The sequence below is a fragment of the Dasypus novemcinctus genome, chromosome 11 (genome assembly GCF_030445035.2).
Source record: "Dasypus novemcinctus isolate mDasNov1 chromosome 11, mDasNov1.1.hap2, whole genome shotgun sequence".
NCBI lineage: Eukaryota > Metazoa > Chordata > Mammalia > Cingulata > Dasypodidae > Dasypus > Dasypus novemcinctus.
Window position 1 is genome coordinate 84,137,500 of NC_080683.1, and position 234,668 is coordinate 84,372,167.

At 38.5% G+C, this 234,668-nt stretch overlaps 1 protein-coding gene, 1 long non-coding RNA gene and 2 other non-coding genes across 5 annotated transcripts; 1 reads left to right on the plus strand and 3 right to left on the minus strand.

Annotated features, from left to right (window-relative positions):
* The first annotated feature begins 24,728 nt into the window (after positions 1-24,728).
* On the plus strand, positions 24,729-227,813 carry AFG1L (AFG1 like ATPase). 2 transcript variants are annotated; one of them, XM_004468413.5, is made up of 13 exons: positions 24,729-25,071; positions 39,582-39,805; positions 80,644-80,695; positions 95,441-95,542; positions 96,449-96,579; positions 106,819-106,918; positions 119,479-119,537; positions 158,746-158,828; positions 190,455-190,525; positions 190,782-190,882; positions 221,135-221,275; positions 224,249-224,362; positions 225,670-227,813. In XM_004468413.5, the coding sequence occupies exons 1-13, from the start codon at positions 24,933-24,935 to the stop codon at positions 225,817-225,819; spliced, it is 1,467 nt and encodes a 488-aa protein (XP_004468470.1). In that variant the 5' UTR covers positions 24,729-24,932; the 3' UTR covers positions 225,820-227,813. The 2 variants fall into 2 exon arrangements, with proteins under 2 accessions (XP_004468470.1, XP_004468471.1); XM_004468414.5 differs by lacking the exons at positions 80,644-80,695; positions 95,441-95,542; positions 96,449-96,579 and having other exon boundaries at positions 24,825-25,071.
* On the minus strand, positions 93,422-111,291 carry LOC131280420 (uncharacterized). Its single transcript, XR_009188006.2, has 2 exons — positions 111,221-111,291; positions 93,422-93,587 (listed from the first exon to the last, which is right to left on the minus strand). It is a non-coding gene; the product is annotated as an uncharacterized lncRNA (long non-coding RNA).
* Positions 172,875-172,981, minus strand: LOC111766548 (U6 spliceosomal RNA). Its single transcript, XR_002798570.1, has one exon. It is a non-coding gene; the product is annotated as a U6 spliceosomal RNA (small nuclear RNA).
* LOC111766550 (small nucleolar RNA SNORA31) lies at positions 175,225-175,353 on the minus strand. Its single transcript, XR_002798572.2, has one exon. It is a non-coding gene; the product is annotated as a small nucleolar RNA SNORA31 (small nucleolar RNA).
* Positions 227,814-234,668: the final 6,855 nt, after the last annotated feature.

Genomic DNA, 234,668 nt, shown 5'->3' on the forward strand with positions numbered 1-234,668 from the left:
AAACACATGCAATACTGTACTCATCAGATAGGCAAAAGTTCAAAAGAACAGAAGTACTCAGTGCTAGGGAGAATGTAGGACAATAGGCACTTATACTTTGATGATGGGATTATGAATTGTCACAACCTTTAAGAATAATAATTTGATAATATTTATCAAAATTAAAAGTATTCAAGATGCTTAGACCCCCAAATTCCTGTTTTTGCTTTGAGAGACCACAGTAGGAAGATATAAGAGCAGCATTGTTTTAGTGGCAAAAACAGGATGTTTCCATCAATAAGAAAATGTTTGAATTACAGTATATTCAAGTTGTGGAGAATTATATAATCATTAAAACAAATGGAACATTCTATTTTTATTTGTTGAACTAGAAAAGGAATACTCTTGAGGTATTTGTGAGAATTACAAAATAATCTATCCAGTGTGATCCCATTTGGGTAAACAATCAAAATCCTATAAGTGTATATTTATATTTGTATTTTTTGGTATGCACATGGGAAAAAGTGTGGAAGGAGATACACTAGGCTGTATACTGGTAACTCAAGGGAGGGTGGCAATTGAAGTATGGGTCAGAATGGGAAGACAAAAATGTAGTCTTAAGGACTGACTAAGGTGCTAGAGAGAAACTAACCAATTTTATGTTTCCTAAGTGGCCTAATTCTAGAAAAATAACTTGTCGGTATGCCTATATTACTGTGGCCTCCTTGAGAGATGTTTCTCTAGTAGTGCATAAGATTATCACACCTTCATGGCTCTGGTCATTATGATTACTCATTCCTCTTTATTCTGGGTTCACTGAACAGTCTGTAAATAGAAATTTAATTTCCCATGAAGGCTTTCTTAGAGGTAAAAGGAGGTGTTGCCTGGTGGTAGCAGTTAGTTTATATTTTTCATTTTAAATTAGCAAATCCAGATTCTGTTTTATCAACCAGTCTCTTGTAAGTTTGATGAATCTGTCACTCCCTCCCCACTAAGCCTCATTACCCTAAGAAAAATTATAAAAATCAAGTAGCTGGACCTCCAAAGCCTCAGATTCTGAAATTGTGGCAAACCTAATGAAGACCTACCATTTTTTCAATGCACAGCATTTCTGTATTGCCACCCTAACCCCTGCTTCCAAGCTGCTGAGCAATCCTGAAGAAAATCGCAGACCTATGGGCAGCTTTGCAAATTTATGATGTCCAACTTCAGGTGACCCTTTAACTGGCCTCAGCAATCCTTTATCCTTTTTTCACATTTCTAATCCCTCGCCCCTTACTCTCAGTGGGTAACTGCACTTCATGATGTACAGAAAAAAGGAAGAAACATGAAGCTCAGTATCTCCCTCCTCTCTACTGGAAGACTACTTCCAAAGTAAGTTGTCCTTGAAAATTTTTAAAAAATATTTATTTATTTATTACCCCCACCCCCACCTCATTGTTTACACTTGCTTTCTGCTCTCTGTGTCTGCTTATCTTTTTAGGAGGCATCAGGAATTGAACCTGGGACCTCACATGTGGGAGAGAGGTACTCAGTTGCTTGAGCCAACCACTGCTTCCTGCTTTGTTGTCTCTCTCATTGTGTTTCCTCTTTGTGTCTTCTTTGTCACATCATCTTGTTACATCAGCTTGCTGTGCCAGCTTGTTATGCCAGCTCACTGTCAGGACCTCCCATGTGGTAGGCAGGAGGTCAGTTACTTGAGCCACATCCACTTCCCCTTGAAACTAATCATAGCATAAGAAGGTTCAGGTCACTTCCAACTTTTGAGGATTTGGACACTTGAGATATTGGTATTGAGGAAATTTATAAACACTAAAAATTTTTAAAAAGATAATATATTTACATGATTCAAAAGCCAAAATGTACTTAGGGGTACTCAGTGAAAAATCTGACACCAATCCCTATCTTCCAGTAATCTTGTTCCCCTCCCTAGAGACAATCATTGTTACTGTGTTTCTGGTGTATCTTTGCATCCTTTAGAAATATCCTTGCATGTATAGCATATGTGTGTGTACACACATATATGTTAAACAAAAATGGCATATACCTTACTTTTTTCCATTTAATAATATATCCTTTTTTTAAGATTTATTTTTTATTTCTTTCCCCTTCCTGCCTCCCACCACCACCCCCCGCCCCCAGTTGTCTACTCTCTGTGTCCATTCGCTATGTGTTCTTCTGTGTCCACTTGTGTTCTTGTCAGCAGCACCGGGAATCTGTGTCTCTTTTTGTTGTGTCATCTTGCTGCATCAGCTCTCCGGGTGTGCAGCACCATTCCTGCACAGGCGGCACTTTTTTTCGTGCGGGGCGGCTCTCCTTACGGGGCACACTCCTTGTGTGTGGGGCTCCCCTATGCGGGAGACACCCCTGTGTGGCAGGGCACTCCTAGTGCACATCAGCACTGCACGTGGGCCAGCTCATCACACGGGTCAGGAGGCCCTGGGTTTGAACCTTGGACCTCCCGTGTGGTAGGCGGACGCCCTATCCGTTAGGCCAAATCTGCTTCCCTAATAATATATCTTGAAGATCCACATCTAAACAGCTGCAGAATATTCCATATGATGTACCATAATTTATTTCACTTGTCCCTTATTGAATACATAAGGTGAGTCAATCTTTCACTATTACAATGCTGCAATGAATCACCTTGACTATGTCAGTCATTTCACACAAGTGGGGGTATTTATATTTATATTTATAGGATAAATTCCTGTAAATGGTATTACAGGGCTAGAGGAATGTGTATTTATGATTTTGAGAGGCCAAAGGATATAAGTATTTACAATTTTGAGGGACATTGCAAAATTCCATTCTGTATAGGTTTTACCAGTATACATTTCTTTCATCAGATAGGAATTTCCTGTTTGTCCATGGTCTCACCCAACACCATGTTTATCAAACTTTTTGATCTTTACTAGGCTGAATTAATGGTACCCTTAATTAAATTTTCCTTATGATGAGGTTGGTGGAGCAAGCTTTTAGACGTTTAAGAGCCATTCATGGGAAGTGGATGTGTCTCAAGTGATAGAGCTTCAGCCTACCATATGGGAGGACCCAGGTTTGATCCCTGGGGCCTCCTAGTGAAAAAGAAGAGAAAGCATGCCTGCACAGCAAGCCAGTGCCCATGTGAGTGCCTGCATGGTGAGCCAGTGCCCCGCGCAAGTGAGTCACTCAGCAAGATGATGACATATCAAAAGAGAGACAAGAGGAGAGTCAAGATGAAGTGCAGTGGAAACCAGAAACTGAGGTGGTACAATTGACAAGGAACCTCTCTCCGCGTCAGAGGTCTCCAGGATTAAATCCCGGTGAATCCTAGTGGAGAGAAAATGAGAAGACAACACAGACAGCAAAAACAGCAGCACAGGAGGAGGGGAAGGGGAGAAAATAAATAAATAAATTTTAAAAAAAATAAAAGAGCCATTCATAATTCCTTCTTTTGTGACCTATTTGTTTAAATCCCTTGCCCATTTTTCCGTTGATTATTCTTTTTCTTACCAATATGTTTGTGCTTATTTAATATTATAGGAATAAATCTTTTGTTGTGATATAAATTGAAAATATCTCCCCCAGTTTAACTTTTGCCTTGGGCAGTTAAAATTTTCATGTAGTTAATATTTATCAATCTTTTCTTTTGTGACTTTGGGTTTTGAATCATACTTATAAAGCCCCTCCCCCTTTATTATTTAAAAAAAATCTCCATTTTTCCTATACTTAGAATTCCATATTTTTTTTTACATTTAAATTTGATCCTTCTGGAATTTATTTTGACCTAAGGTAAGAAGTATGGATCTAAAAATTTTCCCCATTTGATAATCTAGTTGTCCCAACACCATTTATTAAACAATCTTATACTCACTGATTTGAGACTGTTGTAGTATAATTAAAATTGCATGAGGAATGTATTTCTTATTAAATTCTGGGTATTTCTGTGACTGTATATATAATTGGAGATGATGCTAATGCCCTTTGAAGTCCTTTGGGACTTTACCCAATGGCTGGGAACCTCTGCCAACCCCACACAAAAGGCACTGCTCATCCTGATCTGCTCCAGTGGCACATCAGATAATCTTGCTCCTCTCCAAGGCTAACTTCTCTACTTCCACAGTCACAGGCAGATAAGCACATGGGTTGTTCCCTGGACAGTCTAAGAGTTTGGTGTCACTGAGAGGCTAATACTTGAGTTGAACACATCTTCAAATTGATTTTCTTAGTATATATGTTCACAGTGTTAGAGAAGAGGCTAAGTGCTGCTGGAGGCAAGGGCTAGAAAGAGCCTGGCCCCTTGCTTGTATGGCCCACTCAGCAAAACAAGCCTGCTGGTAACTCATCTCTCACACTTCAGAAGGCAGATTAATGGCTGTCTTATGATTTAGACCTACACTTTGAGGGCTCTTACTCCACACTCCAAGAGGATTTACAAAGTGTCTCTTCCAAAACACATGTGATTCTCCATTTTATTTTTGTGTGTGTGATTTAGTATCTCCTATATATTGGTAAACTGGGCATGCCCAGCTGGTTGTATCAACCTTAGAATCATCACCTCTTATTTTTTTCAAGTTCTTCTCAATCAATTATCCCTTTTTTCCTGTATCTTCTCCCTACTCTTTGTTGTTTTCTTTTTTTCATTAGAGAAGTTGTGAATTTACAAAACAACTATCATAAAACACAGGATTCCCATACACCACCCTACCATCAACACGTTGCATTTGTATGAAACATTTGTTACAACTGATGACAGCACTTGTAATTGCACTAATTTTTTAACAGTAGTTATCTTTGTTACAATTGATGAAAGTTTATTAAAATAGTTTTATCTATAGTCCATTATTTATATTAGGTATATTTTTTTCGTAAATCACCCTATTATTAACACCTTGTATTAGTATCACACATTTGTAATAATTCATAAAGAACATTCTTATACTTGTACTATTTTTTTAAAGATTTATTTATTTATTTATTTCTCTCCCTTCCCCCCCACCCCAGTTGTCTGTTCTCTGTGTCTATTTGCTGTGTTTTCTTTGTCCGCTTCTGTTGTTGTCAGCGGCACAGGAATCTGTGTCTCTTTTTGTTGCATCATCTTGTGGTGTCAGCTCTCCGTGTGTGTGGCACCATTCCTGGGCAGGCTGCACTTTCTCTCGCGCTGGACAGCTCTACTTATAGTGCGCACTCCTTGTGCGTGGGGTTCCCCTATGCGGGGGACACCTCTGCGTGGCAGGGCACTCCTGGCGTGCATCAGCACTGCGCATGTGCCAGCTCCACACGGGTCAAGGAGGCCCAGGGTTTGAACTGCAGACTTCCCATGTGGTAGACGGATGCCCTAACCACTGGGCCAAGTCCGCCGCCCTATACTTGTACTATTAATGAATGTCTATCATTCTCCATACTCTTCGTGGAAGTCCTGAAAATTTGCCTTGCTGATCTCTATGTATATGAAGCATAATTAACTATGGTCTCAACTGCTGTGCTCTGCAATTGGTACTTGGCTCTGAGATCACATTTCCCATGGGCTGCTTCTTGTCAATGGCTGAATATGGGTCAATGGCTGAATATGGCAGGGATATTAGGCCCATTCCTGGGAGAGTAGAAACTCCTCTGCTAGGTAAATTTGGCTGGAGGATACTCATCGGCCTGCTGAACTTTCCTTCGGACAGCATTGCATTCTAAGATGTTTCTTCCCAAATTTCCTTTCTTCCCCCTCTCCTTCTGTCTAGATCAGACCTATGTTCCATTTGTATGGCTCTCCCAGCCTGTTCTGGTTTCCTCCCCATTTTTTCCCACAAGGGTTCCCCTAAAAATTTCTTGCACATTTAATCCTGCTTTGGCATCTGCACCTTGGAGGACATGGCCTAATGCACTCTACAAATATGTTTAACATTTCCTCCAAGCTAAAAAGAAAAAAAAAGTCTATATCCCCCTTCTATGTCTCTCCCAAGCCACTATGTTATCCCTTTGTTGTCAAACTTCTTGAATGGATAATCTACATTCAGTGTTTTCTCTTCTCTCACATTCTTCAATTCACTGTGTACTGATCTGGCTTCTCCTGCTCCTTGGAACTGTCCTTGCCAAGCTTTGCTGCTAAATCCGACAATCCCTTTTCCATCTTTTTCTTACTTGAACTTTCTTGAACCTAACCTCTCCAAGTATTACCATCTGCCTGTTTTTAACACCCTTTACTTTTCTTTTAAATGTTTATGTTCCCAGAGCTTTTTACCCCTTATTTTACTTTTCCAACTTCAACGGAGGCCAAGCAGGATAGAAAGATGGATATAAGTGGGTAGATAGAGGGCAGTGACAGGAAGTTTTCCTGGGACTTTGGAAAGCAGAGAGAGAGTTTTGTTTTGTTTCATTTCCTTTCCAGGAGATAGTTGTTAAAGAGACTGGCTGTTTGTATACCACCGTTCTTCCCAGTGTTCATCTCTCGGACCACCTCCCATAAATAGAGAGGCCAGTGTTTCCCAAGACTCACTTGGTTTCTGCAGCCCAAAGCTTTCTAACAGATGTTAAGGTCACCAGAGTCCCAGATCAATTACATTAATGTGGGAAGCAAATGTGGCTCAAGTGATAAGCCTCTGCCTACCATATGGGAGGACCCGGATTTGATCCCTGGGGCCTCCTGGTGAAAAAGAATAGAAAGTGTGCCTGCATGGCGAGCCAGTGTCCACGTGGTGAGCTGAGTGCCCGTGCAGTGAGCCGAGTGCCCATGCGGGTGCCCATGAGACGAGCCAAGTGCCCATGTGGTGATCTGAGTGCCCACATGAGTGCCTGCATGGCGAGCCGAGTGCCCCATGTGGCGAGTTAAGTGCCCATGTGAGGGCCCACATGGTAAGCCAGTGCCCATGCAGCAGGCCGAGTCCCTGTGCGGTGAGCCAGTGCCCACGCAACTGAGTCACACAGCAAGATGATGATGTAACAAAAGAACGACAAAGGGCAGAGTCAAGGTGAAGTGCAGCAGAGACCAGGAACTCAGGTGGCACAATTGACAGGGTATCTCTCCACATCAGAGGTCCCCAGGATCGAATCCAGGTGAATCCTAGAGGAGAAAGATGAGAAGACAAAAAGAGAAATAGATACAGGGGATCACACAGCAAATGGACATAGGCAGCAAAAACAGCAGGGTGGGGTGAGGGAGGGCAAGGATAAATAAATAAGTAAAAAAACAAACAAACTAGGTTAATGTCTAAATGTCTAGAATGGGTCCAGTCGTTGGCAGGGTAACATCACAGCATAGAAATAAACCTAGGCACGTGCCTCCTTAGCGGAGGCATGCTCTCCCTGTTCTTCTGGAGTCCCACCCCTCACTAGGGTCTTCTCTGAGTCGCCCTGGAGCCCTTGGTGGTACTTCTGTACAAAGGTGCCTGCTGTTCACATGGGGCTATCTCAGTTTCCCAAACAGATAATCTTCAAGGTGAAGCTAACATCTGCCATGAAAATAAGCTAAGACAATAAGCAGATCCTGTTCCTAATCATATGGTCAAACTCCCCTGGCGTTAGCTTCTGAAAGAATAGGCACAGGATTCCTTTTGAGATAGGAGAGCAACCACATAAGACATGGTAAGGTTAGTGTAAGCTGGAATTAGGGTAAAAATAAAAAGAACTTTAGTGGCAGGGACATTAGGAGCCAGGCAACTGCGTTCCTACTCTTAAAAAGATGGGTTACCAGCTTTCTGAGTAAAGAACTTTCAAAGTTATAGAGGGTAGTGTTTCTCAAACATCAGTATGTAAACGAATCACCTAAGGATCTTATAAAAACAGATTTTGATTGAGTTTTCCTAGGATAAGATCTGAGATTTTGCATTTCTAACAAGGTCCAGGTGATGGCAATGCTGCTGGTTCCCAGGCCACACCTTGAGAAGCAAGAATCTAGAGAATCTCAAGAATGTCAGACATATTTGGTTGATTGGCAGGGCCATGGGGACAGCTCCTTCCAAAACCAAGGGCATCACGTGGTCTTTTTGGCTAAACAGATATGACCCCCTTAGGACTTTTGGACACTTCTGACCATTCATTTGACAAATACGTCCTGAGCACCTACAATGAGCTAGGGTACTGTGCTAGGTCCTGGAGGTGGAGTGGAGCGTACGTGGAAAACAATATACAGTTTTTGCTTTCAGAATCTTTCACTTGGTCACAGAGACATAAAATAAACAAGCCATGTCGGTAGAGTGTAAGAGCCACATAGTCCAGTCTTAAGGAGTGTAGGGGGTCAATAAAGAATGGATCCCAGAAGGAAGTGACATTAGTACTGAGACCTGAAGTCAGTGTTCACAAAGTGTCTGTGATTCTAGTGAGATCTACGTGGGAGGTGCATTCCAAAGATAGGGATAAGCATATGAAGGGATCCGGAGGAAAGAAAGAAAATGGCACTACATGTAGTTCAGTACCACGTGAATGAAAGACAGAATGACAAGTGCTAAGGCCAGAGGAACTAGATAACGAAGGGCATTACAGTTCATTTTTATGGTTCTGGACATTATCTAAAGGCAAGCTAGAGACATCCTCAAGAAAACCCACAGAAGGGGTGTCACTTCTTTGATTTTGGGTTTACTAAGAAACTCCAGCAGAACTAAGATAGTAGCAATGATAATGTAGAGAAGTGAAAGGGCTTGAGAAATAACTTGTCCCTGTTTCTCTGGTTTGACCCAGAGAAGGTGCTACATTAAGAAATTGAACCCTGGGAAGTGGATTTGGCCCAACGGACAGGGTGTCTGCCTACCACATGGGACATTCAAGGTTCAAACCCAGGGCCTCCTGACCCGTGTGATGAGCTGGCCCACGCACAGTGCTGATGTGAGCAAGGAATGCCCTGCCACGCAGGGGCACGTAAGGGAACCCCACGAGCAAGGAGTGAGCCCTGTAAGGAGAGCCGCCCAGTGCGAAAAAAGTGCAGCCTGCCCAGGAATGGCACTGCACACATGGAGAGCTGACACAGCAAGATGACACAACAAAAAGAAACACAGATTCCGGGTGCTGCTGACACAAGCAGACACAGAAGAACACACAGCAAATGGACACAGAGAGCAGACAACTGGGGGGGTGGGTGGCAGCAAAGGGGAGAAAAATAAATTTTTTTAAAAATCAATCTTAAAAAAAAAAGAAAGAAAATGAACACTGTTCGGACTAGAAGTCTGTGAGAGATGCCAGATCAGAAGAGGATGTCAAGATGCAAAAGACCCACTTTGGGGCTATTCTGAATAATGCCTTTATGAATACTTGTGCACGAGTTCTTGTGTGGACACATTTTCCAGGGTTCTTGGGTATATACCTAGGAGTGGAATTCCTGGATTATGTAGTAACTGTTTACTCTTTTGAGCAACTGCCAGACTGTTTTTGTGCTATTTAAAAATTTTCTTTCAGAAGCATTTAACTGATTATCTTTTGAGATTTCTTTTCAGGTATGTATATCTTCCAGTGGTTTTATAATCTCCTAAAAGGCAAAGAACATGTCCTTTAATTCCAATAACACTTATTTGAGCACAATGGGATTTTAATAAAATATTTTCTAACTTGCCACCTTATATTATTTCTGTAATTTGTTAAGATGAATATAAATGAAAAAAACTAAAAATAAATTTAACTCTTTATATCCTCTAAAACTTTCTCGTTAAAATACCCAGTACCAGGGGAGTGGGTGTGGCTCAGTGGCTGAGGACCTACTTCCCATGTACAAGGCCCTGGGTTCAATCCCTGGTATCTTCTAAAATATATATATATATAGAGAGAGAGAGAGTGAGAGAGAGAGATAGTGTGCAGGTGTAGCTCAGTATTGAGTACCTGCTTTGCATATACGAGGTCCCTGGTTCAACTCCCAATACCTCCTAAAATAAATAAATGAACAAATCAATCCAGCACCATCCATTATATATTAAGTGGGGTACACAGCTCACTGCCATGAATAAGCTCCAGGCTCCAGCTCCTCCATTTGTCTCAGTGCCATGCAAATATATAATTTTCTATGTGTGTCTTGAAGTAAAGATTTGAATAGGGAGCTGTATTAAGCATTCATAACAAGAGCTACCATTTATTGAACACTTAACAATATGCTAGGCAATTTTCACACATTATTTCTAATGCTCACAACAAAAATGATGAAACTGAGGCTCAGAGAGATTTAGTGACTCACCCAAGGCTGCCCAGCTCTAAGTGGTGGAGCCAGAACTGTAAGTCTACATATGTCTGGCTCAAAATCCACTTCCCACCACAAAAGGACAAAGTAAGGAAATAATTGACATGAGCGATATTTACTTATTACTGTCCTGATACATTTTTATATTATAAACATCTGGTTAGAATTTTATATTTTATACAAATGTTTCTGACTTGACGACAATACCGTGAACAAATAAATTCTATTTAATCAGAACTTATTGAAGGAGATGAGCAAATTCCGTATCAGCTGAGAAACCTTAGGCACGTTACTTCACCTCTGTTTCTTCACATACAAAATGGGGATGATTATAGTATCTACCTCATGGAGATGCTATGAGGTTTGGTAGTTAATATTTGTAAAGCATTTAGAACAGCAACAGATTTTTGGTAAGCTGTAAAATATCTGGAGTCAATAAGGACATGGGCTTGTCTCGAAAGAAAGAGCATGGTTGGAAAGTCACAAGATGAGGTCTTGAATGGCATCATAAGTAGTGCTTGGCTTGGGTTTGTGAGCTGAGGATACTGAGTCTTTCTTAAGTCTCTCTCTTTTTTTTAAGGAAGTACCTGGGATCAAACCTGGGATATTGTACATGGAAAGCAGGCGCTCAAACCACTGAACTATATCCACTTCCCAAAAGCTCTTTCTAGATCAATTTAGTAATGGAATGCATGATGATACTCACCAGAAACTTGAGCTTAAAGCTATAGTACTCTAGTTTTTCAAAGCCTCAATTTTTTTCCCTGAATTATGACATTTGTTTATTGTGTTAGTTTTCTACTGCTGCATAGCAAATTACCACAAAATCGGAGGCTTAAAACACCAACCATTTATTAGCTCACAGTTCTGTAGGTAAGAAATCTGGGCACACCTGTGCTCAAGATCTCACAAGACTGAACTCAAGGTGTCAGCTGTGTTGAGAGTCTCATCTGGAATTCAGGGTCCTCTTCCAAGCTCACTGATTGTTGACAGAATTCAGTTCTTTATGGTTATCGGCCTGGGGTCCCTGTTTTCTTTTTATCATTATTAACATTATTTTTATATCAATATTACAAGTTATTCAATTAACACGAGATAACTGCAATAACAATAAATCCTCCTCAGTCAGTGGTTACCCGTTCCGCTCCCCACCACCCCCCTTATTTTTGTTCATTACTCATTCTTGAGGGATTTGGGATGATGTCCACTCTGACTGCTTCAGGCTGAGAGGGGACATAGATATTAAGGGGCAGAGGGATAGGATTGTTTTACTCGCAGTTGAAGATACCCTTCCTTTTGGGCTGGGGCTGGTCCATCATCATTGTTTTGTTTTGTCTAGGGCAAGCCCGAGGAACTGGAGAGTAGGAGTTGGCCACATATCTGCTGGGTTTCAGGGCTCCACCAACATAAGAACAAATGAAGGCTTAAGTCTCCCAACAGCTGACCCTGCAGACACCTGGCAGGTGGCAGTAGGAAACTGTGGCTGTCTTTTCAGTGCCCTCCGCATTTTTCATGAGCATTCCACTCAAGGTCCTGGGGAACAGGTCACAACAGCTATGCTTGTAGAGACCACGGGATTTCACTGAGCTAGAATCTGTCCAGGCTTGGCCTGGGGGCTGGGCTCTGTGGGGAAAATGCAGCCTTTCCTCCAACGGAGTCCTTGCCCTCACCTCCCAAGCAAGGTTCCTTTCCTTGGGGCCATTAGTTGTGTAACAAGCACAGGGAACGAGCACACAGTCTATAGATAACTTGAGAAACAGCAACATTGTCAAGTTGTTCATTTCCTATGGGCAAAGTCTTCCATATTGTGGAGACAAGCAAGGCCTCAATTTATTCACTGTTGTTTTAGATTCAACTATTGGTTTTCAGAGGTATTTCGGTCTAATGCAGTGTTAATTAATTAGGTCTCAGTAAAACAACTGCCACGAGAGGTTTACCTTATCAGGACTTGTGTTTGAAAAAGTAAAAATTTTCAAAATAATAGTAAATTCCAAAGTATATTTTTGACAAACTAGCTTGAATACTGTACTGTAGATAACAAGGTTAAATAAAGGTTCTAATAAGACAAACAACGACAATTTAAATAAATCAGATGTTTTTGTCGAAGATTACTCTGTGATTTTCTCCAATTATTCATGACATTTCACCCATTCATATTGTGATCTGCTTTAATAGTGGAAGAAAAAAAAAACCCTTGTCTCCTTGTTTATTCTTTGTTCTCAAGGAGATAAGCTGTTTATAAAGATACGTTATTTGTTATTTAAATCACTTTTACTGAAGTTGTTTATTTCCTTGTTTCAGTTTCTAAAAATATTGCAACAATTGTAATGCTTCTTAGAGATGTCTATTCAATTCAGAGTGATTTGTACTGAAATTCTGTGCTAAATGGGCACAGGTGCTGATGTGTATAAAATGCTAGAGAGAGTCAAAACTAATAAATGCTTTAAAAAAAAAACCAAACCGGGAATATACATGTGTCAACTTTTAAAATCTGTGATTAAAAACATTTTAGACCTCAAAGTCTTGGATATTTGTAAAGGTCTACCACTATGCATGTCATTTCAAGTATTTAATAATAGTAATAATTATTATTATTATAATAAATTAGGTATAATACCAAAACTATAAGCAGAAAAATTGCATAATTCAAATCCAGAAATCTATTTCTTAGAAGATGCCCTTTAATCATTTTTGTAGACTTTCAAGATCATAATTATTATATTAAAGGAATTACATTAAAAGATAATTTACCTGATAGTAAAGTATCAAATTAAAGCTGAAAAACAGTACTTGTAAACAGAGTTATAAAAAAAAATTCTTGAACAGGAAACATGGCAAATTATATCTCCTGCTTCTCTTTTTGCTGTGCATAACATTACCTATGGAATAAACTTTGGTAATTTGATATTATAAAGCTATATGGCAGTAGAGCATATAATTCTATATTATACATCTTGCATATCAATCTATAAACCCAAACTGATTTATCCTAGGTAATCAACAGGATTGATAAGTGAAATAAAGCCAAATGGATCTGATATTTTAAGGAGCAGTTGATTATTTCTAAGAACTAATGGTTCAAAATCCAGCTGTGTTGATTTGTACTAAAGAAATGAAGCCTGGTACCATAATTTATAGCATGTATTCCTGCTGTGTAAACCCTGGATTCTGCAAACTTGGATCTGTGGCTGCACATCTCCCCCTTCGAAGTTGATGAGAATTGCTTAGGCTAAGTGAGATACATGCTGGGAAAATTGGGCCCTTACAATTGGTGTATATAGACATTGGAGTTCTCATGACACTTTCCTCATCCAGGCCCTTTAGTTTTCCCTAGTTCTGGTTTTGGTAGAAGATGCTCAGCTTTGGAATGAATGCTCCTTGAACGAGCTATGTCCCATGGCTAAAAAAGGATTGAGGTTTTGTCATCTGAACAGTCTTAACTAGGGAATTACCATGCTACCAGTAAAGTTGGAAAAATATAACCCACCTTGATTTAAAACTTACCCATGTAATCTCTTTAAAATGATTTGAAAAAGAAACCAGCTGAATTCTTTTGAAAACTAATCTAAATCATAGCTAATTCTGAGTGTGGTAGCCTGGAGAAGGTACTAATAATACTTATAAACAAAGTCCTTATAAACTTATAAACTGAGTCCCTATAGTTTTATAGTTGCATCTTTGTGTTTTAACGATTGGCTGCATTTTTAGTTCCTTCAAATAAGCCATCTATAGAATAAAAAGCACTCCATCCATTTGACTGCCTGGATACTTTGCATCAAATCCAATTAACCCAAACGAGATTCCTGACGGTCATCAATGAGTAGCAAAGTCTTATGCAGTGGCGTAAGACTTTGTGTATGTCTATTTTTGTGTATGTCTATTTATAAGATCTGGTGTAAAGACTATTTCAAGAAATATCTCATTAAAAAGACAAGCCACTATTGAAGTTTTCAGTCTCTATTACTATCAGTTAACTCAAGAAGGAGTAGTAGCTGTGCTATCTTGGGCAAGTCATTTGATTTTATTTCTCAGGATCATTGAGTCTTTTTTTTTTCTTTTTTTTTTTTAGCAACTGACAATCAGTTTATTAAAATCTGCAATAAAAAAAAATCTGCAATAGTGACTTAAATACTAATGGAAGTAATCTGCCTAACAATCTTAGAAGGACTGTGCAGATCAATGAGTCGCTTGTGGATTCTCATCTGGAAACGATCCCAAGTGTTTAAACCTTCACCACAAGGACTTTTCCTTGTAGTGATTCTTAGAGTCTTGGTAGGCATCTGAACCATTCCCCTCACTTTGAGGTTCTTTTCCATTGCACCTCTAATCAAGTTGGCACACATCTTCAGATACTTCATGTTGTGGCTGTAACAGCAACCACATTTTCCTTGAAAAGAGAAGGATCATTGAGTCTTAATATGTAAAATGGCTGAGTTAAAATCAGATCTTAAAATTCTAAATCCTTAGAGCATTTAAAAATAAAGCATTTTCATTAAGTCTGGATATCTATAATACATGAAGGGTCTCTTGCAATGATGGATACTGAATCCATATGCAGTTTTAATTTGGAGTTGCTTAGGAAATATTAAAATTTATGAGTTTTGTAATTACTTTTATTAAAATATTTTTCCTAATTTAAAAAAGTGCTAGAACACACTTAAGAAATAAAAGGGGGAGAGATAGGTGGATGGGATCACTTAACGTTTTTCCAGAATAATAAATACTGGGGTTCATGACAACAAAGGAGATACTTGGTAAATCACCCATGACATGCTGTTTTCTGGATTGTATTAATCAGGTAAATGGGGGCTGATGCAAAATACCAGAAATCAGTTGGTTTTTATAAAGTATATTTATTTGCAGTAGAAGCTTACAGTCACAAGGCCATAAAGAGTAAATTATTTCCCTCACCGAAGTCTGTTGCCCTGTGTTGGAGCAAGATGGCTGCCAGACTTAGCAAGGGTTAAGCCTTCCTGTTTAAGCTCCATGGTCCCAGCTTCTTCCGGTCGCAGCTGTAGGCTGGTATAAGGCTCATCTTTCTCTCCAGAGCTCCTTTCTTTCTGAATTCAGCTGCCCTGGTCCCTTCACAAGTTCAGCTGTAGACTATCAGGCTTATTGTCTTCCCAGGGCCTCTGCCGTGTCTAATGGAGTCTTTTCTCTTTCCCCATGTATCTGTTTCTCTGTGTATTTGCTTCCCAGGATTCCAGCATCAAAATTCAAATGATCTCTTCCGCCATGTTATTTTCTCTGTGTCTCCACCCACCAAGGGGGCAGGGACTCAGCGTCCTATTGACGTGGCCAAATCAAAAGTCCCAATCTTAATTTAATCAAGTGAAAGTGAAACATTTGAATCAAATACAATCTAATAGCCCAGCAGAACAGACCAGTTTGAAAACATAATCCAGTATCTATTGTTGGAATTCATAAGTAATACCAAACTACTACATGGGTCTAAATCATTTTGGTGATATGAGAAGATGGTAAGATAGACAGGAGCCAGATATTGAATTTCTAAAGGTCGATAATAAAGAAATTGTACTTCATTTTGCAACAGTAGGGAGGAAGAGAAAGTTTAGAATTTGTGAAGGAACGTGGTCAGACTGGTCACATTTTTAGAAAGATAAATCTGACAGCAGGTTGGAGAGGAGGTCAAAGAGACAGATTTAGGAGATTACTGCATCAGTCTCAGCAAGACAGGAGGAAATCACTTTAACAGTTGGATTTAAGAAATACTAGGATGATAGTTTCAATTATTGATAGATGATAGTTTCAATAATTGGTGGATGATTGGGTGTGAGGGATGTGGAAGAGGAATTAATTGAATTGGGTGCCCAGACTACACACTTGCGTGTGGAATGAGGCAAGGTTAGAATTGGTTGGAGGTGGCTGCTATATTTTAAATGAAAGATGATAGGAAGGGTATGTGGAGAAATTATACAAAGAAAGGCTTTTTAATTCCTCCTAAAACTTTGGGTAAGGAACATTTAAGGAGGAAATGCCTAGATAAATATAGGCATACTATGATGTGATTCAAATAAAAAAGAAACTGGTAAAGGATATTCAAAACTGAAAAAAAAAAAAAAGGAACCAGTTATTTTCAATGTGTTGTTGAAAATAAATAGAAACAAACAAACAATTGTGCCTTGGACTTGCCTTTAAATATTTTGCCTCTGGCCAGATTCTAGTTAAACTTTTCAATCAAGGGGTGAAAAGGTAAATTTTGTTGGAAGGTTAACAAATGTATAATTTTTACCTATTAGATGGAATGGACTGCTTGTAGCAAAATTTGTCCTTTATATAAATTTATAAATTTCTAATCCTGAGGTATGTATATCTTGCTTAAAAGCTATATTTTCCATAGTTAACAAGTCACTTAGGCATATTTATTTGCTTCGTTTGTTGAAAGTAAGAGAAGTAACCTAAATTATATCTTTGTTTCTGGATCTTTAAATACAAATGAATTTAAAAGCTAGATCCTTGACCTTGACTCTGGAAATGCAATATGTAATGATTTTTATCTGAAACCATTCCTTTATGTGTCTTCAAATGAACCATAGTGTTTTTTGTAGCTCTAAAGTGTTTCTTGCTAAATCAGAAGAACTCTGTAATTATGAGGAACTATGCATATCGACTAAACAAAGAGAAAACAAGGTCTTTGTGTTTGAATTACTGCTGTGATACTGAGTTTAATGGTGTTTTTTTCTTAATCTTTAGAATGGACTAAAAATCTTAGGAGCATCACTGATTTTATGAAACAGGTAGTCTGCTTTTTGGCAGAAAGGCTGTAATGATGATACGTTTTTACAAATACTACCCACTCAGTCATTCGGCAAATATTTATTGAGTGTCTGTTAATCTAGGTACTACTATGGGTTCTAGGGATACAGCAGTAAACAAAACAGACATAAATCTCAGCCCACTTGGAGCTTAAATTCTAGGAAGAAGAGTAAAAACAGATAAACTGATAAGTTAGTAAAGTAGGTAGTATGGCAGATGACGATAAGTGTTGTGGAGAAAATTAAATGGAGAAGGAGAAAAGGAACACGGAGAGGGATTACAATATTCAGGGGTTCGGGAAGGCTTTACTGAGAAGATTTCATAAGGAAGTGGGTTCCTGACCAAGTAGATATCTTGGGGCAGAACATTCTAGGCAGAGGGAACAGGAACTACAAAGGGTTTCAGGTGGAAGCAGTTCTGCTGGGTTTCAGGAACAGCAAGAAAGCCAGTGTGACTGGACCAGATGGAAGGGAAGGGGTAATGGTTTGAGGTGAGATCAGAGAGCTAGTGACAGCCCAGATCATAACGTCTGTAGGTTATTTTAAAAATTGAGTAACAGGGTGTTCAAGATAGAAATGGCACGATTTGACTGAAGATGCTTAAAAAATATCTGGTTGCTATGTGAATAGACTGTAGGGAGCAAGGTAGAAGAAAGAAGACCACTTAGAATGCAGTTGCAGTAATCCAAGAGGGACATGATGGTGTTTTGGACCAGCATGGTAGCAATGTTGGTAGTGAAAGGTGATGGAATTCTGTATATATTCTGAAGAGGACCCAACAAAATGTACTGAAGGACTGGATGTGGGGTGAGAGAGAGAACAAAGGATGACTTCTATGTTGAATGGCCTGAGCAACCAGAGGGAGTAGCGATCTGCTACAATGTAGAAGGCTACAGGAGGGGTAGTCGGAATAGTAGAGGTGAGAAGCAGGTATTAGGGCACTCCCTTGCCCCAAATGAAGGGGTCTTAAGAACAATAGCAGCAGTATTGGGAAATGGTATCTTGGCTGGTTCCTGCCAATTACCTAACCCATTCATAATCTGTCTGACAGTGGAACAAAGACAACCTCTAAGATGGCAGCTTCAGGAATTTAGGGTCAGAGACTCATAGGGTATTAGAGCTGGAGGAAATTAAACATTTCAAATCACCCAGTAGAGGGCAATTATGGATTGCCCTCTACACATTTGTGTAAATCCTACTTGAAGGTTTTTTGTTTCATTTTGTCTTATTTGTTTCATAAGTTTGCTCCCTATAATGCTAAGTTTCAGAAGCACCTCTATTTATTTTAAAAATTCTCTCTACTTTTTTCAAGCTTTAGGGTGTACTCCTTACTTCTACAATTTTCAGATACCATGAATCCATGTTGTTCTAGGCATACCCTTCCTTATTTTAGACTTCAATCTTATCCCATTAGTTTCTATTTAAAAGTGTATTTGAATAATCCTCTGTGTATTTACATTGTCTCATTTAAGTCTCTCAAAACCTCTGTGAGGTAGATAGAACAGACACCATCCTAATTTTATAGATAAGGAAAACAGAAAGGGAGAGTTTAAGTTAGTGACAAAATTGGAGCCCAAATATATCTTCTGACTCCTACAATAGTATGTTTTCCATTAACCACTCTCTTACCCTTTCCTTTCCTTATTTTATTTACCCTTTTCTGGATACTTAGTCTGGATTGGATTTCTTAAGATCAGAAGCCAGAACTACTTGCCACTTTCTGTTTGGAGCTGAAACAAGATTTTTGATTTTTAAGTAAGTTCAAGATAATGTTTTATGATTTTCTGATTAACTTTGAATAGTTTTCCTGATAATGTCCAAAATTTCATTTAGAATTATTTATTTATTTAATAGAAGTTGGTGGAAGAGCAGGAGTACAGAATTGATGTTTGTTTGTTTTTTTTTAAAGATTTATTTATTTATTTAATTTCCCCCCCTCCCCTGGTTGTCTGTTCTTGGTGTCTATTTGCTGCGTCTTGTTTCTGTTGTCATCGGTGGTATGGGAAGTGTGGGCGGCGCCATTCCTGGGCAGGCTGCACTTTCTTTTCACGCTGGGCGGCTTTCCTCACGGGCGCACTCCTTGCGCGTGGGGCTCCCCCACGCGGGGGACACCCTTGCGTGGCACGGCACTCCTTGCGCACATCAGCACTGCGCATGGCCAGCTCCACACGGGTCAAGGAGGCCCGGGGTTTGAACCGCGGACCTCCCATATGGTAGACGGATGCCCTAACCACTGGGCCAAAGTCCGTTTCCCAGATGTTTGTTTTTTTTAAATTCATTTATTTATTTCTTCTCCTTTCCTCCATTGTCTGCTCTTTGTGTCCATTTGCTGTGTGTTCCTCTGTGTCTGCTTGTATTCTCATTAGATAGCTCCAGAACGATTCTGGGACCTTCCGGAGTGGGAGAGAGGTGATCATTCTCTTGAGCCATCTCAGCTCCCTGATCTTCTGTGTCTCTTTTTTTTTTCCTAAAGATTTATTTTCTATTTATTTCGCTCCCCTTCCCCCCTCACCCCCCCGCAGTTGTCTGCTCTCTGTGTCCATTTGCTGTGTGTTCTTCTGTGTCCGTTCGTATTCTTGTCAGCGGCACTGGGAATCTGTGTCCTTTTTTGTTGCGTCATCTTGTTGTGTCAGCTCTCCATGTATGCAGCGCCACTCCTGGGCAGGTTGCCCTTTTTTTCACACTGGGCGGCTCTCCTTATGGGGCACACTCCTTGTGCATGGGGCTCCCCTACATGGGGGACAACCCTGTGTGGCATGGCACTCCTTGCGCACATCAGCACTGTGCGTGGGCCAGCTCACTACATGCGTCAGGAGGCCCTGGGTTTGAACCCTGGATCTCCCATGTGGTAGGTGGACACTCTATCAGTTGAGCCAAATCTGTTTCCCTTTACATTTATTTTTGCGAAACTGAAAATTGGCTTTCTCCTTCATATACTTTAAGCTTTCTTGCCTGACTGCCTTAGTTCACCCTATTTCCTTTTCTTGGAGGGTCTTTATATTAGTCAGTGTTCTCTAGAGAAACAGAATCAACAGGCAATATCTGTGAATAATACAATATTTTATGGGAAGGGGATGTGGCTCAAGCAATTGGGCTCCCATCTACCATGTAGGAGGTCTAGGGTTCAATACCCAGGGCCACCTGGTGAAGGTGAGCTGGCCCACACGGAGTGCTGGCCCACATGGAGTGCTGGCCTGCACAGGAGTGCTGTCCTGTGCAGGAGTGGTGGCCCACGTGGAGACCTGGAGCAGCAAGATGATGCAACAAAAAGAGACAGAGGAGAAACAATAAGAGATGCAGCAGACCAGGGAGCTGAGGTGGCACAAGAGAATGATAGCCTCTCTCCCACTCCAGAAGGTCCCAGGATCAGTTCCTGAAGTTGCCTAATGAGAATACAAGCAGACACAGAAAAACACACAGAGAGCAGACAATGGAGGGAGGGGGGAGAAATAAATAAATCTTTAAATTAAAAAAAAGGTTTTATGATTTTCTCATGTGACCATGGGGATATACAAGTCCAAATTCTGCAGACAGGCTGTAAACCAGGGGCTCAGATGAAGGTCCTTGATGAGTTCCCAGGAGACGCTGGCAGTCCAAAGTCATGCTGGAAAATTCTCTCTGAATGCTGAAATCACTTCCCCTTTTAAGGCATTCAACTGATTGGATAAAAAGTCACTCATTGCTGATGCCAATCGCCTTGGTTAATTGTAGATGTAATCACCCATCTATGCAATAAACTCACTGGTGACTAAAGTCCATAAATGTTCTTGTATTACAATTAGTTCAGTGCTTACATTACCAAACAACTAGGCACAATTACCTGGCTGAGTTGACGCATTAGCCTAACCATCATAGTCTTCATCTCCTCTTAAAAGTTTCCCTTCTAGATACATTGATCAATGGAATTGAATTGAGAGTTCAGAAATAGACTATCACCTCCATGGTCAACTGATTTGCAATAAGCCTACCAAGTCCACTTTTCTGGGACAGAACAGTCTCTTCAATAAATGGTGCTGGGAGAACTGGATAGCCATAACCAAAGGAATGAAAGAGAATCCCTATCTCTCTCCCTATAAAAGAATAAACTCAAATGGATCAAAGACCTAAACATAAAAGCCAGGACCATAAAACTAGAAAATAATGTAGAGAAACATCTACAAGATTTTGTAGTAGGTGGGGGTCTCTTAAACCTTATATGCAAAGTATGAACAACAAAACTAAAAATAGATAAATGTGATCTCCTCGATATTAACCACTTCTGCACCTCAATGGACTTTTGGGAAGAGGGTAAAAGGCAGCCTACTCAATGGAAGAAAATATTTGGAGATCACACATCTGACAAGGTTCTAAAATCCATGATATACAAAGAGATCCTACAACTCAACAATAAAAAGACAAATCACCCAATTAAAAAATGAGCAAAAGACTTGAATAAACAATTTTCTAAAGATGAAATACAAATGACAGAATAAAACAAAACAAAACAAAACATGAAAAAAGCCTCAGCATCACTGGCTATTAGGTAACTTCAATCAAAGCTACAATGAGATATCTTTTACACCTATTAGAATGGCCACTAGTAACAAAACAGAAAACTGAAAGTGTTGGAGAGGATGTGGAGAGATAGGAATGCTTATCACTCTTTGTGGGAAGGCAGAATGGTACAGCCACTGTGGAAGTCTGTTTGGCTATTACTAAGGACATTAGGTAGAGACCTACCACATGATTGGAAATGCTGATACTAGGTATATAACTAGAAGCAGGGACAGGAACAGACATTTGTGCACTGATGTTCATAGCACTATTATTCACAATTGCCAAAAGATGGAAACAACCCAGATGTTCATCAACTGATGAATGGTAAACAAACTGTGGTATATACACATGATGGAATATCATTCAGCTGTAAGAAGAAATGAAATTGTGAAGCATATGACATTGTGGATGAACCTGGAGGACATTTTGTTGAGCGAAGCAAGTCAAACAAAAAGGACAAATATTGTATGACTTCACAATTATGAACTAAATACAATGAGCAAAACTCATGTTGTTAATAGCTAGAATATGTCACCAAAAAATATGTTTAGAGAATAGAAAGCTAAGGTTTAATCTATGCAGAATTGGTAAAAAGTGTTTTTTTAAAATTATTTTTATTTATTTCTCTCTCCTTCTCCCTTCCCCTGCCCCAGTTGTCTGTTCTCTGTGTCCATTTGCTGTGTGTTCTTCTGTGTCCGCTTCTATTCTTGTCAGCAGCACTGGGAATCTGTGTCTCTTTTTGTTGTGTCATCTTGCTTTATCAGTTTGCTGTGTGTGCACGCCACTCCTGGGCAGGCTGAACTTTCTATCGCACTGGGTGGCTCTCCTTATGGGGTGCACTCCTTGCGTGTGGGGCTCCCCTATGCGGGATCACCCCTGTGTGGCATGGCAGTACTTGCGTGCATCAGCACTGCGCGTGGTCCAGCTCCACATGGGTCAAGGAGGCCCTGGATTTGAACTGTGGACCTCCCATGTGGTAGGCAGATGCTTCATTCGTTGAGCCAAGTCCACTTTCGGGTAAAAAGTGTTTTGTAAATGTTTGGAAATGAATAGAAATGGTGAAAGCACATCACAGGATTTGTAATTAGTAGTGCTAACATATAGGTATGATAATTGTTTGTTTTTTGAGTAATGAAAATGCTCTAATATTAATTGAAGTGATGAATGCATAGCTCAGGGAATATAGCAAATGCCATTGAATGTACATCTTAGATAAAATGTATGGTTTATGAACAAAAAATTAATAGGATGGGTTTGGGGAAAATATATCTAATGTAAGATAGGAACTATAGATAGTAGTAATAATTTGACGATGAGCTTTTATCACTTGTTACAAAAGTTTCACCTCAATGCAAGGTATTTGTGGTGGGGTGATATATGGGAGCCCTGCATGATGTTATGCATGTTTGTTTTTAAGTTCACAACTTTTACCATACATGTATTGTTTATTCATATTCATCTATGAATGATATACTTCAAATAAATTATTTTTTAAAGTGAACGAAAAAGTTGCTTTCTAAGAGGCCCTCCTGATTTTCCAGCCAAAGAGCTCTTTTTTTTCATTGAACTCCATAGCGCTTTAAATTTTGTTCACATTCTGTGTCTCTCCTACTGGATGGAGTGCAATTAGTATTATCCAGTACATTCAGCATTGTACCTCAAAACGTTTGCAAAAATCCAATTAGGGTAGATCACTTGAAAGTCCCCCTTCAGATGCACCATCCTACTGAAGCAGGCTAGTAAGATAGGAAATTAATAGATTAATCTGGATCCTGGCAGAGAGTGCACATGAACATCAGTAACCCCCAAAATGGCTGCTGGAAGAGCCCTTCACCCGCAGGATTCTGGATGCAAAGAAAAGCCCTGGATGTTCCCTAGGGACTTTATCATTGGGTCCTCACTGGGGGATTGATGGGTGAGGTAATCAATCAAAACAGCAAACAGCTGGAACCCCTTCCCTGCTATTAGCAAAGGGGTGGAATAATTAATAGTTTATAAAACAAACCACAAGGCCTGAATGCACTCTCGCCCTGCTCTCTTGCCTCTGAACCTGTTCCTGTCCTCTGTGCACCGCCCTGGCCATTTTTCCTCTGCCATGTGGCCACGCAAATAGACCTGGGGATTTATAATCTATAATGGCGAATTGTAGCTTGTAAATCAACCCTCTTTATCCCTTTTCACTCCCTCCCTCTCTACCTGGAACCCCTGCTGTTATTTTCTCCCATTTATCTGCCCTCCTTACTTGAATAAATTACTGACCTAACTCACTCAGTATGCTCTTGCAATTCATTTCTGCAGCACAGACAAGAACCTAAATAAAATCTGGTAACACTACTAAGTCCACTCTGTCCACTAATTGCTCATCTTGGGTCATTGCCTTTCCAATGTCACTCAGATTCTTCCAAGATAGTTGAGGTATAGTATTGAAAGTGATTAATGGGGAAGCAGATTTGGCTCAACTGATAGGGCATCCGCCTATCACATGAGAGGTCCAGGGTTCAAACCCAGGGCCTCCTGACCTGTGTGGTGAGTTGGCTGACCCGCAGTGCTGATGCACACAAGGAGTGCCCTGCCACACAGGGGTGTCCCCTGCATAGGGGAGCCCCAAGCGCAAGGAGTGCACCCTATAAGGAGAGCTGCCCAGTGAGAAAAAAGTGCAGCCTGCCCAGGAGTGGTGCTGCACACCTGGAGAGCTGAGGGAGCGCTGACACAGCAAGATGACATAACAAAAAGAGACACAGTTTCCAAGTGCCACTGACAAGAATACAAGTGGACACAGAAGAACACACAGCAAATGGACAGAGAGAGCAGACAATTGGGGGGGGGGGCACGAGAAGGGGAGAGGAAAAAAAAGTGATTAATGTTATTCAAGCACAGAAAGGAAAAGCGGTAGGGGCTCCTTTCGCCTACTCCACCAAAGATGGGTTGGGTGCAGGAGGGTGAAAATAAAAGGGACTACCAAGTAGAGTTGGTTGAACAAGGTAACATTAATATTTCGTTAAAATATAAGGGCCATCCACATTTTATTTAAGTTTCTAACTCTCCGTTAGGCAGGCTTTCTTAAACCGCTCAAGGGGGTTTACATGACTACACTTAACAATCACTTTCCAAGTTCTTATCGTCTTGGACTCCTTGGGAATCTCGGGATCCCTCCACGGGCCCAGGAATCACTCCGCAGGCCTGGCACGACCAAGAGTAACCACTCTTCCCAACTCCGCCCATTGAGAGTAGTCATGTGCCCGGACTGCGGCTCTTGCCCCTCTCTCGGCACCCGGCAGCGGCGCACTGCATGCTGGGAGTCGTAGTGCGAGTGGCAGCGTCCGGAAGAACGGAAGGGAACAAGAGTACAGCCCGCCCCTCTCCGGGAGGTCTCCTTTCCTCGCTGCTCCCTTTCCTTCTCTAGGGCGGAGCCCTTACCAAGCACGGTTGGGTTTGTCTGTGCCACCGTATCTCTTCTGGGTTACAAAAAAGTTTTCCTCGTTCTCTTCTCCCCACCCCCTTGTACGGAGCTCAAGATGGCGGTCTCCTGGTCGCCCTTGGTTGCTCTACGTTCCTTAGTGCCGAGCCGGCTGAGAGGGAGATGTATTGGGTGCGGGGCCTGGGCCGCCGCTCTCGGCCCTCAGGTCGCCGATCCTAGGAAGCCCCTTTCGAAAGGTCAGTGACTGTGTCATGAGGCGGCCATATCGACCTCTCGGAAGGTGCATATGACCCGACCAGCCTCTGGGGACACCCGTCTGTCTTCTCTGGCTGCTTCCCGATTTTCACTGTTTTTTTTCGGAGCCGAGGTTTCCTCAAGATGACTTCCAGCCCCTCTTACCTTTCCATAATGCTTGTGCGAATATTGAGGGAGCTGGCCCATAGTGACTTTCATTTTCAAAGTCAGAGCTCAACCCATAGTGTGTTTTCTCCTGGGTATTAGAAGGCTGAGACCTCAAGTACTCAGGTGTGGGAGTGCCTGGCGTGAGGGGGATGCGAGTGTGTTTGGGTTCGGGGACCCTTTCACCCTGCGTCTTTTCGGGCTTTCCAGGCTGGTGACCGGGTCCTAGGACACACCTTCGACCCCTGCAGGCCCGGCTGGCCCTCGGGGTTCTGGGAACCCCAAATCCACAAGCATTCACATTAATGGTTGATTTTTTTGGTGTTTTTAAACCTCCAGAGACTTCTGTGGGATGTTACCGGCCTGCTTCTTTTCTCTCATTCAGTTGTCGACGTGTGTTCATGAATGAATAGGGACACATATTCATCATAATTCTAATATGAAATTCTATATATTGAGTAACCTACAGAAGTGCCGCTCCATTTATATACTCCCACAAAACATTTGTCATTGTTTCCCCAGCTCTTAGCAAAACGGCTGGTATCTAGTGGGCAGATATGTTTTTTAAAGGAATGAATGAATGAAGTTAAGATTCTTATAGTCTTTCCCATCCACATTTTTATCATATACCTTAATAAAGTTTATATATTTTAATAAACTGATTATTATTGGCAAATTTAGCTAAAGTTGTAGTTTTCTTTGACCATTATCATCAGTTGAAATTAGTACTAGAACTATGATTAGGTCAGGTTAGGTTTTTCTGCAAAGTGTGGTACAATTCACTTATTGTAAAATGGAATATTGTGGTAGTATAAGCTGTGGATTATAATATAAATTTTATGTGTAAAAGCACATGATACAAAATTCAAAAGGTACAAGAAAAAATAAGGTAAAATGTAAGACTCTTCCTACCCTATCCTTTTCACTTAGTTTTTCTCTCCAGAGGCAACCTCTGATGCAATTTATCTAGACTTTTAGAAATTCTGTGTGTATATAAGCATATATTATATATAAATATCTATTAAAGAAAATAAAGGGGCAGTAGACTATACACACTGTTATGTTCATTTCATTTTTTATTTAGTGATATATTAGAGATGATTCCATATCAAAACGTATAGAACGGCCTAATGTTTTAAACTTAAAATAGGATTTTATTCTTTGCAAGTACCATCATTTATGGAAACTGATTTTAAGATTTAAGGAACAAAATAATAAGATTTATTGAATGTTTATTCTGTGTCATGGAATCTGCTAAGTGCTTTCTACATACATTATATCACTTAATCCTCATAATAACCTTTACTATTGGTATTATCATCCTCATTTGGGGAATGATGAATCCAAGGTTGCCAAGTTTATAGCTAATAAGTGGCAGACTTTTGGGTTCAAGACTTGGATTTACGTCTTCTAACCCTAAAGGCTATGCTATTAACCTGCACTCTTACTGCCTCTTGTATTAGATTTTAGCCAGTTCTTTGGTGTGGGGATTTGAGGAAAATGTAGTTAGGGTAGAGGTTGATTTAATTGTAACTGAAGATCCCTATTCCTCACCCCAAATTAAAAGGAGAATTTAAGTTGAAATTTTGTAAAATATTTTGACTGATTTATAAATTTCTTTTCCTTCTCATCTTTAAAAAATTTTTTGTTTACATGTATATTTTATCTCCATTTTTTATCTTGTGAAGTCTACTGTGTAGTGCAGTGTGATGTGAGTGAAGCACTGGATTAATGTTAAACAAAAGGAAATAGATAAAGGAAAGGAACGAAGGAAAAAGAACAGCATATTCTTAAATTTGTTTTTATACTTCTTATAAGCTTTGATGACAGCCCTAACTCACAGTCATTTTGGAAAATGGAACTGAAAACTTGAGGAATCCTAAAATGCTGATCATCCAAATCACCTACCTGATTGTCTAACTTTAGATCTCTTAGGAAATACAACATTATGGACTCCATTTTGGCATAAATGAATTTCCATTAGTAAATTAATTAAGCAACTGAGAAAGAAATTTGGTATCCTAAGCAATTTAAATATATATGTTCTGTTTTGATTTCACTGCCTGTTTTCTTTTAGGTCTAAGTGAATTTTAGTTTAATAGTTACTCATCCTACAGGTAATTAAGGAGAGACATTTTATTGGAAATCAGAAGGGCCATGTGTGGGTGGAAAATGCCTCAAAATTGCAAATTCAGTTGAGATCTTGTGTTAAATATGAAGGAGAAAAATGAGTAACTCCGGGTCCCAGTCCCTGAAATAGTTCACAGTCTTGGAAGGGTGATGGAATTATAATATTTCGTTTATTGAGCTTTTTCTATATGTCAAGCAGTTTGCTATTGTTTATTCTGGTCTCATAATCTTCTCAACAACCTTATAAAAATTATCTATTTTATAGATGAAAAATCAGGGATGGCCACCCAATTGGAATTTGAACATAGGCATTTTTGCTCCAGAACCACAAATTTAGCCTCTATACTGTACTTGCTCCTTAACAATGAACATTAATAATTCATACCATGATCAAGTCCCATCTAAAATGATGTAAGACTACAGAGCAGATAGTAGCTTTGTTTGGAGACCAAGGAGGTTACTTGTACATGCTGCTACTGGTTTATGGTCGGTAGGGGAGAGCAGCTGGAGATGAATCTGGGAAGAGGGCCTGGGACCTGACTGAGAAGAGTCTTGAATACTATGTGAAAATGTGAATGCTCAGTGGGAAGCTGATACAGGTTTTACAAGAAGCAGTCAGATCTGTTTTAGCAAGATAATTCTGAAAGCCAGCTGAAAAATAGATTGGGAATGTCTGGGTGGGGAATATTGGAAGCTGAGTGATTTGTTAGGAGGAAGTGGAGGTAGTTCAGTGAGAGCAGTTCAGGGCCTAAACTACTATTGTGAAGATGGAGAGCAGGGCAGCTGAGTGAAGAAATTTAGACACTTCGATAGAATTGACGGGCTTGAGAAGACAAGAAAGGGAAGGACTTAAGATGGATTTAGGTCCCCAAATATGGGTAATTTAATGACAGCACCATCCATCAAGGGAAGCCCAAAAAACCCCCAAACAACAAATCTTGGGCCAGAGACATTTTAGGGGAGGATTCTGTTTTGGACTTGTTAAATTTGAAGTGCTTATAATGTTCCAGGTAATTTAAAGTCTAGTTAGTTATTGGAAATAGGAAATCTGAGACTTAGCAAGGAAATATCGAGTGTTGAGAGCCACAAAAATGGAAGAACTAGACTAGGAGTATTTTTGGAGTGAAAAGGAGAAAAAGCTGAAGATGAGTCCTTGAGGTAGAAGGCCATCTCATTGGCAAACAGTTAGAGAGGTCTTAGGAGAAGTAGGGAGAAGCCAGGGAGAAGAATGTCTGTAGATTTTCTAGATTTCAAAAATTAGCATATCTAAGATTCTATTTAAGCTATCCTTAGAAATTGTTTATTTCATAGATGTAGGGTAATATGAGGGTCATATCTTGTGATTTATTTTTATATAATAGTGTTCTCTTACCTCAATGTTATATTTTTTGGTGTCTCTTTAAATGATGACTCATATTTAGCTTTAACTCCGTAATCTTTTTTTTTTGTACATATACATAGGAGATTATACCCAATTTGAAAATCTGTATCTTTTTCCTTATTACAAGGTTAAGTGTTAATGTGAGTAGAACTAATCCCCCTCAGCCATTTGAACTGGTATAATTAGTAATATAGATAAGTGGTTAAGAAAATACACTTAGGCCTTTTTATTACTGAGATGAATACTTTTTTTAAAAAAAGATTCTCATTTTATTTATTTATGCACCCCCCTCCCCCCTTGTTGTTTGCAGTCACTATCTGTTCTCCATGTCCATTTGCTGTGTGCTCTCTGTGTCTGCTCGTTTTTTCTTTAGGAGGCACCGGAACCAAACCCAGGACCTCCATGTGGAAGGGAGGTGTCCACCTCAGCTCCCTGCTTATTTCTCTCATTGTCTTTCCTCTCTGTGTCTCTTTTGTTGCACCCTCTTGTTGTGTCAGCTTTCAGTGTCTGCCTGCCATACCAGCTTGCCTTTTCCAGGAGGCACTGAGAACTGAACCCGGGACCTCCCATGTGTAGGCAGAAGCCCAATTGCTTGAGACATATCTCCTTCCCTAGATAAATACTTTAATGTGAAACTTCATGTTTCTTGGATTTCCATGTATGTTTATTATTTTATTGGAAAAGAATGTTCATACCTAATCTGATAATAATGGAGAGGGTTTTTTTTATAAGATTAAGAAAAATCATTTAATATCATAGCACAATTTATTCAGTTTATTACATGGGCATACCTAGGCTCTAAATGTAGTCCTGGGGTGGAGAGAAGGGGCAAATATAGATGGGTGTTTCCAGGGGTGAAACTGATATAAAGGAACTTGAGAGGCTTAAAAATGGATTATTGACCTTCCGTAGATCAGCAACGCTTTATGCCCCAAAAGCTTCGTTCTCTAAGTAAATAATGAATATTTAAGGGGTATAACTGTTTTTGGCTTCATTTTTCACAAAAAATACCACAGAAACAATAGATTTCAAAGGTCCTTGAAATTGGTAGTTCAGCTTTGGGCCTGGAACAGTAATACGCTTTATAATTTCTCTGATGAAAAGTCATTTAGCCTCTGCTTGAATATTTCCCATACTTGTTTTCTTAGGTCACTCGTATCTTTCTCTAACCTGTGACATTTGTCCTAGTCTTTCCCTTAAAAGGTTTTTCAATATGTCTGTTCTTCCTCTTGTGTTTTGTTTCCCTTGCTTAAGGTCCTCTATTGAAGTCCAATTTCTACTACCACCCTTTAGGAGGTAGCTAATACTTTAATCTCTAGAATTTCTTTCATAAACTCCTTTCCCTGTTCTGCCTACCCTTATTTCTCCTCTCCTTATTTCCCATCCCAGAAGTTACTCTATCAACATATTATTTAGCTATATACTTGACCAGGTGGTAGTTTTCAATAAGTTTTTTGTTTTTTCCAACATGTAATTATTATAGCTGTTCTTTTATAGCTTTGTAATGCAATTTATATCTTAAATGTAATCCCTTAGACTTACATATTTTAAAATTTTCACTTATATATGTGGGTGAATGTGTAAAATTTAAAATAAACTAATGCAACTAGATCAGTTAATGTTTTTTCTTTATCTTTTCAAAAAAACAGATCCCTTAGATCTCGTTATCAGATAGTGTTATGAACAGGGTGAATATTAAGGAGTTACTCAGTATGCTGGGCCATGCCTATAATTACTTCAGAATAGCTTTATTCAGATTTTTAGGCAGTATTTTACTGATTTGTTATCATGAAATTTAAAGTACTAATTTTTTTTTCTTTTGTGAGGTTATACACATTGGCACATTTAAGATTAACTAGCTTCTAAAGGAAAGGAATGATAACCAGCAAGCATTTAGTTTTAATTTTCATAATTTTTCTATTTAAATCAAAAGCACCCTTTTAAAGCCCCTAAATCAGCCTTTTATAAATAAAGTAAATCATCTTGTGCTGCATTCCTTGATGATGGCTTATGTTGTTTTTCTAAAGAAAGAGTTTAATTAAGATTTGATTTTCTTCTATTCTGTGCTTGGTTGATTCATCACTGAATCAAACATAGGTCTTTAATGTCATGGGTAAATCTGACTTTTGGGGTCATTGATGACCATTGCAGTTTTCAAAAAAGCAACCTACTATTTCTCTTTTGGGTATGATTAAAACATAATAGAGTGCAAACGGGCTGCCTATGACCTTAGCATGGGCTCCTGCCATTATAGAAGAACATTTCTGGTCAGTGGCCACTGTTTACACTTTGTTAAAATCAAAGGAAATGTACAAATAATTCATGGATAATTGTAAACACAGTATTTGAATGGATGTTTAATAAATATGCATTAAAAATCTAATTACAGTAATGAAGTTTACAGCTGAAATTTTAATTCAGCCCTTTAGAAATATTAAAAGTGTTTTTCCTGATTGTGCATTTTTCTCACAGCAGTTGGGTAAACATTTTAAACTGGAAATCTAAATTCCTTATATAGTTTTGATTTCATTTAACTGAGCCGTGTGTTCTTTTTGGCAACAATTTTCTTTCTTTTTGTGAAAAAGTGAAGCTTCTTTTATTCTATAACTGTTATTTTGAAGAATTTTGATCAGTTCTGTCTTAGGACTGGTGAACAAATGGGATAGCAGATGAATAATAAAATGTGACCTGGAAAGGCCAGATTGGATTTTGGTCTAATTCTGCAGTGCTGGGTTAATTATTTAATTTGTTCTTTCCATTTCCTCATCTGTAGAATGGGATTAGTTATCCTACCTCTAGCTATCTCACAAGTCATTTGTGAGGCTCAAATAAGTTTACTGTATGAGAAAATCCTTTGAATATTATAAAAAATGTTATATAAGTGTTGGGCTGTGCTGGGAATACTGAAATAAAAATACTGAAATGCTAGAGGCTGTGGATTCCAGTCAGTGAGTAGAAATGGAATGAACTTTATATAGAATGATTAAAATCATTTTAGGGAAGCGGACTTGGCCCAGTGGATAGGGCGCCTGTCCACATGGGCGGTCTGCGGTTCAAACCCTGGGCCTCCTTGACCCATGTGGAGCTGGCGCATGTGCAGTGCCAATGCGTGCAAGGAGTAGAGTGCCCAAGGAGTGCCGTGCCATGCAGGGGTGTCCCCCGCAAAGGGGAGACCCACGCGCAAGGAGTGCGCCCTGTAAGGAGAGCCGCCCAGCATGAAAGAAAGTGCAGCCTGCCCAGGTATGGCGCTGTACACATGGAGAGCTGACGCAGCAAGATGACACAACAAAAAGAAACAGATTCCTGTGCCGCTGACAACAACAGAAGTGGACAAAATGAAGAACATGCAGCAAAATGGACACAGAGAACAGACAACGGGGGCGGGGGGGGGGGAGGGTTGAGGGAAGGCGGGGAAGGGGAGATAAATAAATAAATAAATAAAACCATTTTAATTCTCGGGAGGGCTCACTCATACTAAAATTGGACTAAGGGCCCAGTTTGATTTTGTGCTTTGAATTCTGGAAACTGCGGTTTTGATTGTTCACTGGGCCTCTGTTGATACCCAGGGATGTTTTTTTATTCTCTTGGACTTAACCACCTCTTCGCTAGAAACTCTGAACACCTGAAGGGTTTTAGAAGTCATGAATTACTGCTTTGGCCATGATGTTTCCAAAAAAGCTGTTGAAATTTGATTTATAAAATATAGGTCAGTCACTAAGGTAAAATATCTTCAGTAAGAAATGGATACTGTTTTCAAACAGATTTTAAGTAATTATGAATTATTTACTATACAGGAAGATATGAAGATAAGATTTCAGAGAATCAAAATATTAGAGTTGAAGAGGACCTCTGGGTCAGGTAGTCAAACCAGGTTAGATAGACATGTAGTTTCTGCTGTAATGATTTCTTTCTGAGGATCTTATTAATTTTTGGATAGCCATAATGATCAGAAAACTTTTCTTATAAGTTGACTGAAATTTGGGCTTTCTGTAACTTCTCCCAATTCATCTTGAGTCTCTCCTCAGGTATAATGTATATAACTCTCATCCCAGTCCCACATGAGAGCCCTTTAAACATATCAAGGTTAATTTCTCATTTACTTTTCAATCATTTATTCATTTATCAAATTTCATGCCACCTTGTCCCTCTTTCATTTTAGTCTTTAAAACATTAAAGACTTAATTTATCTCTTCCATTCATTCAATCATTCTTCAAATATTTCTTGGTGCCATCTACATGCTAAACACAGGGTCCTGGGATGCTGTTGCTAAGTCTCTTCTCGAGATTAGCTGTCCCTTCTCCCATCAAATCAAATCTCATCACATGTTTTCTAGGTCCTTGAATTTGCTTTCTTTCATGAGATTACAGTCTACTTTCTGAATGTCACTCTGAAAATGTGGCTCTCATATCTCAATACATTCCTTCAGGTATGGTCTGGTTAGAGCACTGTGATAGGTGACTTTTCCTGTGTCCTGTTGCATTAACTTCAGATGGCCAGGTCATGTTCATGTCTAATCTTGACCTTATATGGGTCTAGGGCTATTAAGACAGTCTTTCCAGTTATTATTATTTTTAAGATTTATTTATTTCTCTCCCCTTCCCCCCTGTTGTCTGCTCTTTGTGTCCATTCGATGTGTGTTCTGTGTCTGCTTGCATTATCTGGTGGCACTGGTAAACTGCATCTCTTTTTTTTGTTGTTGGGTTATCTTGCTGTGTCAGCTCTCCGTGTGTGCAGCGCCACTCCTGGGTGGGCTGCGCTTCTTTCATGCCGGGTGGCTCACATTGCAGGGCATATTCCTTGCACGTGGGGCACCCTACAGGGGGGTGCCTCTGTGTGGCACGGCACTCCTTGTGTGTAGCAGCACTGCATATGGGTCAGCTTACCACACTGGTCAGGAGGCCCTGGGGATTGAACCCTGGACACCCTCCATATGGTAGGCGGATGCTCTTATCAGTTGAGCCACGTCTGCTTCCCTCCAGTTATTGTTTGATTAATTTTTTTCTATTTAAAAATCTGTTTAATTATAAAAGCACTATATGTGCATAGTAGAAAATCTGGAAAATACAGCAAAGACAATCACTTTTAACTTTATTTTTAAGTATACTTGTTATCGAAATATATTTGGAAAAATGTCCAAATAGGAATAGTGACTTTTGAATTTTCATAAAGAGATCTGTGTAAATATAACCTAGATCAAGAAGTAGAGCATATATAGTGCCCAGAAGCTCCCATTGTGCCCCCTCAAAGGCACTAGCCCTTTACCCACAATGGTAATCAACATCCTGATTTATATCACTATTAATTTATTTTCCCTGTTTTTGAATTTTATATTAGTAGAATCACAGTTCAGGCTTATTTCATCCAACATGAATTATAAGATTCATCTATGTTTTTTACATGTAATAATAGTTCATTCTCTAAAATTTTCCGTTGTGTATTTATACCACAAGTTAAAAATCGATAGTTTTAGATTTTTACATTGTTTCCAATTTTGCTGTATGAATAGTACTGCTGTCAGTTTGCTTGCACATATATTTTGGTGAGTATGTATGTACATTTCTGTTGGGTATGTACCTAAGAGCAGAATTGCTGGGTCATACAGCATATATATGTTCAGTTTTAGTAGGGAAGCCCAAATAATTTTCCAAAGTGGTTTTATCAGTTTATATTCCTACTAGCGATATATGAGATTTCAGTTGCCATACTTCCTCACTAAAACATGGTAATGTCCCTCTAGTAAATGTGTATGATATCTCAGTTTTATTTTCCTTTTCCCTGATGATTAGTGAAGTTTGGTGTCTTTTTATATATTTATTTGACATTTGGATAGTCTATTTTGTGACAAGATATTTTAAGTCTTTTGCCCATTTTCCTATTATGTTTGTTTCTTAATGAATTGTAGTTCTCTCTATATTCCGAATATGAGGCCTTTGTCAAATGTATAGATTGTAGAAATTTTCTCTCAGCCTGTGGCTTGCTTTTTCATTCTTCCAGGGGAGTCTTGATGAATAGAAGTTCTTAATTTTAATTAGTCCAATTTATCAACCTTATTCTTCATGTCATATTAAATCTTTGGTTACTTCAAGATCATGAAGGTATTATCAGGAAATATCTTTTAGAAACTTCATTGTTTTACCTTTCACATTTAGATCTGTGATCCATTTGGAATTTATTTTTTTTTTAAAGGTTTGTTTATTTATTTCTGCCTTTTCCTCCATTGTCTGCTCTCTCTGTCTATTTGCTGTGCATTCTTCTGTGTCTGCTTGTGTTCTCATTAGGCAGCTCTGGGAACGGATCCTGGGACCTTCCAGAGTGGGAGAGAGACAGTCACTCTCTTGTGCCACCTCAGCTCCATGACTTGCGGCATCTCATTATTTCTCTTCTCTATCTCTTTTTGTTGTGTCATCTTGCTGCACAGGCCAGCACTCCACATGGACCAGCTCCCCACATGGGCCAGCTTGCCTTCATCAGGAGGCCCTGGGCGTCAAACCCTGGACCTCCTATATGGTAAATGGGATCCCAGTTGCTTGAGCCACATCCACTTCTCTGGAATTGATTTTTGCATGATGTTTAGGTTGGTAATCAAGATTGATATAAAGCAAGTGACTGTATATGTGCAAGCTTATATTTTGTTCCATTAGTGTCTTTTTATGCCAATACTACACAGTCTTAATTCTTTTGCTCTATATTAAATCATCTTTTATTTTTTTGAGGTACTGTGAATTGAACCCGGGATCTCATACATTCAAAGCATTCGCTCAACCACCGAACTACACCTGCTCTACTATATTAAGTTTTTCTTTTTTTAAGATTTATTTTTAATTTATTTCTCTCCCCACCCCACCCCCTCCAGTTGTCTGCTCCCTGTGTCCATTCGCTGTGTGTTCTTCTGTTTCTGCTTATATTCTTTTTTTTTTTTTTTTTTTTTAAAGATTTATTTATTTATTTAATTTCCCCCCCTCCCCTGGTTGTCTGTTCTTGGTGTCTATTTGCTGCGTCTTGTTTCTTTGTCCGCTTCTGTTGTCGTCAGCGGCACGGGAAGTGTGGGCGGCGCCATTCCTGGGCAGGCTGCTCTTTCTTTTCACGCTGGGCGGCTTTCCTCACGGGCGCACTCCTTGCGCGTGGGGCTCCCCCACGCGGGGGACACCCTTGCGTGGCACGGCACTCCTTGCGCGCATCAGCACTGCGCATGGCCAGCTCCACACGGGTCAAGGAGGCCCGGGGTTTGAACCGCGGACCTCCCATATGGTAGACGGACGCCCTAACCACTGGGCCAAAGTCCGTTTCCCTCTGCTTATATTCTTGTCAGTGGCACTGGAATCTGTGTCTTGTTTTGTTGTGTAATCTTGCTGCATCAGCTCTCTATGTGTGCAGTGCCACTCCTGGGCAGGCTGCACTTTATTCATGCTGAGTGGCTCTCCTTACGGGGTGCACTCCTTGCACTTGGGGCTCCCCTACGCGGGGGACACCCCTGCGTGGCATGGCACTCCTTGCACACATCAGCATTGCACGTGGGCCAGCTCATCACACGGGCCAGGAGACGCAGGGTTTGAACCTTGAATCTCCCATATGGTAGGCAGACACCCTATCTGTTGGGCCAAATCTGCTTCCCTAAGTCTTAATATCTGACTATTTCAGTCTTCCAGCTTTGTTTTTTTTCAATATTGACTAGACCTTAGCTGTCACATGCCTTAGCCACCAGCACCATGTGACTACTGAGCATTTGAAATACCTTATTTAGTTATAGGAAAAATTTTAAGTGTGTTTGGAATAATGTATGAATGTGTACATACTTTTTAAAAAAATATTTTATCGTCTTTTTTTTTTTAAAAGATACATAGATTCATGCAAAATGTTACATTAAAAAATATAAGAGGTTCCCATGTACCCCTCTCCCCAACCCCCACTCCTCCCACATCAACAACATTTTTCATCAGTGAATATATTTTTTCATGATGTTGAGCCTTATCAAAGGCAGTTACCATGTACTTTGCCCACAGTCCTGATATTTTCTATGAGTAACTTTTTTTTTTAATGCAGATTTCCAGGGCATACAGTCTGAATCACAATTTCTGGGGCTGGACCAGAGGCATCTACATTTTTTTTTAAAGATTAATTTTTCTCTCCCCTTTCCTGCCCCCCATTGTCTGCTTTCTGTGTCCATTTGCTGTGTATTCTTCTGTGTCCGCTTGTATTCTTGTCAGCAGCACTGGGAATCATCATCTTGCTGCGTCAGCTCTCCGTGTGTGCGGCGCCACTCCTGGGCAGGCCACACTTTTTTCGCGCTGGGCGGCTCTCCTTATGGGGTGCACTCCTTGTGCATGGGGCTCCCCTACTCAGGGGATACCCCTGTGTGGCACGGCACTCCTTGTGTGCATTAGCACTGCATGTGGACCAGCTCATCACACGGGTCAAGGAGGCCCTGAGTTTGAACCCTGGACCTCCCTTGTGGTAGGTGGATGCTCTAACCATTGAGCCAAATCCACTTCCCACTATGAGTAACTTTTAAAAATTAGATTTTTTATGGTTCTAAACTGGATTAGGAAGACTGAGGAATAGCTGCTGGATTTGGCAATGGGCTGTGGGTAACCTTGGCAGAAGATGGCTAAGGGAACCCTATCACAGTGGTTGGGAAGTGAGCAGGATGTGATGGAGTGGCTGCAAAGGCAGAGGCAACTCTTTCAAGTGGTTTGTCTGTGAGGGTAGTAGGGAGAACAGATGTCTCAGAACTGTAGGGTCAAGGAGGTTTTTGTTGTTGTTATTTTAAGATGGGAAAGGGTTGAGTTGATGGGAAGGGACCAGTAGAGATGGGAAGATTGATGATATAGGGCAGAGGTGGTTAACTAAGAGAATGAGGTCTCTGAAAAGATAGGGAGAGAATTCAAGAAATATTCATAAGCACCTGCCAACTAACAGGCATGTGTTTTGCCCACATTCTACTTGCATCACATTCCCCAGCTGCCTCTTCCAGCTGCTGACATCACACTTTCATTCCAGTCGGAGGGGAGGAAAAAAGAGGAATAAGGATATGCCCTTTACTTTTAAAGGCATATACTAAAATGTACACATTTCTGCTCACATCCCATTGGTTAAAACCTGCCCATACTTAGCTTCAAGAGAGACCAGAACATGTAATATTTAAGTGGGCAGGCATGAGTCCAGCTAAAACTGCTCAGAAAGGGAGAAAAGGTATTTGAAGATAGCCCTAACCTATTCCCAAAATTCATGGTATATTGAAGGGTTTACCACCCTTGGGAAAAAGTAGAAAATAAATACTGTGATTGTTACTTAAAAAAAATCAACTTTTTTTTTTTGTATTATTGCAATTAAGGAAACATGGTATTCAGTGAAACACTGGCAAAGAACCTTTGAAAAATCTTCGTGTAAAAAATGTGCCAGATTGCTGCTATTTATTGTTGCTTCTAAAATATAGAGGACCGTTTTAGATTGAATCATATGCTCCATAAAGACATGTTTAGGTCCTAACTCTTGGTCCTGTGGATGTGAACCCATTAAAGAATAGGATCTTTTGAAGACGTTACTAGTTAGGGCTAAACTGAATCAGGGTGGGCCTTAATCCAATAGACTAGAATCCTTATATGCAGAGGAAACTCGAACATGTGGTAGGAGACAGACAGCAGAGTGATGACCATGTGTCAGAGGCAGAAATAGGGTTATGGATTGTGGCCAAGCCACTACCAGAACCCTACAGACTTCACAGAAAGCACGGAACAGCTAACACTTTGAGTTTGGATTTCCAGTCTCCAAAACTGTGAAACAATAAATTCCTATTCTTTACACCAACAAGTATATAGTACTTTGTTACAGCAACTGTCGTAAACTAAGACAGGGACTTACCTGCTCATTGAACTGATCCAAGTCAGGAATGGTGTTATGATTGGTTCCCATCACACAACCAATCATCTCTGTCCCAGAAGGGGCTTAAAAAAAGGATCAGGATACCACCCTGCTTTGAAGCAGATGCTCTATTGTGTCCCAACCCTCAAAAAGTTATGGGACATCTCAAGCAGAGGGCCGAGATCAATTGGTAATATATGTGTTGTTTTGTTATGGATAGAGAATATAGGCACAGTTGAAAATCCGTCATGACTAGTCTCTAAGTCTCTTTTAAAATGTCTTCCTCTTCTCTCTTGGTGCTTAAGGACTAGTCTTGGTTTGCCAGGGCTGCTACAATAAGTACCACAGACTGACTGGTTTAAACAACAGGAAATCTGTTTTCTCACAGTTTTGGAAGCTAGAAACCTAAAATCATGGTGTTGGCAGGATCTTGCTTTCTCTGAAATCTGATGGTGCAGTCTATAACCAATCTCTGCCTCTGTCACTGGCCAGCTTTCTCCTGGCTACCTCTTCCTAATATGTCCAAATTTCCTCTGCTTATAAGGACTCCCCAGTCGTTTGGATTAAGGCCCACCCTGATTCAATTTGGTCTCATCTTAACTAATAACTTCAAAGATCCTATTCACAAATGGGTTCACATCCATAAGACTGGGATTAGGACTTGAATATGTCTTTGTGGGGGACATGATTCAACCCATAACCGAGAATTAGGCCTAATTTAAAGAAGGAAACCACCCAACTGAGTAGAGACAAAGCAGAGACTTGACAGCTGGTTAGCCTTTGTATGAGATGAGTTATAATGATAGTTTATGATTTATATATACTATTTATATGTTTTATATTATTATTTTTATCAACATGATATTTCTAAAAACTGGTTGAAAGTTTTAATGTGACCATTAACAAACATATATAGAATACTAGAAAATATGTTCATTTAACAGAGTCTAAAATTTTATATATATTTTTGTTTGCAGCCTATACAGTCCAGACACCTGAAACTTTGCCCCCAACTGCTACTACCAAGGCTTATTCGAAAACTTTGGCTGTTTGCCATGGACCTCTGGCCCACTATGATGTCCTGATCAAAGCTCATGAGCTAAAGGATGACAGCCATCAAAGAAGAGTCATACAGTGTTTGCAGAAATTACATGAGGACCTTAAAGGATACAGTATAGAGGCACAAGGCCTTTTTTCAAAGGTGAGATTTGTTTGATATCAAAGATTAAGTAGTTAAAATGTAAGCATTTTATAAAATGCATCAAATGCAGTAGGATATAATCATGGAACAGCTTGAAAATTTCCCACTGGTTCGTTTAAACAACCCCTGTTGACTCTCCGTTCCTGATCTCTTGATGGTCCATTGCTTTCTTTCACCTTGAGGGATTCAAAGAGCTTTATATTTCAGTATTCGAAATTAATAGCTTTTCCCTTTCCTGTAGCTCAGTCCTGACCTGGGACTTAGAAATGGAGAAGAGGGAGTGATTTGCTCTTTCCCCTTTCCTCCTTTCTTTGCTTGCTAGGCTTCTCTGGGGGGTAATGATTAGAATGAAACAGCAGTCTTAAGTGACTGGTTAGCTGTTGGGGCCTTTTTGTGGTAGAAGCTGGCATGCTAGCTTTTGGTTGAGGGGCATGTAGGTGGGTTCTTCAAGCCCACCCCAGGGGGCCTCCACACTGTACTGTTCCCTGACTGACCTTTTTTTAAAAGGAGTTACCAGAGTTTGAATCTGAGACTTCAATCTCTTGTACATTGAAAGCAGGCACAATCACTGAGCTACACCTGTTCTGCCTGAGTGACCTTTTGTGTCTCTAGTGGTACACCTCATACCTTGTCATTCTTCTGGCACCTCGTTGCCCTTGTACTTAGCTCTCTTGGGTGGAGTCCTTCAGGACTGCCTGTCACCGTTTAGGGTATCTACTTAGGCCCCAGGAAGCATAACATCTCCTCCCTCCAACTCCTATGGCTTGGGCAGTGTGAGTCAGCTTCCTGCCCTCAGACTTCTGTAGACAAGGATCAGGCACCCCTCTGTCATCCTGTATGCCCCCATATTCCTGGGTACATGTCAGGTTCTTCCATGCACCCTACTCTGAGAGCTGCCTATGGATTTCCTCACCTAGGCAAGCATCCAGCCTAATCTCTGGGTACTTCTCTCAAGAACCCCCCTCACTTGGTGTGAGGTATATCTGGGAGAAATGCTGCAGCACTTCTTCCTTAGCTAATAAGTTTCTACCTCGATCACGCTTTTCAGTCTCACTTTGGATTTAGGGCTGTTTTTGCCTAAAATGGAAGTGACTAGTGCCTCTCTTTAGAGTGTGGGGATCTTGCCTTCCAGTGTCCTCAGCGTTGAGCTTTTGCTAAAATTCTGAGATGACAGGAAAATTCCCCTTCCTTATCCCATGATAGGAGCCAATGTCATCAGTGGTATTGTCTTCAAATTATGAGGGTTGTTAATAGTGATTAGAGTTAGAATATGATTCGTTGTGCTGAGAAGAAAGTAAATAGACATAAAAAGGATGTATGGAGTAAGTTTACTGAGCTAAAGGAGCATTAATGTGGAGCAGAGCTAGAAGAGGTTTCTGCTCAAAAGGTTGCACTGGGGAACCGGCTTTTATGGCTGCTTGAGATAAAGGGAAGGTGTGGTGGAATGGGGAGGGGTGAGAGAGACATGAGCTATATGAGTTGCGGGGGAAACATGTGCTGCATGAACTGCGAGGGGATGTGAGCTGCCCAGGCAGGGTGTCCTTGGGTTCCAGTTCGTTAATCAGCAAGCAGGATGTTGGTGCAAGATTGTGGCCATCTGGTGAAAATTAGCAGACTTTGCTGGTGTCTGCCTGATTTGTTTGTAATAGTTCCTCTTTCCGAGCTGGGGCAGGGGTCTTTATCAGCACTGCAAAGGATCATTGGTATATCAGCTTGCTTCAGTTAGCCTCTGTTTCTTCTTTGTAATGCGCTGAATAAATTAGAAGGTCAAGCAAATCAAGATGGCTAGTAAAATTATTTATCATTCTGATTTCTCAGACTCATCCTAAGAAATCAGTTTTCCTTTAATTGAATGCTTCCCCTACTTCCCAAAATATTCTTTTATTGTAAGGTCTTTGGAAGAAAGGCATTGTACAACTTACATTAATAGTATTTTATTAAAGAACTCTAATAAAGGGGTTTTACTTTTTAAAAAAGCACTTGAGAATATAATTAAATAATTTTATTTTATATAAAGAAAAAGGCTATGATTGTGTTGGCATTTTTTGGTTCAAAGAATAGAGATTCACTAGGGATATAGAAAGAAATGAATTTAGAATTAGAATACTTATGAAAATAGCAATGAAGGGCATCCCCATTACACAGCCACGCCTGGCAGGAAGTCTGAGTCTGCTTTTGGCAGCCACAGTGGCTCTGAGGGCTTTGACCACTTGACTGTGGTGGAAGCAGATGCCCCTTGATTCTTACTCCAGTGCTCTGCCTTTCGTGTAACTCACTTACTCTTTTGTTCCTTCCCGCCCCCCCCAATGTCCATTTTTACTTCTTTTCTTTCTACCAACTTCTTAATGGACTCCTTGTATCTGCAGTTTAAATTCCTAAGTAAGAATCTGAAAGGTCAACCAATCACCTCCTTCCTCTCACACCAGGTTTTTTGGAGGCCACTAGCTGGCATGCAGGTCGGATCTCTGCATAAGCTGCTCTAGGTCTGCTCCTAGGAGCAAGGCAATTCTCTCAAAAGTGGACTGTGAGCATGGCAGGCACAGGCCTTGGCCAGTCCAGCATAGCAGTGATAGCAAGTAAGGAGGGATTATCCCTTTTGACGACCTGCCTTTCTTCTTTTCCCTAACTCTCCTTTTTTCCAAAAGTTTATAGGTGAATAAACAACTAAAATGTTTGGAAAATACAGACTGCTTATTTACTGTGTACCTAATTACAGTTTGCCATCTAGGCACTCTTCCAAATAAAATAACATGGTTATGTGTCATAGCCAGGAAATAAGGTGTTTAATGTAAATGGATTTTTTGTTATCTGAGAGTTAAATTGCTTTCATGAATTTTGTATCTTGTTCCCCTTCCAGTCCTTTCTCCGCTTTTCCCCACCCTGTGGCCTCCCTAAGGCTCATCTTTTATGGTGCTTGGTGAACTTCCATCTAATCACAAGTGTCTTTTAATCATTAACTTATTTGGTTGCTGAGTCAACTGTGGTTTTTTGTTGTTGTTGTTGTTGTTGTTTTTACCTTTGTTTGTTTGGCTTTTCTTAGGTTGTTCTCCCATATTTCCACCTTTGATTTCTGGTTGGCTTTGATGGTGTGCCTAGTATATAACCGTTGTTTTATTGTGTAGGCATACTCTCATGTCAGTGGGAGATTTGACGTCAGAATTTCAAATGTGTTGAATGAAAGTTCATATTTATTAAATCCTAACACATATGTAAACAAAGTGTTTAATAGTGAGAACAACATCTTTTCATGGTAGTATTTGTCCTGTAGTTTATATATATATATATATATTTTTTTAAATTTATTTTTAAAAGATACAAAATTACATAAAATGTTACTTTAAAAAATATAGGAGGTTCCCATATGCTACACTCCCCACACCCTCCACTTTTCCCACATCAACAATTTCTTTCACTAGTGTGGTGCATTCATTATATTTGATGAATACATAGCATGGATTATAGTTTACATTGTAGTTTACACTCTCTCTGTCCTGTAGTTTCTTTAAGTGCACCAAATCTTTAAAATATTGAAAACTACTCAAACATCTAACTTAATTTGAGTAAACTTACATATAAAAGCATTAGTTTTTGAAGATCGTGAAGATACCACAGACCCATTTCTTCTAAAAATAAATGCTATGCCAGTTATCAGAGAAGAAAAATTGGGGCTATTTCCAGTGATAGGAAAACTTTATCTGTGGAGTTCTTAATTTTGGTAGATAGGATTTATTATTTTATGGACATTTGCCTTTGTTTTTAGCATAGATATATGGATTTTTAAACATTTATTATGGTGAACTTTCTTTTCCTCATTGTATTCCTAAGAAACTTTCTATATAAGCTTAAGCTACAATAATAAAATCACCTTCTTCACAAAATGTCAGACTTATTAATCAGTGAAAAGCAAGGGATAGCAGACTATTAGGCTGTTTTCACTATTTACATAACAGTGTTTTCCCTAAAAAAAGTTATGAGCAGATGACCATGCTTTTGAGCAATAAACTATGTAGAATGAACATTTATGAACACTTTACTTTTGTTATCAAATAAAACTTACAACCAGGTTAATCTGACACATTTAATATATGCATAATTGTTATTGTGCTGTGAGATAATTAGGCATAAATGGTAAGTAGTTCATGTAAATCACCATAATTAGAATTACTTTTACACAGCCAAATCAAGCATTTTGAGAGTCAGAGAAGGGGAAAATGGAGTATGGGACTACTATGAAAATCTGTGTTTCCATTAATCAGGGGAATACAGGCAGCCAGGTTTTTTCATGTCTTGGGAGGAGATATAGTCCAAGAGACCTGGGAACTGGGAGCCACAAAACTCCTTTCCTTTTTCTCCTTCTCTTCATCTAATAATTTCCAGTTTCTCCCCAATGAAAATTATTATTTCAAACTTCCTTCTACATCTTCCCATCTTTTATTTGTATCTCCTTCTCTTGTTTGCTGCTCTCTCAAGAACCATGCAAGTAGCAGATGGAAAAGAACTGCCCTGCCTTAAATCAGGCCAATTCTCAGATCCTGATCCTTTCTTTCCTTGGCTTCCAGCATGTACAGCCTGAGAGCAGGGCGCCTGGAATGTCTGGACCGTGAACTTTTCTCTTAAGAGATGTGTGGAGGCTTAGTTGTATGGCACTTCAGTTATTTAAGATTCTTTATAGAGCCTGGAGGCAGTTTGCTATTTTTTCCTTAGTTCTTCCCTACTTTCCTCTAGCTAAGGGAGTGAGCATTTCTTCTCCCCATTCCTCCTCTTGGAACTAATGTATTCTGTAAGTAAGTAGCTTGAGTGGTGTAGTTTAGGGTAAAATTTCCCTGGTCTCTGGAACTTCATCCATTAGAAAATCATAAACAACATTGAGTACAAAATGATCAATATCAATAATTATAGTTTTATCAAAGACATAAAATATTTTTAAATGAATGTTTCTTACCTTAAACTTTTATGAAAGCCAAAGCAAAAACATTATGTCCTAACCCAGTGAAGATATCTGTGGGAAAGTGAGATTGTGGGCCAAATGACATTGGCCAAAGACATTTAAAATCTGAAATTTGAGAGACAGACTGTAGTGGGCCTGATTTAGACTCCAAAATAACCAATGCATGCGATTACATCTTAAGTTTTGTTATGGTTCTAAATGGTGAAATTATGCTAACAACATAGATGAGAATTTTTTAAAAATCAAATCTCTTAAAATGAACTTAAAGAAGTGGGATACAGCCTTACTTTATAATGTTTAGGATCAGATTTTTATCTGTTATCATCAATAAAAGCTGGCTACTTTGGTTATGGCAGCAGAATTATGCAGGCCATAAAGTAGCAGTAGTACCATGGCATCTGTGCTGAGATTATAGTCAGGTCTTTAGGCCAGGGGTCAGGAAACATTTTCTGTAAAGGACCAGGCATTAAGTATCTTAGGCTCTGTGGGCCATGTGCAACTACTCAATTCTGCTGATGTAGCCAAAGCAGCCAGTATAGAATATAGAAATGAATGAGTGTGGCTGCATTCTAATAAAGCTTTATTTACAAAAACAGTGACGAACTAGATTTAATCTAACCCTGCTCTAGGAGAGTGTTACTGACTAGATTTGAGGCTGATGGGAGACCACTAATTATATTCAAGGTTCTACTTTTTTTTTTAAAGATTTATTTTTTATTTATTTCTCTCCCTTTCCCCCTTCCCCCCTCCCCCCACCAGTTGTTTGCTCTCTGTGTCCATTCACTATGTGTTCTTCTGTGTCTACTTGTATTCTTGTCAGCGGCACTGAGAAACTGTGTCCCTTTTTTGTTGCGTCATCTTGCTGTGTCAGCTCTCTGTGTGTGTGGCACCACCCCTGGGCAGGCTGCACTTTTTTTGCATGGGGCTGCTCTCCTTACGGGGCGCACTCCTTGTGTGTGGGGCTCCCCTAGGTGGGGGACACCCCTGCATGGCAGGGCACTCCTTGCGTGCATCAGCACTGCGTATGGGCCAGCTCCACATGGGTCAAGGAGGCCCTTGGTTTGAACCCTGGACCTCCCATGTAGTAGGTGGATGCTCTATCAGGTGAGCCAAATCTACTTCCCTCAAGTTCTGCTTGAACTATCCATAGTCTAACTTCATACTCTAATTTCCCATTACTTCCCTTTACCTATACCTGCCTCTAGACAACAGAACTATTTAGTATCCCATTATAGAGACAAAAAGACAAGTGGAACAAAATATGAAGTCCAGAAACATACATGAAAACTTGATATACAATTGAGTTAGCCCTGCAAATCAGTGGGAAGAAGATGGTTTATTTAATAAATAGAGATGGGACAGTTGATTATCTATAAGAAAAGTAAAATCAAATTAGGCACTGACTTCTTCAAATACAAAAATAAATTCCATGAAATGAGTTTCCTAAATTTAAAGTGAAATTTAAAACTTCTTGGAGAAGCAGATGTGGCTCAACTGACAGGGCTTCTGCCTACCATATGGGAGGACCTGGGTTTGATCCCTGGGGCCTTCTGGTGAACAAGAAAAAAGAGAAAGTATGCCCACACGGCAAGCCAGTGCCCGCATGTTGAGCCGGTGCCCCACGCAGCAAGATGATGACACATCAAAAGAGAGACGGGGAGAATCAAGGTGAAGTGCCGTAGAAACCAGGAACTAACTGCAGTGGCGCAGCTGACAGGGAACCTCTCTCCCTACTAGGGGTCTCTTGGATCGAATCCCAGTGAATGCTAGAGGAGAGAAAATGAGAAGAGAAGACAACATAGACAGCAAAAACAGTAGAGTGGAAGGAGGGGAAGGGGGAAAAAAAAAAAGTAAGTAAGTAAATAAAAAACTTCTTGAAGAAAATATTGGAAAATATCTTTATAAATTTAAGAAAAGGAAGAAAATTTTTATATAGAACATAAAGACTATGTTATAAAGGTAAAGACTGATACATTTGACTATTTTAAAATTCCAGACTTCTGTTCAACAAAAGATACCATAAAGAAAGTAGAAAGGCAAACATATACTGGGAGAAGATATTTGCATAAGAAATAATTAACTATGGATTGCTATCTAAAATATATAAAGAACTACAAAGTAACAGAAAAAGCCAAATAACCCAGTATGAAAATGGACAAAGAAGAGTCCGTTTGGGGAAGATAACTAGCAGATTCCACAAGAATGGATAAATATGACAGTATATTTTAAAATTAGCATGGGGATGATAAACTTCAAATTCAGGATTTTTGACTCCAGTGAGGAAGGGGGGGCGGTTACAAAGGGGACTTCAACTATATCTAATGTTTTGTTACTTAAAATTTGAAATAAATATGGCAGAATATAAAGATTTGATAAAGTTGGGTGGCGGGTAACCAGCTATGCAGTATCTTCTCCAGTTTATTTTTATTATGTTCCCTAATAAAAATATTTTTAAGTGTAATTGTGAGATATTTCAATGACTAGTTGATTTTTCTGTCATTTTAAGGGAATTACAATTTTGAGGGGTAAGGTAATTCTAGAATCTACAAACTCAGCATTTGCTTCTTGTAAATAGACTGAGGAAGGGGAAGTAGCAAAGTATTTGTGGCTGAATAACTCAATCTCTCACAGGCCTGTCTTCCTCTCTCTCTTACTGTGTTCAAATTTCTTCTTCTTATAAGGACATTAGTCATATTTTATTAAAGGCTCATCTGATTACAGTTTGGACTCATCTTAAGAAATAACAGTCTTCAACGATCGTTTATCCAAATGGGGTCACATTCATGGGGGTTAGGACTTGAACATGTCTTTTTGGGGAACACAATTCAATCCATAACAGTTGCCTTTGTCCTGCTGAATCTCTCTGTCTCTCCCCTCTCCCCAAACATATATAGACACAGATACACACACTACACAGAAACCCACAGTTTTTTTCCCAGAACCACATCTCAACCTCTCTACCTGGCAACTGGGATAGCCCATCAGCAGAGGAGATTGGGGATCAGGGATTAAAGGAGAGAGATTCATTAAGGAACCACCTTGCTAGTGTAATTGCCCGGTGTTCCTTCTTCTCTTCATTTAAAGCTTTTTGTTTAGTGTTCCTTGAATTCATATCACATTCTAAAAGAGCCACATCAACCTCTGTCTCCTCATGGCCCCTTCCCAGTTTGATTTCAGCTAGTATACCAGATTATCTTTCAGTATATCTCAAATGCATTCCCACTGCACTATCTGCTGCCATTACTTTTTTCAGGTACCATTTTCTTTCTGAGTGATGTCCTTTCTTTCAATTTCCCCATTTTCTTTTCCTTGGCTGCTCAAGCATATACCATGCAAGGGGTTGGCTTAAACAGTGGGATTTAATGATTCATGGTTTTGAGGCTAGGCAATGTCCAATTCAAGCTGTCTTCAAGGTGATGCTTTCTTCCTAAAGACTAGTGTTCTGGGGCTGGCTGCTAGTGTTCCTTGGTTTTGGGCTTCCTTATTACATGGCATTTACATGGAAGCTCTTCCTGGCCTTTCCCTTCTTCTCTGGGTTCTGCTGACCTCTTCTTTCCTGTGTCTTCCTTTCTTTTTTCTTAATTTCATTCTATTTATAGAATACTCCAGTAATAGGATTAAGATCCATCCTGATTGAGTTGGGCTACATTTTAACTAAAGTAACCCCATTGAATTGTACTTCTTATAATGGATTCACACCCACAGGAATGGATTTAGTTTAAGAACATGTTTTTCTGGGGCATATATATCCAAATTGCCACTCCCCGCCCCCCCGCCCCCCATTCAACCCATTCTCCACAATGTCTCAAGAATGTTATTTCTGGGAAATAGATCTGGTTCAGTCAATTGGGCTCCTGTCTACCATATAGAAGGTCCAGGGTTTGATGCCCAGTGCCTCCTGGTGAAGGCATACTGGCCCGTGTGGTGAGCTGGCCCACGTGGAGAGCTGGCACAGCAAGATGATGCAACAAAAAGAGACACAGAGGAGAGACGATAAGAGATACAGCAGACTAGGGAACTGAGGTGGCTCAAGAGATTGATCACCTCTCTTCCACTCTGTAAGGTCCCAGGATCGGTTCCCAGAGCTGCCTAGTCAGAATACAAGCAGACACAGAAGAATACACAGTGAATGTACACAGAGAGCGGACAATGGGGGGAATAGAAGGGAGGGAGGTGGATAAATAAAACAAATCTTAAAAAAAAAAAAAATTTCTAATGCATAAATCTGATCATGCATTTTCCTCCCTTAAGGCTTCACAGTTACCCCCAGACAGAGTACAACAAATACATTAGTATATGATCCCTGCCTCTTGCCAGCCTTGTCTGTTATTGATCCCTGCTGACAATAAAAGCTCCAGCTGCTTGTAGATCTTTGGATGCAGCTGGAACCTTCTTTTGCCTCTGGGTGTTGTGGCCCATCTCACATTGCTCACCTGGTGACCACATGCTTCTCTGGCAAATACTGTCTTTGTTTTCTGGGTGTTCTGTCTCTGCAAAACCTGGCTCACTGCCTGGCACAAAGGAAGTGCTCAGTGCTTAAACCATGTTGGTAGGATGAATGAAAAAAATGAATGAATGACAAAATAATCATTGAAGATGCATAAATAACTCTCTGTTGGCTCTGAAGGCAGTTCTTGTGGTGCCTGTGAACTGCTCCACGTGTCTGTGTGAGAGGATGGGTGCCTGTGAGAATTCCTATGCCTACATGCCTCTCTGCGAAGGTGTCGGTAGGTGTTCTCACTGCCTCCTTACCATTGGTTCTGAGCTAAGCCAGAAGATGCCTCAAAAGGCAGTTTAATTTGTCAAATTAAGAACCTCATCAGGGTTCAAACTAAGAGTTAATTTCCACATCTTTCTTTGGTGACTTCCAGATTGGTTTGAAAATTATACTTATCTCCTTGATACCCCTCTGAACTAATGGTAGATTGGGGTAGATGAGATTTGACATGACTTCACCTAAGTTAGGCCAGAATCAGAATGTCAGTTAGGAGTGAGTGGAAATGAAAGGATCTGCTGGAAAAATTGCCTCCTGTCATTTGTCTTGCACTGGCACTTACAGACTTTATAAAGTTTGTTTTTTGAATTCTCAAGGCATTCAGAAGTCATTTGCATCTTTACATTCTATTATAATCAGAAATTGAGTTATGTGCTACCCTAGTTGTTTATGAGGTGTCAGTACCTTTCCTTGCTAGTTACTTAGATACTTGAATAGGCTTAAGTATTTTAGTAAACTGAACAAATTGGTGTATTTTAGGTTACAGAAGTTTCTTTCACAAATCAGATAAAGGTATTTAAAAAAAGATCTTCATTTAAAGAGAACTTATGGGTGCTAACATATAGCTCAGTTTTTTTTTTAAGTTTTTAAATATCTTAGAAATGTGAAGAAACCACTTTATCAAAAAGTAGTCTATGTTGAGGATGATAAAATGCCAGTTTTTAAAAGATGTAATTATACCCAATATTCCAACTGGAATAATTGTTCTCTGATTCTATCGTTTTGGGAGATAATGGAATGGTGTATGTGGGGATAGTGGGAAGAAACAGGAAAAGTAGTATTCCTGCATTTTAATCTAATTGAAAATAGTATTTTTATTTTAATAGCACCACCCTTGTTATCAGTTTTCCTAATAGAAATAACCCCAGGGTATCAGGTGGATAGTATTCCAGGAAGGCAGATGACAGGCTATTTTGTAATTTATAGTTTTTAAGAGAATCACCTTTGATTATTTTTAATTCTATATTTTAATATCTTAGGAAACAAAAGATACATTTAAAATAATTAAATAAAAATATTTGGATTGATTGGTGACAAGAGTGCTTTTAGTTTGCAGCAGTTTAAATAAAGAAATGGATTTGGCAACAGTTTTAAAAGCACTTGTCTAAAATGCAAATAACTAGAAATGGATGTGGCTCAACCAATTGGGCTCCTGTCTACCATATAGGAGGTCCAGGGTTGATGCCCAAGGCCTCCTGGTGAGGGCAAGCTGACCCACGTGATGAACTGGCCCATGCAGAGTTCTAGCCCGTGCTGGAATGCCATCCCACGCAAGAGTGCCCCCCTGTGTGGGAATGCCGCCTAGCACGGGAAAGCCACCCTGCACAGGAGTGCCAGCCAACACAGAGCTGGCGCGGCAAGATGACGCAAAAAGAGAAACAGAGGAGAGAAAATAAGAAGATACAGCAGAACAGGGAGTGGAGGTGGCGCAAGAGAGTAATCGCCTCTCTCCCACTCCGGAAGGTCCCAGGGTTGGTTCCCGGAGCCACCTAATGAGAATATAAGCAGACACAGAAGAACACACAGCGCATGGACACAGAGAGCAGACAACGGAGGGAATGGGGCGGGGAGGGGAATAAATAAAAAAAATCTTAAATAAAATAAAATGCAAATGACACTGATATTTTTGGTATAGTTCTTTATATGTGTTAGAAATCTTAGATTTAATTCAAAAGTAAAGGTAATATAGAAATTTTGTTTCAATTTTTTCCCCCACCCTTTTATTTTGGAAGATTTCAACAATATACTTTAGAAGATCCACTAATGGTTAACATTTTGCCACATCTCTCTCTAAATACATTTTTTTTTCTTAAATCATCTGAACTAAGTTGGCTTCTAAATACATGCATCATTATGTATGTTTTAATAGCAAGGACATTATCCTGCATTAACCATAATACCATTATCACACCCATGAAATTTAACATTGATTTAAAAATATTATTTAATATAAATAGAGTTGCCAGATTTGCTAAATAAAAATGCAGGATGTCCAGTTAAATTTGCATTTGAGTGTACATATGTCCCATGTCGTATTGGGACGTGTGTATAAAAAATATTTGGTGTCAATCTGAAATTCACATGTAACTGGGCATCCTAAATTTTACATGGCAATCCTAAGTATAAAGCCCACATTAAAATTTCTCCAGTAGTCCCCAAAATTATGTGTGTGTATAGGTGTATTTTTAAAGGATCTAGCATCCAATCAAGATACATTCTTTGCATTTGACTTAGTCTCATAAAATTTTGATAAAATAATAATTGAATAATTACTTTAAAAAATATAAACCCCATATTTTAAAGATTCTTTGTTGGATCATGGTCTTTTAAAGGCACATATTTTAAAAAATAAATTTTTCCTATATTTAGTGCTTCAGGGAGCTTTAGGAGTGGCTCATTCCCAGAATCACTAACATAACATGAACTCCAAACACCAGTGATACAGTGGATTCCCTTCATGGATATTTGGCAGTATAATCTTATTTTTTTAAATGTTAATGACAATCTTTTGATACCTGCTTATCATCCTCTCTTTTGAGTTAGGTTATTGTAATAAGTTTTCTGAGCTTGAGGACAGTCTGTCTGACTAGACAGTTAGGTAAATGAAATGGGAATTTCAAAACTAGTCAACAGGTTTACCGTCTTATTAAATTCAGTGCAAGACTGTCAAGATATTATCCATACTATTTTCATGGATTGTTCCCATAGCATGCTCTAATTTATAATTTAAAATTATACATATATATACAATACGTATGTATTTGTTTGCTTTTTATTCTATTTCCCACCATGAGCCTGTATGCTTCATGAAAGTGGGACTATATTTATTTGTTGATAAATGTATATCCATCACTGTGCACAATATCAGGCACATAGCAGATACTCAATAATCTTTGCTGAAACAGAAATATATATTACCATCTATTAATAAGTGGGCATAATATATCATTTCCTATGAGTGGGACTATTAGCGCCATGAGATATTTTTTTGAGAAAAGGATTCTGTGGTCAAATAAGTTTGGGAAATTTTATATGCACAACCTTCCCTCAGGGAATCACAATGCCATTATTACATTAAATACTGAGAAATCCTGCAATAAAGACAAAATCATCTTGCAATCCAGTATTTCCCCATTTTGACCATGTAAGTCTCTAAAAGCATGTGGAAGTAACATTTTATGTAGCATGCTTTGGGAAACTACTTGCTTCATTGGAATGGTTTGATGTGTCTGGTATATAGTAAGTGCTCAATGAAAGAAGTTAGACCCTATCTGCAACACACTCATTTCTGCCTCATAAGACAGTCTGCCTTCTTTAAATCTTATACTGCAAAAGTTCTGGTAAGTAAATGTCTCCAGAATTTTATATTATTATATTATTTTAGAATAACTTTGGCATGGGTTACTTTTTTACCTGGTATATAAATAATTATTTGTAGTTTCTAAAGAGTGGTTTGAACAGTAGCAGTATTAACAATCTTATTTCCCTAAGAGACAGTCAAAGCATATTAGCCATCTGGAAGTAAAAATAGAGAAAAGATAGATTTATGCTTTACTTCTTTTATGTTAGCAAAGATAACTTTTCTCTTGGAAATAGATATTTTCAAATATTTTCATAAGCACTTCTATCAGGCCACTAATATGGCCAAATGAAATATAGCATCTGTTAGGATGCTTTAAATTGCAAATAATAACAAATCCAACTCAAATTGGATTCAACAATACAAATAATAAGTTGGTTCATGTAACTGTGAAATTCGGAGGTAAAATATACTTCAGGTGCAATGTACTAGGGCCTTGACTCCGTTTCTTTGAGATCTTGATTTTGCCCTCTGCCTATCTTTGTCTTTGTCTTCAGGTTGGCTTACCTAAAGTAGCAAACTGTTGTCACATTTGCACACCATCCAGCCCAGAAGACAAGAGCTTCTCTTTCTCCAACTATTGAACAACACAACTCTGGTTAACCCAACTTGGGTCATAGTCTACCCCAGAAACCATCATCTAAATGTTCAGGCTGCTGCACATTTGGGGAAAAGTGGTGTGAATGTATGTTGGGGAGGGCAACTATAGTCATATTTAAAAATAACTTCCATTGTATCATTGATGTGGAGACTGGCCACTGTAGTTGCTGAGGGCAGGAGAGGGAAGAAGAGATGTGATGTGGGGGCATTTTCAGGACTTGGAGTTGTCCTAAATGGTATTGCAGGGACAGATGTTGGATATTATACATCCTGCCATAACCCATTGAATGGAATGGAGGAGAGCGTAAATGATGATGTAGACTATAATCCATGTGGTGCAGCAGTACTCCAAAATATATTCACCAAATGCAATGAATGTGCCACAATGATGAAAGAGGTTGTTGATGTGCGAGAAGTAGGGGTGGGGTGGGGTGTGGGGTATATGGGAACCTCTTATATTTTTTAATGTAACATTTTTTTGTGATCTATGTATCTTTATAAAAAAGACAATTAAAAAAAAAATTAACTTCCAAAAGGAAGACATGCATTTGAGGTATTTTTTTTCCTAGTAGTGTGGTGTTTGCATAGAACCCTCCATATGACAACAAGTCTTTTTGTGATATATTTGAGGGACCTCTGACTGAAGCTTACGTGGTCATGGAAAGATCTCCTCTTCAGATGATCTAGGAATTGTGATGGTCTTTAGCCTAGGTATCCCTTACTATCACCATTACCTCAGGGCATTTATGAAGCCCCTATGTGTGCATGACTGTGGCTAGAGTTATAAAAATGGCTGGTTTATGTCAGAGTAGAACCAATGACTGTTTGAAAGTATGCACATTAATGCCTAGATTAACTCAAAATATATGATTCAACAACATTTTCTAGTTTCCAGCCTTAAACTTTATTTGTTCACTTTTTCTTGCTTTTTTTAAAAAATTAAAATATTTTTTCTATATTAAAGAATTTGTAGGTTTATAGAACAATCATGCATAAAAGACAGGAGTCCCATACACGGGCCCACCAGCAACACTTTGCATTGCTGTGGAGCATTTGTTAATGATTGATGATAGCACATTTTTATAATTGTACGATTAACTAAAGTCCATAGTTTAAGTTAGGGTTAACTGTATTGTGCACTTTCATGGATTTAAAAAAAATTATTCTGTTACCATATATACAATCTAACATTTCCCCTTTTAATCATATTCATATATATATTTTAGTGCTGTTAATTGCATTACAATGTTGTACTACCATCACCACCATCCATTATGAAAACATTTCCATCATTCCAAATAGAAGCCCTGTGCATTTTTAAGCCTTAACTTCCCATTCCCTATCCCCACCCCAACCCCTGGTAACCTATATTCTAACTCCTGACTCTGAGTTTGCCTATTCTAATTGTTTCAAATCAGTGAGCCCATACAATATTTGTTCTTTTGTGTCTGGTTTATTTCCCTCAACACGATGTCTTCAGGGTTCATCCGTGTTGTTGCATGTATCAGGACTTCATTCCTTTTTATGGGTGAATAATATTCCATTTTATGTATCTACCACATTTTATTCTTCGGCTGATGGATTCTTGGGGTGCTTCCATCTTTTGGCAATTGTGAATAACCCTGCATGAACAACAGAGTACAAATATCTGTTCAAGCCCCTGCTTGCAATTCTTTTGGGTATATACTGAGTATTGAGGTTGCAGGCTCAAATTGTAGTTCTATACTTAGCGTTCTGAGGAACCAACAAACTTTTCCACAAAGGCTGTGCCCCCTCCCCGCCAGCAAATGACTGCTTTATTACTTACATGGGTCAAAGGGTTCAATAGAGCAAGACTCCCTCTTTCCGGGTATCCAGCTCCTTGGATCAGTGTTGGTAGATGGCAGTTCCACATGCCCCACTTCACGTGGGAGAGGAGATGGCTGCTCCATTTTACATTGCCATCAGCAATTATCAGGTGTTTCCGGTTCTCTGCATCCTCTCCTACACTTGTTATTTTCCATTAAAATTTTTTTTTCTTTATTTTAGAGGCGCTTTAGATCACATAAATGTTACATCAAAAATATAGGGGGAAGTGGATGTGGCTCCATGGTTGAACCCCAACTTCCCACATATGAGGTCCTCGGTTCAATCCCTAGTCCTGGGTACCTGAAAAAAAAAAAATATATATATATATATTTTCCCCATATACCCCATCCCCTACCCTACACAATTTTTCCATTAACAGCATCTTTCATTAGCATGGTACATTTGTTACAATTAATGAACATATATTAAAGCATTGCTACTAAGCATGATGATTTACACTTTGCACTGCACAATTTTATAGGTTTTGACAAAATGTGTAATGGCTTTTATCCGTTATTGTGATATCATGCAGAACAATTCCAATGTTCCCAAAATGCCCCATATTACACCTACTCTTCTCTCATCCTCCCCTCAGAACCTCAGGTTACCACTGTCTAGGTTATATCAATGTTACAAGTTCTTCCATTACTAGACTAATAATAAGTCTACTTTAGTCCTTAGTTCCCCCCTTAAGTTTGTTTGTTTTTCAATCTTGAGGATTTTGGGATGGTGATACCCACTCTGCTTCTGATTGAGAGGGGGTTAGATTCTATGGGGAGGATTGTTGGAACTGTCTTGCTTGCAGTTGTAGATACTCTGGTTTTTTTTTTTTTTTTTTGAATGGGCATTGTCCATCTTCATCCTTTTTTGTTGTCCTGGATGAGTCCAGTGAACTGGAGAGTAGGTTTGGCTACAACTCTGCTGAGACTCTGGGCTCAAATGGTATATTTAAATTCAAAAGGGTATAGTTCTAATTATAGGTTCAAATAAATGGGGCAGAAGAACCATGTGTAGGAAAACTACAAATGAGTCTTTGATACATTGGGGAAATTGGTTACCATATATTTCAAGGTAAGGTGACCTCTAGGGGTTGTCTGCCCCGCCCATAGTGTCCAGATGTCTCTTGAGCCCTCAGGAGCACCCCTGCATAAGGCATTGTTTACTGTGGCAGTCAGTAAGATCCTCCTGAGATGTGCATAAGCATAATCTCTGGAATGACCTCCCGATTCACTTTGAAATCTCTTAGCCATAAAACCTCATTTATATTTAATATTTCCCCTTTTTTGTCTAGGTCTTTTTCTGATGCATTGCTGGTTGGCGCTTGATAATAATCCCCTGGTGCCAGGGAGGCTTATCCCCAGGATTCATGTCCCACATCAGGGAGAAGGTAGTGAATTTATTTGCTGAGTTTGGCTCAGACAGAGGCCACATTTGAGCAATGAGGAGGTTTTCAGGAGGTAACTCTTAGGCAATATATATTACTTAGGCTAAGTTTTTTTTTAGATTAAGATTTATTTTTCATATATTTCTCTCCCCTTCCCCTGCCCCCACCCCATTGCCTGCTTTCTGTGTCCATTTGCTATGTGTTCTTCTGTGTCCACTTGCAGTCTTGCCAGCAGCACCGGGAATCTATGTCTCTTTTTTTTTTAAGATTTATTTATTTATTTCTCTCCCATTCCCCACCCCCACCCCGGTTGTCTGTACTCTGTGTCTGTTTGCTGCATCGTCTTTGTCCACTTCTGTTGTTGTCAGTGGCACAGGAATCTGTGTTTCTTTTTGTTGCATCATCTTGTTGTGTCAGCTCTCTGTGTGTGCGGCACCATTCCTGGGCAGGCTGCTCTTTCTTTCGTGCTGGGCGGCTCTCCTTATGGGGCGTACCCCCCTTGCGCGTGGGGCTCCCCTATGCGGGGGACACCCCTGCGTGGCACAGCACTCCTTGCGCGCATCAGCACTGCACATGGGCCAGCTGCACACGGGTCAAGGAGGCCTGGGGTTTGAACCGTGGACCTCCCGTGTGGTAGACAGACGCCCTAACCACTGGGCCAAGTCCGCCGCCCTCTGTGTCTCTTTTTGTTGCATCATCTTGCTGTGTCAGCTCTCTGTGTGCGCAGTGCCACTCCTGGGCAAGCTGTGCTTTTTTAGTGCAGGGCAGCTCTCCTTATGGGGCACACTCCTTGTGCGTGGGGCTTCCCTATGTGGGGGACACCCCTGCATGACACAGCACTCCTTATGTGCATCAGCACCGCACGTGGGCCAGCTCACCACATGAGTCAGGAGGCCCTGCGTTTGAACTCTGGACCGCCCATGTGGTAGGTGGACGCTCTATCAGTTGACCCAAATCTGATTGCCTAGGCTAAGTTTTGATTTCACAAGAACAAGGTTCATAAGGACAAGCATCAATATCAAGGGCCTCCTTCACTATGCACTACCCATGTACTCTAGAGATTCTAGTCATTCTATGAGAGAATATAGCAGGACACCCCTGAAAGGGAATTCAGTATTCTTTCCATTTTTCTGTGGATCTCCACCCACCAAGACAATACCCCATGAACACATGAACACATTCATATTCCATAAAGGCATGCCCCAGGTACACCCCTTCCCACAAATTCCCCACCCCTGATAACCCGCACCAGTGATCCTCCACTGCCTTCTGCAGTTTCAACCCTTCTGCAGTCCAAAACCTCCCCCAAAACAAAGCCAATAACAAAAAATAACAAAAAAATTTAAAAACTTTTTTTGCATTGTGCTTTTCATCACTGTAAGATATGTTATCTTTTATGTATATTGATAATTTCTTCTGTATGCTCTCCTAGTGTCTTATTTTTCCCCCCACTTTATTTTCCAAACAGCTTTAGGTTACAGAAAAGTCACATCGCAAACATAAGGGATTCCCATATACCTCCTCTTTCCCCTACATCCTCCCCTACCAATAGCATCCTATGTGAGTATGGTACATTTGTTACGATTACTGAGCAAATATCAAAATATTGCTGCTAATCATGGTCAGTAGTTTACATTATAGTTTACCTTTTGCTTTTTTTATGGTTTACCTTTTTGCATGTGTACTTTTATAGGTTCTGACAAAATGTATAATGACCTCTACCCATCATTGGAAGATCATGCTGAATTATTCCAATGCCCCCAAAATGCCCCATGTTCCACCCATTCTTCCCTACCCCTCCTCTCATAAACTATGGCAACCACTAAATTTCAATTTTTGAGGAATAAGGTTCATAGTTACATGCATTAATATTGAGAGCTTGACATACTGTTCTGTTTTCTTTTATTAGGCACTGCCTGTGTACCTGAGATATTCTTGCCCCTCTATTTGAGAACATAACAGAACTTCCCAGGATGGGAGTTTAATATTTTCTTGTTTATTATGTGGGTCTCCGCTCATTGAGATAACACCCTTTGACAAGATGAACACATTCATATCCCATAGAAGCATGCCCCAGGTGCACCCTTTCACACATACCGCCTCCCCCCACCCCGCACCAGTGACCCTCCCCTGTCATGTTTGGCAAAAAAACCTTTCAGCACATTTCCACCATTGTAGTTTCAACCACAGATCTACATATCCCCAGAGCTCACCTGTTCCTTCCTCCAGTCCTCCCTACACTTTAATGAATTGTCCACCTCAATCCCCCCACCCTGATCTCCCTCACATTCCAGCACCATTGACCCCACTCATGTCCTACACCAATATCAACCCCCTCCACTGCCATATCACCACCCTCTACCTTATCATGGGTTTTACCCATATTGAATTTCAGCTCACCACACTCTACCCCCTTTCTGTCTCCTAATAACCTATCTTCTAGACTTGAAGTCTTTTGAGTCTGCTCAATAGGTGTTAGGTCATATCAGATCAGTGAGGTCATGCAATATTTGTCCTTTAGTGACTGGCTTACTTCACTCAACATAAAGTCTTCAAGATTCATCCATATTGTCCCATGTGTTAATACTGCATTCCTAGGGAGCTGAGATGGTGCAAGAGAATGATTGCCTCTCTCCCATTCTGGAAGGTCCCAGGATCGGTTCCCAGAGCCGCCTAATGAGAATACAATCAGAACACACAGCAAATGGACACAGAAAGCAGACAATGGGGGTGGGGGGGGTGGGGGGAAGAAATAGATAAATCTTTAAAAAAAATACTGCATTCCTTCTTACAGCTGTACAATATTCATTGTATGTGTATACTACATTTTGCTTATCCATCTTCTGTTGATGGGCACTTGGATACCTTCCAAATTTTAGCAATAGTGAATAATACTGCTATGAAAAATATTTCATTTTTCAAATAGCAGCCATTTTAATAGGTGTGAAATGGTATCTCATTGTGGTTTGATCTGCATTTCCTGATGGCTAATGATGTTGGGCATCTTTTCCTGTGCTTTCTGGCCTTTTGTATATCTTGTTTGGAAAGGTGTCTTTTCAGGTTTTTTGCCCAGATTTTAATTGGGTTGTTTGTCTTTTTGTTGTTAAGTTGAAGGATTTCTTTATATATTCTGGATATTAAATCCTTACCAGATATGTGGTTTCCAAATATTTTCTCTCATTGTGTAGGTTGTTTAACTTTCATGATAAAGTTCTTTGAGGCACAAAAGTTTCTAATTTTGATGAGCTTTTCTTCTGTTGCTTGTATTTTGCGTATAAGGTCTAAGAAACCATTGCCTAAGACAGGTCCTGGAGATGCTTCCCTACATTTTCTTCTAGAAGTTTGATAGTTTTGGCTCTTGTATTTATGTCTTTGATTCATTTTGATCTGGTGTGAGATTGGGATCCTCACACAAGCTCAAAATGAATGGAGATCCAGTTTTCCCAGCACCATTTCTTGAAGACTGTTCTTTCCCAATTGAGTGGTCTTACCCCTTATCAAAAATCATTTGGCCATAATCTAGGGACTGTAACAATGTGGTGATTTTGGTGGTTGATGAAGACTGTGGTTATAGTATAAATATAAGAATGTTCTGGGAAGTGGTTGTGGCTCAAGTGATAGAGGGTCCGCCTACCACATAGGAGGCCCAGGGTTCGGTACCCAGGGCCTCCTGACCCATGTGGTGAGCTGGCCCACACGCAGTGCTGCTGTGTGCAAGGAATGCCATACCATGCTGGGGTGTCCCCTACATAGGGGTACCCCACGTGCAAGGAGTGCGCTCTGCATGGAGAGCCACCCTGCGTGAAAAAAACACAGCCTGCCCGGGAGTGGTGTCGCACACGGAGAGCTGATGCAGCGAGATGATGCAACAAAAAAAGTGACTGTTTTCTGGTGCTGCATGACAAGAATGCAAGTGGACACAGAAGCACACACAGCAAATGGACACAGAGAGCAGAAAACGGGGAGAAGGGGAGAGAAATAAATAAAATAAATCTTTAAAAAAAATGTTCTTTTATAAAGTGTTACAAATGTGGTAGTACATGGGAAAATTACAACTAATGTAACTTACGGATGATAGTTAACAGCCATATAGTAATGTTTTTGCAGCAGTGGCAAAGAAGATATTATATCAGTTCTAAGGGACAACAATAGAGGATTATAGTGTATATAGGATTTTTCCTTCTGGAGTAATGAGAATGTTCTGAAATTGACTGAGGTGATTACAGCACAATTCTGTGATTAAAATGAGAGCCAAGAGTGTACACTTTGAATGGATTGTACAAAGCATGGGACTTTTTAACACAGAATCCTGTGGTGGAAGGTGGACTGTGGTTAACAAATATGAGATGTCCTTTCATGAACTATAGCAAATATGTAATACTAATATAGGGTGTTAATAATTGGGTGGGTTTGGGGAAATTATACCAAATATAAGATATTGGCTATAGTTAGTATTATTATTTTGATGATGCTTTTTCATAATTTGTAAAAAATGTTTCGCAATGATGAAAGGTGGTGGTGGTGGGGTGATATATGGGAGCCCTGTATGAGGATATGCATGTTTGTTTTGTAAGTTCACAACTTTTACTATACACTTACTGTTTATGTGTGTTTATGAAGGAATGATATACTTTTCATTAAAATTTTTTTTAGTGAAGCAAACAAAACAAATCAGTTGGCCAGAAATGTGAAGATTGATTTCTGAGCTCTCAATTTGATTCCATTGGTCTGTACAACTGTCCTTGTGCCAATACCATGCTGTTTGATTACTGTGGCTTTGTAATAAGTTTTAAGATCAGGAAGTGTGAGTCCTCCAACTTCATTCTTCTTTCTCAAACTGTTTAGATATTTGGGGCCTCTTGCTCTTCTGTATAAATTTGGTGATTGATTTTTTGATGTTTGCAAAGAAGGTTGTTGGAATTTTGGTTGGGATTGCATTGAATCTATAAATCGCTTTAGGTAAAACTGGCATCTTAACGATATTAGTCTTCCAATCCATGAACACAGAATATCCTTCCATTCATTTAGGTCTTTGATTTCTTTTAACAATGTATCATAGTTTTCTGTGTGCAAGTCCTTTATGTCCTTGCTTTGATTTGTTCCTAGATATTCAGTTATTTTAGTTGCTATTGAGAATGGAATTTTTTTCTTGATTTCTTCTTCTGATTGCTCATTGTATATAGAAACGCTACTGATTTTTGGTTATTGATCTAGTAACCCACCACTTCGCTGAATTTGTTTTTTAGCTTTAGGATCTTTTTTTTTTAAAGATTTATTTTATTTATTTCTGCCCCCCCCCCCGGCCCTGCCCCAGTTGTCTGTTCTCTGTGTTCATTTGCTGCATATTCTTCTTTTTGTCCACTTCTGTTGTTGTCAGCGGCATGGGAATCTGTGTTTCTTTTGTTGTTGTTGCATCATCTTGCTGCGTCAGCTCTCCGTGTGTGTGGCGCCACTCCTGGGCAGGCTGGTCTTCCTTTTGTGCTGGGCGGCTCTCCCTACGTGGTGCACTCCTTGCACATGGTGCTCCCCTATGCGGGGGACACCCCTGCGTGGCAAGGCACTCCTTGCGTGTATCAGCACTGCATGTGGGCCAGCTCCACATGGGTCAAGGAGGCCCGGGGTTTGAACTGTGGACCTCCCATGTGGTAGACGGATGCCCTGTCCACTGGGCCAACTCTGCTTCCCTTTAGGATCTTTTTTGTAAAATTTTCAGAATTTTCTATGTATAAGATCATATCATCTGCATATAGGGAGAGTTTTACTTCTTCCTTTCCAATTTGGATGCCTTTTATTTCTTCCTTTTGCCTAATTGCTCCGGCAAGAACTTCCAGTACAATTTTGAATAACAGTGGTGACAGAGGGCATCCTTATTTTGTTCCTGATCTTAGAGGGAAAGCTTTCCATCTTTCACCACTTAGTAAGATGTTAACTGTGGGCTTTTCATATACGCCCTTTTTCATGTTGAGGAAGTTTTCTTCTGTTTGTAGTGTTCTAAGTGTTTTTATCTAGAAGGGATGCTGGATTTTGTCAAATGACTTTTCTTCATTAATTGAGATGATCATGTGTTTTTTCCCCTTCATTCTGTTCATGTGGTATATTACCTTAATTGATTTTCCTATGTTGAACACTCTTGCATACTAGGGATAAATCCCACTTGATCATGGTGTATTCTTTTTTTTTTTTTTTTTAAGATTTATTTTTTATTCGTTCCCCCCCACCCCCCATTGTCTGCTCTCTGTGTCCATTCGCTGTGTGTTCTTCTGTGTCTGCTTGTATTCTTGTCAACAGCACTGGGAATCTGTGTCTCTTTTCGTTGCATCAGCTCTCCATGTGTTTGGCACCATTCCTGGGCAGCCTCTGCTTTTTTCGTGTGGGGTGGCTTTCCATGCAAGGCGCACTCCTTGTGTGTGGGACTACCCTATGTGGGGGACACTCTTGCGTGGTACAGCACTCCTTGCACGTGGCAGCACTGCATGTGGGCCAGCTCACCACACAGGCCAGGAGGCCCTGGGTTTGAACCCTGGACCTCCCATATGGTAGGTGGATGCTCTATCAGTTGAGCCAAATCTACTTCCAGGTGTATTCTTCTTTTAATATGCTGTTGGATTCAGTTTGCTAGTGTTTTGTCAAGGATTTTTGCATCTATATTTATTTATTTATTAATTAAAAACATTTATTTGCTTATTTTTTCTTCCCCTCCCACTCCCCTGCCCTGCTGTTTTTGCTGTCTGTGTCCATTTACTGTGTGATATTCTGTATCTGTTTCTCTTTTAGTCTTCTCATCTTTCTCCTCTAGGATTCACCAGGATTTGATCTCTAGGACCTCTGATGTGGAGAGAGGTTTCCTGTCAATTGTACCACCGCAGTTCCTGGTCTCTGCTGCTCTTCACCTTGACTCTCCCCTTTGCCTCTCTTTTGTTGCGTCATCATCTTGCTGCCTGACTCACTTGTGTGGGCACTGGCTCACCATGTGGGCACTCAGTTTGCTGCATGGGCACTTGGCTTGCCATGGGGGCACTGGCTTACCATGCGGGAACTCACATGGGCACTCAGCTCACCACGTAGGTGCTCAACTCGCCACGCAGGCACTTGCATGGGCATTCGGCTCACCACACAGGCACTGGCTCGCTGTGCAGGAACTGACTCACCATGCAGGCACTTGTGTGAGTACTTGGGTTGGCCATGCGGGCACCCACATGGCCACATGGCTCGCCACATGGGCACTTGGCTCACCATGTGGGCACTTGGTTCACCGCTTTGGCACTGGCTCACCATGCAGGCATGCTTTCTTTTCTTCTTTTTCACCAGGAGGACCTGGGTCCTCCCATATGGTAGGCAGAGGCCCTATGACTTGAGCCATATCCATTTCCCTGCAGCTGTATTTATAAGAGATCATTATAGTTTTCTTTTCTTGTGGTATGTTTATCTGGCTTTGGTATGAGGGTAATGTTAGCCTCATAGAATGAATTAGGGCGTGTTCTGTCTTTTTCAGTTTTTTGGAAGAATTTGAGCAAAATTGGAGTTAAATCTTCTTGGAATGTTTGGTAGAATTCACCTGTGAAGCCATCTGGTCCTGGGCTTTTCTTAGTTGGAAAGTTTTTAATTACGGATTCAATCTTTTTACTAGTAATTGGTTTGTTCAGGTCTTCTACCTCCTCTTGGGTCAATGATTCCAATCAATGCAGGAGTTCTCTGCCAGATGCACACACAATCATGTGACCCTGGAGTTTCAGAAAGAGTTTATTGCTGAGCACAAAGCAAGGAGAAAAGACCGATTGGTCATAAATTTGGTCTCCCTAAACTGGTGAAACTTACAGTGTTTTATAGTACTGGCTACTGACCTGACTCATTTTTAATCAACAAGAGGCCACATGCAAGGGCATCTTACTTCAGGGGGCTACGTGCATGGGCACCCCATGACAGGGCTGCAAAATAAGATAATGTGATATAAGTGGGAATTGTTACCATCCACTTACCTGGTAAACATCAGGTAAGCATCTGAATTGTAAATCAGTGATTTATAACAGCTTCAGATATCTGCTTCTGGCTATTTCAAAAGGCATCAAGGCTATAATTCAGTAAACTATCACAATTATTGGTATTTTCTTTAGGCTACATTGTAAAATATTGGAAGGTTAGCAGTTGCTTAAAATACAATTCAGTGAGTCAAGGTACATCTGTTAATTTTTCAGTTACATCGATGTAGGTAGTTTGTGTTTCTAAGAATTTATCCATTTCATCTAATTTATTGCTGTACAGTTTGTTCATAGTATCCTCTTATAGTCCTTTTTAAGAGTCAGTAGTAATGTTACCCTTTTCATTTCTGATTTTAGTCATTTGTAGCCTCTCTTTTTTTTCTTTGTCCATCTAACTCAGGGGTTCTTTTTTTTTTTTTTTTAAACTTAACTGTGAAGTCCATGATTTTATTTTATTTTTTTTATTTTAAGGTTTTTTTTTTAATTGACTTTGTAATAATATTACATTAAAAATATATATATATATGAGGTCCCATTCAACCCCACCACCCCCACTCCACCTCTCCCCCCCCCAGCAACACTCATTCCCATCATCATGACACATCCATTGCATTTGGTTAGTACATCTTTGGGCACCTCTGCACCTCATGGTCAATGGTCCACATCATGGCCCGTACTCTCCCCCATTCCATCCAGTGGGCCCTGTGAGGATTTACAGTGTCCGGTGATTGCCCCTTAAGCACCATCCAGGGCAGCTCCATGTCTCAAAGACGCCTCCACCTCTCATCTCTTCCTGCCTTTCCCCATACCCATCAGCCACCACGTCCACTTTTCCCAATCCAATGCCACCTTTTCTATGTGGACATTGGACTGGTTGTGTCCATTGCACCTCTATGTCAAGAGGAGGCTCAGATTCCACATGGATGCTGGATGCAATCCTCCCACTTTCAGTAACTCAGGGGTTCTTAACCTTTTTTGTCCCACAGACCCTTTTGCCAGTTAGGTGAAAACCACCGACCCCTTCTCAGAGTATAGCGGCAGATAGTTTTATAATACTCAATTAGCGTTGGGTCTAACAACTATGTAATTTGAAGTATGGATGTGTATAAGTGATTTTTTGAGATATGCAACAACTCTAATATAGTATGAAATTAACACTACTGTAATTTATTGCATACATTCATAAATAAGGAAATGCTGATTTTAGTGAGAGGTCAGAGAAAATAAAGATAGTAAGTTGATTTTTTTTTCAATTCAAGCTCATGGGCCCCCTAAAATTTTTCCATGGACCCCTGGTTAAGAACCCCTTGTCTAGCTAATGGTTTGTCAATATTATTGATCTTTTCAAAAAACCATCTTTTGGTTTTGTTGATTCTATTTTTTCCCCCTATTTCATTTATCTCTCTTCTTATCACTGTTATTTCCTTCCTTTTGTTTGTTTTGCATTTAGTTTTCTAGTTCTTCCAGTTTTGAGTTTAGGTCTCTGATTTTTTAAAGTCTTTCTTCTTTTTTATTTATTTATTTATTTATTTTATTATATTTTTTTAAAGATTTATTTATTTATTTAATTTCCCCCCCTCCCCTGGTTGTCTGTTCTTGGTGTCTATTTGCTGCATCTTGTTTCTTTGTCCACTTCTGTTGTCGTCAGCGGCACAGGAAGTGTGGGCGGCGCCATTCCTGGGCAGGCTGCACTTTCTTTTCACTCTGGGCGGCTTTCCTCACGGGCGGACTCCTTGCGCGTGGGGCTGCCCCACGCGGGGGACACCCCCGCGCGGCACGGCACTCCCTGCGCGCATCAGCACTGCGCATGGCCAGCTCCACACGGGTCAAGGAGGCCCGGGGTTTGAACCGCGGACCTCCCATATGGTAGACGGACGCCCTAACCACTGGGCCAAAGTCCGTTTCCTATCTTTCTTCTTTTTTAATGTAAGCATTTAGAGCTGTAAGTTTCCCCCTCAGCACTATCTTTGCTGCATTCTTTAAGTTTTGGTTTACTGTAATTTCATTTTCATTCTCTTCAAGATATTTCCTAATTTTGCTTTTGATTTTTTCTTTAACCTATTGGTTGTTTAAGAATATTTTGTTTAATTTCCACGTATTTGTGACTTTTCCATTTCTTCCTTTGGTATTGATTTCTAGCTTCATTCTGTTGTGGTAGAAGAATATACATTGTATGATTTCAATATTTTTGCATTTATTAAGACTTGTTTTGTGACCCAACATATTGTCTATTCTGGAGAATGATCCCTGTGCCCTTGAGAAGAATGCGTATTCTGTTTTTCTTGGGAGAAATGTTCTGTATATGTCTGTCAGGTCTAGTTGGTTTAGAGTATCATTCAAGTCTTGTTAATTCCTTCTTGTTCTTCTGAGTAGATATTCTATCCATTATTGAGAGTGATGTATTGAAGTGTCCTGCTCTTAATGTAGAACCATCAATTTCTCCTTCAAATCTGTTGGTATTCACCTCATACATATTGGTGCATATATATTTAGTATTGTTACTCCTTGTTGCTGAATTGTCCATTTTATCATTATATAATGACCTTCTTTGTCCCTCATAACTGTTTTTGACATAAAGTCAATTTTATCTGATGTACGTATAGCTACCCCAGCTCTCTTTTGGTTGCTACTTGCTTGGAAATTTTCCCCATTCTTTTACCCTCAACCTGTTTGTATCTTTGACTTTAAGATGAATGTCTCACAGACATCCTATAGTATTGTCATGTTTTTTAATCCATTCTGCCAATTTCTGCCTTTTGACTGGGGAGTTTAATCCATTTCTTTTTTTTTTAAAAGGAGGTACCAGGGATTGACTTAGTACATGGGAAGTATATACTCAACCACTTGAGCTACACCTGTCCCTTCCATTTACATTTAAAGTTTCTGCTGATAATATAGGACTTTCTTATGCATTTTGCTGTTTAGCCTTTGTAAGTCTTATACCTTTTGTGTCCCTCAATTTTCCCATTAATTACTACTGTTATATTTGTTTGTGTGTGTGTGTGTATTGTACTATATTGAGCACCTTCTCATTTCTATCTGTACATATTTTTCATCTATTTTCCTTGTGATTACCATGAGCTTAACATTTAATATCCTAAATATGTAACTATTATATTTTGTTTGATACCAACTTAACTTCACAAGCATGCACATATACTTTTCCTATACCCCTCTGTCGCCTCACTTTTCTTATGTACTTGGTACCATATATATCTTTGCACATTATATGTCTAAAAACATAAATTTATTGTTAATTTTTATGCATTTGCATTTTAACACCTGTAGGAAAAAAGAAGTAGAGTCACAAAACAAACAATGTACTACAATATTACTGGCATTTATAATTACCCAAATGGTTACCTTTACTGTAAGTCTTTCTTCTTGCTGCTTTGAATCACTGTCTAGTGTCCTTTCCTTTCAGTCTGAAGAACTCTATTTAGCATTGCTTGTAGGGTAGGTCTAGTGGTGTTGACCTCCTGCAGCTTTCCTTTATCTGAGAATGTCTTACTCTCTCCCTCATTTTTGAAAGAAAACCTTGCCTGATATATTATAAAATATTGGATGTTTTCTTTCGGCACATAAAGTATTTCAACCCACCTCGTTCTTGCCTCCATGATTTCTCTGAGAAATCTGTACTCAATCTAATTGGGAATCCCTTGTACATAACCCATTGCTTTTCTCTTGCAACTTTCAGAACTCTCTCCTTGTCTTTTGCATTTGATAGTGTGATTAATATGTGACAGATGTATATTTTTTCATGTTTTCCTGTTTGGTGTTCTCTGACCTTGGATGTGCATATTCTTGGATGTGCATATTCATGTCTTTTGCTAAGTTTGGGAAGGTCTCTGTCATTATTTCTTTGACTATTCCTTTTGCCCTTTTTCTCTTTTTTTCTCCTTCTGGGTCTCTCATAGTATATATATTGGGGTGCTTGATGGTATCCCAGAGGTGTCTTAGGCTATTTTTGCTTTTAATAATTTTTTTTCTGTTCCTTAGCCTGTCTCATTTCAAGTGTGTTGTCATCAAGTTCACTGATTCTTCTGCTAACTCCATTCTGCTCTTAAAGCCTTCCTGGGCACTTTTCATTTCCTTTATTGTGATCTTCAGCTTCAGTAGTTTTGTTTGGTTCCTTTTTAAATTTCTATTTCTCTAATAAGACTCTCATATTTCATGCATTGTTTTACTGATCTCTTTTAGCTCTTTCTCTGTATTTTCCTTCTCTCCTTGAGTTGTTTTTTTTTTTTTTTAAGAAGACCCCAGGGATTGAACCCAGGACCTTGTAAATGGGAGCAGATGCTCACCCACTTAGCTATACCCACTCTGTCCTTGAGTGTTTTTAAGACCATTTTTTAAACAACATTTTGTTAGGTTATGTCCACATTCTCATTTTCTTTGATGATGTTTTCTGTTTTTTTTCCTCTTCCTTTTGATGGGCTATTGTTTCCTGTTTCTTTGTTTGTCTTGTACTCTTTGGTTGCATAGTGTACATTGTAATATTTTAAAATGTTAACTCTTGGATTTATTCCCTGAGATGTCTGTTTCTTGAGTTTATAACCAGCTTGTGATAAGACAGAGATTTTCTTGTGCTTCAGCCCTCCTATCAGGAAGGTCTCCCCTATGTGAATGCAGCATGAAGAATTTTCTCTGTCTTTTGAGTCTCTATCTTGTCCTGGATTTGAGCTTGTTAGTTGTTTTGTAGGTCCCTTTTTACAGGAGTTCGTTTGGTTTCTCCCTCTGGGTCTTAGGAGAGAAATATTTCTTCCAGATGTTGGAAGCTGGCAGGCTTATGTCCCAAATTGTCTCTTTATAGTGTCTTACACTTCTTTCATTGTCACAAGCTGCCTTTTGCCTGGAGGACGAATTCTGAGAGGAGGGATATGCTGGAGAGGACTTTCTCAGATAAAACAGGGCCAGGGACCCACAAAGCGGTCACAGACTGACTCCAAAGTGCCCCTGGGAGGGGATTAGGAAAGGCACCAAGGACTTCTCTGATAGCTCCCCAAACTGAGCTTTCCTGACCTCTCAGCAAATACAGCCCTTCAATTCACTGTGCTCTGCAGCCCTGAGGAAGTGCAGTGTCTTTAAATTTCTACCCCTGCTGCTGAAGCCCCTGTCTGGGGAGGGTTGAAACAATAGTTGCTCTCAGAACCCGGCCCCCAGAGATCCAAAGTTGCTAAATCAAAAACCGTGATCAATGATCAGCTGTGCCCACCTTGTTTTTGTGGAATAGGATTTTTATGTCCCTTTCTGTCACCAGCGAGCTGGCCAGGGGCTGGACCCCTTGGCAGCCTGCCAGAATGGTAAGGAAATGGGCATCAGCGGGCAAAGGTAGCCACTGCATGGAAAGATTAATTTATAGTTTTTCTGTAATTTTTCAACCTCTTCCGCCTGCTCTTCCCTGGATGCTGTTCAGTGTTCTTCTGGCCTCTGCAGTTTCAAAATAGTGTTTTGAGACAATTCCTGCCTGTTTAATAGTTGTTTTGGTGGAAGGACTGAGTCCTGGAACTCCCTACCTCTCTATCTTCCCACAATCCTTTGCTTTTGGGTGGTTCCTCCCCTTCCCTGAGATGGCTTTGTCTGTTTGCATGTTTTTGCTCATTGTCTGCTCATGTTTTTTTTTTTACCTTGCTGCTCGTTGTTTTTGCTCATTGCCTGCTAGTTATTTTTGCTAGTTGCCTGCTCATTGTTTTTTGCTCATTATCTGTTTGTTTTTTTCTTTAGGAGGCACAGGGAGCCAAACCCAGGACCTCTCGCATGGGAGACAGGAGCCCAACTGCTTGAGCTACATCTGCTCCCTACTTTTGGGTTTTATTTTTTATTATTATTATTTTTAATAAAATATATTTTTATTACAGAAGTTGTGAACTTATAAAATAAGTTCACATGTGTAGAATTCACATACAACACCCTCCCCCAACATACCTTGTGGTAGAACACTTGTTACAGGTTATGAGACAATATCATCAGACTATTACCACCAAATATAATGTACATTTGGTACATTATTTCCAACTCCCCCCATTATCAATACAGTACCTCTCTGGCATTGATGCAACAATATTACAGTAGTGCTGCTAACCACAGTCCATAGGTCACATCAGTTGGATTTTCCCACCACTCTGCAATAGTGACATACATCTACTCTAGCTCACAGAAGGACGCTCTTGCTTCTGTACCATCAAGCACAATTCTTATCCACCTCTGGGTTCATTGTGTTATGCAGTCCCTAGATTATATTCTAGCTTTCTTTCAAGTGAAATTTATATCCCTAGACTACCTTTTCAGCAATTGCTTTTTATCCAATGCATTTCTCTTTCTGGACTTCATTTCTGAATTAGTTTCATTGTGAATATATGATGATGGACCCAGGTGGAATCAGATTTGAATTGTATGTGGGGTCAGGAATGGGAACACCACATCTAAGTGTTGAGGCTATGGGGACTCAGCAGACTTGGTACAAACATATTCCTTAGTCCTTCAGCTGGTGCAAGGTGAACTCTGGGGATTATACAGAAGGAAAAAACATTAAAATATTTATTTTAAGACCATCCACTTAGTAGGCGTTGGAAATAAAAAGGAGGTATAAAGAAAAGATAAGGTTCCTACCCTCATTTTATATATATATATATATTTTTTATTATCTTTTTTAGAAAAGATGCGTAGATCACACAAAATGATACATTAAAAAATCTAAGAGGTTCCCATATACCCCCATTCCCCATCCCCTCCTCCCACATCAGCAACCTCTTTCATCAGTGTGGCACATTCATTACATTTGACGAATACATTTTGGAACACTGTTTACATTGTAGTTTGCACTCTCTCCCAGTCCATTCAGTGGGTTATGGCAGGATATATAATGTCTTGCCTCTGTACCTAAAGTGTCATTCGGGACAACTTCCAAGTCCTGAAAATGCCCCCATATGACACCTCTTCTTCCCTCTCCCTGCCCTCAGCAACTTCCATGGCCACTGTCTCCATATCAATGATATATGTTCTTCCATTGCTAGAGTCACAATAATTCTATAGTAGAATATCAGTAAGTCCACTCTAATCCATATTTTATTCCTCCATCCTGAGGACCCTGGGATGGTGATGTCCACTCCACCTCTAAATCGAGAGAGGGCTTAGATCCCACATGGCTGATGGATGGGATTCTCCTACTTGCAGTTGTAGTCTCTCTCAGTTCCCTAGTGTGGTGGCTGACCATCCTCATCTCCCTGTTAGCTGACCTGGATAAGTCCAACAAACTGAAGAGTAGGTGTTGCAACTCTGCTGAGGCTCAGGGCCCAGCTGGCACATGGACAGTCCAGAGATTCAAGTCTTCTGAGCATACACCAACCCCAGGGCCAACCATAGGTTCAGTAAAAGTGCCAGAAGAGGCATATGTAGAGAAGTCACATTTGAGTCCAACTCCATCACACTCAGGAGCACAAATTCCAAAGTGGGGCCCACTGGCAAGGCACTGAACTCCAGAGCCATCTGTCATGACTGTAGAACCTGGGTGTCTCCATAGCCTTCAGGAGTACCACTATCTGGGGTTGTATCTACTTTGTCTCTCTCTGAGATCCTGCAGAGATGTGCATAAGTGTGACCCTTTGATGACCTCCCGACTCATTTTGAAGTCTCTTGGCCATATAAACCCATTTGTCTTTGCCATTTCCCCCTTTTATTCAAGGTCTTTTTCTAGTTGCATCAACAGCTAGTGACTGGTAGTAATCCCTTGACACCAAGGAGGCTCATCCCTGGGAGTCATGTCCCATGCTGGGGGGAAGGTAGTGCATTTACATGCTGAGTTTGGCTTAAAGAGTGGCCACATTTGAGGAACATGGAGGCTCTCAGGAGGTAGCTGTTACGAAACCTGCAGCTCTAGGGGAAATTTCAAGCACACAGGCTTATAAGCATAGTCATCAGTATCAAGGGCCCATCACTGGACCATCCTTCTTCACTGGTCTTTGTCTTTGTACTTGGGGGATTGTTGCTGCTCCATTGGGGAGTGTGACAGAATTCCCCAGGATGGGAACTCAGCACTCCCTCAGTTTTCATGTGAAACTCTGCCCACCATGTCAATACCCAACAAACATCCGAACATATCTATATACCTTATATACATGCCCTAGAGATCTCCCTCCCACCCATGCATCCCCCATCAATATCACCCCACATCAGTGCTCCTTCCCTTACATAGTTGAACCCCTCTGTGATCCAAAAGTTCTTCAAAAATGAAGTCTAATATATTGCCAAATTCAATTAATAGGAAAACGAAATAGTAATGATAAGTTTAAAGATTAGAAAGAGAATACATAATTAAGAAAAGCTAAATAAAGTAAAAAATAAATTGGGCTATTTAAAAAATGAAAAATATCATAAAAACTTTTTTTGACGTTTTACCTTTCATCCCTGTAATAGGTGTTGCCCTGTATGTACAGTGGCAAGGCAGCCTTTTCCATTTTTTCCCTCAGTGTCTACATCCTTTTTTTTTATGTCTTCAAAAAAGTTTTACATCACAGTAAAGTCACATATAGAATATAGGGGACTCCCATATACCCAACAGCAAGCCCTTTCCCCCCTTGCCCAGCAATGATCTTTTTACATGTGGAAGTTACATTTGCTGCAACTCATGTGCAGATATTGAAACAGCTACTAACCATGGTTCCATTATGGTTTACATTATGGTCTACATTTTAAACTGTATACTTTTATAAATTTTTGGTTACATTATGTTTTGCATATGGTTTACATTTTAGACCATACACTTTTAAAAATTTTTGTTGAAGTTTAACACGGCCTGTATCCATCATTGCAGGGTCATGCAGAACACTTCCATTGCCCCACTTCCATCTATTCTATTCCTCTCTCCTCAGTTTGGGGCCCACAGTGACAACCAAGCTTTACTGCTTGAAGGACAAGATTCATAGATTCTTGTAACAATGCTGAGGGCTTGACACAAAGTCTCCCCTCCCCCATTGGGAGCCACTCATGCTCTTGAGAGATTTTTGTTTTAAATTTAATTTGTTTTAATTTGTTTTAAATTTAACTGCTTACTTTGTTTTTAATTTGCTTGATTTGTTTTTAATTTGTTTTAAATTTTGCTTAAAATTTAATTTGTTTCAAAATAAATCAAATAGCTTATGTTCACAATAGGGAAGAACCATTGATTAGCAAATTAATGATTTATACATCCTTTAAATATTTGTTCAAGTCAGGCCTTTTCATTCTATTTCACATTTTTAGACCTGAAAGTGATAAAATGTATGATGTGAATTTCATTCCGGATTATCTGAATGTTTTTTTTTGTCTATTGGAGAAACTATAATCTCTTGTCTCTAAATTTATATTTGTTAGTGGTTGTAAAAATGACCATTTTAGAATTTTTCTTTATTGGATTATTGTGGGTCATTTAACATCTCTGGGTCTGATTTTTCTTATCATTAACATTCAGGGATGGATCTCTGTGGTCTCATCAATATCAAAATTATATGATATATTAAATTCAATTTGTTCATGGGAATGAAACCAATTTCCCTTTGCTAATAATTGGTAACCATAGGACAGAGGGGATTGTATATAAAAATACTGTGCCAACATGCTTTGGAGTTACTTCATTCGTTGCAATTCCTGTTGCATAAATAACTAGTTGTTCATGTATCCATATAGTCTTAGTTATTCTAACCTGGTGGCCATTTCTACTTGGAAGGAAACTCCACAACTGGGAAATGGAAAGGTGTGAATTGGTTTTGGTATTGGTAATTGGGGCAATTCACTGTTTCCTTTGCTCTCATTGGTCGATGCTGTCACCAAAAGTGTTAGGCTAAGGAGGCAGGCAACTCAACAAAACCCAATACCAGGAATGAGGGGAGGAACTCTGAATGATAACAGGGCAGCTCTCAACTTTTGTTTCTGTGGGTAGTCTACATAAAAACTTCATGATTTCCTTTTTTTTTTTTAAGGATTTATTTTTATTTATTTCTCTCCCCTCCTCCCCTCATTGTTTTGCTCTCTTGTGTCCATTCACTGTGTGTTCTTCTGTGTCCGCATGCATTCTCAGCAGCACCGGGAATCTGTGTCCCTTTTCAGTTGCCTCATCTTGCTGCGTCAGCTCTGTGTGTGTGTGGCACCACTCCTGGGCGGGTTGTGCTTTCGCACTGGGCAACTTCCCTTGCGGGGTGTAATCATTGTGCGTGGGGTTCCCTACGCGGGGGACACCCCTGTGTGGCATGGGACACCTTGTGTACGGCAGCACTGTGCATGGGCCAGCTCACCACACGGGCCAGGAGGCCCTGAGTTTGAACCCTGGACCTCCCATATGGTAGACGGATATTCTATCTGTTGAGCCACATTAGCTTTCCATGATTTCCTTTTAAGAGTTAGGCAGGGGAGCAGATGTGGCTTAAGCAGTTGAGCTCCTGCCTGCTGCATGGGAGGTCCCAGGTTCAGTTCCTGATACCTCCTGAAAGAACAAAAATAAACAACAAGCAAAACAAATGAAAAAACCAACCTAGGGAAGCTGATATTGCTCAGTGGTTAGCGTTGGCTTCCCACATACAAGGTCTCGGGTTCAATCCCTGGCCCCCAGTACCTCAAAAAAAAAAAAAAATGGAGTTTTGGGAAGCTGTTCATCATTTCTTACCATCTCTTCCAATTCATTAAGGTATTTATTCAATATTTGGCTTTTTTAATTGACTGTGAGTGTTATTCTAGGGACTAAGTTGATTCAGACACTGTCCCTGCCATGAGGACATCCTGTTCTAGTCTTAAAGTTCAAACTTTAATAGGAAATGCAGAATTTAGAAATATTTGTAACCTTTAGGGGCATGTTCTGTGTGGTTTGTAGACTCCATCAAGTAGGCTTAAAGGACACACCGATACAATGGAATTGTTAGTGGAATGCTCTGGTTTCTAGGTTCTTGGCCGTGTTGCATAAAGGAATTTATTAATAAGGACATGTCAGAGAGTAGTCAAGGGAGTAAAGAGTTTATAATGAACAAACAGAAAAAGGAAACGTACACACTCGAGACATGTTGTGGGCCATGCTGCTGTGTGTGGCACCCCGGGGTAGACCTTTTTAAGGCCTTTCCTCCTCCCCTTTCCCCACATTAAGGAGGGATCGCAGCTATTTGCTATCCTGATTGGTTGCCTTTCTACCTTCACCTGTCAGCTTTCAGGGAACCTATAGGGAGGGAGGTCTTCGTGTTTGGAGTTATCTGGGACTTCTTTTGAGCCTGGGAGTTTCAAATGGTGGGACTTGGTGACCAGGGTCTTGGTGGACCTTTCAGCTGTAATGGTTATGGCTTTGTTCCTTCTCTAGGGAGGTTTCTGGGTCGGGTCTCATGGCTATGTTCAGATCAGCGGCCTCCCCTGTTTCCTATACTAACCTGCCTCAGAATTCTTAAGAGCTTGGTGTTGGTCTGAGAAAAGACTTCCTATGTTTTTCCAAGGGATAAGGAGCTGCCTTCTAGGGGTTGCTACGAGGAAGGGTGTAGGGGATGGGAGTGGTTGTAGGTGACTTTCCTCAGACAGATGTTCACTTTATCTTCCCCTTTTATTCCATGCTCCTCCTCTGTCTTCCACAAGACCCTGGCTTCCCAGGTCTGAACCTCTATGTCTGTCCTTAGAGAAGTGTGGCTTAGCCTAAGGCAGCAAATAAAGGATGGAAGGGTAAGGGAGGGAAACTGGTGGGATGAGGTAGGGATCACCTGACCTTCGTGGAGTGATGCAGCTCTATCAGAGACTCAGCAGGGATGGAATAGAAAAGAAAGACACTGAGTTTGCTCTATCTTTCCCTCCTATCTCCTGTAAGTAGCCCCTCCTATGGGCTGGCCCCAGCCGGGAAGCCATCCCTCTAAAGCAAGACCTGGAAGACATCTGGGGGAGGGGAGCACATGGGGAATAACCAATGCAGAGAACTCCACGAAGGTGGAGTTCATGGTTTTACAGTTACCTGTATATGGACCTATTATAGGAAATTGAAAGATTAAAAATAGGAAATTCAATGGAACTGAAAAAAAAAGTGAGAAAATGTAAATTAGGATCGCGTAAATCATTTGGGTTCATGTTTCAGTCATTTTGAAGAAATCTGTGTGAACCTAAACTCTCCCTGAAATAACTAAAAAGAATTTAAAATTTCTTTGGGGTCCATTTTACACCTTCTTAAATAGTGTTACTGTTCTCCATTCGGTCTTTTGATGTTCTCCTTAAAATATAGGTTCTTAAATTCCTTAACATAATTTAAATAATTACTGAAAGATTAAAATTTTATTAGGATAAAATTAGTTTGCTTCTTCCAGTGAATATATTTGAAGTACTTAATATGTTTGTCATTTGAGGCATATGCATTTATCTGGAGTAACGTCTACATCTTAAAAGAGTCATGTAATACTAGGTGTTTGTAGTCTAAGATGTAGAATGGATCTTGTTTGGTACTATGCCTTTATCATCTTGTAAATATTTCTGCAATACTATATACACTATATATACTATATACTATAATACAACATAGCAAATTATATATGTAATATATAAAATATATTTACCAAAGTGTCCTTTCCAAAATACCTGTTATTGAGTAAAGCAGGAGATAGAACCCTGAGTGCTATTTTTATTAGTAGCATTGAGCACTCTCTGTGCCATCTTTGTTGATTTTTTTTGCCTTGAACTTCACTTATTCAGTATATATTGATTGTATCATGAGACCAATACTAGAATAGACCCTAAAGTATGACACTCCCAGTTACCTAATATGAATGTTGCTTTTAAAAGATTTCTAATACATAGACTTTATCAACTTTTCCAATATGAAGCTGTTCTAAAATTGTTTAAGAGCATAATGCTTTTTCTGGCAAGTTGAAAATAGAAAAGCCAATGCACAGACTGGTTCATATAAAATCACAAATCAAAAAAAATTAAGAGTTTTTGGCAGGAATGGAAAAATGTTTTCAGTTGAGATTTAAGAATAGATGGAGAGTTAACATGCAGAGAAACACAGGGAAGGCATCCCAGCAGATAGAATCAAAGCAAAGAGAATCCCTTTTCATGGCTTAAACCAGAATGAGGTCTAGAATGGGCATGCTGGAGACAGGGGCTGGGTTTAGTTGAGAATGCTAAGAGAAACAGGGAAGTGAGAGAAATTTCTAAGGCAGATTGGAGTGAATCCCCAGATTAAAAAACAAAAACAAAAAACCACTATGGCAGAGTGGTTGTTGCTCAAGTGGTTGAGTTCCTGCTTCACATGTACAGTGTCCTGAGTTCAATCTCTGGACCCTCCTGGAAGAAACAAACAAACAAAAAAAACCCACTATGAACTTGTTCTGTTTTGAGAATGTTCTCTGCCAAAATAGTGATTGCTGTGGTTGGTGCTGAGTGGCATAACTTTCCCTTCTTTTTGCTTTTACCTCTGAATTCTCTCTGTCTGCTTTACCTTGGTTTCTACATAAGGTGTCTAGGAAACCAGCATTTGAAGATTCACTTCTAAGAGTAACAGAACACTTGTGATGGTTATTTACTAAAGAGTAGCTCCATTTCCTTTCTTCTCTGGAGCCCTGCATCCTTCTGTTTTGGTCTGGACTAGCTGGCTTTTTTTTTTTTTTTGACCTGATACACAACTTCTGGAGCAACCCTGTGTCCTAGCAGGACTTCCCTTCCCAGAGAGCTTTGTTTCCTGGACCCTATGTTTTCCTCATTTTTTGGCTACCAGAGGAAAACTTTGGGGGGAGGTTTTTTAAAGACCCTGTATGTCTGAAATACCAACTTTCTATTTTCACACTTGATGGATAGATTGAATGGATTAGAGCAGAAATCGTTTTCCTCAGATTTTTCCCTCTTGTTATTGAGCAAATGTAGGTTTTTCTGCCCGATGTGCTTCAAATGACCAATTCCTGAGACATCAGAGTTTCAGAGACAGAAAGAGTTATTGCTAGTGCATAGCAAAAAGATCAGAGGGCCTATGGGCCTAAAGTCTGTCTCCCCAAACTGTAATTCATATCAGTAATTCTGATAGTTTTATAATATTCAAGGACAGTTTTATGCTAATGAGTAATTGGGTGGGTTAGTTCTGGGCTGGCTCATGTTCCTTCATTAATAAATATTAAGGGGCTGTCTAGTGGTCATAAGACTTCAAAGTTGTAAAATGGATGGAGGGGTGCAAAACAGGGCCCAGTCATAAGATTTTTACAGTCACAGGATAAAGGTTATATAGTTCTACAGTTATTATCAGAGATCAAGGCCCCTAGTCTAGCAAGATTCAGTATTTTCAGGTATTTTCTATGGTACACTAGAGTGTAAAAAAGTGTCTATAAAATGATTTGGTAATCGTAATCATTTGTTAATTCTTAACTCTCCATTACGCCTCACACTCACGCTACACTTGGTAGTTTGCAGGATGTTTATGTCCCTAGTGGCCTGAGAGTTTACTGTTGTGACTTGGTTTGGGTCTTATTTCCTTCATAGTGTGGGGCATTTAGTAGGTTTCCCCAAACTAGAAATCAAGTCCTTCATTTCTGAGAAAAATCTTTGCATTATTTCTTAGATAAATTTCCCTTCTTTTTTCTCTATTCTCTCTTTCTGGAATTCGTTTTTGTCAGATGTTGGACTTTCATGAATTAATCCTCTAATTTTCTAATATTTTCTTTGTTTTATTGTTTGTTTTTTATTTATTTACTTATTTTGTATTTTCTGAAAGATTTCCTCAAATTTATCCTTTTTCTGAAATTTTATTTCTGCTACCATATTTTAAATGTCTAAGTGCTTTCTTTTGTTCTTTTTATTTTTTTAAGATTTATTTATTTATTTACTTATCTCCCTTCCCCCTTTCTCCCCCACAGTTGTCTGCTCTCTGTGTCCATTTGCTGTATATTCTTCTGTGACTGCTTCTATCCTTATCAGCGGCACCGGGAATCTGTGTTTCTTTTTGTTGCGTCATCTTGCTGCGTCAGCTCTCCGTGTGTGTGTGGCGCCATTCTTGGGCAGGCTGCACTTTCTTTCGTGCTGGGCGGCTGTCCTTACAGGGTGCACTCCTTGCGCGTGGGGCTCCCCTACACGGGGGACACCCCTGCGTGGCACGGCACTCTTTGCGCGCATCAGCACTGCGCATGGGCCAGCTCCACACGGGTCAAGGAGGCCAGGGGTTTGAACCCTGGACCTCCTATGTGGTAGGCAGACGCCCTATCCATTGGGCCAAGTCCACTTCCCTTTCTTTTGTTCTTAATGTTCCCTTTTTAAAAATAGCATTTTATTCTTGCTTTATAGTTGTAATAGCTTCTCTTATTTTTCTGTGCATGTTAATTATATTGATTCCAGTTTTATTTTTGAAGTTTCCTTGTGCTGTCTGCATAGTCTCTGTTTCTGCTGAGTTTTTCCCATTGGTATATTAGTTCTGGTCTCTGACTTTCACCTTGGAAGTTTTATTCATATTTTTATCAACTCTTTGCTGTCAGTTCATTTCAGTCTTTTCAGGTACTAAAAAGGTGATTGAAAGCCCCTTCTTAAGAGGTTTGTGGACTTGGTGGGCTTCCATGTAAGGTGATCAGGTGGAGACTGGGCTCTTTCTTTAGGAGAAGCCAACACTTAATGCCTTTGGGTCTTTTTTCTGGAGATTATTCAGTTTCTCCACAAAGATTCTTCTACTCTCTTACTTGGGGGGAGTGAGATAGACTGCCATTGTTTGGGAGCCCAGATGGGAATAGGGTGGGATGGGGTGGGGAGACGACTGGTTAGTAAGCCGTGGAGGGATAGAAACTCAAGTTCTATGATTATGGAGCCCTGGCTCTGGGTTGCTGTCTGGAAACTTAAGTTGGGGTTCACAGTCTTTTACAGCAAATTTTTTTCTTTTACTATTTATTATATATAATTATTCCTCTTAGTTTTGTCTACAACACAGGAATACTATGTATGTGATTCTATTTAATTATTTCTATGTTAGAGATTTATAATTTATTCTTAATTTGCAGCTTTTTACAAGGCGCAAACCTCCAAGGGGCCTGTATGTTTATGGAGACGTTGGTAAGTGTGTTAAAATAAATTTTGGGTGGTCCAAACAGAGAGTTTCACAGTTTGGCTCAGTGATAACTCTCATTTCCATTCCTCAGTCCTCTACCACCAAAGGAATAGGATGAGGCCAGGTGAAGTAAGAGATGATGGCAGAGCCATCTTAGCTTTCACTTTTTTTTTAAGATTTGTTTATTTATTTATCTCCTCTGCGCCCCCCCCCAGTTGTCTGTTCTCTGTGTCTATTCGCTGTGTGTTCTCCTTTGTCCACTTCTGTTGTTGTCAGTGGCATAGGAATCTGTGTTTCTTTTTGTTGCGTCTTCCTGTTGTGTCAGCTCTCCATGTGTGTGGTGCCTTTCCTGGGCAGGCTGTACTTTCTTTCGCGCTGGGCGGCTCTCCTTACGGGGCGCACTCCTGCGTGGCAGGGCACTCCTTGGCGCATCAGCACTGCGTGTGGGCCAACTCCACACAGGTCAAGGAGGCCCGGGGTTTGAACTGTGGACCTCCCATGTGGTAGACGGACGCCCTAACCACTGGGCCAAGTCCGCTTCCCCACTTTTACTTCTATTGAGTACATGGAGTTTAAAGCAGGATTAGTTAGCATGTTAGGGGACAAACATTATTTAATTTTTCCTTCAGGGAAGGAAATCATCTATAGTTAGAATATTAGATATCAGAATCTCATTATTTAGTGCTGTTTGACTTAGCTTAATATTTTTTTAATTAGCTCTTCTCTTTTATTTTTAATTTCCACTGATATTTCTACTCATAATTTAAGTCCTTATCCTCAATTTAGTTATTATTACCTTTAATTCAATTATTAACAGATATTCAGCTCAAGAGTAGTAACATTTTCTTAGTCTCCTAGTACTCTAGATTGGGCATAAGGACTTGCATTTTGTTGGAAATCTGAGTTGTCACTTACTTCTAGATTTTCCTGATCATTTAATGTTTTGCTTTTCCCCTAACTCATTCCTGCTTCCATTTCCTTCTAACAGATTTCTTTTTTCCTCATCTTAAATTTCTCCCTGGTTGCCTGATTCATGAAGATGGCTTCTACTTTATATGACCTTATTGTCATTTTGCTTGTCAGTTATTTCTTTTGTTGGCATACTCAAAATTCACAGTTATATGTAACGAGATCAGTTTTGGTCCTAGATTAATAAACAAGCTCCAGGTGCCCTTATAGCCAAAAGAAATTGCCTTATGAGGTGGTGGCAGTAAGGGTTATTTTCTTAGTAAAATTTTTAGGACAAAAAAAAAAAAGGAGTAATTATATTGTCTTAAAGGTAACACTTCTTTTTTCTTCTTGTCTCTCTCCCTCTGACTTGTTTACTATTGCCTTTAAATGATTCTGTTTTATAGCTACTGATATAGCTAATCAAATAAAGAATCATTTAGTTCACAAAAGTGAACTAATATAGAGATTGCCCGTTAAAAATTTTTAAGTTCTTGCAAGTGACAGATTTTAAAAATGTGAAAGAAGCTCAGACTATTCTTTTTCTAGTTCTTTGGTAAATTGATAAATTTTTGAGACCAGTGTGTACTTACTTCTTAATTAGAAAGCAATTAATCCCAGGTGCTTAACTTGGTCACTTTTATGTGTCTGCACCTTTGGGCTCCTGTTGTCAGCTCTTATTCCATATTTTCTCTACAACTTCTACTTCCTATACCTCACTTTCATATTCAGTCATTGCTAAGATCAGCATTTTTGTTTCTCCTGTTACCTTAAACACTTTACCATAAATGGACATGGTTAGGAGAGCACAAACTGCTTCCACTTCTGTAAAAGCACTTAAAACATAACAAAAAAATGACCAAAAAAGCCCAAAAAACAAACCTTCCATGAAAATTGTTGGGCTTTAGTTTGGAAGATACAGCTGTTCTAACCAGTTAAAGGGAGGTGCAATAAAAATACTTTATCTGAATGCTTGAAAGAATTAGAAAAGGTGTGATAACATGGAATGTTCATGTAGGCTGGGAGTGTGGTGACTTCTGGCTAGAAACACCTTTTTAATATAGAGAGTGGGGAGAGAAGGATTCTGAAATAGGAAGTGAGATAGATATTTTAGTGTAATCAGTTTAATGTAGAATGCTTACAAAAGCGGTAATAGAAGAGAAGTCAAGGTGTGGGGAGTGGAGCATATGAGAATCCCTTATTTTTTTTGTGTAACATTTTGTATAATCCAAGTATCTTTATAAAAATGAAAAATATATTAAAAAAAAAAGAGAAGTCAGATTTTCATCTTTGGGCATTCTCTGTCTGGGAGAATAGCCTCAGAATGCCAACTTAAGGTACTGGGGATTGAACCCAGGATCTTGCACATGGGAAGCAGGCACTCAACCACTGAGCTGCACCTGCACCCCAAAAGAATTGGGCAGTTCTTTCTTCTCTTTTAGACTTGGGAAAGGGGGGTCTATGAACTTGAATTGAAAGTTCAAAAAAACATTACTCTTGTGGGCACATGTTGTTGTGGGTGTGATATATTTATTAAATAATATACATTATAGTGTGGACTTAATAAGGAGTCCGTGGTTTTTACCTGACAGGCAAAGAGGTCTGTGGAACAAAAAAGGTTAACAACCCTTGTTTTAAGGAGTCTTGATGGGAAAGAGGTTGTCTGCTTTGTAGTGCCCCCTTCCTATTCCTTATCTCTGCAGTTGCCTTAGGCTCTTTTGTGCCTCTTTACCATCTTCATAAAAGTATTATAATGATTGACTCAGAAGGACCCTAATCACCCCAGTAGAGTTGATATATAAATTGAAGGCATCATCTATCATGATCTAATCTAGAAACTAAGAACTGTCATTGGAAAAATGTTTAGCAGATCTCATGCAGAAGCCAAACATTGCAGTAGCAGCATTTTGTGGCTTCATCCTGACCTTAAAACTGGCATTCTCATATAGGCTTTTAGCTGTAGACCAGCATACTACAGTAGTGGTGGAAAAGTTAATGATTTCTCTAGTATACTTGGAAGAGAATAAAAGTGCATTTTAATTATGATTCTCTATGCCTTAATTTTAACTTCATTAAGTTCATGTTGAAACTGGAATCTTCTTTCACCAATTTTAATGTTAGACGTTGGGAAGCCTAGTTATGCTGGGCTGAAGGCCATCATAGAGGACCCTGCTACGAAAAGATACCACTAGGCGGGGCTCTTGAGTAGTCATATTTTGACTTCCTGATTATAGGCTTGAATGTTAGAACTTCCTGAGTTTTTAAGTTTAGCAAGTTTATCCCTGGGTAAGAATCCTCCCTTGAGGAAAACAAGATAAAAAAAAAAAAAAAAAAAAAAAAGAAGATTCTATAGGATTCAAAGCAAAATTGTGAAGTAGGTAAAATTTAGCATTGGTTTCTGACCCCCCAGCTTTTTTCAGCATTGCCTGTCCTTCTTCCCTTCATCCCTTCACTTGACAAATGTTTATTGAACATCTGCCTTGGGTAAGGTAGTGTGTTGTTTCTGGGAATGTAATGGTGAAGGAAAGCAAATGAAGCCTTTGCTCACCCAGGGCTTACAAATAGTGCAATAGCTTTGAAAAGTTTTTGCCCATTGTAAAAATATTTATTTTACACCCTGACATACATACACAAAAGAATATATACCCTTCCATGTGATACAATTTGATCTTTTCTTTTCTATTATTTCCTATTCTTTTTTTTTTAAAGATTTATTTCATTTATTTATTTCTCTCCCCACCTTGTTATTTGTGCTCGCTGTCTACTCTCTGTTTGTCTTCTTTTTAGGAGGCTTTAGGAACTGAACCTAGGAACTTCTATGTGAGAGGGAGGCACCCAATTACTTGTGCCACATCCACTCCCTGCTTGTATCTCTTATTGTGTTTGCTCACTGTGTCTCTTCATTGTGTCAGCTTGCCATGCCAGCCTGTTGTGTCAGCTTACTGCCTTGCTAGTCTTCTTTAGGAGACACCAGGAGCTGAACACTGGACCTCCCATGTGGTAGGTGGGAGCCCAATTGCTTGAGCCACATCCACTTCCCACTTTCCAATTTTATTCATTTTATTTCATTTTGTTTTGTTTCATTTCATATTTCATTTCATTTCATGAGAAAACAATGCTGGTTGCAAGTGACTCGTTAAAAAGCACTGACCTCATGACACTAGTATCCATAACTATATGTTAACACTGGACTTTGTTTCTGCTGTTTCACCCCTTCAGGGCCAGGACTTATGTTGGTTGAGAAAGCTTTCTCCTTTCCTAATTATACTAATTAAACTAAATGTGTTGGACTCCCATTCTCCCAGGGCCTGCCTTCTTGCTAAATATATGAACTTCTTCTAAGCTATTCCTTTTTTTTAATTTTATTTTTTGAGAAGTTGTAGGTGTACAGAAAAAGGTATAAAATATGGAATTCCCATTTACCACCATATTATTAGCACCTTACATTAGTGAGGTACATTTCTTACAAGTCTTGAAAGGCCATTTTTATAATTGTACTCTAAATTACAGTCCACCATTTACAAGAGGTTTTACTGTTTGTGTTATACAGTCTTATGCTTTGTTTAAAATTTTATTCTAGGAACATATATACTAAGCTATTTCTAATCTAAATGATTCTACAGGACCTGCTAAGTTTTTAATGGATTAATAGGTTACTTCTCTAGAACATTTGCATTTAAAGAGAGTTACATGGAATCTTTGGTGTATGAAATAGAACTTTAGGGACCCAACTGGCCACTGGTGATTTTGGGCAGAGAAACCTCTTGGCATCTTTGAAATTCCACTACATACAGGCTTTTGCCCACCATAATAAATCTGAACATGCATATCCTAGAAATATCGAAAGGATTTTACATTTTAGAAAGATCTTTGTTACCTATTTCTCTCTCTCTTTCTTTCTTTTTTTTTGGTGCTTAGGAAAGTCAAGTATTGGTGGGTACATCCACTAGTCTTCATTAGAAGTAGAGAAAAATCGAATATGGATAGGAATTAATATGAGAAAGAATGAATGGAAAACAAATAGAAAATTAAATACAAATTCTACATTTCTATGCCTAAAAGAAATTTTATCCCTAAAAATCAGTTCTTGTTAAATTTCTAGTTGTGTCATAAGTGTTTGTCATTTCATTGTGATATTAGTTGTTATGTCTTTCAGGTTACTTTTAATTTATGGGTTCTCTTCTCTATGAATATAATTAATTTCTTGAGGAAATCAAGTCACTTGTCTTGTAGGAATTCCTGCAACCTGGATTTTGCTGATGCATTCCTGTGGTGTGGTATGAGTGCCCCAACTTTGTTCTTCTTTTCCAAGATTTTTTTGGCTATTCTATATCCTTTGCATTTCCATATACATTTTAGAATTAGTTTGCTAATTTCTTAGAGAAAAAAATGTTGGGAGTTTAACTGGGATTGCATTGACTCTATAGATCAATTTGAAGAGAATTGATGCCTTAAAATGTTGTCTTCCATTCCATGAACATGGTGCATTTCTTCTTTTATTTGGATTTTTGTTAATTTCTCTCTGGTGTTTTGTAGTGTATAGTGCAGAGGTCTTCATGTCTTTGATAAATTTATTCCTCTATATTTTATGTTTTTTGATGCAAGTGTAAATGGTATTGTTTTTTTAAAAAAATATTTTTCATCTGATCATTGCTAATATCTTAACACCCCAGTAGAGTTGATATATAAATTGAAGGCACCATCATCATGATCTAATCTAGAAATTAATTACTTTTGTTGGTAAAATGTTTAGTATCTCTCATGCAGAAACCAAACACTGCAGTAGCTGCATTTTGTTGCTTCATTCTGACCCTAAAACTGGCATTCCTATGCAGGTTTTCAGCTCTAGACCAGCAGACTGCAGCAGTGGTATATTTTACTGGTATGCTTGGAAGAGAATAAAAGAGAGTTTTTGACGATCTTGTATCCTATGACCTTGCTAAATTCAATTATTAGCTCTAGCAGTTATTTGGTAGATCCTTTAGGATTTTCTGAATTCACAATCATGTTGTTTGTGAATAAAGACAGTTTTCCTTATCATTGTGTATATCTTTAATTTCTTTTTCTTGCCTCATTGCACTAGGTAGGATTTCAGTATAATGTTAAATAGAAGTAGTGAAAATAGATGTTTTGTCTTGTTTCTCAATTTTGGGGAGAAGTGTTCAGTCTTTTACTAGTAAGTATGATGTTAACCTTAGGTCTTTTTGTATGTGCCCTTTATGAGGTTGAAGAAATCTGCCTCTTTTCCTTATTTACTGGTAATTTTTTAAAAGATCATGAATGTTTATTGAATTCTGTCAAATGTTTTTTACAAATGTGATAAGATGATTTTTCTCTTCCTGAATTATATTGGTTATATTTTAATGTTAAACCATTCTTGCATATCTGGGACAAACCTCATTTAATAATGATATATTATCTTTTTTGTATATTGCTAGCCTAATAAAATTAATGGGAAGTGGTTCCTCTTGCTCTATTTTCTGGGGAATTTTTGCAATATTAGTGTTATTCAGTCCTACTATATTTGATAGTTTTCATCAGTGAAGCCATTTTGGTCCTAGAGTTTTCTTTTGGGGAAGATTATTAATCAACTTATTTAGTAAATATAGCATATTTAGATTTTATATATCTATGTATTTTTAAAAATTTCTCTCCCCTTCCCCACCCTCAGTTGTCTGCTCTCTGTGTCCATTCGCTGTGTGTTCTTCTGTGTCTGCTTGTATTCTTGTCAGTGGCACCCGGAATCTGTGTCTTTTTCTTGTTGCATCATCTTGCTGTATCAGTTCTCCATGTGTAGAGCACCATTCCTGGGCAGGCTGCACTTTCTTTCGCGCTGGGTGGCTCTCCTTATGGGGCACACTCCTTGTACGTGGGGCTCCCCAATGCAGGGGACACTCCTGTGTGGCAAGGCACTCCTTGCACGCATCAGCACTGCGTGTGGGCCAGCTCATCACCCGGTTCAGGAGGCCCTGGGTTTGAACCTTGGACCTCCATGTGGTAGACAGACACCCTATCCGTTGGGCAAAATCCGCTTGCCTTATATTTCTTTTGATATCAGTTTTGGTCATTTGTGTCTTTCAAGGGATTTGTCCTTTTCATCTAAATTGTTGAATTTTTTGATAGGAAGTTGTTTACTATAATTTCTTATTTTTCTTTTAATGTCTTTAGGGACAATATATTAATACTTCTATCCCCTACCCCATTCCTGGCACTGGTACTTTGTGTTTTATCTCTTTTTTTCTTGGTTAGTCAAGCTAAGTTTAAAAAAATATATATTTTCTGTTAGAGAAATTGTGAGCTTATAGAACAATCATGCATAATGTACAGAATTCCCATATAGTACCCCTCTGCTAACACATTACATTGTTGTGGAACATTTGTTACAGACCATGAGAGGACATCATCAGACTATTACCACTAACTACTATTACTACTAACTATGGTCTATAATGTACACTTAGTATATTTTTTGCATACCTCCCTATTATTAACACAGTACCTTCTTGGACATTGATGCAATAATATTGCAATATTGCTGTTAACTATAGTCTATAAGTTACATTAATTGTATTTTTCCCATGCATCTCAATTTTCATACCACCTTGTAACAGTGATGTACATTTGTTCTAGTTCATAGAATAACATTCTTGTATTTGTACTATTAACCACTATCCTAATCCACCTCCAGATTTGCTGTGTTAATCAGTCCCTAGATTATTCTCTAGCTTTCTTTGAATTGACATTTACTTCCCTAGACTACCCCTTTCAGCTATCCCATTTATAAACCAGCTTTGATAGTTATACTCACTGTAACATTACCATCAACTCTATCCATATCCACACTTTTACTGTCAAGCTACTTAATATTCTACATACATTAAGTATCAGTACCCCTTCTCAGTCCGCATCCTATGTCCTAGTAAACTATTCTCTAGGTTTTTTTTGTTTTTGTTTTTGTTTTATTTTGTGAAGTTGTGAGTTTGCAGAACAAATGTGTATAAAATACAGGATTCCCATATACCACCCATATAATTCCCATATAATTAACATCAACATTCTGCATTGGTGTCATAGATTTGTTATAATCAATAAAAGCATATTTTTATAATTGTACTATTAACTATAGTACGTTGGCTTAACCTAGTGTTCACTATTTATTGTGAAGTTCCATAGCCTTTAAAAATTTTTTAAAATTCCAGTACCAATTATAGAAGCTAACATTTCCTTTTACAACCATATTTAAATATATAATTCAGTGTTGTTAATTATGTTTACACAGTTGTGGTACAATCACCACCTTCAATTATCAAAACATTTCCATAGTTCCATATATTCTGCATATTTTTAGCTCCCTATTCCCTATCCCCACCCCATCACTGGTAACCTGTATTGTAGATTCTGACTTTAATTATTTCATATCAGTAAGATCATAGAATATTTGGCTTACTTCACTCAACATGATATCTTCAAGGTTCATCAGTGTTTTTGCATGTATCAGAACTTCATTCTTTTTTACAGCTGAATAATATTCTACCAGTGAGTATATACAACATTTTGTTTATTCATTCATTCATTGATGGACATTTGGATTGCTCCTATCTTTTGTGAATTGTGAATAATGCCGCTAAGAACGTTGGTATGCAATTATCTGTTCAAGTCCCTGCTTTCTAAGAACAGCCAAACTCTCCAACCAGGGTTTTACTGATTATTATTTTTCAATTTTTCAGAATACCAGCTTCTGGTTTTATTAATATTTTCTGTTGTTTCTTTAATTTCTATTCTATTGATTTCTGCTCTTATCTTAGTTTTTTAAAATATTTACTTTGAGTTTCGTTTATTCTGTTTTTTTCTAAATTTTTAAGGGGATGCAAACAACTGATTTGAAAACTTTCTTGTTTTTTATAAGCATTTAAAGCTATATGTTTCCTCTAAACACTTCTGTAGTGACATTAATCAAATTTTGATAAGTTTTATTTTTATTATCATTCATTTCAAAATATTTTCTAATTCCTTCATAATTTTGTAATTGTTCTATGGATTACTTAGAGGCATGTTAATTTCCAAGTATTTGGGAGTTTTCTAAATGTCTAGGGTTCATAATTTATTCTGTTGTAGTCAGGGAATATACGCTAGATTGAAATCCTTTTATATTTATAGAGACTTGCTTTATGGCTCTGCATATGGTTCATGCTGTTAAATGTTTTTTAACATTTAAAAAATGTGTAATCTGTCATTGTTCTGTATAGTGTTCTGTGAATGTCAGTTATATCAAGTTCATTGATTTTCTATATCCTTCTATATCCTTACTAAATTTCCTGTTTATTTTTTTATACTGCTGAGAAATGTGTCTTGAAAGCATCCATTTTAATTGTGGATTTGTCTATTCTTTCAGTTTTATTAGTTTTTTTGCTTCCTATACTTTGAACTGTTAATAGGTACATACATATTTAGGATTGTTATATGTTCCTGGTGAACTGATCCTCTTATTTTTTTTTTTTAAAGATTTATTTATTCATTTCTCTCCCCTCCCCCCCCTCCCACTCCAGTTGTCTGTTCTCTGTGTCTATTTGCTGCATCTTGTTTCTTTGTCCACTTCTATTGTTGCTAGTGGCTCGGGAATCTGTATTTCTTTTGGTTGCATCATCTTGTTGTGTCAGTTCTCCGTGTGTGCAGTGCCATTCCTGGGCAGGCTGCACTTTTCTTTTGCGCTGGGCGGCTCTCCTTACAGGGCGCGCTCCCTGTGCGTGGGACTCCCCTATGCAGGGACACCCCTGCATGGCAGGGCACTCCTTGTGTGCATCAGCATTGCGCATGGCCAGCTCCACACGGGTCAAGGAGGCCCGGGGCTTGAACTGCAGACCTCCCATGTGGTAGACGGACACCCTAACCACTGGGCCAAGTCCGTTTCCCCTGATCCTCTTATTATTATGAAATATTTTTCTTTGTCTTTTAATAGGATTCTTTGTCCTGAAGTCTAGTTTGTCTGTTATTAATATAACCACTCCAGTTTTCTTCTGATTACTGTTTTGCAAACTATATCTTTTTTCATTCTATTTCTTTTAACCTATCTGTGTAAGTTTCTTGTAAAGAATATATAGTTAGCTTTTACTTTTTTACCCATTCTACTTTCTTAGTCTTTTTTTTTTTAAATGATCAAGGTTGTTTATTAAGTAATATTTGATTTAATCACAAGCTTAATGGGATTGTGGAAGTTTCGATACTAAGGGGAAAAAAAAACATCATGGCAGTACACTAAAAATGAGACCAAATAATGAAACTCCAGATCTGAGATGTGAATGTTTTTCACAAGCTAGAAATCAGAAATCTTGTTGAATGGTTGTAAACACGCTCAATGTTTCTTAATAGGGAACTCTAAACCACAACCTTTCTTTATTTGCTATTTACAACTATTAATTTACAGTGTGTCAAAATTGATTACCAAAGGACTCACAGTAAGATTTTGACTTCATATCACCGCTGCATTGTTATCTCACCTTCTTTTAGTTAAGACAGTGAGGAACATCTCATGACAAATTTCTATAGTAAGAAGAAGAAAACTGAAAAAGAAGGACATGTCATATTTTCCACATTACTAGAGAGAAAGATTTTAATATTGCATACGATTTTTTACCCATTCCTACCTGCTTAAGATGGGAAGAACTATCTGTCTCAGGTATCCTAAAAGAAACTCTGTACCAATTAAGCATTAACTCCCCATTCCCTACTCCCACCCTGACCCTAGGTAACCAGTATTCTGGTTTCTCCTTCTAAATAAGTAAGATCATACCATATTTGTCCTTTTGTGCCTGGCTTATTTTATTCAACATGATGTCTTCAGGGTTCATCCATATCGTTGCATGTATCAGGACTTTATTCCTTTTTACAATTGAATAATATTCTATTGTATGTATATACCACATTTTATTTATTTATTCATCAGTTGATGGAACTTGGGTTACTTCCATCTTTTGGCAATTGTGAATAATGCCACTATGAACAACAGAATACAAATAACTGTTTGAGTCCATGCTTTCAGTTCTTTTGGATATATACATAGAAGTGGGATTACCAGGTCAAATGGTCAAATGGTAACTCTATACTAATTTTCTGAGGAGCTGCCAAACTATCTTTCACAGTAGCTACACCATTTTACATCCCCACCAGCAGTAAATGAGTGTTCTATTTCTCCATATCCTTTGTACCACTTGTAATTTTCAGCCATTCTAATAGGTATAAAACGGTATTTCGTTGTGGTTTTGATTTTCACTTCCCATTGGCTAATGATGTTGAACATGTTTTTGTGTACTTTTTGGCCATTGGTATATCTTCTTTGGAGAAATGCTATTCAAGTCTTTTGCCCGTATTTTTTTTAAGATTTATTTTTATTTATTCTCTCCCCTTCCCCCCGCTCCATCCCCGTGCCTGCTTTCTTGTGTCCATTCACTGTGTGTTCTTCTGTGTCCACTTGCGTTCTCAGTGGCACCAGGAATCTGTCTCTCTTTTTGTTGTGTTATCTTGCTGTGTCAGCTCTCCATGTGTGTGGTGACACTCCTGGGAGGCCGTGCTTTTCTTGTGCTAGGCAACTCTTCTTGTGGGTGCACTCCTTGTGCGTGGGACACCCTACATAGGGGCATCCCTGCATCTTTTGCCCATTTTAAAAATTGGGTTGTTTGTCTTTCGGTTGTTGAGTTTGATCATCTTTTTTTTCTATTAATTTTATATTTTTCTGTACTCTTTCAGTTGCAGGAAAACAAAACAAAACAAAACAGTTTGAACTACCTGAGCCAAGGGAGGAATTTTTTGGTTCATGTAATTAAGTCAGATAGTTATTCAATTTAGCCATGGATACAACTATGAGCTCAGATGATACTTCAGAGATCCGTCTTCCCCTCCCTGCCTTCCTTGCCTCCTTTATCTTTTGGTGCTGCTTTCCTTATAGTTGGCTTCATTATGGTTCAGGGTTTTTGTTTTTTGTTTTTTGTTTTGATATTTTAGGGAAGATGGCTCTTGGAATCCTACAACTTGCTTTCTTGAAAGGAGAAGAAACTATTCTCATTCTCAGAATCCATATTAATGTCCCCTACCAAACCCTACTTGGGTCACATGCTCATGTGGGTGATCACTGCACAGTGGTCATGGTAATACCTGGTCCACTCTGTGATTGATGCCCTCCCAGAATCATACTAAGTACAGGCAGGACAGCTTTTCAAAGGAAGAGATTTAGGACAAAGAAAAAATATAGATGTCCATTGTATTTTTAAGTGCTGTTTATATCTTAAAGATAACTAAGATTAAACTCCCTAGTTCCTTAAAGGCAGCAGTATTTCTCAGTTTGGTTCACTAGCATGTACTTAGCACCTAGAATAGTGCCTCATACTTAGTAGGCATTCAGTAATTATACTGCCTTGGTAGGCATTCATTATACTAAGTAAATGAATAAGGTAATAATCTTATTTAAGATTTTTGATATTCAGAAGTTTAAATTTCATGTAGCCTATGCTATCAATCTTTTCTTTTATGATTCCTTACTTTTGCTTTTACCTCCAGAAAGCTTTTACATGATGGCCTTGTTATATAAATGTGTGTGTATAAGGAAATATATATATGTATATATATATTTATATATAAACACATAAATATACCAGCTTTTTAAATTTTAATTTTGTTATTACAAGGGTGTTTCAGTTTGCTAAGTTGCTCAAAGCAGATACCATGAAATGGGTTGGCTTAAACAGTAGGAGTTTATTAGCTTATAGTTTGAGGCAAGAAATGTCCAAATCAGGTCATTATCAAGGTGATACTTTATTCCTGAAGACTGGCTCTCGGTGGTCCTCAGCTACTCTGCCACATGAAAAGGCACATGGCATCATCTGCTGGTCTCTCCCTTCTCTTCTAGGTTTTGTTACTTTCAGCTTTTTGCTTCCATGACTTTCTCTCTCTCTATTTATCCTGTTTATAAAAGACTCCAGTAAGAAGATTAAGACCCACCCTGGGTTACACCTTAACTGCAGTAATCTTATCAAAGTTCTTGCAATAGGTTTACATCCACAGGAATGGATTAGCTTTAAGAACATGTTTTTCTGGGGTACATAAAGTTTCGAACCACCACACAGGGTAAACCTAGAATAGCCTGTATCCTCATCTGGGCTGAACCCTGACTACCTCACACATTGTTCCTGCCTGAAGTAGAAAAACTCCTCTGGTGCTAGAGAAATAATTTAGAAATAACTTAGCTGAAGTAACCTATTCATAAGGTCCTACTTATAATTGGTTCACATCCACGAGAATGGATTAGCTTTAAGAACATGATTTTCTGCAGGTACATACAGTTTCAAGCCACCACAAAGTGGTTTGAATCCCTACTCGGCTGCTGACTTGGTGTGGGCCCCTGACGCCACTGAGCCTCAGTTTCCCCACTGTAAAATGGGGACAAGCCTCTTTTTTGGGAGCTGTTGCATGCAGGTGGTGCTCCATAAAGACAGATTCATGGCTGTGTGGAGAGCAGAGGCCACACCTTGTTATATTTTAAGCCTGTTTACTTTAAATCAGTTAGCACAAATATTAAGTTCAAATAAATATTATTCACATTTTTGGTTAGATAATTCATGATATTTTCTGGATCTACAAGTATACTAGACTTCGGGCAGCAGGATTAGAAAATTTATTTATTAATGTACCTTTTTGGGTAAATGTAATGATTTAAAAAATCTGTTACTACTCACTCTGTCAATATTTTGTAAGGCCTGAATATTTTTGTAAGGACTTACTTTTCAGTCTAAACAGCATCTTTATTAAAAACCTGTTTTGTGCATTGTATTTTCATATGCAAAAAGCTTTTTGGAATTCAGATATCATAGTCCAGAATCATTTCATAGAATGGAAGAAAGCCCAAAAGATAGATTCTGATTTTCTTGCATCCCGAGGTGCCTTTGATTTGTCCTAAGTGCGGTGATGGAAGATGTAGGGAGGATGGCACAGGGACCAGAATTCCTGGTCTGCCCAAATGCCTGTGGCATGAACTGAGCTTGAGTGCTGCCATGGCCACCAGGCTCTAGGTGTTACAAAAAAAGTAGGCCCTCTTTTAACATTTCCAAGTTAAACACTCAGGCTGTTGACTATTTGATTATTAATGCAATGGTAGTGATTATAAATTTCAGAGGGTTGAAAATGAGATAATTTAATTATGAAGGTTGACAATATCAGAATTTGTTCAATTAGGCCTTGGTTTGAAAAATCTATATTCTTAGCTTCTAGGAATGTAAGTGTTATGCTTGGCAATTCTCCAACACTAGTTTCTATCAAACTTTATTTTCAAAATATGTGCTAGCTATTAATCTTTACTGGTCATCTTTGTTTTCCTTTATTTTTCCATTTTTCATTTTTGAGTTTTCCCATAGTGCCTAAGGTAATTTCTCACTTATAGCATAGGGCCTATATGTAGTTCTTTAATTAATGAAGTTAGTTTATTTATACTGATATCTTTTGGAAGAGAGGATGGAAAGATAAATAATCTATAAATCTTGTGAGTTTACTAACATAGTTCTCTGGGAAAACAGTCCCTGTATTACAACTGAATGTCATATTTCCTAAAAAACAGGATTGTAAGAGAAACTAGTAATAACAACCTTTTATTTTTAGCTAGTTTAACATAAAAAGTAAACACCCCTTTCCAAAAAAGTAACATAGTCTTAAGCTTTCTTATGGAAGAGAGTATGGTTTCATTATCTCAAAGCTAATGAACAATCATTACAGCAATCAGTACATACTGTTTAATAATATTCTTCTTTTTTTTAATTTTTAAGGTACAGGGAAAACAATGGTGATGGACATGTTTTATGCTTATGTGGAAGTGAAGAGGAAAAAACGGGTACATTTTCATGGTTTCATGCTAGATGTGCACGAAAGTAAGTTAATGATTTGACAGAAGTGATTTTTAGCAGGGAAACACCACAAAAATATTTTTCCTTGTTGAATGGACTTACAGTGCTTTTAAAAATTATATTTTTATTTAAAGTAAGACTTTATCTGGATTCATTTGTTTTGTGCTGTATTAAAAGAATCAGTACTGTGTGTGGAGTAGGTTCAAAAGACAAATCCAGTACTTCCAAATAAGAAAACAGAGGTTACTATACGAAGTTCAGGCATTTTCTATTTGTATTATCCTAAGGATCTATAAAAAATGTTAGAAACTTATCTGCTTCAAGAAGCTGTTCTTGATTAGGTTATCACCTCAGCATGTATGTATTCAGTATTTGTAGTATGCTTTATTGCTTTGTCAGTGTTTTTATGCTATTTCATTTTTGCATTTTATATCTACCAGCTACACTGTAACTTCCTGAGGGCAGAAACACTGGGTTTTTCTCCTAATGCTTTCAGCACTTAGTACACATATAATGAGTCAGGTGGAATGGCTTTATTTTATTGGGCTAGAGGCAAGGAGCATCCTGATTAGATAGCTAGACAAAGCATGCTCTACTTGGGCAGGACACCTTCTCTGCCCATCTGGAAATCCATTGATCCATCTAGCCATACATCTATCTGTTACTTTGTCCTCTCTGAGGTGATGGATGAGTGGAGATGGAGTGACCTCCAAGTTTCCTTAAAGCCACAGGAATATAATATTTGGACAACTTATTTTGAGGTACAGAAAGTGTGGCCAATTTCAATAGCCAAATTTGATTGTATGTGGAGTATATTTAATTTTTATGTCCACACTAAAATTTTGTTTAGAGATTTAAAAAATACATTATAGCTGTCTAAAATATACTATTAATATAATATTTGGTTTGTGTTTATTTCATTCATTTAAGGAATACATCGCCTTAAAAAGAGTTTGCCAAAAAGGAAACCAGGACTTGTAGCTAAATCATATGACCCAATAGCTCCCATAGCTGAAGAAATCAGTGAAGAAGCATGCCTTTTATGTTTTGATGAATTTCAGGTAAGGTAGAGATTTTTCATAGTTGTAGGATGGTATTTTGAATTAAGTGGTGAAGATTTTATTTCTTCTCCTTTTTATAAATTGATTTGATACCTTATCTCATATGACTTCAATTTTACTATCTAGTACAGGGGTTGGCAAACCACAGCCCACATGGGGCAAATCTGGCCTACACCTCTTTTTGTAGAATAGTTGAGAAAAGAACAGTTTTTATATTTTTAAAGGGTTGTTTAAAAAAGAAGAAAATGTGCAAGAGACTATGTATGACCTGCAAAGCCTAAAATGTTTACTGTTAGATCTGTTACAGAAAAAGTTTGCCTACCCCCAAGTTCTAGTTGATGGATTTACATTTCTCTTATACCACAGTGATAATGTAGTAGTGATTGGAAAGTAATATCCTTAAGGATTCTTGAGTTTTTATAAAAGTGTTGTGTAAAGAACAAATATACTCATTGCATATAAGAGCAAATATGTCATGAAGACAAACACTATGTATACTTATTCTTATCCTACACCATGCCCAATGTTATAATAATAGATATTCTACATTCAGAATTATTTCCTCTTTATCTAACTGCTTTCTTTACCCGCTCTGAAATGTAATCATTGGTTTTTTTGTAACACTTAACAGCAATTGATCGTTAGAATGAAAATAGAAAAAGTCTATGAGAACTAAACATAAGCTTAAAAATAATACTTCACACCTAAAGCTTAAAAAAATACTGCTTGGAGTTGAGTGCAGAAACTCTCTTTGATTGTCTATACTGAAAGACAGAGGACTGTTAAGAATAGGGCACGATCATTCATTGTGTGCCTACTCTGTGGTAGGCCCTGGGTGATTCACACACCTCATTTAAGCCTCTCTTTGATGAAGTAAGGACATTGCCTAGTTGAATTTTAAAAGTTTCTTCCTGTGTAGGATTCTATGAAATTATGCATTTAAATTGGTATTGAGTATTTCCTGCTCTTCTGTGTTTTAAAACCTGGATTAGTGGGAAGATGAGGTGGCCAGGATGGCTTTCTCCCAAATGAAGCATGATGGGTCTCCCTGAGGAACTGGATACATAAAGCCAAGATTTCCAATAGAGGGGAATGAGGAATTTTCACCAGGAGTGTTGTTCACTGAACCATCAGGGAGGAGCAATCTTTGTCTCTTTCTCCTTCATGTCATGTTGACAGCCTGGTGTTCAACTTTTGTATTGTAGAGCTACAAAGTTCTTTAGAGGAAAGGTTTAAGGTAAAGAGAAGATGCTCCCTGACACGACTCTGAAGAGGCTAACTAAGTTCACTGAAGTATTGCAGAAAGACAAGGGCCATCATTTAATAGTCCTGAAAATAGCACTGAGTGAACAGTTACACTGCTTCAAGACCAAAAGTCGGTGGTGAATCAATGAGGGTCATTTCTCTCGGTTTTCCATTACTAGCTTTTTAACCAAAATATCTCTAAATAAAACTGAATTGGTATGTTAAATTTTTGATTGTCATTGAAATTAATTTTTTTAAAAGTGTAATATTAATGCCACCCTTTGTAAAATGGTTCATGCTTTACGAAGTGTATTTATTAGTCAGCCAAAGGGGTGTTGATGCAAAATACTAGAAATTGGTTGGTTTTTATAAAGGGTATTTATTTGGGATAGAAGCTGACAGTTACCAGGCCTTAGAGCGTAAGTTACTTCCCCACCAAAGTCTTTTGGCACATGTTGGAGCAAGATGGCTGCCAACATCTGCACTGGTTCAGGCTTCTTGGGTTCCTTTCTTCCTGGGGCTTGCCTTTCTCCAGGCTCAGCTGCTCTGGTCTCTCCACAAGGCCAGCTGTAGACTATTATTAGGCAGCTTGTTTCTCTTTCCGGGGCCTTCTCTCATTCCTCATGACCAGGCTCTTCTGTGTGCTTACTTCTCAGGGCTCCAGCTCAAGACTCCAGCATGAAAGCTCCAACTCTGTCCTTTGCCATGTCTTTTATCTGAGTCCCCACCAACAAAGGGGTGGGGCCTACTGATGTGGCCCAGTCAAAGCTCTACTCATAATTTAATCATGCCCAGGTACAGACCAGTTTACAAATATAATCTAATATCTATTTTTGAAATTCATGAACCATATCAAACTGCTATAAGAAGTGTTTTAAATCCTTACTTTATTAATCTTAGAAAGTAGTTATCTCCATTATATAGATGAGGAACTTAAGGGCATCAGAATTTCCTAGGTATCATATAAAAGTTATTAGCCTTAACTTCAAAAATGTGGATTTCAAACCATTCAGAGAAATTATTGGTATGTTTCTATGACATGAGAAACATTGAAAAGCAAGGTATTTAAGAAGGTTGGGAAATATGAAAATCTGGCTGTGCATAGCAGGTAATCCTGAAGAAGATATATAGCAATCAGGGCCAGTTTATTCATTAGGCTCAGGAGGCACAGTGTCTAGGGCCTGTGATACTTTTAGGGACCCACAAAGATGTTTTGATTTGATACCTATTAAAATTCAAAGAAAATATGTAAATCATGAGTATATGATAATATATAGAGTTGGTATTATATTTATTATTATACCAACACAGACATAAAATATAATGTTTAGGATCTATACTTTACACACATACACATACTTGTAGACACACATATATATAAATTGAGGAAGGGACTCCCAAAGGCAGAAGTTTCCAGGGCCCTTGAAAATCCTAATGCTGCCCTGATAGTGACTTCCTAACAGAAACTTGTCTGACTATACTGGGCACTCTCCAGTGATTTCAAAAGGTTAATACATGGGAAGCAGACATGGCTCAAGTGATAGAATGTACACCTACCATATGGGAGGTCCAGGGTTTGAACCCAGGGCCTCCTGGCCTGTATGGTGAGTTGGTCCACACGCAGTGCTGCTGTGTGCAAGGAGTGTGCCATGCCACGCAGGGGTGTCCCCTGCGTAGGGGAGCCCCACACGCAAGGAGTACACCTGACATTGAGCCGCCCCATGCAAAAAAAGCGCAGCCTGCCCAGGAACGGTGACGTTCACATGGAGAGCCGATGCAGCAAGATGACACAACAAAAAGAGACACAGATTCCTGGTGCTGCCGAGAATGCAAGCAGACACAGAAGAACACAGCAGACAATGGGGCCGGGGGTGGGGTGGTAAGGGGAGAGAAATAAATAAAATAAATCTTTAAAAAAAAAAGATTGATAAAAGGATTGGGAGAAGGAAACAAAAGCAAGTATCAGGATATTAATGTTCCAAAAGAGCCATGATTTGCAAAAGAAATGCAGACAACAAAAAGAATTTTTCAAAATTACATGTTGAGTATGAGAGAGATCAAGGGGGAGACAGGCCCCTTGCTTACTTATAAAATGTGGCTTGCTAGTGAAGAGAAAGCAGATGTGATCGAGATGTCTATCACTGTCTGCCCCATCTAGACTTGGTTTGATGTTCACTCATTCGTTTACTCAGTCCTTGCAGTTACCTTAAGGAGCCTTATTCTATCACACACTGCTGTATCTGTCTTACGGATGCATGAACCCCTTGGACTTGTGTCGTGTGGCCTGGGAACAATATGTTAGTTTGCCAGGTCTGCTATAATACGTGAATTGGCCTAAAGAGGAGGACTGTATTGTCTCACAGTTTTGAAGGCTAGAAGTCCAAAGTCAGGGTTTTGGCAGGATTGTATTTTCTCTGAGTCTGGGGCATCCTGGTGGCATTCCATAATGCAAGGTTTCCTCCATCACATGACCATTTCTCTCCCTGTCTGTCTTTGTACTGTGTCCAAATGCCTTCTATTTATAAGGTCACCAGTCATACTGAATTAAGGCCCATCCTTGATTCAATTTGGCCTCACCTTAACTAATAGGATCCCTGAAGATCCTATGTACCAATGAGTTGACATTTACAGGACCAGGGTTTAGGACTTGAGCATATTTTTGTGGGAGACATGGTTCAGTCCATAACAAATTGTGCCGATCAGATCCTCTCTTGCATGAAATTGAACTAAAAGGCACAGAGAGAAGTTCCGCCTTAGTAATGAGACAGGAACAGATAGACAGAGAAAGTAACTGAATTAAGAGTCAAGAGGGATTTTCTTATTATCTGTGAAAGACAGATAGTAAAATAAAAACCATTACTACAGTGGAGGGAGGATTACCTGATGAACTATAAAGAAATGAGGTGGTTCCTAGGATGCTTCTGGCTGCAAGTAACAGAAAACCCAATTTGGGATTAAACTCTAAGGGAGGAAAGATTATGTTATATAAGATGACATCATTCTCCCTGCTCAAACCTTCCTGCTTCCTTTCTAACCTTATCTCTTACTTGCTCAGTTTCATTCATTGCCCTCTACTATTCTTAATCCTATTTTCTTCACTGATTAGGAAACACAGCAAATAGATGGTGTTATACTAAATGCCTTTTTTCTATGAGAACTCTGAAGAAAATATGTGCAGAGATGACAAAATAACACAACACTATATTTATTGCTATTATTTGATCCCAAATTTCAGTGTAACAGTCTAGTATGTTAAAGTTGACAACATGGGAGACAGTTTTCCCTTTAGTGAAGTTGGCCTGAATGTTCTAGAATGAAAAAACTCAATAGTGCTTGTAGCAGTTTGATATTGTTTATGAATTTTTAAAAATTGGATTATGTTTGTGAACTTGTCTGTTCCTCTGGGCATATGAGATTAGATTGGATTCAGAGGTTTCACTTTTACTTGATTAAATAATAATTAAGGCTTTGACTGGGTCATGTCAGTTGGTGGCTGGGGACTCACAGAAAAAATGACATGGTAGAAGAGAAAATTGGAGTTTTGAATTCTGGAGCCCTGGGAAGTAAATATACAGTAGAAGAACAGAGAGGAATAGAGATGACTCTATATATACAGCAGAGGCCCCAGGAAGATAGCCTGATAGTTTACAGCTAACCTTGTGTAGAGAACAGAATAGCCGAGCCTGGAGAGGAGCAAGCCCTGGGAGAGAGATGAGATTTATCCCAGCCTACAGCTGATATTGGAGGAAGCTGGGACAACAGAGCCTTAAGAGGAAGAGAGAGGCTGAACCCTTGCAGATGTTGGCAGCCATCTTGCTCCAACACATGGCAACAGATTTTGGTGAGGGAAGTAACTTAGGCTTTTTGGGCTGGTAACTGTAAGCTTCTACCCCAAATAATACCCTTTATAAAAACCAACCAGTTCCTGGTATTTTGTACCAGCACTAAATGCAAAAGGTCAATATCTGCCTATACTTACTTAGTTTGAGAAGGGCCAGAGAAAGTGAGAGAAAGATAAGAGAGCATATGCCTTGAAGGCAGAACTCTGCACTGAGCAGAGCCTGGATTTTCTAATTTCAATATCCTGTCTTCTATTGGTCTTGGAGAAGCTTCTCCAGCACACTAAACCTGGATTATTGCAAATTGATTCTCTACTTGTCTCACTTTTAAAATTCAAAAGTGTAAAAGGATACCCCAAAATATTGGCACACAGCACTTGGGTCCCCCATATCTACACAGTCTAGAACAGACAACAGAGCCTTTGCACTTGATATTCCTTCTGCTGGAGAATATCCATCCATAGATTACCTGCACTTCTTCAGATTTTTGTTCAGTAATCTCCTTTGTAATAAGGTCTTTCCTGACTCTTTAAATTTTCCATTTTCCATTGACCCCCACACTTCTGGTACTCCTTACCCTCCTTTTTTTTTTTCTCATAATATGTATGGCCTTTTAATATATTATCTAATTTACATGATTATAATGTTTATTGTTTATTTTCTATGAATATTTTATTAGCTTCAATGCAAGCTTGAAGATGGGAATCTTTCTTTTGTTAATTGATGTATCTCAAGTGTCTAGAACATGATATGAGAATGAATGAGTAAATTCTAGTACCAAAAAATGACTATTGAAGTGGTTTTCCAAGTTCTACTCCCCTTATATATAATAGCAGTTCTCAAGCAAACTCAATATTTCTAGAACCCGATATATTATAACCTAAACTCAGTTTTTTCTGTCAACATTGTAAATTAACTTAATATTTTTGTGTAATTAATCAATGAAAAATGGTATCACATTGTTTTAATGTGCTTTTAAGTAATAATATGATTAATTTTTCCATGTTTGTTTACTTGTTAAATCCATCTTTTATGAACTGTTTGAGGCTTTCACTATTTCTTTATTGGAATGCTTACATTCCATCTCATATGTATTCCATAATAATATTAGCTACTGTTTATTGAGCTTTCTATCTACCTATGTTCTTTTTTTTTTTTTTCAAAGATTTTTTTTTTTATTTAATTCCCCTCCCCTCCCCCGGTTGTCTGTTTTCTGTGTCTTTTTGCTGCGTCTTGTTTCTTTGTCTGCTTCTGTTGTCGTCAGCGGCACAGGAAGTGTGGGCGGTGCCATTCCTCGGCAGGCTGCTCCCTCCTTCGCGCTGGGCGGCTCTCCTTATGGGTGCACTCCTTGCGCGTTGGGCTCCCCTACGCGGGGGACACCCCTGTGCGGCACGGCACTCCTTGCGCGCATCAGCACTGCGCATGGGCCAGCTCCACACGGGTCAAGGAGGCCCGGGGCTTGAACCGCGGGCCTCCCATGTGGTAGACGGACGCCCTAACCACTGGGCCAAAGTCTGTTTCCCTATCTACCTATGTTCTTAACTACTGTACTATGCTATAAGTAGTTCCATCTACAGCTAAAATTCTATATAGCTAGATATAAATAATATGGAATTATACTAGCATACATATCATACATAGGTAATAGTTAATATTTCTTAAGGGTTTACTGTGTGTCTCTTAATAATTTTGCAAGGTTGGTATTATTACTGCCTTCATTATAATGATGAAGATATTGAGGATCAGAAAGGTTAAGCAACTTGACAAAGTCACATAGCTTGTAACTGACAATTTGAATCCAGCCTCAGTGTTTTGTAATAGCTATGTCCTATGTTCTGCCTGGGATTTGAAGGCCTGTGTTAATGTGTTTAAATATACAGCTCTAGAGCTGGGTGGGGTTTTAAAAACTGTTTTAACGATAGAATCTAAAAATTATCCTTAAACCTATTAAGCCTAATACAATACATTGCTGATTTACTGGAATAGAAATTTTTAGGCACTTTATCCTTAACGACAAGTATGGGTACAATCACCACTTCACTTTTAAAATTGAATCATATTAGTAGTCTTGATTTTTAACTAGTTATTATTGGCCCCTAGGTGGTGTTAATTAATATAATATTTATTTTACTAGGAAGATGAATGGGAATTATTGCTATTTAAAAACAAGGGTGTATTCTTTCTATTTTTTATTCTTGGATTTAAGAAAATTTTAATATTATGTTTTAGTTACATTCAATTTAAGTTTGTGAAATGTATTCTTCATTGGCTTGGTCATCATTCTAACTGTAGCATTTCTGTTTTACCTGTGGTATCAGATACACTATTCTTATTTTGTTTGAGATACATACCTAGATAGGCTATTTTTATGTTTTAGTTGCTGAAATAAAAGAATAGCTTATTCTGAAACTTTTCTTTATTATCTCCTCTTTGAATATTTGTTTCTTGTTAAACTGCTTATGATTCTGAAGACATTAAAATACTGAAGGATACCAATTTTTGAAAAATGACATTTCTTCATGTCTCTTTTTTGGACAGTAGATAGATGTTTTACAAAAAAAAAAAAAGCAAGCAAAAAAAAACTGGTGAGCAGAATATCTGGCAAAATGTTCATTTATAAGCTATCGATATCATTTAAAAAATAGTTTTAGCTGTTTTTCTAAAGCGGGAAGGCCATTAAAATCTGCTAATAAAAAATAGGTGCTTATTTTTGTGCTAATACTAATTACTGATAATGCATGCTTATGTTTGTCACTCATTACATGGCACTGTACCAATCAGTAGATGACTGATACTCAAGCACTTACACATGTAAATTAACCATTAGATTTTTTTCTTTTTTACTTAAGTGAGTCATAATGGAAAGCAACTCGAGGTCATAAAAAATCTTTTCTCTTTAATGCTAATGAAATGTCTCCACTGTCTGTATTAGCTGACTACCCTTATTGGTAATCTGTCGCCTTCTCTTTTGTTCCTGGTGGTAATGAAATGCTGGGTGCTGCAGAAGCCCTGGCTCCAAGAATGTGTGGCCAATTGTCTTCTGTTCACTTGTACTGTAAAATTACTGTTCCCCAGCAAAGCCGAACAAGTGCAGGGACAAGATCAAAAGAGTATACATTGGCACTCAGCTACACCAAGTGACTCCTGTGTTATTAATTAGCCCTAGCTTCTCCAAGTTAATTTACTCTGATAGGGCAAAAACAGTATGTCATACAAAAGCAACAAATTATAACTCAACCACAAGCCTTTATTGTTTGCTTTCTTGAACTTTCAGTTTAATCCTTTGCACTGTTATAAGCTAAATGTGTCCTTCCTTTTCAAAAGTTAGGCCATCAAAGCTATTTTAATAAAAAAAAATCAGTGATACTGTCAAATGAACATTTTCATTCCCTGAAACTGGGTTAAGTTTTAATTGACGTACTTCTTTTTAAAAGTCAGTGGTTTGGGAATCCAACTTTAAAATGCAGTTGCTTCTCAAATTTGCAAGCTTGTACTGTTCTCTCATCAGAAATGCCACTGGTGTTAAGCATTTGAAAAGGACCTTTTCTGTGAGTGTTATTTACGGAAGCAATATTTAACAGTGGTCCTAAGCTCCAAATTAAATAATATGAGCACCACTTTCCTTTTCATATTAATCACCACCTTGGAAGTTCCTGAAGTCTTTTTATTTTAAGGAACCTTCAGCAGTTTTCTTTTTTTTCCCCCAAGTTACTATGCTTTAAAGTTATGCCCTAAGACAGCAAGAAAAGATCCACACATTACCATTTCATGGCTTTGTTTTCTTTTGTTGAGGTAGGAATGAAATCATTAAAATTTTGAGTAAAATATCAAACCCAGGTGCTCTGGGTTTGTGTACCGCAGGTTGTTGTTGTTTGGGGTGTTATAACCACTTCATTGGCAACTTTTAGCATTTTGATCTAATTGAAAATTCCACTAGTTTCTGTGCTCTCTAACATGGTTTAAAAATAACAATGGGATATATTTTGTGATTATATGTAAAACAAGTTTTATTGAGATTATGTGAAATATGCTATTAAAGAAATACCAAAACATTTTTAAATTGGGGGTTTCCAAAACCCGTTTTGTTATATTCTTAGGGGAAGTTAGAATGATTTAATATCAACCTTCACTATACATTTATTTTTGAATAAATAATATTTCCCCCCTTAATTGCTATATCTCTTTATGGAGTTTTTAAAGCTTTTCGAAAGTTATTATTACGCTTCCTTTTTAATTGTGAATTTTCAAATTTTTTTTTTACCATTTTCTCAAAGATCAGTAGTTACGTATGTGTATCCCTGCTACCTAACTTAGATGGAATAGTATTATCTGCATTATGCATTTCTGGTTGGGCAGAAGTTATTTTTAACGAACCATACTAACCATTCTCATAAGGTTTTTTGGTGGAAGGAATATTTGTGTTTGCGGAGGTTAGCAGAGGCTGGCAGTGCTGGAAGTGACTGCAGTGCCTTTTGATTATTCATGGACAGTAATAGAAGGCACTTAAAAAGAACAATGAAATTGCTTATTTTTGTGATGGGCCATCTGTTGAATTGTTTTGTGCAACAATTGCACAATAGTATCTATGTCATATCATTCTATTTTCAACAGCAGCTGATTATGTCTCGGTGGCTACTTGTCCTTATTTCTAAAGTCCCTTGACTATTTTAAAGTCACCTTTCCAGGGATCTTTGCCAGAAAGGTATTAGAAATCTCAAACAGTCCGTTATTTTATTTTTTTCTCCTTTTTTCCTCTCCTTTTTTGGGGGGGGGAGTGAGGAGGGAGTCGGTAGGGGAGAAAGGGTGGACAGGGATGGGAGGAGGGGGCTGGTCATGTTAGTTGCAATTAATTAGACTTCTGAAATGTTTGGGACAATTATCTATGCTTTCCACCTGTAGTTCTATAATAGAAGTTAACATAGAACCATTTGATAATTTGTGTAGAAATGATAGGCTTGTAAAAAAGAAGAGTCAAGTTTAAAAGGCTGCTATACAGTCTTTTATGCTTTTAATTATCTACTTTTTTCTTCATGATGATAATTAGAGTTTTTTTCTCTTGGAATTCACTTCTGTCTTTTTTAAAAATATGAGCCATTAGCAAATTTGTTAGAGCAGAAGTGAAATTAAAATAAAACAAATGTGTTGTTGTCCATAGGTCACTGACATCGCTGATGCCATGATTCTGAAACAGCTTTTCGAAAATCTGTTCAAAAACGGGGTCGTCGTCGTGGCAACATCCAACAGGCCACCGGAAGGTAAAAACAAACATTGTGCTAATCTTATCCAATTAGGTGGAAACTAGTAAGCTTTTAAAAATTCATAATTTTGTACTCATTTTATAGTGTTAATAAATCTGGCAACTTTGCTTATCATAAGTTTTATAACTCACCAATTTGAAAAATTAGTGGGTATTTGGATTTGAAAAATGTTTATTATCTTAGCAAGCTAAACCTAAGTGATCTCCTATGTTTGATGCACTGGCTGTTTTTTTGAAGTTTTAGATATGTTGCATGTGCTATATAAAAAAACGTAGGGCTCTTTAATTGTTGTTTTATGGACCATAAAAGAAACTCAACGAGATGAAAAGACAAAACTCCTAAATAAATTTTGGAAAAAGACCTAAAGCTTGCTTGCTTGAGTAGTTTCTAATACTTCTCCTAATTTATCATTTCTAAAACACATTTGTGGCTTGTTAGGAAAGTGTTTAATAATTAAAGTACAAGTAATGCTTTGAGAAAAACAACAAATTTCAAATCTTGTATCTTTCAGTCTAACCTGTGTTCAGTTGAAAGACTGAGGAATATTTTATGCAGACTTAATGGTGACAGATTTTTAAAACCATAAATTTAAGAAAAATGAAGACAGTAGTCTGCCACCCCCTTCTTTGTGTTTGGAAAACCTGATTTTAACATACTGGTCCTACTGGTTAAGTAAATTTCCATGGTGAACTTGCTATCAACATGCTGAGGATTTAAAGATGATGAGGGTTGTCTGGGCTCACAGCCACTCACACAGCAGTGTATAGCCAGGTAGCTGGCTCTGCCTCATGGAGGTGGGAGAGCTGTAGGGAGACAGAGTTCTGGGAAGACTTTTAGAGGCAATCCTAGAAGAATAGGTAGAAGCCAGACTGGACCTATTCTTCAAGTCTTTATTTGTGCTCCAAAAAAATATTTATTGAAAACCTTCCTTCTACATGGAATACCTTCCTCTAGATACCTGCATGGCTAAGTCCTTCCTTTCTTCCAATCTTTGATTAAAAGTCACTTTGCTAGGGAGTGGGTATAGCTCAAGTGGATGAGTGCCTGCTTCCCATGTACAGGACCTAGGTTCAATTCCTTAAAAACAAACAAATGAAAAACCAGCCCTCACTAGGGAGCAGATGTAGCTGAGTGGTTGAATGCCTGCTTCCTATGTGCCTCCTTAAAAAAAAGTCACTTTGCCAGTGAACTACATTTTAAAGTTGGATTCCCAAACCTCTGATGTTTGTTTTTTTTAATATTTATTTTTATTTATTTTATTTCTCCCCACTCCTTGTTATTTGCACTTGCTGTGTATGTTTGTCTTCTTTTTCTTTCTTCAGGAGCCACTGGGAACCAAACCTAGGACTTCCAATATGGGAGGGAGGCGGCTAATCGCTTAAGCCACCTCCATTCCCTGCTTTGTTGTGTCTCTCGTACGTTTTTCCTTGTGCCTCTTGCTGTGTCATCATGTTGTGTCAGCTCACTGTGCCTGCCTGTTGCACCAGCTTGCTGTCCTGCTTATTGTCTTCAGGCGTACCGGGGAACCTCTGCTCCCTGCTTTGTTGTGTCTCTCATTATGTTTTTCTTCTTGTGTCTCTTGTTGTGTCATCTTGTTGTGTTAGCTTGCCACACTTACCTGTCGCACCAGCTTCCTGTTTTCTTTAGGAGGCACTGGGAACTGAAACACGGACCTCCCTTGAGATATGTGGGAGTCCAGTTGCTTGAGCTAATACCCACTTCCCTCAAACCATTGACTTTTAAAAACAGTTATGCCAATTAAAACTTACCCAATTTCAGAGCATGAAAATGTTCATTTGACAACACTGCAGATGTTTTTGAAAAAAATTAAAATAGCTTTAATTTCCCCATTTGAAATTATAAGCTACCCCCTTGACCTGGAACTGCTCCCTCCCCACCCTGTTCTAATTTTTTTCACATAGCACTTAGAATTTTTTTTTTCCAGGAGATACTGAGAAATGAACCCAGAACCTTGTACATGAAAAACAGGTGGTCACCACTGACTTACACTCACTCTCCATAGCACTTATGAGTCCACTATATTTATGGTTTATTGTCTCTCTCCTTTCAGAATTCAAAAGCTCTGTGAGCGCAGCAATTTTTATCTCTTTTGTTCACGGATGTATTCTAAGCACCTAGAACAGTGCCTGGCACACAGAAAGATCTCAGCTGGTTGTTTGCATGCATGTTGAATGAATACATGTTTTCAAAAGATCTCTCTGGCTGTCCTGTTGAGAATAGACTTTGAGGATGAGGTAGCAAGGTTGGAAGGAAGGAGACCATGCAGGAGACTATTCAAAAAATCCTGGGGAGAGAGGCTGGAACAGTGAAAGGTAGTGAGAAGTAGACAGATTTTGGATGTATTTTATAGACAGAAGCAACACAGTTTGCTGATGGGATAAATATAGGGTATGAAAAAAAGAGAGCAATCAAGAATGACTCAAAGGTTTTACCCTGAGCAGTTGAAAGGATGGAGTTGCTATTTACTGAGATGTGGAAGACTTTAGGAAAAGCGTATTTGGATAGGGGTGGAATTAGAGGTTTCCATGATGATGAGGCACTTGCATATAAGAGTTTGGAGTTCAAGGAAAAGATCTGAGCAGGAGATATAAATTTGTAAGTAATCAGTCCTAAAGAAGACTGAGAATGAGCAGCCAGTGAGGTAGGAGGAGAACCAACAGAGTGTCAAGAAGAGGAAAACAAAGTGATAGGAGGATGGGTGATTACTCTTGTTAAATGCTGCTGAGAGGTAGAAATGAGATTGCGAGTAGATCCCTGGAATTGATAACATGGGAGTTCACTAGTAAATGTAAAAAGAACAGTGTAATTGTGTGTGTGTGTGTGCATGTGCGTGAGGTACCAGGGCTGGGGATTGAACCCAGGGTTTGTATATGGGAAGCTGGTGCTCAACCACTGAGCCACATCCGCTTCCCCCCATGGGTGCTTTTTAATAAGCCATGCCACATTGACGACTCAGTGAATTTGTAATCTATTAATACTTCCAGATCTTACTAGGTAAACTATTGTCAAAGTAGATCTTCTCATTCTATGTTTGTGTAGTTGATTTTCTTCCTATTGCATTTCAGCTTATTAGTTTGTATACAGTGTCTTATCTCATTGATTGTTGTTGAAATCTTTTTGAAGTGTGATCCTAATATAATTTTTTTAGCTATTCCTTCTAACTATGACATTTATAAATTTGCTAATCATGCTTTGATATTATTAACCATTCACTGACTAAAATGTGTAAATAAGATAAGACTAAGTCTAGACCCCCATTGTATATCCCTGGAGGCTTTATTTTAGGGAGATATCAATTATTAGTCAATGGTTTTTGGATTCAGTTATTCGCACATCTATAGTTAATCCTAAACTATTCAACCACAAGGAAATTAGGAGTGATTTTGTCAGATGCGCTTATTAAAATTGAATAATGTTATTACAGCATTCTTGTGATTTACCTAGTGTAGCACCCCAATGAGCTGAGGCAGTGAGCTTTTTAATATTAGATCATCTATCTAGGTGGAGGTGAGGTTTGACTCTACTATAGCTAATTTGTTGACTTAACGGTATCATCAATATTACCTTCAAATATTCAATGACAAGTCACATTCATGAGTAGCAAGGTGCAAGAACAAGCTTGGAAATCTCCTAGCTAACAAAGACAGCTGAAAGGAAAATTGCAGGTGGCTACTCAGGCTACTGCAGTGTGGTAAACTGAGGAAGGAGAATCACAGGAGAGTTAAGGAGTATTCTGAAGCTCACAGCTTTGTAGGGGTGAACAAAGTTACAGACCCACCAGAGTAGAGTACAGAAATCAGAGATGGAGCTGCCCTTATGGGGAAGACCAAAAGTTCAAGATGCAGAATTGCAAAAATTGGGCATAGCCACAAGCCTATTGAAGGCCTTTTCTAAATATGAATTCTAGAAAGTATGCTGGCTGTACACCAGGTATTTTTGCCCTAGCAGATAAACTATCATCATAAATAGGTTAATATTTTCATATAAGAAGATGGCATACATATAATGAGTGAAGAAACAAGACTCAGGGGTTAAGTAAGTAGTTCAATGTCATGTTGGTATTGGGAAAAAGACAAAATTATAGAATTGGGGAATGGATTGCCAGGGGTTGGGACAGGGAGGTGTTTGACCACAACGGGGCCAAAGGAGAGAATTTTTGGGGTTATGGAACTGTTCCATATCCTGATCACAGTGATGGTTACATGTATTGAAACTCATAGAACTATGCACCCCAAAAAAGTTACTTTGCTATATATAAACTAGAAACAGTTCACTCACCTGGAGAGTTAGTGGCGAAACTGAGAGTAGAACCTAGGTGTTAGGTCTCGTTTATCACATTGTAATCTGTCGTTTCTTGAGGGCGCACGGCGGACAGCGGGCGGTGTCAAGGGCGGACGCACAGCGGAGCAAAGAATGCTGCGGAGACGGAGAGTGGTGGCAACGCGTCTGCTTTATTGAGGAAGACAAGCGTTTATATAGGCTAGGAGCTGGCGGTAGCAAGGCTAAGCCAAATAAGGCAATGTATGTGAGGGGAGGCCGCTAATTGGCTGGGGGACGGTTGGGGGTGAGGTACGGGGGTAAGGGGCAACGTGTGGGGTGCGGATTGGCTTAAGCTGAAGGCGACCTCCGATTGGTTGTTGGAGGCTGTTGCTAGGTAAAGGGGCAGAGGTGAGGTTATCATTCTGGCGGGGCGGTATATGGGGGCTGGGGCAGAAGATAAGGGGAAGTTGTGGGTTGGGTTCTGGTGAGGCGCAAGAGAGGCAGGCCGATTACCCTAGGGCGGCCCCTATGGAGACCGGATGCTGGGTGGAGATAGAGGAGGCAGCAGTTACGGGCAAGAGTAGCAGGGGGGTGACAATCTACCCGCGCCAAGCACTCACCCAGCAGGAGACGAGGCCTCATCTCAACGTGCTGGGCCTGCCCAACGATGGTAGCATGCTTGTTACCTCAGTTTCTTCTTCTTGTTCCATCACTAATCCTTGCCTACCCTGTCCCAGATGAAGAGTTTCACCTTTCCAACCATCAAAATGCATTCATCTTTTTCTTTAAGTCACAGCTTTTCATCTAGGCCCCCCGATCGGTTTTTTTCTTGTTTAATAGAACCTCAGCCTGCTACAAGAGGTGAGGAAAGAACCTTCCTGGCAGAGAAGGCATGAGGGCTGGAGGGAAAATGGTCCATTTGAAAAACTGACAGGAGGCAGGAGCACAGAGAGTAAGGGGAGGTAGAATACAGTGAGGTACAAGATGAACCTGGAGACGTGAGGGCTGGGCCTTGTGAAGCAATAATGATTTTGGGTTTTATTCTGAGAGAAATGGGAAGCATTGACTTGCTTCAAGCAGGAACTGATAAGGTCAGAGTTGGAAATATCATTCTGGTTGAAGTGTGGAGAACGGTTATGGGGTGGGAGCAGTCATGGTGGATGTTGGGAGACTTATTAGTAGTCTATTACAGTATGCTAGGCAAGGGATGGTGAGAGCTTGGTATAAGGCAGTGATTCTCAAATGGGGGCCTCTTAGCTCCCTAGGGGACATTTAGCAAACTTGTGGTTTGGAGACACTTTTGGTTGTCACATTTGGGTGGGGTAGCTGCTGGTAGTAGGCAGAGGCCAGGAATGCTGCTAAAGCATCCTATAATGTAAAGGACTATCCCCACAACTGTTTTGGCTAGAATTATCCAGCCAAAAATGTCAGTAGTGCTGGAGCTGAGAAACCCTGGTATAGGGTGATGGCAGTGGATTTGGAGAGAAGGAAGGATTCGAAATAGATTTAAGACATAAAATGCATACCACCTGGTTTTAGATTGGAAATTGAGGGAAAAAGAAAGGACAGTGTCTAAATTTCTGGCTTGTAAAACTGGGTATCTGCCATTCAATAAAGACGGAAAACTTTAGCAGTTAAGTGTCCAGAAGATGATATTGCCTGATGGAGAAGAATGCCTTTCTAAAAATTCCTTTCTTCCATCAATTGGAAGATGGGTAAACAAACTTTGATATTTATAAAATTGAATCCTACTCAACAATAAAAAGGAATGAGGACCTAACATGGAACTCTCATCTAGCTTCTCAATTCAGATAGGCCGCTGGATCCTGCCTGGGTTTCCTCTCCCTGAGCAGCATCCTGTAAAATTTCTCTAAGCAATAACCTGGGGCAATTGTTTCCTATCTCTCAGGGATAGCTTTCCTTCGTAGTCTGATGTCCATTATCTTGAAAACTGTTACTTTATATATTTTGCCTGTTTTTTAGTACTTTCAGTGGTAGAGTAAATCAGATTCCTGTTATTCCATCTGCACTGGAAAAAGTCTTTTGTTGTTATTTAATCTCTGCTTTTAAATGACTTTTTGTTAACAAACAAATTTTAAATTTCTTTTATGTAAGATGTTAGGCTCTGTGATGAATAATGATGAAGATATAGTCTCTACCCTTCTGCCCTCTTGCAGGTCATCGTCTAGTAGGGGACAGCAGTATTATTTATAATACAAACTAATATGTAATTGGTATAATATGTGAAATGCATTCAGCGGAGCATGACTGCTTTTGGCCAATGGTGGATGTATTAGTTATCTATTGCTGTGTAACAACCACAAACTTAGCAGCTGAAAACAACACATGTATTTTCTCACAGTTTCTCATGGTTTCAGGAGTCTAGGCCATGTTAGCTGGGCCCCCCATTTAAGGTCTCATAAGGCTACAGTCAAGGTGTCATCTGAACTGCATTCTCATTTGGAAGTTTGGAGAAGAATCCACTTTTAAGCTCACTCAATTTGTTAGAAGAATTCCTTTACTTATGTCTATAGGACTTAGGACCCTGGTTCTTGCTAGTTGTTGGGTAGAGGCTGCCCTCAACCCCAGAGGTCAGTTTCAACTCCAGGATGCTGCCTGCTGTTCCTAGAGGCACTCATAGTTTCTTGCCATGCTTCTTGTTTACTTCACTAAACTAGCAAGGAGTATTTCTAGAAAGTCTGGTAGTAAGATGGAGTCTTATATAACAATGTAATCGTGAAAGTGACATCCCATCACTTTTGCCATATTCCATTGGTTAGAAGCAAGTTACAGTTCCACTCATATTCAAGGAAAGGGATTACCCAAAGGTATGCACACAAGGAAGTGGGGATCTTGGAGGGCCACTTAAAAGTCTGTCTACCATGATGGATTCAAGATTGGCTTGAGAGGTAACGTGGCATTGAGCAAAAGATTGTATTAGATTAGAAAGGAAAGTGGAAGGAGAGTTGTAAGCTCATGCTGACTCTTCCGCCTACAATACCATTACTTCCTTTCTGCTCATCTTTTCAATTTGGTCCAAATCTGTTGCTACCTCTGCAAAGATGCCTTTGAATTTCCAGATAAAATGATTGGCTTCCTGCTATGTGTCCTGTGCTTTTATCTTGTATCCCTTTTTACCTTGCATCACTGATACAGTCTGGGTGTGCCCATCAACTGTCATAAGCCCACTGGTCACAATATGATTCTGAAGAAGTCTACAAGTTTTAGCATCGTTAGAGACCTTGGTTCTAATCCTAGATCTACCAGTTACTGGCTGGGAGTTCAGGAAAATTATTAAAAAAAACTCTGAGTATCAGTTTCTTTATCCATAAAACGGAGGTAGAAATTTCTACTGCGTAGCGCTATTATGATTCATGTAAAGTGTCTCATTTATTGCTTGACTCTTAGTAGGGATTCTATAAATCTTAGTTCTTCCTTTCATTTATCTTTTGTCTTCTGCTCTTATTTCAAGGCATACATGTAGTAGGAATTTATGAATGTATGCTGGATACAAAACCATAACATGCCATCAAATGGGAATATTTTTTTAGCTGTATTATGTATAGATATAGTAAAATGTTGTTTGAACACGTAACTAGTTTTATAAAGAAAAGCTATATAGCTATAGCTGCTTAAATGGTCTAAAGGTACACTTTTATTTTAATTGATAATAAATAATCTCCTGGAGGGATGTATCAGATTGGTTCCATACAGGCATATAATTACTTTTGCTAATTTATAGGAATGGTCATTTTAATTGCTTGTAAAAGTTCTTCTTACTCTAAATAGATACGAACAAATATAAATAAGCATTACTTACCCTTGTGGTTTTAACACTTGGATTTTTAAGGAAAAGATCTGCATATTCTTGTGCATCTCCAAAGCAGTTATGTGAGTCCTTGTAATTACTTTAAAAATCCTCTTTGCATGCATTTCCTCTGTAAGTATTATTACAGTTGTTCACTGTAGAGAATTTAGAGGTCCTTATAACATTCTCTACAAAATGAATGTCTTATAATTCTAGTACTCTGTCTTATATGTCCAAATGCTCGTTTAGCCCTGTTTAGAGATCATTAAAAATGGTAGGCAAGAACTTCTGTTGGGTTTTTTAATAGTATTTAGTAAATAATGACAAATGTTTATATAAATGTGTTAAAAATCTTTATGTGTAAGAAAAATAGTATTAAACAACTGACACTAAAATTTTTGGTAGCTAAATATTTTAGATGGATCTATTGCAGTAATAATTAGCATAATATTTGAATTGCAAAGTCTCTTCAATTTAATAAATATAGTCTTTTTCCACTTAAGTGTCTATAAAAACTTAAAAGTTTTCAAGCCATATGAAATTTGTTTACTTAAAAAAAGACTTCTCAGAGCATACATTTTTGAATGATCTGTCCTTGTAAAGGCTGATTTTTTTTTAAGTTAAACCTTTAAAAAATTGTCTTCCAAACTAAAAACATTGTTATTCTACTTTAACTTTGCTGATGAGTGGAAATCTTTTAATCAAGATTATTATAAGTGGGCCTTTCCATTTCTCATTGTCGTTAATCTACTAAGAGGTTCATGCTTGTTAAGCTACATCTCAGAGCCTTATGTGTCCATAAAAAAAAGATGTTTTTTACAAGTAAGACTTAAAGGTTACCTTAACATAGGTACACTTTCATTCGTGTAATATCTTGCTTTTAATTCTATAACATTGTTTTCTTTGATCATCATTAATGTTGCATATGTGTTTTTTAAAAAATATATCTTTTAAACAACTTTATTGAGGTATAATTGACACACAATAAACTGCATGTATATATGTATTTATTTTTAAAGATTTATTTATCCCTCCCTCCTTGTTGTTTGCAGTTACTTTCTGCTCTCTCTGTCCATTTGCTGTGTCCTCTGTTGTGTCCTCTTGTCTTCTCTTTAGGAGGCATGGGGAACTGAACCCAGGACCTCCCATGTGGAAGAGGCTCTCAATCACCTGAGCCACTTCAGCTCCCTGGTTTGTTGTGTCTCCCATCTCTTCCCTCTTTGTGTCTCTTTTGTTACATCATCTTGTGGCATCAGCTTACCATGCCTGCCCACCATGCCAACTCGCCTTCTCTAGGAGGTACCAGGAACTGAATGTGGGACCTCCCATGTGTAGGTGGAAGCCCAATTGCTTGAGCCACATCTGCTTCCCTGCATGTATATTTAGGGCACAATTTCTGTATATATTGTGAAATTCATTACCACAATCAACATCATGAACATTTCCATCACACCCAAAAGAAGTTTCCTCATGTCCTTTTTTGTCCCTCCCTGTGGACCATCCTCCCTCCCTTCCCCAGTCAACTACTGCTTTGCTTTCTGTCGTTATAGATTAGTTTGCATTTTCTAGAGTATTTTATAAATGGGATCACAAAGTATGTACTCATTGTTTTGGTCTGGCTTCTTTTACTCAGCTTAATTATTTTGAGATTCATCTGTTTTATTATATGTATTAATAGTTTATTCCTTTTTATTGCTGATTAGTATTCCATTGTATAGGTATGCCCAATTTGTCTATCTGTTCACCTATTGATGGACATTTGTGTTTTTTCCAGCTGCAGTAAACATTGTATGTGTTTTTGTTTTGTTTTGTTTTTTATTTATTCCTCCCCCCCCCACCTTGCTGCTTGCTTGTTGTTTGCTCTTTCTGTCCATTCACTGTGTGCTCTTCTGTGTTTGTTTTTTTTTTTTAACTTGTCTCCCTTTCCTTTGTTGTGTCACCTTGCTGAGTCAGCTCTCTGTGGCACTTGTGGGCTGGGTGGCACTCCATGGTGCATGCGGGCCAGGGCGGCATTCCATGGTGCCTAGGCTGGTGGTTCTCCACAGTTTGTGGGCGAGCCTACTTTACAAAAGCAGGCCCCAGAAGGCGAACCCAGGGCCTCCCATATGGTAGATGGGTGCCCAACTGATTGAGCTACAGCTGCTTCCCACATTGTATGTGTTTTTAAAGGTTTTTTAAAAAAAATTCCTACCACTTCCTGGCAATCATGACTGTCAACTCTTACCATACAGTAATGTTCTTACCCACTTCCCCAGAAACTTGGTAATTAGGGAAGACTGTGAAAATACTTAACTTTACACCCATTTCCTGCATTTTTCCCATTTTACTCATTAGGAGTATTGCTTATAAGAAAGAAAAGATCTCATTTTGAATTTTGAAATCTTAACAGCAAGGCCAGCATTATCTTACTTTTTATGATAGCCCTAAATAAAAATTTTAAATGTAACTGAATTGAAGCCTCTAGTCCTTAATTAAACCAAAGAGCTTATGCAAATACTTTCTTAACTATAATGATGATATGATGAATATTTTTCTAAAGAGAATAAATGTTTCCTAATGACCATATTTTATTTCCATAAGCAAGTGTGACAGTTATAGTCTATCTTAGTTATCAGATTTTCTCCAAACAAGGAAATATAGAAAATATCTCATAATGCCATACTTTAAAAAAATTGACACATAATTTGTGTTTTTTATTATTGAGAAAAAACTTTACTGTTCCCATTTTTATAAATACTTTTTGATTTTTAATTCTGATTCTGTAGACTGACTTTTAAAAATGGAATGTTGTATTTGCAATAAAATTTCAACCTCTTCTTGAAAAAGTTTTGGAAATAGTCTCCAATGTTACCGTGCAAAGCTTAAAATGTGTTGCCCCTTTCTACCTTGTTCTTCAAATATGCGTTTACATATGTGTATATGTGTGTGAATGCACACTGTGACACATATGTATGTATAAAACACTTTTCTGAGGCAATAAATACTTCCTCTTTATGATTTATACTTGCATTAAATTTACAATCTGTATTTAGTTTTAAATTTTAGGTGGTTTCTTTTAAAGTAAAGTGGCATTCAGGTAAGGACCTTGATGTCAGATATGTAACTTTGATTCAAATACATGCTCAGGTCTGTCCATCCATGCTTTTTTTCCCCAGGCTAATTGTGTTATACATCTTTTAATTCTTTGCTGAGAACTTTCATTATAGACTAAGACCAAGGAGAATATGAATCCTTCCTCAGTAGAATCCTATATATCCAAGTATTAAACATATCATCTTCCTATATTGGTTTATTTATTTATTTATATTTATTTATTCATTTATTTATTTCTCTCCTCTTCTCCCCCGCCCCCTGCCCCAGTTGTCTGTTCTCTGTGTCTGTCTGCTGCGTGTTCTTTGTCTGCTTCTGTTGTTGTCAGTGGCACGGGAATCTGTGTTTCTTCTTGTTGCGTCATCTTGTTGTGTCAGCTCTCTGTGTGCCCGGTGCCATTCCTGGGCAGGCTGCACTTTCTTTCACACTGGACAGCTCTCCTTATGGGGCGCACTCCTTGCACTTGGGGCTCCCCTATGCGGGGGACACCCACCGTGGCACGGCACTCCTTGCGTGCATCAGCACTGTGTGTGGGCCAGCTCCACACAGGTCAAGGAGGCCTGGGGTTTGAACCGTGGACTTCCCATGTGGTAGATGGATGCCCTAACCACTGGGCCAAGTCCGCTTCCCTGAATTGGTTTATTGATTTAGGATCATCAGTATATGTCTTCCAAATTCTCTTAGTGCTTTTTTTTAAATCATTTTAAAAAAAATTTCTCTCCCCTTCCCCTGTCCCCCTTGTCTGCTCTCTGTGTCCACTTGTTGTGTGTTCTTTTTTGTCCGCTTGCACCCTTGGTGGCACTGGGAAACTGCATCATCTTGCTGCGTTCAGCTCTGTGTGTGTGTGATGCCAATCCTGGGCAGGCTGTGCTTTTTTTTTTTCACACGGTGTGGCTCTCCTTGCAGGGTGCACTCTTTGTGTGTGGGGCATCCCTACGCAGGGGCACCCCTGTGTGGCTCCGCACTCCTTGTGTGTAGGAGCTCGGGGTGTGGGCCAGCTCACCACACGGGTCAGGAGGCCCTGGGTATCGAACCCTGGACCCTCCCATTTGGTAGATGGAGGTTCAATCAGCTGAGCCACGTCTATTTCCTTTTAGTGCTTTTTATTACAGCTTAATGCTAATTTAACTGAATGCCTTTTGACGTTTTCTGTGACTGTTCATTTTTTCCTACGGTTGTAATGAATTATGTGTGGTTCTAGAATAGAAACCAATTTTTGTTCTTTTTTCTTCTCTTTTGCTCCTTTATATATATATATATATATATTTTTTTTTTTTTTTTTTAATCAGTAGATAACTTTATTTGCCAGGCTAACAGATAAGTTAACATTATGATTTAGGCTAAGTTTTAAAATCCTAATACCAATTTTCTCTTTCAGATCTCTATAAAAATGGACTCCAAAGAGCTAACTTTGTACCATTCATAGCTGTCCTGAAGGTAAGGAAAATCACTAACTTGTATTTACTGACTGATATTGTATTGATTAATAATCAAGAGTTTTTATAGAATTGCCTTAGTCTTGCATTAAAACAGAATTCCTTTTGATATTTAGAGACTAATAGTCAAAGACACTAAAGGGGAAAATAACCTTTTTTATATAGCATTCATCCATGTGTACACTGGAAAAATTACAAAATATACTCTAAATTATTCTCAAAATGAAACATTTGATTGCATTTTATAAATTTTAATTTGAGGTTTGCATAAATATTATAGTGGAATGTTTAAACTTATACGTTTATTTCTGAAAAAAAATGTTTAATGTTCCCTCTTTCCTGCAGGTTAATGGCCATTATTAACATGTTTTCCCATCTATTAAAGTTGCTATTCTAGAGTAGCATTATTACAAAAATATTCTAATATATTTAAATGTGATTGCCATCAAGTTATCATGAAATTATGTCAAGTTGAGGCACATAAATAGTTTAAATATTTGTGTGTATCATCACTACATGGAGTTTAAAATAGTCTTCATTACAATATGATTAAGGATAAAATAACCTCCTTTTTTCCACTGTTAATTTTAAGTAATTTTTTTATGTGATTATTCAATAATTTCACATTCTACTAATATTTATTGAACACCTACTATGTACAAAGTGCCACGTTAAGCATAGTGGATATTATAATCATAAAATAGACTATTTTTCTTGCTTGTAGGTCATTTATAAAATAGGGATATACAATGCACACAAATACCTGTAACACAAAATGCAATGTGGAAGCATAATTGTACACCAAAATATAATTCTCATCCTTAGATACAAAATTTTTCGCAGACCATATCAACATATCTGAAGAAAGGGTAAAGTTCTGTTTTTACAAAACATATTAAAACTTCAAAAAATTCTTACCAAGAAGGAGGAGTTAAAAACATTTTAGTTTCAAATTTTCTAAAGACAGAGTCAGGCAATCTTTTGAAATATACTTCAGTTGGAATTATTGTTGGTGCCAAACTTTATTTCCAGTGCTATACTTAGGAGAATTCAACCATCTGTTTCCTTGACCAATTTTAGGTTCCCAGTGGATTTTAATTTCTTTGAGATATTTATAGATGTAGGAAAATGTATTTTTTAAAGATTTATGCTGTTAGTATTTTTTCCCCTTTATATTCATGTTTTTCAATTGGTGAGAAGGTAGATTTGCAGTGTTTTCTCCATGCCAGGAATCCAACGTATTATGATGTTTATAGATACCAAAATATAAACAGGGAGGCTAAGAAAAATAGGTGCTAAATATAGTATCTTCATAAAGTGTAAAATACATAAAATATAAAAAGAGAAGGCTTACAGAATGACACAAATTAAGGGCTTTGTAGTTGTACTCCCCCCCAAAAAATCTTATTATTGTTTTTGCCAGATATTTGTCATACTTCAATTTTTAATAACATTATTAATAAACAACTAAATTGGCTAGTTAGAGTTGAATTTCCTTTCACTTTCCCACCTTTACTTCTTTTGAAGGGGTAGAAAAATCAAAAGGATGAATAATTGCAAATTTAAAATCAAACCTGGGCTGAAATTCCCAGGAAATTTAATTCAAGATCGGATGAGAAAGATGTATTAAATGTCTAATTTATTCAAAACACTTTTCACATGTAAAAAAAACTCTAGCCTAATGAACACTAGAGCTGGTTTCACTGGAGAGCTCTGGTTAGGAATATGAAGTTTACTTTGTGAGGAAAGTTTGTCTCATATTAATTTTTTTAAATTTATTTTTTATTTTTTGTCTTTATTCATTTTTTTAATATTACATTCAAAAAATATGAGGTCCCCATATACCCCCCTCACCCCACTACTCCCCACATAGTAACATTCTCCTCCATCATCATGAGACATTCATTGCATTTGGTGAATACATCTCTGAGCATCGCTGTATCTCATGGTCAATGGTCCACATCATAGCCCACACTCTCCCACGTTCCATCCAGTGGGCCATGGGAGGACCTACAGTGTCCGGTAATTGTCCCTGCCGTGCCACCCAGGACAACTCCAAGTCCCGAAAAAGCTTCCACATCTCATCTCTTCCTCTCATTCCCCACACCCAGCAGCCACCATGGCCACTTTCTCCACACCAATGCCACGTTTTCTTCGATTACTAATCATAGTAGTTCATGAATAGAATATCAGTAAGTCCACTCGAATCCACATTCTATTCCTCCATCCTGTGGACCTTGGATTGGTTGTGTCCATTCCACATCTATGTCCAGAGGGGGCTTAGATTCCACATGGATTGTGGATGCAATCCTCCTGCTTTCAGTTGTAGGCACTCTTGGCTCCATGATGTGGTGGTTGACCTTCTTCAACTCCGTGTTAGCTGAGTGGGGTAAGTCCAATAAACCAGAGTGTAGGAGCTGAAGTCTGTTGAGGCTCAGGGGCTGGCTATCACATGGTCAGTCCAGAGATTCAGATCCCCTGGGTATATATTAAACCCCAGCACCAACTACAATTCTGGTAAGTAACAGGAAAGGCTTGTAAGAGATCACATCTGTCTCATATTAATTTAAATGATATTTTACCTATTCACATATGCTTTTGTTTCTCCTTAATTTTGGCCCATCTGAGAGAAATGTATAGGAGAAGTCAATCTTCAAACAGAAGATCTTAGTTTAATAAAAAAAAAAATTATTGACAAAATAGACATTATTTGAGGGAAAAGTACATTGTAAAATCCATTTTTTTTCCTTGACATTCTCCCTTTTATATCAAATGATAGCAAATTTGTAACTTTCCGTAGGACCCTGTGATTTGTTTCATTCAATATAAATAAACAAAAGTTATATAAGCTCTTAGTAAATAATATTTTATAAGATAATATTTTCATAGGATAAGATGAGGGGGACTAATATGCTATTTAAAACCAAATGACTGGAGAAGATATAGAAAATACCCAGGTACCCTTCCTTTAGGAAGCCTTCCTAAACCAACCCCTTGTAGCAAAGCAAAGCAAAACAAAACAAAACAAATCCTTCCATAAAATACTCAGGTGTCTTTGAAATATGGAGGTTCTTACTGTGCTCTTGTTTGCACATTCTTTGGGTTTATTTCACTGTTCTTTTTCTAACTGATTGAGATCAATTTTTATCTTATTAATTTCAACCTTTCTTTCCTTAATGCATTTAAGGCTATATAATTCTCTCTAAATACTCCTTTAATTGCATACATTACATTTTGATGTTTAGTATTTTCATTACCGTTAAGTTCAAAGTATTTTCTAATTTCAATTGTGGTTTCTTTTTTTAACTCATGGAGTATCTAGAATTATGTTTCCTCATGTCCAAACATATGTAGGTTTGTTAGTTATCCTTTTATTATTGTTTTCTTAACAAATGCTAATTGCACTGTGGTCAGAGAATATGCTCTGTGTGACTTAAGTCCTTTCAAATTCATTGAAACTTGCTTAATGGCCCAGTTTTTAGAAATATGCTTTACATGTTTGAAAATAATGAATACTCTCTATTAGTTGTGTGTTATGCTGTGTATATGCCCTTTAGGTCAGGTTTGTTAATTATGCTGTTCAAATCTCCATTCTTACTGAATTTTCCCACCATCAGTATTGAAAGGCTTATGGAAAATATCTCCCACTGTGTTTACGAATATATCTATTTCCTCTGAGTTTATGTCAGTTTTGCCTTAATATTTTGAGGCTATTACAAGGTACATACATATTTAAAATTATTAGCTATTGCTGTGGATAGAACTTTTTTAAAAAAAAAAACCGAGCATTTTATTATTGTAGAACTTCTTAAAAAACACCATTAAGTAGTAACTCTCACTATCTCTAGTAATCTCTTTACCTCAAAAGTCTATATAGGGAAGTGTATGTAGCTTAAGTGGTTGAGCGCCTGATTCCCATGTATGAGGTCCTGGGTTTGGTTCTTGGTACCTCCTAAAAACAAAACAAATAATAAACAAACAAAAAAACAACTCGGGGGAGCCAGTGTAGCTCAGTTTCATACGTAGGAGGTCCCAGGTTCAATCCGTGGCTCCAGTACCTCAAGAAAAAAAAAATCTGTATATAGCTATACATATAGTTTCTTTTCCTTTCAGTCTTTCCATGTAGTTAAGTTTTAACTACATGGTTTAATCCATATATTTGGATTTTTAAAAAAAATCCAAGCTAATAATCATTTGTTAACTGGAGAATTTAGTCCATTTACATTTTATATACGTACTGATATGTTTAGGTTTAAATTCATCATCTTGCTAATATTGGCTATTTGCCCACACTTGTTCTATGCTTTTTATTTTTTAAAGATTTGTTTTATTATTTATTCCCGTCCCCCCCCCCCACATTGTTTGCAGTTGCTGTCCACTCTCTGTGTCCATTTGTTCTGTGCTCTCTGTGTCTGCTTGTCTTTTCTTTAGGAGGCACTGGGAACCAATCCTTGAAACTCTGAAGTGGAAGGGAGGCACTCAATCGTTTGAGTCACCTCAGCTCCCTGCTTTTAATTGTATGTGAAAATGGAGACTTTCTAGACTGGATTTTTTAAAAAAGCAGTTTCATTGCAATATATTCACCTACTATATAATCCATCCAAAGTGTGCCATCCATCTAAAGTGTGCAATCAATGGCTTTTAGTATAAACACCACAAAAAATATTACAACAATTTCATTACTCTGAAAAGAAAAAATCCATGTCACTTAGCAGTCACCTCTCAATTCCTCTATCCTTCCCCAGCCCAAAATAACCAATAATCTAATATCCTCTTTATAAATTGATTTATATTTACATTTTATGTAAATGAAATCATACAGTATATAATAGTTTGTGTCTGGTTTCTTTCATTTAGTGATTGACTGGATGTTAAGTGCATATTAACTTTCAAAATTAGACTGTCATTTTAACTGAAACTGAAGTGGTAAGGGGAGGAACCAGTAACAAGAACCCATACTATGAACTTACGGCTTTTGTTTGCCAGTACCAACTTTATAAATAAAAGATATTGGAGAGCTATGGAAAGTGCCTGGGGAAAGATATAGCTAAGCATCTGGTGAACAATGGCACAAAGGAACAATGCTGTTTCCTATTTTATCCCATTTAGTCCAGCCCATTTAATAAACCATTTTGACACAGTAATTTCATTTTTAGGAATTTTCCCTAAAATAAAAAATGCAAAAAAATATGTAATTGCATCATTATTTTTATTGTAAAGAATTATAAACCTTAAAAAAACCCATAAAGTTAATTTTATTTGAAAAACAAATCTGAGACTCACATAATGTCTACCAAGAAAATTGTTAGACCCAGCAGCAGGATTGGGTGTGGAGTATGAGGTAAAGGGAGAAATGAAGGCTGAATGCTTAGATTCCACTTTTTCCGTGTGGACATCCAGTTGTTTCATGATCATTTGTTGAAAAGAGTCTCATTTTCCTCATTGAATTACATTAGCAAATTTGTCAAATATCAGTTGACCATATATAAGTGGATCTATTTCTGTACTCTTTATTCTGTTGTTTTGATCCATATGTGTACCTGTCTGCTGATATCATAATGTGTGTTGTTATTGTCACTTTAGAGTAAGTCTTGACATCAGGTAGCATATGTCTGCAACTTGACTTCTTTTTTCAAAAATTAATTTGGCTTTTCTAGTTCCTTTGCATGTCCATACAAATTTTAGAATCAGCTTGTTAAGTTCTACAAAAAAGAATTCTGGGATTTTGATTCAGACTGAGTTGAATCTGTCGATCAATTTTGGGAGAATGGATATCCTATATCAATAGTGAGCTTTTTAATATGAACATTCAGTATATCTTTATTTATTTAGTTCTTTAATTTCAATATTTTTTATAGTTTTTAGTGTAGATGTCTTCCACAGTTTTTATTAAATTTAATCATAAACTTGATTCTATTGTAAATTTTATCTTTAAATTTCACTTTACAATTATTTGTTGCTATTATATAAAAGTATAATTGAATTTTGTTTGACCTTGTATTCTGCCACTCTGCTATAAATTCATTTATTAACCCTAACAGTCTTTTTTGTATATTTCTTAGAATTTTCTATATAAACAATCATGTAGTCTGAGAATACAGAGTTTTATTTCTTTTTCTTCAATTTTTATCACTACGTCCATATTTACCTAAATATTTACCATGTTTTATGTGCTTTATTACTTTCTTCTTTCAGTTCTATCAGATTTTGCTTCACATATTTTGCTGCTCTGTTGTTTGGTGCATATACATTTAAGATTACTATATATTCTTGGAGGATTGACCCTTTTATCATTATATAATATACCTCTCTGTCTTTTCCTTTTTCCTTTTTTCTTTTGCTCTGAGGTCTAATTTATCTGATATTAATATAGCCACTCCTGCTTTTTTTTCCTATAAATGTTTGCATGATATATTTTTTTCTGTCCTTTTCCTGTCAATCTACCTTTTTTGTTATATTTGAAGTGAGTTTCTGGTAGACAGCATATAGTTGGGCCATATTTATTAATCCGCTCTGCCATTTTGTGTCTTTTAATTGGTTTTTGTAGATACCAATAAAACTATTGATATGCCTTTTTAATATTTGGTTTTCTGTTTATTTGCTCTGTTATTTGTTTCCCTGTTTTCTTTTTCCTCTGGATTACTTGGACATTTTTTAGACATCCATTTGTCCCATTTTGAGTGTATCTCTTTGTAGAGATTTTTAAATGTTTTTTCTAGGTATTATATTAGATATATATGTATTTTTTCTCCATTGTTGAATTGGGTAATTTCTATTGTTCTATCTTCCAGTTCACTGATTATGTCTTCTCTCCCTTCTGTATAATTTATTACAGTTGATTGATCATTTTACCAGTTCAAGTGAAGTATAGAAATCTTGATGTCCCTTTACTTTTCCCATATAATTAATTGTTTTAACTATTTCCTCTGTATACATTTAGAAACATATCAGATAGTGTTTTAATGTTTGCTTTAACCATCAAAAATAATTAGAAAACTCAAGAGGAGAAGGAAAATCTGCTGTATTTACCCTTATTTTTGCTAACTATGCTCTTTTCCCCTTCCTGACATTCCAAGATTCCTGATTTTATGCACTCTTTTCTATTTAGAGAACTTTTTTTAGCTATTCTTTTTGGGTAGGTCTGCAGGCAACAAATTCTCTTTATTTTCATTTATTTGAGAGTGTCTTGATTTTCTTTTCATTCCTGAAGGATATTTTTGATGGGTATTGAATTCTGGGTTGATAGTTCTTTTTTTTCAGCACTTGAAAAATATTGTGCATCATCCTTTTGGCTTCATGGTTTCTGATGTACTATAAGAAAATTATTAAGAACTGTGAATTCATAAGCTTTCTAATCAATAGTGTCTGCTGTTTTAGCCTAGAATTGTGAATGGTTAACTTGTCCATTGTCCTTTGGAATGTTGTAACACTGCCATGCAGGCAAACCCCTCACCTAATAACAACAACAACAAAAATGTTCAAAAGGAACAAGTTACCAGATGTGACATTTGCATGTCCTGTTTGTATCCCCTGTAAAACAAAAAGCTGAGAACCTTCATGTTCCTGTTTGGTGTACCATATATAGAATAGAGCACTTTGGGGCACGATATCTCTTCTCAGGGGAACTGGCCATTCTCCTGGAGATGGGCATTGTTGTTCCAGGAGGAGCTGACAAATCACGAATGGCATGACCACCCTGAGATCATAGATTTGGTCTCTTTTAAAAGTGGGCCCTTTTGGCTGCCAGTTGAAGTCTCACCCAGGACAGGATGCTCTTCCTGGGACCGTTTTTCCAGCTGGGACTCTGATTGGCTGCCAAAGGGACTTCCTGGCCTTGTAAAAGATCAGATGTTGTGTTTTCCCCAGTTTGGTGAGTGTTTGTATATACTTTCATTCTTTCCTATATCTCTCTATTGTTATTACCCAATTATTACAATCATTTGATATAATTTGAAATGCATTAATTTGAATAAAGCTGCTTTTATATAGTATTTAGAGTTTCTGCCTTTTCCTTAGCAAAACAATTTCTGATGAGAAATCTGCTGTCATCCTGTCATTTGAATTGTTTTTCCTCTTGAGGTAAGGTTCATTTTTCTTTTACAAGCTTTTGAGATTTTTTTTGTCTTTAATTTTTAGGGGTTTGATTGTGATATGTTTTGAAATGAATTTCTTAGGGTTCATTCTGTTTAGCGTTGGCTCAACTTCTTCAATTTGTAGGTTTATGTCTCTTGCCCAGTTCTGGAGGTTTTCAACCATTATTTATTTGAGCACTTTTTTAGCACCACACTCTTTCTCCTCTCTTTCCAAGACTCCAAAAATATGAATGTTAGATTATTTTCTTATAGTTCCACAGATCCTTGAGGTTCTTTCCTCTTTTTTTTTAAGTCTATTTTCTCTCCATTGTTGAATGGTAATTTCTATTGTTCTGTCTTCCAGTTCACTGATTATGTCTTCTCTTCCCTCTTTTTAGCCTATCCATGCTGTTTAGCCCAGCCACTGAGTTTTTCATTTTGGTTATTGTATTTTTCAATTCTAAAATTTCCATTTGATTCTCCTCTTATCTTCTATTTCTTTGCTGAAACTTTTTTTTTTTTTTTTTTTGCCAGAGGCTTCTGGTTTTTCATTTGTTTCAGGATTATTCATAAATACTCAGTGAAGCATTTTTATCATGGCTGCTTTAAAATCTTTATCAGATGATGGTAACATCTGTGTCATCCTAATGTTGGTGTCTCTTGATTGCATTTTTACACTCAGTTTGAGCTTTTCCTGATTTTTGTTATGAGTGATATTTTTATTAAAACCTGGACTTTTTTTTGTATTATTATGTCATGAGACTAGATCTTATTTAAATCTTCAGTTTTACTTGGCTTTTTTTTTTTTTTTTTTTTTTTGACACTGCTCCAGTGGAAAAGGGGACACACTGTCTTTCCTGACTGGTATAAGTAGAAGTCCAGGTTCCCTATACAGCCTCCATTAACACCTGAGTAATGGTGGTGGCTCCTTGTTACTGCTGGCCAGAAAGAGTGCAGGTAGAGGGGGCAAGTTATTGGCTGGCAGGGATGAAAGTTCCAACTCTTTAATTGACCTTCTTTGACATTGCATGGGAAGAATGTTGAGTCTCATTGCAGCCTTGTGACGGTGGAATTCTAGGCTCCCCTCTCAGCCTTTGCAGGTATGGGTGGGGGTGGCATCACTGCTTTCTCTGTAGTATTTGGTGCAGTAGAGCAATTATTGTCTAAAAATTTTCTTGTCTTTCCTGGTCTTTTGGCTAAAGAGAGCAGGCTTTTGTTGCAGCTTATCTGTTTGTGTCCATTGTCTTTCTGGATTGCTGGTTTCTTCAGGTCCAAGTCTGGGATATATGAATCAGGAAAAAAACCCAAGGAACTCACCTGTGTGTCCTTTATTAGGTCTTAACATCCCTAGCTGGTCTTCTTTTCTCTGCCTTTTATTTTCTTCTTATATTTGTTTTATTTATATATAAGTTCCAAGGTTTTTAATTGTATGTAGTAGAAAAAATAGAGAAACAGACATCAATTCCATTTTCCCAGAAGCAGAAGTCAGTTTATTAAAAGTCCATCATCATCATCATCACCTTTGTCATTTGCAATTTTGTTTCTATGGCCACATTTTCTTGTTTTTTGTAAGTCTATTAATTTGTGTTTGGATGCTGAGATTGACATTATGAATATTACATATAGACTCATTTCATTTAAGGGTATTGAATTTTAATTTGGCAAGTGATTAAATTTCTTGAGGATCAGGTTGATCCATTTGAAGCTTGTTTTTGAGCTTTGTTAGAGTGAGTCTAGAGTAGCCTTTACTCCAGGGCTAAGTGAGCCCTTTTTCTAGGCATGGCTCTTCTAGTCTTTCTTCGAATCCACTGGTATTCACTGAAGTCTCTCTATTCTGACTGGTCAGAACACCAACATTTCCCAGCCTTATTTGGATTGTTCTTAGCATAGCTTTGTGGAGTTTCACCCTATGCATGTGCGTTTAATATTCAGGCAGATTATAGGTGCCCCGTGTGCAGATTTCTAGAGCTCTTTGCATAACTTCTTCCTCTGCTGAATTCTACCATGCAAATCCCAACAGCATCTGCTTCCCCAAACTACAATCTCTTGTCTCCTCAACTCACAAAGAGTGCTGTACTCTAATCAGATTTCCTCTCCCTGTGCAACAGTCTAGAAAATAAAGACAGAAAGCCATGGAAAATGCAGGACTTGCCTGGTTTGTTTCCCATATCTCAGGGATTGCTATCCTTTGTTGCTGATTGTATAATGTCTGATAGCAATTTTGCTCATGTTTTGTCCACTGTTCTGGTAAGTTATAGCAGGAGGGAGAAAACCAGTTCCAGTTACTTTGTCAGAGCTAAAAAGCTTAACTATTTTTCTTGGTTTTTAAGTGTAGAGAAGAGGAAGGCAGGATAATTTTTTTGTTGTCAGGAATTTAGAGCCATATTTTACCATAGGTACAAATATATAAATAGGATAACTCTAGAGGCGTAGTACTGGGCACAGAAGTGTTGTTACCTCTTCCTCTCACATGTTTAGAGGAATGGATAAGTACATGGTGGTACAGCCACATGACAGAATAGATATTTGGAATGTTATTCTCAGAAAGCTTTTAATGTAGAATAATTCTCACAGATGTGAAATGAAATATATGTTGCAAGAGTATACCCATTACTATCTCAACCATGGGAAAAACATGTTCATGGAAAAATATGGAAGGAAATATCCAAAAATGTTAATAGAACTTATTTCTAAAATAGCAAGTGTTACAACCCAACTCCTGAAACACATGAGTTAGTGAGGCCACGAGACCAAAGAACACACCTGGCATTTAGTCAGGAATAAGATTTATTGGGACTTAAGGATAGGAGAGACTCTTTGATGGTGGCCTGTCAAAGAATGAGTGAAGTTAGCACTCTGCAAAGAGATGAGAAAATGAGGGATAATATATAAGGGGTTTCAGAACAAGGACATTCCATAGGGTATGAGAACAGAGTTCCTGCAAGGGTCACATGAAACGTACACATGGAGTGTGGTGATGTTTTCACTAAGTTTGTAGGAAGGATGTTTACCAAGGATGTTTACTGCTTTGGGAAGATTATACTTTATAATAACATCTGTACATTCTGTCCTCTCTAGGGAGGGTTATTAACCTTTAACTTAAGTCTAGGTCATTCAGGTGGCTACGTGCTGAGGACTCAGGGGTCCTGGGTCACCACAGCAAGGTTAAATGTGATTCTAACTTTCTGTTTTCTACATCTCTAAGATTCTAGAACAATCTTGCATTATTTTTATAATTAAAATAATTTTGTAATAAGTAAATATTTGCCCATTCTTAATAAATCAGCAGACCTGGATATGACTATCCCTATGCAAATTTAAGAAATCAGCAATAAGCAGAATGGATTGAATATTGGCCTTATGTATAGAGCTGTTATATAAAAAAAAGGAAAAGTGTGCATGGGAAGGGAGCACCAGGAGCAAGAGGAGGAGGTAGACATGAACCAACAAGTAAAAGCACTTGAAGGATATACTTTGGAAGAAGAATTATCTCAAGAAGTGGGAGAATTTTTTAAATAAAAATTTTCTGTAATAAAAATTAAAGAAGTCATGGTATTGCTGAAATAAGTGATCAGGGATGAAATAGCTATAAAATTCTATGAAAAGTGAGCTGGCAGAGCTAAGAAAAGGACTAATGGCAGAATGTATTAAAAAATGCAAAGCACCTTAAAAAATAGAATTAGTACTTGAAAATAAAGTCAGTAAAAAAAAAGAACAGACCTATGAAAAATCATGCAAAATAAAGTAGAGTAATCAGAGATAAAACTATTAGAAAATGCTAGATATGGAAGGCAGACAGTAGAGACCATTCATGTCACTCATATTTCAAAAGAAGAGATTATGAGAATAAAATAGAAGAAAACTTTTATGAAATAAGTTGGATTGAAACTCCAGATTCAAAATGTTCGCTATGTATTTCCCCACACTCCATCAAGAATAAGACTCCCGGGGATGAGCTTCCCTGGTACCGAGGGATTACTACCAAGTACCAGCTGATGATGTAACTAGAAAATGACCTTGAATAAAAGGGTCAACTCGGACCAGCAGGATATCTCAGTCTACATATAATACCAGGAGTTAAAAATGCTTTTTGACCTGAATAAAAGGGGGAAATGGAAAGGACAAATGAGTTTATATGGCTATGAGTCTCCAAAAAGAGCTGGGAGATTATCAGAGGGGTTGCCCTTATGCACACCTCAGCAGAATCCCAGAGACAGCTAAAGTAGATACAACCCCAGGTATTGGTTCTTCTGAGGGCTACAGAGATCCACAGATTCTATGGTCATGGCAGATGGAATTCAGTGACATGTCAGTTGGCCCTACTTTGGAGTTTGTGTTTCTGTGTGATGGAGCTGGACTCAGATGTAGTCTTTGTTCACACGCCTCTCCTGTTACTTTTACCGGAACTGTGGTTGGTGCTGGGGTTTAATGTATACCCAGGGACCTGAATCTCTGGACTGACCATGTGATAGCCAGGCCCTGAGCCTCAACAGACTTCAGCTCCTACACTCTGGTTTTTTGGACTTACCCCACTCAGCTAACATGGAGGTGAAGAAGGTCAACCACCACACCAGGGAGCCAAAAGTGCCTACAGCTGAAAGCAGAATTGCATCTGGCATCCATGTGGAATCTAAGCCCCCCTTGATATAGATGTGGAGTGGACACAACCATTCCAAGGTCCACAGGATGGAGGAATAGAGTATGGATTAGAGTGGCCTTACTGATATTCTATTCATGAACTATTGTGATTAGTAATCGAAGAAAATGTGGCATTGGTATGGAGAAAGTGGCCATGGTGGCTGCTGGTGGTAGGGAGTGGGTGGAAGAGATGAGATGTGGGGGCGTTTGGGACTTGGAGTTGTCCTGGGTGGTGCTGCAGGGACAGTTACCGGACATTGTGTTTCCTTCCATGGCCCACTGGGTGGACTGTGGGAGAGTGCGGGTTGTGATGTGGACCATTGACCATGAGGTGCAGCGATGCTCAGAGATGTATTCACCAAATGCAATGAATGTATCATGATGATGGAGGAGATTGTTGTTATGGGGGAGGAGTGGGGTGAAAGGGGTGGAGGGTATATGGGGACCTCATATTTTTTGAATGTAATATTAAAAAAATAAAGACAAAAAATAAAATAAAAAAAAGAATAAGATATTTTTCTGTATATAACTGAACTTCAAAGAAATATCCTACAATCACATGGAAGAAAAAAATAATGGGAAAAAAGTCAAACTGTCCTGTGACTTGTTCATCACAAGATTCTGTGATATAATACATTAGTTTTTACAATATTAAAATTTAAAAAACAAAGTTACCTTTTCAGCTATGTTAACCTTTTGATCTAAGCTTACAGTGAAATACTTTTAGATATATGGTAATTTAGGGATTACAGTCCTTATAAAGCTTCATGAGAAAACTACTTTAAGATTTTATTATTACCTGTCAAAATTAATAACTCTTAAATGAAGATATTGTGGTAAGAAAAGAATGGTCATAGTAATTGAAACTGATTAACTATTGCGTTGGTCTTGTCTACAAGTGAGACAATAAAAAGGTTGACTATAACCTGTGATAACTTTTGTAGTCGAGTTAACAAACAGAATGGTAAAGAAAGGAGAAAAGTGGCTCTGACCCACACTGGCAATTTGAGGAGAAGAGGTGGCATTAGTCAGGAATATTACCAAAGAACAGATGATGCTTAAATTAAGACTTGAAAGACAAATAAAAGTTACCAGACAAAGTGGGGAAGGGTATTTAATATGGAGGAAAAGACACATGGAAAAAGACACAGAAGCAGGGGAATTATAGATTTAAAATTCATTTAGTTCACTGAGATTTTCATAATTCCATATTTTTGAGGCTTGGAGATTTATTTGAAACTCATTTTTCCCCCCCCCAAAAAAACAAAAATCAAGATTATGTTTTGTATTATATTGTAAATAAAAAATCATTTTGGTCATTAACATTACCTTACTTATATAAAAAGATGGCTAATTTTATAATGTGCCTGCTTCAATGAGGCTATATTTTAACTTGAAAGTTCTTGCTAACCATATAGCATAGTGTTCTGATTTTACTGATGCATTCTTGAAGAATCTTTGTTGCTTTTTAAAGAACTCTTAGGTAATTCTTTTAAAGTGTGCAAAGAAATGTAATTTGCTGGTATCTACATAGCACGATTCTATAAAACTGAATGCCTCTGTTTCAGTGTCTGCACTGCACTATTTTCAAGGAGACTAGGATAATCTATACCAGAGGTCAGCAAACTACAGCCAGAGGCCAAATCCAGCTTGCTGGTGTTTTTGCAAATCAGGTTTTTATTGGAAAACTTTATGCCCACTCATTTGTCTATTGTCTCTAGCTGCTTTCACACAACAATGGCAGAGTTGAGTAGTTGGGACAAAGACTTATGGCTTGCCAGGCCTAAAATATGTAGTCTCTGGCCCTTTACAGAAGAAGTTTGCTGATCCCTGATTTATATAAGTGTACAAAGGACTGAGAGACAAATAGCTGTTTAAAATAACATGTAAATAGCACTTTTTTTTTCTACCAACAGTGAGTTTTTGTATGATAGAAATCATGTGTCAACATAGATTCTTTAGCAGTCTTGGAGAAGGTGGCATTTCCAGAGCTTGCTGGATAAATGTTTATAGAATGAAGGAAGTTTGGTGAATCAAAAGATGAGGATTTTCTGATTATCACGATCAGATAATGTGATAATTTGAAAAATATCAGCTTTGTTAGAACCTGCTTTCTTAGATATGCCTTTATTTTTATACATTTAAAAAGAATAATATGTCTTAAATGTGCATTCATTGAATGATATTCACTGCACAAAATCTCATTGTTAAATTATTGTGAACATTATTTAAAATTATTGTGATTGAAAGGAAAAGAGAACCAATTTGCTATTTTTGATCAGATGGGTAGTTTCTTTTTTGTTTTTAAAGATTTATTTTATTTTTTTCCCCTTTCCCCCCTCCCTCCCCATTGTCTGCTTTCTTGTGTCCATTCACTGTATGTTCTTCTGTGTCTGCTTGCATTCTCGGTGGCACCGGGCATCTGTGCCTCTTTTTATTGCATCTTCTTGCTGTGTCAGCTCTCTTTATGTGCGGCACCACTCTTGGGTGGGCTGCACTTTCTTCACATGGGGCGGCTTTCCTTGCGGGGTGCACTCCTTGCACATGGGGCTCCCCTACACGGGGATACCCCTGTGTGGCACAGCCCTCCTTGTGTGTGTTGTAGCACATTGCACATGGGCCAGGAGGCCCTGGGTTCGAACTCTGGACCTCCTATATGGTAGGCAGACGCTCTATCAGTTGAGCCAAATCAGCTTCCCAAGATGGGTAGTTTCATAGGTTAATTTTAACTGGACTTCTATTGTTCACCTTCTTGATAATTAGATTGGCTGGCAAGCTTTGCTATTCTCATATGAGCAAGTTCAGTAATCCAAGGTGTTTTAGACAGGTGTTTTATCTTTGGGTAAAAATCTATCTCATCACACCATCCTTAACACCTTCATAAACTATTTTGTTTGGCTCATTGCATAATGAGCCTTGAAAGAGAGAAGTGCTATTCTTAATTTTTAGAGTTAAAAAATTAACAAAGTGAATTCCACTAATTTTCTTCTTATGAATTTCCAAATCAGTTTAAAACTATGGACAATTTAAAATAATCCCTCCATGGCAGGGGGAGGATGTGCCTGTGCAATATTGTATTTTTTTTTTTTTTTTTTAGGTATTGGGGACAGTGATTGAACCTGGGACCTTGTATGTGAGAAGTTGGCACTCAACCACTGAGCCACATCAGCTTCCCAAAGCTGATTTTTTTCATTTGTTTTGCTTGTTGTTTGTTTTTGGTTCTTTTTTGGAGGCACTTAGAACCAAACTCAGGACCTCCCCTGTGGGAGGCAGGCACTCAACTGCTTGAGCCACAACTGCTCCCCTGTGTGTATTGTTTTTGCCATCTAGGGAAAGATTCTAATATCATTAATTTAGCACTTTAAGTCTCATTCACAATCACATATTAGCAAAGCTATCGTCTTTCTTAAGCTTCTTTATATTTAAAATTAAATGATCTAGGTGATTAGTAGATTTCTGAAATGATAGTGGTAAGCTGGTCAAAAATAACTAATAAGGCATTCTACAATATAATTTTCTGTTTGATGAATTTCAACTAAATGAAGAAATTAGAGAAAAATAAGATACCAGCATTAACTCATAAATATGAATTCTCCTTTTCTTATAACAAGTTTTCTACCTGGAAAAGCATCATAATCTGATTTCATTTATTATTTGTTGACTATAAATAGGCAACATGTAAAAAATACTTTACAATACAAACTAAGGTAGAAATAGTTTTGTATTATTATTACTATTTTTATAATATTTGTTTAATGTTCAGGGAATGACTTCATTTCTTCTACTTGGTTGTTAATGTTTCTCAACTATTACGAATCCTTTATCAAAACTTTAGAAAACATGAAGATATGTACTAGCCTTTAAGTTTTTGTTTCCTGAGGAATTTTTTCCAAGCACTCTTATACTGATAGTGAACTATTTGAGAATATTCCCATGGTATGCTCTCCAATTATAAAGTTTAGCAAAAACAGTTTATTGCCCTTAGATAAATGCTTCAGTGTTCACCCTTTGTCCAGCCACCTGCATTAGGATTTATAGACTAGCTAAATGTACATGTGCCATTTTTTCCTGCCACAATTCTCATTTCGCTGGTGAAATTGATTTGTCAGCTCATTCATTATAACTCTCAGTACTGGAATTTTCCCAGTGCTAAAGAATCAGAATCAGCCTTTGAGGTCAGTGTCAGCCTCAATGACCTCCACAGTGTTGTCACCTGAGTCAGCCTTGCAGGGATTAACCCTTTGTTAGTGTGATAATGTCTTTACTTATGAGTTGGCTTTTTAATACTTACAATTGGAAAAAACAAAAGACACAACACAAGTAGCAGACCGAACTCCAGAACTCAAAAGAGTTGCACCTCCCCAGACCATTTAAGTGTTCGTTTGTTTTTTTATATTTAAATTTCAAAATACAAAAATGGCCATTTGACTTGTAAAACACCCCTATAATTATTAATTGTTTAGGCTAAATAAATTAAGAAAATCTACCCAAGATATTTCATAAAACAACTTATTTGGTGCGTATTTGAGAAAATATATTGAAGAAAATTTGCTAAAGTAATGGGCATTCAACGTTATTTGTGCTGCATCCCTGAAGATAATAGATATCTAGAATAAAAATTGTTACAATGTAAATTTAAAATGTATTTCCTGTCCATCTTCATACTAGAATGTAGACCTTGCATTAGTCAGGGCCTACCTATGGAAAAGTAATTTTGGGTGTCTGCCTTTTAAAATAATACTGTCCATTATTGTCTTATATAAAATTAAAATAAGGATTTCCCATGAAATATGTAAATTGTATCCTTGTATTTAACTGGAAAACAAAAACTTATTGCTTATATATAAAATATGTGCAGTTTATGTCTTGAATTCTCTTCCCTTAGAATAATAGATCATGATTTTTGGTTAAATTACAGGAAATCAATTCTTTGATGACAAAAATGGTTTAAAGAAAGTGTGTCTTAAATATGAATTAGTTGGTTCTTTGAATCATGAGATAAATTAGTTTAATTACACGTGGCAGTTTTCTTGGCTAGTGATGTAATGTGAAATAAAATTCTCCCTTTCCCCTCCCTGAAAACTCAAGCCAATTAATAGAACTTTTAAGCTCTTTGTCACAGGCCACCATGGAGGTCTGCAGAGAAGAACTTTAATCCAATAAACATTTCATTTAGATCATGAAAAGAAAGCATGAGGAGAAGCTCCTGTAAGAGAGGGTGTTACTATGATTCCAACCATGAAGAGATGTGAGGAATTTGCCAAATTAACCAAGAAGTCCTCATATTTAACACATAAATGTGTCAAAACTAACAGAATAATTATTTAATGTGCTTGAACTCTATATTGAGAAAACTCTAAAAAGCCACAACTGTTTTCTTCAAAGCCTTTACTGTTGGGCTAGATGGACAGGGCAAAGGGAGGTTGTGAGAAATCCAGATAGCAAATAACACTGGCCGAAGCTGGTCAGAAAAGGGAATAGATAATTAGGCGTAATTAGCGTGTATGAATTGTTGTCTCTCTGCCCTTAGCTTGAATAAATTTTGAAGAAAAAACCCTAGTGGGGAAAATCCTTTGATGTGGGCAGAGTCATTGTGGCTTGGCAGCATAAAGGCAGTGTTTTATACTTCTTACATAATGGTTGTGATACAGAAAGAAGTGAATGGACCCTGCACCCTCCTGTCTGCTTTACAGCAAGGACTTTTGGATTCTCTTGAAACAAAATGCATCACAAGTTTTCACTTGTTAGTAATGAGGTAGTGGACCCCATCAGGGCTCAGAGGAAGCCATCTTTAGCTTTTGTTTAGATCTTAATCACAGTTTTCTTTTTTCTGGGAAATCTGTTTTCTTAAATCAACTTCTTTTCCCTCCTTTTGCTTGCAGTTCCAATAAGAGAAAGGAATAATGCCTCAAGAAAGCTAAACATAAAAGTTAAACAGAAATTATCATTTAGAAGACTTACACATTTTTGTGTTTTTAATCCCATATGAAAAAAGATGCTTGCTATAGTTCTTCTTGCCTTTCAAATCAGTAATACCCTAGTAAAGTTTATTATAAAGTCTATAAGAAAACATACAAGGAATAAATTGAGATTGGTTTTTAGAAAGAACTTTCTTTTTTAAGTTGAAATTACACAAAATCAAATTATAAATATATTATTATTTCACTGTATTTAAGTTTTTAAATGAAAACCAGTTGGTTAAAAATATTACTGAGCAGATTATCCCAAACTTTGTTTATTTGAGAGACACAGTTGAAATACAGATTTGAGAATCCATTTCTGTGTCCAGAATAGTTCATTTATTCTATTGGGAAGAAAAAAAAATATTTTTGAGGAAGCATTGCATTTACTTTGACCTGAAACAATAAATCACCTGAAATGCACTATCACTTTATTCTGAGAGTTGAACTGTGTTCACTACCTAAAATATTTTTTAAATTAGTCCTCAGTAAAAAGATAAACTAGCTATTTCAAAATTCTAATGTAAATAATATATTTGGGGGGGGAACTGAAACAATTGGCACATTATCAATATCAGAATAAAATTAAGTAAGTTTTGTATCTCTGATGAATTTTCAGCCTCCTTCCATCAGCTATTTTGGAATTACACTTTTTAAAAAAATCTACCATTTAGATATTTAAGTACTCAGATTTCCTTCTAATTAATCTTCTTCTTCTAATATATTTTAATTATTTTTTTTTGCAGTAGTCATCAGTGATCCATTCCTTAATGTGTAATCTGTGAATCTATTTTTATAAGTGTAGCTTTGCTTTAGTGTATGTTTATGACATTTTGATTCTTTCAAGCCACATGCTTGGAGAATGCTTTTGGCTACTTAACCCATTTTGCATATTGTGCCATTTGTAGAATAAAGTAGCCTTTTATACTCGAAGTTGATTTGAACTCTGAAAGGCAACACCTGAACATCTCACAAAACTGAATAATTATGGCTGATTGTGTTTTTCAGGTATAGGTCACAGGAAATTCATTTGGGGTAAAGTATGTACAAAGCTAAGAAATATGCAGATTTTCTGTTGTAGGATTGTGTAAAAATTATTTACAGTTAATACTTGCATAAAGGTTAGAAAGGTTGATGAAGTGATATTTAGTTTTGCTTTACTATTCACTGCATGTCAGAATGTAATTATGACTGATTCATGAAACTGTCTTAGAAACGAACCATCTTTATTAAAATGCTGATCAAGATAAGAGCTGACAGTAATAAAGAATAGAACATTTTAGTCTTGTTGCTTTTGAATGATTGCTAATTACCCCAGAGGTCATGTATAGTGCTTGGCAGGATTCATTGACATTATTTCTTTTAAGTCTACTGTTTCAACAACATCTGAGCATGAAGACACAAACTGTGTGCATGTTGAACAATAGTTTGTCTAAGTTTTTGAGGCTTAAAGATAGCCAAGAAGTCTTTTTCTGCTATAATGAATTTAGCTTTTCTGTATCAAAATGATAACATATTAAGGTACTTGTATCTACACTGGCCATTTTTAAGTTGATGTTAAATAGTATACATAGTATACATAATAGATTATTAAGACAATGTCCTTTCTGAATATAAAATTCAGAAGACTCAAATGTAAATTGGCACTTAAGTTAGAATTCACTATAAGGACTTATTGATCAATAGCCACACTGTACTCTTATTGTCAGTAGTTACTGTTCAACTCATTTATGTTATTTTTAAATGTACATTTTGGAATTTGTTTCTAAAGATATGTAGAAGTACTTATAGTGTATTCATCAGCCAATAGTGATTATTAGAATTCATATAGTTTAAAGATATTGTTGATGAACTGAATAAACTGACAGAATGTCTAAAATAACTTTAAAATTCTTAACAATACACACATACGCACACACCACAGAGTCACATGACACATATTTATGTGGTTTCCATGATATAGCAGAAAAAGCAATGGGTTAAAAATCAAAGCATGGGAGCAGGTATAGCTCAGTGGTTAAGTGCCTGCTTCCCAAGTTCCTGTATATGAGGTCCTGGGTTCAATCTCCGGTACCTCCTGAAAAAAAAAAAAAAGAATTCAAAGTAATCCTTTTTGAGCCTGACTGTCACTGACTTTGGGTGAGTCTCTAAAGTCTCCTTGAACTTACATTTCCTTATCTGTAAAATGATGGGATTGGACTACAGGATTGCTAAGGATCTTATGATGCTACAAATTTTCAAGGAGATTAAGTTTCAGAATTTACTTGTAAATTATTTCTTTTGAACTCTGATAGATTTCTTCCCCAAATGTGTTTAAGTGTGTGTTAAAGTACAAAGCTGGCTAATTTACAAAAGCCTAATCGCCCCAAGTGGCTCAAATATTATACCTTATAAGGAAATGATTACAACTTGCATTCATAAAGTGCATATTCACTGGGCTTAAAATGATGAATACCATTCTGAGATGAATCCTACTGTCAAGGAAATTAAGATGTTCTAGTAGGGGAAATAGACACACCAACAAGTAATTATAATATAGTAAAGGAAATATACTATAATATAGAGTAAGGAGGGAAGGATTATATGTTGGGGAATTATAGTACTGATAATTTTACAAAATATATATTAAATCAATATATTAAATTGTGATTGAAATCACAAAATTTAAGTGTTTTCTATCTTCTGTATTGCAGGAGATTTTGGATGATGAGTGAATGAAATGGAAATTTACCTATAGTTTGAATGGACTCCCGTATGTGTTGACAAATTTCAGAGGCTGATGAAACTGGAGCTTTTTTTTTTTTTTTCGTATGTTTCACTGTCATCAGTTTTAGTTTAATACTGAGATGGTTATGTTTTTTTTTTTTTCCTCCAACTGGAACAAGGTAGAGAGATTTGCTTGAGAAAACTGGACAAGGCTTAGAATAGAGAAGGGGAATGCGGAGGAAGAAAACTAAAAATAGTTCCTGTGTATATAGGAGAAGTTACCTGATGTGAAACTAAATGAATTACAGGGAAGTGGATGTGGCTCAAGCGATTGGACTCCTGTCTACCATTTGGGAGGCCCTGGGTTTGATCCTTGGGGCCTCCTGGTAAAGGCAACTGGCCCGCTCTAAGAGAGCTGGCACAGCAAGATGATGCAACAAAGGGAGACTCAGAGGAGAGACAGTGAGCGACTCAGACCAGGGAGACCAGGGAGATCTCCCACACTGGAGGTCCTGGAATCAGTTCCTGATGCCTCCTAAAAGAGAAAGATGAGAAGAAAAGACAAGCAGACATGAAGAACACATAGCAAATGGACACAGAGAGCAGACAGCAAGGGCAAACAACAACGGGGGGAGAGGGGAATAAAAAAAATTTAAAAAAAGAGTTACGAATAGTGAGAATTGAGAAATAGAGCAGGCATATGTAGAAACTGTTCTTGAGAGGGGGAAAGGTAGTAGGAAAAGGATGGTTCCTCAGGTTCTTACTAGAGGTTAAGAGGGCCTATTTAACTTCTGGAATGACCTCATTCCAGACAGAATGTAAGTTGAGGGCTATACATGTTAGACATTTCATAATTAGGAGAGTGCCTATAAATAAGGACAACTGTTGAAACTCTTTATTGGTACAGCAATGGCAGACCAGTCAGAACTGGGCTGTGAGCAACCAGTCGAGGCATATTGATGTGTGCTAGGTGAGTTCCTGTGTGTGTGTGTGTGTGTGTACATGTGTGTATACCCACAGGGTGTCAGAGTATGAAGGGACCTTAGATATATTTATTCTACCTTCTCTTTATGCAGTGGGGGCAGTTGAGACCGGTAAAAGATAGTCTTATTTAAGATTGTCCAGCTAGTGCCAGAGTCAGGCCAATAACCCAGATTACTTGCTTTTTTATTGAGAGTTCTTTCCACGTATGTTGCACCATATGTATGTACACACCCATACACACATATATATATTCAATATATTTACATATTACACTTACACATCTTACTGTCTTTGTATTGACTTTATTACATTCTCAATTGCTTTTATCAATAAGGAGCTCATTTTCTTTTATGAAATCATAATCTGCTTTTAGTTGTCCACAATGATATATAAATCTTATTTATGGATTTCTAGTGATATCTCAATCTTGTTTTAGTTAATAGCTTAAAATTTACTCTATATATCTTTTATCAGAGTTAAGACTCAGTTGCAAGATTGACTGAATTTGTCTCCTTTCTCTTTCCCTTTTCATCTTCAGATAAAAGTGCTAATGAAGTGAAATGACAAAAAGTTGAACAAATACAAAGGAAGGGTGGAACCAGATAGCATTTATAAATACTATCCTGGATATTAAAACCTTTAATAAAGTCTCTGAAAATAGATAGGGATCATTTTATTACACTAAATATTTTACTGAGATTGTTTTTCTTTATTATTCCAAAAGTTGTGATAATAGCATGAATTAATCATATGCATTAAGGAATTTGTTATTCCTATGTTTTTTTTCCCCCCTCAGGAATGAGGACTCTGGTTTTCTTGCATAAAGTAAACAGTAAGGGAAGAAGAATGGAATATTAATTAAAATTCTGTTTGTTGTGACAGAACTGGAAACATGTAATGGTTGTGTTGTCAATAAGATAGCAGTCAGCTTTTTCTGAGCAACCACTGTTAGGGGACAATACGTGGAGTTTACTCAGCTTTTTCCTTCTGTAAAAATTGCATAAGAGATATAGAGTACATCCTGGGTTAAAAAATCCAAACATCACATAAAAATATATACTAAATAACCACTTGGCCCAGTGGTTAGGGCGTCCGTCTACCACATGGGAGGTCCGTGGTTCAAACCCTGGGCCTCCTTGACCCGTGTGGAGCTGGCCCATGCTCAGTGCTGATGCATGCAAGGAGTGCCCTGCCATGCGGGGGTGTCCCCCGCGTAGGGGAGCCCCACGCACAAGGAGTGCGCCCCATAAGGAGAGCCGCCCAGCATGAAAGAAAGTGCAGCCTGCCCAGGAATGGTGCCGCACACACGGAGAGCTGACACAACAAGATGACGCAACAAGAAACACAGATTCCTGTGCTGCTGACAACAACAGAAGCAGACAAAGAAGAACACGCAGCGAATAGACACAGAGAACAAACAACTGGGGTGGGGGGAAGGGGAGAGAAATAAATAAATAAATCTTTTAAAAAAATAAATAAATTATGAAAGTTCCCCCTTCACTGCTCTTTGCTCTACCATATCCCCTACCCTCCACTCCAGTCTTATTCCTACTTCCCTCCCCAGAGGTAGCCATTGGTAAAAAAATACTTTCAAGCATTTTTCTGTACATTTATATGTATACATGTCTGTAATATAAACTGAAACATATAGTATTGTTGTTGTTTTTGGTCAATTAATGGGGGCGATAGATATGTTTTAACCTGAGCCTTGCTTTTATTCCTTGGAGATATCCCAGAGTTCTTTTGATATCAGATATAATTCTATCTCACTCTTTTAAAGGGCTGCTTTGTACTTTGCAGTATGGCTGCACTATCATTTTTAAGCTAATATACTTTTGTAAACTTGGGTTTATTCTAGTTTTTTACTTTTTAAATAATGCTTTAAAAAACATGTTTACGTATGTACTTTTAGTGCTTATAAGAATATTTCTGTCAGATTCCTAGAAATGGAATTTCTAGGTAAAAGGTTGTATACAATTAAAACTTTCTTAGTTTTTGTCAGATTGCTCTTTACTTGTGTAGACACTAATTTTAAAAATTAGATGGTGAAGTTGAATTTGCAAGTAGTAAGAACACAGTAGGGTATAAATAAATAGATAACAAGAACTCATGTGGACCAGAGGTATAACGCTCTGGAAAGGTTATTGAATGTTGCTTGTATTTATTAAGTGAACAACAGACTTTTGCAACATCATAATGACCAAAACGTAAGAGTGGTGGAACTTTTGAATTTTTTATTCTATGCCACATTCTGAATGTAGGAGGTATGTTTAAGAACACAGTGTCTGCAGGCTTGGGTTGAGCTGCTTCTATCACCTATGAGCTGAATAACTTGAGGTCAGAATACTTGATCTTTTTGTACTTCAGGTACTATATTGATAGGTTGGGACCAATAATCCTAATTTTAAAGATTGTAAAATTAAGTGCTCAGTAAATACAGCTATTATCATTTTAATTCTTCTGCGACAGTTTTATAAAGATGTCCATGACTTAATGTTTGTCTTCTGATTTAAATGGCAATGGGGCATTTTCTTGATCACAAATAGAAACATGTAAGCTCTATGTGGGGTCCTGTGGCTCAAATGTTACTACTGTACTGTTCTCATGAACAGAAGTAACTCTTCCTACCAACATCAGAATTCTTTGTTTTGTTTTTCACCCCTATGCCAGAACAATTTGAATAGTATAGGAACAAGTCTCCATCAGGTCTTACTTGCCCACCATCCTGGTGCATAGCTATTTAGGATACAATCTAATGGCACCCAAAGTCTCGACCGAGTTGATAAAATCAGTATAGATCCTTGTTCTCTGCAGTTTCTTACTGCCTGGCATTCCAAAGGTGGTAAATACCACACTTTACAAGAGACCAAATTTTCTAGAAATACATATGTCTAAAACAGAGAATGTGGAAGACAAAGTCATTGGAATTCTGAACACACCTCTGGTTATGCAGCAGCAGATGAGATCTTTCACCTTTGCTTTTATAGATGGTGAAAATGGTGGTGTCTTTGAAGCACCAAACTTCTACATCAGAGTTCCAAACACTGAGGGAGGAAACCCTGCAACTGTTTGTGCTGTGCTTCAGCACTACACTTGATAGTTGGATCAGGTATGCTATCAGATGCTGGTGTTTTACATTTATTTATTTATTTTGGTCCAGTTACTTTGAAAGTATTTATAGTGACATATCCAGTAATTCATTTTTTACATAAGATAGTAGTGCTCAAAAATATAAGGTTGTATTTCTATTTACAATATGGATATGAACTGAAAACCAACTCTATGTAAACTTTTAGGGTCATTTAGTTGGAGATGTGGAAGTCTTTTTCTGGACTTACCTATAGTATCTTATCACCCGGGTCTTCTATCCCTTCTGCACATAGTGATAGTTTTTATTTTATTATATTATTGTTTTTTAAGGCAGATTTGTTCAAAGCCTTCTTTATCTAATCAAACTACTCTAGCTGTGGCACATTTTCCAAGCCTACATTAAGCTTTAGAATGCCTTTCTTTTCTTAGTACTTACTCTTCTCCTTTGTTTATTCAAATAGTTCTTGACAGCACATCTTTTTTATGTGTTTCACTCCCCTTTCAGAATAATGGCGGCTTTCTTTTCATCCCATTTTATCTAAATGCAGACAAGAAGGAAGTCAGTGCTCCCAATTTCTTGCTCTGTAATTCTAAGATCATAAACCCAACCCTGGTGGGTCCCATGGTTTTAGTTACCACATGTGGTGGACGTTGTGGATGTTTCCCTGCCATCTTTTCCACTGCTCTGCTATTGCCTTTTGTAGTAGCCACATGCCTTGGATGGGCCTGATAGGGGTAGGACCTTATGGTACCTAACTGTGCTTCTTGCCCCTGGCTGCCCATTAGAATCACCTGAGATCTTAAAGAGGAAATCAGTCAACCAAACCCTTCCCCTAAATATGTCTGGGAGTATTGCCTGGGCATGACAGGGTCTAAGTACTACCCAAGTGAAACTGATTGATGTGTAGCCAGTTTTAAGAGCCACTGGTCTGAGAAACCAGGGTAATTCCATCATCCCTACCACCTGGGGTTCAGGAAACTCAAGCCTAAAACCAGTTAGCTTGTGCCATTCCCCAGGTTCCTGCTTGTGGAGGGTATAATCAGCACAATCAGCAGAGCTCACGGCCTTACCAGTTAATATGGTAATTCTGTGTTTAACTTTCTGCAGAACCACCATACTGTTTTCCACAGTAGCTGTTCCATTTTTATGCTTCCATCAGCTGTGTATAAGAGTTCCAATTTCTCCACATCTTCTCCAACATTATTTTCTCTTTTTAAAATAATTGCATTAGCAGGTGTGAAGTGGTATCTTGTTATGGTTATGATTTTCATTTTCCTGATGACTAATGATGTTGAGCATCTTTTCATGTAGTTGTTGGTCATTTGTATGTCTTCTTTGGAGAAATGTCTATGCAAGTCCTCTTTTAAATCGTGTTGTTTATCCTTCTGTTGTTGAGTTGTAGGAGTTCTTTATACACACTAGATATTAAACCTTTATCAGATATATGATTTGCAACTATTTTCTCCCATACTGTAGGTTATCTTTTCACTTTCTTGATAATATCCTTTGATGCACAAAAGTTTTTAATTTTGTTGAGATCCAATTTATCTATTTTTTCCTTTGTCATTGCTTGTGCCTTTGGTGTAAAGTCTAAGAATCTATTGCCTAGTACAAGGTCCTTAAGAATTTCCCCCTATGTTTTCTTCTAAGACTTCCATAGTTTTAGCTCTTATATTTAGGCCACTGATCAATTTTGAGTTAATTTTGGTATAATGGGTGAGGTAGTGGTCCATTTTTATTTTTTACATGTTTTCCAAGCACCATTTGTTGAGACTGTTCTTTCCCCATTGAGTGGACTTCGCACCCTGTTGAAAATCAATTGGATTAGATGTGTGGATTTATTTCTGAACTCTCTATTCTATTCATTTGGTCTGTGTATCTGTTTTTATGTCGTTACCACACCAATATGATTACTGTAGCTTTGTAGTAAGTTTTGGGATTGAGAAATATGAGTCCTCCAGGCTCATTTTTCTTTTTCAAGATGGGTTTGGCTATTTTAGGCCACTCTTGTGATACATGTAACTGAAAGCATCCTAATTCTTGTACTCTACTTGTAGATCCCAAATGAATCTAGCCTCTCTTGCATCTGCATATTCATAGGTATTATTTCCCAAATTTAGAACATTCTTCCCTACTTCCTCTCCCTCTCTTAACTAAGTTAGCTTAACTGCCACTTTCTCTGGGGTAGTTGTCCCTGTTGAGTGTTCCATAGCTCCCTGTTCTGCTGCTACCATAGAGCTCTCATCCTCTGATTTCTTAATTATCTGTCTTCCCTGCTAGACAGGAAGCTTTATGAGAGTAGCAACCATGATTCTGTCCTTCACCGTCATATCCCCAGCCCTTTGCACAGGGCTCTTCTCACAGTAAGCACTCAATAAATATTTGTTGAAGGAATGAATAAATAGAAAAGTAAAGGAAGTAGTGATCTTTGAGGAGACTGATTCAAAATATCAGGACCCCTCTCTGAAAGACTGAGTAGGAAGCAGTGTCTCCTTCCTATTATGAAGGTGCTCATTCATGTCAGCCTAGTTACCAGAAGATTTCTCAGTGAGCCTTCACTGTGGTTGCTGAGCCTGATCTTTCTTTTCTAAAGGGTTAAATTGGTGCTTTTCTTGAACCATATGCGAGGCACATTCTTGTTCACTGTTTTTTATTTTTCTATGTTTTGTGATGATCCAGTCTCCTTTTAGAATTTGTCACTACAATTCCTTTCTTCATTTTGACAATTCTTTTGCATATTATGATCCATAAATTAACAGATGGTTTTTGCCAATTACACTATTACAGGAATTTATTGTTACATGAAATTCCTTGATCTCATTAAGAAGCAGCCTTCTGGTAATGGTGTGGTGGGATTTCTTCCTCCCAAGAAATTTAATTGAGCACCTGCTATGACATGTGGCTATTTTCTTCACTTCAGTGAGAAAGGAGGGTACTTCCTTATCTCCCCCTGAGATGTTGGGTCTGTCTTACTTTTGGACCTACAGGCCTCTCTTCCCTAGCTATAGCAAATCTTATATGTACATAAGTAAAACAGTGGTTTTCACTTATCCATCTATCTTTAAAATACTTTTTGTATTACTGTTCTCTCACTTAAATTGTGATAAAAACTACCTTTAGTCATAAGTCATCATGAAATGATTGGGTGCATTCCACTTGATCTAAAATGTTTGCTAAGCATGTGCAGGAGGAAACGTATTCCAGAGAGGGAGTCTTGGAGGTCTTGCTTTCTGAGTGAGGTTTTGGAGGTCTCTAGTGATTTTATGGGACCTCCGTGCTGTACGGATACTGGCTGTTGATGCTAGAAAGTGAGGGAGTAAAACGAGGGGAGGTAGAGTTTTGAAAACAAAACAAAACAAGGAGAAGTTTAGAGACCTAAAAAGAAGTTTAGAATCTGTTGTTAATTTTTTTTTTTTTTTAACTATAAGAAGAAAGAAAAGTGAATAAAGAACTCAGTTCTGAAAATGTGCAGAAGTCTGAATATCCAGAGTAGAGAGACGCAGGGATGGTATAGGGGAGAACCCAGGATGTGCCCTTAGGGTTGGTTAGTTCCAGGGCTATGAGGAAAGGATTCACTGAATCAGTCTTCCAGTCACTTGGCAGAGAGAAAAAACTCAGCTGAGTAGTAAAGAGAACAGTTACCATAGGTTGGGGAACCAGGAAACTCCCCACAGGTCAAGGAGATCAAAATGAAAGAATATCTTGAAAAGAATGTTAAGATCGTTGAGGAACTGGAGATTTTAAACTTGTACGTCCATCATCTTGGGGTATAAGATTCCACCTCCCAGGAGAAGAGATGTTCCCTAATATAGATGCTTGAGCATGTAGCCCTCAGGTGTGGGTGGTGAGGCTTGATGATGAGTTGGCAGGTATGGGCTGTGAACCCGAGTGTGTTCTTTTTGAAATTCTAAGATTCCTCGGTTTCTGGCCTCAGAACTGGCAGGTACCTTTTTGGGGGAATGCTCCATTTTGTCCATAAAGACAGTTTGAGGTAATGGACTGCAGTAGTTGCCTTCTTCCTGTAGTTCTTGACATTTTGATTTGCCCCTAAGTTTTGCATATGATTCCTTTAGTTGATGAATGTTTTCTGTGTACTGGACAGTGTGTACTGGACACGGTGCTAGGTGTTGGGCCTACAGTGATGAATACACAGACACGGGCCTTCCTTCACAGAGTTTACAGGCTTGAAACCCAAATCTGTTTCTGCTATCTCATTCATTATAGGGAAATTTTCAATTTTGTTATATGTAATATAATATCACTGGAGACAGTCTGTACAAAAGCTGACCCATGTAATTTTTGTAGGAGGTCAGTTTGTAAATAAGTAAACAAATCTCTTCCTGACACATAGCTGTTTCTAAGGATACTGGTCAAGACTTGGCCTTACTCAGTTAACCTGGAAGCAGAAGCAGCAGAGGGTGGACTTTCCCAAGCAGGTTTACGATACCGTGCAGACTGCCTGGCCATATATATCCAGGCAAGAGCTATGGTTGTTTGAATATATCTTGGGATATGATGACAGTATGGCAAAGTGGTCGACAACATGGACATTGGAGCAAAAATGTTTGGGTTTGAATCCTGGTTCTGCCACTTTTGAGCTCTTTGACAGTGGGCAAATTATTTAACCTTGCTGTGTTTTAATTCTTTTTCCATATTTAAAAATGGGGACAATAATAATGCCTCCCTCACAGAGTAGTTGAGAGGATTAAATGAGAGGAACATATCTAAAGAGCTTAGAGTAGTGTCTGGCAAATGGAAAGTGCTGTATCAGGGTTTGCTGTTATGATGATGTTGGTGATGAAGATGGACCCATTTATTTATTCCCTAATTCTCTTGCTAGGTTTATGTCAGTCTTTTAATGAGACCTTTGAAAATATGAACAGACACTTTATGTGTATTTTGTAGAAGAGGGTCCTGTCAGAGATGAGTTTGTCCTTTTCTTTTTGTACCTATAAGAAAGGGGAAATCATTGTTACCATGAGTCTTGTCACCATCAGACTCAAATCCATCCAGGACATGTGAGTATCAGTGCCGGGCAGTGAGTTAAACAGGTGCAGTCCCTGTTCCCTGGAGTTTACCTTCCAAACTGACAGCATCGCTTTAGATGATCAAGTAAAGGTCATAAAAACAGTGGACTATGAGTTGTATCTGTTTATTTAATGCATCTGTAAATGCATTAAATAAACATAGAAAAGATCCTATATGATAGAAGCTTATTACATTGTAACTCATTATAGTGTAGACTTTTTTTTCTCTCCTCTTCCCCCCGCCTCCCCTGCCCAGTTGTCTGTTCTCTGTGTCCATTTTGCTGCGTGTTCTTCTTTGTCTGCTTCTGTTGTTGTCAGTGGCATGGGAATCTGTGTCTCGTTTTGTTGTGTCATCTTGCTGCATCAGTTCTCCATGTGTGCGGTGACATTCCTGGGCAGACTGAACTTTCTTTCACGCTGGGCAGCTCTCCTTACAGGGTGCACTCCTTGCGTGTGGGGCTCCCCTATGCGGGGGACACCCCTGCGTGGCAGGGCACTCCTTGTGCACATCAGCACTGAGCATGCACCAGCTCCACACGGGTCAAGGAGGCCCAGGGTTTGAACCGTGGACCTCCCATGTGGTAGGTGGATGCCCTAACCACTGGGTCAAGTCTGCTTTCCTGTAGACTTTAATATAAGGTGCATTTACCTCATACACAGTTTTGGACTTAATACCTAAAGAAAATCATAATAGAATCATGTATTTGGACCCCTGGGATAGTAATTACATATTACACTATGCAGGGTCATTAATTTGGAATAGGGAGGGAGTGGTTGGGGGGTGAGAATTAATCATATGAATGTGTCGAGCTAAAGAAAAATGATCCTAATAAAGCAGTGTGACATGGTGGGAAGACCATGGATTTTAGAGCAAGACTCAACTGGTCAAATCACGATTCAGCCACCTACAAACTTGTGACCTTTTTGGAAGCTCTATGAAAATTGAATTTAATGTGTTTCCCTTTAAACTGTGGCTGTAGGAAGTCAGATTTGTGGTTCACTTTACAAGTAGATGTATGTAGGTATGCTCTTCAGCTTCTCACAATTGTTTTTTTTTTAAATGCCTTCCTACTATACTTATTAAGTGGAACAAGGGAGAGTATTAATGATTTTTTATTTTTTAAGTAACTTCTTTGGTTCTAAGTTTCCTCAACTTTAATATGGGGATTTAAAAAAGTTATTACCTTGCTTTGGGTATGGTTATTGTGAGAATTATATAAAATAAATAGCAGGTCAGTTGCCCAGCATAATTTGGACACATAATAAGCATTTCACAATCAGTAATTATCTCCTTTTTGGAAGGAGGGGGAAATTCTGAAACTGCTTGATAAAAAGAAGGGATACAAACCTTACGTACTAAGCTGATAGACTGCTAGGGAAGTAGAGTGTGATAGGAAAAAGGAAGTTTTCATTTACTTTGGGGTATGAAATGATCAAAAATATTAAGGAGCCTGAGGTGGCTTGAGGTGGGCTATAAGGCTGGAGTCTACTCCAAAATGCAATCATCCAGAAGAATTTAGCCCTAAAGAGCCCTGAAGCGAGAGAATTTCAGCAAAGCACTGCTAAGAATTGTAGAATCTAAAGGGATCATAATTCAATTCCTTTGTTTCATGGAGGAGAAAACTGACATCCCAGGGAGATTAAGTAACGGCTAAAAGCACACAACTAGGATTTATGTATATAAATTTTAGGAAAATTATATCCATGTCTGGGAGGAGGAGAGAATGGTAACTTGAGGCAAATACTTGAATTCTAAACAATTGTATTGGACGAAAACTCTGTCTTGTTCATCATTTTGCCCCCAGGAACCAGGCCTGTGCCCAGCATGTGGTGCTCAATAATGTTTTTTTCTTTCTCTCTCTTTCTCTCTCCCCCACCCAGTTGTCTGCTCTCTGTGTCCATTTGCTGCGTGTTCTTCTATGACCCCTTCTATCCTTATCAGTGGCACCAGGAATCTGTGTTTCTTTTTGTTGCATCATCTTGTTGTGTCAGTTCTCCGTGTGTGCGGCACCATTCTTGGGCAGGCTGCACTGTCTTATGTGCTGAACAGCTCTCCTTATGGGGCACATTCCTTCTGCATGGGGCTCCCCCATGCAGGGAACACTCCTCTGTAGCACCGCACTCCTTGCGCACATCAGCACTGCGCATGGGCCAGCTCCACATGGGTCAAGGAGGCCCGGGGTTTGAACCGCGGACCTCTCTTGTGGTAGGCGGACGCCTTACCCATTGGGCCAAGTCTACTTCCCAATAATGTTTTTTAAGTTGATCCAAAATGTAAATATTGAATTTGGTGGGGAACTTGTTAAACCATAAGTATATATTTTCATAATTAAAATAAATGTAGCATATTTATGAAAGATTTGGAACATCTTTAGTATCAAACTGAAAAATCAATATATAAAAAAATGTTACATTAATATGTACGTTTCCAAGCTGCTAGATACAAGGCCAATATTAAAAAATCAATTGTATTTCTATATACCATCTGCAAACAAACTCTTAGGAATGCTCATACACTACAGGTGGGAATGTAAATTGGTATAACTACCTTGGAAAACTGGCAGTATCCACCTAAGCTGAACACATATTCATACCCTGTGGTCAAGCAGGTTCCTCTTCTAGGTGTATACCCAACAAAATCATTTACATGCATGTACCCAAATCATGTGCAAGACTATTTGTGGCTGCATTATTTGTAAGAACTAATAATGAGAAATAGCCCAAATGACAGTCAACAGTTTGAATGAATCAGTAAATTGTGACATGTTCACATAGTAGATATGATGCAGCAATCAATAAACTACAGTTATGTAGAATAAAATGGATGAATCTCAAACATCAAAGAACCTAATCACAAAAGAATACATATTGTATGAGTCCACTTACATAAAGCTCCCCAAAGAGGCAAAATGCTATGGTGTTAGAGTCAGGGTACTAGTCACCTTTGAGGAGGTTGGAGGAGATACTGTGGGGCTTCTTCCTAAGTGCCCTATAATGTTCTATTTCTTGTTTGAGCTGGACACTGAATTATTTGTATATTTTTCTGTATTTATGTTATACTTAAAATTATAAAAGGTTAAAAAATATGTGTAAGTTTATGTGTTGTATTTTTATATACCATTGCTTCAGCTTAGAAGTAGTAGCTCATGATTTTTTAAATGAGAATAGAGCAGTTACCTTAGAATATATAGCTGCATCAAATAAAGAGAAAAAATTAAAGACCCTTCCGCACCCAGTTTCCCACCTTTTTTTTTTTTTGGTTCAGTATCTTTCTCATTTCTAATTTGCCATGTCTTTTTAGAATTGTATTCTTAGCAAATGAAATAATATACTTTATGGTATAGCTTTCCTGTATTTAAGTCTAGAGCTTTTAAGAAATAAAAAAGAGCTAAGCTTAGAACAGTAAAATGATCTATCTGTGATCATCTATCAATCTATCATCATGTCTATATGTATGGGGAAAATTTGAAGGATATAAGTTACATATCAAACTCTTTTTCTGGGCAGGGGATAGAGGCTTTCATTTCTACTTTTATACTTTTAATATTGTTAGAATTTTTTTACAATAAGCATGGATCACATTTTTGGTTTAAAGAAGGTACATTTTTTAGAGAATTAAGTGAAAAGATAGATGTTAGTGATTTAAATATTTTATTTCCTGGAACTAGAAAAATTTTTAACTATTTTTTCCTTTAATAGGTTACTTAGTAAAATGTATTAAAACAATCAGTTGGATATTATCAAGAAAAACTCCTATAATTTTGATTCTTTAAATTCCTAATAATATGGAATATAAGGCACAGAACTTTAATTTTAAAGGGAGATGTAGTTGGTTTCTTTTCTGTTTTTCCAAATTTTCTACAGTTAAGCAATATTACTTTTATAATAAAAAGTATCTTTGCTTAAGACACGGGTTCTTAATCTTCTTTGTTCCATGGACCCCTTTGCCAGGCAGGTGAAATCCACAGACCCCTTACTAAGTCCACACGATAATACTGTGTATTATTTAGTAAATATATCACACTTGTACCAACACGTCCCCACAAGAATAATGTTTTTTGAATTTCAATTCAGGCACACAGACCCCTTGTTAAGAACCTCTGGCTTAAGAGGTTAATATGTTGTGGTGTTACAGGATTTCCCACAATATTTGTTATTGTTACTCTTTTGTTTCAACTGGGAATGGAAAAACCACAGTAGCAGCTATATAAAATTGTTGTGAAATGGCTGGTTTTCTAATGGTATTATTCAGAATTGCTAAAAATACATACAATAGAACTTGAGGAAAACATAAACTACTGTAATTGTAATTGTAATGCAATTCTTATAGAAGTACATTTTTCTGTCCCACAGCAAAAGCCTTTGACTCATGAGTGTGCTTACAAAAATACATTAAATAACTTCCCTCCTTTTCTTCCCCAAACTTGCTAATTGCATTTTTGCATCGTGTTAATTCTGTTTGGCCTTTGTATACATAAATATACAAACTATTTCAACAATAAATTTAGTTTGGTTGACTGATGAATTTTATGCATTTGAATTGGGTAGTGATAAAAGGTCAAGGGTCTTGTAAATATCCTTCGAAATTAGGGAATTACTTAGTGATCATTCCCTTTTAACTAGATTCATTCTCAATTTGGAAATAACCTTTCACCCTCCTCCCCCATTGCAAGGTGTTTTGAAGTATCTAGGATGAGTAAAATCTGAAAATTTGAGATTTATTTTCCTTTAAAAATATAAACTAGGTGTTAGTGTTTTTCAACAATTAAGAACTAACATCTAAGGGCTTCGGTTGTACTTCTTTTGCTACTGATTAGGCTTTCCTTGGTGGTGATTAGTGAATGTACAAATGCAATCATTTTGTAGAGTTTAATCATTCATATGATAGAGAAGTTAGTTACCCGGAGAGAGAAATTAAAGATTGTATAATGTCCATTAGCCTTATTTTTTATATTAAAAATGAAAGAAGAAAACTTTTGACTAAATTGGGAATATTAAGTCATACTGGATAAATTGTAGTTTAAAAGAAATAAAGAACTTGGGGAAATACATTTATTTGAAGTATATTTTGCTATACTATGTATTCTATTTTCCGTAGTGTAGCTGTAGCCTCTGGCTTATGGATAATTAGCCCTTACTTACCAAATAAGAGAAAAAAAGTAAGAAGTTTCCCTCAGAAAGAGAGAGAAAGAAGTACTACCTAAACAAGTGTCTCCTTTCTTTGCATTGGGTGACTGAACTCCTGCAATGAAAGCAAGGAAAAGAGATCTGCTTTCTTTGTGGAGAATCGCCGAGGTTTCCTGCTTCAACAGGGCCTGAACAGATCCGATGCTCACCCCTGTTGGCCAGCCACCGCCGGCTGCCTTCCACCATCCTTCCAGTGTCCCACAGCTGCCACATCCGCTCCTCAGCTGCCCGCCATGACGACCACGTCACCGTGGCAGGTGCACCAGAACTACAACCAGGACTCGGAGGCTGCCGTCAACCTCCAGAGTGGCGCCTCCTGGGTCTACCTGGTGATGTCTTACTACTTTGACCATGATGGTGTAGCTTGGAAGAACTTTGCCAAATATTTTCTTCACCAATCTCATGAGGAGAGGGAACATGCTGAGAAACTAATGAAGCTGCAGAACCAATGAGGTAGCTGAATCTTCCTTCAGGATATCAAGAAACCAGAATGAGATGCCTAGGAGAGCAGGCTGAATGCAATGGACTGTGCATTACACTTGGAAAAAAGGGTGAATCAGTCACTACTGGAACTGCAGAAACTGGCTACTGACAAAAAAAGCCCCCACTTGTGTGACTTCATTGAGACCCATTACCTGAATGAGCAGATGAAGTCCATCAAAGAACTGGGTGACTACGGAACCAATGTGCCCAAGATGGGAGCCCTGGATTCTGGCCTGGCAGTCTCTTTGACAAGCATACTCTGGGAAGCAGTGATGATGAGAGCTAAGCCTTATGTCGACTTCCCCAGAGCCATAGGACTGTGCATGTGTGTTGTGTTTACCTTTTCTATAAGTTATATCAGCGTCCGCCAAGTTCTTTCATTGGTACCTTTCCTTCAAATAAAGTAATTTGGTTCCCCTCCCCCACCCCCCAAAATAAAAGGCAGGGAAAAGAAAGAGGATGTATCTCTCTTCCTAGGTTTCCTGCATTCAACCAGAGGGGAGAAGAGAGAGCTATGGCTGCACCTTTATATATATATATAAACACATTATCTGAGGCAAGGGGACATGAAATGCAAGTATTTGAACATTGCTGTATTGCTTTCTGGTGGGATGGATTACAGGGCCAGGTCCTGAGTCCTGGCCTGGGGAATGGTTTTGAGCCTCTTGGAATGATAAGCTGGGGATGTTCTATGGGGAGGCCAATTGGCTGCCCAGGGCATGCATTGTAGGGCAATGTGACTTTGGTTGAGGTTGTTTTTCAAACATGTAGTTCAAAAGCTCAACTTTGTGGACCTCCCTAGAGGACCAGCTTCTTGGGCATTAATTTATAATAATCATATTCATAGTTCACTAAAACATTAACTAAAATGCTCTACCCGCCTACAGTTACCTGGGTCTTCACTCCCAGGGTGACTCTTATTAGGGCTGCCATCACAAATTACCACAGACTTGGTGACTTAAAACAATAGAAATTGTCTCTGAGAAATTGACTCAGTTTTGGAGGCCAAAAGTCCAAGAGCAAGGTGTTGGCAGGATCACGCTTCTTCTGAAACCTGGAGGGGAGAATCCTTCTTTCCTCTTCTGATCTTCTGGGGATTTGCCACCAATCCTTGGCATTTTGGGCTTGCAGCTGGAGCACTTCAGTCTCTGCCTTTGCTGTGACATGACATTCTCTTCTCTCATGTTTCTTCTCTTTTAAGGAGATGGCCCTATTGGGTTAGGGGGCCTCCCTAGTCTACCATGACCTCAACTAATTCCATATGCAATGACTGGGGGTTAGGGCTACTTTGACAGGTCTTTTGGGGGAGACACAGTTCATCCCAGTTTACTCAGGACTGTCCTGATGTTAGTCCTGAAAGTTCTGCATCCTGGGATAGCTGGTCACTCTCTTTCACTCCCTTGGGCCCTTTAGCAGCTGCAGCATGGGAGGAGGGAAATGTCTTCTTGTGGCTGTTGTACCCCTTCTCCCTGTGTACAGTCTGTTCTCTCAAGTGCAGATGATAAAGAGGCCTCAGCCCTTGCATAACAGTACAGCCCAGGATGCCATTTCAGGGAGAAAAAACGTTGCTACTTTTCAAGTGGGCCCAGATAGTACTGTTCTGATTATCTGTTGCTACATAACAAATCACTATAAAATTTAGAGATTTAAAACAACATTGTTTTATTACCTCTCCTGGTTTCTGTGGGTCAGGAATTTGAGAAGGGCTCAGCTGGCAGTTCTAGCTCTCAGTAAGATAGTGGCTCGAGCTGGACAGCTGGGGTCTGGTTTGAAGTCTGTGTCTCCATGTGGTGTCAGGGCCCATCCAGGTTGTCTCTCTGCATGGCCTACTTTAGGCTTGTCACAGCATGGTCGCCTCCAGGCAGCTGGATGCTTCCCCAGCAGTTGGTTTTCCAGAACAAGTTTTCCAGCCAATAATTTAGCAGCTGCCTTGAATGTCACTCAGGATATTGCATAGCGTTGTTTCTACCATAGTCACAAGTTTCAAGGGGATGGCGGGGCATAGACCCCCTTCTCAGTGGTTGGAATGTCAAAGTCTCATTGTAAGAAGAACTTGTTGGATTGGAGATAGTGCTGCAGCCATCTTTGGAGAAGACAATCTGCCACAATTACCTTGGCCCAAAAGGTTTGTAAAATGCATTTTTCCATTGATAAAATCAGCAGAGTCATTAAAATATAATTTTGTCTTCATCGATTTTAATAAGGCACTTTTCATTTTGAATGCAAACAAAAAGGTTAATCTGTAAATGTTTCTTGAATTGTCCTGAAAACCTTGCTCATTCTTGTACTACTAGAATAATACACACATGCACACGCACACACTCCTTTTCCCCCAAATCCAACTGATCAAGACAGGTTACAGCAAGAATACATTTGCTTTCATAGTAAGTTTTTGTGTATGTGTGTGGGTGTGTGTGTGGGTGTGGGTGTTTGCATGTACAATCTGCACCCTGGAGGAGTGGAAGGAACTGAGTGAGAGAAGAGAAGAACATCAGTGGCACAGGACACTTCAGGCTGAAGGGAAGCGTCTACAGCAGGAAAAGACTCTGAAGGACTTTGGTGGCTGGACAAGGGCAGCAGCGGTCATTTAGAAGTGAAGGGCAGGATGCCTCTAGCATCATTTTGATATCATCATTTGGTTAAAATGTAGACACTTATGTTCTGGCCCAGCTCTCTTAGACTGCCTGTCCCCCTGTGTCATACCTAAAACCTTCTTAGTCCTGACAGCCTGATAGCCTCCAGCTTCTCATTTGGATAATGGAAATGGGGTTTTGTTTTTTGTTTTTTAAACCAAAGGCAATTATTTGGGAGAATTTTCTAATGTCACTAGTAGACTGTTTTGGCAGAATTTTAGGAGGTCATGAGCCAAATCTTAATTTTCTAAATATTGCAACTTCAGTTTTGTGAGTCTTATGTGAGTTCTAGTGCTTTGTCTTAATTTCATTACACTGTTCTATTGATGGAAATTTTCGAAAACTAAAGATAAAAATAGAATAGCAGAAAGATTTTAATTTTGAGCTACCACATGTTTAAAAAGACATTTTATGTGTTTGGATTATAGGAATACTGTAGTACAGTACAGCTAGATTCTGGGATAGATTACCGGAAAAGGGTACTTCCTGCGGCAGGAAAACTCTACTACCTGTAAGTTTTTATTTTATTTTAAAATTTTTTCTACATTTAATATCTAATAATTAATCAGGAAAAGATGAGAAAAGTAAACCAAGTGATTATTAGAAGGTGAAAGCCTAATTCTGAAGCTGTGCTTTTTAAACTGTAAAATGTTACAATGTTGACTTCTTTAAACTGTGTTTTTTCTTGCCATCCATATTACATCACTTATAATATATAATTGGATAAAACCATAATTAGTTTGGGGGTGGGGAGTGAAGACAGATGGTTAGAAAGTAATGAGTTTTTTCTCATAAGAAACTCTTGTATTAAAGGAATATCTTTATTGTGCTAAAGTAATTAATTATTTGTGGACAGCTTCTGCCAAATGTGCCATTTCTGTTCCCCCAAAATTGTTTTCTCATTTTGTCAGACAATCTGTTTGTATTTACCATTGTTGATTGACTTCCACACACAACTGATGTAAAATATATACACAAATACAACTGGATATATTTTGTCTTTTAAAAACTAGGTCTCTTCCTGAGTACGAGCAATTGGTAATAATAGATGTATTCAGCATGGGCAGTTAACGATGAAAACTAAATCTGGTTTGTTTTAAAGTGGTATTTTTGAGAACCTGAAAAGAAAAAAAGTACTTTACAAATGAATACCCTTGTTTCCTATATGCTGGCAGTACTTGGCACATAGCGAGTGCTGTGAAAGTAGATGTCTAAGGACTAATTATGGTTTAACTAAAAGGCATGTTTCTGGTAATTTAAATTTTGATGACAACGTGCATATGAGAGGTTCAGTAAAGTTCTTGTCTCTGCCACCTTGTAAGCAGAAGTACTTTACTGTTTTTGAAGCAAAAATTAGCTAGAAAAATCACATAATTAAAATTGCATACTTTACAGTATACCAAGGGAACGATTTCAGTTTATTATTCAGATTCTGATGACTATTATAGGAGGTTCTTCATCTGCCCTTAAGTGCCTTGTCTTTAAAGTACTTTATAATTTTTAAAAATTCTTATAACACTTTTTTCTTGCTTTTACTTGGATTTTATTCCCTGTTTCTTTTATGTTTGTGTTTTCTGATATATGTATTTTTCTGTTACTTGAAACCTTTCCCTGATTCTTTGCTTTCTTACTTCTTGATCTTCCAGATGTACAGTATTTAGAAATTATTTTTATTCTGTCAGTTTTTTTTTCAAAGGAGGTAATCCTTTGTATCCTAAGTTTTCCCACGAAGTGTGTCTTTATGTGGGAGGAAATTAAAACATTTTCCTAGTGGGAATGAAGCTGGGGAAGTGTTGGATTCCTTTAGGTTCTTGGCTATGTCGCATAAAAAAATTTAAGTACACACCAGTGTAGTTAGGCTAGTAAAAAGAATTTACTGGGAAATGGGGGAAAAGAACAGACCTTTCTGAGAAATGGAAGAGAAGAATGGAAATATGCACTGAGATTTGGTGCTGGCTCCTCTAAGCAGAGAGAGCGGGCTTTGGCATGTGTGGTCACCTTTGAGTCTATTAATTGTTCCTCCCCTTGCTAATGCTATGGGGAGGGGCCCCAGCTGTTATTGGTTACCCCACCGGTGGTAGGGGCCCCTGGTGATGCCTGTTTGGAATATCTGGGACCTTCCCTCAGCCCGAAAAGAGTCCCAGCTCGGACTTCAAGGTCAAAGTCAAGGTCTTGGCAGGGTTTCTCAGCCATATTGTGGATCGTCTTCTCCTTGTTTCCCTGTATTAACCTTTCTCAGGAAGTTCCTTAAAGAAAGATGATCATCTGGGTCTAAATTATGAAATATGTTTCATAGTTCTAGAGAGGTCTTGGTCACATTTACAGGAGGTGGAAAAGCTGCCTTTGTTTGGAGAATGGCAATTTCCTCTCTCTGATCTACCCTATTGCCCCATCCTCTTCCTGATAAAATAATACAATTCTACCACAATGAAATTCCACTTTGAGCTTAGAGCATGTACCTGGGGAAAACAGAATCAAACAATGTCCCAGAGTCCGGGAAATTAGAATCTACAAGAATACCTGTAACTCTAGAATTGATTTCTTAAAAATACATAAATTGATATATTTATATATCAAGGACAATAGGTTTGCTCATGACTGTAAGGTCAATAGGGGTTGACCATAGTCTGATAATCAAGGATAGAGAGCCTTGGGGCATACCTCTGTCAGTGGGCAAGGCTGATGTGTATCTCAGTCATTTTTGAGGTGGGAGAATAATATTAGAAACCAAGATGGGTGCTAGAGTTGTATATTATATTGTTTCACATAAGTACTGGCGTAGAACTTCTATCAAGACAGAGTGAAAAATAAAAAGATGGTCTCAGGTCATGTTAATATATCTAGTTTAACTAAGTTTCTTTTTATCTTGCTCTTAGGAAAAAATGTATTCATCTAAAAAATTTCCTCCTGTAACACACCTTAATGAACCATGCTGTATATTATTCGGTTTGAGGCCTTCATTGTTTATTTCTTTTCTCTTTTCACCCTTGGCCCAAACATCTGAAATTGGTTCCTGAATATGCAAGACCAGACTGACCCCTTGTCAGTTTCATTGGCTCACCAACTACCTGAAAAGAAAAGCAAAATTCCAGCCTCTCTCCAGATCACCAAGCACTCTAGCACAATCCCATATATGGCCTTTAAATAAGTAGAAATATTCATTAGCTCAGTATTTTATTAGCCTAACTTCCCAAAAGCCAGTTAAGAATGTCTGAAAATGCAGTCTTATCTGATGTTTTAAAAATTATAAAAAATTTTGACCTGCAACAATTCTGTAGTTTATAATACTGTCTTTTTTCCACAAGAACTAATTTGCCCAAGAGAATTTAAATTTAGCAAGTTATAAAGCCATACTTTTAAGTGTAAATATTCAGACTTTTTCATAGATTAAAACACCCAGTGGTTATCTAGTTTTTCATTCTGTGGTTACCTGCATGATCACTTCAGAGGATAACAAAGTCAGTTTCTTCCTGGTGGTTTGGTGGATAGGACTCAATAAGATCCCCAAGTGTGGAATATGGTTTTCCAAGATCCAAACAGGTTGACCAAGCATTGGGATTACTGTTTGCATGTGGGTGTGGTCTTGGACCAGTAATTTATTTTGAACCCTTTGCTCTCAAGGGTGGCCCCAACCCATGCATTCCAGAGGAATTTTTTTTTTAAGATTTATTTATTTTATTTATTTCTCCCATCCTCCTCATTGTTTACATTTGCTATGTCTGTTCGTTGCATACTCATCTTCCTTTTTAGGAGGCACTGGGAACCAAACCCAGGACCTCCTATGTGAAAGGGAGGTGCCCAATTGCTCAAGCCACCTCTGCGCCCTGCTGTGGCTCTCATTATGTTTTCCTTTTTGTGTTTCTTGTTGTGTCATCTTGCTGCATCAGCTTGCCAGTCCATTGCTTCAGCTCGCTTTCCTGCTTGTCTTTTTCAGAAGGCACTGGGAACCAAATCTGGGACCTGCCATGTGGTAGGTGGGAGCTCAGATGCTTGAGCCACACCTGCTTCCCTCCAGAGGAATTTAATTGGTTCAGATTAGCACGCTGATTAGCACTTTACACATGCAATGAGCGTCCATAGACAAGCAGAAAACACCCCTATTCTGGGCTCTAGGAGATACTGTCCCAGGCCATTTTGCTGTCACTTCTGTGAAGGGCATCTCATTTCCTGGGAAGAGTAGGTCAGGTCACCTTCATCTCATCCCTCACTCTCTGTCTCTTTTTCTTTTCATTCAGGAGGTAAGTAGTAAGGTTATTTTTGATGCTAGGTCTGTTGAAAGAACTGGTAGTCGTGGTAGGGCTTTCTTACCCAAATGTCATATCCCCACCATATGTACATGCAAACACCTGCCCCCACGTCCCACTTAGAAGCCATAGCCTCAAGAGACAATTTTAAACAGAACCAAAAGGTGGAGGCTGGTAGCTGTCATTTGATTTTATCTACTTACAAGCTAATGGGGTAGCCAGTTATTGTTTCATGGATGCTGGCAGAAGACATAGGATACCTAGGTCAGAGACAAAGGATTTTATTACTCTCTGTATAGCTGAGCATCAGCATGTTTGGGTCGGTTCCTTCCTTGTCCCCAAGTCCCACCATGTTCTAACAAGTCCCATTCAGAGTGCTCAGATCAATGCCCACATGGGTTTATTACAGGAAAGGAACCATGAACTGGGCATCTGCCATTTTATATTGAGAAGTAAGCAAGCCTACTTTTTATCTAGAGGAAGACATTGTTTTACCACTTAAGGCTGCTTCTTGCAAACACAATCTCGAGAAATAGTCAGGACCTTGCATTCTTGTAGGAGCACCAGGAGCACCCAGGGAGGCCTAGGCTTCCCAACAGGGGACATTTATCAGATTTTTAATCTTAAAGAAGCCAGGCTTTCTCCCTATCCATGGATGTCAGCTACCACTTCAACCAAATTACACCCACAGCACGTCACTCAGTTATTTAATACTTCAATTAAATTGTCTGAAGACCATTTCAGTTTCTTGTGTATGAGGACCATGGATCATCCTGAAAGTTATAAGAAATGTAAATTACAACTCAGCTCCGATATTCACAGTCACATTCATCCATCTTTTGAAGTGATTACAGATTTCAAAAGTTTATTCTTGAATACTTTTACAATGGAAATTTCATTTCCAAGTATTCTTAATTTTCCACTTGAGAACACCTATTCCGAATAGAAAATCACTTTTGAGAATATGTATGCGTGAACACCATTTAATACATACATACACACATATACAACAGCTGGCACAGAACACAGAGTTCAAGATTATAGCTCTGTTTTAGAAGATAGGCTTATGGAAACAAAGACTGGTGCTCATATATGTTAAAATACATGTCCCTACAATTAAAAACTTATTAAATTTTTACCTGTGATATTTCCTACACACATCTTTCCTCCTCTAACTAGGACAACCAGATCACTGAATATTAAAAATATTTCTTAGCTAGATTCATACGTTTTTCCATAACCAAACTTAGGCAGAGATATAGCTTTTGCCTGGAGAGTTGCTAACTTCCTGTTTATTTAGTAGGGTCTCCAGAACATCTTGGGACCTTCTCCGCCTACTACATTTTTACCATTCCAGGTGTTTCTATTCCAGGCATTGAAATCTTCAGTTTCAGTCTCAGTATCAATTGTTTTTTTTTTTAAAGATTTATTTTATTTATTTCTCTCCCCTTCCCACCCCCCACCCCGGTTGTCTGTTCTCTGTGTCTATTCACTGCGTCTTCTTTGTCAGTGGCACGGGAATCTGTGTTTCTTTTTGTTGCATCATCTTGTTGTGTCAGCTCTCCATGTGTATGGCGCCATTCCTGGGCAGGCTGCACTTTCTTTCGCGCCGGGTGGCTCTCCTTACGGGGTGCACTCCTTGTGCGTGGGTCTCCCCTACGCGGGGACACCCCTGCGTGGCACGGCACTCTTTGCGCGCATCAGCACTGCGCCTGGGCCAGCTGCACACGGGTCAAGGAGGCCCAGGGTTCGAACCACGGACCTCCTATGTGGTAGATGGACACTCTAACCAATGACCAAGTCCGCTGCCCAGTATCAGTTTTTCTTATCAGTTAGAGACTGCCAGCAGTCACTTCCTGTTACAATTCCCTCTGAAGAACCTTGTAAACACCTACCAATAGAAGCAACCTGAAAACAATAAAGTGTAGCCACACTTCCTTTTAGACTGCAGTTTGCTTTCAGTACCTGGTACCAGAATGCACAAAGTCTAGGTAGCAGGCAATGTTCATACTTCATTTGAAGCAATTTATCTCTCATCATCTACAACTAGATTTTTATGTCCATATGCCAAAGATGGACCAGCTATATTTCTTTCCCTTCAATTCCCTGGATTTCTTGTGTACCTATTAAAGTCACCTATATGCATCTTATTTCTACTTCTGACATTAGTTTGCAAGGTGTCACAATGAGCAGTGATGGTATTGATGAGAAAATACCACAGATACAGTTAAAGAATATAAAATTTCTCTAGCAGGAAAGGATACAGAAATGTATCCACCTGAATACAGTTACACAAAGCAGAAGACAATATAGTATATTCTCACTTTAGGTAGTTAAGTTTTTCTGACCCTTGAAGGGCCATTACCTGCCAAAGAAAACACTTGATCAGGGTGAGGATTCCATCAAGTCATCTTTGTCATTCCTCAGTGGGTGGGGAGATTTATACCTTCCTGGTAAATCTTTACTGTTTTGTAGACTCTGGCCATGGGCCTGCCTATTCACCAGGTACAATATAACCAGGTGCAAACCCTAGCACATACCTGAATGTTCAGTCAGTCAGTGAAAAATCATGGGTCAGTTTCCCACCTGTATTAGTCACCCAAAGGGGTGCTGATGTAAAATACCAGACATCTGTTGGGTTTTATAAAGGGTATTTTTGGGGGTTAGCTTATAGTTACAAGGCCCTAAAGAGCCCAACTCAAGGTACCATAAAAGGTACTTTCTCACCCTGAGTCTGTTGCCACATGTTGACACAAGATGGCAGATGATGTCTGCGAGGGACTCAGTCTTCCTTCTCCTCCCAAGGCTCCGTGGTCCCCTCTTCTTCCAATCTCAGCCTCAGGCTGGGACAAGTCTTGCCTCTCTCCCAGGGCTCATTTTTCTCCGGTCTCAGCAGCTCTGCTCTCTCCTCTGAGGTCACTGTAAACTGTCAGGCAAATGGCTCATCTCTCTTCCTGGGGCCTCTGCCAGGTCTAATGGAGCTTTCTTTCTGTCCTCATGTATCTGATTCTCCTGTGTGCTTACTTTCTGGTCTCCAGGATCAAAACTCTGTCTCCTCTGCCTTGTTTTCTCTGTGGTTAGGGACTCGACCTCCTATGGATGTGTTCCAATCAAAGCCCTAGTCATAATTTAATCAAGTAAAAGTGAAATCTCTGAATTCAAAACAATCTAAGGGTACCAGTAGCCCAGAGGAACAGACTAGTTTACAAACATAATCAGTATTTCTTTTTGGAATTCATCAATAATATCAAACTGCTATACCACCCTTCAGCAGGACCAGGCACTAGGCATTTGAAAAGGCAAGGGACAGAATTTCTGCCTCTGGCAGTTAGAGAAATCACCTACTTTCTTGGTGTTCAGGCTGTTGATTTGGCTAATCCTTTAGTCTGGGGAAAGGTGGAAGTTGTTTGGAGCACTTTTGATGTTTATAAGTTAAATTGTATTCCTTCTTCTTATTGTGATATGGAAGAACATATAGATTTATCTATTCAAAAGATAATCTGACTTGTAAATGAAGTTGTCCTAACAAACTGAAAGCAGATCGAAATCGAAAATAAAGTCAGCCTTTGAAAGCAAATTGAACACAACTCTAGTTTGACTGCCCAATGCAATTTGTTTGCTTTCTTAATCTAGCAAGCTGCCAGTGCAACCAGTGTGTAATAACCAGGTCAAGGGCACACAACATATCCAAAAAAGTCTCAAAAGACTTTGGTTTGAGGGCCAAAAATAAGTAGGTAGTAACTTTAACGAAAGGTCTCAGGAGCCATGTCTGTCATGACATTCAGCGAAGGTTCCAAAGCCGATGGCTGAAGGCACTGGACAGCGGTAGTGTCAGCAAAAATGTCACCAAATCTTGCAGCATAGCAGGATTATTGGACCTGGGAGTCAGAGTGGTGGGGCATCAACCACTAGATTTTTATAGAAACTACCCCTCTGGCTGACATCAAACTAGTCCATGTCATATTCTCACACAGATGTCTTTTGAATTGATTATATTTCAGTTCCATGTCACTTATTATGTAAACTTATTAATTATTCATCTTTGATTTCATTTTATCTTTTAGTGTGATTGGTTTTGGGTTTAAAGTAAACATCTTTTTTTTTTATTAAAGATTTATTTTTTAATTTATTTCCCTCCCCTTCTCCCATCCCCCCTGTTGTCTGCTCTCTGTGTCTATTTGCTGTGTGTTCTTCTGTGACCGCTTCTATCCTTATCAATGGCACCGGGAATCTGTGTTTCTTTTTGTTGTGTCATCTTGTTGTGTCAGCTCTCTGTGTGTACGGTGCCATTCTTGGGCAGGCTGCACTTTCTTTCACACTGGGCAGCTTTCCTTACAGGGCACACTCCTTGTGCATGGGGCTCCCCTACGTGGGGGATACCCCTGGGTGGCACGGCACTCCTTGCGCGCATCAGCAATGTGCATGGGCCAGCTCCACACGGGTCAAGGAGGCCCAGGGTTTGAACCGTGGACCTCCCATATGATAGGCAGGTGCCCTATCCATTGGTCCAAGTCTGCTTCCCTAGAATAAACATCTTTAATTTATCACAGTCTGCCTTTAACTAATATTATTATACCACTTCACATGCAATGTAAGAACTTTGTAACAGTATACTTCCATTTTTCCACCCTGGTCTTTGTGCTATTGTTGCCATACATTTTATTTTATTATGCTATATAATTTTATTATGTAATTATGTATCTGATTATGCTATTTATATTATTAATTTTTTATTATAAATGTTATAATACATTGTTATTTTTGCCAAAATATCTTAAGAAGATTTTTAAAATAAGGAAAATGTCTTTTACATTTACCTATACATTTACCATTTCTTTTACTCTACATAAATCAGAATTTCCATCTGGTATCATTTTCCTTCTTCCTGAAGGACTTTGTTTAATGTTTCTTGAAGTTGTGGTCTGCAAGTGATTAATTTTCTCACATTTTGAATGTCTTAAAAAGTCTTTGTTTTGGGAGCACAGGCACAAATTGCCAAGTAGGAAGTTTTAAGAAATCACTCTCTCCACAAGTAAAATGGAAGAGCTTGAAAAGAGACTGGAATTAAGTAGGTGGTAATCCTGGAAATAGAATGGACATTTGTGTTTGAGGGTTTTTGTTCATTTGTTTGTTTTTTAAGGAGGTTACCGGGGATTGAACCTGGGATCTCGTATGTGGGAAGAAAGTGCTCGACCACTGAGCTATACCTGCTCCCCTAGAATGGACATTTAGGACAATTATATGAGTGCCAGAAGAAGCAAGAGGCTGTCAAGAGTTTAGCTTTTGTAAGTAAAGCATGAACCAGTGACCAGCCCTCATTGCTAAGCCCCACATCAGCGGCTGTGTAAATGACTGCAGCTATAGCAATGTGGTCCAGATTTGGAAGCAGCCAGCTGGAGCCAGGGCTGGCAGAAGAAATTCCCTCATCTAAAAGTTGAGATAGAGGTTCAAGTTCAGGCTGGGATATCAGTGAAAGACCAGTGTAGAAGCTGGTCTCAGTTTAAGTCCTCTGGGCAGTAGGATTCTAGTTTTCCATCAGCATCCACCTGGACGTAAAGAGCTAGTTTTTGTGTTGTTCTGTTTTCCCCTTCTGTGTGTGGGTGTTCTTGGTCTGGCAGATTCCTGAGAGCACAGCCTAGACCCTGACCTTAGTTCCAGCACTCTCTGCAGCAGCAGCTTCTAATCTCACACCAGCATCTACCTGGACTTAAAGACCTTGTGTACTTTTTCATTGGTTGGGTTTCTTCTGTCTCTTTCTTGGGTGGGTTAGTCTGGTGAATCCCTGAGGGCTCAGCAAAGATGCTAGCCTCAGTTTCTCTCAGAAGCAACATCGTCTGACCTTGCATCACCATCTACAGGTAATAAAGAGCCAGTGCATCTTTTTCTCTCTCCTTCTCTCTCTTTGGTTGGTTGGTTTTGTCTGTTAGTATTTCTTTTCTTTTTTTCCCTCTCTTTCTTTCCTTATTTTTTTTTTTTCCTGGTAGACTGAAGAGTGGGAGACCTGGATTTCCAGAGTACCACAAAATAATACTCAGAACATCCAGTTCTCAACAAAAAAATTTACAAAACATAAAAAGAGACAGGAAAGTATGACCCACTCACAGGAAAAAAATAATTCATTAGAAAATATTCTGGAGGAAAGGCAGTTTCTGGAATTACTAATTAAAGATCTTAGAACAACTCTCATAAATAGGATTAATGAACTAAATGAAAATATGGACGAAGAACTAAAGGAAATCAGGGAAACAATATATGAATAAAACAATAATTTCAATAATGAGATATAAACTATGAAGAAGAACCAAATGGAAATTCTCAAACTCAAGAGTATAATAACTGAAGTGAAAAACTCAATAGAGGGGTTCAAGAGCTGATTGGTGGAGGCAGAAGAAAGGGTCAGTGAATTCAAAGACAAAATAATTGAAATTGCCCAGGTTGAGGAGCAGAATGAAAAGAAAATAACGAACAGAATCTAAGGAACCTGTGGGATACCATCAGACATACAAAATATGCATCATAGGAGTCCCAAAAGAAGAAGAGAAAGGTAAAGGGCCAGAGCAAAGTTTTGGTACTCATCAAATGCTAAGCTAGATGAACTCAGATCTATACACTTAGGCACATTATGATTTAACTGTCTGATATGAAGGACAATGACAGAATCTTAAAAACAGTAAGAGATAAGTGACATGTCACATGTAAGTGATCCTTAATAAGATTATTACCCAATTTCTCAATAGAAACTGTGGAGGCTAGAAGGCAGTGGGGACATAATTAAAGTGCTGAGAGGTGGAAGGGAGCACCTATTACTGAAGAATAATATACCCAGGAAAGTTGTCCTTCAAAAATCAGGGAAAAATTAAGACATTTCAAGACAAACAAAAACTGAGGGAGTTCATTACCACTACATCTACCTTTTAGGAAATGCTGAAGGGAGTCCTCCATGCTGAAAGGAAAGGCTACTAGCCAATACTGTGATGCTGGATGAAGAAATAAAGATCTCCATTGTAAGAAACAATATGGCTAAATGTATATACCAATATTACTTCATTTATAATGCTGTTTTTTACTTATAATTCTGAAAATTCAAATTCATAAAAAACATGAGCAAATCTTTGTTACTGGGCACACAATGCAGGAAGCTGAAATTTGTATGGCATGAACAGCATAAAAGGGAGGTATGGAGAGATATAGGTACTATGTATGTGTAGGCTATTGAAGTAAAATTGGAAGAACTCAAATTATTATAGATTTAATATGCTAAATGCAATCCCCATGGTAACCATTAAGAAAATAACCAAAATATCTACACAAAAGGAAAGGATTAAGGATTCAAAATGGCTCATTATAAAATTTCATCAGAAAAGAAGGAAGATAGTAATGGAGAGAAGGAGGGGGAAAAAAGATGTGAGACTTACAAAACACAATTAGTGGGAAGCGGACTTGGCCCAGTGGTTAGGGTGTCCGTCTAACACATGGGAGGTCCGCAGTTCAAACCCCGGGCCTCCTTGACCCGTGTGGAGCTGGCCCATGCGCAGTGCTGATGCATGCAAGAATTGCCATGCCACGCAGGGGTGTCCCCCATGTAGGGGAGCCCCATGCGCAAGGAATGCGCCACCGTAAGGAGAGCCACCCAGTGCAAAAAAAGTGCAGCCTGCCCAGGAATGGTGCCGCACACACAGAGAGCTGACACAGCAAGATGACACAACAAAAAGAAACACAAGATTCCCAAGTTGCAGACAACAACAGAAGCGGACAAAGAAGAACACGCAGCAAATAGACACAGAGAACAGACAGCTGGGGCGGGGGAGGGGAGAAGGGGAGAGAAATTAAATAAATCTTTAAAAAAAACCCACACAATTAGCAAAATGGTTAAAAGTATATCTTGCCTTATCAGTAATTTCCCTAAATGTAAATGCATTAAACTCTCCAATCAAAAGGCAGAGATTGGCAGAATAGATAAAGAAACATCACCGTATTATATGCTGTTTACAAGAGATCTATCTTAGATTCATAGATACAAACAGGTTGAAAGTTATAGGATGGAAAAAATATTTCCTGCAAATAGTCATCAAAGAGAGCTGTATTAAATCAGACAAAATAGAATAAGTCAAATACTGTTACAAGAGACAAAGAAAGGTATTATATATCAATGAAAGGGTCAATTCAACATGAAGATTTGACAATTATAAACATATGCTCCTAAGCTGAGCACCAAAATATATGAATCAAACATTGACAGAATTGAAGGGAAAAGTAGACCATTCAACAATAGAGGACCTGCACAACACTATAAACCAACTGGATCTAACTTTATATAGACTTTATATAGAACACTTAGCCAACAGTGACAGAATATGCATTCTTTTCAAGTGCATATGAATCATTCTCCAAGCTAAACTATATGTTAAGGCACAAGGGAAGTCTAAATACATTTAAAATATTGAAATCATAAAAGTAACCTCTCTGACCACACTGGGATCAAACTAGAAGTCAAAACAGAAGGAACACTGGAAAATTTACAATTATGTGGAAATTAAGCAGCATACTTTTTTTTTCAAAATTAGTAAACTTTATTTCAACTTTAAAAAATAAAAGACTCAAGGCAGCTTAACAGGCAGCGGACTTGGCCCAGTGGTTAGGGCATCCGTCTACCACATGGGAGGTCCATGGTTCAAACCCAGGGCCTCCTTGACCCGTGTGGAGCTGGCCCATGCGCAGTGCTGATGTGTGCAAGGAGTGCCATGCCACGCAGGGGTATCCCCCGTGTAGGGGAGCCTCACGTGCAAGGAGTGCGCCCCGTAAGGAGAGCCGCCCAGCATGAAAGAAAGTGCAGCTTGCCCAGGAATGGTGCTGCACACACAGAGAGCTGACACAGCAAGATGATGCAACAAAAAGAAACACAGATTCCCAAGCTGCAGACAACAACAGAAGCGGACAAAGAAGAACATGCAGCAAATAGACACAGAGAACAGACAACCCGGGTTTCGGGGATGGGGCGGGGGGGAGGAGAGAGAAATAAATAAATAAATAAATCTTAGGAAAAAAATTGTCATGGTCTTTAAAAAATAAAAAATTAAAAAAAATAAAGGCAGCTTAACAAATTATGAAAGTATTACTTTTTAAAAAATCCTCTCTAGGCACATTTATCTTATTTAATTCTAAAAACAAATTCATTTGTTTCTGCAGTGTTCAGAAAGATGAATAAATGAGCACAGATTTGTTGAATGACATTACCCTAAGGTAATATCATTATTCCCTACCAAAGCCTGGTTAAGACATCACAAGAAAAGAAAATTACAGATCAATTTCCCTAATGAAGACATATGTAAAAATCCTGAACAAAATACTAGCAAACCAAATCCAATGAATTAAAAAGATTATATCAGAAACAGAGTGGGCATCACCACCCCAAAATCCTCAAGACTGAGGAATGAACAAACATAAGGGGAGAATACAACTATGGACTAAAGTAGATTAATTATTCTAGGAATGAAAGAACTTGTAACATTGATATAAAGGCAGTGGCTACCAGAGGTTCTGAGGTAAGGAAGAGAGAAGAATAGGTATAACATGGAGTATTTTTGGGACATTGGAATTGTCCTGCTTAACATCGCAGTGACAGATACAGACCATTATACATTCTGTCAAAACCTAAAATTGTGTGGTACAAAGTGTAAACTATAATGTAAACTATAGACTATGGTTAGTAGCAGTACTTCAATATGTGTTTATCAGTTGTAACAAATTTACCACACTAATGAAAGATGTTATGGGGAAAAGTGTGTGAGTGGGGTATATGGGAATTCCTTATGTATTTTTTAAAATTTTTAAAATTGTCTTTTTTTTTTAAAGATACCTAGATCACACAAAATGTTACATTAAAAAAAATGTAAGAGGCTCCCATATACCCCACACCCCGACTCCTCCCACATCAACAACCTCTGTCATTACTGTAGCACATTCATTGCATCAGGTGAATACATTTTCAAAAATTGCAGCACTGCATGGATTATAGTTCACATTGTAGTTTACACTCTCCCCCAGTACATTCAGTGAGTTATGGCAGGATATTGTCCAGCATCTGTCCCTACAGTATCATTCGGGACAATTCCAAGTCCCAAAAATGCCCCCACATGACACATCTTCTTCCCTCTCTCAGGCCCTCAACAATTACCATGGCCACTGTCTCCACATCAATGATACAATTTCTTCCATTGCTAGAGTCACAATAGTTCTATAGAAGATTACCAGTAAGTCCCCTCTAATCCATATTTTATTCCTCCGTCCTGTGGACTCTGGGATGGTGATATGACAAAAATATGGAACACTTCATGAATTTGTGTGCCATCCTTGCACAGGGATCATGCTAATCTTCTCTGTATCGTTTCAATTTTAGTATATGTGCTGCCGAAGTGAGCACTCCCTATATATATTTTTTTAAAGATTTATTTATTTATTTATTTATTTATTTACTTATTTATTTATTTCTCTCCCCTTCCCCGCCCCCAGCCCCGGTTGTCTGTTCTCTGTGTCTATTTGCTGCGTGTTCTTTTGTCCGCTTCTGTTGTTGTCAGCAACACTGGAATCTCTTTCTTTTTGTTGCGTCATCTTGTTGTGTCAGCTCTCCGTGTGTGCAGCACCATTTCTTGGCAGGCTGCACATTCTTTCACGCTGGGCAGCTCTCCTTACGGGGCACACTCCTTGTGCGTGGGGCTCCCCTACGTGGGGACACCCCTGCATGGCACTCCTTGCACGCATTCACACCGAGCATGGGCCAGCTCCACATAGGTCAGGGAGGCCCGGGGTTTGAACCATAGACCTCCCATATGGTAGATGGATGCCCTAACCACTGGGTCACGTCCACTTCCAACTCCCTATATTTTTTATGTAACATTTATGTAATCTAAAGCTTCTTTCAAAATTAAAAAAATTTTTAAAAAATTTTTAGGCAAAGCCATGCCAATTAAAAAAAAAAATAGGAAAAGATTATACCCCGTGACCAAGTGTGAGTCATCATCTCAAGAATGTAAGGGTGGTTCAACATATGGAAATCAATCAATGTAATATATGACACAAATAGAATAAAGGGGAAGAAAACCCATGGTTATCTCAATAGAGGCAGAAAAAACATTAAGCAAAATCCAGTACACTTTCTGGTTAAAAGTACTCAGAAAAGTAAGAATAGAAGGGAATTTTCTAAATGTAATAAAAGACATTTACGGAAAACTCACAGATTCTTGAGTGTCTAGTACCTAGAACAGTACTTGGCACATAGTAAGTGCTAGTTAAATATTTGGATAAGTTAATATGCAAAATTAGGTGGATGCCAGAGTGAGTGTGCCTGGGGAGAAAGCCTCTTGCTTTTGTCAGGGTCTCAAAGGTGTCTTAGGCTCAAAAAAGACTGAAAATCATCACTGAATACAGACAGACACATGAAATTCATTTAAAATCATGTCAAGAATGGCTTATTCTAAAGACAGGGAACAACCAGACCTCAACATCTGGGATTATCCACGTGGTTTAAAGTACCACTCACCACCATTTTCTCTATTGGAAATGTCCACTCTCCTACCAGTATGACAGTGTCCTCACATTACCATCAGCTGCTGAGTATCCATGGGCCACCATCCCTTGCCTAAATCCAAGGAACTGGGAATAGCCAAGAACCTCAAAGTAAAATACGCTGAGCTGCTGCCATCATCAAAGAGTTGGGAAAGGTGATCAGACCCACCTATACAGGGAGCAAGAGTGCAATGGAGAGGCTACAATGAGGCATCATTCATGCTAGAGGATTGGTTTGGGAGTACTTAGCTAAAACAAAATGGAATGCCAGATCCTAGATGCCTTGTTGGCTTTGAAGGCTTTCCATCTTTTTTACAAGATAAGAAGTTACCATTTGTTTCCTCTGTTCAGAAGAAACTCTTGTTTAACAGAGTGAAACTGTTAACTGTGTTAACAGTTTGTTTTTTGTTTCTCCCTGTTTTCCTTCCGTGGTTCACTAGGCTCTGAACCTGCATATTTTAAGATCGAGGAAAGATTTTGCATTTGATTAGTCTTTGTGCTTTAAGTACTTAGAAAGTACCTGCCCCCAATCCCCTCTTAAGCACTGATTTAAAAAAAAAAAAACATGGAGAAGTTACCTATCTTACAATCAAACTAGTTTGCCGTAAGGGGGTAATGCAACTATGGACTAAAATATAGATGTATTATTATTCTAGTAATGGAAGAAGTTGTAACATTGATATAAAGACAGTGATCACCAGAGGTTCTGAGGGGAGGGAGAGAGAAGAATAGGTGTAGCATGGGGGCATTTTTGGGATATTGGAATTGTTCTGCATAATATTGCAATAACAGATACAGGCCATTATACATTTTGTCAAAACTTGTAAAATTGCATTGTACAAAGTGTAAACTATAAAGTAAACTATAGACCATGGTCAGTAGCAGTGCTTCAATATGTGTTCATCAATTGTGATAAATGTACCACTCTAATAAAAGATGTTGTTAATGAGGGAGGTGTGAGAGGAGAAGGAGGTGAGATATATGGAAATCCCCTATATTTTCTTTTCTATTTTTTTGTTTGGAGTAAAAAGACTATTGACTGTTTTTAAGTTTATTTCTGAGTTGCAAAGATTATTTCCCCCTCCCTGTGTTCTTAGAATTTCCTAAATTCCCCCATGCAATCTTGGCTGCCACAACCAGACAGAAAGCACGAGGACCTTCTTTTTCTTGCATCTATAGTGGAAACCTTAGCAGCAGACATTAACTGCTCCAGGTCTGTCAGTGATGCATTCCCTATATTTTCAATATAACATTTATGTAATATAAAACTACTTTAAAAAGGAAGAAAAAAAAATCCCCACAAAATCTGTAGTTTGCCTCTAAGATACTCCAACCACTGAGCTACACCTGCTGCCAGGCCAATTGATTTTTGACAAGGGTGATACACACAGTGGGGAAAGAATAGTCTCTTCAGCAAATGATGTTGGGAAAACCAAATATGCACATACAGAAGAATGTAGTTATATCCCTACCTCACACCATATAAAAAAATCAAAATGTATCTAGGACCTAAATATAAAATAAAAAACTATAGAACTCTCAGAAGGTAACCTGTGGGCAAATCCTCATGACCTGGGATTTGGCAATAGATTCTCAGATATGACACCAAAAGCACAAGCAATAAAAGAAACAATAGATAAAACTGATTTCATCAAAATTAAAAACTTTTTTGCATCAAGGAAAATTATCAAGAAAGTGAAAAGGTAGCCTACAGAATGGGAGAAAATTGTTTCAAACCATATATTGGATAAGGGTTTAATATACAGTATATATAAAGAACTCTTACAACTCAACAACAAGAAACAAACAACCTAGGTATAAAATGGGCAAAGGATTAAAATAGATAGTTTGCCAAAGAAAATATGTAAGTGACCAACAAACACATGAAAAGATGCTCAACACCATTAGTCATTAGGGAAATGCAAACTAAAACCACAATGTGATACCACTTCATACCAACAAGGATGGATATTATTTATTTGTTTATTTTTAAAAAGATTTATTAATTTATTTATTCCACCACCCCCCTCACCTGCTGTCTGTGTCCACTTGCTGTGTGTTCTTCTCTGTCTGCTTGTATTCTCATCAGGCGGCACTGGGGATCTGTGTCTCTTTTTGTTGCGTCATCTTGCTGCACAGGTCTCCGTGTGTGTGGCACCACTCCTGGGCATGTTGTGGTTTTGGACGGGGCAACTGTCCTTGCACAGGGGCCACTCCTTGCGTGGGGGGCACCCTTACGTGGGGGCACCACTGCGTGGGCCAGCACACCTTGTGCTCAGCAGCACTGCACATGGGCCAGCTCACCACATGAGCCAGGAGGCCCTGGGTATCGAACCCTTGGACCTCCTAAATGGTAGGCAGATGCTCTATCTGTTGAGCCACATCTGCTTCCCAGATATTATTTAAAGAATGAAAAATAACAAGTGTTGGAGATGTTGTGAAGAAATTAGAACTTCAGTGTGTTGTGGCTGGGAATGCAAAATGGTGCACACACTGTGGAAAGGAATATGGCAATTCCTGAAAAGGTTAAATATAGAATTACCATTTGACCCAGCAATCCCATTTCTAGGTATATACCCAAAGAGTACTTGCGTACTGGTGTTTATTGCAATATTATTCACAGTAGCTCAAAGCTAGAAACAACCAAAATGTCAATCAACAAATGAATGGATCAACAAATATGGTACATACAAATAATGGAATCTTATTTGGCTCTAAGAAAAAATGAAATTATGAGGGGAGTGGGTATAGCTGAGTGGTTTGAGCGCCTGTTTCCCATATACGAGGTTCTGGGTTCGATCCCTCATACCTCCAAAAAAAAAATGAAGTTATGAGACATGCTGCAACATGGTAGAATGTGAAAACATTATGCTAAGTGAAATAAACAATACAGAAGGACAAAAATTGTATATCATTTACAAGAAATTACTAGAAATAGCAAATTCCCAGATATAGAAAGCAGATTAGAGGTTATGAAGAGGGATGAGGGAGGGGGAAGGAGAAGTGTTTATAAAAGGAAAAAAGAAAAAAAAAATGGGAAGAGATGACCAGGTTAGGGTATGATCCAATTAAAAGTCCTTTTTAAAAAATTTCTGAAAGTAATTTTTGTCAGCTGGAGAATTCAAGGTTGGCACGTATATTTTTCCCTTTAGTACTTAAGCAATGTTGTTCCATTTCCTTCTGACTTGCCCTGTTTCTGATGAGAAATCCACTATCATTCTTATCTTTGTCCAAAAAAATATGGTATTTTTTTGCTGGCTGCTTCCATAATTTACATTTTATCATGTGTTTTAAGCAATTTGTGATATGATTTGATATGGTTTTCTTCATTTTGCTTTTGCTTAGGGTTGGTTTTGCTTCTTGTATCTATGAGTTTATTGTTTTTTTATCAAAATTTGAGAAGTTTGGCTCTCATCACATCAAAATTTTTTTCTTTACCTCCATTCCTGGTGTTTCCAGTTAAACTTATGTTAGGTACCTTTATGTTGTCCACAACTCACTGATAATCTTTATTTTTTCCATCTATTTTTCTCCCTGTGTTTCATTTTGGATACTTTCATTTGCAGTTTCTAATCTGCTATTAATTATATCCAGTGTATTTTTGTTTCCACATGGTGAGTTCAATTTGGACCTTTTGTACATACGTGTGTGTGTGTGTGTGTGTGTATCTTCCTTATCTGCTCTTATTATACTCATGCATACCTTCCTCTACCTTAATGAACATAAGGACTATATCTATAATTGCTGTTTTAATATCCTTGTCCACTATTTCTCTCATCTATAATGTTTCTAGGTCTGTTTCTGTTGACTGATATTTATCCTTTTTATCAGTTGTGCTTTCCTATTTCTTTACATACCTGGTATTTTTTTATTGGATATCACATTGTGATTTTTACATTGTTGGGTGCTAGAGTCTTTTGTATTCCTTTATGTATTTGGGGGCTTCGTTCTGGGACACAGTTAAGTTATTTGGAAACAATTTTATCCTTTGGATCTTGGCTTTGTAAAACGGGACCAGAGTAGCTTCATTCCAGGGGTATTTATTCCCACTACTGAAACAGTACTCTTCTGAGAATTCTACTTGATCCCTTGAATGTTAGGAGGGTTGTCAACTCTGGAGGGAACACAAATTATCCCTAACCCTCTAAGAGCTCTGGAAATTGTTCTGCCTGTTTCCATTGGTATTTTTCTCTAGCCTTGAGTTGTTTCCTCCCATGTATATGCACATCAGAACACAGCTGAAGACTTAAGGGGGACCCTCTGCAGATTGAAGAACCCATTCTCTGTGCAACTTTCTTCTTTCCAGTACACTATCTTATGAATTCTAGCTCTCATGGACTCCCCAGACTCTGAATTCTAGTTTTTTGTTTGTTTTTCAGCTCAGAAGATCACTGGACTCTGTTTGGGTCCCCCCTTCCTGAAGCTGGAAACTGTCATCAGATAGGAAGCTGGGCCTTATCTCATGTGTTACCCTTCTCTCAGGAATCACTGTCCTGTGCTTTCTGTTCTCCAGTGTCTGAAAACCATTGTTTTGTATATTTTACACTGCTTTTAGTTGTTAAGGCAGGAGGGTGTATCTGGGTCCTGATTCTCTCATAAGACTCAACCCATTATCCTGAAAATTGGAAAATAAAGAATCAAGTGTTTTTTCCTCCCTTTTTAAAAGAACTGATTCTTAGTATGATGAAATAGATGGTGAAGAGAAGCATCCCTTTATAGAGGTTTTCTAGGTTAAAAAAAAAGGAGAGAGAGAAAGGAAAAGAAAAAAGAATGAGATAATATCACAATTGTGCAAAATTCTTATAATTTGATGGATCTGGGCAATGATCCAACTCCTTCTACCATCACAAAAATAGTGATTATCAGACGTTATTGGAAGTGCATTAACCCCACCTATGAGGTAGTGTTGCTATAATGCTTGTACCTGAATTTGATTACTTCATAGGTATTTTATACTTCTACAGAGTTTTGTAGTTTAATTCTTACATTTAGGTGTTTGATTCATTTTGAATCCATTTTTGTATTGGATATGAGGGTAAGGGTCTATCTCCATTCTTTTATGTGTAGAAATCCTGTTTTCTCAGCATGATTTGTTGAAAAGACTGTTCTTTCCCCCACTGAATTTGAATATTTATTAATTAGCTAGGCATTAACTAAAAAACCACTGAATTAAAAACTAATTTCAAGGACTTGAAATGATTTGAAGCACTGCCTAAAGTTGTACAGCTGTAGAAGTTCACCTTGTGTAGATTTTGATACCAAGTTCCATCTACAGCTCAACACACCTTTTATCTTTCATTCTTTTGTTGAACTTAGTTTGACAATAGCATATCGCATTGTTCATTTTCCAAGAGATCAGACACAACCGGAATATAACTAGCCTATCATTTCTAGCTGAACATATTACAAAGTATCCAATTGTATGACTGCACTTATCTAGTAAAGTGTCAGTCAGCTAGGCTATATACATGCCGTATGTATGTGAATAGATAATATGTGTAGATGCTCCTATAAAAGTACAGAAGAAAGTTTTTAGATTTCCTTATCGCCTTGTTATTTCATCTTTGAATAGGCCCTGTTACAAGTAAAAGTCAATCTTTAGCATAAGAAAAGCTAATTTGGCAAAAGTCCTAGACCTTTAGTTACTGCATTCATGTGATCATATTCTTCTAATGAGAGTTTGGAGTGTCTTCCTTTCCAGCTTCTTCTTCATCTTTATTGGCTTTTGAAAATCTTCAATCATATAGCCTTTCTGAATTTTATTTTTGAAAAAAAAAAAATACTTATGGTATACCAAGTTGCAATTCTGCATGATGCCACTGTTGGGGAAAATATAATATATAGATTTGATAGCTTTCAGGGCTGAGAAGAGGGGGCTAAGGTCTGGAATTTGAGAGCTAAAGGTGCTAGATCCCACTTTCTGCATTATACACAGGTCAAGATTAATGGAACCAGATAATTTACTCTTTAGATGATTGAGAAGGGTGGGAAATTAGGGAGTGAAATAGATCTCTGAGCAGTCAGCTAAGCCTTTGAGTGATTGAGAAGATAACTACTAGGACAAAAGCCACACTTAACAACTGATTCTTTACGTAAAACAAACCTACAGGATTTGAAATGCAACCAAGTCAGTTTTACAGTAAGGCAAGTATAAACCAACTTAATCTTAGACCTGCCTCCAGCCCCAGATTATGTTTGGTTGTAGTAGTCAGTAGAGTGCGAAGGCTCACTGCCAGGAAAGTTTGGCACAAGAACTCTAAAAGGAAGGGGAAATTTCTCCTTCACCGAATCAACTTTGGCTCTCTGGAATAGAGAACATGTAGAGAGAGACCAAGGAAAGCCAACTCTTTTCTACTTGTTGATACCTTAACAAGCTGTTCATTTTTAAAAAGGATAAAGAGACTGAGTGTGGATAGCATTCTGTTCACTGAGTCAATCCTAATGAAGTGGGAGGATCTTGAAGAAATTAATTTCCATTTAAATTCATGTGTGACCCTCTTCCAGAAACCTCTAAGTGTTTTGGAATTTTTGTTGAGAATTTCAAATGATCCAGCAATAACAAGGTCTTTTTTTTTTTTTTAAACATGCTCTGTTTGAGTCTAAGTTTTATGTTGGAATGTCTGATTTCAGCTCTAGAAATTTTCTCAAAATAGGTATAGTTGATGAGTTTCCTCTCTTTTTACTAATTTAATATGGAAAAATAAATTATGATTCTTATATCCCCAAAGCAATCAAGCCTTTAATCCAGTGTACTGTACTCACAGGAACCTGTGGGAATTGGTGCCAAATTTCCTGGCAACTGAACAGTGGTCTATTCCAGGGCTTTTCTGACTTAAAGACACACGGTACTAGCCAATTGAAAATAGAAACCTACCCCTCTGCTGCAGTTTCTGAGTGTAACAAAAGCTGACAGAAGCAATGAAATGGGTGGATTTTACATTGCAGAACAAAGGAAAAGGAGTCTACTCTGCTCAGACTCCCCTGCCTTCCACCCTAAAAGCATGTGTAAGGAATGACTCGGCTTTCTCATCAGAAATGACTTTGATTTTCATACTCTGGTCAACCTTTGATTATCTTTTAATAGATTTTCTGCTTTGCATCTTACCTGCAGAGTATATAGTAGCATTCTACTGATGTGGCAATTACCTAGGGTCTACCTATTTCACAGGAATTCAAGGAAATTACTTAATTTTTTTATCCTATAAGTTGTAGGAGCTTATATTTCTGTATCCCCTCATGAGAGAAAAGAATACATTTCATGCAACTGGATTTAATTCCTTTATTTTCTCCTGATCATTTTGATGCTACCCAACTCATCCTTCTTTAAGATATTCCTCTTTGTGATTAAAATAGAACTACATAAGCTGAGCAGAATATGCTTTCATGCTTTGTGGCATTATTTTCTGGCGATCCCAAAAGAAAACTCTGAATTTAGCTCCCCTTTTATACTGAAACATCATGTTTAATTTGGTGACATCCTCTTGGTGTAAACAATTATCTTTATCTTTATAGGTTGTAAAAGATTTCTTTACCTTTGCATGCAAATGCGATTGTCTACCAGACATCTCCACCTCCTCAAAGTTTACTGGTTAGTTTGGAATATTTTAACATTATGTTTTAAATTTAAGTCTAATTTTAATCACTGTTTATATTTTTATGATCTTTATCCTTATGTGCTTTTTGTACATTTATTTTATTTTATGAGTATACCAGCCAAGTGTCCCAAACACTTGGGGTGTTTGTTTATTTTTTAAATTTTTTTTATTTATTTATTTTATTAGCTGATCCAGCTTCACAAGCATGCTTATACTTCTGAGTATAAATTTTTAGTGCAAGGTAATGTTGCTGTCTTTCTAAATGGGTTAAGTGAAAAACTGACAAAGAGGGCCAGGAGTCATAGACTCTCACTAATGCTGCTTCAGCTTTTCTCTACTCATAAATGCCATTGCTGTCCCACTCCCCCATTCCTCCACTCCCCCCCATACTTAATAAGTTAAAGGCAGTTTCCTTGACTGAGCTTTTTGCTTTGAAGAGTATGCCTGTGTTCTTCAAATTTCCTACTTTTTTTAAAAGGTCAAGGGATCCTAAGTGCTTTTAAGAATGAATTTTTAAAATTTTAGGTATGTCAGTGCTCTTTTATTAAGGACCAAGAATTGCTGGTACCCAAAACACCAATCTTTGGGAAGAAAAAAATCACCTTGATGACACCTTGATTTGGACTTTCTTTTAGCCTCAAAACCATGAGCAAATAAATTCCCATTGTTTAACCCAACAAATTTCACAGTGTTACCCGACAAATTTAATGGTGTTTCCTTGAGAAGCCCAGGAAACTAAAACAATAGGCAAAACTATCAGTAGTGTTAGAAGTCAGAATAATGGTTACCTTTGCAGGTGGGTGTTGACTGGAAGGAATGTAAGGAAAGGTTCTGGTATGCTAATAAAGTTCCGTTTCTTAATGTGGTTGCTGGTTGTATAGACATGTTCATTTTGTGAAAATTCATCAAGTTGTACACTTAACAGTGTATACACTTTTCCATATGCATATTATACTTCAATAAAAAAAGAAAGCATTAATAACAGCTTTTCACAGGGCAGCTACTTTTTTTTTTTTTAAGATTTATTTTTTATTTATTTCTTTCCCCTTCCCCCCCCGCCCCAGTCTCTGCTCTTGGTGTCCATTCGCTGTGTGTTCTTCTGTGACCATTTCTATCCTTATCAGCGGCACCGGGAATCTGCTGCTTTTTGTTGCATCATCTTGTGTCAGCTCTCTGTGTGTGCGGTGCCATTCTTGGGCAGGCTGCACTTTCTTTCGTGCTGGGCGGCTCTCCTTACGGGGCGCACTCCTTGCGCGTGGGGCTCCCCTACGTGGGGGACACCCCTGCGTGGCAGGGCACTCCTTGCGCGCATCAGCTCTGTGCATGGACCAGCTCACCACAAAGGTCAGGAGGCCCTGGGTTTAAACCCCAGACCTCCCATATGGTAGGCAGACAATCCATCAGTTGAGTCAAATCCACTTCCTTCCACCATTGTATTTTTAACCACAGACTTACAGATCCCCACAGTTTACCTGTTTATTCTTCCAGTCCTCTCCCAGTCCAATGGATAGTCCAACTCAACCCCCTACTCTCCTCCCCCTCATATTTCAGCACCATCAACCTTCACCAATATCACCCCCATCCACTGCCCAAACACCCCCTTCCACCTTATTGTAGGTTTTGCACACTACACTCTACTCCCTTTCTGTGTCCTGATAACCTGTCTTCTGGACTCTAGCTCTGTGAGACTGCTCAATATGCATAAGTCATATCAGTGAGGTCATGTGGTATTTGACCGTCAGTGTCTGGCTTACTTCACTCAGCATAAGATCTTTTTTTTTTTTTAACATTTTTAAAAAATTTTATTTCTCTCCCCTTCCCCCCCAGTTGTCTGCTTTCTGTGTCCATTTGCTGTGTGTTCTTCTTTGTCCGCTTCTGTTGTCAGCGGCACAGGAATCTGTGTTTCTTTTTTGTTGCGTCATCTTGTTGTGTCAGCTCTCCATGTGTGCGGTGCCATTCCTGGGCAGGCTGAACTTTCTTTCATGCTGGGTGGCTCTCCTTATGGGGCGCACTCCCTGTGCGTGGGACTCCCCTATGTGGGGGACACCCCAGCGTGGCACAGCACTCCTTGTGCTCATCAGCACTGTGCATGGGCCAGCTCCATACGGGTCAAGGAGGCCCCGGGGTTTGAACCATGGACCTTCCATGTGGTAGACTGACTCCCTAACCACTGGGCCAAGTCCACTTCCCCAGCATAAGGTCTTCAAGATTCATCTATATTGTCCCATGTGTTGATACTGCATTCCTTCTTACAGCTAAGTAATATTCCATTGCATGTATATACCACAATTTGCTTATCCATTCATTTGTTGATGGACACCTGGGTTGCTTCCAACTTTTGGCAACTGGGAATAATGACATCTTTTAGAACTTTAAAGATATTGTATCACTGGGGTTTTGTTGTTGTTAGTTAGTTAGTTTGGGATTTTTTTTCTTTTTTTTTGGGCTGTATTTTTTTTTTTTTTTAATAAAAGTGAATTAAGTGTATTGTTGTTCCATGTTTGTAATGTGTCCTTTTCTCTGGTTGCTTTCAAGATTTTCTCTTAATATTTTAATTTTTCACCAGTTTGACTATAAAGTACCTAGGCCTAGTTTTCTCATGTTTATCCTACATGAGGTCTTTCAGCAAATTTGGAAAAATTTTGGTCATTATTTCTCTAAAAAATTTTTTTTCTGTCCCATTCTTTCTCTCTTCTTTCCTTCTGGGATTCCAATTGCACGTATGTTGGACCTTTCATCTCATATATCCCTGAGGCTTTGTTTCTTTTTTAAAAAGTCTCTATTACTTTCTAGTCTTCAGATGGGGTTTATTTCTGCCTTCAAGTTCACTGAAGTTTTCCTTTGTTATCTCCATTCTGGTGTTAAACTTATCCAGTGAATTTTTAATTTTGGTTCTTGTGTTTTTCAGTTCTAGAAATTTGGTGCTATTTTTTATTCTTTTTTTTTCCCTTAGATTTCCTATCCTTTACAAACATATTTCCTATCCTATTACAGACATATATTTATTCACATCCCTGAGCATTAGAAAAGCTTCTTTAAACCCTTTGTCTGCTAATTCCTACATTTAGGCCATTTGAGGTCATGTTCTGTTTATTGCCTTTTCTCTTGATATAGAGTCACAATTTTCCTGTTTCTGTATCCTGGACATCGTGAATATTTTTGTCCTAGAGACTCTGAATTCTATTATATTCAGCTAAATGTATTCATATTTTTGTTTTTGCTAATAATTAACTTGGTTGTACTAAAATTGCAGACTTTGTGTCTTGGGTGAAACATCAGTCTCAGTTCAGTTTTTAAATCCTTAGATGTTTTGTTCAGAGTCTGCCCTGCATATACATAGTTTAGGGATCAACCAGAGATTTGGCAGAATTTGGGACTCCCCCATCTAATTCTTTCAAGTGTTTCCATATAGGAATTCCTTCCAGCATGGGAACTTTATGATTTTCTGAATTTTAAGAAAAATTGGTCAAGAAATTAGGAAAACAGGAAAAGAAAGAATTTAGAGAGTTAAAATTTAATAGTTAACATAGGGATTGATTTTTAAAAATCCACCGATATCAAATTGAAAGTGAAAGCAGAAAAGGCTGACAGTGGAGTCAAAGATTAAGTGTGACATGTCTGGGGCAGTGAGGGAGGAGTGCGTAGAAGGGAATCTGATCATTCAGTCTTACTTGTAACTATTGTTTTTTTTTTTTTTTTAATATTATTTATTTATTCCTTCTCATTCCCTTCTTGTTTTGCACTTGCTGTGTTTGTTTGTCTTCCTTGTTTCTTTAGGAGGCACCAGGAACTGAACCCGGGCCCTCTGATGTGGGAGGGAGACACCTAATTGCTTGAGCCACCGCCATTCTCTGCTTTGTTGAGTCTCTCACTATGTTTTCTTCTTGTGTCTCTTGTTGCATCATCTTTTTGTGTCAGCTTGCCATGCCTGCCCATCACGCCAGCTTGCTTCTTCTTTAGGAGGCCAGAAACTGAACCAGGAGCCTCCCATGTGGTAGGCGGGAGCTCAATCGCTTGAGCCACATCTGCTTTCCATAGCTATTGTTTTAAGTGTGTTGGTGGTCCTTTCTTTTGCTAAAGGTGGGACATTCTTGTAAATTAAATAAATATTAATAAATTTGCACATATAATATACAAATCCTATGAATGGCATTCTAAGAAATAAGCTTTGGAAACAAATTAAGTCCTTAAATAAGCAATTTTGATACTTGATTTGGCCAAAGTACTGTTTTCTTTTTTTTTTAAATAACACCTTTTTAAAAAATTTCTCTCCTCCTCCCTCCCCTGTTTTCTGTGTCCATTCGCTGTGTGTTTTTCTGTGACCACTTCTATCCTTATCAGCGGCACCAGGAATCTGTTTTGTTTTGTTGCGTCATCTTGTTGTGTCAGTTCTCCGTGTGCGCGGCATCATTCTTGGGCAGGCTGCACTTTCTTTTACACTGGGCGGCTCTCCTTACGGGGCACACTCCTTGCGTGTGTGGCTCCCCTATACGGAGGACACCCCTGTGTGGCAGGGCACTCCTTGCGCACATCAGCGCTGCACATGGGCCAGTTCCACACGGATCAAGGAGGCCCAGGGTTTGAACTGCAGACCTCCCATGTGTTAGGTGGATGCCCTATCCATTGGGCCAAGTCCGCTTCCCCAAAGTACTGTTAACCTTGCTAGGATATACAAAGCAATTTTTTTTTTAAGACTTATTTTATTTTATTTCTCTCCCCTTCCCCCTGCCGCCCCATTGTCTGCTCTCTTGTGTCTATTTGCTCTGTGTTCTTCTGTGTCTGCTTGCATACTAGGTGGCACTAGGAATCTGTGTCTCTTTTAGTTGTGCCATCTTGCTGCATCAGCTCTCCCTGTGTGCAGCGCCACTCCTGGGCGGGCTGCATATTTTTTGTGCAGGGCGGTTGTCCTTGCAGGGCGCACTCCTTGTGCATGGGGCTCCTCTACACGGGGACACCCCTGTGTGGCACAGCACTCCTTGCGCACATCAGCACTGCACATGGGCCAGCTCACCACATGGTCAAGAAGCCCTGGGTTTGAACCCTCAACCTCCCGTGTGGTAGGCGGACACTCTATCAGTTGAGCCATATCCGCTTCCATACAAAGCAATTTTGATACTTGATTTGGCCAAAGTACTGTTAACCTTGCTAGTATATACAAATGCTCTATTATTCATCTATTACTTAGTAAAGTTCATTGGTATTTTCCTCTGTTTAAATATTCACAATAGGCTATAATTCTTTGTAAGTGTTTTAGCAGAAGAAATGCAAAGAGAAGATATGAATGTGTGGAATATTCCAATCTGAAATTAGAAACTGACCTAAAATCTGAAATGACAAAAGTGATATAAATTTCAAAACCAGAATCAGGACAAGTAGACAGAATATTTTCACTGTTAAAAAAGGAAATGAGGGAAGCGAATATGGTTCAATTGAGAGTGTCTGCCTACCATATAGGAGGTCCAGGGTTCAATACCCAGGGCCTCCTGGCCCATGCGGTGACCTGGTCCACAAGCAGTGCTGCTGTGTGCAAGGAGTGCCGGGCCATGCAGGTGTGCCCCCCATTTAAGGGTGTCTCATGCTCAAGGAGTGCACCCCTCAAGGAAAGCCACCCCACGTGAAAAATATGCAGCCTACCCAGGAGTGGCACCACATCCATGGAGAGCTGACACAGCGGCTGCTGGACAACAATGCAAGCAGACACAGAAGAACATACAGCAAATGGACACAGAGAGTAGACCACGGGTGGGGGAAGGGGAGAAAAATAAATAAAAATAAATTTTAAAAAAAAGAGAGGAAATGAGATTATGTGAAGCAATATGTACTCTATCACCCAACTTAATTTGACCCATGTAGTGCAAGGTGAAAGACATTTTTCTGTGTTTAGAATATTTGTCAACAATCAAAGATTAGGACTACTGGACAGGGCAATTAATACTTTGGTATTAACATCTTTCACTTTAAGAATGATAAATTAAATATTTTATATTTGGGTATTTAAATTTTAAATAATTTTATTTAGCATTTATTTTGTGTTAATGTTTTCTATTATCAAATGTCTGTGTCAGGTAGAGATCATTTTTACACTTAATTACAAGAGGTAATCTTGTCACAGGATATCAGTTTATTATAGTAATAAACCAGGCATTTATTAATATATTTTTATATTACAGAAAATCCCTGAAACTTTTAGTTTAACCTTATCATAGAAAAATGAGTCCCTATTTATTATTATAGGCATTCATTATTATTTGAAAACACTTAAAGTGTTGTGGTAAATTATAGAATAACTGATCATTTCAGGAGTTTTTAAGAGGAATATCTCTTGAGAATTTAGAAACACTTTTTCTGGGATTTCCCCTAATTTTCCTGCTGTGGCTGTCCCCAGCTCTCCTCTGGTTCTTCATGCCAGAAGGACTGCAGAGCTTCTACTGGAGTTTAGTTCCCTGTACCCTACTGACTGCAGCTGTCCTCAGTTGGAAACCTGTAAAATATGGGTGACTCACCCCATGCTTTCCCTTCTTCCAAGTGTCAGCTTCCCTCCAGAATCTGCCTGTTCCATTCACTGTCCAAGCCTTTAGGTACCGATTTTTGTATTTTGTCCAGAGTTAATATTTGTTACATGCAAGAGGATCAGTTGGAATAGAGGTTACGTGGTTCTTTTAGAAGCAGAAGTCTGGACCCAGTTATGGCTTAAGGATGATAACAGTTTGTTCAGTTGAAAGCTCCAGAAAACTGCTTTTATGAACATTTATTATTAGAACACTTAACAATAACAAACATTTTTATTTTGCATTTTGTAACTTCTGAGTAACTTTAAAAAATAAGAGTCCTTATAAATGATACTGTTATAATAAAAATAACTTTGTAATTTGACTATATGTGAAGTCACATATAGTAATTTCACAGAAAGCTTGGAAGATATAGCCTGACTAAAGTTTCATCAGGTCACATTTTATCAATATCAGAGAGTAGAAAAGAAATCACCACTGAGAAAGTTTGTAAGCAATTGTTTATCCACCAAACGTGGCTTTGGAAACGTACCTGTCTTCCCTCTTGGTTATTTTTCAGAATTCAGTTTTCCCTCTCTGTTGGGTATCATGCCTATCCTGAGAAGAAGTTTCCAAAGCCAGCAGATGTCCTGGGTGGCTGGCATTGCCCACTCCTTCCTATATCCCTTAAAAAGCTGCTCAACTCTCAATGGTCATGCTGTTAAACCACCACAGCAAGGTGGACACATTTCCAAATGTGTTCTCAAGAATGATGTTGGCAAAGCCATCTTAACATCTATGTTCTTTTTACCTTTAAAATAGTACTTAATCTCTATAATCTAAGAGACTTGACATGGTGGTTGACATTTACACTGGCTTGTATGCTTTCTTTATACCTTTATGATAGTACTTGGTCTCTATAATCACTCTTCTGTGATGCCATTTTATTATTTTAATACTTTTCTATTCAATGCCATACAAGACTTTGTATGTCAAATTGCATTTCCCTGGAAAGTTAACCATTGCAAATTATATTTTAAGATCCTTTGAGGAATTGTATGGCATGACTATTACTTGAAATGTGATAATTCTAAATACTTCATATTGACTGTATGCTTTGTTGCATTTTAAAGTCTTTTGCTCTAATAGTTGAAGAATTATGTATGTTAGATGCTTGCAATCCTATTAAATATCTCAAAGGGAGAATTTAGTTTGGGTTTAGTTTAAACTTAATCTAAAGAAAAAAAATAGTGTGTCTTGTTAATTTTCAATAAGACTTTATTAAGATGGATGTCTAGAATTGAGCTTAATTGCTTCCACACCTAGACAAGAGTGATTGTGTGTCAAAATTAAGCATATTGGCAGGTCATCCTGTATAAGTTTATACATAGAGTTGAAGTAAACTTACATATTTACTTGGAAATTTTAATTTAACAGTGTTTATTTCTTCTGCCAGTTATTTAATTTTATTGACTGTGCTAATGTATCAACCCCTCTTTAAAAAAAATGTGAGAGGAAAAAGGCCACAGCATCATCACATTTATATATGTGGGTTCTCTAAACCATATGGCGATTTCCAATTAGAATACAAAAGATTCTGTGATGAGTCTAACTTCATAATAGCCATGGTGGTGGGCTTCATGAAGGAGAAAGTTATTCTTGAATTTCCAACAAGGACACTTTTGAGAGAAACTGTGGCGTCTGTAATTGTCCCTGTACCAGAAGTCTGATAAAGTTATTGATGTGCAGATCAAGTTGGATTTCCAAGCTAGTAATTTAATTCTGGATGTTTGATCCTCCCAGTCAGTGGCTTGACTTGATTTTTTTAAAATGCAGTTTCAATATTTAATTTAACATGTACCCTCTCACTAGAGATTTCAAAGAGTACTTTGCTGGATGCTTGACTGCCTTGTCTATTTGCTCTTGTTTTGCATGCAAGAGAGAGCCAGAAGCCTTTCTTCTCATTGTGTACACATAGTATTAATGGATTTACTCTGCCTGTATCGTCTCATTACTGGAAACAGCTAGAAGCACAGAAGTCTTTCAGTGTATGCAAATAAGGCAGAATCATCTACCTGAGAGTTAATATTCTCTGCTTTTAAGAGTATTCTAAATCTAATGTTTGTATTTAGAGCATAACATCCTGTTCTCTCTTTTTATGGGCAAAAAGCTAAGCAGGCTCAGGCAGCTGTTTGATGTTGGCTTCAAGTGTTATTAATTTCATATTCTATTATTCTTTTCACTGTAGCACAAGTGAAGCTGATGTGGAGGCTGTCATGGATAAGTTGTTTGATGAGCTGGCTCAGAAACAAAATGATTGTACGTAAGTTAATTTCTCTTGAAAGAGAATACATTTAGAACACAATGCCCAATCTCCACTGACCAATTAATAAGTTCCATTGCTGTATATGGGTTGATGCCACGCTCAAGTGGCAGTCATTGTATCAGCATTTTGTCTAATTTATGTGTTGAATCATGTGCTATTATTCATCAAGCTATGCATTTCCTATCTGTAAGAGATGAATTTTATAGTAATTATCCAGACAAGATTGAGTCTTTGTTCATGTTCCCATAGTAACTAGACCAAGGATTCTAAAAGTGCAAGGCAGAGAGCTGCGGCTGAATAAAGCCTGTGGAACCGTTGGCGACTGCACATTTGAAGAACTGTGTGAGAGAGTAAGTGTCCAAGCATGCCCAGACTCATTGGCCTTTTCACATGTTAAAATACTTCATGTTTTCCTTTCTGTCCGATTCCGATTTTAAAAGACTATTCAGAGAGTCAGAACTGATTTTAAGGTCTCATTAAGAGAAATACTCATCTGTCTCTGCCATTTGCTTTTTATAGGTATTGGCACAGCATTTGCACTTTGAAGGACATTTAAAGCAAAATTAGAAATACAGAGAGAATTGTCCACTGTTGCTGGAAGCAAAAATAAAATCAGTTTTAGGGATATTTCATAAAAGTCAAACCTAAGGAATCTTTTTGTCTTCATTGAAGTCAGGTTAGTATGTGGGGAAAGGAAGCTGAAGTAGCACCACCATGACCCAAGGAAGTATGACGGAAACATAAAAGGATTTCCATTCCTTATCCTTATGGCCTACCAGGTATTGCCACAATATCTGACCTATTTGGACCAGGGTCAAAGAAGGTGAATTTTATTTAACTGTGACATTTATGTTATATAATAAATAGCATTTCAACAAAGAAGAAATGCATATATACCTACATTCATGTAAGTGAGAAACACCTTGATTGCAGATTCTTTGTAGGTATGAATTATGTCTTCTGAAGGCTCTGAAGGAGTGGATATAACTCAGTGATTTGCCTGCCTGCTTCCCATGTCAGAGGTCCCGGGTTCAATCCCCAGTACCTTCTTAAAAAAAAAAAATAAGGTTAAATAATTAAATAAAAACTCTGGAATTCTCATTCCTCAGTATATTAAATCTTGAGAAAAACAACTCCAAATCACACGTAACTTTAAGCATAATTCCTTGATTTACATGTATAAATTTTCATTCCAGCTGGTCTCTAATTCATCTTAACTTTTAGGTAACGAAAAGAAAATTGCTTTTCAGAAAAAGGGAAGAGAAAGGCTTTATTTATACCTGCCAGACGTTTTATGAGTACTTCTCTTCAAAGCTAGTGATTTAACCACTTCTAACCAGTGCAAGTCTATACTTTTTAAGCCAGAGAGGTGAATTCAATCTGCAGTTGTTATTATAGAAATAAAGCACTTTAGAACCAGTAAGGTATCTATCATTTGGATCTTTGTTAGACCCCTTATAGGTGATATGGACCCTTTAAACATTTACTGGCTCATTCTCATTAAGGCCCTAATAACCTAGTATCTCCAGACAAAATTTTATTAAGACTTTGCTCCTACAAATCACAGTGCCAGGGAAATAAACCTGAGAAAAATCTTGTATAGGCAGAAGATGAAGTTCTTCCTCCTGCCATAGAGAGGAACCCAGGGGGGAAAGGGACAGAACAGGCCTGCTGAATCTTGGGGGAATAAGGCACAGATGGTCTCTTGGAGCAGATACTGGGTATTTACCTTTTTTTTTTTTTTCAATATGCTCATTATTTGAGGAGATTTATTATGGAAAGTCCACTGTATCAGAGACCAAAATCTTCACAGTCTATTTACCTTTTTGGAATGTTAAGGTGAAAGTTGACAACTGAAAGTAGCATGTAATAATAAGTGACTTTATCTTATTTGACAAAAATACTGATTATAAAAGCCACAATGAACTATTGTAAGTTCTTAGCATAAGCAATGACTTAATCAACTAATTATTTTTTGGCATAAGTTCCTTGACAAAATTGTAAGATAATAAAATACTATATCCTTCTTCACCATTTGATTGTTCAATCACATAGAAAATCAATTTTACAAAAGTATTTAAGGATTTCATCAGTTTTTCCAAATTTGACTACTAATTCATTAATGTTTAAATTATTTTATTTTAAAGTTTTTCTGATGTCATTACCCTTGTTTATTTTTTATTCTTCAACTGGGCCAGGTTCTCATTTGTCAGTGGTTTTGCATGGATGGGTTTGCCTTTTATCTACATTGTAATTATAGACAAGTGCTAAGTAATTAAAAAAAAAAAGACATTGACAGGATAGGTGGGGCAAGGTCCTATGATTAAGCTGTGAGGGATGTTTGAGTACAGGCTACATTTTTAAGTGGTCAGTTACTTCATGCCTGTTTTTTTCTTAAGATGATTTGACTTTTCTTTACAACCTTATAACTGTGGCAGCTCAGATATCAAATACTTCATGAAGAGGACGCTTGAAATTACTCAGCTTCATTGGTTTTCTAAAACTCTTAGTTATAATGTTCTTATGAGCAAAGTTAAATAGTTGCCCAAAATTGTTTAGTGAAGTGAAAAATGTGCTCCTCTCCATGTAAAGGATTGGGTGTCTGCTCCTTTACATACTTCTCCTGGCATTCTGGAGGCCCTTGAAGGCTGAGACTCATCCAAACATGCCTCTCGACACCACCATGAAATGCCTACACTTGGCAGTGGAGGGGATCATAATCTTTATTATTTTTGAACCATGTCCCCTTCCAAGAAAAAATGAAAATTTATAAACTTATAAATATATTAGGGAGAAACCTATCTATAGGTGTCCTAATGTAAAAGCAGGTTTCATTTGGAAGCCTTCAATGTGTGCCATAAGGAAAACTATAAAAGGCCTTGGGCCATCCTCTCTTCACACTCCTCTCTCCCTTCCTGCCTCAAACACTCTTACTCAGATCAAGAGTCCTGCAGGCCAACATCTAGCCTCTTGGTATGTCCAGGTTTCTGTTTCTTTGCAAATCTATAGATGTGCAGCACCATCATGCTCAAAGTAGCAGTCCCAAGTAGGAGACCTTATAGTACCTTTGTATAATAATAATAGCTAACATGGCAATAAAACAGGTATCCTTCTAAGCACTTTACATGTATTAACTCATGTAAGGCTTACAATAGGTAGGCACCATTATTGTCCCCATTTTATAGATGGAGGAATTGAGGCACAGAAATATTAAGTTGCTTTCCCAAAGGTTACACAGCTAGTAAGTAGCAGAGCCAAGGCTTGAACCCCTTGGATGTCTGAGAGTCAGATTCTATGTGCTTAACCATTCACTATTTCTGGGCAAGTTCTGCATTAAATCTTTGATATTAATTCTAGATCTGCTATGAAGTGCAATGGGATACTTTGTGAATTCTCACATCTGAGCTAAGCTTTGAGCCTTTTACGACACATATATGTGGTTGAGAAACAGACATCCTCCAGTCCTGAGAGCCTCATTCCGTGTTGAGAACCTAAGTACAGAATGGTCCAACTCATGTGCTTTGGCATACCAACTGGGAATGGGTTATAGATACAGACCTCTCTGTCTTCCTGAAGGTTGTATAGGACCTGTACCTTCAGGCTAGGGACCTAAGTCTTAGGCAGCCTCATCTCTTTACCATTTCATGAAAATATTATCATTTTCTCTCCTTGCCATAATGTGAAAAGGGTTGGGAAGCATTACCTGAGAGAACTATAAAAGGGCAAAGGAGAACATGTTTAGTTGAGTGTGCCCTGTTTTCTCTCTATAGAAAATCTGTGGGAAATTAAAGGAAAGTGAAGCAGGTTCATTTTAGTGGTCATGACAAGTTTTCAAGTTTCCATTCTTACCTTGACACAGTTATCTGGCTCAATCAGAAGGTAGTGGAGAAGTTAGAATATGTTTACTTAAGCCATTGCTTCTCAAAGTGTGGTTCACACACCCCTAGGCATCCCTGAGATCCTTTTAGGGATCCTTGATATCAAAACTCTCCATAATAATACTAGGACATTATTTGTCTTTTTCACTGTAGTGACGTTTACAGTAATGGTGGAAAAGCAATGATGAGGAAATCTGGTGGCATCATGTACTTACAGTAAAAAAAAAATCCAATTCCACTTAAGAATATTCTTGACAAAGCTGTAAAAAAGTATGAACTTTGTTAAATCTCAACCCTTGGGAACACCTCTTTTTAATATTCTTTGTGGAAGTACATATAAAGCACTCCTGCTGTGGTTGTCTTCAAGAAAAACACTTGTGCAGTTGTTTGAGTTGCAAGCTGAACTAGCTGCTTCTTTCATGGAACACCATTTTTACTTAAAAGAATGAGTGGCAGACAAACTGGTTATTCAGAGTTGACAGACATTTACTCAAAATGTTTGGCTGAAATTTTCTTGAAAATGAATGTAGCAAGATTGTCACTTAAAGGAAAACAGCCAATAGTATTTGTTGACAGTGATAAAAATTTGAACATACAGTGAATATTAAAATTTTGGAAAACTTGTTTCCATCACCATAAATTTGACAGCTTCCCAGTACTTACACGTTTTTTCCTGATAAGACTGATGATGATATTAACAAATGCAGTATTTTGATATTGTATAATTAAATGTGGTAACATTTGGAAGATCTGCATAACTCATTCAACCAGTATTTTCCAAAAACCAATTCAAGCTCTTACCAAATCATGAATGGCAAAAGATCTATTTAAAGTGAAGCACCAATGGATTTTAATATGATAGAATTCAAAAAGTATACTGATATCTTTTCAGATTCCACATTGTAACTAACATTTTAAAAACTACTTCTTGTTGAATTTTTAATTTTATTGTAATTAGACTTCATTTTAGAAAAATTTTAGATTTACAGAAAGATGACATTTACAGATGTCCTCCATCTGTTCCAGACTCTCCCGGCTGCCACATTACATGTAGTTGTCATGTCTCCTTAGGTGACTGTTTCTCAGACTTTCCTTGTTTTTGATGACCTTCACAGTTTTGAGGATTACTAGTCAGGTGATTTGTAGAATGTCCTTCAGTTGGGACTTGTCTGATGTTTTTGTCATGTTACCCTAGGATTATGGGCTCTGGGGAGGAAGAGCACTGAGATAAAGTGCTGTCTTTTCACATCATCTCAAGGCATCGTTGTTGATGTCACCCTTGATCACTTGGCAGAGATGGTGTTCATGGTGTCTCCTCTGTAGAGTTACTTTTCCCTGCCCACCCATGCTTTCCATAGAGTATTCTTTGGAAGGAAGTTCTTGTCAAATTTTCATGTACTATCAAAGAATATCCATAATTATCTGATAAGGCTATTAAAATACCTTTCCCATTTCCAACTACATATCTCTGTGAGGTCAAATTTTCTCAAATACTTCAACTAAAACAACATATCCCAATAGAGTGGAGATAGAGGCAGATATGAGAATCCAGCAGCCTTTTATTAAGCCAGACACTAAAGAGATTTGCAGAAATGGAAACCAATGCTCGTCTTCTTACTAAATCATTTTCATTTTGGGAAATATAATGGGTTTTCATAAAAATGCTGTTTATGTTAATTTAATGGATATACTGTGATGAGGTTTAATCATTGCTACTTTAAATCGAATTAATACTATTTTAAAATGTTGTCAGTTTTAATTTCTAATACGTAAATTTTGGGAGAGCTAACCCCCCATACACAAAAATTCTATGGGTTCCTCAATAATTTTTAAGAGTGTAAAGGGATCCTGAAACCAAAAAGTTTGAGAACCATTTGTTTTAGGGTTAAACTTCTTTGGACTGAAAATGAAAGAACCCTATTCAAAGAAAGCAAGCCACAACGGAATTCTAAAGGCTTAATGAGTAAACTGACTATACCTGAATTTCCCTTATTGAGAAATGTAATTTTTACACCTGCAGAAAATTGTTCCCTCATTCGATAACAGTACTTACAAGTAACTGTTTACAAGAGCAGTTTGTTATTTGCGTCTTAAAAATAATGCCAGGTGGCCAGGTGTGTTTGCAAAAAGTCTAGGCAGAAAAATATATCAGTTGATACATATGCATGGGTATCCACATTGTTCATTATCTACTTCTTATTTGTAGGTTTTCGTCTTTGGTTCTTAAGCCCTCAAGGAATGGAGATTCCTTGGATAAATATTCTGGCTTTCATATTTCTATTAATCTTTATGATTTCCTATTAGTTTACACAATGTTAGACTTATACCAAAGCGTTTATCTCTTGGGGTGCTATTACACAGACATTTCCTTTCTCTTTCTCTGCTTTATGCTTTATTTGGTATCATGTATTCCAAATGAAACCACTGGTTAGAACTACCTCTGGTTTATATCCTGTACTTGGTACACTCAGTAAATATTAAAGGATGAATAGCTTTTATCTCTTCTCTTTGGCCAAGAGTCAAGGTTGATGATGTTTGATGCCAACAGTGGTGATTAGCATCAGGGAATAAGGGGATTAATCACCAGAGCTGAGGCAGCCCAGGAATTTCCTTGGCCTTTTACCTTCCCAACAGCAAAAACCATTTTTGTAGCATCATTTCACAAACATGCTCACTCTGCCAATACCCAGCATAAAGAAGGTAGCTACCCTAGTTAAATCATGGGGGACAGATAGGGCAGAAGAAAGAGTGCAAAGAGGCTAGTAGAGAACAGGTTAGATTCTTGCAGGGAGGAATATGAATCTAATGCCAAAACTGAGCCCCAAGTCTTTTGTCCTCTGTCATTTTTGCCCACATTCCCAGTTAACCCTTAAGTTAATGAGGCATAGTCTTGATGTTGGAAGGCAGTTACATTCCCCAATGAAACAGCAATAATCCCCCAAGTGCAAGGGCAAAGACCATTGAAGAAGGATGGTCCAATGATGAACCGTTGATACTAATGACTACACTTATGAGCCGGTGTGCTTGAAATTTCAACTAGGCCTAGAGCTGCAAGATGCCTAAGAGTTACCTCCTGAGAGCCTCCATGTTGCTCAAATGTGGCCACTCTCTAAGCCAAACTCAGCATATAAATGCATTACCTACCCCCCAGCGTGGGACATGACTCCCAGGGATGAACCTCCCTGGTGCTGAGGGATTACTACTGTATTAGCCAAAGGGGTGTTGATGCAAAATACCAGAAATTATTTGGTTTTTATAAAGGGTATTTATTTGAGGTAGGGAGCTTTCAGATACCAGGCCATAAAGCATAAGTTACTTCCCTCACCGAAGTCTATTTGGAGCAAGATGGCTGCTGACGTCTGCAAGGGTTCAGGCTTCCTGGGTTCCTACATTTCTGGGGCTTGCTTTTCTCTGGGTTCAAGGTTCCTTTCTTCCTGGGGCTGGTTTCCTCTGTGTGCTGACTTCCTGGGGCTCCAGCTTAAGTCTTCACGCATCAAATTCTAACATCAAAACTCCAACATCAGAAAACCTCAACTCTGTTCTTCACCATGCCTTTTATCCCCCTTGTTGGATGGGGACTCAACTCCCTAATCATAACTCACCTCATGCCCGGTACAGATCAGATTACAAGCATAATCCAATATTTCTTTTTGGAATTCATCAATTATATCAAACTACTACAACTACCAAGCACCAGCTGGTGATGCAACTAGAAACAGACCTTGAATAAAAGGGGGAAATGGTAAAAACAAATGAGTTTATATGGCTAAGAGACTTCAAAATGAGTCGGGAGGTCATCAGAGGGGTTGTGCATACGCACATCTCAGCAGGATCCCAGAGATAGCCAAAGTAGATACAACCCCAGGTAGTGGTGCTCCTGAGGGCTATGGAGACACACAGATTCTATGGTCCTTACAAATGGCTCTGGAGTTCAGTGCCTTGCCAGTGGGCTCTACTTTGGAATTTGTGCTCCTGAGTGTGATGGAGTTGGACTCAGATGTGACCTTTCTACACATGCCTCTTCTGTCACTTTTACTGAACCTGTGGTTGGTGCTGGGGTTGGTGTATACTCAGGAGACTTGAATCTCTGGACTGTCCATGTGCCAGCTGGGCCCTGAGCCTTAGCCGAGTTGCAAATGCTATTCTCCAGTTCGTTGGACTTACCCAGATCAGCTAACAGGGAGGTGAAGATGGTCAACCACCACACCAGGGAACCGAGAGTGCCTATAACTGCAAGCAGGAGAATTGCATCCATCAGCCATGTGGAATCTAAGCCACCTCTCTATTAGAGGTGGAGTGGACATCACCATCCCAGGGTCCACAAGATGGAGGAATAAAATGTGGATTAGAGTGAACTTACTGGTATTCTACTATAGAACTATTATGACTCAAGCATTGGAAGAAATTATATCACTGATGTGGAGACAGTGGCTACAGTAGTTGCTGAGGGCAGGGAGAGGGAAGAAGAGATGTGATGTGGGGCATTTTTGGGACTTGGACTTGTCCTAAATGATATTGTAGGGCCAGATGCTGGACATTATATATCCTGCCATAACCCACTGAATGGACTAGGGGAGAGTGTAAACTATAATGTTAACTATTATCCATGCGGTGCAGCAGTGCTCCCAAAATGTATTCACCAAATGCAATGAATGTGCCACAATGATGAAAGTTTGTTAATGTGGAAAAGTGGGGGTATGGGGTGTGGGGTATATGGGAACCTCTTATATTTTTAATGTAGTATTTTTTATGAGCTATATAGCTTTTAAAAAAGCAATTAAAAATAAATTCTAAAAAATATTTAAAAAATGAAATAAAATGGATGCAATTTTTTTAAAAAGTCATGTTATTTGACCATTCAACCAAACCTGAATCCTCCCTGTGATACCTTGGTCCTCCAGTTGCCTGGCAGTGCCAAATTTGAGGATGCAGCTAAATGTGTTAGCAGGAATATAAGCCATGTGCAGATAGCTGTAAAATTTCAACATACATACCTAGGTCTAGCCCATTTCACATGGGCTTCAGAATTATAAAGAAGGTTATTAAATAAAATCTCATAACTAACCTATACCATAACTTGATTTTAAAAGGCAACTTCTTACCTGATTTAATTTCTTTTTCTGAAATTTTCCTTGAAATTTTGTACATAAGAGAAAAACAGATTCTCTGCAAGGTTGCACTAAGGGATCCATTTTTACTAATTCTTGATTGTGATTTTTATCTTGCAAGGAAATCACTGTGTATTGAGTTAAAATTATTGCTGTTTGTTGATATATTTTATTATTATTATATTTTAAGATTTATTTTTTATTTATTTTTTTCCCCTCCTCCCTCCCTTCCCCCGTTGTCTGCCCTCTGTGTCCATTCGCACCGGGAACCTGTGTCTCTTTTTGTTGCATCATCTTTTTTTTTTTTTTTAGATTTTATTTATTTGATTTATTTCTCTCCCCTCCCCCCACCCCCACCCCAGTTGTCTGTTCTCTGTGTCTATTTGCTGCATGCTCTTTATCCGCTTCTGTTGTTGTCAGCGGCATGGGAATCTGTGTTTCTTTTTGTTGCGTCATCTTGTGTCAGCTCTCTGTGTGTGCGGCATCATTCTTAGGCAGGCTGCACTTTCTTTGGCGCTGGGCGGCTCTCCTTACGGGGAGGCACTTTGCGCGTGCGGCTCTCCTACGCAGGGGACACCCCTGCGTGGCTGGGCACTCCTTGCGCGCATCAGCACTGCGCATGTGCCATCTACACACGGGTCAAGGAGGCCCGGGGTTTGAACCGCGGACCTCCCATGTGGTAGACAGACGCCCTAACCACTGGGCCAAGTCTGCCACCAGAAAAAACTTTTAAAGAAATGACTTTAAAAGTGGGACTGAATTTGAATTTGAAATTTGAAAACCGCAGCCACTTAAAATAACTGTGGTAATTTCCACGATGAATAGGGGGCGGGGTGAAGAGGAATCAGAAGGAAAAAAGAGAAACTGGGTCAATAGAGAACACCTTCTTACTTTCTTTATTTGGCAAGTTTTCCATCTAGAACAAACTGTGGAGCTGGACAAGACTGTCCAAACCAGGGCAAAGACAGCATTTGAAATGGTACAGTTTATGACTGTAGAGATTAAACTCTGCAAGCCATGGGCTCTTCAAACTTCACTGAGGGAGAAATCTTGCTTTCATTCTCTGTGAATATATTTATGTGGTGCTGCTGACTTGAATGATTTAAAAAATGAGGAGTCAGTGACCCTGGATTCAGACAGGGTCTCAAGGGAAGAGCAAGTGTGCCAAGAATGGTAGGTCACCCTTGAGCTGTGTCTCAGGGATAACAATATTTTGAATAAATACAGCTCCTAATAGATACAACTCCTCAGATTCCTTTTAAAATCACTTCTGCTCTAGGAAAGTATGACAAACTAATATTTAATATTGGCTTCAATCTTTGGGAGGAATATGACATTTACTTGCACTGAGAATGACTAAGAAGAAAGAAAAAAAATTTTAAATTATAGGGATCATTCACTTTTTAAAATAGTTTTAAAGTAACTTATCTCACTTGACTTTTAATTAAAAAAAAATATATTCCAGCCCTAAATAATGATTGAGAAAAGTTCTCAAAGCAGAAGACCTATAAGATGAAATGATTGGTAAAGCAATGAGAAAAAATACATAGACCAACCAATCAGCATGACTGTTAAACAATTTTAAAATACTTGTTTGATTTTTAAAGATAGCTTTAACACTAATGACTTTTCTGATGCTTACCTATCAACTGTCTTGCTTTTTTCTTTAAAAAAAAAGTTTTTCTTTTTAGTCAATTTATTCTTTGAGCCTGTAATTTTTAAGTATTTCTGTTTCTCATCAGATTACTGATTTGATATACTCCATAGTATAGTACTTTGATATACTCCATAGTACTTTCTCCCAAGATTAAATCAGTAACTCAAAATTAGTAATTACTTAGTACATTGCCAATTGGAATATTCAATAAGGAACATCCCATTAGATATTCTATTATTTTGAGTTATACTTTATAGAGAAAAATTCAGAAATTGTTAGAATTTAGTACTTTCATTTCCTCTAGTAGTTTGTTAGAGAAATGAGTTATTATTGAGTCTGGCAAGAGAATTTGAGAAAATACTAGAAATCAGCTATAATGTTATAGGAATTCCAGATTTGCATGTAGTTTAGGTCCAAATAGAATTATCTTTTATCATTAATCAAGAAATATATTCCATATAAGACATTTCCTCCCACCAAATTACATTGATTCAGTGGTCAGCTACTTATTCTTAAGTGCTTCTATGTTTGTATGCCACTGTGTTAGGAAGAATATAAAAGAAGTTTAAAAAATTTCTAAGAGTTTACAATTTATTAAAGTAAATAATAGGAACCAAATTCCAGACAGTGTAGTAAAGTGGAAAGAGGCCCAACTGAGTCAGGAGAACTAAATTCCAATCCTTACTCTGAAATGATGTCACCAAGTGACCTTACATAGGTAATTTAATCTCTCTGGGTCCATTTTCCTCATTTGTAAAGTACATGATGTAACCAGCTAATTTCTGAAGTTTCTTTTAGCTATAACAGTATACTTCAAAGAGCTGCACTCACTAGTTCAATATATATTATGATCAGGAGTTTAAGGAAATTTCTAGGGAGATTTAAGGAGGAAATTGATCTTAACTTTTAAAGGTGAGTAGGATTTAAAGAGTAGCAGAGTGAAGGTATTTCAATCATGAGCTAAAGCCAAACACAGCATATTTCAGGGGGACAGAAGCTACTTGTCTAATGAGTACACAATGCATGTCGGAGAGAAAAGGGAAATAAGATTGGAAACGTCAGACAGAATTGCCATAAAAAGTCAGAAATGTAGACTTTTCCCCGTGACCCACAGAGAATAATTTTAGGTTTTGAGTTGGAGCATGGTACATAAAGTAATATTTTAGGAAGATTAATGGTGTAGTATACTCAAAGGGAGGTTGGAAATTATACCAGCACATTCCAGGGAGTCAGCAAATATTATCTCCTCTTAAGAAGCTCTCTCTCTGAGGAAGGAAACTTGGCTAAATAAATTAACACGCTAGGTATTTGCTTAAGTTGCCTTCTGCTGGGTATCAGACAGAGTCTACCATTTTATATTTTATGACACTTCTAGCCATTCAGGAAAGGTTTTCTGAGTACTTAGTGGAGGCTGGCATAGTGCTAGGTGCTGCAGGGGCTACCAAGATGAATAAGAGAGTCATTCTCAACATTTACATAGTCTTAATATAGAAGAGGAAATGTTATCAGTACATATATAACTAGAAAATTATGATGAGTACTACAGGATCTCTATTACCAGAATGCTGTGAGTAATCAATGAGAAATTTGGCCTTGAAGACTGGAGGGTATATCGGTTGTTGAGGACTCTGCTGCAGAGGCAGGGGGTGTGTGAAAGGTGAGTTTATGGTTGCTTTCCAGCATAGAGGACCCTGAGGGCAACCTTTGTGATCCCTTCCTCCTCTGAAATTTTATGTTTCTATGCATGACACAGAGATAGGAACTTACAGAGTATGTTCAGAGAATTGCAGACTCAGGAGGGTTACTTAATTCCATTAATTGCAGAGTAGGTCCTATTAGACCAACACATCTGTACATCGCAACTGTAAACTCTGAACAAAATATAAAAAATAACCCTCTGGAAGGCACTGGTAGGCAATCCAAAGCAGGAAAAAAGTGAAGCGTAGGTAACACTTGGAAGGTAAGATTGATACTGGATAAATTTATCATTTTTATAGTTTTTCACCTGAGGCCAAATCATAGTTGGCCTCATGTGGGACATCTAAAACTCAGTAGAAACCTGCAGTGTTACTGGCTTGAGGAACCAGTGGAGAGCATTCTGAATGACTGGAAAGTGAAAAGAACAACCATGGGAAGGAGAGAACAATAGAAGAGCCCCAAATTCCTTGTATAAACTCTGCCCAAATCTTTGGCTTAACTGTGAACTAAAAAGCTGAATAGATATTCAGTTGTTGCCCATTACAGGGGAGACCGAGTTTGGAGTTTGAGACCAGCCACATTAATTACCTGCAAAAATAGCAACAACTAAAAATCAAATTTGGAGGACTGTGAAAGAATCCCAAGTCTCCACAATATATTGTTCATAATGCCCAGAATACAATCCAAAATTACTAGCTATATGCAGAAACAGGAAAATAGGACCCATTTTCAAGAGAAAAGGTAATCAACAGAGATAGACCCTGAGATGATACGTTAGAATTAAAGGCAAGGATTTTAAAGTAGCTTTTATACCTATCCTCACTGGTGTAAAGGGATATATATATATAAACAAATGAACAGAGGAGACCAGCAGAGAATAGAAACCATGAAAAATGGAAATTCTAATCTTAAAATTTTAAAATTCTAGGACCAGAAATTGAAGGAATCACTCTGTGCTTAATACCAGTTTGCAGGTGACAGGGGAGTCAGTGAGTTGGAAGACAGAACAATAGAAGTGATGAATAAAGAGGAAAATATTGGGGAAAAAAATGACCAAAACCTGACGACATAAGGAACTACATCAAAAGGTGTCATTGGAGTTGCAGAAGAAAAGGAAAGAGAGAATGGGTCAGAAAAAAGATTTTTTTGAAGTATTAATGGCTGAAAAATTCTCAAATTAAAAAATGTGAAGTTACAAATTCTAGAATCTCAACAAACCCCAAGTAGGATAAATGCAAAGAAAATCCTAGGCACATCATAGATAAATTACTGAAAATCAAATATGAAAGCATTTCAAAGCAGCCAGGAGATCAACAATATGACTGAAGTCTGACTTCTCAGTAGAAGCAATGGAGATGAGAAAACAAACTGGGTATAAGCATGATAGATTAGACAGAGCAAGAAGAATATGAGAGAAATCTATAGGACTGCATGTGGAGGGGGATCAGGGCTGAGGAGAATATATCAACCAGAGGAATGGCAGGACCCTTCACAGAAGTAACAGAAGTAGGAACAGGGGCTAGTAATTGGAAATCTAGGAGTGACTATGAAGATCTGGAGGACATATAAAGAGATGTGTTAGTGTGGCAACTAAAGGAGTCAGTGAAATCACCCAAAGTGACATAGGAAAGGGAAGACAGGAAGGGTCAGGATGGGTTGAAAAATGTGTTCTTATAAGAGTCGGAAAGAGGGAGCAGATGTGGCTCAAGCAGTTGAGGGCCTACCTCCCACATGGGAGGTCCTGGGTTCAGTTTCCAGTGCTTCCATAAAAGTCAATAGCAAAGAAAACAACAAACAACAATCAATATAAACAAAAAACCAACTCAGGGACGCCAATATGGCTCAGTCGTTGAGCACCCGCTAACCACATATGAGATCCTGGGTTCAATATCTGGCCTCGGTACCTAAGAAAAAAAAATATCGGAGAGAAAGCAGAGCCAAGGTACCCATATAGTTGAATCAAAAGCACAATAGAAACAATAAAAAATATGCCACCATCTTATTGAGGAATTTTTTAAATGGAAATATCAGATTTGTGACATTTGGGGATTTGGATGTTACTTTGTAGAAGATCTTCATAGGCATATGCACTTAATAATCTAATCTTACTCCTTTTCAACCTTAATGTATGTGCAAAAATGTTTTCAACTGTAGGTTATTTAATACGTTTACATGGGTATACAAAAATCATGTTGCATACCTTTTGGAATAGTCTGAAAAACAAAGCATCCTTGGCTTTAGTTAAAAAGGCTGGTGGGCAGTGAAGGGGGAGATTAGGAAATGATTGGGACATAATGCAGAAAGTTCAGGAAAGAAATTGACAATAACTAAGCATTAAAAAGATAGGAAAAGAAAAATTTATCATGTATTTGTGCCCTATCTGATTCCAAAAAGTATTGTATATGTGTATATATACACACACACACAGGCTATACACACACAGGCACATATACACACAAAAATTATAGTTTTTTAAAATCAAGGCAAAGGGAAAATAGAAAATAGTTAAGTTGAAAGACAGTGAAAGGCAGGAAAAATTAATGTACATAAATCCATGTCATAAACTTCTACAAAGGTCTTAAAGTCGAATAATTATATCAAAGGGGAGATTAATATGCAATAAGGTAGAAGGTAGAAGTAAATCAAATATTCAGAGGAAGTACAGATTTTTATGCCACTTGAATCTTTCGAAAAGGAACTTGTCAGTGATTCCAGTGGAGTTTGCTTGGCACTCATTCCTGCCACCAATACATGTTTGTACTATATAGATTCATGTATGCAAGCTGGAGGCATAATGACAAAGCCCAGTTCAATGAAACTAGTGCTATAGAGGTTCCAAAAAAAGTGCTTTACAAGTAAGCTGTTCTCTTTACTCTCTGGCGTGACTTGATCCAGAGAAACAGTTTTAAATGTTTAGAGATTGGACTCATGTTTTCTGACCTTTCATGAATGTTAAATATCTTTTCATGGAATCTGGGCAGCAGATAATTCAAGGTCATGTTTTCTAGCAAGAAGATTGAGTGAAGAATTCTTTTGGTCTTATTCATAATTTGAAGGATTCGGCTCTTTATGTATCCAGCAGTACAAAGAAGCACTCAGTCTTGCTCTGATTCATTTTTCAAATATCTTTGGAATATGAATTAGCATTTTTCACCAAGTGTTTCCATGATTTGGAAAGTAGAAAGAGTAGGAGGAAGAAGAATAATTCTTCGATATTCACTCCTTTTCCAACTCTGATTAGGCTTTTCAAACATCCAAGCCTAAGGTAATTCAGTTTCTCCCAAGGGGGCTCACAGAAAGGAAAGCAAACTAAACCAAAACAACAGCAAAAGCAAAAGTTCAAAAACCTGCATTTACAAGACTTTAACATGTTCCGAAGTTATAACTCAAATATAAAATAAGTTCTTTGCTATTCTAAAGCCTTTTCCCTCTTTTCTTTTTAAAGTGTCCTACATGTCACTTTTCATACCTCTTCTGATTTCTAAAGGAAAAAGTTAGCTTTCAATGTCCTTTCATTTCATATGGAAATGCAAGACCAATATCAAAAGATCTAGAACCTGACTTTGCATCATGTAGCTTCTCTTTCGAATTTCTTCTGGGTAGATCTTTAAAAAGCCAGACAAATTTATTGCACTTTCTTCCCACAGAGATGTGGCAAATACTGCCCTCTACCGATGCTCAGAATGGCTCGGTTATGTTAATGATCAAATATTAGTCTTCAGCTACTGATTTCCATGATTTGGGGTAGAATATTTGTTACTAATTACTTCATCATTATTGTATACATTCTGGTTAAAATTGTTATATTCAAAAAGAGAAAACAAAAGAATGAAAACATTTCAAATGTGGCCACACCCATTTAGTACCTTCTGTAGTTTGTGCTACCAGATATCATAGCACCATGTCTGAGGCACTAAGAATAATGTTTAATTTCCATTAGTTTTGAATTATCTAAAAAATCACTTTTCCAGGGTAAAATTAGAAGGAAATTTTGATAGTTATTATTTTAATAAAATAATTTGTGAAATAATTTAGCAACAGTTAGGCTATTTTTCTTCCCCCATCCATATTTTTTTCAGTGTTTACTGGATTCCTAGTATTCAGATCAGTAATTTCAAAAAAACTAGCTGTGCAGCTGTAATAAATTTTCCTCATTACCTATGATTTTAAAGGGTTAATTACACAGTAGAGGATTATGTTAAACTAAATACCTTCTAACAAAAAGCTCCTTAAAAATATTACAATAACCAATGAAATATTTATATACACACACACATATGCATAAGGCATACTTTTGAAAATGCCATGCTATCTATGTTCCTTAGATATGAAGAATATGAATTCTTTTACTCAGGCTAAATGCTCAGTGTAATGCTCTGTTTGGTTCACTTATGTTGTTCCCTTTTTTCTAGTAACTGGGGTTTGCTTAGGATTAGCCTGAAGCTAAGCAGATTTTAGCATGAGAAACAAAACCTGTTAATCTAAAGTGTTGTCATGGTTTCTTATAAAATCTAAAGCTTAAATCTCTCCTTACTTTAATTCAGAAAATTTAGCTACCATGGCACTAGTAGGAGAGTCTAACCAGGCTGAATAATCTCACGGTGACAGAGATTCTAGAACCTGGTTATTTATCCAAGGTATGTGAGAGAGGCTGTGAGGCCCATGGCTCCCAGCCTTACAAACCAAAGCAGCAGCCCTGTTTTTCATAGATTCTAGGCTGCTTTCTGACTATTCTTTATACTAAATTAAACTGAAAAATTAAGCTGGATACAGTACATAGATAGGACTTTTTGGCTCAGGAAGTATTTGGGGGCCTTTCTGAATGGTGGACTGTGAGCTACACTAATTTGTTCACTGTTGTTCATTCTGTTGGCATGGTAGAACCCATTTTATCCCATTTCCAAAAAGGGAACCCTCAACTTCCCTCAAATTTTAGATGTCTGTTAAATAGTTGGATACTCCATCCTAATTGGATGCCAGTTAATTGTTTAAAAAATTATGGTTCTTGTTTACTCAATCCCAGGTGGGTGTTATAACCCATCCCACTAATTTTTACTGTCTCATGAAGATTCTTTTGTGGGTTTTATGCACTGCCTTGAAATTGTACCAATGTTTACATTCATGGATATTTATTAATGATAATGATGATGCTAGTATAATGGTTTCCTACTTCATATTCTGCTAATGTGTTTGTCTTATATCCCCTCCCCCCTTGTGACTTTTTGCGTGCTGTCTTCTCTCTCTGTCCATTTGCTGTGCATTCTTCTGTGTCTGTTTTTATTTTATTTCCCCTTCCCCCTTGGGCTTGCTTGCTGTCTGCTCTCTGTGTCCATTCCCTACACGCTCTTCTGTGTTTTTTGCTTGTCTTGTTTTTTTGTTGCGTCACCTTGCTGAGATGGCTCTCTGCAGATCTTGGGGGCTGGGCAGCACTCCATGGTGTCTGCAGGCCAGCGGCGCTTGCAGGTGAGCCTACCTTCACAAGGAGGCCTGAGGACACGAACCCAGGCCTCCCATATGGTAGACAGGTGCCCAACTGATTGAGCCACAGTCACTTCCCTGCTAATGTGTTTTTGACCTATCTCCACATTTTCTATATAGGTTTCTTATACTGCAGGTTATAAGCCAAATGTTTTTATACCAATTTTGGGGTTCTTCACCTCCCAGAATAACTGGAAATATTTATAGGAACAAGCCAAGCACAGTGCTTTTAACGTATTAGGCACTCGGTAGATCTGATTTGATGTGGCTTCTATCTGAGAAATGTGTTCGTTTCACAGGCTCCAGAATTAGGCATCTCCAGAATTTTGGAGCTCTCTCTATTACATACACAAGGCTAGCTTTATGCACAGGCAAATAGGGGTGGGGAAGGGTGAATCTGTCTCTGGTTTGCCACGTTGATTTTTTTGTTTTTGTTGTTTCTATATGCTGTTTTTTAAAAAAATCTTCATGTATGTATACACACACACAGACACACACACACACACCCCTGAAAGGAGTCCTGTATTAACTCATTATTGGCCATAGAGAGGATAGGGAGTTCAGCAAGTTCTGGCTGATTTCGCGAGAACTAGCCCCTTGCCTTTGAGACTGCATAAGTCAAGTAGTAAACCTTTTCTTCAGCAGTCAAACAATCATCTTCTGACGTAGAATGTGTAAGAATTTGGTGGTGTTTTCTGGAATGGTGAGATATTTCCCAGAAAGATGCTAAGGGTTTCATATTAATGAAGTTTCTTATATTGAAGTGCCATATAACAATCTTCGGAAATTATTTTCTCTGCATACATACAAACTTCAGCGCTCTGTTTTTCTAACTATTTATTAATTTGGCACACATAAGTTGTCTTAGCATCAATTCATTTAGTATTTTTAGTTTGTTTTGAAAAGAACATTCATTCGATTCCATTTAAGCATTTTATTTTATTTTTAAATAAAAGGTACTTCTCTTTAAGACATGACGTATTGTCATTTCTGTGTAAACAAAGCAGGATGCCTCATATGCTCATCTAATGAGGATCTATCCATGTATCACTACCAGGGATTTATAAAGAGGAGTCTATGTAGATAAAGAGTAACCCTTAGAATAGTATAATGTAGACAGAGCTTGAAATTATAATCATCCTACTTGAGCTGAAATAATAGTGGCAGAATAAGCATTAACAGGCAGAGAAAAAAGAAACTCAAGCTGACAGCTCTGTTGTGTATCCTGAAGTGGCTCAACCTCACATTTCAGGGCAAAAGGTAGTCTGTGGTAACACTTGTGCATTTCAGGTTGGTGTGGCACTGAGAAAATGCCCCCTGGGTCTTAACCGAAGCAGACAGCTGTGCCATTTCTCAAAAGGAGAAAGAAGCAGCAAGCAAGCTCTTTATTCCTAAAAGTTTGTTAGAGAAACTGTGCTACATATAATCCAGCTGTATACTCTTGGTAATTAAGGAAAACAAATGCTCTTTGCAAACTCATTATGGATTTAAAGTTCTTTAAGTTTTCATCAGGTTTCCACAGAAACAAAGAGTTTGAAACAATAGCCGGGAATGCACAAACCATCGAATAAGTGGATTTTAATTATTCCTGTTCAGAAAATTATTCAGATAACCAGCCATATCAAAGACTATTAAACTTTTTAATTGCTCAGGTAGGAAGATGGAGAATGTCATCATTATCCATCATAAAAAGAATCTGCATTAGATAATACTGTTTGAATTTTAAGCTATAATAACATACTCAAGGAAGGATGCTACTAACTGAAGTGTCATTTAGTACTAAAAAATAAGCATATGCTTTAATTGTTCATAGGGCACAATGCACAAATTCACAATATCAGTTATGGTTTCAGGAAGTATTTTATGCCGTGGTTTGCTTACATAGGAGGACCAACTAGTGCAAAATAAAAGTACAAATACTTGCAACTGTCATAGATATAATGTACATGCAATTTAGTGGTATATCAGTGAGGTCAAAAGAGTGAGGAAATGTGTCTTCTCTGGGTTTTGCAAAATCTTTGTAGGATTTAATACGATGTCTTGTATTTACCAAGCATTCAGTAGTTATAATTGATTTTGAAGAAGACCTGGTGATAGTGTATTCATTTATTCACCGATCATGTATTAAACCAGGCTTTTTTCCCTGATCTTTGCTAGGTGCTGGGGACACTAAGATAAATAAGATAGTACTGACCCGGCTGGGACTCTGTCTTGTACAATGAAGTAAGGGAGGCAACTTTAAATAGATGGTAGATCCCCAAAATCTTCAGTATATTCATTATGTTGAATATTCTGCACATTCACTTAGCATTAGGGAAGATGTGGGGGACTAAAATGTATGTAACCAAAAGACAAAAACAAATAAAAAGTATGTAAGCCACTGACACTTTGTTGGGTATTAGTAAAGATCTTCAAACTTATTTCTCTGCAACATTGTTCCATTTTTTTCTGTTTTCAGTCATATTTTTTTATTTCTCACCCCTTTGGAAAGCACAGAAAAATCTAAAAATAAAGATCATAAAACATAACTCTAAGTCTACCACTTAGACCATTTAAAGATAACAATGAACATTTTTATATATTTACTTATCACTGTACAGTATATAAGTAGGAGAAGAAAAAACTTGAAGACATTTTAAAATATATCAACTATTGAGTTGGAATAAAACTTTCAAAGAAAAATTTTCAAATTTGTAATAAGAAACTTGCCTCCATGAACATACTCTCTAAAACTCAGATTTGATTCTTGGGATGGCTAAATGCAGTTCCTGATGAAGACTTTGTATGATAATCTCCTCAAATGTTTGATAGTTGCCATTTGCAAAAAAGATTGTTCACAGAAAGCTGGCTGAAATAAGTATTAGGGTAGGCTAATTTCTGGGGGGGGGGAATTCCCTACAAATCTCAGAGGCTTAACAAATAAACTTGTATTTACAGCTCACATCACTGTCCAGTACACAGTACAGATTGGCAGGGAAACTCTGCTCCATAGAGTCTTTCATGTACCCAGACTTCGTCCCTGTTATTCCTCCACTCTTTTTAAAATCGTTGGAATCCTCTCCACACAGCCATCTGATAAGTAACAGATGTGAGGATTCTGTGTTGGAGATTTTTATGGGCCAAACCTGAAAGTGATGTAGCCTGAACTTGATCACACAGCCACAGAGAGGCTTGATCCCACAGCCTAAGAGAAGCTGGGAAATACATTCTAGCTATCTGTCCAGGAAAAAGGAAGGCATGGATACTGGTGAGCTCTAGCCATCTTCTTTTAGAAGTGAGCCAAGCTGAGTTTACTTTGGCAGCTCTACAGGGTTAATGAGACAAGAGTCAGAGACTAGGGCCAGCCAAGGATGGAGACCTAGAAAGCGGTTCCCTGCTTTGGGTGGAGCCCTGAAGAGCTGCACTCTAGAAATAAGTGTGAAACCAGAAGAAAAAGCGCCCTCTCAGCGACTTCAGCCAACTTTTGTGTGAGTTGGGTAGCTCCAAAGACTTGAAACCTTGAACTTAGATTTTTTTTTTTAACAAGGTGTTTCTTCCCCCAAAGGTAAAATATAGTACACAAAGATAACAAACAAGGAAGCAAGTCACTGTAAAGAATGAGAGTAAGCAAAAATCAACAGACAATAAAATTAGGAACTATATTTTAGATATAATTTTATTGGAATTAGAATCCCATATTTTAAACAATTTAGCTTGCTTTGTTCAAAGAGATAAAAAACCAAGCTTGGATATTTTAGGAGGCTCTGGAGACCTTTTTTTCTTTTTAAAAAAAAAGAAAAGACTCAGCTTTGAAAAAGAACCAATAGCAATTCTAGGACTGCAAAATACAGTGACCAAAATTAACATCTCAATAAATGAGCATAAGAGCAGATAAAACATTGCTAAAGAAAAACATAATGAAGTATAGGTCAGAGCATAAGTCAGAGGAAGCTATTCAAAACCAATCATGGATAACTAAAAGAAGGACTATACAAAAGAAAGGGAAAGAGACATGGGCAATTTGAGTTTAACCTAGGTTCATTTAGAGTTACGGAAGGTGAGGAGAGAGAACAAATAAGCAGAGGCAATATACATATACAGATGGACTGGATATTCTTTGATAGTTATGGAGAAAAGGAATACTGACAACCACTAATTATTGAGATTACATGGAAAATTGTGCTAAAATTAAAACAGGGTGTACATGGAAGAATATCATCTTGTACTTTACATGGATTTTGACATGACTAGGTCTTTGATCTGGGGAACTCTGGTGCTTGGCTGTGAGGGCTTGCGGGCAAGTGACCAGATACGATCGTGAAACCTCCAAGTCCTGAGTAAACCAGAGAAAATTTGCAGTTGGCTTCAGGACCAATGAATTCAAGTTTCACACCAACATGAGTGAAGTAGCCAAATTTTATAGCTTCATTTACCAGAAGGTGAACCAAAAGTTGGAAACTGTTGTCAGTCATCTCTGAGCAACTGGAAATACTTACTTTGTAATAGCAGCCAAATCTTAGATCGGACTCAATGCCTACTTAAAAGCTAAAGTGAAGAGCTCCAGCCCAACAGATTTAGGATACACTTGACCCCTAAATCCAGGTGCCAAAGGACTGCCAGCTCTGATAGAAGGCAAGAACATCAATGCCATAAGCTTCGTCTAGGACAAGGTTTCCTAATCTCAGCACTACTGGCATGTTGGGCCAGATACTTCTCTATCGTGGAACTGGCACATCCTGTGCATTACAGGATGTTTTGCAGCATCTCTAGCCTCTTCTCTCTAGATGCCAGTAGCACCCCCACCCCCACTCCCCAGGGCAAGACAATCAAAATTGTCCCCTCAGGGGCAAAAATCACTCCAGTTGAGAATTACTGATCTAGGGAGAGATTAAGGCTTTCCTTGCCTTCTTTCAGGTTGGTGACTGCTCTGTTGAGATCAAAGCATCTGTTGGCTGTCTGTTGTAGTTTTCAGTTTATCTCTATTCTCTTTAACTGGAGTTTGTGGTGTTTAGAGTTTTCATCAGTTTCTTTATCATTGTAGATATTTTCAAGAAAAGTGGGGAGCAACTGTTTCAGGGACTGTTGGTTAGATGCCATTTTAATCTGAAGTCTGAATTCTTTAATAGTATTATTTCATGAAAATATATCGTTCATATTCTAAAGCATAGGTATTTGGGGATGCACATGTTCTTGGCAGATGGACATTTTGATATAGACAAACAGATTTTAAAGAAATATCTTGGGATTCAGTTCTGGAGAGATGTAGACATCATCTCCCTCATTAAGGACATCATGTCATCTTTCAGTCTTTACTCCTGGGGACCAGGTGTCTGTTCTCTTTAGAGCTAGTTTTTCAGGACTTTCTGGTTGAATTTACTGCTAGTTGTTCACTGGTATTGGGCTTCACATCCTTTTTCTTTTAATAATATTTGAAAAGAAATTGAAAAAGTCCTAAACAGAGAGGGTCTGTTGCAGTGCCAGAGATGGTGTGGTAGAGACTCCTAGTGCTTCCCATATTTGGTTCTCTTTTCCTCTGGGTGCTGGAGAGAATTACATTTTCTTGCCCACTAGTTCTTGCCAGTAAGCTAGGAGCAGAAGTGATATGTGTCCAGGCCAAAGTATTTCAGTGCTGGTGCTCTCTCCCCTGCCTCAGTGACCAAGGAAGCCAAGAAGGCCATGTGAACCTTGTGTTCAGATGGTGTAGCTACAATACGGGGAAGCCTCTGCAGCTTGGATCCCTGAAGCCCCTCACTGACCCCCAGTGGATAGGTAACATGAGTGAGAAATAACCCTTTGTGTTTTTAAGTCACTGGGATTTTAGGGTTATTTTGTTATCATAGACTAATTCAGTCTATCTTGAGAATGTAGTAGGCATTTGGATTGACTTTGGCTTTTTTAAGTCTCTGTCAGCCCCTTCAAAACCATCCTAAATAAACATACAATTTAAATAATCAAGGTGTATTCCCCATGCAAACATACCTTCCAACCACATTGCCACCTTTAATCATCTCCTATGTAGAAATTCAAGAATTGCTGCTGGAGAAAGGTAGAGGCACACAACCTCTACACTTTTCATTTGGTAACTAGGTTATTAAGTGCCTTCTGTGTACTGAGAATGGTGCTAGGCTCAGAGATGCAACAGGAAATGGGGTCTGCACACAAGAAACTCATAGTCCTATCAGGAAAGCAGAAATATATTTATTTGCCCCTTAAAGGCTCTCCTTAAGAAATTTTTCCTCTTATTTTTCTAGAACTGAAGATTCAAAAGCTTTGTCTTCATCAGTAAAGCATAGCATTTGAATTCAATTCAAATCTCAGCTCTGTATTCTCTTAGCTGTGTAACCTTCTCTTCAATTTTCCAAGTTCATATTGGTATTAATATTTCCTCATCTGCAAAGTGAGAATAATAATGCTTCCCTCTCAGGGAAAATTATAGTTTAGAGGCAATGTCGACCAAATTCCTAGAACTATGCATGCCTCAATAAATGATAAAAGTGTTCTTAAAAGCTGCCCTGCATCCTGGCTCCATACTTACAAAAGTGTTCTGGGAACTCATTATAATTCTTTAATAAGTAGTAAACACTTTGGTATATATTGTGCAGTGTTAAGGCACATTTGAAATATGTTTATGAAAATTTATTTCCACTCGGTCCTGGAAAAGGTGTGTATTATATTACTAGGAACATTATAAATTCATATAACCATTTTGGGAGTCCATTTGGCAGTTGATATGGAGTACCATAAAAATTTTTATATCCATTGTGGGAAATCTTTCTGAAGGAAAAATTTAAAATATGTAAAAAGCCATGTGTACAAAAATGCTGACTTAAATTGTTATATAATAATTATATATAATGAAAATTATATGTAATTTTATATATCATAAAAATTAGAAGCTATTTAAATGTTCAATAATAGAAATAAATTATGCTTTATTCATTAATGTGATTTAAAAGGATAGTTATAAGAACAACATAATATAGAGAAAGATGTGGATTTTTTTCTGGAAAGGAGGATTAAAAACTGTATGTAAATTAAGATCATTATTATGTAAAATGTAATACTAGAAAAAAAATACTGAAGGAAATTCTCCAAAAAGATAATAATTGCTGTGTTAGGACAGTGGAGTTTGTAGGTATTTAATTATTTTTTTGTTTTCATAATAAAAGAGAAGTTTACTATTCAAAACAATATCCTTTCAGATATTCCTCCAGAGCAAAAGAGATGATTGAGAAGGAGCTTTTCAGCAACAACCCTCAATCCTTTACTGGAGCAAAACTTTTAGACTGAGTCCGCTCTAAATCCCTATGGTGTCTGTTGACACCGTAACAGTATGGAAGAAATGCTCACATGGAAGCCCAAGGTTTCCACTTGGTTTTGGTCGGCTAGTAGCCAGTGGAGTGGGACACAAAAGCCTTGACAGCAGCAGTGACAGGACACTGGATGGCTTGTGTTCTTTGCATAAGGCTGTTGTCCAAGGTAAATCTCTAGAACATATTCCTTCTTGTTACACTTCAGGGTTCAGCTCAGCTGTCATCTCCTTAAAGAGGTGTTCCCTCAACAATCCAACTAGTCATCTCTGCCCTCCTCCCCATCTCTCTTTGGTCATATTACAGGGTTTACCAGCTTAGTGGCTCTTCTCATCATCTGTAATTACCACACTCATTTGTTAACTATCTCATTGTGCTTCCTTCCCACCCCCAAGGAGGACGCAGGTTTCACAAGAGCAGGGGGCAGGTATTCTCCATCTTGCTCACCTCTGAATCCCCAGGTCATTGCAGTGTCTGCCCTATAGAAAGCACTCAATAAATATTGTCGGTGTTCAATTAATATTTGATGAATGAACAAATGAATAAATACATGAACATCAAGCACACATAAGGCTGAGTTTAAGTGTACAAATATGTCCCCAAGCTAAATGTGAGCTATTTGGGAGTCCTGCCATTCTGAACCACGCACTCCCTTTCTCTTGTCATCCTACGGTGAAGAATCATTAGTTGAATGTAATTATGTAATTGAAGTCAGATTCCATCTCAGATGTCAAACCCTTTAGCCTTTTGCCACACCTTAAAAGGGAAAAAATATGTTTAACTTACATTTTCTTTTTAAATGTCCCTTGAAAAATTCTACTTCTGTGGATTAGGAAAACTTCACAGGAGAAAAAGAGAAATGTCCTTGTCAAAATTGATATTATGAGCTTACACAGATGAGAAGGGAATGATAAGATGCCCACTGTACAAATGTCCCACTATTGTTTTTGCTGCTTAAAAGTAACCCAAGTGCAGGAAAATAACCCCAAAAAAACAAAACAAAGGAAAAAAAATTATCTGTATTCTGTCACCCAAAGATAACCACTGTCAACACCTTGGTCTAGATCTTTCTAAACACTTTCTTACATGTACACCGGGAAAGGCAACAGAAGGCTTCCCTTGGGAGTAAGGAATTTGGGCCAACTAAGAAAGAGTTTGATTTTTTTCAGGAGTTTCCTTTTTTTTTTCTGGAAAAAAATGGATATAAAAGTAGGAATGGGCCTGCTCCCTAGGCTATGTTGTTTTTTATTCATTCATTTATTCAATAATTCATTGAACAAATATGCCCTTCTATGTGCCATTGTACTGGGTTAGGGGCGGTTGATTGTGTGGCCTGGGTTTTTTTTTCCCCCACCCATAGTGCAAATGGTATTATCAAAACAGGTCGGAGGGAGAAGGCCTGTGGCAGAAGCTATTTTTGTCATCTACAAATGACTTCATTTTTTTTCACTTTTTTTAAACAATTTTAAAAATTAAAGTTAATAGATCACAAAGAACGCCATACAAAAAACCTAAGAGGTTCCCACATAACCCACTCCCCACCCCCCCATCCCCATCATTTTTGTAAATTATATATTTTTGAAGATATATACATCTCAAAAAATGCTACATTAAAAAACACAAGAGGGAAACGGACTTGGCCCAGTCGTTAGGGCGTCCGTCTACCACATGGGAGGTCCGCGGTTCAAGCCCCGGGCCTCCTTGACCCATGTGGAGCTGGCCCATGCGCAGTGCTGATGCGCGCAAGGAGTGCCCTGCCACACAGGGGTGTCCCCCGCGTAAGGGAGCCCCACGCGCAAGGAGTGCGCCCCGTAAGGAGAGCCGCCCAGCGCGAAAGAAAGTGCAGCCTGCCCAGGAATTGCGCCGCCCACACTTCCCGTGCGGCTGACGACAACAGAAGCAGACAAAGAAACAAGACGCAGCAAATAGACACAGAGAACAGACAACCGGGGGAGGGGGGGAATTAAATAAATAAATCTTTAAAAAAATAAAAAAATAAAAAATAAAAAAAATGAAGGGTACTTGTTTAAAAAAAAATAAAAAAATAAAAACACAAGAGGTTCCTGCATACCGTCCACCGCGTACCCCACTCCTCCCACACCAACGACCTCCCCCATCACCGCAGCACACCCGTAGCATTGGGCGAACACACTCCGGAGCACCGCTGCACTACACGGACAGCAGTCCACCCTGTAGTTCACACTCTCCCCCAGCACACCCAGCGGGCCACGGCAGGACATACGAATGACTTCATGAGGTGCTGGAAGGGCAAACTACAGACTAGAGGGAGCAGCTTCTTCTACCTCCTAAGTGGAAAGGCAGAGGCAGTCCAAAGACAGTATAATTAGTTTAGGCTGTCCAGCTTCATTATCTGGGGAAAATTTTATTTGCTAGTTAATAAAATCACAGCTACTATTATTGAACGTCTGTTGTAAGCCTAGTAGTGTCCTATGCATATAGCATTCATTTACTTCTTACATAAACTCTATCTGAACTAATAACTTACTGGACCCTTGCTATGTGAGATCTTACATGCAGTCAATACGGCAAATCCTCAGGACAAGCCTATGAGAATAGGACCTGTTATGTCTTCCTTTTATAGTTGAGGCAACTGAAGTTCAGAGAGCTGTGCTGAAGGTGACATGACTAGAAGTGACAGAGCCAGGGATTCCAAAGCCTCTACCCTGTTGTAACTCCCAATTGTTAATTAGTGGAAAGTAGTATTGACAAGAATCGCCCTATCTCACCAAATTCAATCCTAAAAGATTGAGTGTTACTTCTTGGACACTTAAACAATAAAGCCAATATTTTTTTAAAAACTCTAAATATTTACTAAAAAAGGTACTTCATATGTTAAATCAATCCTATGGGAGCTGATTTCTTATCAAAGACTTCCTACTTTGATTAATGCATTTCATTCTTCTTGTGTTTTAGAGGAAAGTATATTGCCCACATTGGAATTGTTTTCAACAACTAATAACCTCTCCTTTTTAAAATAGCCATTGTTTTTAAAGGGAGTAGATAACTATTATATATTAAGCTTTGTTTTCTTTATGTGACTGAGCAAATCATTTTTTTTAGGGATGGGGGAAAGCGATATTTGCTAATATAATGGCAAATTCAGAACCCACTGACAAAGGTATATAATTTGTAAAAGAGCTGAGTGGGCAAAATTCTGATTTTCAGTTGCCCTTGGCTCTTCAGTGTACTTCTGATAATGATTCTCCTTGGGCATCTAGTTACACTGATAGAAATCACATCTGAGCATAAAGAGTGAGCTTAATTATACATCCCTACATAACTACATACCTAAAATGAGGTTTTATATTTTTCTATATACTTTCTGGTGAGCCATTAAATTCTAACTGATCTTTAAAAAGTAGTGGGTGTCCCCTTTAGAGCAAGAGAGTCTTGTAATATGAATAATCTTTTTAACATAAAGACTCTGGTCCCCCAAGCTTCCCTTTTAGGAATTGTTGCCATTACGTGGTGTTTGGGGATAAGGGGCAGGTGGAAAAAGGTTGCACTGAATCCTCCACGGTCTCATTTGGTTCCTGCTATGACTCTGGGGACAGGCAAATGCACAGATGCTGATTTCGCATTTGGATGCAGTTGGTGGTGGAGCAAAACTTAGTAGTCCCAATGAGAACAGCCATTCTTTTACATCCTTTACTCATTTGTCCCGAGCTCAATCATTTGTGCTCAGAATAATAACAAAAAGCAGCCAACGCGTTGTGAGTGCCTATGTATGCCCCAGGCACTGTGCTCAGTGCTTTACCTGTGTTATTGCCTTTGAGTGTCACAATCCTGTGAGGGAAGAATCAAGTTCTCACTTTATAGATGGAAAACCAAGGAACAGAAGGATGACCTAACTTGCCAAAGGCCTGCGGTCGATAAATACCAGATCAAGGAATGAAACCCAGGCATTGTAGAGCCCGCATGCTTTGCTGCTCTGTTGCACCATGCTCCTGGTCCAGCTCAGGCTGCGTAGCTCTGTTCTCTTGTAAGAATCAGGGTTAAACCCAAACAAAACCCCACTCAGGGCCCTACATGGCTGAGCTGAGTGGAGTGTTGGAGATAGAGACCCTCCAGCCAGGGAAGGAAAATTGGAAAGGCAAGGGTCATCTCTTTCTGTCCTCATTTGTTATCTGGTGGGCAAGAGGAAACGGGACATCTCCAAGCAGATTTCCAAAGGAGTCAGGTCCTTCTTTGTGTCCCCTCTCTCTGATTCTGGGCTCCTTTGCTCTAGGTTTTGTCACTGCTGGGTTCTTCTTAGATTTGCTCTCTCTTGAGGGAACCTCTTCTCCAGAGCTCAGCTCTCCCAGTTTATCCTTACCTCTCTACACTTGCATGAGAATTCCTCTTCCTTGACTATAACTGATTTCAGCTGAATGTCAGGATAGTGGTAAGCCCGAATGAGTGGCTATTAAGAAGAAAAGGACTCACTCCAGCCTCCTCATGATTACCTAATTCTCCCAGGCACATCGTGCTATCTGCATTTCTGAAAGACAAGATTTTAGGGCAAATGACTCCCCAAGTGATGGAGACATTTCTGGACAGGGAGGGGTATTGATGGATTCTGCCAGAAACTGAAGTAGCTCAGCTGCCTGTTCCTAGGGATGGGCCATAGAGGTCTGGGAGCTTTCAGAGCTCCCCACTCTAGCAGGACCCCCAAACATTCCCCAGCCTTTGCTCATGGTTTGCTGATCATTAGGAAATATTCCTAATTCCAAATAATATGTTCACAGATAGTTTCCATCATGAGTCAACTTCATGTTTCAGGAACCAGCGCTTCTCATCTGTAGGTGGCACTTTTATAGACCTCGAGCCCTGTACCCTCCTGGTATGCAGAGGTGGAGCACCAGTCCAAATGGTGCTTGAGCTTTCAGTCTGCTACTGACCGTTAAAACCCTCTGGTATTTGCCACAGAAACTAATGATGCTTATGGCATTGCATGTGAATAATTATGCCTCAGAATAAACGAAAAATATTTTCCAGTGATGTCTTCATTTCAAAATTGTGTGATAATACTCAGCATGTCATTATAAAACAGCTTCATTTAATGACAGTGACAGTTAACAGTTGAGTCTTGGGAAGGATTTGTTAGGACATGTTTATACTGAGCTAAAGTAACATCATATTTTTAAAAAGGAATAAAAAGATTGAATACTGGATTTAGGATAGAAACCATCAGGTACCAACTGAAACCCTGGCTAGAGATAGTTTTCTACTCCCCATCACACTCTTGCCTTCTTTCTTGCCCCTTTTAATATCAGTATTAATGCCATCCAATGTGTACTCTCAGTGTCCTTCTGAACGAGGAATAACTATTAGTTCACGCTAAAAACACTGCTCCCTTTGATCAGGTTTCTCCAAAGCTACCACCACATCCCATCATGACAGAGAAGAGAAGCGTTTTCAAATTAAACCAATCCAAGGGCAACCAGAATTGGTTTATTCTAATTTTCTAATATTTATTTCATTTTAATTACAGCCTCTTGGAGCCAGTGACTATTTGGAACTATCAAAGAATTTTGATACAGTATTTTTACGAAACATTCCACAATTTACACTGGCAAAGAGGACTCAAGCGCGAAGATTTATAACTCTCATCGATACATTCTATGATTTGAAGGTAAGGATGATTTGAAGGTATGGATTTAGTGCATTTTCTCAAAACTAGACATTTTGGAGTCTGGTGCCAGACTACTTGAGCTGGACTTTTGGCTCTACTGCCACTTTCGCCACCTCTCCTCACCTGCAACTCAGGGCTAATAACAGTATTTACTTTCTAGGGTGAGGACTAACTAAGCTCATCCATATAAAGCATTTAAAACCATGCTTGCCACGAGCCACATGTTATATGAGTACTGTTATAATCTGCCATGATGGCAATAGTGTAAAACTCCATCACAAAGCATCCTACTGAACACTGATTCCAACATTCTGCCAGACAGATGGTAGGCTCCTTCTATGATGATCCAACATAATGCCCTGCCTAGAGTGAGTGCTCAGTAAATATCCGTTTCATGAGTAAATGATTGACTGCTTGGCTAATGAATGAACAAATGAGAGAATGGGTAAAAGACCCTTCTCAGTATTGGGGCTCTCTCTCCCTATAACCAAGAAAGCCAAAGAGTTAGCATTATACCATCTTGCTGGTTGCTTTTTTCAATCCAAAGAGCTGTGCTTTAGTATGAATTGCAGAGCCATTGCCCCTTCATCAGAGGCAGTGGAGCCTAGTGGTTAAAGAGTGGGCCCTGGGGCTAGGATGTCTACTTTGAATACCAACTTAACCTCTCTGAACCTCGATTTCCTTCTCTAGGAAAAGGAGATAATAAGTACTTATCTCACAAGGTGGTTGCAAAGATTAAATGAATATGTAAAGCACTTAGAACATTGTCTGGCAGGTAGTAAACTCTTGATAAATGTGAACCACTATTAATAGTATATATCTGTAAAGCACATGTACATTTACAATTAATTAAAAATTGATTTAAATACTATTTTAAAGTTAGATACAATTTTTTTTCTCCCTATTCCTTGTACAGAAGTAGAAATACAGAAATTCATTCTAACAGTGAAGGGGCTTCCAGGGGAGGGGGGCAGTAACAGAATCTGCTGGGTGGAGAGGTGAGATTTTAATGCTTCATTCAGTCATTCATTCAACAGCCTTTATTATGCCAAGTGCAATGCTAAGTGCTAGAAATTTAATGTCTAGACATGGTGCCTGCCTTCATGGAGCTTATAGTCTTTATAGTGTTGGAGAAGCATCAATCCTGTGTCCACGAAACTAAATGTAAAATCATCACTGTGGGGCAGAGAGAGAAATAAAGGGAGGAAAGAGAGAGAAGCATGGCCCTGTGAGACTCTAGGAGGGGAGGACAGACTGACCCATTGCAGGGGAGGCCTCTAGGAAGTCCCACTCAGGACCACAGGCATCAGAATGACCTGGGCTGCTGAAGATCTGAATTTCTGGGTCTCAGGGCCCACCCCTCTCCCCACTGCAGCAAATGAGGACCAGGGAGGTGGCTGGAACCTGCAGGCTTCCCAGCAACTCAGGGGCTTCTTGAAAAGACCCCGGGCAGTGATGGCTGAATTCCGTGTGCAGGGTGGGGAGCCTGCAGCAAAGGCCCTGCCCGGGGCAGTGCAGTGGCTGAGGAGAGCTGGCCTTCATGAGTGCTCCCCAGGTGCCAGACCACGTTTGAGCCAGGAGGCAGGAGGGGCAGGAGTCTGGGAACGCCGCAGAAGGGGACCAAACCCCACCAGTTGTCAGGGTTCGCCTTCTGCAGGCGGTCATCCAGAGACTGCCGCACGGTCATTGCGTGGCGTCCAGGTGGAGGGAGTGAGGCTGGGAATGGGCATTCTTTCCTGGTTGGCTTATGCTTTAAGAAGAAAGCAGTGGAGGGGCACGAGAAGTGGTTCCTAGAGTGCAGAACTGATCAGCTATGTTCTATAGTTCAGCTAGAAATCCCTTTAAAAAAGCTCTTGACCCCCATCGCTCAATTCCACTCTAATCCTACCTCTCCCCCAATTTTTCACATCTTAATTAAAGGAAAAGAGATTTATTTGGCAATATGATGGAATACCTGACTCACTTTCCTAACATGTTTTAACTAAACTTTATACTTTAAATTTTATACTATTCTTTAAAGAATAGTTGAAATGATCTTATTTTAGAAACTGGGAATACTAAACAACATTATTCTAGAATGTACTTATGGAGATTTGTGAGAAAATGAGTATTCTTGTCTAAATAATGAAAAAAGGAAAAAAAGTGTCATTGGCACTAGAAGAGTTTAGAAGAGGAGGTAGAAGTACATTTGGATATGTAAAAGTCAGTCCCAAAAGTCAATACATTATTTTAAAGTATTGACATATTTATTTAAATAATGATTTTTAAAGGATAGTTTGCAAATCCTAAAAGCAAACTCAGGAATCTTTAAAATCAAGAAGATTGTGTTACATACTTAAACAAATTAACATTATAAAAGATATAAAAGCTGATTCCACTATGTGATCACATATGCACATTACTTAAATACTTGTGTAATCAAGAAATATTAATGTAAATCTTAGTCTTTTTGAAGACTATTCTGGCAAGGTGCTGATATAAATGTAAGTTCTGGAAACACAGGGTATAATTATAGTAACAATGCACTGAACTTAGCAGTCACCTCTGCAGCAAAGTAGTACCTCTTTTTGGTGCCTTAGGGGGCATCTTTGATGCACACAGACTGGCTCCAAACAGCCAGGTATACATTGGCAGCGTCGGGAAATAATGGAAAGAGCTTTGGACTTAAAACCTGAGGATCTGGGTTGGCATCACAAGCTAAAACCTTTCCAGGTTTTAGTTTCCCAATAAAACTTTTGCTCCCTTCTTCACAGAACAGTGTAAGATGCATGGAAGTAGTTTGTGAAGCACTAAGAAGTTAAAAAATAGCATGTTAAAAAGACACCAACTATTATAAAAATTATAGCCATTTAAAAGCAAAGATAGAAGCTCCCAGCTCCTACAAACAGATTTTTATTTTGTGAGAGATTTGTTCTTACCTTCAACTTGTGAAATGTAAGAAGTAACACCATTTACCATTTTCCTTGGTTTCAGGTGCGCATAATTTGCTCTGCGTCGACTCCTATATCAAGCTTATTTTTGCATCAACATCATGACAGTGAGTTGGAGCACAGCAGAATACTGATGGATGATTTGGGGCTGAGCCAGGTAGGCGATATTAGCATAATCTCTTTTTATTATAAAACAGCTTAATTGGTTTTGGTCTGATATCATGGCTACATTTTGAAGAAGGGATGCAGTGTACATTTAACCATTGACTTGCTGCTTTCTTCTAAAGCCGGTACAGCAGATTTATTCTCAACATCACTAAAGACAGAGAATCACAGTCTTAGAGTGCAAGGACCTCAGTGATCCTGTGGGCCAAGTCTTCCTTTTACATAGGACAAAAACAGAGTCTGGAGAGGTGAGCTAATGGGCCTGTAGTCATACAGCCCATTAATGTCAGGCCAGGGCTGGATGCCTGGGCACCTGGGTCTGGTTCTAGGCTCATTCTGCTACACCACACTGCCTTTTCTGGAAGTTCTTCATGTTTGATGGATGTTTGGAGTGCAATGGTATAGTATCCAAGTGTATGGGCTGGCCGTTCTGGGATCATTGCCCTTGGTTTAAAATGATGTCCAAGTAAAAGTGACTTTGCATTTCCTTCTTCAGTAAGAACATTACAGAGTATATTTCTCAGCTATAGACAGTTGCAATTATTAGTTGAATTTTTTAAGCTATCTATAAATACCCTGAAAATGAGAGGTGCTCCATGCTTTTAACCCTAGAGGGGAAAGGTCATTTCAAATTAAAACAAAAAACTAAACAAAACAAAACAAAAATTTAACAGTTCTTCATAGGCCTGAGCAGAAATTATGTATTCTCAGGAGTTTGGGAGAATAAGGCCAAGGACCCTCTAAAAAGTGAACTTTCAGAATACTTTCAAAACAGGATTACTGAAACCTATATATAGAAATAAATAGCTGTTTATAAACACAGGTGTCAGGACCTAAGAGCAATAGTTACATGCAAATATTGTTTGGCAGGACCTCAGGGCCCCATGGGGACCTTTCAGTCATTCCACTTGAAAAATGCTCTTCAGACATTTGTCCCCAGGCCTGTGAGCCTGCCCAAGAAGCATTAGCCTCTTCCTAACTTGCCAGAACTACTGTTCTTTACTGGTAATTATTTCTGGTGTGTGCTGTTGGAGAAAACAATTCCTTTTTTATCTGGAATTTTCTTTCTTTAGATTTTTGCCTAGAACTTTCATTTTAAGCAGAAAATTTCATATTTGGATTTTTTTTGCTGTTGTTTCAGCTTTATTTATTCTTTAACTGTTTTTCCTTTTAAGTCTTTTACCCTGGTCATTTATAATCTAAAAGTAAACCTAATTTGTTTTTTAAAACCAGTTCTTACCCCTGTACATTTTCATATGTGTTGGTTTTTATTTGTGCTGGGTTTCCCCCCCTAACCAGGACTCAATGGAAGGACTTTCCATATTTACCGGAGAAGAAGAAATCTTTGCATTTCAGCGCACAGTTTCCAGACTTACAGAAATGCAGACTGAGCAGTACTGGAATGAAGGGGACAGAAGCAAGAAGCAACCGTCACTTTCACATGAATAAAACTCTGGACAAATGAGCAATGCAGGGACAACTCTTAATTGTGGGATTTGAAGGAATTGCTTTCTCCTCATTATTTAGTCCACTTTGTCCTCTGGACCATTTTCCTCTAAAACTGCTGTCAAAGATGTAGTGGATTAGTAAGTTAAAGCCATTTTTACGGTCTACTCTTTGCCTACTTATTTGGCCTTATTTCTGCACTACAAAATTATAATCAGCACTCCTGAAGCTTAATGTAAGCCTAGACTTTCACTTCGTGTTAAATTACCTGAACAAACCCAGAGTACAAGAGCACACAGTGAACGCATGTCTGGATGTGTCTCATTTGGGTATATAGTGGCTGCATGGATAGAAACACATCTTTAATCAAAGGATAAACAAACAAAAAACCCTACATTTCAATTCAAAACAAAGAAAACCTTCCGAATATATCACAAACTAAGGGAATAATGTTTTGGAATATGGATTTATACAGTGAATTTGGGGAGCTATAAATGATAATAAACCTCTCAGGCCCTCAGTTCCCTCATGGCAGAAAGTATGTTCTTTTTCCCTTGAGATCAAGCTTGGCAGGAGGGATGTGACTTCAAGCAGACAGAGTTGGTTGAAGAAGTCAAGGATATGACACCATCAAATATGGACTAAGGGTGTCAAATTCCTGGCAGACCACCCACATCTGGCAGCCAGTAGGAGACCAGCAGATACCAGAAGTGGTGACAAGTGAAAGCGTCCTGAGGGGGCAGAGTCAGACTCAGCAGGCTCAGCTGAAGCGGGCAAGGGGGTCCCTCAGCTCCAAGGGGAGGCATTAGCTGTCCTCACAGCCTGCTGCTCCCCACTGCCTGCCACTCACCCCACCCCTTGCTGCCACTTCTGTGGGGAATGGACCTGACAGTAAAATGGGAAAGAACGGTTGATAAACTTACTTTAAATAAAATCCCATTTGTCATTTCTCGATTCATGGAAGTAAAACCTGACTTTGCTAATGATTGTCACAAAAAGGAACTTGGCTGAGGCTGTGAAGGAAGTCTAGATCTCTCTTTTTAAAAAAAAGGAAACAAGAAAGATACAAAGAAGTAAGTGAAATCCACAAATACTTGTGAAAATCAAGCATTTTATATTGGCAGGCACAGTTGAATCAGTTCAAACAAATGACAGCAATTGTCAATATAAGTAAATTCTTTGAACCTATTAAATTTATTAATTAAAAATCCATTCTAGACATTAGCCTATTTTTAGTCAAACAGATGAAGTACCCAAATACAGAGAAAAGTTTAAATCGAGGCTTTTGAAAATTGAATGTGTTTTAGAAATATTTTTACTGAGGTGAAGTGCAATGAGTTCAAAAGAAGCTAAGTAATAGAAAGGATGGGTGATAATAACCACTATGTGCCAGGTTTAATGTGAGGTATTTACAGAATCAGTTTTTTTAAATTGTCCTACAAAGTTAAGACAAGCATCCTTATTTGGAGATACGGAACTGAGCCCTGGAAAAGTTGAGCACCCTGACCCAAGATTTACAAAGTATGGTTGCAGAACTCATATATTTCCTGTTATACCACACTGCCTCCTACGCTCACTACAAAAATTATTTTAATATTGATCCTCACTGTTTTCAGATCAGGGGGAAAAAAGGGAAATATTTTAAAAATTAATTTCATTATTTTTTAAACTTTGTGATGATGAATTTACAACAGAACTATTGCTTTTGAACTTAGTAAGTATAAAATGTTTGATTTTATTCTTGAAACCTAAGCTTTTTGCTTTGCACATTTCTTTGGCAAGTATTCTGTACCTTAATAAAAAGACAGTGTGAATGGATGGACAGATAGATGGACAGCCTGATAGAAAGAGGAACTGTCCCTCTGTGTGGGTATATTTGAAATAGTCCTCCCTTAGTCTCAAGTTCTGTTGTAAAAGTTTATTTCAGGTAAGTATTTGGTAATAAAATTTCATTTTCCATAGAAACAATAATGGAAGGCAAAAAATAAAAATAAAAATTTAGGGCTCTGGCAGCCCAATCACACTGGATGCAATTCTCAGTGTAGATGCCCTATAATTGTAGTATTAAAGAGCAGAAATGCCTTTGAAAGTACTACTAATGTCGGGTAAAACTGTAGTTCAGGCTCCACCAGAGTAACTGGAGCACGTCCCAGTCTCCTTCCCCAGCTCCCCCAGGAGAAGAAGCTTTCTGAGCCAGGGTGGGGTTCATGCAGTGAACAGGGGGTTGGTGCAGGCGGTTGGTGGGGAGGGGCCTGGGCACCGGGTGAGGAGAGCAGGGAGGTCCATGGTGGCCAGAGAGGGTACATCAAGCCCCTAGTTCTTCTCTACAAAGTCCATTTCATAAAATAACTGGCCAGAAAAAGAAACAAATAAAAAATCTTAAAAATAAATAAAAAAATAACACCACCACCACCACCAAAACCAATATGGTAGCTCTACTAGAAGAAAAGTAATGCCAACATGAAAAAAACAACCCCCAGACAGGAAAGCATTGTTTTAATTTGTGTGTTTTCTTCCCAATCCTTCCCCTACCCCATTTCCAGTATTCCAGTCTTCCTCTTGGGGGCTGCATAAAATCTCTCAAAGCAAGTGCTCCTTTTCTGAATGCTTTAAATTTACACTTGCAGATGGTGGCTTGGCTGAGTACTGCTGTGGAACAGTGCTACTCGCCTAGAAATCCACAGCATCGGAATCCTTTGTAGGTGGGGGGAAATGCTGTGTGTGTGCAGAGGCTGCCCTCCAATATGATTAATGGTTCCCAGACTTAAAGAAGTTAAGGAGAGCAAAAGGGAAACATTCCATAGAAGGAAAGAAAGAAAAATCTGATCATTGCATTATTCTTATATTTATTTCTTTAAGCAATGGATGAACTTATTTGCTGACATCAGTAATAACAAGAAAAATGTGCTGGACTTAAAATAATTTTAACCCTGTTTTTGATGGTAATAAGGCCCAAAAAACTAACGTACTCTCTTAATCAAATTTTTGCATTTTCAGTGAGATTTCAAAAAATTTTTTTGAAGTTTTATTTTATTTATTCCCACCCCCCACCCCCCACCCCCTGCCGCTTGTGCTTGCTATTTTCTCTCTGGGGCCATTTATGTGTGTTCCGTGTCTCCCCGTCTCTTTGTTTTGTCATCTTGCAGTGCTAGCTCACCGTGGCGCAGGCCATCACTCTCCACCATGCAAGCCTGCTTGCCTTCACCAGGAGGCCCTAGGAATCGATCCCGGGTCCTCCTACACAGTAAATGGAAGCCCAATCATTTGAGCCATATCCACTTCCCTAGAGATTTCAAATTTTAATCATAAAGCAATACTTTAATTTTCCTAAAGCACATTTCCTGTATGTACAAAATTGCAACAAACAATTTTAAAATTACCTTTGAATTTTGAAAAAATTAAATTTCACTTGTAAAATATATAAATGGGTGTGCATTTTATTTTTATCTTATTTCCTTAATTTAAGAAATATATAGGGAAATATGTGACTAAACTGATAGAGCATCCGCCTACCATATAGGAGGTCCAGGGTTCCATACCCAGGGCCTCCTGACCCATGTGGTGAGCTGGCCCATGTGCAGTGCTGCCATGTGAAAGGAGTTGCCATGCAACGCAGGGGTGCCCCACACATAGGGGTGCCCCACGCACAAGGAGTGCACCCCGCAAGGAGAGCTGCCCCGTGCAAAGAAAGCACAGCCCTCCTGGGAGTGGTGCCACACACGTGGAGAGCTGATGCAGCAAGATGACGCAACAAAAAGAGACACAGATTCCCAGTGCTGCATGACAAGAATGCAAGTGGACACAGAAGAATACACAGCGAATAGACACAGAGAGCAGACAATGGGGTGAGGGGAGGGGAGAGAAATAAATAAAATAAATATTTAAAATATAAATATATGCCCAGGGGACCTGAATCTCTGGACTGACCATATGATAGCCAGGCTCTGGGCCTCAACAGACTTCAGCTCCTACACTCTGGTTTATTGGACTTACCCACTCAGCTAACATGGAGTTGAAGAAGGTCAACCATGACACCATGGAGCCAAGAGTGCCTACAACTGAAAGCAGGAGGATTGCATCCAGCATCCATGTGGAATCTAAGCCCCCTCTTGATATAGATGTAGAGTGGACACAACCATTCCAAGGTCCACAGGATGGAGGAATAGAGTACGGATTAGAGTGGACTTACTGATATTCTATTCATGAACTATTGTGATTAGTAATCAAAGAAAATGTGTCATTGGTGTGGAGAAAGTGGCCATGGTGGCTGCTGGGTGTGGGGAATGGGAGGAAAAGATGAGATGTGGAGGCATTTTTGGGACTTGGAGTTGTCCTGGGTGATGCTGCATGGACAGTTACCAGGCATTGTATGTCCTCCCATGGCCCACTGGGTGGAACGTGGGAGAGTGTGGGCTATGATGTGGACCATTGACCATGATGTGCAGCAGTGCTCAGAGATGTATTCACCAAATGCAATGAATGTCTCATGATGATGGAGGAGATTGTTGCTATGGGGGGAGGAGTGGGGTGAGGGGGGTGGGGGGTATATGGGGACCTCATATTTTTTTAATGTAATATTAAAAAAAAAATAAAGACAAAAATAAAAAATAAAATAAAATATATATAGTGTTTACTGTGTGCCAAGCATGGAAGCTTAGGCACAGAACAGGGGTAAAGCAGAATATTGAATTGCTTAGATGTACATCAGAATGTACATTGTAATAGTAATGATCAAAACACTATAGGGGAAAGCGGATTTAACTCAAGGGATAGAGCATCCGCCTACCACTTGGGAGGTCCAAGGTTCAAACCCAGGGCCCCCTGACCTGTGTGATGAGCTGGCCCACGTGCAGTGCTGATGCATGCAAGGAGTGCCATGCCACACGGGTATCCCCATGTGCAAGGAGTGTGCCACGTAAGGAGAGCTGCCCAGCACAAAAAAAGTGCAGCCTGCCCAGGACTGGTGCTGCACACACGGAGAGCTGACGTGGCAAGATGACGCAACAAAGAGACACAGACTCCCAGTGCCGCTGACAAGGATACAAGTGGACACAGAAGAACACACAGCGAATGGATACAGAGAGCAGACAACTGGGGGTGCGGGGTGCAGGGGAAGGGCAGGAAAGGGGAGAGAATTAAGTAAAAATAAATAACTAAATCTTAAAAAAAAAAAAAAACTATAGGGAAGCGGTTGTGGCTCAACTGCTAGAGCATCCTTCTACAATATGGATGTTCCAGGATTCTGTACTCAGGGCCTCCCTGACCCATGTGGTGAGCCGGCCCACGTGTAGTGCTGCTGCACGCAAGGAGGGCCTTGCCACGCAGGGGTGTGCCCCACGTAGGGGAGCCCCACGCGAAAGGAATGCGCCCCACAAGGAGCACCGCCCTACATCAAAAAAGCGCAGCCCACCTAGGAGTGGCGCTGCACACACACAGAACTGACACAGCAAGATGATGCAACAAAAAAGCAACATACTTTTCCTGTCCTGCATGACAAGAATACAAGCAGACACAGAAGAACACACAGCGAATGGACACAGAGAGCAGACAACAAGGAGGGAAGGGGAGAGAAATAAAATAATTCCTTAAAAGAACACAAAACACTATAATTTATTAAACTTCCAATTTAACTGCCTCTTTCCTGAAAGCAATATTCCTAGTCCAAGTCACTTGAACCTACACTTGCAGCCCTTCTGAGATTAAAAACACCCAAGTGATTGGGGTCCTGGGTCTCTGGTATTTGGGTTCCTGATTGATTAAGGAATCTGTTTCACCACAGGGCTATAAGCAATCTTGTAAATGATTTTCATCAGTTCCACTAACCTCACAAGACATCACTTCATGGTAGAAAAGGATTTTCTTTGGAGATGAGTTGACTACTCTTAAGGCAGAATTAAGATTAATTTTTTCCATTAGCATAGCTATTCATTTTTCTGGGACAGAAAACTCTAAATAAAATTTGTTCTCTTGCTGTTTATCTGGTGGCTCTGGCCAGCAACTCTTTAGAGACCTTGCATTTGTTACCTCCATTGAGAGCTGGGGCAGACACCATCTACAGACCTTTTGTCTATGATGCCCTGAAATTCCAGGAGGGCATCTGTCTGTCTTGGTTGCTTAGGAAATTTTCCAGAGGTTGCTGTGCGAAGTGTCCTCTCTCAGGATGGTGCTTTTTGGTCACACAACAGTTGACTTCTCTTCTCTAGGATGTGCCCACTTGTCTCTTCAGAACATAGTGGGAAGGGTCCACAACTGGGCACATACCCAGCTCTGCCATCTCTTGCTTTGTGATCTGAACTAGAGAGTGCTCTGAGCCTCAGTTTTCTCATCTATAAAGTGGGTCTATTAATGCCCATTTCATAGAGCTGTTTTGAGGATAGTTGGTGACAAACACGTCACAAATGGTAAAGGACTAAATGAATATTAGTTGTTATTGATATTAATGATAATGATCATAGAGTGACAATAATGCCTACTGTCTGCTTTGCTTTGGGGCTCTTTAAAGACCTCAACGCACTAGAAGATATCCCAACCCTATATTGTTTCTCGCAGAAAGGAAATGGTACAGATTAAATGGCTAGAAACTAAAGGCACAGAATTCTGGCTAATAAGGTGCTGTGTAGGTTGTTAAATTCAAATTTCGGTATTAACACAGAAAATAGAATGTTGTTGCCTCACTGTTTTAGTGAGCGTCAGAGATTTCCCAGAAAGAGGGCACCATCTAGTGGTCAGTGGGATGAACTGACAGAAAAAAAAAACAAGAAAGGAACAGCGTTGAAGAGTGCTTCTCTACGGTTCTTGCTCTGTGACTAAGTCCCAACTCCAGAAATACATACGTAATTGGTCAAATGTGACACCCCAGCATCTGTACTTTTTATCATACCCCACAGAATTCTAATGTGAAGCCAGGGTTTAGACCCACTGATCAGGCTGTTCATGAAGCTCTTAAACAACCACTTGGTATATAAAGTTGGGCCTAAGTTGAGCAAGTCAGGCCCTGAACACTGTTGCAAGTATCTTTGGACGTGGCTCCTCGGGAAATGAAGATTGGCTGTCGCTGTGGGCCCCAAGGGGAGGGGAAAATGGATGTTGAATGGATGGAACCAAGGTAAATGTGGGGGTAAGAGAGGAGTTTTGCGAGAGTACACAAGGATGGATATAAAACATGTAACATATACATATACATATAGGGGATGACAGACTAATAATGTAAACCATAATGTAAAACATAGGATAGCTAAAAATTTAGAAAACTGTATATCCTAAAGTATGGACCACAATGTAAGCACAGATGTCACCTTGTTTGAAAGCTATTGTCTCAGAGTCTGTACATCAGTTTAAGTAAATATGATATGAATAAGTTATAAGATTATCGCTGTGGAAGTGAAAAGGTTCTATGGTGGATGTGTGGGAGTACTGCGTATTGTATGTATGAATCAATGTGATCTAGGGCTCTTGTGAAGAGAAGCTCAATAATTAGGAAAAAAGAAAAGAAAAAGATAGGATGTAGAATTTTTCCAAATCAATACGTATTCTAGATCTAACCTTTAAACTCATCGCTATATTCCACTTTACTAGTAAGGGAACCTGACATTATATTGGGCTTCACTTTTCAGGAAGTTTTGGATCACAGAGTGGTTCAACAATGGTAGTGGAGGAATACTGGTATGGGATGTTATGGACAGGCGATATATGGTTGACAAGGAGTTATACAGGGCATATGTCCAGGATGCATGGTAATGTTTGGATATACTCATAGTGGAAACAATTAGAAACAACAGCTGGGGGGGGGTACTGGGTTCCTGGCCGGGGGTGCTCTGTCGTGGTCCCTAGGGGAGCAGCGGCAGTCCCCCAGGTGCAACGGTAAGAACCAGGAAGGAATGAGGGTCCAACAGTGAGCCCCTGATACTAATGACTATGCTTGTGAGCCTATATGCCTGAAATAAGAACAAGGCCTAGAGCAGCACTGTGCCTGGGAGTTTCTTCCTGACAGCCTTCATGTTACTCAAATGTGGCCAGTCTCGAAGCCAAACTCAGCATGTAAATGCAATGCATTCCCCCCAGTGTGGGACATGACACCCGGGGATGAGCCTCCCTGGCACCGAGGGATCACTACCAAGTACCAGCTGATGATGCAACTAGAAAATGACCTTGAATTAAAGGTTCAATGCGGACCAGCAGAATGTCCCTGTCTACATATAATAACAGGACTTTAAAATGCTGTTTGACCTAATGGAAGGGGGAAATGGAAAGAAGAAATGAGTTTATATGGCTATGAGTCTCTAAAAAAGAGTCTGGAGGTTGTCAGAAGGATTGCCCTTATGCACACCTGAGCAGAGTCTCAGAGACAGATAAAGTAGATACAACCCCAGGTATTGATTCTTTTGAGGGCTAAAGAGACCCATGGCTTCTATGGTCATGGCAGATGGGGTTCACTGCCATGTCAGTGGGCCCTTCTTTGGAGCTGGTGTTTCTGCATGATGGAACGGGATTCAGATGGGATCTCTTTTCACGGGACTTTCATGCTACTTTATTGGAATTGTAGTTGGTGCTGGGGTTTAAGATATATCTAGGGGATTTGAATCTCTGGACTGACAATATGATAGCCACGCCCTGAACCTTAACAGACTTCAACTCCTACACTCTGATTTATTGGACTTACCCGACTCAGCTAACATGGAGTTGAAGAATGTCAACCACCACACCATGGAGCCTAGAGTGCCTACAACTGAAAGCAGGAGGATTGCATCCAGTATCCAAGTGGAATCTAAGCCCCCTCTTGACATAGAAGTGCAATGGACACAACCATTCCAATGTCCACAGAGAAAATGTGGCATTGGTGTGGGAAAAGTGGC

What these genes read in the sequence shown, in the direction of transcription:
- AFG1L (XM_004468413.5), top strand. Translation starts at nt 24,933, where the DNA reads ATGGCGGTCTCCTGGTCGCCCTTGGTTGCTCTACGTTCCTTAGTGCCG. An exon ending in CATGCTAGATGTGCACGAAA is followed by an intron (nt 95,543 to 96,448) that starts GTAAGTTAATGA and finishes CATTCATTTAAG; the next exon opens with GAATACATCGCCTTAAAAAG. An exon ending in ATCCAACAGGCCACCGGAAG is followed by an intron (nt 106,919 to 119,478) that starts GTAAAAACAAAC and finishes TTTCTCTTTCAG; the next exon opens with ATCTCTATAAAAATGGACTC.